At 42.4% G+C, this 288,358-nt stretch overlaps 5 protein-coding genes and 1 long non-coding RNA gene across 8 annotated transcripts; 4 read left to right on the top strand and 2 right to left on the bottom strand.

Annotated features, from left to right (window-relative positions):
* The first annotated feature begins 11,542 nt into the window (after positions 1 to 11,542).
* DBR1 (debranching RNA lariats 1) lies at positions 11,543 to 26,230 on the top strand. Of its 2 annotated transcripts, XM_022582580.2 has the most exons (8): positions 11,544 to 11,893; positions 12,519 to 12,643; positions 14,450 to 14,530; positions 16,698 to 16,783; positions 18,303 to 18,527; positions 21,328 to 21,408; positions 21,660 to 21,805; positions 22,289 to 26,230. In XM_022582580.2, the coding sequence occupies exons 1-8, from the start codon at positions 11,697 to 11,699 to the stop codon at positions 22,980 to 22,982; spliced, it is 1,635 nt and encodes a 544-aa protein (XP_022438288.1). In that variant the 5' UTR covers positions 11,544 to 11,696; the 3' UTR covers positions 22,983 to 26,230. The 2 variants fall into 2 exon arrangements, with proteins under 2 accessions (XP_089767234.1, XP_022438288.1); XM_089911108.1 differs by lacking the exon at positions 14,450 to 14,530 and having other exon boundaries at positions 11,543 to 11,893.
* A 23,240-nt stretch (positions 26,231 to 49,470) lies between these two features.
* Positions 49,471 to 58,861, top strand: A4GNT (alpha-1,4-N-acetylglucosaminyltransferase). The gene is made up of 2 exons (XM_022582579.2): positions 49,471 to 50,814; positions 54,001 to 58,861. Exons 1-2 carry the CDS (start codon positions 50,404 to 50,406, stop codon positions 54,613 to 54,615), a joined length of 1,026 nt encoding a protein of 341 aa, XP_022438287.1. The 5' UTR covers positions 49,471 to 50,403; the 3' UTR covers positions 54,616 to 58,861.
* A 4,369-nt stretch (positions 58,862 to 63,230) lies between these two features.
* DZIP1L (DAZ interacting zinc finger protein 1 like) lies at positions 63,231 to 135,150 on the top strand. The gene is made up of 19 exons (XM_089911109.1): positions 63,231 to 65,522; positions 75,084 to 75,665; positions 78,238 to 78,322; positions 81,448 to 81,569; positions 82,241 to 82,402; positions 85,217 to 85,345; positions 91,788 to 91,850; positions 93,096 to 93,236; positions 95,532 to 95,562; positions 96,694 to 96,747; positions 99,969 to 100,102; positions 101,999 to 102,194; positions 104,909 to 105,125; positions 105,551 to 105,717; positions 106,787 to 106,926; positions 108,586 to 122,973; positions 123,787 to 123,989; positions 124,105 to 124,269; positions 124,919 to 135,150. Exons 1-16 carry the CDS (start codon positions 65,487 to 65,489, stop codon positions 108,745 to 108,747), a joined length of 2,421 nt encoding a protein of 806 aa, XP_089767235.1. The 5' UTR covers positions 63,231 to 65,486; the 3' UTR covers positions 108,748 to 122,973; positions 123,787 to 123,989; positions 124,105 to 124,269; positions 124,919 to 135,150.
* Positions 135,151 to 135,157: 7 nt separating this feature from the next.
* On the top strand, positions 135,158 to 161,604 carry LOC111179221 (uncharacterized). Its single transcript, XR_016393138.1, has 4 exons — positions 135,158 to 144,799; positions 146,075 to 146,235; positions 152,066 to 152,134; positions 153,266 to 161,604. It is a non-coding gene; the product is annotated as an uncharacterized LOC111179221 (long non-coding RNA).
* On the bottom strand, positions 149,194 to 171,203 carry CLDN18 (claudin 18). Of its 2 annotated transcripts, none has more exons than XM_022582571.2 (5): positions 170,984 to 171,203; positions 153,354 to 153,518; positions 152,617 to 152,734; positions 150,498 to 150,608; positions 149,194 to 149,494 (listed from the first exon to the last, which is right to left on the bottom strand). In XM_022582571.2, exons 1-5 carry the CDS (start codon positions 171,201 to 171,203, stop codon positions 149,323 to 149,325), a joined length of 786 nt encoding a protein of 261 aa, XP_022438279.1. In that variant the 3' UTR covers positions 149,194 to 149,322. The 2 variants fall into 2 exon arrangements, with proteins under 2 accessions (XP_022438279.1, XP_022438278.1); XM_022582570.3 differs by lacking the exon at positions 170,984 to 171,203 and adding an exon at positions 161,505 to 161,787.
* Positions 171,204 to 196,662: 25,459 nt separating this feature from the next.
* LOC111179149 (14-3-3 protein gamma-like) lies at positions 196,663 to 197,533 on the bottom strand. The gene is made up of 2 exons (XM_022582477.3): positions 197,432 to 197,533; positions 196,663 to 197,331 (listed from the first exon to the last, which is right to left on the bottom strand). The coding sequence occupies exons 1-2, from the start codon at positions 197,516 to 197,518 to the stop codon at positions 196,678 to 196,680; spliced, it is 741 nt and encodes a 246-aa protein (XP_022438185.1). The 5' UTR covers positions 197,519 to 197,533; the 3' UTR covers positions 196,663 to 196,677.
* Between the last annotated feature and the right edge of the window lie 90,825 nt (positions 197,534 to 288,358).

The raw sequence follows: 288,358 nt of genomic DNA on the forward strand, positions 1-288,358 counted from the left end.
CGACCCTTTTATTCTAGTGTAGTGTTAAGAATAGATACTCTAGAGCCAGAACGCCTGAGTTTAATCCTTGCTACTTCACAGAGCTGCATTACCTCGGCAAGTTACTTAAACTCCTATGCTTCAGTTTCCTCTTGTGCAAAATAAGGGGCTATGAAGATGGAAAATATAAAGCTCTTAGAACATGCCTGGAACGTAGAAAACGTTATATATGTGTTAGCATTTCTGCAGCCTCTGAGTCAAGCAGAAAAAAATGGAGTCAAATATCTGAATAATTCACACTAAAACCCTCTGATAATTGAGGCCAAATAAAAATATGCTTCTAATTCTATTTTCTGATTGATGAATTCAGCTCTCCCACTCCGTTTGTGTGTTTGGGTGTATATGAACAAAACTACCCTGGACTTGGCTGAACAGGTTTCAACTTCATGCTGCTCACAACCAGCAAGGTTTTCACAGGATGAGTGCAATTAACCTGTTATATTACTTGTCTTTCTCTCATTGCTATAGCCGCTCCCTAATGTAGGCTGCTATTACCTCTCCCCTGTACTAGAGCAATTGTCTTCCAACTGATGTTGTAGCTAGCCTCTCCTTCACTTTGCTCCTCACTGCTTTCCTATCTTCCCCCTGTACTTGGTTTCTGAATTTATTGTGGTCCTAATCTCGCTTATGGGCCTGTGCCCCCTAACAAACTGTTGACTTTCTGGAAAGAAGTGATTTCATTGTAGATTTTCTTCCTGCTGCAGCACTATTTCCCAAACTTCAGTACTCTGCATACCACCCACACAATCTTTGCCAATCTGCACCCAGGTATTATTATTCAATATTTTTCTTTAAAGTCAATTTCAACTGATTAAATAATTTTAGCCTCATCCTAAATCATAATACTCTGAAAAATCACGTGTATTGTGCTCCTAATTTTTATTCTAGTACACATTAACATAACAACTACAAAAATGTTCAAATGTCCATCCGTGTATCACCTAGAATCATGTCATGTACTACATACCACAACAGAGCAGAGCATAGCCCTTACACAGAGTGTACAGAGGTATCAGCTAAATTTTCAGTTGACATTTGTATGATATAGAGTTGTTGCAGCTGTATTTGATCCACATGTCATTAATTAGCTCAAGCAATACATCCTCCAGGAAGCCCCTCCCCTAAGTATAGGTTAGGTGACCCCTCCCTCATGTCTTCACACATCATTCTGTTCTTGCCTCTAACATAGCATCTCCAACAATAGACTCTAACTTTTGGGGTAATATTTTACTTGTCTGTCTCCCCATTATACACTTCAGAGCAGGCACTAGGAATTTTATCTTCCAGATCTTTTATTTCACTGCCTAGCATAGACTACTCACTTAGTAAATGTTTGTTGAATGAATTTTTGGCTTAGTTTGGGCACCCCCAAAGGCAGATCCTGGGACAATGATTTGGGTGCAAGTAGCTTATTTGGAAAGTGTTTCCATGCAACAGAATTGATGGATCAGCCAGAGTGAGAAACGAAAGGAGAAAAAGTCAATATAAGGGTCCATTGTTGAAGTCACTGCCTATACCCTAAGGACCCCTGAAAAACATACAGCATGCCCCACCCCCTAGATATCCATCTTGAGGTTGAAGTATTAATCCACCACTCCCATCCTATATTAGTTGAGGGTTTCCCCTCAGCTTTTAATTCCCTACCCTCCTGGATTGTACCTGTGCACAGAACAGAGAGGGCTTCCTTAACCTGATGCAGAAAAGCAGAATCTGCAGGCTCTCCTTTGGGGTAGGATACAGGCAGCATGCACCTGAACTTGCAGCAGAACCATCATTACAGCTGTGGCTGAAATCAGAGTGAGGAGAGGCTAGGGAACATGACTCAAAGCATCCAGGCTTTTCTGTTTTATTTCCAGAAAACTGACATAGCCATTTTACAGGAAAGAAGCATTGATTAGCAAAGCCCTAAGCTTGGGATCAGGAATCCCATTTCCAATTCAAATTTTGCTACTAAATAATCTTAGGTACATCCTTCAAACCTAAATAATGAGTAGAAATTGAGGGTAATAAAAAAAAATTGATTCAGCCTCCATGTAACAGCAACAACAAAACTTTGGCCCAGTGGTGGAGAGCGGGAATAGCCACACGGACTCCCCTGAAAACAGGAACGAAATTTCTCCCCATCCTCCCCTATCTCAGAGCAGTATTAATTTCTGAAAAAATAATGACAACAAAGTGTGAGTTTAATAAAGAAAAAGTAGAAATACACAATCGAAAGTAAGTAGCAAGAAAGAAATCTGAAAAGTATTTATAGATATCTAAATGGAACTGCCAGGGTAGAGAAATAAAGCCGTATTTTTGAAAGTAGAAACATACCTATGCAAAAAAAAAAAAAAAAGGAAAGCTTAAAATATAGAAAGATTCGAAACAAAAACTGAGTGATCCCAAAAGGAATTTAGAAGACCCTTTAAAAGATTTGAAAACAGAAGAGATTCTTTAAATAAATTAAAAAGAGAAAATAGACTAACACTGGTGCAGAGGAGATATAGTTGAGTCCAACAGACACTAACTGTGGGTTTACTGGCACACACATTGTACTAGGGATTCAAAGTGGAATAAAGACATGGTCCCTGCCTTCAAGCAGACAAAAATGTGAGACTCTGAGAGGTTCAATAATTTGCTCTCTCGTACATAATCCCCTGGGACCTGATAGGACTCTCCCACATGGGATTACTGAGCACTCACTTAAGCAACCAGCCAGTTAAGGAAAATCTACAAGGGCTTTGCAATGGGAAATAATGCATCCGTAATTCAGGTGCTTGGCGGGTATAAAATATGTATATGCATAAAGCAGAATTAGTAAGATGTTGAAAAAGTCTTCTGTTAGAAACTACAGTAAAAAAAAAAAAGAAAACGCTCCTTTTATAACTGAATAATTGCTGTGGTCGAATTCCAACTTACAAATATAGAAGAAATGATGGAATTTGAAAACAACCCCTTGACAACCATATGAGTTATACTTGTTTGAGGCAAGAATCAACAATGGATGCTGAAACTAACTGGTGGGAATATGATGAGAAACGGAACCTCCCCGCAAGTTACTAATGATAGTAGAGAAACTTGGTAGACACCACTTTATTCAAGTGATTATAATTAATGTCACCACTAATGGGATAAATAGACACCATGATATGATGCACTGAAAAGGACACAACATCATTTCTGTGGTATTCCTGCCAAAAATGCATGGGTGTGATCATGAGTGAACATCAGACAAACCTTGAGAGACACAACACATCTACATCCTTTAAAACTGGCCTGAAAGACAAAGAAAAGCTGAGGAGCTGCTATAGATGAAAGGAAAATAATGTGACATGACACTTATTAAATACAACTCGTGATCTAGGATTGAATCCTGGAAAAAAAACATTTTCCCTCTTGCTATATAGGACATCAAGGGGAAAGATGGCAAAATGTGAACAAAGTCTGTAGATGAGGTACCATTGTTAATGCACCTATTTTGATAACTGTACTGTTGTTATAAAGAGAATACCTTTGTTCGTAGGAAACAGAGTGAAGAATTTAAGTGTAAAAAACTGAGTCACTATGTATTAAGCAATTGTTTTTCTTTAATAATGAGAAAGGGACTCATTTAGAGAATAGTAATAATAAGAGGACCAAGGATCCTGGAAATTAATTCATTCAATAAAATATATTTACTAGGTACCTACTATGTGCCAGGCACAGTGCTGGGTGGTGGTGTAACACAATTAACAAGAGAGATACATTCCCTGTTATCACAGAGCTTTCAAAAGAAGGGAAGAGAGGACTTCCCTGGTAGCACAGTGGTTAAGAATCCACCTGCAAATGCAGGGATTTTCCCTGGTCCGGGAAGATCCCACATGCTGCGGAGCAGCTAAGCCCGTGTACCACAACTACTGACCCTGTGCTCTAGAGCCTGAGAGCCACAACTACTGAAGCCCACATGCCTAGAGCCCATGCTCTGCAACAAGAGAAGCCACCACAATGAGAAGCCCATCCAACGCAATGAAGAGTAGCCCCCGCTCGCCACAACTAGAGAAAGCCCGCGCGCAGCAACGAAGACCCAACACAGCCATAAATAAATAAGTAAATGTATTTATTTTTGTTTAAAAAGGGAAGAGAGACAAGAGAACAAGTCATTAGAATGTAGGATGATACGTGAAAAGGTGTGGGGCAAATGGAACATCTGTGATGCATCAGGACTAAAGTCACAGGAAGTCTTTCTGTTGGGGGTGGCACCCAAGCTCTGACCTGAAGTGTCAACAGGAACAGACCAGGCAAAGCTCTGTGCGTTGCGCCACACAGAGCTTGGCTTGTCCATAAACATTTGTGTAATGGAACAATTAAGACACCCCCTTCTCTGCACTTAGCTGTGGAAACACTGGCAGATCTTGCAAAATCAGTGCTAGGACAAGAGCTGCGATTATTTATAGGAAAAGAGACACTATAAAATCAGCAGGTCTTCAGATGGGTTGCCATCTTCTGGATTACCTGAGTACTAAAAGACAACTCCACACCCACCCCAAGCAAAGATGACCACATTAGGCAGATGAGTTTGAAAATGGAGACGTGAAGGTAACAATCTAGGCAAAGCAAATCCAATCTTCACCATTTACAATACCGGAATGGAATCTGGACGTCATTAAACCTATAAACAAGAGATATTGCTTGCTTTTTAACAAAAAAATCTGATGAAATCAGGAAGTCCGAATGGAATGTCTGACAAGTTTAAGATTCAGAGGCTAGAGACACCACAGGACTCTTATCTCCCTGTGATGTTTGCCGCTCTTTAGTTTTACCACCACAGACTTGCTCACTCTTTAGTTTTCCTGTGGAATGTGCTGCCATCAGGTGGTGGTAGGTGCCATAATCACCTAGTTTAATTATAAGATACAGATACCAGGGATGGATGTTTTACCTTGATGTGTATAACATTTTATTTATAAACTGACTTGAAAACTCATTGCCCAGATATCTCCACAGCTCACTCCCTTATTTAATGAAGGTTTCTGCTCAATATGTCACCCTATCAACATGGTCTTCCAGAACCACCCTATATTCATTAAGTACCCTACCCCTACCATGGCATTTCCAATCCCCTCACTCTGTTCTGTTTTAAACCATCCATTTTTTTAAAAGATTTTTTTGATGTGGACCATTTTTAATTTCTCTTTTTTCCCCCCGCGCCCACCCCACTCCATTTTTAAAAAGAGACTTTATTTATTTATTTAGGCCACACCGCACGGCAAGTGGGATCTTAGCTCCCCAACCAGGGATCGAACGGCACCCCCTGCATTGGAAGATGCAGTCTTAACCACTGAACAGACAGGGAGGTCCCAATCATCTTTTAAACACAGTTCTTCCTTCCTGTGTCATTTATGTTTATTCAAGTCTTATTTGGCTGGATTTCATTGTCAAGTAATATTTTTTCAAGAGGGGCTCATGGGTATTGTCTCCCTGGAGCACTTTCATGGTTGAAAACATCTTGCTTGTTGCCTTTTACTTGAATGACATCTTGGCTGGTACAACATACAGGAAAAAAGAACCCATTTTTTGTATTTTAAGCAAAAAGATTACAAAATTATTGGAAGGAATAGAGGGCAAACAGGGAGGGAATATTTCACTTGAGATCAGGAACAGTGAGAAATTCACCATCACTGCATGAACTTGGGGTGCTGAGCTGCCACCACCATTTCCAGAGCCAGAAGAGAAAAGCAACAGCTTTTACTTTTCTTCTACCTTCTAACCTCACACAAGGGTTTCTCATTTGCAAAAGCCAATCCAGACCTCAGCCAGCAAGGGAGTCTAAGAAATGTATTGGGTTGGCCAAAAGATTCCTTCAGTTTTTTCCCGTAAGATGGCTCTAGTAGCACTTAATTGTCTTTAACTTCATTCAAAACAATTTTGTTAGATTGTATGTGACAGCTGTCATATCAGCGTGCATTAAAAAAAAGATATCAAAATTGGTGAATTTTTGTGTAACCATTTTAATATTGAAGATGGAAGTAAAAAAGAAACATTTTCAGAGCATATTATGCTTTATTATTTCAAGAAGGGTAAAAACACAACCAAAATGGAAAAAAAATTTGTGCAGCATATGGAGAAGGCGCTGTGACTGATTGAACATGTCAAAAGTGGTTTGCAAAGTTTCGTGCTGGTGATTTCTCGCTGGATGATACTCCATGGTTGGATAGACCAGTTGATAGCAATCAAATCGAGACATTAATTGAGAATGATCAACCTTATACCACATGGGAGATAGCCGACATACTCAAAATATCCAAATCATGCCTTGAAAATCATTTGCACCATCTTGGTTATGTTAATCACTTTGATGTTTGGGTTCCACATAAGTGAAAAAAACCTTCTTGACCGTATTTCCACATGTAATGAAAACATTCCGTTTTTAAAACAAATTGTGGTGGGCAATGAAAAGTGGATACTGTGCAATAATGTGGAATGGAAGAGATCATGGGGTAAGCAAAATGAACCACCACCAACCACACCAAAGGCCGGTCTTCATCCATAGAAGGTGATGTTGTCCATATGGTGGGATTGGAAGGGAGTCCTCTATTATGAGTTCCTTCCAGAAAACCAAACAAGTAATTCCAACAAGTACTGCACCCAGTTAGACCAACTGAAAGCAGCACTAGACGAAAAGCGTCCAGAATTTGTCAACAGAAAATGCATAATCTTCCATCAGGATAACGCAAGACCACATGTTTCTTTGATGACCAGGCAAAAAGTGTTACAGCTTGGCTGGGGAAGCTCTGATTCACCACCATATTCCCCAGACATTGCACCTTCGGATTTCCATTTATTTAGATCTTCACAAAATTCTCTTGATGGAAAAAAATTCAATTCCCTGGAAGACTGTAAAAGGCCCCTGGACCAGTTCTTTGCTCAAAAAGATAAAATGTTTTGGGAAGAAGGAATTATGAAGTTGGCTGAAAAATGGCAGAAGGTAGTGGAACAAAAGGGTGAATATGTTGTTCAATAAAGTTCTTGGTGAAAATGAAAAATACGTCTTTCATTTTTACTTCAAAACTGAAGGGACTTTTTGGCCAGCCCAATAGTTTCTTAGCTTCTAGCCCCTGCAATACATGGATGGGCAGATATATACGTTCCTAAATATTTCAGTGTGTGTTTCCTAAAAATGAGGAATTCCCTTATGTAACCACAGTAAAATGATCACAATCAGGAAATTAACACTGATACAATACTATCTAATTTACAGATCTTATTCAGATTTGGCAATTACCTTAATAATGTATTTTATAGCAACATATTGCATTCAGTTATCACGAATCTTCAGTATCATTTAATTTTTAATCTTTCTCAGTCTGTCCTTGTATTTCATGACCATTATATATATATATATATATATATATATATATATATATATTTAAAGACAGGCCAGTTATTTAAAAAATTTTTTTGTCTATTTCAATTTGCTTCCTATTTTTCAAGATTAGATTCAGGTTATGCATTTTTGGCAGGAATACCACAGAAGTAATGTATCAGGGGCACATGATGTGGATTTGTCCATTCCTAGTGAGATTAACTTTGGTCACTCTGTTAAGTGGTGTCTGCCAGGTTTCTCTAGTGTAAAATCCTTATTTTTCTCTTTGTTAAAATTAGTATCTTTTGGAAAGATACTTTGAGATCATATAAATAGTCTCAAATAATAGATACATTGAGACAATGTAAGTATCCTATTACTCTTCAAAGTTTCCCCCAATTGTTTTAGCATTCATTAAAAATTCTTCCTTGTAACAAGTGATGTTGATGATGACGACGATGATGATGATGGTTTACGGTGATTTTCTGATTTTCTAACTCCAACTTTCCTTCTATACTTATCAATCAGCATTCTTGTGTAAATAAGACCTCTCTTTTCCTATTTATTTATTTACTTATTTATGTGAGGATGGAATAGTAGATTCCTACTTTATTCAATGGGCAAAAGTCTGTTACTATGATTGTGCATTTTGATGCTGAAATTGTTTCAGATTTGGCCAGTGGAAAAACCTTCACTCAACATCCTTTTGACGTCTCAGATTCTTTGAGCACTTCCTTGTTTTCTGGCACAAGATGATCCACACTCATTTTGTACGTTCTCTGTCTTGGAAGCAACCATTTCAACAAGCAGACTTGATTTAGGGGAGAAAGATCTGGTTGTATCTAAGAAGTTTTAATTAACACCTGCTCAGGTTCATCCCAGCTTATGCTCTTTCTAGCATGTTTCCATAGTTGACATGTGGTTTCTTTTTTCATCTTACTCATCATTGGGTGCCTCTATCTAGATACTGTCTTTGCTCTGACAAAATCAGGGAATTCCTTTCCCACCCTATTAGAGGGACTTTCCTCATGGACCACACACACAATTGGAGAGGGTTTACCTGTTCAGTGAATGGCCCTTCATGTTTGCAAAAAGAATTTTCATTGTTCACACATCCACTTTTCTCCTACAATCCTCCCATCTCACCTCATTCAGCATGGGAAGGAGTTGAGGCTATTGATTTAGTTTTATTCTCTCTGGATTTGAGAAAGTCAGTGAGAATTCTCAAGTTTATTAACATACCAGTATGACCTCTGGAAATGGGGTGTTGGTTGGGAATAGAGTTAAGAGCTAAGCCATGATGCACTTTTTCATCCCTATTCATAATCTTCTATTTCCTTCTTTGACCATGAGATTTTGGATGTTATGGCATTAAATTATTGTTTCCTATTGGTCACAGAAGAAGAAAATTCAAATTGACATATTAAAATTTTGTTGTAAAATCTACATGGAAATAACAAGAAGACATCATTGCACACCTAACAACATGGCTAAACTTTAACAGACAGATAATACCAAGTGCTGTTGTGCACATGGAATAATTAGAACACTCATATTACGTAGGTAAGTGTAAATTAGCACAACTGACACTATCTATTAAAGCTAAACATATACCTACTATGTTATCCAGAGATTCCATTCCTGGCCATAATCCAAGGGAGAAAAGTGTTATGTCCACCAAAAGATTTTACAAGAATGTATATGGTGGCTTTATTCATAACAGCCCCAGGTTAGAAACAATCCAAATGTCCTTCAACAGAAAAATGGATACATGAACTGTGGTGTGATCACACGATGGAAAAAACACAGCAATAAGAAATAGTATACTATGGCTGTATCTGTCTATAGTATAGTTGTTACTGAACCAAACTTGAGTCTGCTTACCTGCTCACAGTAAAGCCCAATCTACTGACACCAGGGTATGTTGAAGGAAAGTGCAGTGTTTATTGCAGGGCGCCAAGCCAGGAGTCCAGGTAGTTAGTGCCCAAAAGACCTGAACTCCCTGATGGCTTTCAGGGAAAGGTTTTTAAAGACAGCGTGAAGGAGGGGGCTGTGGGTGCATGATCAGCTTGTGGACATTCTGACTGGTTGGTGGTGAGGTAATTGGGAGTCAACATCATCAGCCTTCTGATTCCAACCAGTCTGGGGTCTCCATGCTTGTGATCAGCATACAGTTAACTTCTTCCACCTGGTGGGAGTTTCAGTATCTGCAAAATAGCTCAAAGGATATGGTATGGCTCAGGGATCAAACCCGTGCCCCCTGTGTTGGAAATGCGGAGTATTAACCACCGGACCGCCAGGGAATTCCCTGGCTCAGATTATTATCTATAGCCCTTGAGGAGGAACTAAAGGTCCTTGACTTTGTTTAATGGCTAAACTATTATTATTTTGTCCTGCTTGATTGTTTTCCTTTGCTTCTGAATTTTCTCACTTCTCTAATTAAATTTATTCTTTGGAACTTGGAGAAGGCCTAGGTGGCTAGTTTTTCTACAAAGAGGCAGGTGGAGGACATTGCGGGGGGTAGGGGTGGTGGTCATCTGCCCTGCGAAGGCCCCATAGGGTCCTCCTGCTCAGTTACTTAGATTCATGGATGAATCTCACAGATATTAAGTGAAAGAAGCCAGACACAAAAGAGTACATAATATACACTGACATTTCTATGAAGTTTAGAAACAAGTAGAGCTAATCTACGGTGCTAGAGGTTAGACTAGAGTTTTTCTTTTGGGAGAATAGGCTTGGGAGGAAGCACAAGGGAGTCTTTTGGAATGCTAGAAATGTTTTATATCTTGATATGGGTGATTACATATGGAGAAATTAATCAAAATGTGCACTTAAGATTTGATTTGTTCATGGCACTTTAAGTTAATTAAAATTAACAATTTTTCAATCGAGAAAAAAAGATCCAGAAAAAGATAATTCCTGTAGATTGAAAATCAAGTGGAAGAAGTTAAATTTTTTTTTTAGAAGTTAAATTTAACAATGTCAAAAAAAGTTATCTGTTCTTTATATATTTCAAAACATTTAATACAGAAGGGAAAATAAAACAGTAAAAACTAATAGGAAATATTAGATTTCCATCTTTTTCTACCCTCTTGATTGATTTAGATATCATGAAAAGTGTATCTTCCTTGTAAATTTGAAAGAAATCACCTGTAAATCACTCATAAATGTCTTTCAATGGATTTATGTCTTTGACTTTCCCAGTCTTTTTTTTTTTTGTTTAACATCTTAGTATAGTAGTATAATTGCTTTACAATGGTGTGTTAGTTTCTGCTGTATAACAAAGTGAATCAGCTATACATAAACATATATCCCCATATCTCCACCCTCTTGCGTGCCCCTCCCACCCTCCCTAACCCACCCCTCTAGGTGGTCACAAAGCACGGAGCTGATCTCCCTGTGCTATGTGGCTGCTTCCCACTAGCCATCTATTTTACATTTGGTAGTGTATATATCCCAGTGTCTTCTTATTGTCATTGTTTTGTTTACATCTTCTGCTTCATTTTGAATTAACTTTGGTGTCTTTATTCCTAGAAATTGTTTATCTAGTTTTTTTTTAATGAGCAGAGATGGTTTTATTATTCTCCGTATTATCTTGATTATTTTCTTGATTAAATCTGCCAGAAGGGTTTTATTTGTTTGCTTGTTTCTGCCTTGGCCACTAATTCTTCAATTGTCAGTCTGGTCCTTTTCCCTCCTGGATGTTTTCGAGATATTCATCTGCTTTCATTGAGCTTGCAGTCTAGTTACACAAACAACCATTTGGTAGGGAAATGAAGAGTCCCTGGCCCCTTTAAAAAAAAAAAACTGATAATTTTAGAAACTCTTCGAGGAGATAATTTCAAAATCCTCAGTGAGTTTTTACGTTTTATTTTAAATTTATTTTTATTTCGGGTGTCTTAAAAAATCGTTTGTTTAATCGTTTCTAATCACTTTCAGGCAATTACCTTTGCCGTGAGGAGTTCATCCTAAGTTTGATTTTATCAAACTACACTATTTCCGGGAATTTTTGTTTGTTCGTCTTACTATTCTGGTTTTGATTTTTAGCACCTGTCAGGCTGCTCGGACTTCAAGAACCACCTGCCAAAACAGGCAAAGTACGAGACGATTTAAAAGCTCCCTGGAATCCGTGTTGGTCATTCCCTTCCCGACCTCTCTCTCGCGAGATTTGGAAACCGGAAGTGAATTATATTGCTGGAGTCTCAATTGCAAGAGGCGGCGTCTCAGTTAAGGTTGGCGGGATCTGAGCGATCTGTCGGGTCTTCGTTGTCCGGCCTGGGCTGGCTCTGGTTTAGGCGGTTGCGGGCAGCGCTCCCTGCCTCGGGCCGGCAGCATGCGGGTGGCTGTGGCCGGCTGCTGCCACGGCGAGCTGGACAAGATCTATGAGACGCTGGCGCTGGCGGAGCGGCGCGGCCCGGGACCGATAGACCTTCTGCTATGCTGCGGCGACTTCCAGGCTGTGCGCAACGAGGCCGACCTGCGCTGCATGGCCGTGCCGCCCAAGTACCGCCACATGCAGACCTTCTACAGGTGAGGGGCGTGGCTTGGGCCCGGGCCCCCGCGGTGCGACGTGTGACTAGCCAGCGGTGGGGGCTGAGAACCCGGGCTGAGTTGGAATCCTGTCTGCCACTGACCAGCTGTCTCTCTTAGTTCCCGTCTTTGTTTACGCTGTGTGTCTAGGAACTGGCGCTTAGTAAATGTCACTTTTCTTCTTTCCATTCATCTGTTTTGTTTCGGAAGGGATCGCAGCTTGAGGGGAAAATCTGGAGGAAGAAACTGACAGGTTAATCTACTTTATGCTTAATAGGACTCTGGGACTACTTCATTTATTGATCTAGGAGTTTTTATTGGACGCTTGCTATGTGCTAGTCCTCATTCTAGAAACTAAGGTTGTTGCAGTGAACTGACAAAAGTTTTTGACCTCATTGAATATACGTTGGCTTGAACCCAAGGTGGCGGCCCTGAATCATTCTTAAGGACAAGGATTGACAATTCGTTTAGAAAGGGCTTAACTTTTTATGATGAGCTCAAGTTTTTTTTACTTCGGACCTTATTTTGCTTTTCTGCTATGCCTAATAGTACAGGCATGCCTAATTGCTTTTCTGTATGTCTCGTTTCTGCTATGCCAATTGACAACTTTACTCTTATGTTCTAGGTATTACTCTGGAGAGAAGAAGGCCCCAGTTCTCACAATTTTCATCGGGGGTAACCATGAAGCCTCAAATCATTTGCAAGAGTTACCCTATGGTGGCTGGGTAGCACCAAACATTTATTATTTAGGTATGTGTTCGTGGGTAATTTCTTGGTCTGATGGCATGGAAGAGCCTGTCAGGATTTGTTTATCAGTTGATCAGCATCTTGAAATGTATCGTGTTTTGGGAATGTCTCTTGATTGAATAATCATGAAAATTTAATTAAAATAGTTAATTTAAGTAGGTAATCATGAAAATATGTCCATGCATCATCTAGTGCTTTAAGCAATACTTAATATAACTGCAAAGAGCTTCTGTATGATTTACAATCCCTTAATTTTTTTCTTACTCTTCTTATTAAATTTAAAAAAATGAACTTTTTATAATGGAAATATTTAAACATACACAAAAGTAGAGAATAGTATAATGAATCTCTGTACCTATTAAACAGCTTTAACAACAATTATTGTTCTGCCATCCTTCTTTCAACCCACTCCCCGCCTAAACTCTTTTGTGGGAGGAGGTGACCCGAGTATTTTATCTATTTATTTTTTAGTATTTTATTTATTTATTTATTTGGCTGCGTCAGGTCTTTAGTTGTCGCACGTGGGATCTTCCTTGCGGTGGGCAGGCTTCTCTCTAGTTGTGGCGCCTGGGCGCTCTGGAGCTCCAGAGTGCGCTGGCTCAGTAGTTGCGGCATGCGGGCTCTAGGGGCTTAGGGGCGTGTGGGATCTTAGTTCCCTGACCAGGGCTCAATCCCATGTCCCCTGCATTGGAAGGTGGATTCTTAACCACTGGACCACCAGGGAAGTCCCAACTGGAGTATTTTAAAGCAAACCTCAGCCATCGGATTATTTCACCTGTAAATACTTTAGCATGTGTTTTAAGTGATGAGGATTTAAAACAATACCACAACTACAGTACCATGATTATACCTATTATCTGTCATTATCTGTTGCCTAGTTCATGTTCAGATTTCCCTGATTATCACAAAGATGTCTGTTTTACAGTTGACTTGTTCAAGTAGGATCCACACAAGGTCCACACTTTCATTTGATTGTCATGATTCTGAAGTCTCTTAGACTATAACTGCCCCTTTTCGCACTCTCTTCTCCCCCAACCCCCATGCTGTTTATTTGTTGAAGAATGTGGGAAATTTATCTGGCAGAATTTCCCACATTCTGGGTTTAGCTGATTGGATTTCCTTGGGTTGTTTAACATGTTCCTTTTATCCTCTGCATTGCTTATAATCTGCATTTAGATTTATAGACCTGATTAGGTTCAGGTTCAGTTTTAGTCCTTTTAAACTATACAGTCCTTTCATCTCTTTATTTAAATGTTTATAGGTGTTTCTAGTGATGACATTATAACTTCAGAAATTTAATTTCTCTCTGTCATTACTGATGGATCATCTTTTGACAACTGTAGTATTGTGAAAAGGTGAAATTGTCTGAAGATGATCAATCAAATGAAATAGAGAAACTGCAGGTGTCTATGTTCTATAAGTCAAAGGTATACGTTATATATACCTTATATATAACATATAAATCCATCATAGGACATTTTCCCCTATTTCCCCTGCCCCATCCCCATATTCCTTTAGGTACCAAATTTCTGTATGTCTGTTTCCCTCTTCACACTCCCTGTCTCATTTGTTCCTTCTTTTCTGCTCAGTCTCTTGCCTCCGTAGTCTGTCTCCCTACTCTACGTTATATATTGTTGGCATATTTTCCTATGTAAAAGAGTTACCTCATCATGACACTTAATTTTCAAATAATTTTAAGACTGCATGTTATTCTAGGCCTCTAAACTGTTTGTTCAGTTAGTAAAGATTGCTTTAAAAAAAAAGATTGCTTTTGCCTACAGTAATTTTATTTAACTTGTAATTTTTCAGGCTTGGCAGGTGTAGTAAAATACCGAGGTGTAAGGATTGGTGGAATCTCTGGTATCTTTAAATCTCATGACTATCGAAAAGGTATTGTTATGTGTTTTTTTTTGTTTTTTTTTTTACATTTTATTACATTCTTTTTTTTAATTGGAGTACAGTTGATTTACAATGTGGTGTTAATTTCAGGTATACAGCAAAGTGAGTATTGTTATTCTGAGAATTGTTTTTAAACTTAGAACTTCCATGCCCCATAGTAACTTAAGCATAATATACAGTTTGACTTTTTCATTGGATTTCTCCTATGAACTGATTAATTTATTCTTAAATTTATATTATAAAATATTTTATAAATATGAAAAAATAGAGAACACTAGAACGTATTATCTGTGTATACACCATCTAGTTTTATTTGGTATTTTGCCACTTTTAGTTTTGATTTTTAAGAAATAAAAGAGTACAGATACAATCGAAGTTCACTGTTTATCTGCCCTCAGTCCCGTCTCTCTCCTTTTATTCCTCCCTTACCTCACCAGGCAGTCACTATTCTGAATTTGGTGTTTATCATTCACTTGATTATTCTATATCATTACCATATCAGTAACAGCTTTAAACAGTGTATTATATAGAATGTTTTAAACTTCATATAAGTGTATCATTTTACATGTATCTTTCTGCAACTTGCTTTGTTTAATATGTTTTTGAAATCCATGTTGATACATGTAACTCTGTCATTTAAATTTGTGAATAGTATTCCATTGTATAAATATACCACACTGTATCTGAATGAATTATACCTTGATTTTAAAGTTAAAGGAATAGCTTGGATCCACATTGATTTTAAAATTTCATGAATTAAGTTGACAGCTAAAACTTACATCCTCAGTGTAACTGTTAAATCACAAGTCTGTTCCTTGCTGCCCCGTTCCCCATGATTCTGAACTATTGTGATGGGTCTACAAAAATAGGCCATCTTCTACATGGCAGATGTGGGCACAAATTGGAACCACTCTTTGGAGGAAAATTAGTAACATCTGTGGAAATTATAGAAGTATTCTTACTCAGGAGTTCTACTTCCAGGAATTTATCTACAGATATATTCCACAAGTGCAAAATGATATAAACAAATGTATTTCAGCCTTGTTTGTAATAGCAAAAGATAGGAACTAGTTAAATGTGTCATGATATAACTATACAGTGCAATGCTATGAAGTCAAAAAGAAGGAAAAAAGAAGCAGCTCTATGTGTGATAATATGAAAAGAACTCCAAAATAAAGTGAAAAAAACAAGGCACAGAACGTGTATAAATTATACTGCCACTTGTATTAAAAAAAAGGGAGGATAAAGAAATATGTATATTATATGCATAGATGACATCCCTGGAATAAAATACTGAAACCTGATTAACACTGGTTCCCTGTAGGTAGGGTTACTGATGGATGGGGGAAGGAATAGGAGAACCCTGTCTGCTTGTTTTAGCAGCTTGATTGACATAAAATTTATGTACCATTGTAAGTACACAATTCACTGATTTTAGTAGATTGTAGAGTTATGCAGCCTTTAGCACCATCTGGATTTAGAACATCTCTATCATGCCTAAAAGTTTTGTGCCAAACTTAATCCCTGCTCCCACGCCAGCCCTAGGTACCCACTAGGGTCTACCCTCCAGGAGGAATACTTTTTACCCTATGCCTTTCTTTTTTTTCTTTAATTTATTTTATTGAAGTATAGTTGATTTACAATATTGTGTTAATTTCTGCTGTACAGCAAAGTGATTCAGTTACACATATATATACATTCTTTTTCATATTCTTCTCTATTATGGTTTATCACAGGATATTGAATATAATTCTCTGCGCCATACAGTAGGACCTTGTTGTTTATCCATTCTGTATGTAATAATTTGCATCTGCTAACCCCAAACTCCCAATCCATCCTTCCCTCACCCCCGCTCCCCCTTACCCTATACCTTTCTGATGGTATCTTTTCAATCTTAAACTATGTGACTAAACAATGTATTCCAAAATTAAATATAATTTAATTTAAAAAATCATAAGCCTCCCACTTATTTAGATTTATAGCTGGTGATCAGTTATTAGAAAATACCAGCATTTTGAGAACAGTATTTTTTTAATAAAATTTTCAAGAACCAAAAGCACTGATGACAAGCATCAGTTTTGGAGAAGTGTATGTATGTATTTATACTTGCAGTATTTAAGGGAGTTGAATATAGCTTATTTCTCTTCTTCAATTTAAGGTCATTTTGAGTGCCCCCCCTATAATGCAGCTACAATAAGGAGTATCTATCATGTGAGAAATATTGAAGTCTACAAATTAAAACAGGTATGTAAAAAGTACATTACGGCAGACTTGAAAAAATGGTAAAGTAATTCTCTACCAGAATGTATTTTGATCTGCTACTTCCAAGAAGAGCTCAATTCGGTATTTCCACAATTTGGGTCTTGAGTTGTTTTTAGGAGGTTCACAGATGAACATTTTTTAGATTTTAATGGCTATACATTTATTTTAGTGATTAATAATAAAATAAAATATTTGATCCATGACTTCAGCTACTATTCCTTAGAGTAAGGCTGAAGAATATATATTGGAATAAAGTGATACTTGAAAGAAAGTGTTAAATATTTTATTTTAAATAATGATATGAAATAGAAAATAATAGTGAAGATGATATGGGAAAATTGTGAAGGTGATAACTGAAACACTGGCTCAACTGGAGAGTAAATGAAACTAGGTTTTTGTTTGTGAACCCATTAAATGTCTGACACCGGGCTAAGCAGCTTTCATCCGTGATAGTTCATATAACTGTCACTCAAATTCTGTCGTGCAGCGTGTCCAACTTTGTCACACTAAGGGAGAGAGGCCAAAGGCTCAGATAGATAAAGTAACCTGCCCGGACTTCCCACACAGTTAAGAGCCTGCCAGAGCCCCCAGGCTGGTAGAGCCTGCCAGACTGAACTCAGGCCCTTCCCATCATAAATACAGCCTCAACTGGAACATAAAGATGTTTACAGGTATGCCCCATTCATAACAGTTACTTACCTGGAATCCTTTTTCCCTTTACTCATCTAAATCCTACTGGTCCTTGGAGACCCAGCTTAGATTTCACTTCCCAACCAGTGTTCTAGTTTAAAGTCCTCACCCTTCTCTGAATTTTTGTAGCACTTATTGCCCATACCAGCTTTTCAGTGGTTAATCATATCTATCTTACCTTTTGTATTTTCTTGAACACTTACTTAAATTATTTTAATTTAGTTGTCCAAGTATTTGCTTTGGATTACTTGACAGTATGGAGTATATTTTGTGTTCTCCCCAAGAAGACACCAGCTACCTTAAATACCTCTAATATAATTTTTGTAGTAAACAGAGAGGTTTTTTTGGTGTTTACTATGAGAGTCCATCAGAAAAAAAAAAAAGGTTTACTGTAGGTTAGGTTTACTGTATCATTTACATTACAAGTCTCATGAAATCTGGACATTGATCTTAAAACAGTAGTTTCTTTACTAAAAGGGAAAAGAACAGTGCATGTTGTAGATTTTAGAAACCCAGTGCTAAAGACCTTAGCTGATTGGCAATCTATCAAAGTGTGTCGCTATTGAACTGCCTTGCCACGGAAGATAAAGGTGATTTGTCAGGCAGAGAGAAAGGTGTTTCTCTTTGCCTCGATGAGTGAGTAGCTCAGTATTTCTGTGACTTCCTTAAATAAAGTGTTCTTAGAATGAATTACACAGAAATCTACAGATCTCCGTGGGTAAATGGTTGTGTGGCGGTGGAGAGAAGGGAGGGGATTGCTTTTGGTTAATCTGTTTTTAAGAGCTTTCTTTCTTTTCTTTGTCTGTTAAAGCTGAAGCAGCCTATGGACATATTCTTATCTCATGATTGGCCGAGAAGTATATATCATTATGGAAATAAGAAGCAACTTCTTAAGACTAAATCTTTTTTCCGACAAGAAGTGGAAAATAACACATTAGGAAGTCCCGCTGCCTCAGAACTTTTAGAGCACTTAAAACCTACTTACTGGTTTTCTGCACACCTTCATGTGAAGTTTGCAGCCTTGATGCAGCATCAGGTAGAAAACAAAATGCTTATTCTTTGATTTAACAAGCAGTTATTGAACATCTACGGGCTAGGCCCTATGGGCATAGTTGGAAAGTTAGAGAAAGAGATCAAAGATAACTTTCCTTTTGTGAATAACTCAGTATCCAGTGGGGAGAAGGGACAAGCAAGCAATTATAAAATAGTGTAATAAGTTTGTGACAAAAAGTGCTTAGGATACTGTGGGAACACCTAAGCCAGGCCATGGTGAGATGGGGATGTGGACAGAGAGATGAAGGGATAGAGAAGGTTTTCTAAAGGAGTTGATGGTGCCAGGAAGAAGCAGATTATCAGGGTAATCTAGGCCCAGGGACCGATGTGTGCACAGGCTGGAAGGTCTGAGAGCGTGGTGCCTTTGGGGAAGTGTAGCTGGTCCCTGGGGCTGAGGCACAGGGAGAGATGAAGCTGGAGCGAGATCATAGCTGCCTTCTGGGATATGCTCTGGAGTTTGGGTTTTAACCAGGAGGTAATGGGGAAGGTTGGGGGTCATGAAGTCAGAGTTTCATTTCAGAAGGATTAGATTGGCAGCAGTTTTGTGTGTGGATTGGAGTAATGTTAAATGGGAGGCAGAGGAGGCAAAAGATGAGGTTCTAACCTGAGGCAAAGAGGGAACACAGAGAATGAAGCAGGTTCCAGAGAGATTTTGGAAGCAGAATCATCAGGATTTAGTGACAGAGGGAGGAGTGAATCTAGAATGACTCCTAGAGTTTTCCTTTGGTAATTGCATGGGGATGGTGCTTGATGCAAAGTAGAAAATAAATACCTACTTAGAGTTAGGCTTTAATGGAACTATGCAGTTCTTCCTTTCACCTCTGATTCTGGTTGAATTCTGACTTTCCCATAAAGTATCCCATAGGAAATACGTTTAGAAAATGCTGGGTTAACAAAGTTCGGGATTTCTTCCCAGAGGCTTCTGTAGAATTTCTGAGAGTCCAGTGTGCTAATGGGCATTACCTTTCTCTGAGATGGTGGGTGGGTTGTGCAGCGCTTCCTGAACTTACCTGACCAAACCCTTTTCTGCGGTAGAGGTACACTTTGGTGATGCTCTTCGCACACGGTCTGGAAGATTCTGTCTAAAAACATTCCTGTGGGCCCTCTCTGTTGTGGGCTTATTCTTACTCCCCAGCTTCACTGGGAGAAGAAGGCGAGGTTACTCTTGCATTTTCCTTTGGGCTGTTGCCAGCGTGATTATCCTCTTCTCACGTCCAAGTCTTCTGTTTCTGTCAGTCACCTTTCCCACATCTGTGTTACTCTCCTCTGTCTCTTGGGGCTCATGATGCTCTTGGATTGCTGAAGCACCTAATTTGCTACTTTTCCCTGATTCTGTCTTCTGTTGTCAACCTTGGGGACTTGTGTCTCTGAATTAATATGTTTGATCCCTTTTTGTTGCTCCTCAACTGCCTCTGACTTCACCGGTATTCTGTCTGAGCCCTTTTACTAACACCAAAGGTCATCTTTCCTCAGAACTGCCCTGCTGCCAGGATCTGCCCGTGATCTCTGTGCATCCCACCTCTCAGTCCCTCCCCACCACTGAATTGAAACCTGGTCCTCAGCAGGGTGTCCCATCACTTGCTTCCTTGTCTTTCTTTCTCCATGTGCCTTGCTGTTTTTTTTGTTTGTTTGTTTTGTTTTGTTTTGTTTTGTTTTGCGGTACGCGGGCCTCTCACTGCTGTGGCCTCTCCCGTTGCGGAGCACAGGCTCCGGACGCGCAGGCTCAGCGGCCATGGCTCACGGGCCCAGCCGCTCCGCGGCATATGGGATCTTCCCGGACCGGGGCACGAACCCGCGTCCCCTGCATCGGCAGGCGGACTCTCAACCACTGCGCCACCAGGGAAGCCCTGCCTTGCTGTTTTTAGTGAGTCACTTTTTACTTCTTCCAGTGTGACCTTCATGTTTGTGATCCTCCCATGTTTCTTTCTGCTGGTTCACTTTTTAAAAAAGAACTTTATTGGAGTATAATTTCCATATCAAAAAATTCACCTGTTTTAAGTGTAGAATTCAGTGATTTTTAGTAAATTTCCAGAGTTGTGCAAACATCATATAATCCAGTTCTAGAACATTGCCATCACCCCAAAAGATCCTTTGTGCCTCTTTGCTGTCAGTCTTTGTTCTGTCAACATTCAGCCCCAGGCAACCACTAATCTGTCTTGTCTCTATGGATTTGCCTTTTCTGAACATTTTATATAAGTGGAATCACAAAATACATAGTCTTTGGTAACTGGTTTCTTTCCTTTACTTGCTTTTGAGGCTCATTCTTGTTGTCGCATGTGTCAGTGTTTCTTTCATTTTTATTGGTGAATAGTATTTCATCCTATGGAGTATATATATATATATATCTGCTTTGGTGTTGTATCTAAGAATCTTTGCCTAACCCAGGGTTACAAAGATTTTCTCCTATGAATTCTTTTACGAGTTGTATAGTTTTAGCTCTGCCAAATTACTTTTAAGCTCTTCTGTTGTCTGATCTTTAACCTTTGTGTTATATGCTTTGGTTTATGTGTGTTATTTGCTTTGATTTAACATTATCATTACCACCATTTCTTTCTGCTTTGACTATTGTAAGGAAATTGAAGCCCAAGCCCAGAGAGTGTAAGTGCCTTGCTTGTCATTGCACAAGGGGGTATAGAGCTAACTTGTTTTGGAAAAGTAACCATTGTTCCTTTGACACACAACTTAGGGGATTGGGTAATGAAGATTATTTCCATCCTTTTCAATGTCTGAATTGCTTGTGATGTTTTAACATTCTTTCTTAAATCATGGTTCATATTGTCTAGGCCAAGGATAAAGGACAGTCAGCCAAAGCAACCAGATTTCTAGCCCTGGACAAATGCTTACCACACAGAGACTTTCTTCAGGTAAAAAGAAAATGAAATAACTGCAATATAGTTTTACTCTTCCAGTGATTCAAAAAAAATTGTCTCCTTGCAGAAATTATTGGTGCTGTTTGTAATTTATGTGTTCTGAGATTTCTTTGGGAATGTTTAAGTTACATTCATGTTTTTAAGCTACTAAATTAAATTCCTTTCAAACTTTACTGTTATATTGACATTCTTAGAATATTAAAAATAGATATGTACTTCTTAAAATCACCAATTTCTTCTTGTAGGTAATAGAAATAGAACACGACCCCAGTGCTCCTGATTACTTGGAGTATGATACTGAATGGCTCGCCATTCTCAGGGCTACTAATGATCTTATTAATGTGAGTGAGCGCCTATGGAATATGCCTGAAAATAATGGCCTGCATACGAGGTGAGTCTGACCTTATTTAGGATTTTCCCTCTCCATTGTATGCACAGTTTTTGTCCCCTCCACCTTATTATTTTTTTAAATCAAGGGAGTTATTGCTACAATTCAGAGTTTATTGACTGGTATGAAAATTGCAAGTTTTCCGTCCGAGAGATCCAAGAAAATAGACTGCTGAGCACCAACCCAAATAAGTGTGTAAGTGCATCAAACTATAAGCGCACAAGTGCATGAAACTTTAAGACCGTGGAGATTTGGTTCACACATTAAAATAATTTGTACTTGTTTTAGGGAGTGAGTTAAGGACAGCTTTTTCTAAGAATTGTTTTAATCTCAAAATGGTCCTTTGCTAAGTTAACTATAATTTTATGAAGTGGAATTCTGAAATGTGGTTTATTTTTTAATGCACCTGCCGTCCATAGTTAGATCTCATCATTTGTTGTCCAAGGCTGATAAAATATAAAAAGCTATTGTTTTGGACTTTTCTAGGTGGGATTACAGTGCAACAAAAGAAGCTATGAACGAAGTATTGGAAAAATTGAATCATGACCTCAAAGTTCCATGTAACTTTAGTGTAACGGCTGCTTGTTATGACCCTAGCAAGCCACAGACACAAATGCAGTTGGTTCATAGGATCAATCCTCAGACTACTGAATTTTGTGCCCAACTTGGCATCACTGATATTAACATCAGGCTTCAGAAGGCCAAGGAAGAACAGCACTTGTGTGGTGACTATGAAGAGCAGGATGACGTGCAGAGTAATGACTCTGGAGAAGACCCTAGTGAGTATAACACAGACACATCTGCCCTGTCCTCTATTAATCCAGACGAGATAATGTTAGATGAAGAAGAGGAATATGATGATAGTATTGTAAGCGCACACAGTGACGTGAATACACCATCTGTAGAACCATCTCCTGATCAAGCTTCTGACTTTTCTGCAAGCTTCTCTGACATCAGGATCTTGCCAGGTTCCATGACTGTATCTTCCGATGATACATCCGGTTCCCCAGTTGGCAAGGAGGGGAATCGCGGTGACCCTGTGGAGTTGGGGGATGGAAAGGACTTAACCAAGGTGCCGTTGAAGAGGCTGAGTGATGAACATGAACCTGAACAAAGAAAGAAAATCAAGAGGAGGAATCAAGCCATCTATGCTGCAGTGGATAACGATGATACAGCCTAAGACAATTTACTTGTTTTAGTGTTATATGTAGATATGTGATTTTTGAGAGTATATTTTTAGAGCTGGATCTTTGACTCAAGACTTAACTTTGTAATAATGAAGTTACATAAATTTTAGTTAGGTATCGACTTTATTAGGCCTTTGTATGTTTCAGATAAAAAAAATATTAAAATTTCATATATTTACTTGATTGAGTACCCCTTTTTCTGAGAACATATATTATTCACTTTCAGTTTTTTCAGCAAGCACTTACTGAACACCTACTTTGTACCAGGCACTCTTCCATAAGATGGCACTACAAAGATGAGTAAGACAGGGGTTTTTACCTTCATAGAGTTACTATCACTGTAAATATTTTGGTGTATAAAATATGGCATATTTTGTTTTACAGTTAAGTCATTATTGTATATATACTTATATATGCTCCCTTTTCATTTATTATAAATATTTTCTCTGGTCAGCTCTTAATGTCTATCGAATATAATTGAAGCTGAAGAGGGTAGATAAGATTTCAGGAAATAAGTACTAAACATTGGCAAACATAAAATCTTATACTTAGTTGATGAGATTAATATAACCCTGCTGACTTTTACATATTATATTTTAGCTTTAGCTTTAATTTTAATGTGACTATACAGGTCATTTGGGGCACAGTTGAGCTTAGTATTAATTACTAGCAGGGAATAAAATAGATAACCAACAGGGACCTAGTGTACAGCACAGGGAACTATACTCAGTATTTTGTAATAACCTATAAGGGAAAAGAATTTTCCTAGTAGAGATGGAAAGTGAAAGTAATTTCTGTAGAAGGAATAGTGTTATCGAGGGACTACTGGTTCAGATGGTTTCAGGAGGAACTACCAAACCTTTTAAAGGTAACCACTAATATTATGCAAAGTGTTCCAAAATATAGAAAATGAAGGAAAGTTCAGTTTCTTTTCATGACGCTAATATAACATTGATACCTAAATCTGACAAAGATTGTGCAAAGAAACCACAAACCAATCTCACATATGAATATTGAGTCCCAATTGAAGTCCTAAATAAAATATTAGCAAACAGAATCTATAGCACATTTTAAGATACAGCATGACTGATACAAAGATAGTTCAATATTAGGAAGTCTGTTCATATAATTCACCCAGTAATAGATCTAAGGACAAACAATGCAACACCCATTTCTGATTTTTTTTGAAAAGTAAAATCTAGCATCTTGTTTAAAAGGGAAATACTATAAGCATTCCCATCAAAGGAAAGTAAGAGCAAAATCAAGGAACAAGATACCCACTACCTCCTTTATACTTTAATATTGGTGAAAACAATGAGGGGAATCAGAATTGTAAAGGCAGAAGCATCTCTATACAGATGACCTGAATGTTTCGTTGGAAAACACCAGAATATTAAAACTAAAACTAAGGTACCACTAAAGTAATATGTAAATAAAGTAATACAGCAAAGTAATGATATGAACTGAATATACAAATCAATAGTTTTCACATACACAATTACTAGTGAGTGGCATGATATAAGCAAAACAACAAAAATACTTAATGAGAAGTGCATAAAACCTGTAATGAAAACCTTAAAATGCACCCGAAAAATGCAAAAGTAAACTTGAGCTAATAGAAAATCATCTCTTATTCCTGGATAGATAAACTCAACATTTTAAAGATGCCAATTCTCAAGTTAACATATAAATTTAACATCCTAATCAGAATATCAACACATGTTTTTTGTTTGTCTTTCTGGAGCTAGACAAGTTGATTTTAATGCTTGTGGATAAATAAGTTAGAACAGACAGGAAAATCCCCTGCAAAGAGTAATGGACATATGCTGGGCATAACAGCTATTAAAATGTAATACAAAGCCTCTACAGTAATTAAAACAACATAGTACTTGTTCATTAGAGGACAGGCCAATGGAACAGAAAGACAAGAAATAGGCCCAAACATATATAGGAGTTTAGTATAGTATTTAAGTGACATCTCAAATCACTGAGGAAAAAGATGACATTTTAAATAAATAGGATTGGGCCTTGGGAAAGAAACTTTTTTTTATATACCAAAATTAACTCCAAATAAATCAGAGATATACATGTGAAGAACGAAACCATATAAATACCACATGAAAACATGGGTAAATTTCCTTTTAATCTGGAACTGAGGAAAGCCTTTGTAACTGTATCTCAGAATCCAGACACAGTAAAAGACTGACACATTTTTTTGTTTTTTGTTTTTTTGCAGTACGCGGGCCACTCACTGTTGTGGCCTCTCCCGTTGTGCAGCACAGCCTCTGGACGCGCAGGCTCAGCGGCCATGGCTCACGGGCCTAGCCGCTCTGCGGCATGTGGGATCTTCCCGGACCGGGGCACGAACCCGTGTCCCCTGCGTCGGCAGGTGGACTCTCAACCACTGCGCCACCAGGGAAGCCCAAGGCTGACACATTTTGACTATATGCAAAAATAGATAACTTTTGCACGGCAAACAAAACAAAACACCATAAACAATATTAAAAGATAAATGACAAACTGGAAGAATGTATTTGCAACTCATATCACAGACTCATCCTTCCAAAATATAAAGAACTCTTTATATAGACTCAGTAATTAAACTTGTAGGAATAGGTCCTAAAGATACATCTCCAAAATAAAAGAAAGCATAAACACAAGAGTATTCATTGTAGCATTATTTGTAATAACGAACCATTGGAAACAGTCTAAACGTTCACCAGAAGACTGGTTGAACAAATACCCGGTGGAGTAACACACAGCTTTAAAAAAGAATGTGGGTGGGTGGGGGGGCTTCCCTGGTGGCGCAGTGGTTGAGAGTCCGCCTGCTGATGCAGGGGACACGGGTTCGTGCCCCGGTCCGGGAAGATGCCACATGCCGCGGAGCGGCTAGGCCCGCGAGCCATGGCCGCTGAGCCTGCCTGTCCGGAGCCTGTGCTCTGCAACGGGAGAGGCCACAACAGTGAGAGGCCCATGTACCGCAAAAAAAAAAAAAAAAAAAGAATGTGGGACAAAAAACATGTACATAAATGTTTATAGCAGCACTATTCTTGACAGCCAGATAGTAGAGGTAACCCAAATGTCCATTCAACTGATGAATGAATACATAAAATATATACCCACACAACAGAATATTATTCAGCAATAAAAAGGAATGAAGTACATATGCTACAACATGGATGAAACTTGAAAACATTATGCTAGGTGAAAGAAGCCAGATACAAAAAAAAAAAAAAGAAAACACATGTTGATTGATTTCCATTTATACGAAATGTCCCAGTTAGACAAATCCATAGAAACAGAAAGTAGATTATTGGTTGCCCAGGGCTGGGGGAAGGGAATGGGGGGTAATGAAGAATGACTGCTAATGGATATGTGATTTTTTTGGGGGGTGACAAAAATGTTCCCAAATTAGATTATGGTGATGGTTACACAACTCTGTGAATGTACTGTAAATATGAAAACCATTGAATTGTACACTAAAAAAAATGGGAGATTCTCATGAACTGATACAGAGTGAGTTTTAGGTTATACTAAGTTAAATCAAGGTAGAGAGCAGTGTATATTTTCTGTGTGAGAAGGAAATTTCCTTGCTTTGCTTTTTTTCTTTTAGTTTTGACTTTGTAAAACATCTACATGTTTCAAAAGTCAAAACTTTTGAAAAACTGAAGTATAGTTGATTTACAATATTGTTAGTTTCAGGTGTACGGCAAACTGATTCATATATATATATATGTATACATACATATATATATCTTCAGATTATTTTCCATTATAGGTTATTACAAGATATTGAATATAGTTCCCCGTGCTTTACAGTAAATCCTTGTTGTTTATCTATTTTATATATAGTAGTATGTATCTGTTAATCCCATATTCCTAATTTATCCCTCACCATCCCCTCTTTCCCCTTTGGTAACCATAAATTTGTTTTCTATGTCTGTGAGTCTGCTTCCGTTTTGTAAATAAATTCATTTGTATTATTTTTTAGATTTCACATATAAGTAATATATAATGTTTGTCTTTCTCTGTCTGACTTACTTCACTTAGTGTGATATTCTCTGGGTCTGTGTTACTGCAAATGACAATATTTCATTTTTTATGGCTGACTAATATTCCACTATATATATACCACATCTTTTTTATCCATTCATCTGTTGATGGACACTTAGGTTGTTTCTGTGTCTTGGGTATTGTAAATAGTGGTCCTATGAACATTGGGGTGCATGTATCTTTTTGAATTGCCGTTTTTGTCTTTTATGGATATATGCCCAGGAGTGGGATTGCTGGATCATATGGTAGCTCTATTTTTAGTTTTTTAAGGAACTTCCATACTATTTTCCATAGTGGCTGCACCAATTTACATTCCTACCAACAGTGCAAGAGGTTTCCCTTTCTTCACACCCTCTCCAGCATTTATTATTTGTAGACTTTTTTTTTTTTTTTTTTTTTTTTTTGCGGTACACGGGCCTCTCACTGTTGTGGCCTCTCCCGTCGCGGAGCACAGGCTCCGGACGCGCAGGCTCAGCGGCCATGGCTCACGGGCCCAGCCGCTCTGCGGCATGTGGGATCTTCCCAGCCTGGGGCACTAACCCGTGTCCCCTGCATCGGCAGGCGGACTCTCAACCACTGCGCCACCGGGGAAGCCCTATTTGTAGACTTTTAAATGATGGCAATTCTAACTAGTGTGAGGGGGTACTTCATTGTAGTTGTCAAAACTATATTTAAAAGGTATACTCGGGGTGCCGGGGTTGGATGAACTGGCAGATTGGGATTGACATATATACACTACTGATACTATGTATAAAATAGATAACTAATAAGAACCTACTGTATAGCACAGGGAACTCTACTCAAGGCTCTGTGGTGACCTAAATGAGAAGGAAATCCAAAAGAGAGGGGATAGATGTATACATATAGCTGATTCACTTTGCTGTACAGTAGAAACTAACACAGTATTATAAAGCAACTATACTCCAATAAAAATTTTTAAAAAAGGTATACTCGGAGATGTCTTCCCCATTCTGAACCCCTTCATCCTGTTACTCCCTTCCCAACTCTTCGCATTAGTTTCTAGTTTATCCTACTGTCTGAAATGGTGATGTCACAGGTGGACCTTTAAAGGTCATTGATTTTTGGCCTGCAAGCATTAATTCCCCTTTCTGGTAGTGGCACCACACATTATTTCTTTGGGAATCACCATTACTGCACTGGTGTCCTGCCCTAGCCTGTCCAAAGGCAGTCATGTGACTCAAGTTATAACAGTTGGATGCTCCCTCCTTGGAATATGGGTATTGATCAGAGAGAGAAAAAGATGAAAATGGTTGTTCCAGTGGCAGTACCCAGGCAAAACTCTACAGAAGTTTCTACTATCTATTCTACACCCTCAGAATTGCTCTTTTTTTAACCTAGTGTTTCAGCATTCCTTTCATCTTCTAATCCCAGCTCCCTATTGGATCTCCTTCCACTAAATTCCCCTCGGTTTAATTTAGCCAGCATGAGTTTTGGTGCTTGCAACCCAAATACCCTGACTGATACATATGCTCCTGGATGTTAATGGGCTTGTAATTAGGATAGGGGAAGAAAAAGCAAAATAAGAAAAGTATGGCCCTCATCTATTGTTTTTTTTTATCAGCTTAGGCCAGATATTTATTCATTCACTCAAGAAATATTTATTGAGATAAATATGTCCCAGTCACTATACCAGGGATACAATGGTGAGAAAAACCAGTTATAATTCCAGCCTTCATGGAGCTTAAAGTACAATGAGGGAATTTAATATTAATAAAATAATCACATCAAAAATTGTGAAATTCCAACTATGGCAGTGTGCCAAGTGACAGGAACATAGTACTACAAGAGCAAATCAAATGGGATATCTGAGCCGCAGGTATTGTTTAATACAATACCTACTGGAGGTCTTGGTTCAAGCTATAAAATAAGAAGGGTTGTACTCCCTGGGGAATATAGCCAATATTTTGTAATGGCTGTAAATGTAAAGTAACCTTTAAAAATTGTATAAAAAGAAAAAAGAGGGCTTCCCTGGTGTTGCAGTGGTTAAGAATCCACCTGCCAATGCAGGCGACACGGGTTCGAGCCCTGGTCCGGGAAGATCCCACATGCCATGGAGCAACTAAGGCCGTGTGCCACAATTACTGAGCCTGCGCTCTATAGCCCGCAAGCCACAACTACTGAGCCCAAGTGCTGCACCTACTGAAGCCTGCTTGTCTAGAGCCCGTGCTCCACAACAAGAGAAGCCACCGCAACGAAGACCCAACACAGCCAAAAATAAATAAATAAATTTAAAAGAAAGAGAAAAAGGCTTTGCCCTAAGCAAATGAGTGTATATTTATGCTATAAGCAGAAATAAAATAACAGCTGTATCTCTAAAAAAAAGAAAAGAAAATAGATACAAAGGTTGGAAAGGAAACATTATTTTCAGATCATCTATATCTAGATCATCTATATAGGAAGAAAAAAAGTAAAATAAAAAGATTCATACAAATAAACAAGGTCAACAAAAGTTTACCAGATTCAAAGAAAACTTTAAAAATCATAGCATTTTTTTTTTCTATAACAGCAATCATCAGTAAGCAAGAGTGACAGACACAGCAACAAGAAAAATGAAAACATTTCTGGAAAATAATTTATCAAAAATGCACAAGTCTTCAGTAGAGAAAAACTGAAAACTGTATTAAAGGAAATAATTTAATATTTAACTAAATGAGGAAATGGTCTAGGATTCTGGTTGATAGCTTAACATTGCAAAGGTGTCAGTTCTTGCCAAATCAACAACTACCAATTACTCCAAACCACCTGGGAGAAAATATCGACTCCATCCTGGGAATTTAACAAATCTGGTAAGTTAAATTTTAGTATAAATTATAGTAGTGAAATTATAAAGAAGATTCAAAATCAGTTCCTAAAAGTGTATAAAAGAATGGTAACAAGAAAGAATGCTGTGAATTATTGATGTGACCACTATCTTTAGTTTTAATGTATAAAATGTGGAAAGGAAATGTTAGAGAAGAATATCAAAGGATTCCAAAGCATTTCAGTTGCTTTCCTTTGTCCATTTTGGACTTCTCCATGTATTGACTTATTGAATCCAAGATAGGAAGTTCCTGACGATTGCCTGAATTCTTCATTAGTAATTTTATCAAACTTCTCAACTCTCATCATAAGTCTGTGCTCATCAGTCGCTGTTGGGATACTCAATTGTTTTTATTCAAACTTTGTTGTTTTTTTTTTTGAATTGCTTATATATTCACATAGTATTGAATTCCAATAGTACAAGTAGCATACGATGAAAAATCTCTTCCTGTCTCTGTTTCCTAGTCACTCAGTTGCTTTCCCTAGAGTCAATCAATAGTTGAATTTCTTTTTCTACTCTGTTTTGAGAATGATAGTGGCAATCCACGCATTTTCTTATTTATTTATTTATTTTTTTGCGGTACGCGGGCCTCTCACTGCCGTGGCCTCCGCCGCGGAGCACAGGCCCTGGACGCGCAGGCCCAGCGGCCATGGCTCACGGGCCCAGCCGCTCCGCGCCACGCGGGATCCCCCCGGACCAGGGCACGAACCCGCGTCCCCCGCACCGGCAGGTGGACTCCCAACCACTGCGCCACCAGGCAAGCCCGCATTTTCTTCTTTACCGTGCTTTTTCTCACTTAAAATATATATCTTGGAGGTGACTGCATGTCTATATGTAAGTCTTCCTTATTTTTTATGGAAGCATATTATTCCATTGTATGGATGTATCTAAGTTTATTAAATCAGTCCCTTCTGATGGACATTAGGTTTTTCACAATCCTTTGAAAATAAACACAATGCAAATGAAAATATATGTCATTTCATTCATGTGCAACTAGATCTCTAGGATAAATTCCTGGTAATAGAATCACTGGACACAGGGTATATTAGTTCATAATTTCAATAAGTATAGCTTAACTGTTCTCTGATGAGGCTATACAGATTTGTGCTTCCAGCAATGTGTGAAAATGATTGTTTCTCCACACCTTTTCCAACACCTTATTTTATTAAACTTTATAGGCATTGAGAGATAAAATATAGTATCTCAGGGCAGCTTTTAATTATCTTATGGGTAAGAATGTCTTCATATATATTGAAATCTATTTATATTTCTTTTACTGTAGACTTCCTGGTCATTGCTTTTCCCTAATTTTCTACTGGGTTGAAGTTTAATTTCTTACTTATTTATAAGGTTTTTATGTAACAGGCAATTTATAACTTCACTATTTGATTGTCTCTGACTTACTATTAAGGAGTCTGTAATCATGGGGTCTTTAGGTCTTTTTTTTTAAAAATAAATTTATTTATTTTTAATTTGTTTTTGGTTGCGTTGGGTCTTCGTTGCTGCACACGGGCTTTCTCTAGTTGCAGCAAGCAGGGGCTACTTCGTTGCGGTGCACGGGTTTCTCATTGCAGTGGCTTCTCCTGTTGCGGAGCACAGGCTCTAGGCATGTGGGCTTCAGTAGTTGTGGCACGTGGGCTCAGTAGTTGTGTCTCGCAGGTTCTAAAGCGCAGGCTCAGTAGTTGTGGTGCACGGGCTTAGTTGCTCCATGGCATGTGGGATCTTCCCGGACCAGGGCTTGAACCCGTGTGCCTTGCATTGGCAGGCGGATTCTTAACCACTGCACCACCAGGGAAGCCCCTTTAGGTCATTTTAATAAAATAAAATTATAAAATCAAATAAAACACAGAATCAGAATACTAAACAAGACAAATGTATAGTTACTGAATTATTGTTAGGTGAACACCCTTATAACTATATTCCAGGTCACCCAGATGACTAGAACTTTGCCATTTACCCCAGAAGTCCCTCCATGGCTCCACTCTGATCTCAATATCCTCCCTTCTTCCAAAAGTATCAATTATCCTGTCTTTATAGTAATCACTTTCTTGTGTTTCTTTGTAGTTTTTCACCTGTGGGCAATCCTACATACTGTAGTTGAGTCTTGTCCATTCAAAAAATTGTTATGTCTTTAAGGGGCTTTTAATCTTCAGGATTTCACTTCATTTTTTCTTTTCTTTACACTTTTTCAGATGGAGATTCAAGGACTTTTGGTGTCTGGAATCCCACAGTCTGGATTTTGCTTTTGGTGCAGTTCAACATGCTCCTCTATCCTCTGTTTTTCCTGCAGATTGGCAGCTGGAGCCATATGCTTTATCAGACTTAGGTCAAATTCCTTGGAAAAGACCGTAGGTGGTGCTGTGTTCCTTCATCAGCAGGCGCACAATGTCTGCTCTTCATTCTTTTTGTGATATTAGCAGCATTTGATGCCCAATGTCTAGATCCAATAACTTATTGGGAGTTGAAAAATAGTGATATTCTAATTCAGTAATGTTTTTTTATTAGTTGGAATACCTTTTATAACAATGCTATTTTTATAGCCAGTAAACAATAGTGCAATTGTGTATGGGAAATATAGGATAAATGTTTGATTCTTTCTCTTACAAGTCTTCAGATAGTGACTTGAATCCCTATCACAGTCCAAAACTGGTCAATCAGTTTTAAAAACCAATGGACTAAAACATATTAAATGAGTTTCAATCAGTTGCACTTATGCCTTAGAAAGCAAAGAGTGTCCCATTTTTGTTAGTAGAAACCCCTACTACTGAATCATTTTGACATGACTCTTTCCTTGCTATCTGGTGTGAAAATATATTCCAGACTCGTCTTGTACCTTTTTTCTGCCTCAGGCATGAAATGAATCATTTCCCCCCAAAAGCCCTTGTTTCTTTTAGTGAGACAATGTATCTCAAGACCATAATCTGGGTACAAAGATTGTTAATTATAATTGGATTGGTCATTGTTTCTAGGCCTCTTCAATGGACAGAGCTAGGAAAAGGGCACACACATACACACACATGACAAAACACCTCATGCATTCACACTGACACTTCCAATCTAAATTCAGGATTGCAGGATGTTTCCCTTAACCTCGTGAATGTAGTTTTTTGTTTTTTCTGTTATTGTGTTGACTATATCGTGCCACTCCCTTCTGGCCTATAAAGTTTCTGCTGAAAAGTCAGCTGATAGCCTTACTGGAGTTCACATGTATGTAAGTAGTTGCTTTTCTCTTGCTGCTTTTAATATTCTTTTTCTTTAATTTTGAAGTTTTATCATAATGTGTAGACTCCTTTGTGTTCATCTTGCTTGGGACTCTTTGTGATTCTTAGACCTGGATGTCTGTTTTCTTTCCTAGGTTAGGGATGTTTCAGTTATTATTTCTTCAAATACTTTCTCTGCCCCTTTCTCTCTCTTCTCCTTCTTGGACTCCTATAATGCAAATGTTAGTATGCTTTATGTTGGTCCCAGAGGCCTCTTAAAACTATCCTAATTTAAACAAAAATTCTTTTTCTTTCTTCTGTTCTGCTTGGGTGATTTCCACTACTCCGTCTTCCAGTTCACTGATCCGTTCCTTTTTATCATCTAATCTAGTGTCAATTCCTTGTGGTATGTTTTTAATTTCACTTATTGTATTCTTCAGCTCTATTTCGTTCTTCTTTATATTTTTTAACTCTTTGTTAAACGTTTCACTGTGTTCATCCATTCCTCTCCCATGTCTGTTTAGCCTCTTTATGTTCATTACCTTCAACTCTTTATTGGTTAGATTGCTTATCTCCAGTTTGCTTAGTTCTTCCTCTGGGGTTTTGTTTTGTTCCTTCATTTGTAACATATTCTTCTATTTCCTCAGAGGAATATGTCAAAATGTCTCCTAATTTTACCTAATTTTCTGTGTATTGCCTAATACTTCTTTGTATTAGATAGGTTGGTTATGTTTACTGATCTTGGAGAAGTGGTCTTATGTAGGGGACGTCCTTTGGGACCCAGCAGCAGCACATTCCCCTCTGGTCACCAGAGCTATATGCTCTGGGGGTGCCAGCTATGTGGGCTGCATGAGCCCTTCTGTTGTGATGGGGCTGACTAATGTGGGTGCACTAGTAGGTGGGGCTGGGTCCTGGTATGGCTGGCTGTGTGTCCCAGGGTGTACCAGGATGGTACTGGCATTCTGTGGGGCAGGTTTGGCTGGGTCCTGCTTTGGCTGGGTGAATAATCTGGGGGTGGTGGTGTCCTAGGGCTGGTGCTGGCCCACTGGTGTGCAGGGCTGGACCCTGATGTGTCTGGCCACAGGGCCCAGGGGTTTTGGGATTGGTGCTCACCTGCTGGGAGGTGGGCCAGGTCCTGGGGCAGCTGGCTGTGGGCCTGAGTAGGCTGGAGCTGGTGCTGGCCCAATGATCAGAAGGTCTTGGTCTTGGGTGGCTGGGGAGGCCCAGGACTGCTTCTGGGCCTTTGGTGAGCAGGCAAGCCCCCAGCACTCATAGGCTAGAGGGAGTACTCCAATATGGCACTTGCTAGCACCTGTGTCCTTGTGGTAGATGGGCTCCCCCAAATGGCTGCTGCCAAGCATCTATGTCCATAAGGGGAGTCCCAATTGCCTCCTGCTTCTCCAGGAGGATATCCAAAATCATCAAGTCAGTCTGACCCAGTGTTGTTTCAAACTACTGCCTCTGTGCTGAGTCTTAGAGAGTGTGAGAGTTTGTGTGTACAGTGTAAGAGGGGAGTCTCTGTTTCCTGCAGCCCTCTGGCTCTCCCAAACATAAGTCCCACTGGCCTTCAAAGCTAGATGTTCTGGGAGTCATCTTCCTGGTGTAGGACTCCCTAGCTGGGAAGCCTGATTGAGGCCTGGATCCCTCTGTCTTTGGGGAGAACCCTTGCGATTGTGCTTATCCTCCCATCTGTGAGCTGTCTTCCCAGGGGTGTGGGTCTTCACTATACTCCATCTCCACCTCTGTTACCAGAATCGTTATGGCTCCTTCTTCAGGTCTTTAGTTGTGGAAAATCTTTTCTGCTAGTTTTCAGATCATTCTCGCTATAGTTGGTCTGTAAGTAGTTGTAATGTTGGTGCGTCTGTGGGAGGAGGTGAGCTCAGGGTCCTCCTACTCTGCCACCTTGGCACCTCCTCTGCTTGATCCTCTCAATTCTTGCTTTTAAAATTTGTTAGGCAGAAAAAAAATCTGTTAGGCAGCATCAGAGCTGTGTTTAGTGTAAAGCTAATTTTTTCCCCCCAGTACTGAGACAAGAGCATTCTGAGTTCTCTACCCAATATCCTATGAATTATGAGGGTTTTCAGCCTGACTGGTGAGCACAGGAGCTATTTCTGGTCCTGTGTGAGTGCCACACACTCTTCCTCTAATCCCTTCTGGTGGTTCTTTCCTCAGTCTTGGATTGTTACCTCACACACCTGCTCTGATTATTACTCTGCTGAATTCTCAAGCATAACCCTCTGTAGGTCTCTGAATTTTTGCTCTGTGATTCTCTTTTCTCTAGTACTCTGCTTACCTCAATCTTCCAGGACTCTCAGCTCTGTCTTTTCAATGCAAAATATGGGTTCTACCTTGGCTCCCATTCCCTGCACTGAGGCTAGAAATCCTCATGTGGCAGGAAGCTGAGTTAACTACAGGGCTTACCTTGTTTGTTTCCCATCAATCAGGGCTGACTGTCCTTTATTGCCTGATGCTCAGTGTTTTGAAAAACCATTGTTTCACTTATTTTGTCTATTCTTTGTTTGTTTCAGGTGAGAGGATAAACCTGGTCCCTTTATTCTGCCTCTGGAAGTAGAATTCCTTATCCTGTACAATGTTGATTGTTCCATTTCTATCAGTATCTCCTCAGTGTGAGGCTCTGTGTTGGAGAGAAGCTCACAGAGCTATTCCAGCCCCTTCAGATTTTACTGGGAGCCCCTCACTCTCATCCACTATTATACTGGACAAAACCCCTCCCACTTTCGGTGTGGCCACACTTTCCAGTAAATATCTGTTGGATACTTTGAGTTTCTTCTCCTCTGAGGTTTGACTGATTCTCTCTGCTTTCTCTAGCATAGAAACTGAAACCATGGAGTTCTTGGGGCTATTTGTGGTCTGTCACCATCCACTTGTATTTTGGGATTTATGGGGATAACTTGTCACATAGTTTTGTTGTAAATGTTGTCTGTGGGATTTTGGTTTTACAATTTAGTTGTTCTGCCTGTTTTTACATGGGGATTTGGATTTAAATTATACACTGCTGCTGTTATCATTTTCCCAGAATCCTGCTGAAATCTCTCAAGAGAAATTTGTGTTCTTATCATGTCATATACTTCTTTTGGACTGTCATTTTCACTAATAGTTTGTGGTCTTTTCCTCCTAAATAATTTAAATTCTTCTTCAAATTCTTTCTCCCCTAAAGGTGTGGCTGCTTGCTTCTTTTTCTCCTCCTCCACCCCCTCCTCTTCCTTTTCTCTTTCATTTCTTCCAAGAATATGTTCCATTCAGTCACAGCTTTTTGCCTGTTTCTTAACTCTTTATTTCTATCAATTTATTCTAGGGACAAGTGTTTCACCATCGCTATTCCAGCTATTCTGTGCTGCTAGTACAGCTGCTCCAAAGGCATGTGGGGAAATCAGAAAAAGGAGCAGTTCTTCAATACCTACCACAGAATAAGACATACAAAAAAGCCAACGGAATTTAAGAAGTACAGTTATAGGAACAGAAAAATAGACCAGTGGAACAAAAGAGAAAACTCAAAGACAGATGTGCATATATATATGGGGACATACATATGGCGACTTGCTATATGATAGCGCTGGCATCACCACCCAATGGAGAAAGCATGAACTATTCTGTAGATGATGTTGGAGAAACTAGTTCACTACAGGGAGAAAAAGAAAAAATCAATCTTTATATCTTACCATGTACAAATGTACACTCCAGATGAACGAATAAACAAGGTGAACTATGAAATTATAAAGAAAAAAAGAAAAAATGTGGGAGAATATCTTTGTGACTTAGGAGTATGGAAAGTCTTCTTCAATAGGATCTCCAGGGACTTCCCTGGTAGTCCAGTGGTAAAGAATCTGCCTGACAATGCAGGGGACACAGGTTCGATCCCTGGTTGGGGAACTAGGATCCCACATGCCATGGGGCAACTAGGCCTGCGTGCCACAACTACTGAGCTCGTGTGCCTCAATGAGAGAGCCCATGTGCCGCAAACTACAGAGCCCATGCACTCTGGAACCCCCGTGCCACAACTACAGAGCCCATGTGCCTTGGAGCCTGCATGCCACAACTAGAGAGAAGACTGTGTGCCACAATGAAGAGCCCGTGTGCCGCAATGAAAGATCCCACGTGCCTCAACGAAGATCCTGTGTGCTGCAAATAAGACCCAATGCAGCCAAAAAATAAAATAAATAAATAAATAATAAATCTTAAAAAAAATGGGATCCCCAAAATGTAAATCATTCAACAAAATAACTGTTGTACTTATTGCATCAAAATGAAAATATCTGTTAAATAGAGGACATCAAAGACAAATTAATCCAGATGATATGTTGGGAAATGATAATTGCAATGTTTAGGACCAACACAAGACTAATATCTAGATTCTACAAGGGATTTGTAGATTTATAAGAAGAAGGCAGAGAACCCAACAGACAAATGAGCCAAGCATATGAAAAAGCAATTTACAGAAGAGGAAAACAAACAGCTAACTTATATGTGAAGAGATGCTCAAACTCATTAGTTATCAGAGAAGTGCAAGTTAAAGCAACAGTGAGATATCTCACAGGAACGTTGGTGTACTGATGACAATCTAGCAATTGGTTACCAGCCCAGAACTGGCATGATGGGCACCTGAATAGAATGGATATGGTAGCAAAGATGGAGGCCATGTATTGTCCAATATTATAAACTCCCACTTCCCAAGATTGATCTAACTTGTCAGCAATAGAGATCAACACTGAGTACTTGGTATGGCACTATTTCTTGAGGAGACCAACTGGCAACTTGGTGCCCAGTCGGTTGACTACATCAAGCCCCTGATGATGAAAGCTTCATTGTCACAGGAATGAATATTCCAAGTATGAGTTTGCCTTTCCTGCCTGCAAAGCCTCAGTTACAACACTATTTGGGGTTATGGAATGCTTGATCTACAGGCATGGAATCTCACATAGCATAGCATTTGGCCAGGGACTTGCTTTACAGTTAGGGAGGTGCAGGGGTGAGCCCATGGGATCTACTGGTTGTATCACATTTTGCACCATCCAGAGGCAGCTTTCGGAAAGACATTCTTAAAGGTGCAGCTGAAGTGCTAGCTTGGGGAAAATATTCTGAAAGAATTGGGTGCTATCCTTCAGGACACAGTATATTCATATCAATTCAGAGACCTGTGTATGGTGCTGTGTTCCCAATAGAAAGAGTAGATGGGTCTGGGAATCAAGGGTTATAAATAGGAGTAGCCCCACTGACCTATTGGAGGATTTTGTGCTTCTGTCCCTGTAACTCTGCACTCTTCAGTATTATAGGTTCTGATCTCAAATAAAGCAGATTCTTGCCAGGTGATACTGCAAGGGTCTTACAAATTGCTGCAGGGCACATTGGACTTCTTGTGCCAGGGACCAGCAAGTAAAGGGGACAGTTTCACTGGTAAAGGTAATTGATCCTGATCAGCAGAAGGAGGTCAGGCTGCTTTTACATAACGGTAGCAGGGAGGAATATGAACTGAACCCAGGAGATCCAATCTGGGGCCTCCTGGTATTCCTTGGCCCCATGATAACTGAACAGACATGTGCAGCAATGCTGACCTAAGGAGGAGTATGACTATCAAGGGTTCAGGCACTTCAGGGAGGTAAGTTGCACAACCAGCTAAGCTACCAACACCTGATGAGGTAACCTCTGAGGGTGAAAGGAATTCAGAATGAATTTTGGAGGACGGAGAGGATGAGTTGCAGCCCTGAGATCAAATTCAACTACAGTGACAGGGGCTGTAGTTCATTCCTCTAACCTCCTTCTTGTTAGTTTCCCCTCAGTAAGAGAGGTCCATGGGAACCATGGAAGCACTGCTCCCCAAAGCTATCTGGAAAAGTAGATCTGTGCAGCTCAAGGGGTGAACTGTGGCAGCCATGAGACTGTGCCTCATGGCTCTCCAACCAGAGGGAGCATAAGTGACCAATGGCTCCAGCTACTGCACTATGAAATCCATCACTGAGCTGTGCCAAGACCACTCCTCCCACAGGCTTCTCCCAGCAGTCACTGTGTGTAGCAAGAATACTGAGGTAGACTCGTTCCTGGGAGACACAAGACTCCTCTAGTGGCTGACTTTGGTTTGAGGACTCTCTGATGACTTTGCTAAGCCTTCCTTAGACAAGAACAGCCTTGGGCAAGGCAGTCTAGGACACTTCCACCCAAGCTTCTCTCAGACTTGCCCTGTCATTTGACAGCTGTCCCAGCCTTATACAGCTCCCTTCTTATGTTTTCTCACACTGGCATTTCTCCTAACAAAATCCTTGCACAGTTAATCTCATCTTGGGGTCTGCTTCTTGAAGGACCTGAATCAACTTGGGATCCACCCCTGCCCCCAGTAGGGTGGTGATGGTCACTGAGCAGAGGGGAATCACTGCCTCACACTTGGCTCTGGCCCTACTCCCTCCATCTCCTGCCCCACCTCCTACCAAGGTGATAGCTGCCAGCTCACATTGAGGAAAAATGTGACTCCTGTTCACATCAAATCTAGCTGTCCCACCAAAGGCACTGGGCACATGCAGACTGCATAAGGATGCTCCCACATAAGGATACCCCTTCAAGACTGCAACAGGTAACTGTTTCACCTAAATTCATAGAGACAGAGTAAGTTAAGCAAAATGAAAAGACAGAGGAACTGCTCTCAATTGAAAGAGCAAGAGAAAACCCCTGAAAAAATAATGAGACAGAAATAAACAATTTATCAGATAAAGAATTCAAAGCATTAGTAATAAGAAAGCTAACTGATTTATGGAAAAGAATAGATGGAAACAGTGAGAATCAAGGAACTGGAAAATATAAAAAAGAATGAGCCAGAACTGAAGAACACAATAACTGAAGTGAAAAACACACTTGGACTGAGAACAGTCCAAGAGATGTCTAGGATAACATCAAGTGTACCAACATTCGCATTATAGGGGTCCCAGAAGGAAAAGCGAGAGAGAGAAGGGGGTCAAAAATGTATTTGAGGAAATTATGGCTGAAACCTTCTCAAACTTCAAGAAGGAAACAGGCATCCAGGTATCATAGGAAGCACAGAGTGTCCCAAACAAGATGAATCCAAACAGACCCACACCAACAAAATCATAATTAAAATGACAAAAGTTAAAGAGATAATTCTAAAGGCAGCAAGAGAAAAACAGAGCCATATTCACGGGGATCCCCAGAAGGCTATCAGCTGATTTCTCTGTAGAAACTTTGCAGGCAGAAGGAAGTGGCATCGTATATTTAAAGTGCTGAAAGGGAAAAACATGCAACCTAGGATACCCTACTCAGCAAGTTTATCATGAGAATGGAAAAAGAGACAGCTTCTCAGACAAACCAAAACTAAAAGAGTTGATCAATACTAAACCTACCCTAAAATAAATGTTAAAGGGTCTTCTGTAAGTGGAAAAGAAGTAAGAAGCAATAAGAAAGGGAAAATCCCACTAGGAAAGGCAAATACATAGTTAGGACTGAGGCTCAACCACTTAAATGAGCCAGTATGAAGATTAAAAGACAAAAAATTATAAAGGCAACTATAACTACAATAAGCAGTTAAGGGATAAATGAGAAGATGTAAAATATGACATCAAAAACACAAAATGTGGGGGAGGGGAGTAAAAAGGTAGGTCTTTTAGAATGTGGTTGAACTTAAATGACTATCAGTTTAAAACAAATAGATATAGTTATAGGTAAACATACACAAACCCCATGATAACCACAAATCAAAAATGTACAATAGATACACAAAAGCTAAAAGGAGAGAAACACAAGCATACTGCTAAAGAAAATCATCAAACCACGAGGGAAGAAAGAAAGAAAGAAAGAAACAAAAAAGACATGAATAGAGTAGAACTACAAAAACAACCAGAAATCAAGCAATAAAATGGTAATAAGTACATACTTATTAATAATTACTTTAAATGTCAATGGACTCGATGCTCCAATCAAAAGATATAGAGTGGCTAATTGGATAAAAAAGCAAAACTCTTCTACATGCTGCCTTCTAAAGACTCACTTCAGAGCTAAAGACACACATAGACTGAAAGTGAAGAGATGGAAAAAGCTATTTCATGCAAACAGAAATGACAAGAAGGCCGGGGTAGGAATACTCACATCAGACAAAATAGAATTTAAAACAGAGGCTATAACAAAAGACAAAGGAGGGCATTATATAATGATAAAGGGTCAATATAAGAAGCAGATATTACACTCATTAACATATGTGCATCTAATATAGGAGCACCTAAATATATAAAACAAATACTAGCAGACATAAAGGTGGAAATTGACAATAATACAATAATAGTAGGGAACTCTACCACCCCACTTATATCAATGGACAGATCATCCAGAAATAAAATCAATAAAGCAACGGTGGTCTTAAATGACACAACAGACCAGTTGGACTTAATAGAAAAGATCAATGAAACCAAGAGCTGGTTTTTTGAAAAGATAAACAAAATTGATAAACCTTTGGCCAAACTTATCAAGAAGAAAAGAGAGAGGACCAAAATAAGTAAAATAAGAGGTGAAAGAACAAAAATAACAATTGATTCCACAGAGATACAAAAAATCATAAGAGAATACTTTGAACAGTTATATGGCAACACATTGAACAACCTAGAAGAAATGGACAAATTTCTAGAAAAATACAACTGCCAAGAAGAAACAGACACTTTGAACAGACTGACCACTAGCAGTGAAATTGAATTTGTAATCAAAAGAACTCCCAGCTAACTAAAGTCCAGGACTGGATGGCTTCACAGGTAAATTCTACCAAACACATAAAGAAGACCTAATACCTATCCTTCTCAAACTATTCCAAAAATTAGAAGAGGATGGAACACTCCCAAATTCATTCTACAACACCACCATAACCTTGATACCAAAACCAAAGATATTACAAAAAAGGAAAATTACAGGGCAATATTGCTGATGAATATAGATGCCAAAATTGCCAAAAAATATGAGCAAAGCAAATCCAACAATAAATAAAAAGGATCATACATCATGATCAAGTGGGATTTGCTCAGGGGATGCAAGGATGGTTCAATATTTCCAAATCAATCAATGTGATAACCATATTAGCAAAAGGAAGGATAAAAATCACATTATCATCTCAACAGATGCAGAAAAAGCATTTGACAAAATTCAACATCCATCCATGATGAGAACTCTCACCTAAGGTGAAAAAGAGGGAACATATCATAACATAATAAAGGCCAAATCCACAGCTAATATCATACTCAATGCTGAAAAACTGAAAGCCTTTCCTTTAAAATCTGGAACAAACAAGGATTCCCACTCTTGCCACTTTTCTATTTAATGTAGTACTGGAAGTCCTAGCCACAGCAATCAGACAAGAAAAAAAAAAAGCATCCAAATTGGAAGAGAAGTAAAACTGTCACTGTTTGCAGATGACATGATACTATATATAGGAAACCCAAAAGTCTCCATGACACTTTTCATAGAACTAGAACAAATAATCCTAAAATTTATATGAAACCACAAAAGACCATGAATTGAAAAAGCAATCTTGAGAAAAAGGAACAAAGCTCGTGGTATCATGGGCCCTGATTTCAGACTATATGATAAAGCTACAGTAATCAAAACAGCATTGTACTGGCACAAAAACAGATTAAATGGATTAGAATAGAGAGTTCAGAAATAAACCCACACACCTATGGTCAATTAATCTACAACAATGGAGGCAAGAGTATACAGTGGAGAAAACACAGTCTCCTCAATAAGTTGTGTTGGGAAAACTGGACAGCTACACATGAAAGAATGAGATTAGAACATTTCCTCATACCATATACAAAAATAAACTCAAAATGGACTAAAGACCTAAATGTAAGACATGAAACCATAACACTTCTAGAAGAGAGCATAGGCAGAACACTCTTTGACATAAATTGTAGCAATATTTTTTGGGATCTGTCTCCTAAGGCAAAAAAATAAATAAAAGCAAAAATAAACAGGACCTAATTAAACTTGGAAGCTTTTGCACAGCAAAGGAAACCACTGAGAAAACAAAAAGACAGCCTACTAAATGGGATAAAATATTTGCAAATGTTATGATCAAGAAGGAGTTAACATCCAAAGTCTATGAACAGCTCATAGAACTCAATATCAAAAAACAAATACCCCGATTAAAAAATGGCCAGAAGACCTGAATAAATATTTTTCCAAAGAAGATATACAGATTGCTAACAGGCACATGAAAATATGTTAAATATTGCCAGTAGAGAAATGCACATCAAAACCACAATGAAACATTACCTCACACCTGTCAGAATGGCTAACATGAAAAAGTCTACAAATAACAAATGTTGGTGAGGATGTGGAAAAAAGGGAACCCCTGCACACTGTTGGTGGGAATGTAAACTGGTGTAGCCACTGTGGAAAACAGTATGGAGGTTCCTCAAAAAAATAAAAATAGAACTACCATGCGACCCAGAAATTTCACTCCTGGATATATATATCTGAAAAAAACTAAAACACTCAAAAAGATACATGCATCCCAATGCTCATAGCAGCATTATTTACAAGAGCTAACATATGGGAGTAACCTATGTCCATCAGCAGATTAATGAATAAAGAAGATGTGAGATACACACACACACACACACACACACACACACAATGAAATATTACTCATCCATAAAAAGAATGAAATTCCGCAGCATTTGCACCAATGTGGATGGACCTACAGAATATTATGCCTAGTGAAATAAGTCAGAGAAAGACAAATACTGTATGATATTGTTTATATGTGGAATCTGAAAAATAAAACAAATGAATGTATATAACAAAACAGAAACAGACTCACAGATATAGAGAACAAAGAAGTGGTTACCAGTGAGGGTGAGAGAAGGGAGGAGGGGCAAGATAGGGGTAGGGGATTAAGAGGTACAAATTACTATGTATAACATTGATAAGGAACAAGGATATATTGTACAGCAGAGGGAAATATAGCTATTATTTTATAATAACTTTAAATGGAATATAATCTATAAAATATTGAATCGCTATGCTGTACACCTGAAACTAATGTAATATTGTAAATCAATTATACTTCAATTAAGAAGAGGATTAAAGAAAAGAGAATGACTCCGTGATTTCTGACTTGAGTAGTGGGTGCATGGTGATTGTCAGGCACTGAGATAAGGGAGACCAAGGATCTCCATTTAAATAGAAAAGGTATAACAAGAGGACAGATTGTGGGGTGTGCAGAAGGACAAGAGGAGGAGAAGGCAGAGAGGTCTCAGGTAAGGAGGATGCTTCCACCTATTATGGGTTTCTGTTGCAGATGAATTTGCCCTTTCCCCACTGGAGGCCTGGTCTCAGTTCTCCAAACCTTAAAGAGCAGCTCCAACTGCAAAAACAGATTCTCAGGAAAGCATATGGATGGAGATCAGAGAGAAGAAGCTTACTGTGAGGTTTCTGTCTCAGTCAGCTTGGGCTGCTATACAAAATACTTCAGACTGGTGGCTTCATCAACAGACCCTTACTCCTCCCAGTTCTGGAGGCTGGGAAGTCCAAGATAAAGGTACAGATTGGGTTCCTGGTGAGGACCCTCTTCCTGGATCGTAGACAGTTACCTTCTTGCTGGGTCTTCCCTTGCACTTTCCTTGTGCTCATGGGGAGAGGGATCTGTTTTCCTCTTCTTATAAGGATCCCACCCTCATGATCTCATCTAAGGCTGATGGCTTCTGAAAGGCCCTACCCCCAAATACCATCACATTGGGGGTTAGGGCTTTAACATAGGAATTTTGGTGATGGTACGGGTTGGGGGGTAGGGCCACAAACATTCAGTCCATAACAGTTTCTTTCAGCCAGAATGGGAAGTGCTCAATCTCGTGGCCACTCAGTCTTTATAAAGGTACCCGTGTCATGTGGACACTTGGTGTAGGTGGCTCCAAGATGTTCCCAATTCCTTACAGGAAGAAGAAATTAAGCACTGACTTATAAAAGTTAATAGCAAAGCCCCTTTGAACAGCCTTCCATGAGACTGGTTGCACTGACTTCTGTGGGCTTCTTGCAGACCCTGTTCTTCAAGCTGGAAGAGTGGTGTCTGAGGCACAACTGATTCACTGAGAACAATTATTTCCCCTTATCTCCCTGCCCTTCTCCCCAACCCCTTTTTTATCTGCAAGTAAATTTAAAAAGGGAGGGGAATTACATGTGTGAATCGAGTAATACCCAGAATAAACCCAGAAGCATATTCTTGGTGGCTATATAAGGTTTTGTAAGCAGAAGCATGTTTGATTAGTGTGGCTGTGTGGAGAACAAAAACCATTATCTCCAGAAACACAAGGCTAGAAGCATTTTTTCTTGGAAATGCAGAATAGTTTAAAATATTGCCACGGGACAAGGAGATTTTACTCTGGCATGAATTCACTGAGTTTTAGTAAAAAAAAAATTTTTTTTTCCAGATTTGATGTTGATAATGTCACTCCTCAATGTGTCCCAAGGGTTAGGCTATGGATTCTTTCTCGGTCTGCAGTGAACTGCCTCTGTCCAGCGGTCTCCTCTCTTGTCATGGAAACCCAACACTCCAGTCTCTGTTTCTGCGTCAGAAGAGTGGTGAAAGGAATTGGCAACGTTGATAAGCTATTACTCTCTGTGTATTCGTTTTGCCCTGTGAACGGCTGAATGCTTTAACAAGCTTATCAGTCCCACTTATTTAACAAATGTTAAAAACCGGAACTGTGGTTCCAACAGCTCCAAAGAAAACAGGACAAGGGTTGTAAACTTGAACATTTCCTTCTTGCAGTAAATTGGAGTTCAAAGAAGCTACAGAATTGAGTGGTAGGCATTTCACGTGTAATTGTAGGCAACAAAAATTTATTGTTAAAAATTCCTTTAATGTTTCCTTCTTGACACAGTGTGTCCTTTATAGCAGAGGGAGTCTAGATCCAAACACTGAACTATTTCCAGCTGAGGTTATCAGAGGTTATCTGCAGAGCCAACGAGTGCTGAGATCTCTGCTGGTTCCTTGATTTTCTTCCCGGTACTGCCTTTTCTCTGTACTTTCTTCAAACACCCAAAGAACAGCATTGTAAAATACAATAGAAAGAACAATGGATTCAGAATTTTTTCCCATCCTGTTCATTTATTTGGGGCTACACCAATCCATGTTTCCTAAGGTCTCATCACTCAGCAACAATTACCAAGGCTCCATAATCCATTGGATTGACCAAGTCTGGCTTACGTTGCAATGTAGGAAGTAAGAGCTCTCTCACAGGAGACCTAAACTCTAGGAAAGCAGATAATAGCTGGATGCACGTGTGACTGTCACCAGTGTATTCAGACCCATCCATTGCTTAAAGGTAAATAGCTCTGGGTACATCTCTACTCAGATATCTGTACTGAGGTTCCTAGGGGTTGCTTGGCTGGTTGAAGAAGGCCTGAGATTGTATGGTGACGATATCTGTGGGAATTTTAAACATAATTAAAAGGAGGGTCAAAGAGCAGGGACCTTCCTCAGGGGATATGTAGGAGAAGCTGTGGATAAATGGCGTCCAGGGTAAAGGTACTGATGAAATCTATGGCTTCAGGGTCCAGGGTCTCCTGAAACGTATCCTTGAGCCTCTAGGGATCTGTGGAGTCCAGGTTAGGAGCTGCTGCTGTGCCATCTGCCTGCACAGACAGAAAGCTAGTGTGGTACAGGCCAGAGAAGGCAGAAGAGGGAGCAGATGGAAGGGAAGGCGGTTCTGCTCTGAACACGAGAGGGAAGGCTGAAAGGATCCAGGGTCCCTGGGACGTTCCTGGTAGAGTGCCTCAGATGACAGGAGGCCTCCTTGGAAAGAGTCAGCAAGGACATCAGGCTGTGACCCAGAAAGATCCCAGGCACCAGAGGCTGACTGCCGACTTCTGCACACATCTCAACAATTCTCACACGGGGCTGAGGATTTCCTTCTCAGCTATTCACTGGGAAACAGACTTCATTCATCTGAAAGCAACAATGACTTAATGTTTGTCATCAGGGAGTCCAGGCCATCTACAGTAATAGTATTCTATTTTTATCCTTGGTGGAAAGTGGGAGTTGCTTCTTTGGCTTATAGAGCCCTTTCATCCTCACAATGAGCCTGAGGTCAGCACTGTACAGAGGAGCTGAGGCTCTGGGCAGTTTCAGGACTTGCTCTGGTACTCTTGGTTACAGTGCGTAGAGGCATGACTCCAAGCTCATTGCTCTTTTCATCATACCCTCTACTTGGTTCTTGGTCAGACAGGTCCTACTTTTTGTGTTTAGTATTTCACTGCATCGCTAATGCTCACTTTCATCCCTGTGACAAAGATCACCAACTACTTCCCTGCTTTCTGCCTCGACCACTTGTTTGATGGTGTTGGCTATCTTGCAAGCAGCTAGAAGGCACCAGGATCTGTGACCCACCTGAAATGTGGGCACTAGGAACGTATCACTCCCACAAATGGAGTCCTCTGGTTACCCCAGAGTGCGGCCCAGGAGCTCTGCTTCCTCTGCCCCTCCATAAGGAAAGAACGACTAATCTATCCAGTGCCAGGGAACTTTTGCAAAGATGCCAAGGTACCCTGACCCTAGAAATGACAAGGTCCAGGAAGAAATTCAGCTCCAAAAGGAATAGGAGTGTGTGGAGACCCAAAGAGCTGTTCCTGGAGAACCTCAGGCACATAGAAAATGAGAAGCCACTGACAAGTGGGACAGCTTTACTTCCCTTGATGTAGGAGCTGCTATATCAGGATCCAAAGTCTGCTTTGAAGGGAACCTCCCTGTTCACACCAGAGCATTCTGTGGATACCTGTTCACGGCTGAGAGAAGGCTCTGGATGAAGACAGAGCAGAGGGTGGCTCGCAAGAGGATTACTAAGCGTGCCTGTCAGGGGTGATAGGGACCAGACCACAGGAGAGTCACACTATCTTGAGAAATGTGGGGATTACCACATCAGTGGAGTGTGGTGACGCCGACCTCGTGAGACGGGGAGGAAGCTCACATCCCACAGGGGGGACTTCTCGGCAAAGGGAAGCCACCGAAACTGAAATCGGGGAATCAATTCTCGTTCCAGATCACCAGGCCCTTGGACTGCTGGGGTTTCTACATTACCTACTTATTTGTGGAGATGGATTTTCTTTTCATTCAACAAAATCTTCTGTTTGCAAAGCTTGGACCAAGTTACAGGGTTGCCTGGTGAAGGAACTTCCCCAAGTCTCTGCCCATGATTTTGACTGAGGCCAAACTGTTTAGGTGCACACTTTGTTGGCGCCAGGATTGTGCTACTATACAGTTTTCTTCAGGTGGAATTGTTGCCTTGTAACCCTCCTGATAGGCCCACAAACCAGCAGGATTAGTGTGTAGGTCACCTGAAAAATCATGTGAACCCCTTACAATATGCAAGCCTCTGTGTTTAGGGCAACTTAGCAAAGGGAGGAGCTTCCTGGGAACTTCCTGTGTTTGGCATAATCTTCTGCCAATCATTTACTTCCTTCAGCACTGTTGAATTGAAGGTTAGGTGATGATTTATCAGAAAGTGTAGCAGGAAAAAACTTGTCATCATTGCTAAGACAGCAGCTATTGGCTAACTACATGTTTCTGGCTAGAAGGTAAGCTCTGATTTACTGGATTTGTATTTTCTGAAAGAGTTACATGTCAAGCAAAAAATAGACTACTGATGAATGGAGATCTCTGCTGTCCTGGAGTTGGCCGGAGTTAGAGCTTATGGTGAAGGAGAGGGTGGTACTGCAGGTAACTGCTCAGAGCCTGAGCTTTGGGGACAGGCAGACCCTAGTTAAAGTCATGGCTCCGCTAACTGTGTGATCTTGGCAAGTTATTTAACCTTCAGTTTGCTTCTTCTTAGTTCTATTAGTTTTTTGGTAAGTTATCTTGGATTTTCTAGGTAGGCAATCATATTTTCTACAACTAGTGATATTTTTGTCTTTTCCTAATATTCATAGTAGAAACTCTTTTCTCTTGTTTCACTGCATTGGTTAGACTTAGCAGAATGACGGTGAAAGTTAACAGTGATAATGGACATCCACGTCATATTCCTGGTCTTAATGGGGATATTTCAAATGCTTCACATTAAAGATGATCATTGCTATATGTTCTGGTAGACATTGTCAGCTTAAGAAAGTTTCCTTGTGCTTTTTAAAAAGCATGAATGGATGTCAAATTTTAGCATGCTGTTGTTAGCATCTACTGAGCCAAAATGATCATACAGCTTTTCTTCTTTAATCTGTGGAAATAATGCATTTCATTAATAGTTTTCCTATTAATTCATTATTTTCCTATTACAAATCATCCTTACATTCCTCAAATAAAACCTAATCAATGCACCTTTCTTTTTAACATTGCTGGATTTGATTTGATCATATTTTATTTAGAATTTAAAAAATCAAAACTTATAATTATTAGAGAAATGCAAATCAAAACCACAATGACATATCACCTTTCATCTGTCAGAATGGCTAGCATCAAAAAGTCTACAAATAACAAATGTTGGCGAGGAGGTAGAGAATAGGGAACCCTCATACACTGTTGGTGGGAATGTAAATTGGTGCAGCCACTATGGAAAACAGTATGGAGGTTCCTGAAAAAACTAAAAATATAACAGAAGTACCATATGATCCAGCAATTCCACTCCTTGGTATATAACCAAAGAAAACAAAAACACTAATTTGAAAAGATACATGCACCCCAATGTACATAGCAGCACTATTTACAACAGGCAAGATACGGAAGCAAGCCAAGTGTCCATCAAAAGATGAATGGATAAAGAAGATGCGGTATATACATATGTATATACAATGGAATTATTACTCAGCCATGAAAATAATGAAATTCTGCCATTTGCAGCAATGTGGATGGACCTAGAGAATATTATACTTACTAAAATAAGTCAGACAGAGAAAGATAAATACTGTATGATATCACTTACATGCGGAATGTAAAAAATAATACAAATGAACAACACCAAAACAGACTCAAAGGTAGAGAAAACAAACTAGTGGTGACCAAAGGGGAGAGGGAAGGGGCCAGGGGGCAAACAGGGGTAGAGGATTAAGAAATATGAACTATACTAGGTATAAAATTGACAAGCAACAAGGATATATTGTTTAGCCAGGGAATTATAGCCATTATTTTGTAAGAATTTTTAATGAAATATAATCTGTAAAAATACTGAATCACTATGCTATACACCTGAAAGTAATCTCATATTATAAATCAACTATATTTCAATTAAAAAATCTAAGCTTGAAAGTGATATTCAGGTATCGTCTTCTTGTGTGCTATCTTTCTCAGGTTTCGTGACCATCATTTTTAATTCATAGTGTTGATTTTAGGGAGCAGGACAGGAGAGAGGGGTGGACATGCTTATGAAGCTTCAGCTCTCCCTGTCGGTCATTCTGCTGCTTGCCTGTGGCTTCCTCTACAAGTTCACCCTGAAGTCCAGCTGCCTCTTCCCCCACCTGCCTCCCTACAAGTCCCAGCAGGGGCTGGAAGCCCTCCTGGGCCGTGGGCGCAGCATCGTGTTCCTAGAGACCTCAGAGAGAATGGAGCTATCCCCGCTGATCTCCTGTGCTGTGGAGTCTGCGGCCAAGGTCTACGCTGAGCAGCCTGTGCTGTTACTTATGAAAGGGCTCAACAATTCCATGCAGCTGCCCCCAAACTCCACTTCCCCAGCCCTTTCCCTCCTCTCGGCAATAGACAATGTTTTCCTCTTCCCTTTGGATATGAAAAGCCTGTTTGAAGACACACCGTTGTTTTCGTGGTACACTCAAGTAAGTGTTCAGAGCATCTCAGAATGTCGGTGTTGGGAAGGACCATAGAAAATGGGTCCAATCTAGCCATTTTATAGATGGGTAGACTGAGGGTAAGGCTAGATTGTCAGAGATAGGCTAGAACCCAGATCTTTTGACTCTTGCCTGGTCTTCATTCTACGGTGTTGAGTCCTGATTCAAGGAAACAGGAGAGGCTTGATTTAGGCTTATCTTTACCCTGCTGCCTTTTGCTTTCACCTTATTTCTTAGGATTTCTTGAGACTATTCTTAACTGAATGAGTTTCTACATCTTTTCTAGGTGTATAGACCATTCATTTTTCACTGACAACTTTAAACCCATCTATGTTAAACTTTTTTGCACCTAAGGGGGGAAATAAGGCAATATTTAACTGGAAAATGATGTAAATAGAAAATTCATGAAAGATCAGGTGGGTGCTGCTGTATGAGATTGGGTTACATTGAGATATGATCAAGAAACTCCTGGAGCTCTTAGGAATTTTGTATGAAACTCCCTCTACCTTTCCCTTTAAAGGACACTTGCGGTGGCATTTAGGGCCCATGATGATCCAGGATAACCTCAGCTCAAGATCCTTAATTTCTTTTTTTTTTTTGGCCACACCGTGTGGCATGTGGGATCTTACTTCCCCGACCAGGGATCGAACCCACGCCCCCTGTGGTGGAAGCACGGGCCTCCAGGGAAGTCCCAAGATCCTTAATTTAATCACATTGGCAAAGATCTTTTTCCTATAGGAGGTAATATTTACAGGTTTCAGGAATTAGGACCACTGAGTGGCTGTTATTCAGCCTACTACAGTATTTGTGTAAAAAAAGAGAAAACTCCTGTCCCACCCTCTCTCATTCACCTGGGGACTGGGTGGGCTGTCCTGGGTGGGGGACACACTTGCACCTTGGGGGAGTCGGGCTGTGGTATCTTCTGCTCCAGTTAGGCTACAATAGGATAGCTGGCGGCCAGCTGTTAGGATGGCCTAGCGTGCCATCACTTGCTGGTGACCACTGGATTTGCTGCACTGATTTGGGCAACTGTAGTAGCCCTTGAAGATGCCCAGGGATGAGTACTGAGGGGGTGGGGAGGGAATGAGCAAACAGAATCCTAATCCCCTTTCTGGTGCTCACCTCTGGGGGAGCCTTGTGTTTTACATTGATGTTAGTCCAATGCCCACATCAAGGTAGGCTTCCTTCCTTCTGTGCGGCTTTTGATATCTGGATCTGTTCACTAATAATCGCCAATTTGCCAAAGAATCAACTTTACTTATTTTTACTGAAAGTAAGTGGGTCTCTCTGGAGTCAGACTGCCTGGGTTAAAATCTAACCTCTGCCTCTCTTACCTTGCACAAATGACTGAACTTCTTGGTCTTTCCTATTAATTTTTCACTTGAAAAATAGGACTAATAATAGTACCTATTTCTGAGGATTTGTGTAGATTATAAGAGATCAGAACAGTTATTGATAAATTTTTTTTGAATTTTTGAATTATATTTATTTTTTTATACAGCAGGTTCTTATTAGTTATCCATTTTATACATATTAGTGTATACATGTCAATCCCAATCTCCCAATTCATCCCACCACCACAGTTATTGATAAATTTTAGCTATTTTTTTATTATTCATGAGGTTTTCAGCAATTGTATACAACATAACGACGTTAATAGCTCAGGTGAAGATTTCTTCAAAGTCTTAGCGGACTTGCTTTCGTTTGGCTTTATAGTAGAATTTAAAAAATGTTTCTTTTGTCAAAAGCCAAGGGTCATTGTTTAATCTTTTAATCAACATATTTAAATTCAGAAAAATCTACTGTGTTTTCTGTATTCAAAATTTTAGCATTCCATTTGGGAACACTGGCATTTATAATGGTTTATTTTTATTCGTTTCAAAGTCAATTTCTGTTTTGTTCACATTTCAGCCTTTTCAGTTATCCTTGACTCCTCTGTCTCCGGCTCCATATCCAATCCAGCAGCACATCCTGACCGGCTTTATCTTTACCGTGTGCCCAGAATGTGACCACTTCTCTCATCTCCTTTATCGTCACCCTGGTCTAAACCACCATCATCTCCTGCCTGGATTGTTTCAACAGCTTCCTAACTTGCCTCTTTGCTTCTGCCCTTGCCCCCTGCCCCCATCTATTTTCTACACTGCACCCAGTGTGACCCCTTTTAGACTAATTCAGATCACACCACTCCTTTCTTTCAAACCTTCCAAATCATTTCAGTCTTTACCCCAGCCTACGGGATCCTCCCTCACTTCCGCCCCTGTCCCCGCTCTGATCTGGTTTCCTACCCTTCTCCCTTCACTACTCTGCACTGCTGTTTTCCAGTTCCTGTACATAGTGAGCGTGCTCCTGCCCCAGGGCCCTTGCACTTGCTGTTTCCTCTACCTAGAGCCCTCTTCTCGGAGATAGCAGCATGGTTCATCCACCCACTTCATCCAATGTTCTGCTCGAACACAAGATAAGATAGTGCTGTATCCTGCCCCCTTCATAGCCCCCTCGCCTGACTTTTTTTCCTTCATATTCCTTATGAACACCCAACATATGATATATTTATTTGTTTGTTGTCTATCTCCTGCCAGTAAAGATTTTTATCTGTTTGTTCACTGCTGTATCCTTAGCAGCTTAGAGCTTGGCGAATAGCAAGTAGGCCTTCAATGAATACTATTAAAGGAATTAATTAGTGGATGAAGGCATGGATGCATTTTAAGATTCTTTTATCAATTTCTCAAAGAGCATAGCTATTAATCTATCTTATATTTTCATATTTATTTTTTTTTCTTTATCAGTTCTCAGCACTTTTAGGACTTACCAAAAAATTCTTCCTTCACAGTTTTATATTTGTGGTTAATTTCCATCCTGCTGAAAGTGACTCATAGGGTTCATTGTGAAATCCCTTCTGGGTTTCATCTTTCTACTGCTTTTTTCAAAAAACAATTTCACGAAATCTTTAAAAGCTGCTAAAACCTTCCCATGGATACTGATTGCTGTACACTTTTCACTTAAAGGCAACTTTTTTGGGTGGAGGTAATTTTGGTACATTTGTAATATTGGGCTTTTGGCAAATAGAGTTTTGGGAAGTTGGCTTGCTTCCTGCTCAGCTACCCTGTGCCTGGCCTCCTGCTGTGACACCCCACCCTCTTCCCCTGCCTGGGGGCTGATTTGCACCTGTTCCTGCAGATCAACAGCAGCGCAGAGAGATACTGGCTCCACGTCAGTTCAGATGCATCCCGCCTGGCCTTCATCTGGAAGTACGGCGGTGTCTACATGGATACTGATGTCATCTCCATCAGACCCATCCCCGAGGACAACTTTCTGGCTGCGCAGACATCTCAGTTCTCCAGTAATGGGGTGTTTGGATTCCTCCCCCACCACCCTTTCCTGTGGCAGTGCATGGAAAACTTTGTGGAAAATTACAATTCAGATATTTGGGGCCACCAGGGTCCCGAATTGATGACAAGGATTTTGAGAGTATGGTGCAAACTCAGAGACTTCCAGGAGGTGAGCGACCTCAAGTGTTTAAATTTCTCCTTCTTACACCCCCAAAGATTTTATCCCATCTCCTATGTAGCATGGAGGCGCTACTATGAAGCCTGGGACACAGAGCCGAGCTTCAACGACTCCTACGCACTGCATCTGTGGAACTACATGAACCAGGAAGGGAGGGCTGTGGTCAGAGGAAGCAACACGCTGGTGGAAAATCTCTACCGTAAGCACTGTCCCAAGTCTTATAGGGACCTGCTTCAAGGTCCAGAGAGCTCGGTGACTGGGGAGCGGGGCCCAGGTAACAAATAGAGCCAATGTTGGGTCGTTGGTGCTACATCGTGGAACTGGCCACTTCCTGGAGTGCCAGGCTTTCACCTGATCTCCACTTCCCCTAGGTGTGCGGACGCTCACCCACAAATCAGTTACAGTTACAATTTTCCACATCATTCCACCAAAAAACTATTAGAACTAGTAAAGGAATTCAGTAAAGTGACAGTCAATACGCAAAAAACAGCTGCATTTCTAACCACTAATAATGAACCATCAAAAAGAAAAAGAAAACAATCCGAATGACATCTGCATCAAAAAGAACAAAACACCTAGGAATAAGTTTAACCAAGGATGTGAAAGGCCTGCACATTGAAAACTTTAGGACATTGATGAAGAAATTGAAGAAGATACAAGGAAATAGAAAGATATCACATGCTCATGGGTTGGAAGGATGAATATTGTTAAAATGTCCATTCTACCCAGAGCAATGTACACACTGAAAGCAATCCCTACCAAAATTCCAATGGCATATTTCTCAGAAATAGAGCAAAGGATCCTAATATTTGTGTGGAACAACAAAGGACCAGGAATAGACAAAGCGATTCTCAGAAAGGAGAACAGGCTGGTGGCATCTCGCTCCCTGACCTCAAACAATATTACAAAGCTACAGTAACCAAAACAGTTGTGTGGTCCTGGCACAAAAACAGACACACGGACCAGATGAACAGAACAGAGAGCTCAGAAATAAATCTACACGGGTGTGATCAGTTTATTTACGACAAAAGGGCCAAGAACATACAACAGGGAAAGGGCAGTCCCCTCAATAAACAGCACCAGGAAAGCTGGACACCACACACCAAAGAACCACACTGGACACAGTCTACACTGCACACAACAGGGACTAAAACCCCACAGTTTTCTACATCAAGACCTTTCTCTCCTGGGTCCTCTGAAGAGGGATCCGCCCAGCCCCCAGCAGTCAGTCGTACACAGGAAGTTTCTCCCCACTTTTCCTCACTTCTCTTCACTTTTTTCCTCACCGTTCTCTCCCAGTGGGACCTCCCTGGGACGGTCCTGAGAAAACTGTGCTCCTGTCCTCATGGATGCAGCCCAGTGTTGTCCTCAAGCTGAAACCCCAGCGGGTTCTAAGGAGACTGAGCACTGACAGCTACGTTGCCGTCCCTGTCCGGAAGCCAAAGTCCTACAGGTGCCGGAGGAGGTGGAGCTCCTGGTAGCTGAGCGAGGATGAAACTCTCACGTGCTCCGTGTCATAGAGGCGGGATCAGCGCCTCCTGCTGGCAGGGGTGGGGACGTGCAGGTAGCGCATGTCAGTAAGAGTGGGCTTTCTGTGAGTATAATAGAAAAATCCCAAAGAAGACCGTTGACGTAGAAGTATAGAAGTTCATTTCTCTCTCACGTAAAAGTAGTCTGAAAGCAGGCAGATCAGGGCGGGTATGGTCACTGCAGTCATCAGGGACCTAGGCTTCTTCCATCTTTCTGTTTGCCATCCTGCCCATGGTCCATATGGCAGCTTGATCTCCAGCCCATCATTTCTGCATTTCAGGCAGCAGGACGAAGGAAAGAGGAAAGGTGCACTTCCCTTATTTTATGAAGACTTCCTGCGAGTACCATATAACACTTCCTCTTACATCTCATTGACCAGAATGCAGCTGCAGGAGAGGCTGGGACATTCAAGAAGGAAGAGAAAATGGGTGTTAGGATAGGCAGCTAATGGTTTTGCTACGTGTTATATTTACTTTTGTAAGGTTAATTACAGGATCTGTTAGAGAACTGGCTGGGGAAAAAAGAGACTTGATTTCTAGTCCTGAATTTGATACTCATTAAAACATTCAGTCAGTAATATTAATTGAGTCCCTTCCGTGTGCCAAGCACTGATTTAGATGCTGCTGGATCAAGCAGACAAGGTTCTGTCTAAATCAGCTTGGGCTGCAATAACAAAGTACTATTCACCAGGTGGTTTATAAACAACAATAATTTATTTGTCACAGTTCTGGAGGCTGGAAGTCCAAGATCAGGTTGGCAGCATGGTTGGGTTCTAGTGAGGATCCACTTCTGAGTGGCAGATGGCACACTTCTTGTTGAATCCTCATATGGTGGAAAGCGGCAAGAAAGCTCTCTGGGGTCGCTTTTATAGGGGAACTAATCCCATTCATGAGGGTTCCACCCTCACGTCCTAAACCTCCTAAAGGCCCCACTTCCTAATATCATCACTTTGGGGGTAGGACTTCAACATCTGAATTTGGGGGGGGACACAAACATTCAGTCCATTGCAGGTCCCTAGTACTTACATCTTAATAACTGGCCACATCCCGCCTGGGATAGTGTCCTCTGCTCCCCAGGGTGTCTGCTATTCCCTACTCTACCCCAGTTGGCTTATAAAAGCAAATTACAAATTCGAATTTTAAAAACTGCTGGCCCTTCTACAGTCACATAAAAGTTTACCTCCTCTTTCTAGGAGGTATGAGAATTAATATTTCTTCTACAGATACTCATCAACCAAGATTTTCTAGAACTTTCTTTTTGGTAGCTGCTTTAACGGAAACATAAGTTTATATTTTTCTCCATATATAAAATTATGATGCTTTTTCAAATGACATCCACCCATCCCCTTTCATTCTGATATTTCCCCCTTTGAGAATCACTGTTCTGACTGTCTCATTAAAAACTACCTGCAAGTCATGTCTCCTGCCCCAGCTTTATTTATTCCCAGCTACTTGCTCTGGATTCTTAGGTCCAGCCTGACCCCAGAGTGAGACTTTGAGGCCTGCTGCTACTCCCCATGGCTGCCCTCTGACCTGTGTCCCCAGAACCCCTGCTGGGTTTCAGCTCACCTGAGTCTCTCCACAGGTGAGGCTTCCTAGGGCTAGCCCTCTGAGGGAGGAGCAGGGTCACACACGCTGGATCTAATTTCCACATCTGGAGAATGCATGACAAATGGTCCTCCAACTAACATTCCCAGTCCCTAGGGTTTGGAAGGGTTTAATTAGAAACATTTTCAATATTTCAAAAATATATGAACTGTTTTATGATGAGACCAAATAAGTCAACCTGAATGTCACATTTCTTTATGCTGGGGTGTGATTATATGAATTCACTGTGGCAATATTGATAATTTGACATTTGTAGGGAGTTTTACATGGCAGCAAAATGTTTCTGATTAATAAAATGTGGGGAATAAGTTAATAATGTATTACTTAATAAATGCAGTTTGTTAAGTAGAAAAGAATATTTCAAAACTTGGTGGTGCTGGGAAAAAATGCATAGACTAAAACGTATATGATTAAAAAAAATAAGCACTAGAGATGTAATGTACAACATGATGACTATAACTAACACTGCTGTGTGATATATAGGACAGTTGTTAAGAGAATAAATCCTAGGGCTTCCCTGGTGGTGCAGTGGTTGAGAGTCTGCCTGCCGATGCAGGGGACACGGGTTCGTGTCCCGGTCCGGGAAGATCCCACATGCCGCGGAGCGGCTGGGCCCGTGAGCCATGGCCGCTGAGACTGCGCGTCCGGAGCCTGTGCTCCACAACGGGAGAGGCCACGACAGTGAGAGGCCTGAGTACTGCAAGAAAAAAACCAACCAACCAAACAAAAAAAACAGAGAATAAATCCTAGGATTTCTCATCACAAGGAGAAATATTTTTTCCTCTTTCTCTTTCTTTTTACTGTATCTATATGAGAATATGGATGCTAGCTGAAGCTACTGTGGCTGTCATTTCACAATATATGTAAATCATGCTGTATACCTTAAACTTATACAGTGATGTATGACAATCATTTCTCAATAAAGCTGGAAAGAAAACATGGTGGTGAGGGGGGTATTGGGCAAAGTAAAAAGAGTAGTGAGTGGTAAGAAGCGTGGGATTCCAGATGATCCTGGATTCCTTCTGGCCTTCGGTGAGTCTAAGCCACACGTTTACATCATGATACATTTTGAATATAGGCCATTCTGGTGTTTTCCCCTGTGTTAATTTTTTTCCAAATCCGACACTCATTCTTAGAATTTCAAACAGTAAGATTGTACAGAGGAAAAGGTGAAAGTCTCTCTTGTACCACTGTCAAGTTTGGTATGTCTCTCACTTTTCTCTGCATATATATCCACGCTATTTGTAAAAAGTCTTGGCCACAGGCTTCCAAGTATCCACCACTATCGCCTCATCTGCCCTAGCTCTTTCCCGCCAGGACCCCCATAATGCAGCAACTAAAGGGTGAAGATGGTGACTTCCCTGGCAGTCCAGTGGTTACAACTCCACACTCCCAATGCAGAGGGCATGAGTTCAATCCCTGGCTGGGGAAGATCCTGCATGCCGCACAGCCAAAAAAAAAAGAATATGTTAAAGCGTGAAGACCAGCCCCAGCGTGCTAGTCCCTGTGTCAGCCTAGTGGTTAAATATTTTGAATATCACCCCTGAATTTCTCATATGTATAGTTTAAAAAAACATAAATGGATTCATATAATACAGATTATTATGTCAGTTGTTTTTAATTTAACAATACATTTGTCTTGGACACCTTTTTTTCATTAACATACCAAGATATATTCTTCGTAAGGGCTGCAGAGTGTTTCATTGTAGGATATATCATAATCTATTTACTTAAACCCCAATTGGTGAACATTTAAATTGATTCTAATTTTAATCGTACGAGAAATACTGTAGTCCTGATTACCACATTTTGGGGACTTTAAATTGTGATATGTGCTGCAAAATTGTTTTCAAAGTGCCTGTTTGAAATTGCTCATTTTCCCATCCTTCACCAGTGCCAAAACGCTACTTAATTTTAGCCAATATTATTGTTTAAAAATATCTCTAATTGTTATGTTACTTTTGGTGAGGTTGAGTGTTTCACATGTTCAATTGATATATTTTTTTATTCTGTGTCTTGCCTAATCTTTTGTTCACTTTTCTATGGGATTGTTTTTCAATTTCTTAGTGACTTAACTAGTCTTTGTACATCAAGGACACAAACAGTTTACTATTTTGTCGCAATTTGTGCAGTCTATCTCAGCCCTCCCCACCTAGTGTTTGTTTCAAGACTCAGAGAGTGGGTCCTGGTTAAAATGACCCTGCATTCTCATTTTGCAAAAGAGGAGGAAAGAGGTCTTTTTATAAGTGCAGAGACATCCTCCAAAGTGATCTTTTTCAGAGAATAGGTTAGAGTGTAAGCTCTGCCTAGGGAAGAGGTTCCCCCTCAGTTCCAGCTGATTCTTGACATGTGAGAGTGCGGGCCTTTTGTTGCTAGATTCTCAGATTTTTCAAGAAGAAACCAGCAAACCAGGTTTTTATGTAAAATGCCCTTCGAACTATACGCCTGTCTGTCTATCTATACATCAATACCGTGAAAACTCAACAATACACCTTTGACCTAAAATCACCTCCAGGACCATTAGTGGCCAGCATCCCAGCACTGAGAGGCCTGTCCTCTATACCTCATATGCCCTTTAGAAAGTGGAATCTGGAACGGGAGCTGACTTCCAAGGTGTGATGCCAGCAGTTGACAGCATAGGGCACTACTACTATGTGCTCCCTAGAGTGTAAAGTAGACCCTCATTTAGCAGACATGTCCCACTGTTTCCTGACACATCCCTAAGTGTAAGAAGGAGACCAGTTGTGATGGTGTCTATGCTGGTCAGAGAGCTGGTATCTGGCACTGGCCTGAGGAAGAGGTGAGGGGCTACACGGCAAAATGGAAACCACAGATATCGAGAACCCACTCTTCTGTCCATCCAATAGTTACAGCTCAGCTGCTCAGGGTGAAAGGAATGTCCCTGGGAGTGGCCCACTAGGGCCAGTCTCCTTTGGCTTGTTCCTGTGTCTTGGATGATACACCTGTTCCCACTTGTGCCACCAAATCTTGTGTGTTGTGGCACAGGTGGCACAGCAGAAGGTGACAGTTTCCTAGTGCTAAGTGATCTAGTGCTCTATAAACTCTTGGTTTCCTCGGGTCTTAGAACAGAACCTGGCACGTAGTAGGCACTCAGTAACTCTTGGCTGTACTGAATGTCAAACTGTAGCCCAGTAAAGGGAGAGTGTGCGGGTTCCACGCATGCGAGGTCTTGGTCAGCTGAAGAAGGAATCTAAATACTTTTGCTTTTGGCGTTACCGAAAAGGTGGTTCTGGGTGTATGTCAAGTTCACTTGCTCACAACAGCCCTGCAAAAGATGGCACCCATTTCCACATGGGGAAATTGAAGCTGGTGGGAATGACACATGCGTGCACACGCGCGCGCACACACACACGCACACACACACACACACACACACACACACGCACAGAGCTACTTTTTGTATACTTCAGAGAAGCGAGTTGAGAAGCAAAAGCTATCAACCCTGACACTTGACTGAACTTGGGAGGACACACCCGTGACTGCCAGGCCCTGGGCTGAGATGTTTTAACTAAGTTGGTTCTCATAATTACCTGCTAGGTAGAGTTTATTTTCCCCATTTTACAGAGAGGGTAAGCGACTTCCCAGGATTACACCGCCTGGGAAGGTGGAATTTAAATGCGTCTTTGACTCCACAGCCTGGATTCTTCTCTGCCCTCCTGCAGGAAGTCCTGGAGGGAAAGGGGTGCCCCAACCAGGAGAGCAAAGGACGAACAAGACTCCCCATCAAGAACTGGTGGCTGACAGTCATCCCTACTTGGGCCTGGCCCCTGTCCACCCTTTTTGTTGTTTTTTACACTTAAAAAATTGTGGTAAAATGCACATTCCGTAAACTTTACAATTTTAACCATTTCCAAGTGTACCATTCAATGGCATTGAGTGCATTCACATTGCTGTGCAACCAGCACCACCATCTGCCTCTAGAAGTTTTTCATTATCCCTGACGGAAAATCTGTACCCATTAGGCAATAATTTCCATTCCCTCCTCCCCCCAGCCCTGTCAACCACCATTCTACTTTCTGTCTCTATGAACCTGACTATACTAGGTACGTTGTATAAGTGGAATCATATAATATATGTCCTTTTGTGTCTGGCTTATTTCATTTAGCATAACATTTTCAAGGTTGATTCATATTGTAGCATGTGTCAGAATTTCATTCCCTTTTAAGGGCTGAAATATATATGTATGTATATAATATATGCATAACATTTTGTTTATCCATTCATCTGTCAATGGACACTTGGGTTGTTTCCAACTTTTGGCTATCGTGAATAATGCTGTTATGAACGTGGGTGTACAAATACCTGTTTGAGCCTCTGCTTTAATTCTTTTGTGTATATACCCAGAAGTGGAATTGCTGGATCATATGGTAATTCCATGTTTAATCTTTTGAGGAGCCACTACTCTCTTTTCCACAGTGGCTGTACCGTTTTACATTCTCACAGCAGTGCATAAGGGTTCCAATTTCTTCACATTCTTGCCAACACTTGTTCCCATGAAATTTTGTTTTGAATACCCCGTGACACAGCTTGGCAGACTGAGGCTGGGGTGGGAGGAAGGCTTAAGGAAAAAAAGAATTCCCAGAAATCTGAGTCTCAGTAAAGCAACAGATGGTTATAGGAAGGGGTCAGAGACTGTTATCCAGAAAGAGAGAGTTCTTTGGTTCTGGGTTTCCCAGCTGGATCCACAAGGCTGGCCAGAAGGTTGGGAAGGGGGGAAAATGGTTGCCATCTGAACAGACCTGGGATTTACTCAAAGGGCCAATTCGGATCAGAAACCAAGACGGTCCCTTTAGTTTAGGACTGGTGGGGCAGGGCTGTCTGCCCAGGAGGCTACAGCTGCCCCCAGCTTTCAGCAGGCCGGCAGCTGTACTGGGTGGGGGGCGGTGTGTGTGTGTGTGTGTGTGTGTGTGTGTGTGTGTGTGTGTGTGTGTCTAAGTGTCTGTGTGTGTCTGTGTAGACGGCAGGACGTCCCCGCCTCTCAGCAAGGCCTGGGAGCCACTCACTAGGATGCCGGATTTTCCTGACGGATTAAACGTGGCATTCCCTCCTTTCCGCTTCCGTAACAGGCCTAAAAATAGCTCGTCCCAGAGGGGCTAGGGAGAGGCTCCGCCCCTCTTTGGGGTGGGGTGGGGCGGCTGTCGCGGGAGCGGGAGGCGTCAGAGACCCCGGGCCTCCGGCTGCTGGTGCCGAAGGTTCTCTGTGTCCCCGGTCCCGCAGGTTGGCAGCACTGGGTGGCCGGGAGGCTCTGTCACGCGCCCTCGAGAGCCCGCGCTACTCGGGGCCGAGGAAGCAGCCCAGGCCGGCGCGGCGGCGAGGATTCCGGGAACGGCCTCTGTCCGGGGCGGTGGAGCGAGTCGGGAGGCTGGGCCGGGGCGGAGGAGCTGAGCGCGCCGGCTCGCGACCTCTGCCCGCTCCCCAGGCTCCGGGGACCCCCAGGTGAGCCGCGCCTCGTGGGAGAGCTATGCCAGGAATGCAGCCCGGGAGGGGCGCGGGTGGGGAGCGTCGTGCAGTCCGAGACCGGAGCCACGGGCCGCAGGGGGTTCAACAGCAGCGGCTCGGGCGCCCTGCGGGGTCCAAGCGGGGAGCTGCGCCTCGGGACCCGCGGCCTCTAGCCTGGCCGGCTCCGGACCGAGGTACCCGGAGGGGAACAAGAATGACTGAACCCGCCGGACTGGCCTTCGCTACGAGGACGGCCTCGGATTTTCAGTTTTTCAAAAAAGTAAAATGATTGGGGGCGGGGGTGGGGTTGCTGCTTTGCGTTCTGTAGGAAAAGGGGGATCTTTTAGCGATGAGATGAGTTATTGATAAAAACAAACAGATTAGCATCTCTGGTTCCTCCGCCTTGCACTCCGAGGCAGGAGTGTAGCAGGAGGCAGCCACCGTATTTTCCTTTTGAGGTGGCTGCAGATAAAAGGCCAGGGGAACTTGCTGGGTACGGGACAGGGGCCCGGAAGGCGGGTCAGAGGAGGGGTCTGCGGGGCCTGGGCAGGGGTTACCCAGGCCTGTACCTTAAGGCGCAGGGCCTGCCTGCCCCTGCACGGTCTCTTGAAATGTGGTATCTAACAGGACTTTGAAGAGAAGCCTGATGAGTGTGAGGTGCTCCGTCCACAGACGGGGTGGGTGGTTTCTCTCCTTTGTCGCAGCCCCTCACACCTGCCCCTGGAGCTGGGGACTGGCCAGTGAGAACAGCCCCACCTAGAGAAGGCCGGTTCTCCAATCAAGCAGCGGATAAGCGGTCTTCTGTCTGTCTCTGTCAGCACCAACGCTCTGGAGACGGCTCCCTCACGTGGGAATCTTTTTGGATACCATCCAACTTGATAAAATGGTGGCTTGAAGTTACGTGCTTCAGGTTGGGAACAGAAACCTGAACTCACTTGTGCAGAATACCTGGGTTCTGCCAGGGAGCTGGAATTTGGTCCAAAGGCTTGTTGCTCAACTGGCACAGGAGGAGGGAAGGGGACAACTTGGTGGGCTGTTCTGAACCTCCCTGTGGGCCCCTTGCAGGGAGGGCCAGTCCTGGTCAACAGGGTTTACCGCTTGCAGTGCCATCTGTCACTAGGCCTCCTACCTCTAGAGAGGATTTTGTGGGGTCTGATGTCCCAGGCTCTGAAGCTGGAGAAACACTACCAAGAAGCAGTGACTTCTCCATGGGAAAGAAAACACCAGTATGTTCTAAACTGCTATTCTTTTAGATGTGAAAACTAGTATTGGTTTTTCACAGTTTTGCACCTGGGAAGATAGGTCTTGTCAGTATAAGTCGTCTCTAAAATACTTTGAAGAGACGTCAGTCAAATCCCTACCTCCCATTTTTATTTTAAAGAAAATCCTTTTGTGGCAAAAACTTAAAATGGGCTTTTGACCAAACCAAGGACATCATCTCTTAAAAGTATCTCCAAAGTTTCTAGGGAGGAAATGGGAGACCTGGTGTAAGGGACAACTGTGAGCCTGGTGGAGTGGATCTCTCTCTTGCTACTTTATGGGTAAGAAAGAGTGGAAAGGGGGACTCCTTTCTTTAGAAAACAGCAGAAACAGCAAAGCAGAACAAGGTCTGTAACGGTAGTGCTTCAGGAGAGCTCCTGGGTCACTCTTGTCTCCGTTGGGGTCTCTAGTGCTCCCTTGCCTACGGTGTGTGCACGGCCTGTTTGCAAACTGTGCGAGGGTTTCCTTGGCAGCCAGAACAATTAGCACTAATGACACGCCTGAGCTCCTGGGAAGGCACCGCTGAAGTTAGCTGGGAGTCAGGGCAGGCTTGTAAATGATCGCCTGGCAGCTACCTTGGAAGCTTGGCTCCTCCAAGTGCTCCTTGTAGCTTGGCAGCATTCTTGAGGAAGCAGAACAGACAGCAAGGTGGCAGCGGTGGTGGTGTAGTCTATCTGTTAATTTATGTTAAAAAAATCAGCCAGAATTTTGTTTAAAAAAATCAACTCTTTGGTCATTTTTGTCATTTTGCTGGATGTTCTCTTTGACAGATTATAGGTGGGCAGGTTTCAGAAGAATTGTAAAGTTTCCAGGAGTTGTTTCACTGTGGAATGGCTGCCTTGTGAGGTAGTGAGCATCCCGTCACTGGGAGTGTGCAAAGCTAGGTGGTAGACAGGCTTGTTTTCTTGGCCGTGGGATTGCCCCAGGTAGAAACTGTCTCTTCAATAATGAAGTGAGTTTGGAATGCTAGCGTAAATATTCTTTTGGGTCCCACTAATTCATGACAATGGTCTAGGATTGGGAAGTTCCTGGGACCCATCAAAACATCTAGAGATGGTTAATAGTTCTAGATTTCCTAATGACGGTGAGTCATTTTATTTATTTATTTATTTATTTATTTAACTGCTTGTGGGATCTTAGTTCCCCAATCAGGGATTGAACCCGCGCCCCCTGCAGTGGAAGCACAGGGTCTTAACCACTGGTCTGCCAGGGAAGTCCCACAGTGAGTCATTTTTGCCTTGTGTTTCTATTCCCAGATGTGGGAAAAGAAGTCTGCTGATAATTCAGTCTGCAGAAAGTATGGCGTGCCTGCCCTCTGGGATGTGTAGTTTCCAGGTAACCAGCAGCATTCTCGTTTGGCTTTGTCTTCTGCCCATCCCAACCAGGACCCAACCTGTGGAGCTGAGTTGTATTTGGCTAAGTTCTGCCAGGATACAGGGAGGCTTTAGGGTCTCCAGCATAGACCCTGTTGTGATTTGCTGTAAACTCTTTCAGTCCTTACAGTTTGGTCAAGAAATCTCAGGTATTGTAATTTACAAAATGGGAAGGGATTTATGTATTATCATCATCATCATTGGGAGGTAGTTTGGCATAATTAGAAGTTTTGGAGTCAGAACTTGATTTGGATCTTGGCTTCCTTACTTAGTAACTGAAGGACTTGGGGCAGGGCCCTTAGCTTCTCTGAGCCTCAGTTTCTACATCTATCAGATGAGGCAGATCATAGCTACATACAAGGTTGTATGATGGCTAGAAATAGAAATATTAAAGGCTGGCACAGTGCCTGGTGCACGGATACTTAATAAATTATAGCTGCTATCATCCTCACCAACTTCAATTCCCACAGTTCAGGGTATGTGCCCAGCAGTGGGATTGCTGGGTCATATGGGAGCTCTATTTGTAGTTTTTTAAGGAACCGCATACTGTTCTCCATAGTGGCTGTATCAATTTACATTCCCACGAACAGTGCAAAAGGGTTCCAAAAGGGAACCCTCCACACCCTTTCTAGCATTTATTGTTTGTAGATTTTTTGATGATGGCCATTCTGACCGGTGTGAGGTGATACCTCATTGTAGTTTTGATTTGCATTTCTCTAATAATTAGTGATGTTGAGCATCTTTTCATGTGCCTCTTGGCCATCTGTATGTCTTCTTTGGTGAAATGCCTATTTGGGTCTTACACTTATTTTTTAATTGGGTTGTTTGTTTTTTTGATATTGAGCCCCATGAGCTGTGTTTGTATATTTTGGAGATTAATCCTTTGTCCGTTGCTTCATTTGCAAATATTTTCTACTATTCTGAGGGTTGTCTTTTCATCTTGTTTATGATTTCCTTTGCTAGTTTAAGTTTTAAGTTTAATTAGGTCCCATTATTTTTTAAGTTTTAAGTTTAATTAGTTCCCATTATTTTCATTACTCTAGGAGATGGGTCAAAAAAGATCTTACTGTGGTTTTTGTCAGAGAGTGTATCCCATTGTTCACTGCAGCACTATTGACAATAGCCAGGACATAGAAACAACCTAAATGTCCAACGATAGATGAATGGATAAAGAAGATGTGGTACATATGTACGATTACAATGGAATATTACTCAGCCATAAAAAGGAATGAAATTGGGTCATTTGTAGAGATGTGGATGGACCTAGAGTCTGTCATACAGAGTGAAGTGAGCCAGAAAGAGAAAAACAAATATCGTATATTAACGCATATATATGGAATCTAGAAAGATGGTACAGATGAACCTATTTGTAGGGCAGGAATAGAGATGTAGATGTAGAGAATGGACACGTGGACACGGTGGGGAAAGGGGAGGGTGAGACGAATTGGGAGATTAGGCTTGAGATAAATGCACTACCATGTGTAAAATAAATAGCTAGTGGGAACCTGCTGTATAGCACAGGGAACTCAACTCGGTGCTCTGTGATGACCTAGATGGGTGGGATGGGGGGTGGGTGGGAGGGAGATCCAAGAGGGAGGGGATATAGGTATACATATTGCTGATTCACTTCATTGTACAGCAGAAACTAACACAACATTGTAAAGCAATTTTACTCCAATTAAAAAAAAATTCCCACAGTTCTGCTCACCATTTGATGTCAGAACCCTAGGACTTCTGAGAATTGGACTCTTGGGGTTCTAGTGACAAAAATGGGTGGTACTTTTGGGATTTAGTAAAAACTCAGGAGCTCAGATCCCTGATTCAGAATTCTGTATAACTGGGAGTGGGGCTGCCACCTTGGGTATTTACAGACTATGCTCAGAGTGTAAACATGAGGGTTTATGGGCTGCTCAGGAAGCCAGCTAGAGCACTGCTGCCATCTCTTGACAGTCAGTGTGGGACACTTACTCACTGACGAGCCTGTGCCCACCCATGAGGGCTCCTGCCCTCTAAGCTTTCATTAGCGGCCTGGAGGATTAGGCTATGGACACAGATGGTCAACACATCAAGCATTTTACTAAGTCTAAATGGCGTTTCTCTCCAAGGAGTACAACTTAAGTGCCCCTAAGTCCATTCTTACTCTTTATCCTAATTCTTGTTGGTCCATAGCCTCAGTTCCCCAAGACCCCGAGAATATAGAATCTTGAAGCAGATATCTAAGATTTTGACAGTTCCATTCAGGTCAATAGCAATCTGGGCTGCAGGTAGTATGCTAAGGGCTGGAATCCAACAGATGTGAATAAGCCATGGTCTCAGCCCCTGTGGAGCTCACAGCTGGGGATGTGGTGGGACAGGGGTGGGGGCAGAAAGGACACAGAAATGTCCTGTATGGCCCCTCCTTGGGGCTCCCTGTCCTAGCTCCTTCCCTGGCACTTAATGCTCTGGGGGGTAATTCGGTGTATTTTTCTGACTTTCTGGAGAACAAAATCTGGAGCCAGACCCCAACACTTAACTAGTCGTGTGATTGTGGGAAAGCCATCTGCCCTCTTTGTTCACCTTGAAATTTCTTCATCTGTCCACTGGGTTGTTGTGGGAATCAAATGGGATAATTCATGCAAAGTCTTATAACTGTGTGTGAAGCACACAGTTCCAGAAGTGTTCACGATTTTTATTAACAATGGCAGGGGGGACGTCCCTGGTGGCGCAGTGCATAAGCATCTGCCTGCCAATGCAGGGGACATGGGTTCGAGCCCTGGTCTGGGAAGATCCCCCATGCCGCGGAGCAGCTAAGCCCATGCGCTACAACTACTGAGCCTGTGCTCTAGAGCCCGCAAGCCACAACTACTGAGCCCGTGCGCCACAACTAATGAAGCCCATGCACCTAGAGCCTGTGCTCCGCAACAAGAGAAGCCACCGCAACGAGAAGCCTGTGCACCGCAACGAAGAGTAGACCCCGCTTTCCGCAGCTAGAGAAAGCCTGCATGCAGCAACGAAGACCCAACGCAGCCAAAAACAAACAAACAAAGAAACAAAAACAATGGCAGGGACCGTTGCCTGGGTCACCATCCGTCCCAAGGGCCAGTCACGGTGCCTGGCACTTAGTAGGGGCTCAGGAGCCATTTGTTGGTGGGATGGGTGAATGAATGTTGCACAGCCACCCAGCACAGACCAGAGTGTGGTGAGGGCGACCAAAGGAGTGTATGCTCTGTGCTCTGGGAGCCCAGGGGAGAGGCCAGGGATTCTGCCTGTGGGCCTGGGAGGTATTTATGGTGGCATTCATGTCTGAGCAAGGCCTTGAGCATGAGTTCACCTGCACGAGAAGCAGAAGGAAGTGGCGGAGGGCCGTCTATCCCAAGAGGCAGCGTGGCATAGTGGCTCAGAGCGCAACTCTGTAACCAGGCTGCGTGGGATGGATCCTGCTTCCTGCACCTGGGGCAAGCTTCTTCACTTCTTTGTGGCTTAGATAATAATAGTACCTCCTTGAAGGGTTGTTGTGAGGATTACATGAGTTATTCTTTATAAAGCATTTAAAAACAGTGCCTATGAATAAATAGCCCATAGATATGAAAGTATGGACAGCAAGTAAATGGTAGGTGGGAGATGCAGCTAGAAAGGTAGTTTGGAAACAGTTCATAGAGGTCTTTGACTATCTTATTTTTTATTGAATTATATTTGACTTACAATATTATATTAGTTTCAGGTATATAACATAGTGATTCAATATTTTTATACATTACAGAATGATCTCCACAATAAGTCTAGTTACCGTCTGTCACCATACAAAGTTATTACAATATTATTGACTACATTCCTTATGCTGTACATGACATCCCGGTGACTTATTTGATAACTAAAAGTTTGTACCTCTTAATCTCCCTCACCTATTGCACTCATCCCTCTGCCCCCTCCCCTTTGGCACTCACCAGTTTGTTCTCTGTATCTATGAGTCTGTTTCTGTTTTGTTATGTTTGTTCATTTGTTTTGTCTCTTAGATTCCACACGTAAGTGAAATCATACAGTATTTGTCTTTCTCTGATTTATTTCACCTAGCATAATACCCTCCATGTCCATCGATGTTGTCACAGATGGCAAGATTTCATTCTTTTTTATGGCTGAGTAATTATCTATCTATATCTTCTTTATCCATTCATCTGTTGATGGACACTTAGGTTGCTTCCATATGTTGGCTATTGTAAGTAATGCTGCAATGAACATAGGGCTGCATTTATGTTTTTGAATTAGTGCTTTTGTTTTCTTCAGAAAAATACCCAGAAGTGGAATTTCTGGATTGTATGGTAGTTCTATGTTTAATTTTTTGAGGACCCTCCATACTGTTTTCCATAAAGCTGTACTAATTTACAATCCCACCAACAGTGCATGAGGGCTCACTTTTCTCCACATCCTCCAACACTTGTTATTTCTTGTCTTTTTGATAATAGCCATTCTGACAGGTGTGAGGTGATATCTCCCTGTGGTTTTGATTTGCATTTCCCTGATGATGAGTGATGTTGAGCATCTTTTCATGTTGTGCCACTCCCTTCTGGCCTGCAAAGTTCTGCTGAAAAGTCAGGTCATAGTTTTAGGGGAGTTCCCTGTACACAACTAGTTGCTTTTCTCTTGCTGCATTTAAGATTCTCTCATTATCTTGAGTTTTTACCATTTTTAATTATAATGTGTCTTGGTATGGAACTCTTTGGGTTCATCTTGCTTGGGACTCTCTGTGCCTCCTGGACCTGGATGTCTGTTTTCTTTTCCACATTAGGGAACTTTTCAGCTATTATTTCTCCAGTTAAGTTCTCTTCCCCTTTGTCTCTCTTCTCCTTCTGGGACTCCTATATGGTGAATGTTAGTACACTTGATCTTGTCCAAGAGGTCTCTTAAACGGTCCTCATTTTTTAAAATTATTTTTTAGTTTTCACCTTCGGTGATTTCCACTACTCTGTCGTCCAGTTCATTGATCCATTCCTCTGTATTATCTAATCTACTGTTGATTCCCTTCTAGTGTGTTTTTATTTCAGTTATTGTATTCTTCAGATCTGTTTGGTTCTTCTTTATATTTTCTAACTCTTGTTAAACTTCTTACTGTGTTCATCCATTCTTCTCCTGAGTTTGTGGAGCATCTTTATGATCATGACCTTGAACTCTTTATTGGGTAGATTGCTTATCTCCACTCATTTCTTTTGGAATTTTGTCTTGTTCCTTCGTTTGAAACATATTTCTCTGTCTCCTCATTTTGTCTAATTCTCTGTGTTTATTTCTATGTATTAGGTAGGTCAGTTTTGTTTCTAGATCTTGGAGAAGTGGCCTCATGTAGGAAACGTCCTATGGAGCCTAGTACCACACTCCCTTCTGGTCCCCAGAGCTATATGCTCCATGGGTGCCAGCCATGTGGGCTGAGTGGGCCCTTCTGTGTGGCTGGGCTGGCTGCTGTGAGTGTGCTGGTAGGCGTGGCTGGCCCTGCCTCATGTGGTGGCTGCCAGCCCCCTGGTGATTGGGCTTGAGTCCTGGGACAGCTGGCTGTGGGGGCCAGAGGGGCCCAGGGCTGGTGCCAGCTCTCCCATATGCAAGCCTTGCTGGCCTTCAAAGCCAGGTGTTCTGGGAACTCATCTTCACAGTGCAGGACCTCTGGGCTGGGGAGCCCTGAGGTGGGGCTCAGACCCCTCCCTCCTTGGGGAGAACCTCTGCAGTTGTAATTATCCTCTTGTTTGTGGGTTGCTCACCGAGGGGTGTGGGTCTTGACTAATTTGCGTCCCCACTCCTTTTACCCATCTTGTGGTTCCTTCTTTATATCTTTAGTTGGGGAAAACCATTTTTGCTAGTCTCCAGGTCATTCTTATAGATAGCCAGTGTGTAAATAGTTGTAATTTTAGTGTGTCTGTGGGAGGAGGTGAGCTAGGGTCTTCCTACTTCACCATGTTGGCCATACTTGCTTGAATATCTACTTAGTAAATTTGGAATTAGCCCATGAGGAGCACAGAACATCACTTCCCATATGGCTGAAGCTCAGTGGTGGCTGCCCCTTGTAAACAGGGCACGCACTTCCCATTTTGCCACAGTCCTTAATGCTCCCTATGCCAACACTCCCTACTGCAATGGTTCTGAAGCAGTTAGTCTGGAGATCTGCATTTCTAACGAGTGTCCAGTTGATGCTGATGCTGCTGGTCAGTGACTACACTTTGAGAACCACTGCCCACGTGTATCTCGGACACTAAGATAGGGAATCAGTTGCCACTTATCATCAAGCTTGTATTTGGTTTCTCTTACACCTGGCATGTTTCCTACCTTTAATAGTACCTTCCTGGTCCTGGTGGAATTTAGATTTGCAATTTCTGGTATAATCAGTATTGGAAGGCTTAGTCTAAAGGTCCCAAGAGACAGGCCTGTGAGAAGGAGATTTGGGAGTGGCTGAGGCTCAGCCTATAGCAGGCCTATGGTAGCTGAAGCTATGGTTACGTGTGAGCTCATCCCCGGGGAGAGTGTGCAGGGAGGGATGGGTGATGGGTGAACAGCAGACTGTCACAGGGGCACTGGCACACCCTGCCTTACAGGAAGGGTGCAAGGATAGTAGGCTCTTCCTTGTTCAAGGAAGAGGCTGGAAGGGGCATTCGAAGAGGTGGGAGGAGAGCTGAGAGAGTGGCTGGTGGAACATTCTTGGCCTTATTATGAGAGAGGGGACTGTGGGCAGACATCTGAGGCCAAAGCTTAAATATTAAATAGTTAAACAGCGAGTTCTCAGGCGAGCTCCTGGTCTGTGGGAGGACAGGAAGCAGGTGTCCTGTTACCCTGGCCCACAGCACACCTGGTAACATGCTGTTGCTCCAAAGCACAGCTTGTTGTGGCAATTGTCTCTGAGGCTCCGGTGACACAGTTAGAGCCTGCAGCTGAGCATGGTGAGTGTCATGTCACCTGCCTCCTTTTTTAAAAATAACGTGACATATTAAGAGGAATGTGCTGGTCTTCTCCTCATGGCCGTGATGGGGATGCTCGTAGCTGGATGGTTTTGTTTCTGGAGTATGTGTTGGGGAGGAGTATCTGAGAAAGGGAAACATTGGAGCTGAAATGGAAAAGGTGGGTCTGTGGCATCCTGTGGCAGCTTCAAGACCAGGCTAAGGGGTTTGTTTGCACTTGGTACTGGGGCAGCAAGGAGCCATGCTAAGCTGCCGAGGAGGGGGCTGGGGGGCAGGTGTGTGATTAATGCATCTCGGTGGCCCCAGTGCCTGGCACCGGGCCTGGCCAAGCTAGGCATGTTCTAAAGGAGCGGGGGAGGGGGTGAGTGAATGAATGAATGAGTTCGATGGGTAAGGTTTGATGATCTGATCCAAGCAAAGTTTTAGGACAAATAGCCTCAAGAATCGATGTTGGATGGTTCAAAGTCCACAAGCTTTGGAGCCAGATACACCTCCAGCTGTACTTCAACTCTGACCTCCCTACCTGGGGAAGACACTTAACCTTTCCAGACATCAGTTTCCTTGTTTGTAAAGTGAGGATAGTTCTACCTGTTGGTAGGTTTGCATTTAGAGTGTGTGTCTGGCTTGGAGGCTGGCACTCCCTGCCCTGCGGCCGGTTTTCTTACCGAGCACCCTCCCCTTGCCTCTCCTCCAGTCCCCAGATTACCCCAGGGCAGGTGGGGGCAGGCTTGTCACCTCCCACTGCCACCTTTCCCAGATGAAGACAGGCTCAGGGCGCTCAGGGGCCTTTCCTGGAGGCCTTCCCCTCTTTGCAAACCGAGCCTGACTGTTTCTTCAAGGCCTTTCAGCTTCCTGAGGTCAATGACCTTTTTCTTCTCTGACTTTCTGCTGTACTTGAAAGTGTAAATCACATGATCTAAAAAGAACTTGATTGAATAGGGTCACATGTATTTCCTGTTCAGTCAGATTCTAAGTTCTTTAAGGGCAGAAATTGTATATTTTTCTTTAAGAAATTATAAAAGTAATAGATGATGACGCAAAGAACTGAATAGTATAGAGAGGTGGTGAGTGGAAAATAAAAGTCCTCTAACCTCCGTTCCCACTTCCCAGGTATAACCATTGCTAACAGCTTATTTTTCTAGAAATAGTCTATGCTTATTAAAAAATATAGATAATGAACCATATTTAGGAATAATAAATCAGTATACTTAATTATGATTATATATGAATAACTAATATGAATCATTCATATATGTGTATGTGTTATATATATATCATTATCATCATTGGTCTATGTAAGACCTATCTATCTATCTATCCATCTCCTACCCATGCACCATCTGTCTATTTTATTTATTTATTTTATTCATTTATTTATCCTCATTTCACATTCCCATTTCCCTCCTGCCTCATAGGCAACATTCTAATGTGAGATATATGTATTTATGCATATGTGTATATATAATACATATACACATACATATGTGAGATATACATATCTCCTTTATTTTTGCTAATTATTATTAAATGTCATATTAATATATTATTTAAACAGAAATGGATATATATGTATATATATAGTCATTATTCCATATCAATCAGTACATAAAAAACTGCCTTATTCTTATCGATAGCTGCATAGTATTTCATCGTATAGAGATACCATTCATATCCCCACTGTACTTTGTACTTTGCTTTCTTGTAATTTTCTTGTAATTTGCTATTACAAATAATACTACAAAGACAATTTTTGTACAAGCACCTTTGCACACTTGTATGAGTTTGTAGAGCAGATTGTAATTCTTAGTACTGGAATGTTCATTTTAAATTCCGGTTGCTATTGTCAAGTTCCTCCCCAAAGAGAGCAATTTCTTTGTCTAACAAGAGAGTGGTGAGTAGAATCTGAGTCATTTAACAACAAACTGGAGCTGTTTTCTAAACCATGAGGTTTGAAACAGACTATCGTGGACTGAGCACAATCTCTGTGCAGAGACACGGCTGCTCTCTTGAGCGCCACCCCGTGGCAGGGGCGGACATCATTTCGCTCACATCCCACTAGAGAGAACATAGTCATACTCATCACACCTGACAGCTGGGGAAACTGGGAACTGTAGCGCACCCCTCCATTAAACGTTGCAATTACAGAAGGAGAGCCACTTAGTGTCCACCATTAAGTGACTCTGCCTCCCGTGGCAAGTTATTCGACTTCATCCTGAGGTCAATGTAGGGTTGCAGAAAGACCTGCTTATACATTGGACAGCTCCCTCCTGACCAAGCCCTCTGGCAGGCACTCTTACAGTGGACTTGGGCATGGCGGGGGGTTCACTGAGGACCTGCTATGTGCCAGGCATTGGCCTGGGTGTTTCGCCTGCCTCATTCCTAACTGCAAGCCTGAAGAGGAGGCCCCCTGATCCCCAATACACACGGAGGCTTAAAGATATAAAGAATCTTGCTCCAGGCTGAGGATCTGAATCCACATTTGTGTGTCATAAAGCCCACACCCTTGCTCTGGCTGTGTCAGTGCACAGCATGCACACTACAGGCTCCTGCTGGCCAGCGTGGTACATGGAGCCACACTCACCAGGCCTAACTTCAACCCTCCTCTCATTTTCCAGGCCCTCTCTCAGCTCTTGTGCCTGCTGCCGTGGTCTTGGTGGCACCCTTCCCCAGTGGTCAGCCCAGGGCTCCCCCCGTCCATGCAGTCCCACGCTACCACCGCCCAGGGCCTCAGCGACCCCCTGTTTGCAGCCTACACTCTCCCCACCTTCAAGTTCCAACCTCGCCGTGAGAGAATGGACTGGAGGCGCATTAGCGCCCTGGACGTGGACCGCGTGGCACGGGAGCTGGATGTGGCCACCCTGCAGGAGAACATCGTCAGCGTCACCTTCTGCAACCTGGACCGGGAGGTGTGCGGCCGCTGCGGGCAGCCCGTGGACCCGGCGCTGCTCAAGGTGCTGCGGCTGGCACAGCTCAGCATTGAGTACCTGCTGCACTGCCAGGACTGCCTGAGCACCAGCGTGGCCCAGCTGGAGGCGCGGCTGCAGGCCAGCCTGGGCCAGCAGGAGCGCGGCCAGCAGGAGCTGGGCCGCCAGGCCGACGAGCTCAGGGGCGTGCGGGAGGAGAGCCGCCGGCGGCGCAAGGTGATCAGCGCCCTGCAGCAGCTGCTCCTGCAGACGGGCGCCCACAGCTACCATGCGGTGAGCATCTCTGCGGGCGGGGCCGCCGGGAGGGCTGTGGGCCCGGCCACCGGCCACCCCGGCGGCACCACTGCCTGGCCCCTGAGGCTGCTGTGGCTTTTCTCACTGGGGCTGGGAGCAGATTTCAGAGATGCCGCTGGTGGCCAGAGAACCCCAGGGTGTCTCATCAAGTCTATGGTGTGTGTGTGTGTAGATTGTACATATGTGGCAGGTGTGTGTATGAGTTCATGTCTCACGTGTGCATGTGTGAATGTATGCAGGGTGTGTGTGTGTGTTTATGGATGGTGTCTAAGATGTGTCTGTGATTGTTTGGAAGGTACACCTGTGAATGGTATGTGTAGGTATGTATGTAGAGTGTGTGGTGTGTAACGTGCTTGCATGTGACGATACATTTATGGTGTGTGTGTGTGAATGAAGGCTGTGTGTGTGTGTAGAGAGTGTGATGTGTAAAGGTGTGTGTAAGAGGTGTGTGACAGGGGACTGGTAGAGCCAGGCCTGTTGTGGAAAAGTGACTCTATTAGTCAGCCAAGTGACAGTTCATTCCCCAGAGTGGCATTTGGGCATTTGCGTTTCTTTCTATGGAGAGAGTGGATCGGGGACAGTTGCCCTTTAGTAGCTTGTCAGGTGGCCCGGCCCTCTGCCAGGCTCTGAGGATGAAGACAGAAATCATGCTGGTTCAGGTTTAACAGAAATTCATAGTTTGGGGGTGGGTGGACAGAAGGAATCATTAGGACATGATGTTAGTGGATTGAATGGTAATTGACATAATTAATATAATGTTAATTATGATAAAAGGGTCAGAACCTTTCCAGCAGTAAAGGACAAAACAGCAGTCTAACCTGGCTTAGGCCAATAAGGAATTTATTGGTTAATTTAACTGAAAAATCCAGGGTTATGGTGGGACTTAGGTGATGGCACCAGAATCTAGTTTCTCTCTCTGCAGCTCTTGGCAACTCTTTGTCAGCGTGGATTCCATTCTCAGAAACACTCTGTCCGTGTGGCAGCAAGTTGGGCCACTGCAATGCCAGCATCTCATTTTCCCAGGTTCAAAGCTGGCATGGTGGAGGGACTAGTCTGGTGCCTGGTTTGTGAGTGTGCTGCTTGGGGTGGAAAAGGGGAAGCAGGGAAGGGTGGGTTGAGGGGACGGGCTTATAATTTGGAATAATTGTAACATATTCCCTGCCCCCCAGCTGATATTCCTTCAAACAACTAGAAATTCATGTGTCACTTTAGAACTCAGGAGTGGGCAGAGTCCGTCAACCCAGGCTGTATCCATCTGGATTAGGTTTGGCTGTGGGTGACAGGAAACCTCAAATTATAATTGTTTAAACCAGATAGAAGTTTATTTCTCTCTCTCATGAACAAAGTTTAGAAGTAAACAATCCAGGGGTGGCATGTAATCGCGGACCCAGTTCTGGATTTGTTTCTCTCCAGCCTCATTGTGTGACTTCTGCCTCCTGGTCCAAGATGGCTGCCTGAGTTCCACCTCTCAGGTGCACATTCCATTCAGCAGGAGGAGGGAGGGTGAGGAATATCATGGCTCTTTCTTTAATGACACCTCCCAAAAGTGGTTGCATATACCACTTCTGTTTACATGCCATTGGCCAGAATTTAGTCACATGGCCACACCTGGTTGTAAGGGAGGAGGTGACATATATTCTCATTAGCCTCACGGTCAGCTAAAAATCAAGGTTTCTATTGCCAAGGTAAAAGGGAAAACTGGTACTGGGGGACGATTGGCAATTTCTGTCACATTTGCCTTTGTGTAAAGACAGCAAATAATCTGCCCTCTTACTCTGATTGACTAGCAATGGCAGCCTGAAAAGCCGTGTTGGAAGAATTTTGAAGTTTTACAGTGAAAAAATGATATGCTGGATTGGCATTGTCTGAAATGCTTGAGGAGAGTGAAGTGGAATTTCAGATGCTATATTTACTACCCTTTGCTCCAGTGGTTCTCAACTCTGGGTGAGACTTGGACATTGGTGTTTTTTGAAAAAAACCTTTTTATTGTGGAAAATTTCAAACATATATGAAAGTAGAGAGAATAATATAATGAACCTTCATCTTCACACTCTCCAGCCCAATAGTTATCAACTCATGGCCAATGTTGTCGCATTTGTTCCTCTACCCAATTTCCCCCACCCCTGTATTATTTTGAAGTGTATCAGTCATATGAGTTTATCTGTAAATATTTCACTATGTAGCTCTAAAAGGCAGGGACTCCCATCCCACTTTTAAACATAAATGTAATACCATCATCATGCCCTGAAAAACCAACAAAAATTCCTTAGTATCAGCAAAGGATGATACTAATCATTGTTCCTAGCTCCCCACGGCACTGGTAGTGTTTTAAAATTCAGAAAAAGAAAAAAAATATATATATATATTGGGGCGGGATAAAATATATAGTATATATATTTTGGGTTCAGTCACTGTCTTACTCAGTAATATCAAACTCTTTATATATGAAGCAGCCCAGGGGGCCCAAGGAATGAGAGTTTTGATAGAGGGAGAATCCCTGGCTGACTCAGGTGAGCTAATCCTGCACTTCCCACTACTTCCCTCTGTGTAGTGCCACCTGTGTGACAAGACCTTCATGAACGCCACCTTTCTCCGGGGCCACATCCAGCGCAGACATATGGGCGTGGTGGAAGGTGGTGAGTCCAGGTGGCCCTCCTGGGACTGTGCAAGGGCCTGGGCTTGTGTTCAGTGGGTGAGGGGCATGTACACCACCAAAGCTGCCCTCAGAACCTCATCATCCAGTTGAGGATGGGGGGATCCCACATGGGGCGGGGAGGGTTTCTGACCACGTGTTTAGAGAAAAAGGGCTGGGAGTCAGACAGGTAGGTTCCAGTCTTAGCTTTGTCCCCTTCTGTTATGTGACCATGGTCAATGTTTCCTCCTCTGTGTCCTTCACTATGAATGGGGCAGTCAGACAGAGTGACTTTGGGGCTTCCCTGGTGGCGCAGTGGTTGAGAGTCCGCCTGCCGATGCAGGGGACACGTGTTCGTGCCCCGGTCCAGGAAGATCCCACATGCTGCGGAGCGGCTGGGCCCGTGAGCCATGGCCACTGAGCCTGCGCGTCCGGAGCCTGTGCTCCGCAACGGGAGAGGCCACAACAGTGAGAGGCCCGTGTACCGCAAAAACAAAAAACAAACAAACAAACAAACAAAAGACAGAGTGACTTTGAAGGGCCCTTACCTCCCAGCCTTCTGGAATTTGCTGTTCTCTGGTGCTGACTATGAATAAGCTTAACTGGGCTTAATGAGCAGTCAGACCAATTCTTTGACTTTTTTAATGTCATGAGCTTATTATGACTTAATCACTGTAATTTTACTGTTTCAAATTCTAAAATGAGTAGCAAGGCTGTATGTTTTTCCCATTAAGAAGTTTGCATACTTTATATCTGTTTTTTGAGGTTCAATAAGAAGTAGCTGTTAAAACGTAAAATAAATATAGATATGAAAATATAATGTGATAAAATGTAATATAAATTAAATATAAAAATCCCATTGAATAAAATATTTTTCCCTTTATTTTAATTTCTTTTTCAAAGAACAGAGTTTTAAAACAGCACAATTCACCTAGTTACTATGCATTTATTATATATCTAATTCTTCTTGGTTCTGCATTAGAGGCTGCTAAAGAAAAACAGATTTTCCACTTATTAAATATTTTTTTCTGATAAAGATATATATCTTTGGAGAGGTATTTATACACATATTCATAGTAGCTAAGAGCTAAGATGTAGAAGAACCCAAATGTCCATTGACAGATGAATGGATAAGCAATGTGTGGTATATAGATACAAAGAAATACTATTCAGCCTTAAAAAGAAAGGTAATTCTGCAATATGCTACAACAGGGTATTATGCTAAGTGAGCTAAGCCAGTCACAGAAGGACAAATACTATATGATTTTACTTAAATGAGGTACCTAGAATAGTCAAATTCATAGAAACAGAAAGTAGAATTGTGGTTGCCAGGGGCTAGAGGAAGGGGGAATGGGGAGTTAGCATTTAGTGAGAATAGAGTCTCTGTTTTACAAGATGAAAAGCATTCTGAAGATGGATGGTGGTGATGTTTGCACAACATTATGAATGTATGTAATACCACCGAACTATACATTTAAGAATGGCTAAGGCGGTAAATTTTGTGTTATGTATATTTCATCACAATAAAGAAATTGGAAAAAATATCCTTTGATCTAGAAAATTTAAATACAGAAAGGTAGAAAAGAGAAAATGAAAACTGTGGACAACATCACCTGCAGTTAATATGTTGGTATGTTCGCAGTCATTATTTTTCTTTATACAAATATAGTCATATAGGATGCAGTTTTGACACTGCTTATTTTCAATTAAGAATATATCACCTTTTCCAAAGTCAGTAAATCATCTTTGAAAACATGATTTTTAATGGCTGAATAGTATTTCATCATGTGGCGATCATAATATATTTCACAGTTAAATTATTTCTCAATTTATATGGGCGACTAAAAAACTTTCCTATTATAAATCACATGATGGTAACATTCTTGTACATAAATCGTTGTGCGTATTCCTTGTTATTTCCTTAATGTAAAGTGCTGTAAGGAGAGGAAAAATATGTTCTTAAGGCAACTTTTGCTACATTAATGTTCATTAATTTATTGTCAGGCAGCTGGCTTCTCAGATAACCCAGCCCTCCCATTCCAGACTCCCCTCAGATCACTTAATTAACCCAAATTAATTTGCACTGCATCTAAAAGTTGCTTGTTTCTAAAAAGTCCCATCTGAGAAAAGCCATATATTTCTTTTCAAAGTAAAGCTTAAAGTTTCAGTAACAGTACCATCTAATAGTCTCTAAATGTACTTTAAAAAGTAACAAATGTTGGGCTTCCCTGGTGGCGCAGTGGTTGAGAATCTGCCTGCTAATGCAGGGGACATGGGTTCGAGCCCTGGTCTGGGAGAATCCCCCGTGCTGCAGAGCAACTAGGCCCGTGAGCCACAACTACTGAGCCTGCGCGTCTGGAGCCTGTGCTCCGCAACGAGAGAGGCCACGATAGTGAGAGGCCCGCGCACCGCGATGAAGAGCGGCCCCTGCTTGCCACAACTAGAGAAAGCCCTGGCACACAGCCAAAAAGAAATAAATTAATTAAAAAAAAAAGTAACAAATGTTCAAGAACAATTGGTATCTTTTTCATTAACTCAGTTTATCATCATGTGATTTAGTTAGAATATTCTTCTGTAATTCAAGGTTTCTTCATAATGCATGCTGCCTTTTTTCCACTGGAAATTTAAAACTGCACAGTTAAACTACACTATATTCCTGAAAAGAGTGAACGTAAAACTACAATTATTATCACTATTTTAAGTTCCCCTCTGATTGCTGTCAGGATACATAGATATGTTCTTTGTATTAATAATCACTGTGTACACACTATTTGGTATTCTGCTTCTGTTACTCTGCTGAGTTTGCATTCACGTTACCATGTGTTAGTACTGTCAAAATAGTTATTTTAAATGACAGCAGTAGTTCACATGGATTGAGCTGTCCTGCCAGGCACTACGCTAAGCCCTTTACATTATCACATTTCGTCCTCACAATAACTCTCTGGGTTAGGTGCTATTACTATGTCCATTTTCCAGTTTGGAGAAACAGAGGGTCAGGGAGGTTCTGTCATTTGCCCAAAGTCAGTGTACAGTGTAAGTGGCAAAGCTGAACTCAGACTGAGGTGTGACGGTATACATTCCACTTTCTTTGACTTACGCCGTCACCCTCTCTTCGAGTGGACCCCACAGGAAAGCAGAAGAAGCAGGAGCAGCCAGTGGAGGAGGTGTTGGAAGAGCTGTGGGCCAAGCTGAAGTGGACCCAAGGGGAGCTGGAAGCGCAGAGGGCAGCGGAGAGGCAGCGGCAGCTTCAGGTGGGTGTGGAGAGGAAACGGCAGGGGCTTGGTCACGGACTAGCTGAGAGACCCATGATGCACTTGCATCCCACAGGGCCAAAATTCTGGCTGTTTCATAGAGCAGGAGACAGAGCTATGATGGCGTCTTCCTGGATGTGCTAAATGATTTTAGGTAGTTTGGCAAGGAAAATTCAATTACTTGGTCAGACCTGTATGGCCAAAAGAGAACTGCAGCTTTTTGCATTAGCACCTTCTGAGAGCATTTGAACCTGAATTTTAACTTCTTACAATATAATGTTAGCTTTTTGAGGACAAAGACTGGATAAGCTCCCAAAGGCAGCCCAGAGGAGGTACTCAGTATTTGTAGACGAAAATGCATAAACTTGCCTCACTCCTTCCGGCATTTATTCATTCATCACTCCTTCCCTCAGCGTGCATTTACTGAGCACCAACTATGCCAGGCATTGTGAGGAATATAAAGAGAGAAAAGACATGATCCCCATCCTCAAGGGCCTTTACGGTTCAGATAAGACTAATCCCATTCCCTGTCCCAGCAGTGGGGACCGGGGGATGAATGTTCTTTGGGTCTCCATAGTGGCTTGCACGGACAAGGAGCCCTAGCAGTTTCTCGGTAAATATTTGTCATAATGTGGAATTAATGATTCTCTTGTTCTTGCTTTTCTTTGTAGGAAGCAGAGATCACTCGCCAGAGGGAAGCAGAAGCTAAGAAAGAATTTGATGAATGGAAAGAAAAAGAGCGGGCCAAGCTATATGGGGAAATAGACAAGCTCAAAAAATTATTTTGGGATGAATTTAAAAGTGTTGCCAACCAGAACTCTACGCTAGAAGAGGTACCCAACCTAAAAGGCTTCTCAGAGTTCTTTAGTTGAAAACCTGTTTATTTGTTCTCAAAATTCATTTCTTTGTTTGTACTAGTTCTCTGTCATCTGCCATTGGGGGTGGGTAATACACTGTGAGGCCAGATACTAGAGGCCAGTGTCCAGGATTGAATCCCTGCTCCATCACATACTGGCTGTGTGATCTTAGGCTAGTTACCTAACCTTCCTCTGCCTCAGTTTATTTTCTGTAGGATAGGTTTCTGAAAGGGTTAAATTAACACATAGACAGCACTTAACATTATCTGGCATATAGTAAGAGCTCCTGAGATATTATCCTTATTTTCTCAAAGGGCTTTCATCACTGGACAAGAAATGAGGCAAAATGTAAATGAATGCATTTTTCTTCTAACAAGTACTTGCTGAGCCCTGGCTACAGGCCAGGCTCTCCGTTGGGGTCTGTGGGGGTCACACATAATAGCTAACATTTACTGAAACTTTTCTAGCCCCTGTGCAGAGTACTTTATATACACTAACTTTTAATCCTCATAACAACCAAACAACTATAACATTCTAAAGGTAGGTGTGTCATTAGTTTATTAATTTCTTTTTGGAAGTTCTTTTTTTAGGGAATTCCCTGGCAGTCCAGTGGTTAGGGCTCTGCGCTTTCACCGCAGGGATCCCTGGTCAGGGAACGAAGATCCCACGTGCTGCACAGTATGGCCAAAAAGTAAAAAAAAAAAAGCTATTATCATTCCTCCTTTACAGGCCAAGACACTGAGGTCGCATAACTTGCCTAAGGTCACACAGCTGTTAAGAGGTAGCGCTGGGATTTGAACCCAGCTCCTTAAACTTCAAAGCCCCTGCTCTTCTACTGGATATATTATTAAGTTTATTCAAGAAAACCTTATTAAAGTTATCCGTGGACTGTATCTTCCCATATAAACCTGTATAACTAAAACCGTATCAGGGATAATGTTTGAGGAGAAGTATTTTCAGGATGCATTTAGCTCTTATTGGTCCACTGAACATCAAGGAGAATCTTTTCTTGATTTGAAAATGAATTGTGTAATAGTGTTTCTCATGATCATCGCATGCTTTGCCTAAAGAAACACCTAGACAACTTCTCTAGAAGGGGATTGTCGTAGGATATGCGTGGAGCCTTGGTTGTCTCAATCTGAGACGGAAAGCCAAGGATGGAGGGCGGTGGGAGTGCAATGCGAGCTCTGCGTGTGTGTGTGTGTGTGTGTGTGTGTGTGTGTATCGATAGTGACCCAAGTCCTCCCATTCCTAAATGTTCCCCCAGGGTGGACAGGGATAATCTGTGGAGGACAAGATGCTGCCCCACCATGTGGATGTCACACTCCTAACCCCCAGCTCCACACCCATCATCTCTGAGCTCATCTGAAACTCCCTGACTCTCATGCTTCCCCTGATGTGGTACTCTTTGACTAGACACATTAGATACCTAGGTATTGATTTGAATTTATTGTTCATAAACCGTGTCCTCAAAAATCAAAAGGTTACTTTTGGTTAGGAAATTCTGGGTTGTGGTAAATGAGGACATAATTCTTACTACCATCCATGGTTTCCTTTTAACTTGGATCACACTGTCCTAAACTGGAACATCCTTTTTTTTTTTTTTTTTTTTTTTTTTGCCTTTCCCCTATAGGATGGCTTCTGTTGTATTTTTGTGTGTCTCCCCCGCCCATCTCCTCTCACCTGACATTTTATTATTTCACTTTTATTAAAGTATAGGAACCAAACTGGATACGAGATTCTCAGTGTAGTTGGATAATTATCTTGTTGATTTATTTTTTAAAAATTCTGGGGGATGGGGAAAGAGATAAGATTCCATTTAGAGTGATTGTGAAAAACACTGTAAGTCCACTTTACCCCAGTTGAAAGGAAAACACCACGAACGTTTGTGATGCCAAGAAAGCCAGCTCTCTGGTGTGTCATAAGCAGCAGTGTGAAGACAGAAGTGACACATCAGGGGCCAAAAGTTGTGCATACATCTGATCAAGCATTTGACTCTACAGAAATATTCAAGGGGTTTAGAAATGGTTAACACTTGGACCCAATATTGCTTTAGCAGGAACTGAGAAGAGTTAAAGATTAGCAAGAGTGAGAAGTTAAACTCAGGGACTTAACTGTTCTCTAAAGCTTGAATAGGGCTTATGAGTTTGATATGGTAATAGAGATGGAGATAATTGCTTTTGTCACTGCAGTAGTGTTATATTTAAAAATACAACCATAGGCGGGTGGAAGGGCACCTTGTCTTTGATCCACTTTTCCATGCCTTTTCCTTCACACCATACACTATTAGCTTGGGGAGCACTAGGCGCTGGTGACATGACTCCAAGTTGTGAAAAGCCAGGCCTTCTTGGTGACAACCAGGATTTTTCTTTGTGGGAAGAGGGCCAGGAGTCCTCAGGGAGTGGTCTGGAGTGCCTGAGACCCTCCTCAAAGCTCCGATAGTCTGATTCTCTTCAGCCTATTCGAGACTGAGGAAGAAATGGGAAAGCCGTCAGGCAAGTTCCGGGTTTGAAGTCCAGCAGAATTTCAGCGCGATGGAAATGACACTCTTGAATCCTGTTCTTCCATGGGAATTTGCTTCTCCTGCGCAAGGGCTGAGCTCTCAGGAGAGCACTAGTGAAGGGGAGTGTGAACTTGTGTGAATGTTTGCAGGCATGCAGATACCTAGTGAGTTCAGGTTGGGGCTTTGTGGTTGGGGTTAGATGTGCCCTTCTGACACTGCTCCGGGTATAAAAGACAACATCATGATTAGATATTCATCTGAATGAAACTGCACCCTGATCTTTTCAGAAACTGCAGGCACTGCAGTCCCACAAGGTGATGAAGTCCAACCTCGGGTCCCTGCAGGATGAGGAGCCCGAGGAACGACTCAGCCAGGCTCAGGAGCTCCGGGGCCTGAAGGAGAAGATGGAGATTCAGGTGAGCCGATGCCCCATGCCTTTCTTCCCAGAGCCAGGCGAGAACCATGCTGTCTTCCAACAGAGTTTGTCGGTTTTGCTCTGTGGTTTAAGGGAAGTTGAAAGACATCAAAGTTCTGTATTTTCAGACCTTCTGCCAATTCATGAAAGCATAGAGTAGGGTTCTTAGGATTCTCAGGTGAGGCTGGTGACGTAAATGTGTGCAATGTCAGATTTGCCTGGGAGTTTTTTCAAAATACATTCAGCCGTGTATCTTACTGGACACCCTTGCCCTCATTTTGATTCCAACGCAGTTGAAATCAATTCTTAGAAAGTGTGACAGTCTTCTGGCTTTAAAGATATTTGGCATGGGTCTAATGGTGTGATGTTAAATACTTAACAACCGGTTGTCTGGAACTAAAAAAGCTTTGATTTGTAGCATTTGCCATTTTCTGTGATGTAAATATTCCCACCATGGCTGATTTCATGCTGCTAATGTGAGGTCACTGGATATGGAACTGGGAAGACTTATGCACGATCTGCTGTCATGGGCTGGGAGGGGTTGGCCTGGCCTCCACTGGATGAACCTTACATCAGTCCAGTTACATATGGTCTGTATCACTGGTAGTTCCATAGCAAGGAAGGGCAGTTGGCACAGTCATTCAATCATGTCCTGCTTCTGCTCTCCAAGACTGTTAAGAAAGAGCTTAACATTTAACTAGCAGAGGTGAAGCGTTTCCACTGCTTGATGTTTCAAGTTTCACATTTAAAAAAGCCGTTCTTTTTCTATGAACTCTTTCACATCCTTTGCCTATTTTTTCTGTTGATATCCTTACCAATTTGTGAGTTTGTATAACGTATGGAAATTAACCAACCCTTTGTTGCTCTTGTTGTGGCTATTTTCCCCTGTTTCCTAGTCATCCTTAAACTTTGTTTATCATGGTCTTGACCATACAAAATTAATAATGTTTATGTGGTCAAAATGATCAGATTATCAGTCTTTTGTTTATGCCCCCTCTGAGATTTAAAAAGAAAATAATCATGGGAATTCCCTGGCTGTACAGTGATTAGGACCCCATGCTTCCACTGGCAGGGTCCTGGGTTCGATCCCTAGTCAGGCAACTAGGTAAGATCCCACAAGCTGCGCAGTGTGGCCAAAAAGAGAAAAAGAAAATATTCCTGTGTTTTCTTTTTGTTAGTTTGTTTGCTCATTCATTCATCCATTCATTCATTCATACATGTCACTTTATTGAGGTACGATTCACATGTAAAAAGCTGTGCATATTTAATGTATATAACTCATTGAATCTGGGGGTAAGTGTAGCTATATTTTGGCTATTGTGAATACTGCTGCAATGAACGTGGGAGTGTGAGTATTTCTTTGAGATCCTGATTTCAATTCCTTTGAATCAAAATCAAGAAGTGGGATTGCTGGATTATATGGTAGTTCTGTTTTTAATTTTTTTAATAAGAGGAAAACAAACAAGTTTATTAACATGTATACCTCATGGATACACCCCTGGGAAAATGAGTAACTCTCTTGGTCTTTAATTTTTTTGAGGAGCCTCCATACTGTTTTTCCATAATGACTACCAGTTTACATTTCCACCAACAGTGTAAAATGTTTCCTTCTCTCCACATCCTTGCCAACACTTGTTATCTTTTGTTACTTTTAAAAATAGTAGCCATTCTGACAGGTATGAGGTGATAATCTCATTGTAGTTTGATTTGCATTTTTCTGCTGAATAATGATGTTGAGCACATTTTCATATACCTGTTGACTATTTGTAGGTCTTCTTTGGAGAAATGTCTATTCAATTCCTTTGTCCATTTTTAATTGGATTGGTTTTTACTGTTGAGTTATATGAGTTCCTTGTATTTTGGATATTAACTCCTTATGAGATACATGGTTTGCAAATATTTTCTTCCATTTCATAGGTCATCTTTTCATCAGTTGATGGTTTCCTTTGCTGTAAAGAAACTTTAGTTTGATGTAGTCCCATTTGTTTATTTTTGCTTTTGTTGCCTGTGCTTTTGGTATCACATCCAAAAATCATTGACAAGATCAATGTCCCTGTTTTCTTCTAGGATTTTTAGGGTTTCAGGTCTTACATTTAAGTCTTTAATCCATTTTGAGTTGGCTTTTGTGTATGGTGTAAGATATTGGTCCAATTTCATTCTTTTGCATGTGGATATCCATTTTCCCCAACACCATTTACTGAAGAGACTATTCTTTTCCTATTTTGTATTCTGGGTGCCCTTGTTGAAGATTTGTTGACCGTGCATATGTGGGTTTAATTTTGGATTTCGTATTCTGTTCCATTGGTCTGTGTGTCTGTTTTTATGCCAGTACCATACTGTTTTAATTACTGTAGCTTTGTAATATAATTTGAAACCAGGAAGTGATGCCTCTAGTTTGTCTTCTTGCTAAAGATTGGTTTGGCTATTTGTGGTCTTTTGTGGTTCCACATGAATTTTAGGTTTTTTTTTTTTTTTTTTTGCGGTATGTGGGCCTCTCACTGTTGTGGCCTCTTCTGTTGCGGAGCACAGGCTCCGGACGTGCAGGCTCAACGGCCATGGCTCACGGGCCCAGCCGCTCCGTGGCATGTGGGATCCTCCCGGACCGGGGCACGAACCCGTGTCCCCTGCATCGGCAGGCAGACTCACAACCACTGCGCCACCAGGAAAGCCCTAGAATTTTTTTTTATTTCTGTGAAAAATAACATTAAAATTTTGATATGGATTGCTTTGAATATGTAAATTGTTTTGGGTAGTATGGGTATTTTAACAATATCCTTCCAATCCATGAGCATGGGATATCTTTTCGTTTATTTGTCTTCTACAATTTATTTCATTGACGTTTTATAGTTTTCACTGTATAGCTCTTTCACCTCCTTGGATAAATTTATTCCTATATTTAATTTATTTTGATGCTACTGTAAATGGGATAGTTTTCTTAATTTCTTTTTTGGATAGTTTGTTTTTAGTGTAGAGAAATACAACTGATTTTTGCATGCTGATTTTGTATCCTGCAACTTTACCAAATTTGTTTATCCTAACAGTTTTTTTTTTTTTTTGGTGGAGTCTTTAGGATTTTCCATTTGTAAGGTCATCAGTCATCTCGTCTGCAAACAGATCATTTTACTTCTTCCTTCCCAATTTGGATGCCTTTTATTTCTTTTTCTTGTCTCAGTGCTCTGGCTAGGACTTCCAGTACCATGTTGAGTAAGAATGGTGAGAGTGAACATTCTTGTCTTGTTTCTGATCTTGGAGGAAAAGTGTTCAGCTTTCACTGTTGAGTATGATGTTACCTCTGGGTTTGTCATATATATGGCCTTTATTATGTTGAGGTATATTCCTTCTATACACATTTTGATGAGAGTTTTTTTTTATCATAAAAGGATATTGAATTTTGTCAAATGCTTTTTCTACATCTATTGAAATGATCATATAATTTTATCCTTTATTTTGTTAATGTAGTGTATCACATGTATTGATTTGTGTATGTTGAACCATTCTTGTATCCTGGGGATGAATCCTACTTGATCAGGTTGTATGATCCTTTTAATGTGCTTGTATTTTGTTGAATATTTTTGCATCTATGTTCTTTAAGGATATTGGCCTATAATTTTTTTTTCTTGTAGTGTCCTTCTCTGGCATTTGACAAGGGTAATACTGGCCTCATAATTTCTTCCTCTTCAATTTTTGGGAAGAATTTGCATTAATTCTTTAAACATTTGGTAGAATTCACCAGTGAAGCCATCCAGTTCTGGGATTTTCTTTGTTGGGAGATTTTTGACCACTGATTCAATCTCCCTACTCATTATTGGTCTGTTCAGATTCTCTATTTTTTTATGATTCAGTCTTGGTTGGTTGTATGTTTCTAGGAACTTGTCTATTTTTTTCTAGGTTATCTAATTTATTGGTGTGTAACTGTTTATAGACATCTCTTGTAATCCTTTGCATTTCTGTGATAACAGTTGTAGTGTCTCCTCTTTTATTTCTGATTTTATATGTTTGAGACTTCTCTTTTTTTCTTAAATCTAGCCAAGGATTTGTCAATTTTGTTTATCTTTTCAAAAACTAACTCTTACTTTTGTTGATCTTGTCTATTGTTTTTCTATTCTCTATTTCATTTATGTCTGATCTACTCTTTATTACTTCCTGCCTTTTGCTAACTTTGGGTTTAGTTTATTCTTCTTTTTCTAGGTCCTTGGGGTATAAAGTTAGGTTATTTATTTGAGATCTTTCCTTTTTCTTAATGTAAAATTTTATGACTGTAAACTTCCCTCGTAGAACTGCTTTTGCTGCATCCCAGAAGTTTTGGTATGTTGTGTTTCCATTTTTGTTTGTCACAAGTTATTTTTTTTGTTTCTCTTTTGATTTCTTCTTTGTTCAGGAATGTGTTGTTTAATATCTACACATTTGTAAATTATCCTGTTTCTCTCCTATTATTGATTTCTAGTTTCATAGCATTGTGGTTGGAAAAGATTAACTTGATATGATTTCAAGCTTAAATTGGCAAGACTCGTTTTGTGGGCTAATGTGTGATCTGTCCTGGGGAATGTTCTTTGGGCATTTGAGGAGAATGTGTACTCTGCTACTTGGATGGGATGTTCTGTGTATGTCTGTTCAGTACACTTGGTCTATAGTGCTGTTCAAGTCCATGGTTTACTTATTGATTTTCTGTCTAGATGATATATCCATTGTTGAAAGTGGAGTATTGAGATCCCCTACTATTATTGTATTACTGTCTATTTCTCCCTTCAGTTCTGTTAATATTTGCTTTATATATTTAGGTGCTCCTATGTTGGGTGAGTATATAGTCATCCCTCAGTATCCATTCATAGGAGATTGGTTCCAGACCCGCTGTGGATACCAAAGTTCTCAGATACTCAAGTCCCTTATGTTTTGCACATCCTCCCATATACTCTACATCATCTATAGATTACTTCTAATTACTTATAATACCTAATACAATGTAAATTCTATGTAACTAGTTGTAAATATTGTAATACAATGTAAATGCTATGTAAATAGTTGCCAGCATGAGGCAAATTCAAGCTTTGCTTTTTGGAACTTTCTGGAACTTTTTTCCAAATATTTTCAATCCATGGTTGGTTAAATCCATGGATGTGGGATACACAGATGTGGAACCTGTGGATATAGAGGGCTGACTGTATATTTACAGTCGTTATATCCTCCTGATGAATTGATCCCTATATGTAGTGACCTTCTTTGTCTCTAGTAACAGTTTTTGACTTATTTTGTCTGATAAAAGTATAGGTATCCTGTTCTCTTTTGTTTACCATTTGCATGAAATGTCTTCTCTCATCCCTTCAGTTTCAGCCTATGTGTGTCCTTAAAGCTAACCTGAGTCTCTTGTACACAGCATATAGTTGGATCTTTTTTTAAAAATCCATTTACCCACTTTTGATCTTTTGGTTGGAGAATTTAATCCATTTAAATTTAAAGTAATCACTGTTAGGTAAGGATTTTCTATTGCCGTTTTGTTAATGGTTTTCAGACTGTTCTGTAGTTACTTTGTCCCTTTCTTTTTCTCTTGCTGTCTTCATTTGTGAGTTGATGATTTTTTTGTCACAGTATGCTTTGATTCCTTTCTCTTTCTCTTTTGTATATCTGCTACAGGTTTTTTCTTTGTGATTAGTATTAGATTATATAAAACATCTTATAATTACAGCACTCTGTTTTAAGCCAAAAACAACTTAACTTTGATTGCATACAAATAGTCTACACTTTTACTTTTCCTCCTCCACACCTTCCACTGTCCACAAGCTAGCTAGTAGGATCTAAAGCTGGTGTTGAGATCCGTGTGCCAGTACCAAAAACCGAGTCAGCCGTGCTGATTCCCTCAGTTCTGGGTGGGGTGAGGCAGAAGTGGGCCTCCTGGGCAGCATCCTTCAAGGCTGGGGCAGTTGGGTGCTCACTTGCTCTCACTTTACCCATGGGAGAGATTGTGGGCTGAGTGGGTCTCTCTTGGCACTGAGCTGTGCCAACCTGGGTGAGGGGTGACACAGGTGAGGTGAAAACTGTTCTTCTTCCCCTCTTCAGTGTGTCTATTCTTGGGTTTTTTTGCTTCACCGAGGTGCTGGGACCTCTCAGCTGGATTCCCAGGCTCCCATAAAGGTCTCATCTGTGGGTGTTTTGAGAGCTGGAACCTCCTGGTCCATCATCTTGCTGACGTCACTTACATGTTTTAAGTTGAAATCTTTGACCACCTAGAATTTATTCTCGTTTAAGATATGAAATAAGGATCCAAATTCATATTTTTTTTCAGGCAGTTAACTACTTGTTTGAACACCATTTGTCAATAATCCATCTTCCCCCAGACTAATATTCCATTTTTTCCCCATCTTTGTCTGGGTTTTCTACTACTTGTGTAGCTTTATAGTATATTTTAATATCTAGAGGGGCCCACTTGATAAGCATTTAATCTTTTCCAGAAAACAGAATGGAAGAGAAAAATGAAGGTATTGCAGGAAGAGCATGCAGCTCAGAAGAGAGAGGTAGGTCTCACTGGACCGTTTTGGGGAGCCTGGTTTCCCACGACCTCCTCTCATCCTGAAGCTCCCCATCCTTCAGCCCCGCCCCCCTTGAACTCATTGGCAGATAATTTTTTGCTGATACTGTTCCTGGCTGCTGACCCCCATCAATACACGGAGGGGTCAGCCGCCCAGAGAGCAACTTCCCTGGCAGGGAGCAGGGGCCTCTGGGCCTTCTCTTCTGAAACCAGCACATCCTTTCTCTGTGGTTTCCTCTGCAGTGACCCCGTAAGGTGCTCCAAGGAGGGTGGTACTGCACAACTCAGAGAGCTGCCTGGTCATTCTGTGTTTGGGCCCTCCTTTGAAACTCCAACCAGGAGAGACCCCAGTGGCTGTGGACCTCAGTGATAGTTCACGGGCAGCTCAAATGGAAGGGTTCAGACACTGAGACCAGTGGGCAGAGAGCAGCAGGCCTCAGGGCAGAGAAAACAGCTTCTCTAAAAATGTCCCTGACAAGGAGGCAAGTTGAGGAGGAAGCCGGTTAACAGGAGCCCCAGGTTCTGCTGCGGAAAGCTCAGAAGGTGAAGGTGCTTAGGTCTGAGTCTGGCGCAGGATGGATTCCCCCCGTTCCAGTAATTCCCATCTGATGGGTTTATCTTATGTGAAACCTTTAAAAATGGGAAATGCATTCAGGTTTGTTCCAAAAGCAGAAGAACTGTATTAAGGTACATGGAGTAAAGTCTTACTTCCGCTCCGTTTCCATCTCCCTGTCCCCGACACCCACCCCACAGGTGACCACTTTTATTGCTTTCTTGTATTCTTCTAGAGGTTCTTTATGCAAAAATAAACAGTGTCATTTTCTCTCTGCTCTTACATCAGAGGTTTTATTTAAAAATAAAGTGTCATTTTCTCTCTGCTCTTAGACCGCATTTCCTTCACCTTTTGTCTTCACCTAAAAACATCCATTTGATGATTTTCGAATGACCTCAACTTGACAGTCCTTCAGTGGGTGGCACACCTGATAGGGAGCCTTTTGCCCTGACCTTAGGGGCCTGCATTCAGTTCTCACTTCTCAGGCACCACTTGAAATGTTCTTAAATGGGAAGGAAGTCAGTCTTGTTAGAAAGCCACCTGCCCAGGTCTGGAGACACTCCACCTGCTTCAGGTGAAACCCCGACCAGCGTTTGCCTACAGGTGCAGGCCCTGCAGGCACTGGGCACTCAGAGGTCCCTGCAGACATGTGACTGACCGACCATCTTGTGCCACCAGCTGCAGGAGCAGAACGAGAGGCTCCAGGCCTCCCTGTCTCAGGATCAGAGGAAAGCAGCTATCCAGGCCCAGCGCCAGATCACTGCCCTTCGCGCCCAGCTCCAGGAACAAACCAGGCTCATCGCCTCCCAGGAGGAGATGGTAGGTGTGTCCCTCCTCTCAGCCAGGACCTGGAGCCCTAGGCCTCTTCCCTGCGAGGATTTCCTTAGATTCTTCTGGACTTATCGGCACTAGCCTCATTAGTCAGACTCTTTGAGGAGAGAGAAGAGTCCTCAGATTTGAGGGGCAGGAAGTGATGAGGGTGCTGAAGACGTGCCTGCTGTCCTGTGTTAGTGGGTTCACTGTACCACCAGAGACCTTGTGAGGGCCAGCACCTGGTTGATACTTTGCTTGTCCCTCCGTGGAAGCCTCACTGCTGCCCTTCAAGGTAGACATTACCTTCTCCCCATCTTCATTTGACAGCTGATGAAACAGGCAGGAGAAGTCAAGCGCCTCACTCGAGTCCACACGGGGCATGTTATAAGTGACAGGGGTGAGATTCAACCCTCGCCAGGCAGGTGGAATGCAAAGCGTGTGCCCCTTTCACCGTGTCCTCAGACATCATTTCTTAACTAATTCCTTTTTCATAAATTGCCTGCCTCTGATGAAGTTGTCAGATAAACTAGTGTGATGAAAAGGCGTCACTCACTAAGCACCCTCTCCTAGAACTGGCCCCTGTGACTCTTCATCTAATGCAGATCACTGTCTGCCCAGCGTGGGCTCAGCTCCTCCTTCTGAGCCCCAGGTCGGTGGAGACGAGTATCTGTCCCCAGCTGGGCCCTCCTGTGGCCTCAGGTCCTTTGCCATGGGTCCGATACCACCCTCCACACAGCTTCCCTGGGCTGAGCACCCACTGTCACTGTCTAATCCACTGTTCCTGTACCTCTTGCTATTTGTGCCTTTCTGTTCTCCCAGCTATACTTCACCGTCAACATATCTTATTAACCCATGGCCCTGCTGCTTTTCTTTTTACTGTTTCTCCCCCAACACACTTAACTCTTCACAGCTGTGGCCACCTCAGGTCCAGTCTGGAGGTTTCCTCCTTATGTTACCCAGAACTCTTGTTTGCACATGTTTCAGTTAGGAACCCACTGGCTAAACATAGCAGAATAGGTTAACAGGGGTTTATTTTTATTGTAACACCAAAAGAGGTGACAGTTGATGGCCTTGGTTTAGCTGCAAGGTCATGCCATTGGAAACCCAGACTCTGTTTCTTTCTTCTTTTTTTCTTTGTTTTAATTACCATCTTCAGCATATTGACTTTTGTTCTCATGCTTGACTCTCATAGTTGCAAGATGGCTGCCATAGCCCCAACCATCACAGTCATATCCAATGGAAGCAATTGATGAAAAGGCTCTTTCCCAAGACTTCTACTTATATTTTACTGTTCAAAGCTGTGTTATATGGGCAACTATAGTTGCAAGGAAGGTTAGAAAGGGAATAATTAGTTTTATACTTTCTAGGGTAGAGGTAAGCAAAGGAGGAATAGTTAGAAATGGACGTTGGATGAGTCATTCATCAGTAGGTAATGAAAAACAACTCAAGCCTAAGCAGAAGAGGGGATTTGTCATAAGGGTAGACAGGGTGTCTCAGAGAGCTCGAGGCAGGGGTGCAGCCAAGTCTAGGAATGAACTGGGACCAGAGACATGAGTGTAGTCAGGAGTTTTCCTCTGCTGTGTGTCTCTGTTCCTCTCTCTGTATCCGCTTCGATTTTTTCTTTTACTCTGAAGGTCAGCTTCCACTCCGTGTCTGCCCTACATGGCAAAACAAACAAGCAAACAAATAAACAGTGACAACCAAAACTCAAACCAGTTGGCTGTCAAGAACTCTTGAGTTCACATGTTACCAGTCCAGAATTCTCTGCCCAAACCTGGCTGTGGTGTGGGGGACTCATTGCCACAAGGGGCTGTCCTGTCTGCAACTATGTGGAAGGAGAAAGAGGAAGCACTTCCTGGAAAAGAGGGGTTGAGCAGAGAGTCGGTGACTGTCCACATCATGCCTCCTCCCTCCCACGGGGCACTCAGTTCAGATGCCCACATCGCAGGAGGGGAGCCTCCCTTGCCCTGGCTGATTTCCACCAATTATACCGACAGTACTGCCTGTGTGCCTGCCCCCTCTGCTTGCATGGGGCTCCTGCCCTTCAAACCACAGTGCATCTCTGAAGAGGGGCATTCTTGTCTCCTCACCAAGGGAAAGTGGAGCATGGTGCCATCTCGGTTGCTGCTGTTCACCCTTGGTGCCATTGAGGGGCTGGGGCAGAGTACTCTGAGCTCCCTCCAGTTCCCAGTGGTTGGCATGGAAACACTGGCCATCCCTTCTTCACAGAACTAGGCAGAGCCACCGCTCACAGCAGAGTCCCCTGCTGGCTGTAACCTGCTCTGTTCCACATCTTTGCAGATCCAGACCATGTCTCTCAGGAAGGTGGAGGGTAAGTCTGTACGGGGAGGTTTGTAACAATCGTGGCTATCGTCTTGGCCTCTCCTGTCTCTTGTCCCCCACCAGTCAATGTATAGGACGAGGCTGCTGGCAGCAGCTCAGGGGCCTGTAGCGTCAAGCTCTCTGGCTGGGTGGGGGAGGGTGAGAAGACGTCGGTTTCTGGGACAGACAGGGCTGCAGCCCAGGTTTGTGCTGAAGGCGTTCCATGTGGCTGGCAGGGTTTCTTGCCTGGCCTGCTCTTCTCTGTAGGACGGTGGAGACATGAGGTGGGAGTGGGGAGTGAGGATCTTGGGGGCAGTGATGGATGGGGCAGGCAGGGCTCCTGAACAGGCTCTTTCTAATTCACCGTGCCTGTGATTCAGTTCCATCCAACTTTACCTTGTTTCCAGCGTGTAGCGAGTTGACCCCAAATCTCTGCGAATCTGTGTGAATGTGGCCTGGCTGGAGGGTACGCCCTCCTCCTCTTGGGTACTCCGGCGTGCTGGTGTGCGTGCTTGTGTGTGTCTGACGGACACAGGCGCTGGCGTCTAAAGGGCGCCAGCAACCTGCCGGGGACCCCTCCTGTTTATGAAACCTGGCCCTTCTACTCCACCCCACCTCCCCTGCCCTATGCCTGTAGCTTCCCTTCTGCCTCTCCTTGCAGACCCACACATCTCCCCCGTCCCCTGCCTCGAGGCTAGACATTTCTTTCCCAGCCTCGCAACCAGTTCAGAGAGGCACTATTCCTATGGCCTTGATCTCCTGGGGGCTGGGGCTGGGGTGTGTGCCACTCATAGGAGCTGTGTGCCATGGACTTCAAATCCATTGTCCCCATGATTTAACGTGGGGCGGGTATATTGTTCTCACTTTCTGGATGAGGAGGAGCCTGAGGCTTAGAGAAGTTCAAGGACTTACCGTGTCCTGTGCAGCTCGTTGCGGGGCAGAGCTGGAGCGTGGACTCTGATCTTTCTGCCTCCGGGGTCCATGGTTGTGACTGCTGCTCCATCCTGCCTCTCTCTGCTAGAGAACCGGCTCGAGGGCTTGCCGTGTCTGGCAGGGCACTCACACGCTGTCCCGTGCTTTCCTCTAAGGCGGGGATGGGGTCCAAGGCATTGGAGACACTAACTACTCCTGCTCTCCTCAGGGATCCGCAAGGGCCCGAAGGCTGTGGACACAGAGAAGGACTCTTCCGAGGAAGGTGAGGCTCCCTTTTCTTCCCTGGGGGCTGCACTCTTCATTGTTTAGCTTGTCCCTGCTTAACGGGATCTGGCTACCTGAGGCTGGGGCATGGGAACTAGGGACGTGAAATAAATATTTCTTAAGCACTTTGTGCTTGCCAGGCACATTACACACAGGTACTAACGTGCAGCCTGCTGGTTCACCCAGGCTCAGAGAGGGTCAGTGACTTTCCCAGAGTCACGGAGCCGGCAGGTGGTGGAGTCAGGATTTGGCGCAGTGTCTGCTGCATAGCCTGTCCCTGGTGCCTGCCCCACCGCTTGCCTGGTACTACCCAGAGCAGTGGATGCAGCCTCCCTGCGTTGGCTTCAAATGACCTTTGCGGTTTTATTCTGCATGGCGAGCATGCTGCAGACAGATCACACGGGACCTAACTGATGTGCAGGAATCCTCCTCGGCGCCCTCTGCAGAGCCCTGGGTACCTGCTGCTTTAATTCACTCCCTCCGCCGAGCTCTCAACCAGATGTTTCCAGGGAATGCAGAGGAGGAGAAGTGAAAAAAATAGACTCTCCTGAGAGGGTCAGGAAGAAGGAGCTCCCAGGAAAGGTCAGAGAGCTCACAGCCAACCTGCTGACCAGGCCTGCCTGCCCAGCCAGGCTGTGATGTGACAGTCCCAGAGCGACCCAACAGGTGCACCCAGGAAAGGGTTTTATTGGTGTCACCAAAGAGTTCATCGTGGGGTGTTTTATTTTGTTTTTTAATGTAGTAGTTTACTTTTGAGACAGTAATCTATGCTATTGACCAAAAAAAAAAAAAAAAAAAGGAAGGAAGGAAGGAAGGGAGAAGGAAAGAAAAGCAAAAGGGTGCACAGTGAGAAGTAGGTCTCCCTCCTGCCGGGCCATCCAGTCTCCGCCACAGAGATTCCATTGTTAATGGTTTGTCACGCATCTTTCCAGAGATACTTGGTGCAAACACAGGCACATAGATGTATGCATTCTTTTCCTTTTTCCTAAACGGGAGCACAGTGTACATATTTTTCTGTGGTTATTGCTTAACAGCGTATCTGGGAAGTCATTTCCAATCCCTTTATATAGAGCCGCTGCATTAATTTTTCAGGACTTCACAGTATCCCGTCGGATGGATGAACCTAAATTTACCTAATCAGTCCTCTGCTACCTCCCTCCCCACCCAGTGCGTTTAACCTTGGGATACAGTAGCAAAAATTAGAGTTACACAAGCTCCACAGTGGGGATGAACCAAATCCTCCAGTGGGGGCCTAGAGTTCGAGGAGAAGGAGGCTGAGAAGGGCGAGTTAGGGAGACGTCTCCCCACCCCCTCCATGCCCCATCCTGTTGCAGGCGGGACCCAGACCTTTGTCAGGCTGTGCTGTGCTTCTTCACTTGCTGGTCCCAGACCAGCAGAGCAGCATCCCTTGGGAACTTATTAGAAATGTAAAATTTTCAAATTCTCAGCCCCATGCCACACAGACTGAATGAGAACTTCTGGGGCAGGGCCCAGCCATCTCTGTCTGCACCCGCCCTCCAGGGCATTCTGGGGCTTGCTCTAGTTTGAGGACCGCTGCGGGGCCCACGGCTCTCTGCAACTGGCTGTACACTAAGAAGCTCCCAGGCTGCTTGCAGCTCCCTGGAGGACCATGCCAGTCCCCAACTACCTAAATCACAACACGCGGTGAGGGGCATCCCAGGCATCAGTAGTACTTAAACCTCCACAGGTGATTTCAACATGCAGCCCAAACTGGGGCTCATGCCCTGTGCAAACTTTATGGAAAAGCGTCAACCCTGAGGGGCAGTGGGGGGCTTGTTAAAACACAGATTGCTGGGATCTACCTCCAGAATTTTTTTTTTTTTTTTTTGCGGTATGTGGGCCTCTCACTGTTGTGGCCTCTCCTGTTGCGGAGCACAGGCTCCTGACGCGCAGGCTCAGCGGCCATGGCTCACGGGCCCAGCCGCTCCGCGGCATGTGGGATCTTCCTGGACCGGGGCATGAACCCGCGTCCCCTGCATCGGCTGGCGGACTCTCAACCACTGCGCCACCAGGGAAGCCCCTAGCTCCAGAATTTTTGATTCAGTAGGTTGGACTGGGATCTGAGAATCTGCGTTTCTAATAAGTGGCAGGTGGTGCCGATGCCGTGGCTCACGCTTTGAGAACCGCTGCTCTAGAACAGCTGGTTGTCAGGCATGGCTGTTGTTAGGTCTGGGGAGTTTCACAAATAGATCTTAAGGCCTGGGGCCCACCCTCCGAGATTCTGCTATAATTAGCTTGGGATGGAGCCCAGGTGATTCTGATAAGAAGCCAGGGTTAAGGCCATCGCCTTGACTGTGAGCTCCTTGAGGGTTTTCTTTAGTGTCCTCAGCACTGGCCTGTTCAAGCTCCACATTACTTGTCAGTAAACGTCTACTGAGTGAATCAAAAGGCTGGTCCCTCTGTAGCCACAGTGGCCCCCGGCATTGGACCTGAAGGGCACTTCTGGGAGGCCTTCCCTGACTCACCCGGGGTGGCCCCTTTGTAGCAGTTATCCCATTTTATTGTAATTGCTTATCTTGTTACCCGCTGGGTCGGTATTTCTCAAGGTGCAGTCTGTGGCTCACCTCCATCAGAATCATCTGGGCAAGTTAAAATGCAGAGTCCAGGGCCTTTCCCCAGACCTATGGCATCAGACTCTCTGGAGGATGGGGCCAGGGAGTGTACACTTTAAACCCAGGCAATTCTGATGTATATAATTGGAGGGAGAACGCCTGATTTAGGCGGTAAACAAGGGGAGCAGGGAGCTATCTGTCCACCATATGTATATGTATACATACATCATGCATGTAAGCCAAATCATTGTGTTGTACATCTTAAACTTATACAGTGCTGTGTGTCAGTTATATCTCAGTGAAGCTGGGGCGGGGGCGGGGGGCGTGAAGACCAGAGCCCAGGGAACAAACTGCTGTCAGCACTGAACTGTGAGTCAAAAGCCTGAAATCTCTCAGTTAACCTGGGACAGGACTGAGCCAGATCTTGGAGGTCCAGACCGGCAGGGGATGAGGATCCTGAAGGTGGGTAGGGGGTCTGCAGCAGTGGTTCCCAGGAGGAGAAGGACCCGGGGATGGACACTCAGAGGGGATTGGTGGCCCTGGGTGCACAGGCTGGAGACCAGGATCCCTGGCTGGGTGCGGTGTGGCTTTGGGAGTAGAGGTTTCGGGCACCCAGGCTGACCTTGGTGGTCGTCTTGTGCTGCAGAGCTGGAGGACTCCCGCAGTGGACAGCAGAAGGTGCTGGCAGCTCTCAGTCGAAACCCCACCTTGCTGAAGCAGTTCAGGCCAGTCCTGGAGGACACCCTGGAGGAGAAGCTGGAAAGCATGGGGATAAAGCGAGTGAGTTCCAGGGCCGGTACCTACCGTTTAGACACAGGGCATTCTTGAACCGACAAAGGGTCGATTGTTCTTTACGTGGTAAGCTGATTCATCTTATTGGTTCCAGTGGGGCACCTTTGGTATCCAGGAATATAAACCTGCACAGCTGACACTGTGGTCGCTTCTCTGTTTCCTCCAGTGGCTTCCTGAGATGTCACCCTGTGTCCTGACTTCTCCGTGCTCTCCACTCACTGGCTACTTTCTTCTGCGTCTCTGTTTTGTTGTTGCTGTTCACGTACCCGACGAATATTTACTGAGCACCTTTGTGCTAAGTAGTGTACTAGATGCTGAGAATGCAGTGATGAGTCAGACAGAACTGATCATTGTTTTCACCGAGTTTACAAACGGTAGGGAACTCAGGTATTAAACAGTGATTGTCCAGAAATTTAATAACTTGCCATTGTGAGAAATACTCTGCAAGAGAGGTATTGGATGCTATAGGAATGAATAATAAGGGGATGTGCCTTAGCTTGAAGGTCCAGGTGTGACGGTGGACAGTATGTGGATATTACTTTGACAGATGACTCCTCTCCAACTGGATAGAGTCTCAGTGGAACTATCAAACAAGATGTTCCATCTTCTCCTGCACAAAGGGACTGTATGTGCCCCAAAGGACTGTGTCTCTGTTTCTGACAGAGGGAATTTAATTGGCTCAGTGTGGCCTTTGGAGGGGCCCCTTGGGTGAAGTGTCCATCATCGGTGGCACACGTGGCCATGCCCACTCAGCAGGTGGCTGTGGGTGGAGCAGGCTCTGAACATTCTGGTACAAATTAGCATTTGAACACCATTGTCCCTACATGCCCGTGTTCAACCAGAGTATGCATATTATCATGAAAGGCATTATTTTTGGCTGTGTTGGGTCTTCATTGCTGTACACGGGCTTTTTCTAGCTGCGGTGCGCGGGCTTCTCATTGCGGTGGCTTCTCTTATTGCAGAGCACGGGCTCTAGGCGCACGGGATTCAGTAGTTGTGGCACATGAGCTCAGTAGTTGTGGCTCGCAGGCTCAGCAGTTGTGGCTCACGGGCTCTAGAGCGCAGGCTCAGTAGCTGCGGTGCATGAGCTTATTAGTTGCTCCACGGCATGTGGGATCTTCCCAGACCAGGGCTCAAACCCGTGTCCCCTGCATTGGCAGGTGGATTCTCAACCACTGCGCCACCGGGGAAGCCCAGTGACATCTATTATTAAAAAACACATCTTGTTATCAAAGAAGCTGAGCATCGCATCGTTGAGAATTCCAAAAAACAACAACAACAACAACAGACACCTAGGTTTAACGTAGCAAGGATGCCCCCTAATCACTGACTGTTTTCAACTACTGCTCTATCTAACTCTGGCCTTATGTTCAGACTTGATTAAACCATTTCTTTCTAATCTTAAATGATTTCTCATGGGCTCTAGGTGGATGTCAAAAGCCCAAGCAAGTTCCAGTAGGTTTTGGAAGGGTGCCTGGCTTTGTTTTTTTGCAGTTGATGTTTTCAAATCTTGTTAGCCACGGAGGACAATGTGTCCAGCATAACGATAGTGCGTAGGGGTACAAAAAGGAGCAAGCCGTGGTCCCCCCACTGTAGGATTCGGTCGGGTGGTGGAGAGGCACGTCCCACCTAAGCCTGTATGCTTGATGTCGATGGACTGGTGCGTAGCCCCTTTGCACCATCCTGCTGTGTGTGCTTTGCTGGGGCCCCCAGGTCCTAGCCCACCTTGCTTTCAGCAGCCTGCTCGCCCTGCTCTAATGCTCAGCTCCTCTCCCAGAAGCACCGGCACTGATCCCAGTGACTCCCAGGCCAGCAAAAGCTTTGAGAGGCTTAGGGAAGGAGAAGGGGAGCCCATCTCCAGAGGGAACCTCTGTGCTCTTCCAGGACGCAAAGGGAATCCCTGCTCACACCCTCCGACACCTGGAGTCCCTCCTGCGAACCCAGCGGGAGCAGAAGGCGGGGAGGTTTTCTGAATTTCTGAGTCTGAGGGAGAAGCTCATCAAGGAAGCCAGCAGCAGAGTGAAGGAGGAGAGACAGTGGAACAGGGCCCCGGTGTCCCAGCCAGACGGCGAGGCTCCAGGTGAGCTGGCGAGTGGGCTTGCTCGGGGCTGTGACCTGCGAGGGTGCAGGCTTGTTTGCGTATAAGGGTGTGCGTAATCCCCCCCGTCCACATCCAGGGCTTTGCTCTGAAGGGCCAGATGACAGGGTCCTCCCAGGTGTCTGAGTCCAAAAGTCTTCTGCTGGAAAAACAGAGTCTGTGGATGGGGTGGGGTGGGCACCAGAGTCCCTCGGGGAAGCAGAGGAGAGCCAGGACCAGAGCTGTGCTCAGCCCTGAGCTGGCCCTGCTCCGATGCGCTGCCCCCTTCAGCAGCTTAGCTCTGCACTGTTTTACTTGCTTGGATCATAAGTTGAGCTTTGCCGCAACGGAGAGCAGCCCATTCTGTTTGTGGCTCTATAAACCAGGCCTGTCAGCACAGAGGCTGCAGGTGGAGGCAAGGATCTATCAAATGAATACTCGGCTCTGGGGCAGCGGTTGGGCCAGTCTGGCAGGTGGACAAGTCCTCAGAACTCAGATGTCTCCTGGGCTGGGTCCAGCCGCTGCTTTGTCCCTGGAATTTGTGATATTGAAAGGCCCTGTGGGTCTTGTGGAGGACTGAAGTATGTGGGCGAGGACCCTCCGCGCTCTGTCCTCAGGGCACGCAGGGAGCAAGGGAACTGTGTCCTTTGGCTCAGGAGCCCCCACCTCTAGATTCAGATCCACAGGCCGGGTGATGCCCCAGCTCCTTTCGCTCATGGATGTGTGCAGCCAGAGGAACGTCGCTTCTGCTGTCTCCTTGTGTCCAGGCAGGCCCCAACCTGAGCTCTGTATGCAAAGGAAGTTTCCAGAGTGTGGTCCACCCATCGCTGGGGGCTATGAGGGTTGATTTTAGTTGGTACGTGAATCAATAATTTCAAGATTCAATCTTTATTTTTCTTCATGTACATTGGAAAAATATTACTAACATAGCAATCCTGAGAGCTCATGGAAATTATTACTTGCATAAGTATGAAGTGGGTACTTTATGTTTAAAAGTGGTGTCATTTTATATAAAAATGTTAAATAGAGAACAGGACAGTTGCTTTGAGAATATGGTGAAAATTGTGTCGATGATCTGGGTAACTCTGTTGTATTTGGTTTAAACTTCTGGCCTTAAAAGCTCTAAGGAAAGGATAGTTTTTAGTCTTGTACAGAAATCTCAGAGTGAAGGGTGTTTGTCCTGGCTGCTAACCTGCCTTTCACATAACCCTCTGCCTCAAATGCTCATTCATTCCTAATTTGTTTAATTGAGTGCAGTATTTACTGAGGTTGACCTGGGCCGGGGCCTGCTCCCTTAGCTGGAAACCAGCCAGGACTAGGTGATGTGACAGGGCCAAGCACAGGCTGGGGCAGCTCGGAGAGGGGATGGGCCCCGAAGGAGGGTGAATGGAAGCCCCCTCTGAGTCCTGGTTTCCAAAAGAAGAGAAAGTTTTCTTGCTCTTCAAGGTGCTACCCTCCCCTCCAGTGCTTGGTCCCAGAGCCTGCAGTGGGAACCTCCCCGGCCCCCACCTTCTGTCTCCGCTTCCCTGGCCTTGGGTCCTGCCTTCTCCAGGGCCCATCACTGACCTGTGAGATGAACACTGTTCTCTCGGCATTTTGTAGGCCTCCTTCCAGCTCTGCACCCACGTGTTCTCTTTCTAGGCCCCATGAGTGCTGTACGAAAGCTCACCTCCTGTCTCTGCTCAGAGTATGCCTCTTTTGTTTCGGGGCAAAGCTGCGGGGTGCAGCCAAGGCAGTGGCAAGAGCCCTAGACTTGGGATGACTGATGACCTGGGTTTGCATCTGCCGCTGACTTCCATGGAATCGTGGGTCTTGAGTGTTCCCGAATCCCTGGAAGCCTGCCTGGGGCTAAATGGATGTTGGATGTGAAGTGCTTAGCTTGGTCTGTGCATAGTAACTGTAGCTGTTGTTATTTTCCCTCAGCAAGTTCACCCTCCTTTCAGTTTACTCTTTCCTAGAAACCCCACTTCTGTGTAAGTGCATTCTCCGAGAGTTGTGCATTTTGAACCGTCTTTTCGAACTGCGAACTACAGTAAGAAATGCATTTTATGCTGTGGCCCAGTCCACACGTGTAAGAGTTTGATAAAACAGTGCTTACTCGGACTCCCTGTGATCCACTTTCTCTCCTCTTCTCTTCCCATAAAAAAACTGCCAATCCTGCATTACTGCCCGCCCCTTGTGATTCGCGAACTGGAGGGGCTGTATCTAATTGCCTGCCTTAAGCACTCCTGCGCAAGCCGAGTCCTGGGAGGCGGGTGTGTGGATCTCGATGGCCCAGGTGGTCCACCGGCGCCCTCTGGTGGCAGCAGAGCCTTCCTGCAGGGCTGCCTGCGCTCCAGCAGCAGCCACTTGGGTTGGGTAGAGAGGGGAGTAGGTGGCCTTGGCGAAGCCAGCTTCTACGATTGTGTCGGGGGAGCTGCAGACATGTTGGACCCTCTTCAGACCTGCTGCCTCCCGCGGGTCTCCCGAAACGATGCCATGACCCTGGAACACCAGCTGCTCTCTTGGTCTCTGATGAAACCGTGGGTCCCGGCCCCAGGTCTGGCCAGCAGCAGGACACCTGGGGTGGGGGAAGTTATTAAATCCGCTGTGATTATGACGGTACTCTGCACAGAGTGACTTGCCCAGTTCCCGCGTGCGGAGCCTCCTTCTGCTTCTCTCGGGCTCGAGGGCCCAGATGGGTATGCTCTGAAACTCACTCTTACCTGTGTTTCTAGTCAAAAGCCAGCAGAGCACACCGGTCACCAAAGAGGCCCAGACAAAGGCCAGGACCCTGCACGTGGCACGGTCATCCAAGCCGGCAGAGTCCCCCGTGTCACCTCTTCAGAGCTGCGGCAGCCACGGCCTGGGCCTGGCTCAGGGGCCCACCCCTACTCCTGGCTCCAGAGCGCCTGGACCCTCCAGCACCCCGCCTTCCCTGGGGCCCGGGCTGAGGTGAGCCAGGCTCTGCGCTCTCCCTGGGTCTGTGGTGTGGCTCCCGCCCTGTCCTGGGCCCCCCACAGCCTTCTGCAGACAGGGGAGGGGCAGAGGCAGAAGTGAACAGGAAGGGCCTCAGGTGCGGTCCAGCCCTAGCTCCCATGAAGAGACCGGGGTCCTTTGCTCCCAGCCAGGACACACCTACCCTCCCCTTACTCACCTGTCCCCAAGCCTCGGTTGCCACGCTGGAGGGGCTGGGTCTTCATCTGCTCACGGAGGAGCTGGTGTGGCTGCCACTCTCCAGATGACTCCTGGCTGGCGTCTGGGCCCAGGGAGGGAGGAGGGCTGGCTCTGGGCAAACCAAACAAGCTTGCAAGTGGTGAAGTGTGGTGTTGAACATCCTCCTTCCGGCCCACACATCGCCCGTTTCTTCCTTTCCTCAGCAGTACGCCCCCGTTCAGTTCTGAACAGGCCTCGGAGGCAGATACTGGCTCTCGTGCGTCCCTCCAGTCCCCGAGAGTTCCTTCGAGGCCCCGGCTGCAGGATGACTCGGACTGGTCTGACACCGAGACCTCGGAGGGGAGCGCCCAGACACCTGGCAAGAGCTCAGGTGTGCTGGCTTCCTCAGGAGAGGAAGGTTTTCTTATAAAAATGTTAAGAGGCTTGTAGCTTCTGGCTTCAGTTGCATTTTCTAGCCAAAGATGAAAGAATATGGAACTTTTGTCTTTCCAAAGTCAGTAAGTGGAAGCGCTGGGGTGTAAGCCCAGCTCTATCTGCCAAGTCCAGTGTCCATGGATTCTGCAGTACTTCATCTTGTCCACAGTGTGTTCCAAGCCTGCCAATCCATCGACCACTAGAACCAGATCTCTGGAGAAGTACTGACGACCTGCCAGGCGAGATGATAGGGTGTAAACATCTAGGAACCGGGAATCTGGAGTCCTCGGACACGCTTCAGCCTCTGTCACTTGCTCCCTGTGTGTGCTTGTGTGAAGGGTTTTGGTTCCTTTGTTGTAAAATGAGGTTTCCGGACAAGATGGGTAATGAGGGGCGAGGTACACATTAGGCCCTTAACAAACAGTTTTTGAATGAATCAATGAGCCGAGGGCTGTCGTAGCTCCGGACCTCTGTTCAGGCCCCAGATGTTTGAATCCTGGTCCTAGTCCGTGGCTAGCTCCCTGCTTCTTGGCCGGTCCTGAGGTCTGGACACCCACTTTGCTCTCCCACGTCACCAGAGTCCGTTGATAACGTAGTCACTGCTTAGCCCCCTTCTTGCGTGGAGTTCACAGAAAGCGTGTCTGGCCCGCAGCCCTCCTGTGCGAATTTATATTGATGATATTTCTTCGTTTCTCTGTGAAGGTGTTGGAGGAGGAACTGCACGTTAGTCTTGCAGTTCATGTACCAACTGAGCAGGGATTCCTCCCGGCCTCCCGTTGAGAGGGAAGGGCAGCTTCCTAAGCCTGTGTACCCAGCCGTGTCCTTAAGTGCACAGTATACTTACAGGGTGTTCCAAGCACACGCCGGCCTCGGCCTCTCTCTCTCGGCCCCTCTTTTATTGTTTTTGCCCTTCCTTCTTCCTCTTGACCCTTTTCCACGCTCCCTTTATCCACACCAGAGCCTGGATGTGACCCATAAGGATGATGCATTCAGACTCTGGGCTTTTCCCCTTGATTGCCTTCCAGGAACACTGGTGCGGTCGATGGTCAGAAATCACGAGAAGCAGCTGGGGGCTTCGACCAAGAAGCCTGCTGGAGAGGTCAGTCTGTTCTGCAAGCCCAATGCCGGGCCACAGAGGGCTGCTGTGCCAGGAGGGAAGCCCCAGGTAGGCTGTAGGGCCTTGGAGGCTGCCCTGCAATTCCCTACAGAGCCAGCTCTGAGTTTGGGGGCCTGAGGGAGGGCCAAGCGAGCGTCAGCCTGGGCCCTAGTGTGACACTGCGGGTGACCTCACTGTCCCCTCTGCCCTTGCACAGGTAGAGCGATGGCCACTTTCCAGTGCTTGTTGTTTCATTATACGAACAACCGCTCAGTGGGTTGTGTCTCCGGGCCGCACACGCTCCCACTTCCTGCCTCTGATAGAGCCTGGACCCAGCTCTGTGTCTGGCTTCCTGCAGTAGCTGCTCTCTTCCGGCTCCGCCTCACCCCACAGCCAACCCCTCCCCCTTCCTTCATGCCCGAGGACCCCAGCGCGAGGCTGTGTGCAGAGCAGATTTCTTCACAGGGTGGGGTGTTGGAGTAGCATCACACAGCACGTCAGAGTAGGCCACAGCACACAATGGGGATATTTAGACTAAATATTCAAGGCCATTTCTCATCACTAAGAATGTCTCGATGGCCTTGCCTCTCTCAGGCTCCAGCTGCCATCAGATTTAGAACTCAGATGCTCAGCCTTCCAGACCATTCCCGTCAGGACGTCCTCTTCGCTGCCCGCCCCCCATCAGGGAACAACTTCCATATTCCTGTTGCTGTCTTAGGCAGAAACATTTCGAGCTCTTATTACTTTACACTCCTTTCTCAATCAAGAAGATGCATCCTGGGATGCTATTGCCCTAAAATTCAGAAAGAGTGGGCCATCACTTTTTGGTTCTCCCTAGCATACTCCCCCAACCCCAAATACCTGCCTTGTACTACATAACACGTTTGGTTTATTATGCAGCCCATGTGTGTTTGCGAGTAATGAGTCTAAAGGATTTAAAAAGTATTCATCCCTTTTCCCATGTTGTGAAAGAACACCAACAGCCCTAAGCAGGTTGAGGCGCTGCTCAGAGCCTGCTTGCCGCCCCGGGCCCTGCTGGTTTCTGATTGGTTGGCCTTACATTCCAGGCAAATGACCTGGGCACTGAGAGCTCTGGGGGGATGACCGTGGCTCTGGTTCCAGGACAGCCTGGGACCTTGGCCCATTCTGGGCTCCTCAGTTGGCCCCAGCGCAGACCCTTTCCAGGCCGAAAGATTCCTGGCACTTCGAGTTCCCCTCACGCTCCTATGGTCAGAGTGTTTCCCAGCCCCTAGACAAGAAGTCTGTGGCGGGTGGGGTGGGCATGTTAGCCCCTGGTGCATCAGCTCAGGAATTTGGAGAAGTTGAGGCTCTAGGCTTCTAGATCCATCACTGTGGGCAGTTAAAAAATCTGGACAAAGTTTAAATTACAAGAGCAACCTGCTCTGCCACAGGCCTCTCCAAGGAGCTTGCCTTGGTGTGGCCAGTGGAATTTCAGGGGTGTTTGCGTTGCTGTGACCCCAGGTCTCTGAAGCAGGTTCTCAGGGAAATGAGAAGGCAGGAGGAGAAGCATCCCTCTTCTGCTTTCTTCCAAATCCGCATTTTGTCCCCATGTCCGTCCTGCACATCCATCCTCTCTTGTCAGATGCATTTTCTTCTCCCCCTCCCCTCCCTCCATCCTCTCTTGTCTGATGCATTTTCTTCTCCCCCTCCCCTCCCTCCATCCTCCCTTGTCAGATGCATTTTCTTCTCCCCCTCACCTCCCTGCAGCTTTCTGAAGATGAGAGTGACTTGGAGATCTCTTCCTTGGAAGATCTCCCCCAGGACGTGATCCAGAGAGAGAAACCAAAGCCCTTGACTCGCTCGAAGCTCCCAGAGAAGATTGGTGCCAGCTCCTGGAGCCCTGGTCAGCCCAGGGCCCCTGGCTGGTGATCCTGTCCCAGAGCCTGGCGGCCAGAGGACCAGCCTCATCGCCCAGTGGGGTGGGGCTGGCTCACGGTCCCCCCCCCAACAGATGGGGCTGCTGGGCCTCTTGTCGTCACCAGTAACCGAGAGGTCTTCTCCCCTGGAGAGAAGCAGAGCAGAAGATGGATATGATCTCTCCCCCACCCTGTGAGGGGCCCTGGCAGTGCCCCTGGGTCCCAGGGCTTGAGAAAGGGTTGTAACAGGACCTCAGAGGAGCATCCTTCCTCCACCTCCACGTTCACTCCAGACTGAAAGGAAACACCTGGTCTCTAGTCCGGAGCGTTTTGTAAACCTGCAGAAACACTGTAGAGATGGGTCTTTTATGGGGTCCTTTTGGGGACTTATGCCTGAGTCAGTCATTCACTGATTGACCCAGAGCTGATGTCTGGCAGGGCCTGCTCGTGGGTGGGAGGGAAGGAGGGCCTCATATCCCCAAAGAACCACAAATTAAATTTTTGATATTATTTCTAAAATTAGGTTATGTATATAACTACTGTATTTTTTTTTAATTTGAAAAGCATTAATTTATTATATGTAAACCTTTAAATACAGCACAATGTTTCTCACTCTCTCGTATTTCTTCCTGTTTTTGGTGCTTTAGCAGGGGCTGGGTGGGGGCTGGAGCCATCTGTACCCCAACTGTGTCAGTTTAGGGCCTTTGGTGTGCAGTTGCCAAGATGGAGATAGGATTGCAGTCGGTTTGCTGGCGAGTCACACCGGTGGAAGAAGCCGGATCGGGCAGGGAAACGGCTCACGTGTAATGCAGGTCTGACCCCTGTGGGAGAAGGGAGAGCGGGAAGCAGGAGTGGGGAGAGGGGAGCCCCAGACCGCCTTGCGGCTGACATCTCCACCAACCCTGTGGGAGCTCCAGAGCAGGCACTGCCCACCAGGGAGTCCCCACTGGGCAGGAATGGCCAGGACCTCGTGCCCCCAGCCAGCTTGGCCATCGACTGAGGTGCCCAGGCGAGTGAGACCTAGTTGAACAGCCACTGTTTTCCCTAAAGGGAAACCCAGCCGTGCACCTCCAGGCCTCACGAGTAGAGGGAATAGCGTGATGAACCCACGTTCCCACCACCCAACTTCAACCGTTGTCCACTCAGCTCGTGGCCAGTCTTGCGTCACCTATCTCTCCCCACTACCTCGGGTCTGTCCCTCTCCCCAGCCCTCCATCCAGGCTTCTTTTGACCTCTGCGTGGTCCTGATACCTGGGCTAAGCCCTGAAGTTCTAGCAAGAGGAACCAGGGGAAGTGAGGAGGAAAGGCACTGCAGAGGGCAAAGGGGATCTGGGGCAAAGGAGGCTTGGGGGTATCATGGTGCCAGGCTGTTCAGTGAGGCCAGAGGCTAGCTTATGAAGGGCCTTACGTGGGACTCGGGTCAGCCCACCCCTTAGCTCCTGGGGAGTAAGTTCCCTTTGTGGATCTCATACCTTTTTTTTTTTTTTTACTTTTTTTGAGGTGCGCAGGCCTCTCACTGTTGTGGCTTCTCCCGTTGCGAAGCACAGGCTCCGGACGCGCAGGCTCAGCGGCCATGGCTCACGGGCCCAGCCGCTCCACGGCATGTGGGATCTTCCCGGCCCGGGGCACGAACCCGTGTCCCCTGCATCGGCAGGCGGACTCTCAACCACTGCGCCACCAGGGAAGCCCTGGATCTCATACCTTTGAACAGCTGAGAAGGTGTACAACCAGGATCTCAGTGGCAAGTGAGGAGGGGAAGGGACAGTGAGTGGGGAGTAGTGGGGGCAGTTCATCCCTCTCTCAGAGTTCTGCCGACAAAGTTACGCTTTCTTATTCACAGGCTTTGGGCAAGGAAGGTGTAAAAAGGTGCTTGTGGGGTCCCTCGCCACATGCTGGTTTCCTGTAGCTCTGAGTGCACTACCGTTGCTGGTCCCCCACATCACAGTGTGCTCTGGGACCTCTGCTTTTCGGCCTCAGGGTTGTCTCTGGTGGGAGGTTGCACAGGCTACTTGCAGGTACAGCCTGCAAATGCTGGAGAGCTGTCTCTACCAGGGCAGCCCACACCCAAGGTGGAGTGGGAGTTGGTGAGTAATCGCTCCAGCCTTCCCATGCTTTGGTGGGACAGCTCTGAGGTTAATTCTGCAGTTTCTCAAAGTCCCCAGGGGGAGTGAATCCCAGTCTCCTGCAACAGTTAGAATTTATTAACACACCCTTTATTGGCCTTTCTCCCTCTGGTTTCATTTTTCTCACCCTCTCGCTTCCGCTTCTTGGGAGCATCTCTGAAATAAATAAAACCTGTACCCAAGTCCTTGCCTCAGGTTCCGCTTTCAGGGGGACCCAAGTGAAATAGATGTGAGTACACATGTCTTTTGCATGTGCTTACACATGCTAGTGATAATCACCTGTACAGAATGACTCTGTTCTTGAATGTACATTATCAAGTTCTGTGTCCCCAAATGTGTTTCTCTATCTACTCTGGAGACTCACATATTAGTTTCGCATTTCTGTGCTGTTTACCCCTCCCTACTTTTCAAATACATTAAAATTTTGGGGGGGCAAGATTTATAAGAACTTTGGAACATATGTGTATTAGTCAGGTTCTCCAGAGAAACAGAAGCAATAGGATATAGATATAGGTTCAGATATAGATATAGATATATGAAGAGGAAATTTATTACAGGAATTGGTTCATGCAGTTATAGAGGCCGAGAAGTCCCATGATCTGGTGTCTGCAGGCTGGAGAACCAGGAAAGCTTCTCAGTCTTGGAGTGTGAAGGCCTGAGAACCAGGAATTACAAGTCTCAAGGGCAGAAGATGGACGTCCCAGCTCAAGAAGAGAGAGCTAAATCGTCCTTTATCCTTCCTCTGCTTTTTCATTCTGTTTGGGCTCTCAATGGATTGGATGATGCCCAGCCAGGATGGTGAGGGTGGAATTTCTTTGCCCAGTCTACTGATTCAAATGCTAATCTCTTCCGGAAGCACCCTGAGAGACACACCCAAAAATAAAGTTTTCCCAGCTATCTGGGCATCCCTTAGCCTAGTCAAGTTGACCCTGACATAAAATTAACCATCACAATATGTAACATAGTAAATTATTTAAAAATTATCCAAGCAGTAAGATTGATGTAGAAAAATTAGAAAACACAGATAATCAAAAAGAAAAATAAATTTGAATAACCCCCAAATCCAGAGTCAACTACTAGGTATGCATGCACTGATTAAAAACATACATATGTCTCCTTCCTAGAGTTCAACTATATTTATTCTTCTCTAACTTGATTTTCCTTCTTGAAAATAGGTTATAAATGTCCTTACATCAATACGCATGTGTCAACATAATTATATTTAATGGCCACATAGTATCACAAGGTAAAGATTACAAAAATTTATTTAGCCAAGCTTTCCTACGTTGGGCCTTTGATAAATCATGGAATGATAAACAAATGTGTATATACATCTTTGTGAGCTTAATAAAGATTTCCTTAGGATAAGGATACGGATAAGTGAGGTTGCTGGACCAACATCGTAATGAAAGCCAGCACTATATGCCAGGCACTGGTCCAAGTTTCTTACGAATATTCACTGACTGAGGGCTTGCCTGGCGGTCCAGTGGTTAAGACTCTGAGCTTCCACTGTAGGGGGCACGGTTTCCATCCCTGGTCGGGGAACTAAGATCCTGCATGCCGTGTGGTGCGGCCACACACACACACGCAAAATTCACTGATTGAACCTGACAGTAACTCTTTCAGGAGGTGCTGCTATTACAGTCATTTTAGGACTAGGACGTGAGACACAGAGCAGTTAAACTTGCTTTGAGTCCTGTCTCCAGTAAACGGTATGACTGAGATCTGACCTGGCCAGCTGGCTCTGGAGCCCTGGCTCCTCACCATGTATTTTTTTTTCATATATATTTTTTCTTTTCTATTTCTCTTCTCTTCTTTTTGTTTTTAATTAATTAATTTATTTATTTATTTTTGGCTGCATTGGGTCTTCGTTGCTGAGCGTGGGCTATCTCTAGCTGCGGCGAGTGGGGGCTACTCTTTGTTGCGGAGCACGGGCTCTAGGCACGAGGGCTTCAGTAGTTGTGGCCCATGGGCTCAGTAGTTGTGGCTCGCGGGCTCTAGAGCGCAGGCTCAGTAGTTGTGGCGCGTGGGCTTAGTTGCTCCGCGGCGTGTGGGATCTTCCCGGACCAGGGCTCGAACCTGTGTCCCCTGCATTGGCAGGCGGGTTCTTAACCACTGCACTACCAGGGAAGTCCCTCACCATGTATTTAGCGGGATTTTCATTACATAAACACTCTCCAGAGAACCTGAGCCACTGAGTCTAGCGTTTGGGGTGCTCCTTTTCGCATTCCCTTGCCACCAGGGGGTATCATTCATCTCTAAATGTTTGGACAGTGTGGTAGAGGAAAAACGAAACCTCACCTTTTAAAAAATTTACATTTTTTAGTTTTCTTCTAAGACAGGATTTCTTTTTTCATTTTCCTATCAATTATTTCTATTTCTTCTTTTATAAATTGCCCGATTATATTCTTAGTGCTTTTTTTTGGTCAGTTGATGTAATTAACTTTTCCTTGTTTTTTTCTTTATCTTAAAAAAATATTTGTTTGTTTGTTTATTTTGTCTGTGCTGGGTCTTTGTTGCGGCACGCAAGACCTTTTTAGTTGTGGCATGCAGGCTTCTTAGTTGCGGCATGCGAACTCTTAGTTGTGGCATGCATGTGAGATCTAGTTCCCCGACCAAGGATCAAACCCTGCATTGGGAGCGTGGAGTCTTACCCACTGGACTACCAGGGAATTCCCTCTTTATCTTTTTATTATGGAAAATTTCAAGCATATATAAAAATAGTGAGAATGTATAATGGCCTTGATGTCCTCATGGCTCAGCTTTAACAATTTAACAATTTAACACGTGAAGACTCTTATTTCCTGCAAACCTCTTGCCAACCTCCTCCTGAATAATCATATTATTATATCTACAGATATTTCCATATGTATCTCTAAAGTATATTTCCTTTTCAAAATAACCACTTTACCACCACCACTAAAACAAAACTCGGTAATATCTTCTAAACGTCATCCAGTCTGTTGTGTTCACATGTCCTCTCTTTTCCTATACATATTTATGTCTCTTTTAATCCATAGATTTCATTTCCACTTTCTCCTTCCTTCCTTCCCTCCATCCCTCCTTTTATCCCTCACAATCCTTATTTTTTTTGTTGCTAAAGAAATTTGGTTATTTGCCTTGGAGAATTCCGCTGGTCTCGATTTTGCTGACTGCATTACTGTGATGGTGTTTAATGCATTCCTCTTTCCCCTGAACTATCTGTAAATTGTAGTTAGATCTAAATACTTGATCGGGTTCAACTTTTTTGATTTTTCGATTCTTTTTTGACAAAACACTTCGTAGGTGGCACTGTGCACTTCCAGCAACAGGCACATAACATCTGGTTCCCTCTTTTTATGGTGTTGATGATGGCATTGATGATATATTGAGGATCATTACCTAAATCCATCTATTATTCTTTTTTTTTTTTTTTTTTGTGGTACGCGGGCCTCTCACTGTTGTGGCCTCTCCCGTTGCGGAGCACAGGCTCCGGATGTTCAGGCTCAGTGGCCATGGTGCTCGGGCCCAGCCACCCCGCAGCACGTGGGATCCTCCCGGACCGGGGCACGAACCTGCGTCCCCTGCATCGGCAGGCGGACTCTCAACCACTGCACCACCAGGGAAGCCCTAAATCCATCTATTGATGAGGGATTTCCAAAATTATGGTAGTCTATCATTCCTTTGGCATTTACTAGCTGGGACGCTTCTGTAAGGAGAAATTCCCCAAGTAGAACTGTCTGGTTGCCTTAAGATACCGTTTATATAGGTAAGGAAGCTAAGGGTTTGATTCTTACCCCTTTCAAAATAATGAGATGGTTTCCTTCTATACTCCATGGGAACCGTATGAACTCATACATTTAAATATATTTGATCTGTTGAAATTGATTGTGGTTGTTGTCCTTATTGATGTTGAACTCATCGTCTTTGGCCAATGGGTGCTTCTTGCTGTTGGTTCCTGGGTCCTTTTGAATGACCTTAGCAGTCTGATAGCTTCCTTGCTATCTGTTATGAAAGAAGATGCAGGCTCATAGCATACATTTCCCGCCTCAGACCTGAAATTAGTAATTTCTCTGGGGAAATCCTGGTTTCTTTTAGAGGAAGATGATATTTACAGACACAACCTGGGTGCCGTGGGGTCCTGGTTACCACTGGTATTGTCATTACTTCTAAGTGCCTTCAGTGGACAGAGACAGGAAATACAAGTAAGAAAATGTATTATAAGTTCCTACTGATACTTCCCATTCAAATTCAGGACTACAGGATTTTTACTTTATTTCATTGATTTAATATCTATTTGTATCTCTTTTCTTCCACTCCAAGGGTCTTGGCTCTGAACAGCACAATCTCAGACTTAAAATAGCAGTACCAACTTTATTGTCCACAATATGAACATTAAAAACAGTTTAAAATTTATTACTGTTATATTTTGGGGTTTTGGGGTCCTGAGGGTGTATCCCACTAGGGATGCCCAGTCAAATTACTATGTTTTAAAATCACTTCCAATAGTTTCTCTCTGCTACTGAATGGCTGTATAATTTGGTTTGCTTCTTCGTTTTACTTTTGATTTTTAGAGTTAGCATTTTTATCACTTAATTTGCTTCATATTGCTTTTATATATACATATTGCTAATATATAAAATGTAAATATATTAAAATTATATATATTATTATATAAATAAGACTTTATATATATTGAAAATATTAATCCATTGTCATACTGCTATTTTTTGTCTTTTAATCCTGTTTATAGGTTCCTTCCCACAGAGAGATTTTTAAGTTTTTATATGTCTAACTGACGTTTTCCTTTATAATGTCTGCCTTTGGTGGTTGTCAGCATCAGAAAGGCTTTTTTCATGCCAATATTCATACAATTTCATCTATATTTTCTTTTACTTCTATTAAAAAATTTAAAATGTGAATGCTTAATCTATCTGGACTTTGTGGGGGAGGGTGTTAGCTGTGAGTTAGGGATGGTACTTATTTTTTTCCAAACAGCCAGTGGTCTCACCGTTATTATTTGACAATTTATCCTTTTTTCACTTTTGAAAATATCCCCTTTATCAGATGTAAATTATTGTATGTGCTTGGATCTGTTTCTGGACTTTTTATTTATTCCATTAATCTGACGGTTCTGGCACTGGAATCGCACTGCTCTTAATCATTAAAATTTATCATCCAGCAGGATGCAAATACCCTAATTATTTTTATCTCTCAGAATTTTATTATTGGTTATATTTCAAAGTTGAAATTATATCAGATTCTTATGAAGGCATCCAGATCTCCATCTATGAATAAACAAATAAATCTGGATGGCTCTCACGTGCACCTTCATGAGCCCTAATTACAACTCTTATTTGAAGTTGGGTCTAGTCAAAGCTCTAACTTGCGGGCTTCCCTGGTGGCGCAGTTGTTGAGAGTCCACCTGCCGATGCAGGGGACACGGGCTCGTGCCCCGGTCCGGGAAGATCCCACGTGCCGCGGAGCGGCTGGGCCCGTGAGCCATGGCCGCTGAGCCTGTGCGTCCGGAAAAAAAGCAGCTCTAACTTGGTCCTTAATTGGGTGTCTTTTGAATACTTCTAAGTAGAGTGTCCCGTTTCTCACAAATCCTCCTGCATCTCACAATTCTTCCTGGATTCCCATCAGGCTGGTTCTTTGTAGGGTGGGAACGTAATCCCTGGTTGTGTGGGGTGGCAGCGTGCTGTAGGCTCAGTTAACAAAATGTTTGTCAGGTGATTCGAGGTTAACAGGTTTTATTTTGCCGATAAGAATATAACAGAAAGAAAGTATGCAGCAGTTAACACACTAGCACCTTTATTTTATAAAAGATTTTTAATACCAGATGAATAAGATTGAGTTAATCTTAGACTAGAAGACCTAACTTCCCAAGAATTGGCCCCTCACAATGACACGCACCCCTCGTTTTCTTCATTCACTTCAAAACGAGGTGGACAAATGAAGACCTGATTATGGACCAGCTCTGGTCCCTAGCCTGGCACTCGGGAACCGCAGTTTGTATCTGTGGACCATATATTACATGATTGCATGATTCAATAGGAAAAAAGAAAATGTAATGAGTTGTATCTTCTGAGATAACTTCAATAATGAGCTTAACTTATGCATGTAAGGATGATAATGATTGGAAGCTTGTAATAGGTTGGTGGCTACAACCTGAAAAAGGTTTTTACCACCTAAAAGTCCGAACCCACAATTTAGGAAGTAGAAGATACTCTGATCTCATGGCTGGAATCTGATAGTGTTGTGAAACTGAGATACACATGAGGCCATTTTCAATTTTGGAAAATCTAAAGTGAAATGACATTATAATAAGTTGATTTACACACTGTTATCAATTCTGAGTTTATAGGGAATTGAAGTAAAGCAAACTCTAAAGTCAACAAAACCTCAGCTGTGGTTCTACACTTTTTTCTCTTCCTTGTGTGTGTCCCCTGCCAGTTTCTGAGGGGAGCTACTGAGATCCTCCAAGTCTTCTCTAAGAGGAAGGGATGTGGAAAGAATCATTCATACCTGCATGGCCTATTCTCTGTCTGTTCTCATGCCTGTCTCATTTACATACCCATCTCCCTGGAGGTAACGGTGCAGGTGCCATGTTAGAATAATAGAAGAAGACAGAGCTGCCAGGCACTAACATTTGCTAAGTTCTTTAGGGAGGAGGACATGTCGTTGATCCTTGTATCCCCTGTTTCTACAGAGAGCAGACACTCCGCATCTGATAAGCCTAACTGGGCCAATTCTAAGTCAGTTATTGTGCCAGGAGTGTCGTCATAGTGTATGAAGACACACCTGATGACGAGACAAGAGAGAAGAACCAACATAAGCAAGGAAAGAGACATATTTCCAAGGGATAGAGAGGACTCAGGATAAAGGTCTGAGGGGGGTGAATGGAGGACCTGAACCGGGATGAGGTAATGAGCTGAATTGTTGCTGCAATAGCTGGTCAGTGTTAGGCTCTTGTAGAAATGGAGATGTGTTCCATACTCAACAGAGCCCATCAGCATCATGGATCAAATAAATGGATGGTCTGAAGGAGTAGAGAGCTGCCCTCTGCTCACTGATTCCATGATTTGACCACAGTCAGAGATCTTACAGAGGAGAACTTGGGCCCAATAGCTGATCACTAAGGGTCCATTGAGCCCCAAGATTCTAGAGCCTTTTCTTTGCCTTGGTTCAGCACAATAGTTATTCAGAGAAAGTGCTTTGAATTCCTGACCAGGAGTGGTATGTTGACTTAGAAGCTGCTACTGCTTGTTTTATTTTGTGCAGGATCAGCCCACGGGTGCCTACCGCACAGTGGCACTGTGGGCCAGAGTGGATGGCTCATGAGGACTTTTCAATGACATGTGGACCTTTCCGCAAGAGATAACCAGGGCTCTTCCAGGCTGCACCACCACTCAGGACAGGTGGGCAGGACTTGGCAAATTGTCTTATTCAGCCAGGCAACTCTCCTATCATTAAAAGAACAAAAATCAAGAACCTTTGAAGGTAGGTATAGAACAGGGACTTGTCCTGCTTTCCTGCTTACCCTTGTGTTGCCAAGGCCTAGCAGAGAGTCTTGCACCAAAAAGGCAATCAACAAATACCGATGGGTTTCCACAACCTGTGTTCTCAAGGAGACTCACTGTCAGGAAGTTTCTCCATCCTGGAAGTATCCAACACACAGGGCAATCCCACACGTAAAAGTCCTTATGACCTTTTTGCGTCCTCAGTTGCTGTACTGTCCCTCATTTTGTTTATAGGTACATCTAATTGATTTGCTTATAGCTGCTGCATCCCAGGCCTCATTCCTTCAATGTGTTAGATATACCCAGTCATAACTGAATCTCTGCCTCAGCTGACATGCCTTTGAGTTGCCCTTGAACTGTCTGTCCCCTACTCTTCAATATTCCAGCACATATGCATACCACTATCACCACCACCATCTCCACCATCACCACCACCTACACCATCACTGCCACCACCACTGCCACCACCATCGCCATTGCCACCGCCACCACCACCACCGCCACTGCCATCACCACCACCACCACCACCATCACCACCACCATCTCCTCCACCATCACCATCCCACCACCTCCTTCATCATCACAACCACCACCATCACCACCACCATCGCCACCACCACCATCACCACCACCATCTCCTCCACCATCACCATCACCACCACCTCCTTCATCATCACCACCACCACCATCACCACCACCACCACCACCACCATCACTACCACCTCTTCAACCATCACCACCACCGCCGCTATCATCACCACCACTATCATCACTGCCTCCACAGCCACCACCATTGTATATTTATCCATGTAACTCTGGGGATTGTCACTCATTTGTGAACACATCTTCTATTGTAGACAGAGTGGAAAGAGCCTAAAGAAGGGAGCTCGGGGCACTGATTCAAATCCTGACAGCCACAGACCTGTTTTGTGACCTTGGGAAAGTCACGTAACATTTTGTTTTCTCACCTGTGGAGTGAGAAGTTTGGCAGAGCCATCTTCTAGACTTACAGTATTGTATAATCCCATGAATGCCTTAGGCTTTAGAAATTCACTTTTACCTTTAAAAAGGTTAGTCAATTTACTAATTATAACCTGAAAGTCCTTTTGATATTTAAAAAATCCTCTTGCTTTCTCTTTGTTCTTTGAAAATTTAGAGCTGCCTCATTTCATAATGCCTGAAGCCTATATTTATAATCAGCATCTATTTCATGGTTCTGAGCCGTTTTTCACGTAATTGTCTTTTTTTTTTGGTTTTGGAATTAGTTCTTTTGTGGTTAATGTATAGCAGAAACAAAATGACTTTAAAAAAAGCCCTTTGGGAAATATGGGGTTCACAGCTGTATTACTAGGGGCACACAGCACTGAGAGAGAACTAGGTCTCAGAAGGGAAAGCAGCCCCATTCTGGGGAGAGAGAGAAAGGAGCAGCCGAGGCCAGAGGCTGGTGGTGTGCCTGAAATTTGCAGTGGTAGACAGTAGTTTGAGGGTGGCCTGGAATAAGCCAGAAAATGGTAGTCTGGACTCCAGAGGGGAAGGGAAGACTATGTCCAGTGAGACCGGCAGGGGGCGACAGATCACAGAGCACCGGTAGGGTGAGAGCTGAGGGTGGGTCAGGCGGAGGCTCTGCGTTTATGTGGGGCATTCCAGACACTCCAGGAAAGAACGGCCCTTACCTGGGACCCACAGATGGGTAGATTTAGGTACATTTGGGTTTCACATGTAAATTCTGAGAGAGCTGAAAAGTTTAGGGAGGGTACTGCAGCAAAGAATGGGACTTCCTATTAGTCAAGGGCATAGGGGTTTGGAGCATCAATATTTGGAGTGTGGCTGTGTATAAATGATCACATGATTTCTACTCAACGGCTGCTGCAGGCTAGGTGGCAAATATACTTTTTTTTTTTTTTTTTTTTACAAATTTATTTTATTTATTTATTTTTGGCTGTGTTGGGTCTTCGTTGCCTCTTGCAGGCTTTCTTTAGTTGAGGCGAGCGGGAGCTACTCTTCGTTGCAATGTGTGGGCTTCTCATTGCGGTGGCTTCTTTTGTTGTGGAGCACGGGCTCTAGGCGTGCGGGCTTCAGTAGTTGTGGCACGCGGGCTCAGTAGTTGTGGCTTGCGGGCTTCAGAGTGCAGGCTCAGTAGTTGTGGTGCACGGGCCTAGTTGCTCCGCGGCATGTGGGATCTTCCTGGACCAAGGCTCGACCCCGTGTCCCCAGCATTGGCGGCGGATTCTTAACCACTGCACCACCGGGGAAGCCCTATACTTGGTTTTAATACTCCTTGAACGTGTATATATTTCTCATTCTAGATGTGGATTCAGGCATTCTCAGTACATTCTTTAGTCACATAGGTGGTTAAAAGTTTCCCTGTAGAAGGGGTTTAAGGGTGACGATCTGATTTGGGGGGCCCAAGGCATTAGAGTCGGTGAAAATGGAAAATAAAAAGATTTCATTCTCATTCTTAAATGATAGAATACTTAGGTGTAGAGAAGTAGGATAATTGTTTTCCATCATTACGTTAAAAGATGTGATTCCACTGTGTTCTAGAAAATCTATTATCACTCCAAATGCCATTGCTTTGTAGTCAATCTGTCTTTTTTCTTGATTTAAGTTTAAGATGTTCTCTTTATTGCTGCAATTCTACATTTTCATCACTGTGTAAGTTTGGATTCATTTGTTTTTTTCTATCTTTATTAAGATACAGTATGAATTTAAGTTGGAGGATTTATATCTTTAAAAAACTTTAAAAGTTGCAGTATTCTAAACATAAAGATAATTAACTGGACTTTACAGAAACTGATCTAGGATTTTTTATTCTGCATATGGTTGGCTAGTTCCTTCCACAAACAGATAATAGCAGCTGACACTGATGGAGCACTTATTGTACAATAAGTACCTTGATGAGAGTTACTGTTATTCCCCCATTTTACAGAATGGAGTACTGAGGCTCAGATAGGTTCAAGGTCACATGACTATACATGGTAGAGGGAGAGTTTGAACGTAGGGTAATTTGCTTTAGCAACTACTGTTCTTGCTATACTTCCTCTTGATATTAGCCTCAAGTTTTCAAACCTTTAGTGTGCTTATTTTTCTTTTTTAAAATTTATTTTTATTCTATTTGGGGTGGCTCTTAGGGGACTAATAAATACTAGTTGAAGGGGACAGAAGTCTCCACTCATGACCAGGTTCTCCTGTCCTCAGGTTTGAATGCACTTTCCCAAGCATGTTTCTGCCCAGCTCTTTCCCACAAACCTTCCTCCTCTACCTTAGAAAGATGCACTCCTGCCCAGGGAACCTCTAGGGTGTACAGGGCCCTGAGCAAATATTTTTCATAAAGCTGTTTATGAAAACTATTTGATTAAGACAAAGAAATTGCAGTTAATTTAAATTTTAAATTAATTTTAAAGAATTTAAAATCCATGGGCATGGGCTCATGTGACATAGTGATTTATTGTTGGCAATATAGAAAAATAGGGGGAGCAGAGGTACTTATGGATTTGTTTATTGTCCAGTTGGTGCATGTGAAGACTCTCTGTAGTGTTCTGGCACCATCTCATCCTGTTCAGGTCCAGGAAACATTCTTCATGTTCTTTATTGTGAAATGCACCATTCCTGGCTAATTTCATACTCCTCATTATGAGGAAAAGGTAGCAATGCTGTTACTGCTCCCATTGCTGTGGCTGTTTGTATTGAAACAATATAGATCTGCTCATTCCCGCAGTTCCCTGATATCAGCTATTTAGTGACGGTGATATCACTGCTTATGATGCTGCCTCTGCATCAGGCCACCTGTGAATACTGGCTTCCAATGACTCTCAAATGTTGCCTGCTTCGTGGTTGAGGAGCACAAAAACAGATCTTACCCGGAGTATACAGGAAAATGAGAATGATAGATCTCTGGTCTTGTTACCTTTACCATTTGGAATTTTTTAACCTGAAGGTAGACCACATCTTCTTTTTTTAAAAGATTAATTAATTTATTTTTGGCTGCATTGGGTCTTCGTTGCTGCATGCGGGCTTTCTCTAGTTGTGGCGAGCGGGGGCTACTCTTCGTTGCGGTGTGCGGGCTTCTCATTGCGGTGGCTTCTCTTGTTGCAGAGCACGGGCTCTAGGCACATGGACTTCAGTAGTTGTGGCACGCGGGTTCAGTAGTTGTGGCTTGTGGGCTCTAGAGTGCAGGCTCAGTAGTTGTGGAGCATGGGCTTCGTTGCTCTGTGGCACGTGGGATCTTTCTGGACCAGGGCTCGAACCCGTGTCCCCTGCATTGGCAAGCGGGTTCTTAACCACTGGGCCACCAAGGAAGTCCCTAGACCACATCTTCTGACCACGTCTTCTCTTGAAATTTTTAGGCTTTAATCACTGCCTTCATAGGATGTGCTCTCGTTCAACGTAGACACACCTTTGCCTGCAGGGAGGATGGACGAGGGGCCTGTGAGTGGAGTGAGAAAAGCGAGGCACATACCTTGTATGAGGCATGTCCATCTGTCCTCTACCGTGGGGGAAGACTGAGCAGGAGAGCGCAATGTCGCCGCATGGATTAGGAGCAAGCGAGGACATCAATTAAAGCGCCCCCTGGTGTTGCAGAGCGGCAATCTCAAGAGGCTTCAGGGGATGTAGGTGAGACCATCCCCAGAGGACGGCTGGGCGTGAGGCATGGAGCCGGTGAGGGCTTGGGAGACCTCCGTGGGCGCCAGCAGCTGGGGACACATAGGATAAGTGACACCTGCTGCTGTCCGATGTTGTAGGTCTGAGGCGGCACTGAGCATAGAACATGGGGGAGGGGGGAGGGTTGACACACTGGCCCTGAACTTATTCTGTGGAATATGTGAGTGTCACCCCAACCCAGCATGTTAACACCATTTTAGGGGCCCAATCTTGCATGATCTCACAAAGAAATACTGTAAGTAGGAAGGGTAAGCTGCTGGCCTGGCTGCTGTCCTAAAATGGGACACGTAGGCATGTTCCAGAGCTCCTTTGGGCATCCGACATCCCCACATCCAGGGTAGAGAGTCAGCACTGAGAAGGGGAGAAACAGGGATGGAGTTCTCTGTGTCCTGGTCTGGGCTTGAGGCGTCTTCTCAGATGGCACTGCTGGCCCCAGCCAGTTCCAGGCCCTGAGGGGTGCTTAGAAAATGTCAAGGAAGGAGCAGGGCCCCGTGAGGCCCAGGCCGCTTGCCTGCTCAGGCCTGAGCCATGTACCGCTGCTGCTAATCTCCTCACGACGGTGACCACATCCACACTTGCGGTTGTAGCGTCAGCTCTAGGCCTCTGCACGCTGGACACAGGAAGGAAGCTAGGTTGTGCTGAGTTCTGGTTTGGTGGGTGAGGATGGACCTCTAATTTAAATCTTCTATTTGGTATGATCACTTCTTTTACCATTTGATCTGTACTGTTGTGAAAACAAGCAACTGTTTTGTTCTTGACTTACAGCCTGAACCCATAATAAGGAAAGGATGTTTCTTCCAGCTGCAGAGGTCTGCCCTGACCTTGTCCTCACAGGGCTCCATTACCGGGTGGAGGAGCTTTTCTTTCTTGCTTCAAATGGCAATCTTCCGTTAAATGTTTGTTCTTTGCTCACCTGAGGGAGGTCTCTTGCCTTGGATAAGCTCTTTCAAATCTGGAGGTACCCTCTAGTGAGTATGAACGTCTGTGTAATGGTGTTTTGGGGGCTGTTGTGGTCATTATTGTTTTGTCTTTTGCCAGTTATTCCTGTGACAAGGCATATGTATATGCTTCATATGTACGTAGGTTTGGGTGTGTTTCATAGCACAGCAGGTGCTGGATTCCTAATTTAACAGAAGAGGAAATGAGCGTTCTGAGTGACCTGGCCAGACCAGAGTCCACAGCAAGGATCTATACCCTGGAATCACGTATCGAGACTGTCGACTGAAGAAAAATGCAAGCCTAAAAGTTGTGAGTTATGTTTTATTCGGGGACCTTACTGAGGACTAAAGCCTGGGAAGGCAGCCTCTCAGATAGCTCTGAGGAACAGCTCCAAAAAGGTAAGGGAGGAGCCAGGTTATATAGGAGTTTTTGCTGAAAAAACCAAAAAGCAAAGACAAACCAAACATGGGGTAGAACATCAAAAGATTACTGCTAATCACAAAAGACAGACGACTCAAGTTAATGATTTTAGTGCTTTTTTTTACGGGGGGGTGCGGTTACACGGGCCTTTCACTGTTGTGGCCTCTCCCGTTGCGGAGCACAGGCTCCGGACGCGCAGACTCAGCGGCCATGGCTCACGGGCCCAGCCGCTCCGCGGCATGTGGGATCTTCCTGGGCCGGGGCACGAACCCGTGTCCCCTGCATCGGCAGGCGGACTCTCAACCACTGCGCCACCAGGGAAGCCCAGTGCTTTTTTATGTATGGGAAGATGCAAGAATCTGGGCTCATTGAAATTATTCCTTAGATTTGCATCTTAACTATCTAGGGCCAGTATCCTGTTTTCCTTCATCCAGAATTCCCTTCATAGAGTACTAACGGGGGTGGCTGCAGTGGCCGATGACTTGATGGTGGGCAGCATTTGTTGTTTAATGGAATGACAGACAACATTTTCCTATAGGCAATGGGATAGCATCCTGAGATCCACACCCGGGATCATACTTTGGTAAGCCTGGCTGGTTTCTCATGCTTCTTTTTTTTTTTTTGCGGTACGCGGGCGTCTCATTGCTGCGGCCCCTCCCATTGCGGAGCACAGGCTCTGGACGCGCAGGCTCAGCGGCCGTGGCTCACGGGCCCAGCTGCTCCGCGGCATGTGGGATCTTCCCGGACCGGGGCACGAACCCGTGTCCCCTGCATTGGCAGGCGGACTCTTAGCCACTGCACCACCAGGGAAGCCCTCTCATGCTTCTTAAGCCCACAAGCAATTGGTGTTGCCACAAGGTTCTCCAAACCCCTGGAAAACTAAGGCACATCTTCCTGGGTTATCAATTTTATTTAAATATCTGAGGGGATAAAGGTTAAGCATTTTAACTGGCAAATAATTTTAACCCTTAAAACATTACAACAAATACAGATATATTAAAGAGCAGAACGTGATGTGCACAAGAGTCCCTCTCTGGAGCTCTAATTGGGTCTGGGCCCTCCAGGCCTCCTGGACAAGTTTCCCAAAGCTGAACTTCTCTCTTTTCTTTTTTTAATGTTTAAAAAATATTTTTGAGATATAATTCATATAACATAAACATCACAACTTTAAAGTGTACAAGTCAATAGTTTTTAGTATATTCACAATGTTGCCCAGCCATCCCCACTATTACCCTCTTTTTGAGGGGTTCTTTCGTGAAACAGTTTGGGATGCTACCTCCCTGCCGCTCTTCCTCCAGAGAAGAATTCACAGCATCAGTGACAGGAGGTAGGGAAAAATTCTTATTTGTGAGGGTGGCTTTTGGGGATGCATTTTCTGTTCCTATCAAGTCCTTCCACCTAGGCAATTCTATTTGGGAGATAGCCCGTTCCTCGAGTATTCATGCTGTGCTGTGGATGGATTATCACTAAAAGAATCAAGGATGAAGCCTTCCTGCCATAGAAATGACCAAATCACAAAGGACTAAACAGCTTAGAAACTGTGAAAACTTCTGAGAGAATAGTAGGGGCTGGACTTGCTTTAATCAGGTTTCAATGCAGAGACAGGTGTCCTGTCAACTCCCTCATTCAGGGACACATTTGTGGTGACATTAACAAAGTCAGCATTCCCTGGAGACCCACAAAAGCCTGATCCAATGTGAGTTTGTGCCTTTCTGTAAAGATTTGCTGTGGGACTCCAAGCAGTTTAGATAATGGCCTTCTTCTCACTGAAGATGCCCGTGGCTATTCCATGGGGCCAGATCCGTGGTCATGTTGTTTTTCACTCTTCATGCAAATTCACAAGCAGGCTTGAACTATGGTGGCTTCTCTTGGCATTCCTGCCCAGTATCTGCCCTGAATGAGGACTTGATTTTGCCTCTGATTTGGGATTTTCTCTTCTTACAGGCTTCCTGGAGATTCTTGAGACAAACACATGCCTTCTCAAAGCCATATAGCAAAATCCTGTTAACTTAGGTCCTAGATTTCATACCCACTGCAAATTCTGAGAACTTGGGGTGGAGGAAAATGGCACCTGCCTCTTTGATAAATGGTAATTTGCAAAGCTGTGAATAACAATAATTATTCTTTATAGGCTAGTACCATGTGCTAGATGCTTTACACGTATTATTTTTAATCCTCACAACAACCTTGCAAGGTAGGTGTTAGCCCATGTTGACTGAGCTGCTGAGGCTGAGAGAGGTTAGTAACTGGCCTACTTTCATACAGCTTGCTAGGAAATGCTCTGACTCCAAATTTCCCAGGACCCCTCCTCCCCCTTTCCTTTAAGCCTTCTCATATGGTCCCTTGTCTTGGTGCATTGAAACACAATGGGCTTTGAGTCTGTTGACTGAAAAAAAGTGCACAACCTAAAAGTTGAGAATTATGTTTTATTCGGTAGCTTTACTGAGGACTTAAGCCCTGGAGACAGGCTCTCAGATAGCTCTGAGGGACAGATCTGAAGAGGTAAGGGAGGAGCCGGGATATACAGAAATTCAAACAAAAAACCCAGGTAGATGAGCATCAAAAGATTACCACTCATTAAAGAAAACCAGACATCTCAGGTTAATGAATTTAGCACTTTTCTATGTATGGGAAGATGCAAGAATCTGGGCTCATTTAAATCATTCCTTTGATAGACACCTCAGCTATCTAGGGCCAGTATCCTGTTTTTCTCCATCCTGAATCCCTGTAGGGTGCACATTCGGGGACTGCAGTGGCTGATGGATCGGTCGTCCCAGCATCCTTTGTTTACTGATATGGTAGGCGACATTTTTTGTCCACAAGTCAGACAGACATGATTCAAATGCCAGCTCCACTAATCACTAGAAGAATGACTGTTACCTCTCTGAGTCTCAGTTTCCTCAGCTCTAATTGTGATAATAATGCTTTGGGAAATTGCTGGTTGCTATGGAAATGAAATGAGCTGAAGCACTTCCAAGTCCCTGGCATGGTATTGGCACATTACATAGCACAGCAGAATCTCAACAAGTGGCACTTTCTTTTCCTTCTTTATTCATCTTTGTATCTGCCATGGCACCTGGTACAGAGTAGGTACTCAAGAAACATTTGAGGAAGTAAATTCAAAGGATTCTCCGTGGCCTTGTTTCATAGGGACGTTGTGAAGTTGGACCCTCTCCAAAAGCTCCCTGAAAGAACAAAAGCGGTTTTGAAGCATGTCAAAGCTACTCATGGTTAAAATCTCTAGGATGAAGCAGGAAGACAAGAAAAATCATAAAAATAACAATAATACTAAAATTCTGAAGTAAAATTCGCTAGGTTGGAGGGCTGTTGATCTTCAAGAAATAGCAAGTTGAGGTGTGTCAAGTTGTGGATTGGCAAGGGACAATAAAAGTGATGAGAATGGCTCTTGGTCTTGGAGGGTTGTTCAACAATGCCTGAATTGGTTGGAGACAGTGCACTTTTGTAAGTGTATCCTTGTTTAAGAGAATAAAGGATAAAATACAAGATTTTTGAATGCGTGATGTGGAGTGTTGGAGGGAGTGCACCTTCCCTGTTATGCAGGGAGTGGTTGGCTGAGGTCTTGGAAGGGATTCGGGAGGGTGAGAGTGTGACGTGGGTGCTGCTTGTCCCCAGCCACTTGCATGACAGACACTGCTCACTGACCATGGCAGTCTCTCATGCCTGAGTCCTTCTCAGCACAGTCAGTTGGAATCAGTCTAGACTTTTAAGATCCAATGATTGTTGTCCCTGGCTCCAAACAGGGAGATGTCTGTGCCCATTTGGTACAAAGCTTCAAAGACCCCTCTTCCCTCCAAGGAAGCTTCATTCTAGTCTCCTGACACAGCTAGGTCATGGCACCAAAGCTACTAGAACCTCTCAGGATGGCACTAAGATTTTAGTGAAGTGCAGTAGTTCCCCGTTATCCATGGGGGATACATTCCAAGACCCCCAGTGGATGCCTGAACCCGCAGAGAGTACCTAACCCTATATATACTATATTTTTTCCTATACATACATACCTATGATAAAGTTTAATTTATAAATTAGATGCAGTAAGAGATTGTTGTTAAATAATAACTAATAACCAAACAGAATAATTATAACAGTATACTAATAAAAGTGGATTTATCATGCACTGTGGCAGTAACGTCTGCAGTTTAAGGTATGATAGCAAAACTAGCACAAATTTCTTTTTCCTTCTTCACAGTTTCACAGATAGGAAAGTCATTCTAACCATAAGTCTAACCATAAATACGCAACCTCAGCATATTTTTTCTTTCCTTATGTCAAGAACTTTCACCTTTTCACTTAAAGGAAGCGCTTTAAGGCTTCTCCTTGGCATATCTGAGTTGCCTGCAACACTACTCTTCCCACTGGGGCCATTATTAAATAAAACAAGGGTTTCTTGAACACAAACACCGTGATAACATGACAGTGTATCTGATAACCAAGATGGCTACTAAGCGACTAATAGGTGTCATACGCTGGACAAGAGGATGATTCACTTCCTGGATAAGACAGAGTAGGATGGAGTAGGGCGGAGTGGGATGGTATGAGATTTCATCACACTACACAGAATGGTGCACAATTTAAAACTTACGACTTTATTTCTGGAAATTTCCATTTAATAATTTTGGACCACAGTTGACCAGTGGTAACTGAAACCACAGAAAGCAAAACGGCAGATAAGGGGGGACTACTGTAGCCATTAATATGTTTTGCTTCTTTTTGCAATGCATTTGCCCTAGAACTCAGACACAAGTCTATGCACACTAGGTTAGAGGACAATCAAAATTACACACTGCATCCAGAATCATCCCTACTCATGCTTGAAGTAAACCTGTTCTTTGTCATTTTTCTTCTCTTGAGATGGGATTTTCTAGGACATACTTCATTCCTCATGCTCCTCAAGTCTACCAAACCCACTTGGCACAATGGATATTTCTGTGGGAGCTGTGCCCACTCAAGGTCTCTGATGAAAGCCTGGCCTGGGTGTCCATGTTTCTTTTAATTAAGATACATTTGCTTTAAGTAGTAGTAAATCCCAACTGAAATTTGGTTATGCAATAAAGATGCTAACTATCATATATTACAAAGAGTTCAGAGATGGAATGTCTGCAAATGAGGAGCAAAATTAGAGTTCTCTTTCCACTTTCTCTAGGCTCTCCTTTCTGCTCTTCTTCATCTTCAGGCTGGTAGCAACCTAGCTTCAATGTTTCCAGTCATCACATATAATCATGGTTATGCTAGATGGAGGAAGAATGTGTGTGTGTGTGTGTGTGTGTGTGTGTGTGTGTGTGTGTGTGTGAGTGTGTGTGTGTGTGTGTGTGTGTGTATTTGGGGGATGGGTCTGTAGGTTTTGCTGTCTTCTCATTAGGAAGTGAAGAAATCATTTTTTTAGAATCCTCCAACAGACTTTCCTTTATAAATCACTAGTTAAAACTGGATCATATGCTCCATTCCCTAAATCAATCCCTAGGAAGGGGAATGTGTCACTATGATTGACTTAGGCCAATCAAAATATATCCTTTGAGCTGGGGAAAGGGCCATAGGATGGAGGGTGGATATACTTCTTTAGCAAGAAAAAGTGATGGTCGTAGGATGGATGTTGAGTAGCCAAGGCTACTACAGGGACAGAACTGATTGGATCAGAGGTGCACCCTTCACAGAGGATGACAAAATTTTCATTGGTTAGTGGTCAGTCAGATTTTCTCTCATGAGAAGAATTTAAACTAAGAGAAACGTAGGTTCTGCTTAGATTGTAGTAGATACTTTAACTAAAAGTTCATGCAGAGTTGGATCTGGGTGGGGCAACCATTTTTAGTTGAGGAGTAAGCAGCTGGCAGAGAGGCCCCAAATCATACGGTGGGTTTTCTGCTCCTTACATACAAAAAGACTTGACCAGGATATCCATATATGCTTGCATCCCAGGTTGAGCACAATGTAGATTTAGCTGGTCTCTCTGCCTACCTAGAATGTGTTATCTTTGTACTTCTCAAACTAATGAAGTAATTTAGGTGGGTAAAAAGCACTAAAGCTAAGATGATGCTTGCTCTTCAAGGCCCACCTGTTCTTAAGTGTCTGGATATAATCCTCAGTAGTATTGGCTTGGCAATACCCACCCGATAGAGTCAACAAGACCTCTAGTTCCTCAGACCTGACCCTTTTCCACTGGGAGAATTCTGTGTGGCTCACACAGTCACATTGTGTTTCCTGAGCACAATGACAGCTGGAATGGCCAGTATCTTTTATGCTGGTCCCTGGAAAGACTTCATCTTGCCCTTACTTTGGAATGATAGTTTAGCTGGTTGTAAAATTCGAGCTTGACAACTATTTTTCCTCTGAACTTTGAAGATATGATTACAAAGTCTTCTGGCATTTTTTGGTACTGATGTCAGTCTCATTGTCATGGATTTATAATAAATAATCTTTTCTTATTTTAAGATGTTCTTCTTATTCCTGATATACTACATTTTCATGACTATGTCCCTAAGTATAGCTTAATTCTCCTCAGGAGGCAGTGTACTTTTCATACCAGAGAATATGTCTTTCTCCAGTTCTAGAGACATTTCCTCTCCTCCAGGTTGACTAATCTTTTCTCTTGGATCCATATTAAGTGAATGTTAAAGTTCCTCATCTTGTGTGTCATGTCTCTAAAATCTTTTTTAGGCATTACATCTCTTTCTCTTCTTGTGCTGAGTCATTTTCTTTACTCATTCTTCTGAGATACCATGCTATATCTAGTCCATTATTTCACCTGACTATGATTCTTACATCAATGACTATATTTTAAATTTCCAGCATTTCTATTTGGTTCATTTTAAAATACCACCTGTTCGTTTTTCCCAATTCTTTTTTGGGGGACACATTTAAAGTGTCCTTGTTTTACAGCCTCTTATATTTTTCTATTAGCTGTAGATCTTGATTTTTGATTTCTCTTGGTTTTCAAATCTGGTGACTTTCTCATCATGATTTATTTCCTCACATGCTTTATAATTTTTGATAGTGAGCTTAATTTTAGTGAAAGATGTTTTAGTGAGGGAAGCTTGTGTATGCTGGGATATGGATGCATCCATATGGAGTACCTGCTCTGGGACCTTATAATTTCAGTTATTTCAGGCTATTATCTTTCTTTCTTCCTTCCTTCCTTTTTCTTTCTTTCTTTCTTTCTTTCTTTCTCTTTCTTTCTTTCTTTCTTTCTTTCTTTCTTTCTTTCTTTCTTTCTTTCTTTCCTTCTCTCTCTCTCTTTCTTTTTTTCTTTCTTCCTCTCTCTCTCCCTTCCTCCTTTCCTCCCTCCCTCCTTTCCTCCCTCCCTTCCTCCCTTCCTTCCTTCCTCCCTTCCTTTCTCCCTCCCTTCCTCCCTTCCTCCCTTCCTTCCTTCCTTTCATAATTTTAAAAATATTTTGCTACATGGTTTATAAATATTTTATTTTAATGGCAAATTTTCTACATGTTTGTGTAAAATAGACATTCAGTACATGTTTGTTCAATAAGTGAATACGAGTGAATATTGAAAGTATATTATATGCATAAAACCCATTTGGGGAAGAATAAATTAAGTGCCAATTCTCCTGTTCATAGAAAGAAGAGCTAGCTTCCATTTAGGAAATAGAATGTTAAAGTGTTGCACATCCTCTCCAAGTGTAGGTGCCCCATGTTTAGCCTATTTTTGGAGTTTCCATTCCATTGCAACATGAAATCAGGGTAGAGCAGGGGAACCAGAGGGCAGCCAGCTATTGGGCTTCACAATAGTATCTTTACACTCTTTGTCTCATCCTCCTCTGTGAATCATACTCCTCAGTGACTGCTCTGAGGTTAAACTGTCAGCAGCAGGGGCTATACTAATTCCCTTGAGGGTGTCTAACATAAGGACTGCTGCTTCAGAAAGCCTTTTCTTCTACATTCAGGAGAGAAATATGCTTAAAGGGAGAGGAGAGTTGAACTATTTGCCATCAATTATGATGAGTAATTGACACTTGTAATCCTTTTTTAAAAAAATTTCTAGGTGATTAAAAGCAGAGTGAATTTAGTTTCATTTCTTTCAAAATCTTATCACCCTACAACTTTCATATATACACATAATTCTCCCACCATCACCCTAGTGTGAAGAAATTATATTAGCAGATATTTTCAATCAATCCACTCAATGTGCTAGGCATAAAATCACATTTTTTTGGCTGTTATACTTCTAGGAGTCCAGAAGCCTCCCATTCCTTAGCACATTCTGGTTGAGAACCAAGGCCTATGAAATTGACTTTGTTCTTACTGTTACACATTTCATCCATAAACACAAATCAAAGAAACCCATGTGTTGCTCAAAATATTCAGTGTTAACACACAAAACAGAGAGATCAAAACACAAGAAGAGATGTCTAACAGACCAATAGCTTGGTGATGAGTATAAAATGAAAATACGTTTTTAAAAAGCTGACACTATCTCCTAATATGAGACAAAACATGCAGAGAATAGTCATTGATTTGTTCTTTGTCTCCTACACTGCCTTTGTTTATCACCTAAAGACCTACGAAGTGATACCTTTGAGATATGGGGATTGTGAGGAAATTCTCATCCTGGAAGCTTTCACCTCTGTATCAAATGTGTAAAGTAACAATTTTGAAAATATTCTTTCAATTAAGTTTTCAAAGTTAAGAATTTCCTGGTTTAGTATTGGATTTAAAGACTGCCAAGATTTGCCTATTACTATTACTTACTCAATGCTCTTGTGTTTCCTCTCTGTACATAAGCAGATATATCCTTAATGTGGCTCTGTTGCTACTCCCGGCCATGTGGGGGAGTGTGGGAACACTGACAGCTGCCCAGAAATGCTGTGGTGGTGGAAGGATGGATGTAGTGCACTGATTGTCTCAAATTCTCAGGCTTTGAGCCTTGCATTATATCTAGTGATATATAATGTCCTATTTAATAAGATTTGTTTCTAGTGCTCTTCATTTCTTCCTGAAGATCCTAGTTTCCATCTGGTATCATTTCCCTTCAGTCTGAAGAACTTTCTCTAGCAGTTTTTGTAGTGTAGATCTGCTGGCAATGCATTCTCATGATTTCCTTTTATCAGAAAACTATATTTTGCCTTCACTCACTTTTAATTATTATTAAAAGATAATTGAGCTGAATATATCATTTTAGCTTGACAGTTTTTTCTTCCAGCACCTTAATTATATCATACCACCGTCTTCTGGCCTCCATTGTTTCTTTTTGATATTGTCCTACATGTCACTGTTCTTTTTCTCTGTCCTTGGGTAATTTCTACAGATCTATCTTCAAGTTAACTGATGGTTTCCTGTCATCTCCATTTTGATTATAAGTTCATACATTTTTGTTACAGAAATTATATTGTCAGTTTTAGAATTTCATTTGAAAACATAGTTTCTATTTCTGCTGATATTTCTTATCTTTTCATTCATTATGAGCATATTTTCTTTTATGTATTTGAGCATAGTTACATTAGCCACTTTAAAATCCTTGTCTGTTACTTCCAGCATCTATGTTATCTTGAAGTCAGTCTCCATTGATTGCCTTTTCTATTAAAAATGGGTCATGTCATGTGCATGTAAAATAATTTGGATTCTATTCTGGATGTTGTAAATGTTATGTTCTAGAGACATTGGATTTTACTATATTCTTCCACAGTATTGATTTGTTTGTTTGTTTGTTTGAGTTGACAATTAACTTGCTTGTATTTGAACTGCAAACTCTGTTTCTTGGGGGGGCATCTCAAATCTCCATTCAGTTTTTTACCTAAGGCAGCTGTTTTTAGTCAGCCCTGCATGTGTAGAGTTTACTCAGAGATTTGGGGAAAATATTACATACAAAATTTAGACCTTACACCTCTGGCTGTCTTTCTTCCAGTATTCTCCCTTCACTTTATGGTGGCTCTAGTTGCCCTGAACTCTTTTCTCTGATTCTTCAGTCCATAAAGACTATAGATTTTCTAATAGAGTTTTAGCTGCTTTTTGCTGCCTAACTCTGTTCTTCCCTTGGGCTAGAAGCCACAGAAACCTGCTTTGTGTGAGTTTTCTTTCTTCCAAGTGTAAACTACCCTCCAGAATATACCTGTCTTTGTTCACTCTCTAGTGGCTTCAGGTGGTTGCTTTTTCTATTTTTTACAGCTTTTATATTTGTTATCTGCAGGAGGATCAGTCTGGAAGGAGCTTTCTAAGCCATACTGGAAGCTCCTCCAGACGACTTTTGCTAATAATTTTTCTGCCAGGCAAAACCCCTAAGCCAAGAAAAACGTGGAGAAGCACAGATTGTAGACATGAAGTTCTATATACAACATAGAATGTGAGTTCATTTCTCTCACAGGTGATTTCTTTCCCATCTTTGGTCCACAATCAGTGGCACGTATCTCTTCCGTGTTTTTGGGCCAGTGAGAGCAGTATTCCCCTTTATGCAGTGAGCTCAGTTCAAATATCAAATGTGTGGGGGCTGAGACTTTCCAAAAGAGGTTAAAATACAAACCCCATGGTGTATGTCTAGTGGAACCCCCCCAGTGAGCCATCAACTCCCACTCATCACTCTGCCTTTGAGTTCTTTTTTTCATTTCCAGCACAGTTCAGTTTGGCTAAAGAGTAACAAAAGTTTTTTTTTTTTTTTGCGGTACGCAGGCCTCAGCGGCCATGGCTCATGGGCCCTGCTGCTCCGCGGCATGTGGGATCTTCCCGGACCGGGGCACGTGTCCCCTGCATCGGCAGGCGGACTCTCAACCACTGCGCCACCAGGGAAGCCCCTTTTTGTTTAATTTTATACAGCATACCTATGTGTTTGAACTGGGTGTGGGGGTGAGCTTCCTGTGTCAGCTCAGCTTGCCTCATTGACTGAGAGGCAAGGGTTATAACTCCAGCTGACACAAGCATCAGTTTGCTTAGCTACCTCTGTCTGAGCTGGGGGGAGGCTCTCATCCAAGTGGAACTTCACCTACCCAGGTCTAGCCTCCTCTGCCCCAAACTTGGCATAAGCTCCTAGTGGCTGGTGAGCAATGCCAACCTGTGTCTGACTTAAAAACATTCTATACCAGATATGCTGAACCACTGTTCCAGGACCACATCGGGACACCTTGCCTCTCTCCTGCCTCAGAGTGACTTTCTTCTCTCCATGTATAACCCCTCCCTTTATAACTTTGGAGACAGACTTTGTCCTCTCTTGTTGCTAAAGCCTTAACGTTGTGTGCCAGGATCTAAGTGTCAGTCTCATAGACATCTACAATCTTTCTCCCAGATCCTCCTGCAAACAGATCTCCCTTGTGGTAGATGTTCTGTTGTGTGAGAATTCCTCAATGGATATATAGGCTCCACTCAGCTCCACTTCTCCTGCTCTCTCCCATCCCTTCATTTCCCCTAGGGTCCTATTTTCTTCTATATACACACAAAAAGTGGTGATTTTTTCCTTTCAAAATTGTCTGGAATTTTACATCCCTAAAGGACTTGCTGTGGGATTGGCACACTTGCTGCAGCAAAAAAGGTTAAAAGAAGGAATTTAATATGCTCCTTTCCCATTCCCTCTGGTGGGTAGGTGGAGTATTCACCTGGGATGGACACTAGTGGGGAGAGGGCTGAGGGTGAGGGGGCTCAAGTTCCTGCCCTTAGCCTGGGGAGGGGAAAGAGGGGGAGCCCACTGGTGACATAGGCAAGCATGTCCTACTCATTTTTTTTCACAGCAGCCTCAGTGACAGCTTTACCTTTCTCTTGTCCTTTCTTCCTTCCCCTTCCCCATTTCTTTTTAACAGCAAAAGAAGAACCAAAAGGAGAGTGTATTAGAGAGAGAACCATTACTTTAAACATAATTAATTCTAGGGCTTTCTTACAGCAGGGTTTCTCAAATTTTAACAAGCATAAGAATCACCTGAGGATCTTATTAAAATGCAGATTCTGATTCAATAGGTCTGGGCATCAAGAGTCTGCATTTCTAACAAGCTCCCAGGTAATACTGTTATGGAACCAAACTTGGGTCTGCTTGCCCATGCTCAGTAAAGTCAGTGTCCTGACTCCAGCTTGTGGTGAAGGAAAGTGCAGTGTTTATTGCAGGGCGCCAAGCAAGGAGTCCAGGGCAGCTAGTGCTCAAATCACCTGAACTCCCTGATGGGTTCAGCAAAGCATTTTAAAAGGCCAGGTGAGGGAGCGGAGTCCCAGGGTATGTGATCAGTTTGTGCACAATTCTGATTGAGTGATTGATGGTGAGGTAACAGCGCAGTGTCACAGCAGTTAACATTCTCAATCCTTGGGTACCAGTAGGTCAGGGGGGCTATGTGCTCATGGTCATCAAGTAGTTAACTTTTTCCGTTTGGTGGTGATTTTAGCATCTGTAAAACAACTCAGGAAATGTGCTTCAGATACTACTATCTAGGTACTTCAGAGAAGAGCTAAAGCTAAAGGATATGGGGGAGGGGTCTTTCCTGGGAAGGTCTTACAGGGTCCTGCTCAGTTACAATACCAAAACTTATGGTCCATGGACCATACTTTGAGGATTAAGGTATTACAGTTCAGACGTATAGCCAGGTGCTAACATCAAGGGGAGAGAGCCTGGCCAGGATGTGATGTGGGATTTTTGCCGTAGTTCCTGGTCTCTGCCACAAAGGGGGCAATACCAATGGAGGCATAGAAGGAATGAGAGGGCATGAAATGGTAAGTTTGGGGGCTCCCTCTTGGCAATGAAACTGTACTTTTACATACTTCATAAATCTGTCTTTACCTGGGTGTGATTTCAAAGGGGGAAAAGTCCACACTGAGAAGGAGAAATATCTATGTGACTACTATGTGCTATGAAATTTTATTTTATTTTTTTTGCTCATGTTTTCACACATTTGGGCCAGCCTTAAGAAGCAGTACCATTGCATCAGTTCGGAATACATCCAACTTCTAGTAACAGAAAATCCAGTGACAGTGAGGTTTATTGGTTTCACATAATGAGAAGTCTGAACCATTGGGTAGTGGGATGTTGTCTCAGACCTCATCTTCTATATGCCTCCAGAACTTTGTTCTCAACTCTGGCTGAATGACCTGGGGAATTTTAAAAAAATCATGTTGTCCAGAGCACAGCCCAGACCAAGTAAATCAGAATTTCCAGGGTCAGGACCCAGGCGTCAGTATTTACAAAATCTCACCCCATGAATCTAATGGGTGAGAACCTCCCCTCCTGGCCTTGCTGCTGCAGAGCTTTCTCCAACACTTTGCATCATGTTTTTAACAGCTCTTAGCTGCTGGCATTGGTTCAGTACCGGACAGTGTTACAGCCAGCATTATCTGTGAGTCTCTTGGCCTATCCAGCTTGGTTCCCAGATGCTTGATGCAGCCTCAGTCACTACATTCTAGACAAGAAGGAGGAGGAAGGGGGAAAGGCAGGGCTCAGACTGCCACTCACATCTTATTGGCTAGAATTGTGTCAGGTGTCTTCTGCTAGGACAGAGGTGGCTGGAAAAGTGACTACTTCACCTTTTTCAGCCTCTGTAGTAGAAGTAGACAAGAGCAATGTGGGTTGGGAATAGCTATGAGGTCAGAGATAGGTATTGGGTTTTTTAAAGAGTTGATTGTTATTGCAAACATAAAAATTACATGCCTGTTATAGAAAACTTGGAAAAAATGGAATAGAAGAAAATATACTTACCCTGGTCTCAGAACTTCAAGACAAGAACTGTCAATAGTTTGATGCATTTCCTTCCAGATTCTTACATGTTTTCCCTATGATTAAATTATATTGCATTTACAATGATGAATTTTACCTTTTCTTATAACATGAAAGGATGAGAATTTCTCCATATGTTATGATGATTTCTTAAACATCATTTTATTGTCTGCATTATATTTCACTGTGCTGCATCATAGCTTAACTTTTTCCTTGCTGTTAAGATTAAGGGTTTTGTTTTCCCTTTTCCAATTTTACAGAATTAAAAACAATGCTGCACTGAACTTCTTTGTGCCCAAAGTCTTCCCCCCTGCTTTGTTCCTATCTATCTATCTATCAATCATCTATCATCTATTTTGGTGGGAGACGGGAGGAGATAAAGAAAAAGAAGTTTGGTTTCTACTTCAAAGAACTTTCCCAAAGAGTGGTGATTCATTTACATTATACATCCTCATGGATGAACACTGCTCTCCTGGTTTTCATGACAGTTTGAATTCAAGGTAATGTGTGTAATGTTCTTCTGAAGTCCAGTGTATTCATTTGGACCTGTGTGGGGTGTTTCTTGTGTTCTTGATCTCATATGAAAGGAGGGGGAAGGGTAAGCTGGGACGAAGTGAGACAGTGGCATGGACATACATACATTACCAAATGTAAAATAGATAGCTAGTGGGAAGCAGCCACATAGCATAGGGAGATCAGCTCGGTGCTTTGAGTCCACCTAGAGGGGTGGGATAGGGAGGGTGGGAGGGAGACGCAAGAGGGAGGAGGTATGGGGATATATGTTTATGTATAGCTGATTCACTTTGTTATACAGCAGAAACTAGCACACCACTGTAAAGCAATTATACTCCAATAAAGATGTTAAACAAAACAAAACAAAACAAAACAGAAAACCAGAAAGATACATGCACCCCTATGTTGACAGCAGCACTGTTCACAATAGCCAAAACATGGAAACAACCTAAATGTCCATCTACAGATGAATGGATAAAGATGTGGTACATGTATACAATGGAATACTACTCAGTCATAAAAAAGAACAAAATAAAGCCATTTTCAGCAACATGGATGCCACATGTTGGAGATTATCATACTAAGTGAAGTAAGTCAGAGAGAGACAAATATCATATGATATCACTTATATGTGGAAACTAAAATAAGGCACAAATGCACCTATCTGCAAAACAGAAGCAGACTCATAGACATAGAGAACAGACTTGTGGTTGCCTAGCAGGATAGGGGAGGGAGAAGGAGGGACTGGGAGTTTGGGGTTGGTAGATGCAAACTATTACATTTAGAATGGATAAACAATAAGATCCTAATGTATAGCACAGGGAACTATATTCAATAACCTGTGATAAACCATAATGGAAAAGAATATAAAAAAGAACATGTATGTATGTATAACTGAGTCACTTTGCTGTACAGCAGACATTGGCTCGGCATTGTAAATCAACTATACTTCAATTAAAAAAATTGAAAAGAAAGGAAGGTATTGACATTTTGGCTTCAAGAGCAAATTAAAAAATCATAAACACAACGTGTGTTTGATTTGGGTCTTGGGCTGATTACCAAGCAACCATTCAGCCACAATGGTCTCAAATATTTAAACACCCTGTGAAATTGCAATTAATTTAGCAACTGTTGATTTGAAGAACTGTGCAACCAACAAGGGAATGAGGGGAGAATTTTAAGTCTGGATGCCAAGTTCAGAGCAAAATATTAATAGTCTCCTGCTCACATCTGCCATATCTGTAAATATAATAGAGGGAGAGGATAATAAGAATCATATGAATAATGTTAAATAAAAAGTGCAAATAAAGCAGGAAATTTTTTCCATTAAATCTGCCACTTATTCAAGTTCAGTAAAATGGTTGTAAGGAAAATAACAATTTAAGGCAGAAGGCTAGTTACATTGTTGCTATTCAGAACTTCTTAAGGGCGGAAGAATGAATACCTATCAACTCCCCTGCTTTAAACTTACTTATTTGCCTTAAAACATGTTATTTTGTAACTTGAACATCTATGTTATGCCTTGAAAAGTCCAAGAAGAAAGTAAAATCATACTGAAAGCCAGCAACTGCATCAATACATCTAGACAGATGTTTGCTGGTGGGTTTTGGTAACAAACCCTTTTTCCTCACATTGCACAGATATTCTTTTGATAGGCACAGCCCTGGCAGTAATGAGAATGTGGGTTGGTGCACAGAAATGTTACAAATTCTGCAAGTGGAGAACTTATTCTCTCCATAGGGGCTGAATTTTGCTTTTTTTAGAAGGTAAAATTTTATTTTTGTTCAGCTTTCTCCCACCAATTTCACTAGTATTTCTTGCACATGGAAAGACATATATCTGGTGTGATAATACTATCAAAAGTACTACGAAATACCTTCAGCTGATGGTTCCCTTAGCCACAGAACAAGCTTTTTTTGGAGTCAGGATGATTTCCTTTGGGCAGATTCCCAGGAAGGGACCACTGGGTCACAGAGAATGAATCCGGTAGTGACTTGGAGTATGTTGCCAGAGAGGCCAGGAGGGTCATTCCAATGCCAGCTCTCCAGTGAACCCTTCCCTGGCTTCTCTCTGCCCCTTTGGCTGTGCCCCTTTGCAGATGGATAGGGCTGATCTGTCTGCACAAGGGCTAGTGGTGGGAGGGTTTTCCAGCCCTCAGGAGAAAACACAGTCACATACACCCACCCATTCTGATGCCCCACCTCCATCCCTCAAAACGCTTGTTGGACATTTTTCTTTCTCTCATTCTCTCTTAATTATGACTTAACTCCTAAGACTTGGGCAAACACTCCCAGTATCATAAGGGGGGGCTAGCTGGGTGGCCTATGCCCTATTATGGTATTTTATTCACCCTTCAGCCAGACTCCATCCTCCTTACCAGAGCCATTGCCATGGCAACTGTCCTCCTTTGGGCAATAAGTATGGGCGGCAAAGTCCTACATGATTAATATGTTTGATATTTTACCCTTCAAAAAATTCTTTAGGGAAATTCAAGTTGGATTGTTGAACAAAATAAATAAGGTTTTTATTGTCAACGAGGGCTAAGGGTGGCAGCTTTGATAACAGGAAAAGCCTGGACTGGTCACAAACCTGAGACTAGAATGAGCAGGTCACATCCAGCTCCACTTCAGACAAGAAAGGAATGAAAAAACTCTCGATTGATGGAAATTGACTCAGAACCCAGAGTGTTGGGGAGCTCTAACATAAGATTAGTGCTGAGATGAAATGTGCCTCAACCCAAACCCAATCTCAGTGACCTTTGGGTGGTTTTTGGCTGTCACCACTGGAGGGATCAGGGATTTCACCTGCAGAGAATGCCCTTTGGGGGCTCTGGGCCTTCCCTGACCCTCTGGCATCACACCACAGGTCTCCTCAGCCTTAAACATGCGCCCATGTCACACAGCACACTGAGAATTTTGCAGAGGCTGAATGTATCAGCTCAGAGGGAAGAGCTAGCCTAATGTCCTCCTCCATCCCCACCATCTTCTGTCCACCATTTACAATAGATTTGCTCTTTTTTTTTTTCTTTTGGCGGTACGCCTCAGTCACCTCACCTCCCTCACCTCACCGCCCTCACTTCCCTCACCTCACCTCTCGCACATCACCTCACATCCCTCACCTCCCTCACCTCCATCACCTCACCACCCTCACCTCACCTTCCTCACCTCCCTCAACTCACCTCACCTCCCTCACATCATCTCACCTCCCTCACATCATCTCACCTCCCTCACATCATCTCACCTCCCTCACCTCTCCTCCGTCACCTCCCACACCTCTCCTCACCTCCCTAAACTCACCTTACCTCCCTCACCTCATCTCCCTCACCTCCCTCACCTCCCTCACCTCACCTCCCTCTCCTCACCTCACCTCCATCACCTCACCTCCCTCACCTCCCTCTCACTGTTGTGGCCTCTCCCATTGCGTAGCACAGGCTCCGGACGCGCAGGCTCAGCGGCCATGGCTCACGGGCCCAGCTGCTCCGTGGCATGTTGGATCCTCCCGAACCGGGGCACAAACCCGTGTCCCCTGCATTGGCAGGCGGACTCTCAACCACTGCACCACCAGGGAAGACCAGATTTGCTCTTTTTTGACATTTTGTTTAAAATCAGAGAATTAAAGATTGAAATTTACAGTATGTTGTTTTAAGTATTATGCTTCTTGGTTTCATAGGCAATTACTTTTTCCTTTAAAGTAGACTTATTCCTCCCTCCCTCCCTCTCTCCCTTCCTTCCTTCCTTCCCTCCTTTGTCTGTATTTATGTATGTATTTTGCCTTAGTGGGATTCACTCTGGCATAGTGGAAAGAGAGTGAGGTGTGGAGGCAGACAAACCTTGGTTGGAGTCCATGCTTTCCTATTAGCTATGTAGCTTTGGCATAGGGTGACCAGATGTCCTAATTTGCTGAGGACTGAGGGGTTTCCTGGAAGACAAGACTTTCAGTGCTAAACTCAGGACAGTTTATCACAAACCAGGACAGTTGATCACCTTACTTAGGCAAGACCCTTAACCTCTCTGAGCCTTGGTGTCTTCATATGTGAAATGAGGATAATAATACTTGTCTCCTGAGTTATTTTGAGGATTGGAGCTAGTGTAGAAAAAGGGCCTGAAGCTATGTCGGAGATCTACTAGATCTCAGTAGATGATACTGATAGTACTATTAATATTAGTAATTTTCTATATATTTTTTAAGGCTCGAAGAGATCGTTCATCATCATTCAGTTCTGCCATCAATGCTTTTCTCTTAATATCGAATGTCTGTTCAGGAAAGGGGAGTTTAGTTCGTTTTCTTCACTTTTATGTAAACCTGGGTTTCTAAAACGTTACTTTCCCAATTAAAAAAAGGCTACTAAATTTTGCCTAACATCTCTGAGTGGAGTCTAAGGGTAACACACCAACTGAGATTCAGATTATATTTTAGAAACCCTGAGAAAGTCATTGAGGCCCCTAAAGTCTTCTCTTTAGATACAAGACATATGGCTTTTACCAAGCCCCTTCTTTCCCAGATGCAGGTCTGATGTGTTTCAGGTATTGAAGGCTTGGGAACTGACGGTCTGCTCTGGATACTTCCCTACACAGGAGAGTGAAGGTCCAGGCCACCTGCCAACATTAGATCACCTGCCCCGCAGCAAGCTTGTCCTCGCTCTTTTGAGTTGGCCCTTTTGTCCAGAAAAAGGCGTTGGGAACCAGGGAGGCAAATGGGGTGGAAACGTGTGGCCTTGGGGAGAAAGTAAGAGGTTAAACCTGCGTATGGACTCCAACACTTGTTCTAGCTCCCCCTGACTCTTTTCTGGTCCTTGCCCACTATCGGGGTGTAGGCCTCTGTCTCCCATTTTCAAGTTTGAGTAGAGGTGATGAAATGGAGAAATGAATGCCAAAGTGTCTCCAAAGGGGAAAAACTAAAACAACTCAGTAGAGGTCCAGTTTCTGGGCTCATAAGCATTTTATTTTATTGGTTCAGAATAAACAGAGGGCTCTATTCAGCCAGGACTTATCAGCTTCCTCCCTCCAAGCTGTCTGAGATGGTCTGGTCTCCAGGTAACAGGCTGCACCTGCCCTTGTGGACTTCCTGCTTGGATGTTATTATTTCTAAATTGTGGTAAAAAAAACCACATAACATAAAATTTATCATATTAACTATTTTTAAGTGTATAGTTAAGTACATTCATACTGTGCCATTTCTGGATGTTATTTTCAAGTTTTTGATCCTTCATAAGTTCTTAGGTTTGTGTTTTTCCTCTGGATAGGAAATGAAGATATTCTCATTGAAGAAAATTTGGAAAGTACTGAGAAGTACAAATAAAGAAAAAGAATCATTATATCACTATAAAAACAACCACTTTAAAATATTTTGGAATATATTTCTTTCCAGGGCATTTTTCAATGCACTATTTAAAAGAATTAATATTTTAAAAAATCTTAAGAATTTAATGGCTGTGTATTAATTTACATGTATAAACTATTATTTATGTAAGTCTTCCTCTAGCTGGATTTTAAGATGATGCAGTTTCACTATTCCAAACAATTGATATATATCTTTGGGCATAAATATTTATGATTATTTCCTTAGAGGATGTGAAAAAAAGAATTGCTGGATTAAATAACAAATATTTTTAGGCTTTTTCATATTAGGTTTTACATTATCTTTACATTTCCTCCCAAAATCTAAGTTAAAAGATAAGACAAAATGTGATATTTTCTATAGAAGGGACTTGTACGTTCCTCATCTCCAGGCAGGTCCCAACTCTCCCTGGAAGGTTCTCCAAGGAAGAAATCTCTGATTTCTTTTAGCAATCCTATAGTAGGGGTGGCTAAGGGTTTTCATCTTATTTGATCATTAGGTAGTAGCTGCCTTTAGTACTGAGTATTGTGGTGCTATGCATACTGAAAACCATCACTGTTAGACCCTTTTTTCTGTATCTAAATTAAATAATTTTGCTCCAGAATAGGATTTGAATACTTTTGAAGAACTTTAGTGACATTATTTCTCCACGATATAGTGTCTTGCACTAAATACTAAACCAAAAGGAAACTCTGTTTATCCCTACTCCTAATTCCTCTTTTACTCATTTCATATTAATTTGGGCTATTCTGAAGAAAATAATCCCCTTCCTTCCTCAGGGTGGATTGGGAAGGATGATAAATCAGCCTGGCTTCAGCTGGACGAATGGAATAGTTCAAAAGCAGCTCTGAGGTGTATGCAAATGCCTGAGAACTGAAAAATCAAAGAAACTGTGGGTGCTGCTGAGGACCCAGAGATACAGCTGACTGAGTCTGTGTGAGTATCAGTGAGTGTATGTTTGCTAGTGTGTGGTTCCTGACAAGTATCTGGGAGCTTTGGGCCACTCAGACTGGTCACAGGGTGGAGGTTGATGAGGAGACATCAGGGTTGTTGGGGGATTAGAGATAAGGTATGTAAAGCACTAAATGCTTACTGATAATCCCAAGGACTCGATAAGGAAACAAAATAATGAAAACATGTTGGTGAATCATTGTGATTGATCCCTGAAGGTCACATAACTGGTTGGCCATGGAGTTGGGACCAGAAGTTCAGGTTTCCCCAGAGACTGGATTCCAAGTCCAGTGCTCTCTCCAATGAAATGCTCCAACTCTGAGATACCAGGCACTTTGGCGCAAATTGTAGTCATTGCAGTGGTTGACCCTGTATAATATCTGTGGTGGCAGGATGGGGCTGAATATTACCCAAGAAAAAAGGTAAAAGAACTGGGCATCCCATGGAAACATTGATTTAACCCTCTTTCTTTTGGACCTCAACATGAATGACAGCAAAACACTAGCCCACTCCTCAGGATTCCCCAGGGATTTTTATGGATAACAGTGATGAGTCATATTTTGAGCTTGTACATTATGACTTGCACATACTGTTTTCGCACAGTCTTCAAAATATCCTTAACCTTAGTTTTCTACTAAGGTTAGAAATCAGTGTAATCTGATTTAACCTTCTACTAAGGTTAAAAAAAAATAAAATCAAGGCAAAGCAATGAGTGCCTGATTGCTAAGGACTCTGGGTCCTTAGGATATAGTCTTTGTGGTATATGACAAATCTCCACTTCTTTTTTTTAAGATTTATTTATTATTTATTTATTTAATTTATTTTTGGCTGCGTCGGGTCTTAGTTGTGGCACGCGGACTCTTCATTGTGGTGCACGTGGGCACAGGATTTTCTCTTCTCTAGTTGTGGCCCGCAGGCTCCAGGGCAAGTGGGCTCTGTAGTTTGCAGCACGCGGGCTGTCGTCCAGGCGCGCAAGCTCAGTAGTTGTGGCATGTGGGCTTAGTTGCCCCGCGGCATGTGGGATCTTACTTCCCTGACCAGGGATCAAACCCGCGTCCCCTGCATTGTAAGGCGGGTTCTTTACCACTGTACCGCCAGGGAAGTCCCCATCTCCACCTTTTGACTGTGGGACCCAGGCTTGGCCAAGCTAAATACCATTGCTCTGGCTATAGGAAGAGATGATGGATGGATACCTGGATAGGAATAGATTCATGACTCAAATAGTCCAATGAGTTTTATCAGGATTTTTTTCTCCTACAGATATCAGGAAAGAGATACCTCCTTTTTGGCAAGTTTCCCGAGCTGAAAGATGGCCTGTGCCTGGAAATATGATCAGCCATCACTGCTAGCCTGTGGGAACAACCTGCCTGAGAAACACACCGACTGAGAGGAAAGCAGAACTGAGACGTGAGCAGAAAAAGGTAGGGTCTTGAGCATATTCCTTGATCCTTCTGTGCCTGAAACCAATCCTGTCCTCATATGCTAGCTACACAAGCCAAGGCCCTGGTTGTCTTAAAGTTGTTTAAGTCAGATGTTTTCACTTAAATAGATCCTTTACTCACATTATTCCATTAGCCTTATTATGCCTATTCTGTAGATAAGGAAACTGAGATTCTGAAAGGTTAAGTGTTTTGTTCAAGCTAACACAGCTGGGAAATGGTGCGGCCTGGATTTGAGATTGGGATGTTCTGCTTCTATAGAGCATGCTGTTTCCATAGCCTGATGCAGCCTCAGTGAGTATGGCTAATGGAGCTGGTCAAGCCAGACCTTGATGTCACTAAGGGGACAGGCATTGACTCTCTTGTTTTACTAGCTCATGGGCTTACCAATGACATTAGACACTTCAGGCTGGCACACTCAGGGTCAGACAGGCTAAACTTGGTTTTTGGATCCCATGCTGCATGCCCGGCAGCTCTGGGAATCCCTTTTTATTCAGGCTTCCCAAGTTGCAGGAACTGCTAACTGGACTGGATCAGACCTGGCTGGCCTCCAGGCAGCCAGGCTGCTGCTGAGAAGACAGAGGTTCTGCAAACAGAAACACCCCAGGGAGATGCACTCGGCTTTGAGGTGCTGAGACTCCCACCTCCACATTCTGAAGCTAAGGAAAAAAGAGCAGAAGCTGTTCGAATGTGAGAAAACAGTATCTTTAATATTTAAGTAACAAAACATGGAGGTCAATACTCAGTGCATGTACAATAAGACAGAGCAGCAACAAAAAAAATTTACAAAGCACACTCTAACTACATGGAGGCTTTCAAACAATTAAGTGTTGGATAGAGAATGTGCTAATTAAAAACCCAGCTGAGCCACACCTCAGGGCCTCAGACCTGACTAGGGACTTGGTGGTGGTGCGGGGGAGAGTTCACTGTGTTCATGGCCTTCCACTCAAACCCTGAGAACCCTGAACAATGTCCATGTCCTACATTGCTCAGCTTTCTCTCTCCCAACCTCCACTTTGTGTGTGTGTGTGTGCATGCCCTTGCTGACTTTTTTTTAATTTTAATTTTATTTTTTTACAGTAGGTCCTTGTGGGTTATGTAATTTAAACATAGCAGTGTGTGCATGTCAATCCCAAACTTCCAATCTGTCCCTCCCTCTTACTCTTCCCCACTGGTGACCATAAGTTCATTCTCTGTCTGTGAGTCTGTTTCTGTTTTGTAAATAAGTTCATTTGTATCATTTTTTTTAGACTCTGCATATAAGCGATATCATATGATATTTGTCTTTCTCTCTCTGACTTATTTCACTTAGTATGATAATCTCCAGGTCCATCCTGATTTTATCTGTTCATCCTTTACCCCATCTTAGACAATGATTTTCATGAGCGCTCTTATGTGGTTTGGCCTAAAACCACTGCTGTCTCATTGAGAAGTGTCTCTGGGTTTACTGTTTGGATTCTTGGTGAACACAAGTCCTCTCTGTTTAATGGGCCATGATCTGGTCTCCCCCCCCCCCAACGTAGTCTTTACAGCCTGAAGACCCCTATGAATATTCACCCATCTCCTTGGAGGCCACTTTCATATGCACTATTGGCCTGAGGACTTTTTTCCTCCAAAGAATAACCCAATGGTCAGATTCCCCCAGTGCCAGCACTGTTCCCTGACTAGGTAGTTTTGAGAGATTGGCCTTACCTCAGTTTCCTGGGGGGCGCCTATTCTGGCTCTCGTGCTGGGATGGGATTCTGGTGGCCTGGAAGAAGGAGGTTAGGCTTTTGGCAGTAGTGATGCAAACACAGGGAAGGCGTGTGGCTGCAAAGAGTTCTCGAACATCCAACGGTCCAACCACTCAAGATGACTTTAGTGAAGGGACCAGCTTTCAGGGTCACAAAGCTGACCACAGTGCCAAGTAAGTGCTACCCTCAACTCTTAGTGGCCTGCAGCCATGGAAGTGTGGACACCTGTCACTTGGAAATATTACATTCAGGCTCATCACTTTTTAAAAAAAGAACCAGTTTCAACTCGCTTCCTAGGACCTGCTGTGTTCCATTATTTGGTTTTTACATGGATTACACTGATTCTATCATCTATAATCAGAGCCCAGGAGACCTCAAAGGGAAAGAAATAGGATCAGTGAGCATTTCATGAAATTTGGACTTAAATGTGATTTTACAAAGTACAATACAACATCAGAGCAATTATTTTTTTCATTTTCTTCTATTCATGTGCAGGGGTGAGGCTAATTCACAGAGACAGTGTATCATTTCACTAATACATTATTTATTCTAAGTATATTTAGAATACCAAATATATTTAGATTACCAAAAAAAGAAAAAAGAAAAAAATTCTTTTCTCATTCCTCTAGGGACAGTTTCTGGCCTGTGGCAGAAAGAGGACCCGCAGTGGGGAGTCCAGCTAGAATTAGCAGATGTTAGCAGAAGTGGAGAAGGGTGGTTTCCTCAAACTGAAATCACTTTGGTCCAAGTAATGTTCAAGATCATAGTGTAAGAAAACTCAGATAATGAGCTGCAGATACGATAAATGTTTTTCCCTACTAACTTTCCTTCAGTCAGTGTTATTAGTAGCCAAGTTAGGGCGGGGGTGGGGGGAAGGGGCAAAAACCAAATGGCAGAAAATGATATCTTTTGATTGACTCTTCTTTTCCTTTCAGAATTGTTCTGGGGGATGAGTTGGGAAATAGATCATCAATGGGCCATTGGCTAGAAGGAGGAGGGATAGTCTGCCTAAATTATCTAAGTGATTGATAGGAATTCAAACCACATTCTATCATCAGATTAAAAAGGTTATGTTAAAAAAAAAAGAAATAAGAGGATTGGAAAATGTGGGCTATAGCCTCTAATGCACATCTGCTAACTCAGCTGTTTTGTGATGGAACATTTAGAGACAGAGGCCAGTGTCCAAGACCATCTGGCCTCACCACAGGTGAAACCAAGGCTTTCTAACTTCCAACTGTGAGTCAAAAGCAATGGGAAATCAAGGTAAAATGTCCTTGTTTTTGGGTGAGCTCTAGTTGGGGGATTTCTTCTGCTCCTGCCGAGGTGTCTTGGAGGGCTACACGTAGTCGTACTTGGAAGGATGAGATTGTCCCTCATCTTCTGTGCGGGCACCCCCATCGTATATCTTCTTGTTTTTGGTGTTGGACTCAAAGACAGTGCTGGCTTTGAAGCCTCCAGGCCTGTAGGCAACATTGTGGCCCGAGGCGTGATAAGAGACGGCTTTGTAGCTGAAAGCAAAAGAAACATTCTATGATCATAGATGTATTTGGTAGGAGGACAAACTACTCATTTTCCCTAGGATGTCTGACTTTTAGCACTGAAAGTCCAGTGTCCCAGGAAACCCTTAGTCCTCGGCAAACTGAGACAGTTGCTTCCCTGGGCTTTGGGACACTGGCTTTTCAGCCTCTGCGGTAGAGCAGAATTTCTTGCTTTGTATTAGAGCTGGGGGGTTAGTGACTAGTGAGTTCCCTCTGTTCATCAATTAAGATGAAGCTGAACCAGAAATGATGTCCAGGGGAACATGGTTATGCCAAAGAATCATAGAATTTGTGAGCTGGGAGGTATTTACATGCAACCCATCTCCCCTAATCTGCTTAGTATGTGGATGAGGTAACAGAGGCTCAGAGAGGGCAAATGACTGGCTAGAGGTCACGGGGCTGGTGAGCAGGAGAACCTGACTGGGATCCAGGTCTTCCAACCCCAGGCCCAGTTACAGAGGTACAACAGGCATTCTCACCGGCAGTGCTACTAACATTTTGGAACGGACACTTCTTTGTTGTAGGGGCCTGTCCTGTGCTTTGTACGATACTTAGCAGCATCCCTGGCCTATACCCACCAGATTCCAGTATCACCCAATGCTTCCACCCCAAAGCTGTAACAATCAAGAGTCTTCAGATGTTGCCCAATATCTCCTGGGGACCAGGGCAGGGGTGGGTGGGGGTGGGAGGTGGGTAAAATTGCTCCCAGCTGAGGACCATTGAGTTACAGAATACTGGAGTAAGGGGGGGAACCTAGAGGGCTGGGTTTTTCCTTCAATAGCATCATTTCTAAATCTGCTCAGGCTGAAATAGGCCTGTTCTGTTCTTTAGGTCTCCTCGTAAAAGATAAGGTTCATGATCCTCTTGTCAGTAGAGTTCTTTCATGTACCTATACTGATCATTCTGCCTGCAAATGATATGTTAAAATGGACTCGGATAAAACATCTGATTGCATTGGGATGGGGAGACTCACTTGGTTTCCTCGGGCGCCAGGCCCCGGCACGTGATGCACATCAGCACGCCCCCAATTAGCGTGAGGCCTCCAGCGACCCAGCCGACAAACAGAGCCGCACCAAAGGTGTACCTGGGTGGGGAGATGGTGGCTGTGAATGTGGTTGACTCAACTCCCCGGGCTCTACCCAGTGAACCTGGCCATGCCCATCCTCTCTGTCCCCACTTTTGGATTCTACATCTATCCCAGCCCGCCCCTGAACACAGCCCTTTGGGTTGCAGTCAACTGAATCAAGTGTCCTGGAGAATAGAATTGGGACTGAAGCTACTCAGCAAAAAAGCTGTGGGATTCTTAGGCCCCTAGCATCACTCAGGCATAGAATTAATTGTAAACTTCTAATTTCAGAGAAACATCTCAGGAAATCCCCCTCCCTCCCTATTGGCAAAGGGAAGTGTCTTGAAGGTTCGGTAAGAGAAGTTTGAGAGATTAGGGGATCAGTCTCAAGTTATTATTTCAGAAGGAATTTTGGTCTCTTGGGTTTTTACTGTGGATAAATCTCTAACTCAAGTAACCCTGGTAACCGTCCATGCCGGTAGGAGCATTAAGTTTAGAAAGAACTAATGTGAAGAGACCAGTCATTCTTTCATTCATTTCTTTACTCATTTGTTCAACAAGTATTTATTGAGCTCTTACTATGTGCCTGGCACTGGCAGGCACTGGGACAAAGGGATGAACAAAATGGACACAGACCCCACCCTCATGGTGCTTCTGTTCCAGTCCACACTGAATTCCAGTCCACCAAGGCTGGTGCCCTTCTCCTTAGAGGGTTGCCTCCAATGGGACTCAATTACATCAAAACAGGATTGTCTGAGAACAAAATCTCTGAAGTTGCCTGCCCAAGGGACACGGGAATGTTCTAAGGAGACAGTGTAAGAGAGTGATGGCGGGCATTAGCGCTGGGTGCTAGGCGGGTGGGTGACTCCTCGGGCAGGGGCAGTGACACTAGGCACCCAGATACTGCGGCCAAGGCGAGCTCTTCAAAATAGGGTGACCAACCATCCTGATATGCCTGTGACAGAGAAGTTTCCCAGGATCTGGGACTATCAGTGCTAAAACTGGGAAAATCCCAGGAAAACCAGGACGAGTTGACCAGCTTGCTTCTAAGTTGCCCTTGTAGTCAAGAGACCATGAGGGGACGGTAAAGGAGGATGAGGGCAGCTTATGGGGATCACATTTTTTCCTATTCTTGAAATAAAGCAGGAACATGGGTGGCGAGTGGAGCTCCAGGGAGCCAGAGAGTAATGGATTTATCACATGCTCACGCTCATCTGTCTCCCATGATGGTGCTGCTAGAGAAATACCAAGTGTATCCACTCCACAGATGATGGGTCACTTAGGTATAATATTTACATTGCTCTCCCAGAACAAGATCTTTCTCCTTCAGGAATTTGCTGCTGCTTCTTGCTATGAAATACATCCCTTTGAAGTGGCTAAATGAATATAGGTATTGGAATTGCTCTTCCATCTTTGAAAAGTTCTACTCTGCTTCCGACACCAAATTACAGTGAGGTTTCATCTCCCTCCACTAGACCGTGACCTCCGTGAGAACGAGGACCTTGTCATTATCCCCAGACGTCAGAAGAGTGCCTGTATGTTCGGTACGTTTGTAGAATGAATGAATGAATGAATGAGAGAAAGAGCAGCCGTACAAGGAAGAAACATTACTTTTCTCATCTGTACCGCACCTCCCTCATTTCGATTCCAGCTTTGCCCTGTCCCTAGCTGGGTTCCCGTCATGGACTAGAGACGTGGGGGTGATGCTCATTTACAAGCTTGGGTTAGCAGTGCCTGTTTCATTGCCACCACAATGGGGCCTGTGTAAGAGTGGTAGATAAATACTGTGATCTGTCGCTGTATTTCAATGCAAATGTCAGATCAGCCTCAAGTCATATCGCCAAGGATATTTCACTGAAATGAAGCTTATGAATTTACAGATCATTGTTGATTTATGATATGGCATGGTTGCCTCTGATAAATTTTTGCTATTTCAGGTGCTGACAGTCACATTAGGCATACGTGTTTAATCGGATTTTTACAACAATGTTCACCACGGAATACTGAGACTAGATTAGGGGGTTACCTGGTCTGGACGGTCTGCACCATCCCACCCATGCTGGTGTACATGTTAGCTGTGGACATCCAGAAGTTAGTCACCAGCATGTTGGCAAATACAGACACTCCAGCGATTGCACAGAGACCTGTGGGCAACAGCAAGAAAACTCCAGAGTCAGCTTTAAATGGATCACATTGTTTGTGAGGCAATGTATGTTTAAACGAGTTTAGAGGAGCAGGCTGCAGAATATTCTGTTCCTATAACAGGATGGTCAATCCAAGCATTGATTATTGAATTCCCACTATGAGTCAGACCCTGTGCTAGGTGCCTACACTCTCTTATCTCTCCAGTTGAGGAAGGATTTGTATGTGCGCAGAAAGAGATTTTCCATCGTGGGACCAGGGGTCAGTAGTACAAATATTTTGGGCCCGGTCCTTTGATGATGTCAAGGGCTTTTCCCTTAAAATCATTTTCTAAAGTCTCACCAAAATAATGCCTTTAGGGATTGAGTCACATGTCTGCCTAGAGTTGAGAATCTCTCATAATGAGGCGGGGGTGGCAGCTAAGAGGGACACCAGCACTCATGATAATTCTGTAGAGTGTAAGTGAGCCTTAATCTCAGATCTTGAATCCCAGCGTGTAAAGCTCTGATCCATGTTCAAACCATGCTCACTAGGGAGAAGCCCTGTCCTCTGCCAGAATGATTTTGCTTTGACATTCCTGGACGCGCATTTGAGAGAGGGAACCCCAGGCTCCTTGTTTACCTGAGATGATGAACATGATCCCGGAGGTAAGTGTCATTTTGGCTTTGGCAGAGTCATCCATGCTGCCAATACGGATGCACTTTAGGGCGAAGATGGACACCAGGAGGCCAATGATACTCAGGACGATGCCCACAATCATCAGGGCTCGCACTGCCTGCAGCATGGCTGCGGGGCGAGGGGCAAGACACAAGCAGACAAGTAAGACCACCTCAACGTGATTGATTAGGCTCTGGTGTAGTACAACAAAACAACTACAACCAACCAGCACCAAACTGCTGAGAAAAGGCAAGTCCATAAACTGTGAAACTTATCATCCTCAGGGGATATGAAATTGTGAAAAATGCAAAACCATCGCTTACACTCCCCTGATTGATGAAAGACATGCACGCAGGGGTCTATAGAATGAGAAAATTATGAACTGTTGGAGCTGGGAGGGCCAAGGGAATTTAGCTACTTCATGTCCTCATTTTAAAGCTTGATAACCTGGGGTCCAAGAAGGGGAAACGGCTTGACTAAGGTGCCATTAAAAATTATTGATAGAGCTTATAGTAAAACTGTGTTGCTTTGACTTCTAACCCAAATATCTTTCTTCTCTAGTCTTTCCATAGGAACTCAGTGCTTCATAGGGTTGTGTCCACTTCCAGAAAGCTCAATACTCACTTACAGCCTATAATGAAGCAAGGTCACTAGGTGGTATACCAGGGGCACTGTATTGTTGCCTGTTCCCAAAGGGACTACTAAGGTCATGGTGAGCTGTAGGTTTGGGGTCTACATAAAAAGACGATTATATCAATCTCAGGCCTTTCAGCACAACCACAGTTTATCAGCAGTTCCCTTTCCAGGAATCAATGGAAGCTGTACATCCTGCTGGGGAGTCGCCTGCAGTGACCTCCCCTCCAGATATTTCCAAAGAGGTTTCTAGTGCATCCTTAAGGTGCAGTGACTCATCCCAACAGTTTTTTACTGAGCCTGCATGACTAGGCATGGGGATGACTGTGAGTAACAGGTCGGATATGGTCTCTGCCCTCACGGAGCTTATGCCAAAGTGGGGAAAGAAAGTCATTAAACATGTCCACCACAAGCATAATTAATTTTACAAAAGGAAGAAAAATTAGTTCTTGTGTCTTCCAGAGGGAAAGGCCACTAGTGTGGGTAGTTCTGGTAGAGCAGAACTGAAGAACCATGTGAAGCAAAGCAGAGAGCTCTGTCCTATCCTAGTTGTCATAGCCAACTGCTACTTCTCTTTTCGGTACGCGGGCCTCTCACTGTTGTGGCCTCTCCCGTTGCGGGGCACAGGCTCCAGACGCGCAGGCTCAGTGGCCATGGCTCACGGGCCCAGTTGCTCCGCGGCACGTGGGATCTTCCCGGACCGGGGCTCAAACCCGTGTCCCCTGTATCGGCAGGCAGACTCTCAACCACTGCGCCACCAGGGAAGCCTGCCAACTGCTACTTTTAATTGAAAGCTATTAGGGACTTTTCAACGTTAAGAGATTGAATCCATATAAAAACTCCCTTGCAATGTAGGTAATATTATTATCTCTATTTTATGATTGAAGAAATTGAGACTCAGAGGTTAAATAACCTGCCCAAAGACACATATCAAGGGAAAGGCAGAGCTGGGGGTCAAACCTGGAACTGTTTCAAAATGGTTATTTTCCCATCACAATACATTGCTCTGAGGTACTTTATCCTGGAAAAACAGGTAGAGTTCTGGCTGCCAGCAAGGTATAGGGATCTGTAAGCTCCTAACAGAATGTATCCTTCAAACTTGGAGACTAGACCATAAAATGTCATCCTCTGAAATGGATGCTAAGAATGTATAAAGGAATATTCTCCAAAAGTTATCTCAGGGAATTGCCTGTCCCAGGAGATTATTTATAAATGTGACTCTCAAGACAAGGGAGCCCTGGGAGGAATTCTCTCCAGTCTCTTCGGGAAGATTTCATCTCAAATATGGCCGATATCAGGGGAGCTGCCTGCTTATTCACTCTAACCTGTGTATCATAAAGCAATTTGTCATGATGGAAGAATTGGAAATCAATGAAATATATTGAAAACAGGAGAGGTAGATCATGCACAGTTCATTAAAGAGCCTTCTGCAGTGTCTGAGGAATGGAGGCCCCGGCAACTTTCCCATCAGGTAGCGAGACAATGGTAACCAGCTACTCTAGTTCTGTACCATTGACTTCCATTCACTTAATTCTGATTCTCTTCTCCCTAAAGAAACTTCTGCTTTTAACTTTGCTTCCCTGCTGGGAAGAGATTTCTATAAGCATCCATCATCAGTCTTGGTCCTATTAACCACTATATTCTGGGGGTAAATGTGTTGGTGTACGGTGTGGAGCAATCTTCCAGGATCTGACCATTCATTCCTAGAAGAATTGATGAACATTAGCATCTTGGGCTTGCAGTTTCCTGATGCTAGAGCCACGGTGGCCCCAGTAAGGTGAAAAGAACTCATGAGGGCTTAAGAGTGGCCTCTGGATCCAATCCTTAATATAAGAGGACTCCAGTGTGTCACCTCTGTTTTCCAAAGCCTTGCCCAATGACTTTGTTGACCCCACACATACTGGGAACAAACACCTCATCCATTCCCTCATTAACAAATGCAAGCATGTGACATCTACTTGTGTATTTATTTATATCTTTGTGTATTCATCCAGCACATGTTGGTATACTCTCATAGTCAAACGTTAACAGATTCATGCGCTCATCCATGAATTCATTCATTCATTCATTCATTCATCCATCATGTATTCTTAAGCTCAAATTCTCTGCAAAGCCCTTTGCCAGATGCTGTAGGAAGAATAAAATTTCATGAGAAATAATCTCTGTCTTCAAGCAGCTTACAACCTGGAAAGATTATATTTTCACTGGAAATCCTGAACCTCAAATTTCTTTTCACTTTGGGAGTACCTTGGCTAAGAAATCATAATAGAACCCCTTTCTGACAGTCACTCATGGTGTGGTTCTAGCTCTCTTTCACACACACAATTAAACTCTAAGGCTGTGGTTCAGGACAGCTGTGGAGAGGACATTTGTGGGGCAGCCCCAGACTTCAGGAAATACCCTCAGGGCTCTTCTATTTTTGCATGTTGCTACCAGAAAACTGGACCTATGAGAGGAGGAAGGGACTTTGCCTTTCCTTCCTTCTTGTCCTCATGGGCCTCTTATGAACTTCAAATCTACTCAGGAACTTGTTAAAGCTTTTAAAAACTGCTCTTGTTCTGATATTTTAAGCCTTAAGCCATTCAGAGAACAAAATCTTTTATCCCTTTTGAGAAGCACCTGGCAAGGCACCTGGTTAAAACAACTAAAACCCACCCAACCAGCCAACCAACCAATCAACCAGCCAAATAAACAACATTAACTAAGTAGGATAAAAAGTATCCCTTCCTCATTCTATGAAAAATTTTACTTATCTTGGACTGTTGTCAAGGATGGGGTCATTGAACCTCTTTCACTGAGTGGTTCTACTATTTGTTCCTGAAAACATACCACATATGTGCTATGGCTGTGGCTGAAGTATGTGGTCTTCCCTGACATTGTTGGATTAGAAGGGATGGTGATGCCAGCTGGTGGGAGGTAAAAGCACCGGGCTTGCCTGATGTGGAGAGCAGCTCCTGCTGTGTGTGCCACAGGATTCTTTGGGTACCGAAGCCGTAGCCGGCCTGTCTTTGCCTTTGCAAAGACAGCCTTTGCCTCAGGCTCTCAGATGCCCTCTTGCCTTTGCTGGGTCAGGTATGCATGACAAGACCTCATTCTTTACTGCTCTCTCTTGATCTCTGGATTTCTGATGAACACTGGTACCTGCTTCGAACCAGGGGTCCACCCTGACCCTGAGCTCGTTTTTATTTTTTAGAATCTCCTTCTAGGGTTAGGATTAGATTACCACTTTCTTTTAGCCTGTGGTTGGGCAAAGACACAACACTGTCTTAAATCTTGCGGGGCCACTGTCAGAGCCACAACTCTGGACCTGGATGGATGAACCAAGATCTTCCTTGCTTTGGAGACCCCTTGTGGGTGTTCTTCTGAGGGTGGGAGCTGTGATGGGGGCAGCTGTCAGGAAGCGAGGGGAAATGTTCTTCACTACTCATTGCTGGAACCCCCCTATGTCTAGTAATGACCATGGGGATGCATGGTGGTGACCCGAACTTCCTTTCCATCTGGAAGATTCTACCACCTGGAATACTAATCCGTCTCCATGGATAAGTCACCAGAGGAACTGCTTCCAAAGGAGGTAAGATTTCTCTTTTAGCCTCTCTGTCTCTTATTTGATACTCTGAGCAAGGGGCATAGGCTTATCAGCTGGTAACAGGTGAGTCAACGGGTTCTATAGACTGATTCCCTGCACCAAAGGTGTGACTACAGCATTCTTTCCAATGAACAAAGACGTATTATCAGACCTGAAAGGTGGGCAGGATTCAGGGCTGACAGAAGCAAACAGAAAAATGGGAACTCAGTTTCCGCCCCCCACCCCCCACCGTTGCAATATATCTTATTCCCCCAAAGTAGCTATGAACTGACAGGCAAGGCGTGGTTCCCAATCCTGGCTGTACCTTAGCCTCTCCTGGGGAAACTTCTAAAGAAATGTTAATGTTTTGCCTTGATCCCTAGGGATTTTCATTTAATTGTTCAGTGACATAAAATTGCAAGGGATAATCTGGGAAAACAGCCCTCAAGAGGGCTTAGGAGGAGGTGCTCAGAATGGGGAGTTGAGAGGAAAGAGTTCCCAGCGGCTGACATCGCTAAGCTGGCTAGGGGTTGTGGGTGGGGCTGATGAGACTGCAAGTCACAAAGTGCCAAAGACTGGACATGGGGCCTTTGTTGGGGGGGCAGGGGGAGGACCCATATCTTCAGGCACAGCTTGGCTTCAGATTGAAGGCAGGAATGGCTGGTGGAGGAGCCCGAAGGAGGGGATCCCAGAGGAGGGAAGTCTAAGGCCAGACCTCAGAGGGAAAGCCCTTCAGAACAAGGTGGGAAGGCTTCGATTCTCCAGAGATCCCAGGGAACTGATATGGAGGTCCTGTGTATCTCATGAAAACCTGCAGACTTCATGATACCAGATGAGCGTCATTAGGCAAGTCTTTTAACCTCACGGAAGCCAAGTCTCCTCAACTCTGGAGTGGGATAGAGATATTTCTTGCAAAGAAATGTTGTGAGGATCAGATGCTGCTTGGCCCCAGCATGGAACTAAGCCAGACTCAGTAAGTTTTAGTTTCTTCCCCTTCCTTAAAAAGAAGTTATCTCTCCATAGAGAACAAACTAGTGGTTACCAGTGGGGAGCGGGGGAGGGGCAATATAGGGGTGTGGGAGTGGGAGATACAAACTATCGGGTGTAATCTAGGCTACAGGGATGTATTGAACAACACGCGGAATGTAACCAACATTTGGTAATAACTGTAACTGGAAAGTAAGCTTTAAAAATGGTATAAAAATTAATTTAAAACAATAAAACAATTTGAAAAAATGCAGTTATCTCTCTCCAACCTGACATGGCTTTGATTTGTGTTAACCGTGTACAAACCTGAATCCTCTCACATGGTGATAAAATATAGTTGAGAATTTGAAAGCCATGGGTGAGAGAGTGTGAAGGGCAGGAATGGAAGAAGACTTGGGAAGAGGAGGAAGAGAAAGGCCTGGACCAAGGTAGGGGGGAAGATCTCCTCTTATTCACAATATTTCAGGATGCCAGTTGACACTGTAGTCACTCCTGCTGCCTTGAGGACTGGCTATTCTTAAATCCACACTGTCCTCCAAGGCCATACATGATCAACGATTTAAAGTATCTCCTCTCCCACAAACTCAGTCCCAAGAAATGTCTTTCCTGGATTTTGGTGGGATCCTGTTTCCCCGATGCAGACCGGCAGGGCTGGGGTCCCCCTCTGTGAAGGCTGCCTGGAGCTTTTCAGAGTTTCAGATTTGTGAGCAGTTGTCGGGAGTGGTACAGAGATCTGTGGGATCCTTTTTCATTTGGGGATGTGAGGGGGCTTCAGGGAGGAGATGGTATTGAGCTGGACCTCACATATGGGAAGATTTGTGCAGGTGGCAGTTGGGGTGTAAGAGGGGGGACATTTGGGCAGTAGGGGCAATGGGTATCCAGGACCAAGCCCAAGGCATAGTAAATGGACAGGGAAAACCTTAGGCTGTGGGCAAAGGGCTGGTAAGAGATGGGTCAGGGAAGGGAGGTGAGCAATGCAGGAGGGTGTGGGTGTCAGGCTGTCATGCCTGCACCTAATTAAGCTGGGAGTGGGGAACCATGGAAGCTGGTTAGGTCTTGAAATATCCAGGGAGATGAGAGGTGAGAACTGGAAGTTGGTGACTGGAAGATTCTGCCCGACCTTCTGCCACAATCAAAGCAGAAAACACTCTAAAGAGATGAAGGATAGAAACCAGAGGTTAAGAGTGAGGGGTGGTAGAAAAATTGAGTCTTTTAATTTGATTGTCAGTGAGCCGGGGAGAGACAGAAATTGACAATGATCCGAATCAAGAGAAGGTTTTCCAGTAAAGGAGGATATAAGCATAAGAGAGGAGGGAAGATGAAAGAGGCAGAAAGGAGAGGGGCTGATCAGCGGTGATGGCCAGACAGGAGGGTGTGGGGCATTCAGAGCCGGGTTGGAGAGGTCGGCCTTGGGCGGGAGGGAGGGAGGGAGGGAGGGGATCTTGTTCTGCAGAGAGATGGGGAGATGAGGAGAGGTTCTGGGAGGGCTCAGGGAGGATGGGATCCCTCGATAGAACAGGAAAGACAATGAGAGTGGCAGCGATGGGGTCTGGCCATTTAGGAGAGTGGGGATATGTGGGAGCCCCATGTGTAGAAAAATACAGAATGAGCAAGAGATTGATAACATGTGATGGGGCCCTGCGTTAACGAGCTGAAGTCATGGAATGTCATGCCTTAATTTTCAACATAAGGTCAATCTTATTTTTTCATTTAATAGTTAAAATTAGCTAGCAACTAAACAATCCATGGTCTCACATCTCCTCCCTTCTGACCTTTGCCCTCACACTATAGCATCATCCCTCCTCCAGGGTTTCCTTCCCTCCGGCCAGGTTCTACCACCCTTGATTCTCTAAGCAGGTCTCAGTCAGGGATGGGTCTGTCCTGCAACACAAGTGGCTTCTAAAAATGGAGTCAATACCCCAATTCTTCCACTCTGCCACCCACCTTCTATTTCTTTCTACACATGGAGATGAATTAATTGAATTGCTCTTTACAATTCAATTTCAAGGGCTTCACAGGCTCCTAACAGTTTTGTGCAAACTTATTCCCATCTACCTGTCCACAAAGTGTTTGTTTCAGAGAGGCAAAACCCAGCCCCGTTTTCCTTTCCTCACCAAACTCACATCTGGGCCACTCCTTGGAGCCACCGATTAGCCTGACCTTTTATTTCTTTTTGCTTTAAAAAACAAATGCAAGTAGAGCTTCCATAATATCTAGAATGCAAAGTTCCTATGATTCCTATTTGAAATAATTATCTGTATGAAAAACAGGGATTTAGCTGATTTTATCTTCAGGGGTGAAACGATGTCACATTTATAATTATATTTATATTCTGAAATTATTATAATATCATTACAGTTCTATAATTATATTTTGACATGCATTGTTTTTTAGGAGTGCAGACCAGAACCTCTCAACACAAATGCAGAGAAAAGATATTTATAGTTTAATGGCAATGTATACTTTCTGGCACCTACAGAGAACTCCAGCTTTTCAAAGGAAAAATTAATTGAATTGATAATGAAATGATATTAGCTCCCAATAAACTTTTTGGACTGGAAGAAAATATTCACCATCCTACCTACTCCCATGTGTGTGCAGGCAAGAGCAATGCACATACATGCACACGATTACTTTTCTTCTTGAGAAACATTGTCTATTCTAGTACCATGAGCCTGTCCTCACGATAGACCCATTCTTTTCAAGACCTGCTTCCTTACTAGCAATTCCTTTGACCTGAGTACGAAGTCTCCGATATTCACCGCTACGACTATAGCCCTCTTTGACACCGGGTCAACTTCTCCTCTTATTCACACCTCCGATCCGGAGCCCGTGCTGCGAGGGTCATGCCCTGCGCGCATCTCACCAGTCCCTCCTGGCTGCGGTGAGAGAAGCAGGCCCTTCCCTACCTCACCTGTGCCCTCGCCTACCTGGCAGGCCCAGGATGGTGAAGTAGGGCCGGCACTGGGTGAAGCCGGAGCTCTGCTGCACGCAGCTGCGCCAGAGCCCTTCGTACTGGAACACGGCGGTGACAGGGTTGTCGTACAGGTCCTGGGTGCTCCACATGTCCATCACCGTGGCAGTGATGCAGCCGGCCAGGCCCAGCATGGACAGCAGGAAGCCCACCACTTGACATGTGGTGGTGGACATGGCCTGGGTCACCGTCCTCCCACCCAGCTGCCTCCTTCGTCCTGCTGTGCTCCCGGGGAGCTGCTCTGATTAGATGGTTTCCCTCAGCCCTTAGTGTTTGCTCACAGTGTTTTCCTTAGATAGTTCAGTTTCACTCTTGGTTCAAGGGCATTATTTTTTCATTTGTTAGGGAAGCAGCCCCAAGAGGCACTTGTCCCGCTGCACCGCGCAGGCCCAGCTGGTTTGAGGGCGAGGCAGTCTGAGTGGACCCCCGCCCCATCCTGGCTCAGGCTCTGCCCCGAGGGCGCCACCCTCTGGGGAAGAAGCGCAGCTGAGACCCCCCCCCAAAAAAAAAGCCCTTCCTTTAGGCTCTGCTCATCACAGGAAACCACTTCGTCTGACCTCACTTAAAAAAAAAAAGGCTCCAGGAATCTCCTCTTACACCAGATGTTAACATTTTCTCCTCACGACTAAAACCACGTTTCACTGACAGTTCCATTTTGATCTTACAGAAATGGGTAGGGCAGGTATTATTATTTCCCACCCATATTTTTTTTGGGGGGCTGTGAGTCAAGCGACCTACAAACAGGTTAAGAAACTTGCCCAAGTGCCTTGAGCCACAGCTACTTTTTTTTTGCGGTACGCGGGCCTCTCACTGTTGTGGCCTCTCCCGTTGCGAAGCACAGGCTCCGGACAAGCAGGCTCAGCGGCCATGGCTCACGGGCCCAGCCGCTCCGTGGCATGTGGGACCTTCCCGGGCCGGGGCACGAACCCATGTCCCCTGCATCGGCAGGCGGACTCTCAACCACTGCACCACCAGGGAAGCCCCCACAGCTACTTTAAAGATGACAAAGGTGGAGCTCCCATCTCAACTTCCAATCTGGGGCTCCTTCTCTGTTTCCATATGGAGTGGCAGAGGCAGGCAGAGTTGTCCCCTCTTTTGAGAACAGGAAGCCAAATCCTAGAGATACGCTCTCGGTCCACTGATATTGGAACTGGGATGAGAAGAAGCAGGGCATTGTATTGACGGCCATCTCACCCTTTCACTCCTGTTGCAAGAACCACGTGAAGACCACGTGGCATGCAGACATGGAAGTTCCACAAAGGCCAGGAGGAGGGAACAGGGCAGGCTGGGCCAGAGACCCTGACCTGGTTACTGAGAGGCCTAGCATCTGCTCCTGACACTGTCCCTAACACGCCGTGTGCTGCGTGATTTGGAACAAATGGCTCAACCTCTGTGGGTCACAGTTTTTTCATCTGTAACATGGACAGACTAAACTAGAACACTTCAGAGCCCATTCAGGTCTCACACACTGTCACCTTCTACATTTTGCAAAAGCGGTTTTCACTACAGTTGGTCAAAATATCAGGATTATATAGTCACACAAAAGAGAGACTTGGCTGGAGATCAGCCATGGCGTTTTGTCTACAATAATTTGCTTTTAGAATTATGTTAGGGAACTGATGGACCTGCTGCTTCCCGTAGGTGGTGTGTGTCTGGCCTCCGAATTCAGACACATTTTAATGAGACTTTCCCCAAATCTGGATGTCAGGGCCCTGATACACAGCCCCACACACCCATACCCCAATCTCTAGCCTGCAGACAGGTTCTCCCGGAAACAGGCCTGTGCATCTGGACATTTCAATGTTATCTTGGGTGCACCCAGCCACCACTCCCACGGCTTTATTCCCAGCAAACACAGAAAGCAAATATGCAAGGTCTCCCCTCTGATTTGAATGGAGGCAATGCTCCCCTCAACCGCACACCTTGCTTTAGGTTCTGTGATCAGTGTTTGCAGAGAAAAAAGAATGAGTCAGGAAACCCAGAAGACGAGAGCAGGCAAGAGTTACATGACTAAGGTCAAGTCGTGGCTCTGTATCCCCTGAACTGAGCTACAAGGCCAAGTCTGAAATGTGGGTAGAAGGCAGCTAGAAGAAGTGACTTCTCTGCTGGTGGACAGGGATCGACCGATTCAACTGGAAAATGTTGGAGTAAGTCAGGAATGATTCTGCCACTGTGTCTGTGGACAGAGCTCATTTTACTCTTTTTTCAACTAAGAGGCAGGCTTTTTACCCACAAAGACATCTGTAAGAGTTTGGTTTCCAGTTGTTCATTTTACGACAATCTGTCTACCCCCTCCCCACACATTGACTACAATACCACGAGAACAGTAGATTGAAAATGGAGACATTAAAAGGAAAAAGTTATTATGGCTATCTATTCTGATTCATGGCAGTTTCCCCACCCACTCTCCTATGCAAATGTCTTTATGCAAAATTTCAGGACAGAAAAACCAAGTTATTCAGGTAATAAGGAATTAAGCTTTCTTTCTTGCTTGAAATGGCGACAGTGGCTTTATGTTTTTGGAGGAAGGAAAAATTAAGTTTAAAGGATAAACTAAAGCTCCCTCTACCTAGGCAGAATACTGAACGAGTAGAGAGAAATTCTAAGTCTATACACTTTTTAAAATATGAAATAAGTACTAACATGTTTTAAAACATGTGGAAGATGGGATTTTTCACTTCCTGGTGAGTTTTCTGTGCTCCAAAATGAGTGGACCACTGCTTTAGCTGTCACTGCCAAAGAGTGAATGGGGGTCCGCAGAGGAACATCTGGCTTTCTTGTTCATGGCAACAGGCTTTGTTAAAATATATTAAATGTATCTCTAATGATAGTGATAGTTTGTGGTCTGATTATAATAGTATATAATAATAATGGTAATAATTCATGGTCTGTGTTTAACAATAATGAGGTTGTTACAACTTTGTTTAATCACCTTTAAAATGGAGCAAAAATTTTTGCTGACTTCTTAGGGGGAATCGTCCCTATATTCAACTTTAAATTTGGTTCTGGTGGTGGCATTTCAGGTTGTAAATTTCCAGGAGCTTGTATTATTTTACTGACATTGGAGAAGACATTTCCCCTACCTTTTCTTTATCTCATTTTAGGAATATTAATATAACACCATCTATGGCAATTAGGCAAAATGGTGGTCAAATAGCAATATAAAATATCATAGCTAGGAATATAGGATGAGTAAAATTAGTATTATTAGCAAGACAAATGATTGATACATCTATTGATTTTTTTCTTTTAAACTGTTAACACACTTTGTATTCTTAATTCCTGACTCCACCTTTTGGTGCTCAAAATAGAAAATTTAGAAATAGGGAAAATTAAAAAAAATCTTACAGTTTTAAATCCTAGACAAAATATCTGGCATACTTTCTTTTTAATCCATTCTCTGTATATATTTTTACATGATTAAGAGATTATACGATTTAATGTCTTGTGCTTTTCACTTGATTGCATACATTGTTTAATATATTTAATTTAGTATATTAATATCCCATTATATAGAAGTGCTACTATTCACTAAAACAGCATCTATTCTTATATAGTTAGATTATACCCCTTCCCCAGTTTGTTTGGGTTTTTTTTGTATGAAAAACAATGTTATGATGAACATTTTTCACATAACCCTTTGCTAGCATTTCTGATTACTCTTTTAGGACAGATTCCTAAGAGAGGAATTAAGATGTCAAAGGGTGTGAGGTTTTAAAAAATCTTTCTTATGTAGAAGCAGATTTTTTTTCTATGAATTTTATTCCTAGCAGCAGTATTTGAAAGATGTTGCCTCATTGTACCCTTACCTACACTGTGAATTTGGTAAGTTATACACGATCACTTGTTTTGATTTGCATTACTTTGATTACTAATGAGTTTGAAACTATAGTTTTTAAACAAATATTTATGGAGCATTTGTTTTTCCCTTTTCTTGAGTTGTCAGTTTGTACTCCTTCCTCATTTACTTGTTGGAATTTTAGCATTTTTTTCTACCAATTTATATGAATTATTTATTGATTAAGGATCTTAATATATTGCTATGATTACTAAAAAGATCTTTTCTCATCGATTATTTCCTTTTTAGTGTTTTCCATGGTTCTATAAAAAATACAGCGTATTCCATTTATATTTTATTTATATGTTCCATTTATAGGTTCACAGTACATGGTGCATAATAATACGTGCTTAATAAAAATCTGTTGAATGATGTAGTAAAATGACTGTTCTTTTCTATGCTTAGGAATTTAATTTCCATTTAGAAATGATATTAGAATTATAGAAAGTTTAAAAGTATTTTATGTATCTTTACATTTAATTAATCTGGAATCTATTTTGGTTTATAGTCTATGATTCTTTTTTTCCCTCAAAAAAGTTAATCAATAATTTTTACAGCACTTACTGAATAACCTTTCCTCTCCCCATGCTTTGTAAAACCTCCTCTATCTATATTAAATTCACGTATATGTCTTTCTAATTTTAGACTTTGTTCCATTGACCTTCTGTCCATCTTTGGGCCGAAGCACCCTTTTAATTATCACAGCTTTAGAATTTGGTTGAATATCTGGCCGAATTAGCTCTTTACTTTTGTATTATTCTTAAAAAAAACATTTAAAAGTTAATTTCATCTACTTTCTTCTTATAGATAACCACTTTGTCAAGTTCCCAAAGGAAAACTCTTACTAGCGTTTTGATTAGAATTCTTGTAATATTATCCACACAAGCTTATGCTCTGCAGAAATTCTTCCTGGGTTTGAATTCTCACCTGCCACTTACTACTACAGTGTCACTGGGCAAATTCTACAGCCTTTTTGTGTTTCAGTTTCCTTATCTATAAAATGGAGGTAATACCACTACTTACCTCATAGTGTTGTTGTGAAAATTAAAGTTAAGTGTAAGGTAATTTATGTAAATTTATACAACCATGTAAATTATATTTAAAATATAAATGAACGTATGCTAATTTCTTGAGCCAATGCCTAGCACAGAGTAAGGTCTTAATACATTTTATTATTATGTAATTAGTTAATTATATTATTTATTATTATACATTAATTAGGAACAAATTCACATCTTTATAATATTCCTATCTAGGAACCTGTAGTATATAATTCCATTTAATTGACATTTAAAATTTTCTTAGTAAACCTCTTTTTTCATCTTTATCCTTGCCTAATATTTACACTTGATCTTAGTCAAAAGGCCGAGAAGCAATCCTTGCCTAATATTTAAAGATATTATTCCTAAGTGTTTAACACATATTGTATTGTGTTGCCTCACAAAGAGGTCTAAGTTATTTTAATTCTCTACATTACACTACACTACACTACACTACACTCTACAATACACTACACTCTCTCATGCCACTGTGTCTTTTCCAACGATGTTCCTCTCTTTCTGGAAAATTCTTTACCTCTTTATCTTCCTGTGTAACTCATACTTCTTGTTAGTAACTCAACTCAGCTGTCAGTTCCTTTAGGACGTCCCTTCCATCATGTCTGCTGACTATGCTTTATTGCAGTGATTCTTAACTGGGGCTGCTTTTGCCCCAGGGGATACATGGCAATGTCTGGAGACATCTTTGTTGTCACAACTGGGGAGGGAGAGGTGCTGCTACTCCCATCTAGTGGACGGAGGCCAAGGATACTGCTAAATATCCTATAATGCACAGAACAGTACCCTACAAAAAAGAATTACGTGGCCAAAACTGTCAGTAGTGCCGAGGTTGAGAAACCTTGCATTGCAATGGTTTGTTGATCCTCTGTCTCTCTTTCTAGATTTGTGAGCCTTTTGATATCTATGTTCCCCATATGCAGACAGCTTGGGACATAGTAGGTGCTCAAACAAATGTTTGTTGAACAAATAAACGTTCTTTCTAATGCCACGATTTCTGTACTGGGTTTTAAAATTTAAAAAAAATTTTAAATTTAAAATTTTAATTAATTAACATATTTATTTTGTGTTATTGTTTATTTCCTATTATTTCTGCCTGTGTAGGGGGACCAAAGGCTTTGCCTTTCTTTCCTTATCCCTGCCAAGAGGAGACCTTGTCCAAACCCGGTCAGCCCAGGACAGGGTGGCTGCCAGTGATGGTTCTAGTGAAAAGACTTTGTCTAGGAAGGTTGGCTGCCAGTCCTATGGCTCAGATTTCTCTGGAGGGTTTGGCTGTGCCTGATTTCTTCCCTCTGAGCCTGAGTATCTGTGTTTGCGTTCTTGGGAGTATGTAGCTTCTCCATGGAAATTAAAATATTCTGTGCTTACATTTCAATGGCAATGGAAAGGAAGTTAAAACAAGTATGTCCCAGATCCTCAGGCTAGCCACTTACGGTTTGGGTTCATTTTGGTGTTTATGATCATGCTTATATCAGGGGTCAGTGAAGTGATAGCCTCAGCTGCTACTTGAACAAAGGGTTCATTCCAGCTCAAATAGAAATGGAGTCAGGGGAATTTCTCCATACCTTGTGGCACTGGCACCACGAGCTCAGACACCTGTGCCCTGGTGGTCAATACTGCGGTAGCATCACCAGCAGCATTGTTCTGTCCTGTCTTTGCATAAACCCGATTGCAACAGTTAGTGCTGGTAAATACACAGCAGAGAACTATTCCTCCCCAATTCCAGAAATAATTGGGTTGACAGCCTTAGAGCCACATTCAGTAGTTCCACATCCCAGCCTCATCTCAAATGAACAAGACCATTGCAAAAAGCAGCAAGTCACAGATGCCTCGTCACCACAGACTCAAGAGGGTGATTCTCTGATGAGGTGGTGGCTAAGCGTAACATGTGAGTATCTCGAATTTATTAATACCATTTTGTAAAACAAACCCACGTGAATAGAGAATCTGCATTAATAATACTAAAGTCAAAACATTGAGAGAGGTGAAATACAAAATCGGACTTGAGGCTGTCTCTGTCCTGTTCAACTCCAAACGAAAACCAACAATATCCCTAACACCAGATGAATTTTGACGTTTGTGTTTATTAGTGTTTTAGTGGTATTTACATTACATTTGCAAGTGTGGCTTTGGTCCTTGTATAAGATTTATATGCATTAGGAATTTAAATCTATTGTTATACGTGTTTATATTAAAGTGACACTAAAATGAATATAATTGAAATCAACATTGAGGGGCTGCAAGAATTTCTTTCTTTTAAAAGCGATTCCTACAAAATTCTCTTTGAAAAATCCTTCTCTGAACTATCTAGTCGCAGGATCTTCACATATGAACACACACAAAATTTCTAAGAGAAGGCCCTAGAGCAGTTTCAGTCTGGCTCAGTTTTAGCTCTGTGGACATGGGCAAGTCACTTTGCCCTTCTAAGTCTCCCTCTCTTGACCTGCAAAATGAGTACCGGGGTTGTTGACAGCTGTTGCTAGTCCAGGACACTCCCCAAGACTGCAGCCCCAATCTTAGGCAAGAGGGGAGGATAGGAAAGGTGCCTTTGCACTGGGGATTTCTGCTTTGTGTCTGAGAGCCTTGGGGCTCCCAGTTAGGGCTGCGAGCTGGGGCTTAGGTGCAGGCAGGTCTGAGCCCTGGCTCCATTTGCATGTGACTTTGGGCAAGTTACCCCAGCTCAGCTTCCTTGTTTCTAAAAAGGTGGTAGTGATAGCACCAAGTTCACAGGGTGGCTTGTAGAGATTACACAAAATATTGCAAGGCAGTTGTTGGCTCAAGTGCTAGTGCCAGGTCTGCCATGGTTATTTGCCCTTTGTGAAGCCATATGACTCCTCAGATGTCACGTGGGTGCTCTGTGCACGAGAGGTCAGCCTCACGCTGACTCTCTCCTTCGTGGCTTCTAGCTCTGCATGGACACAGGTCCATGGACCAGACCTCTGAGAGATCTGGGGCATTTTGCATTTGAGGTGAGTGAGAATCCCTAGGGCAGATCGTTAGCCCCGAAGCTCAGGAGGGGTCAGCAGGACATAGGGATGTGGGAGTGGCTCGCCTTCCTCCAGTCCCTGGTGGAGGGAGACCTCACTGAATTGGCAGCTGTTCACCCATGGATCTGGTTCACATTCTCCTGTTTACACCCAGGTCCTTCATCTCTTAGCTTGGCATTCGATGCTCTTCATCATTACCTCCGTAAAAACCCTCTTCTCCAGCCAAGGTCATTCCTTCATTTTCTCCCAAGTAAGACTTGGGTGGAAGCACTCCCATGCCTTTGCCCATGCTGTTTTTCCTCCTGGGATGCTGCCCCTATAACTCTTAACTACCTTTCAAGGGTCACTTGTGGGATTTCCTTCTCGGTGGGTCTCTTCCTGAGCCGGTCATCCTCATCTCATCTCCTGCAGCACCCGCCTTCTGTCCTCCTTCCTTGTCACCTTGTCATACCCAGCCCGCAGTGCACTTTCACATTTTGGGGGGGGGCACCAGGCCCACAGAATCCTGAGGTTGTAGTGAGCTCTCCATCCATAAGTGTGGAATGTATAAAAGACTAAGTCACTGCGTCACTGAGTCTTTACCTCTTACCTTCTGTGTGGGTCTAAGTCTTGACCCTGCAGCCAAATGGGGAATTCCTGCAGGAGAAGCCCTAGTTTCTATTTCTGACCCTCTTTACTGTGTCCACCTTAGGAAATGCCTCTCTCCAGACTTTGATGTATATGTATGGAAGGAAAAAAGAACTAAGAAATAAAAATGACAAGTGTATTCATTGTCTTACTCTGTTACCTGAGTGAAAGACACTTTTAACATTCTCTACTCTCGAGACTTGAATTTCTTCAAGTTAACATGACCCATCTACAAATCCTTGAAAACAAATCCTTGTGTGGCTAATATGCCAGTCTGGACATCACAGCCCACACCTCTTTGCCCCGCACAGTGGAGTGCACTTTCTCCAAGGGTCCTCTGTGCAGAGAGTGCCCTGAAGCTGGTTCCATGTGGCCAATACATTCTGGAGGTCAGGAGATGCAGAGAAGGGGCGCATCTGGTGCCTCCGTCCCTGAGAAATACAGCACCCAGTTCTTTTTCTCTGTCCCTTTCCTCTGCTCCCTTTCTGTTGCTGCGATGTGCTGAGGTGTCCCCTGGAAGCTGGGACCAGGCACAAGGGGTGCTGGAGATGGAACTCCGTTCAGGAGATTCACGGTCCCCAACTCAGGGAGGGGAGATCTCTAGGGCTAAAGGAAGGAAGTGGCTAGGATCTGGGCCTCCTGAGTCCTCTTCCTGTTGGTGATTGAGACAATGCTATTGCTTGCATAGGAGTTATTTTAAAAATGTACCCAATGGGGAGAACTGGGTACCATCCGGTTAGGGATACAGGAGCCCTACCAGCTCTGGGAAGCTCCTCTCCCTAAGTTTGCTGCACTCCTGTTCCTACCTTGGTGGTGGAGGCTTTTGCTTCTCCCTCCCCCGTGGTCCTTCTGTGGTACGCCAGACAGAGGCCACTGTCTCCTGTCCACCTCTGTCTTCCCCCACATCCTGCCAGGTACCAGCTCTTACCTGGCAGCCCCAGCAGGGTGAAGTAGCCCCGGCACTCGGTGAATCCAGAGCTCTCTCGGACGCAGGAGCGCCACAGCCCTTGGTAGTTGAATACAGCTGTCACCGGGTTGTTGTACAGATCCTGGGTGCTCCATTGGTCCATGCAGGTGGCGGCAATGATGCCCGCAATCCCAAGCAGTGAAATCACAAACCCCAAGCCCTGGCAGGCGGTCACGGACATGGTGGGGTGCAGAGTTGACACAGAGCACCACTCAGCAGGGGGCCAGTCCAGTTCTGAGAGCACTGAGTGTAGGGATGGAGTTTTCTCAGAGAGGCTGGCACACACGTCACGAATGGGCCATGTAAGGAGGGGATTCAACAGTGCCACCTGGGCTCGCCCTGCTCCTTTATCTACCTGAGTGAGATAATTTCCATAACATGGTACCAAGAGCCATTTGTTTTCCACCATATGTACACTCTACTCACTGTTTACCTTTTGAGGGAGTTTTCTGATTAACCAGGCTCCCCTCTGTGGAGGATAAAGCAGGAACAGAGGGCACTGCCTGCAAGACCCACAGGCTGGCCAGGCAGGGCTCCTAGTGGCTAAGCCACAAAACACTTGGAGATGTCAAAGGAATGTATCTATTTATCTATACATATATGTGTACATATATGTATACATATATGTACACATATATGTATAGATAGCTAGATACATATAACTGAATCACTTTGTGGTACAGCAGTAATTAACACAACATTGTAAATCAACTATACTTCAATTAAAAAAAATACTTGGAGATGAAAGGGCTTCATCCGTGTGGCTCTCCCAAGGTACTGCTGCCACTGTAGTTAAAAACCTAGGTAAGGCAGGTTATAAGGCAGGATGAAATACAGCCGATTCTCCTTAAGCACGTTGCTAATGTTCTATAAAGTTTCCAGGAACACTGAATTAGCGAATACCGAATCATTGCGCCTGAGAGGATACAGGGTTCAGTTCCTGTGAGCCTCGGGTCACATTTCCATCAACCGATCAATACATAACCTTGTTATATATGGGTTCCTGCCTAAAGACACCTAATTTACATTGTTGATTCATTAACATTGAACTCGTGGCCATCCGCACTAGAACTCACGCCTGAAGCTCATCTAACGCATCATTTTCTCTGTAAGGCGCATCCCAGCCTTCTCGTCTTAGGAGCACTAACCAGCACTTCGAGCACTATGCTTGGGGCCATTTTTTTTTTTTTTTTAATTTTTCATTTTAGAATTTCCTCCAATTTAATGGATCCATTGGCCATTGATGAGTAGTATTTTTTTTAAATTTATTTATTTTTGGCTGTGTTGGGTCTTCGTTTCTATGTGAGGTCTTTCTCTACTTGTGGCAAGCGGGGGTCACTCCTCATTGCGGTGCGCGGGCCTCTCACTATCGCGGCCTCTCCTGCTGCGGAGCACAGGCTCCAGACGCGCAGGATCAGCAGTTGTGGCTCACGGGCCTAGTTGCTCCGCGGCATGTGGGATCCTCCCAGACTAGGGCTCGAGCCCGTGTCCCCTGCATTAGCAGGCAGATTCTCAACCACTGTGCCACCAGGGAAGCCTGGGGCCATTTTAAATAGAGAAATCACCAAATGAAAGCACAAAGACGTGAAAAACATGGCACTAAAATACTGCGAGAGAGGCATTTGTTTACAGGATGAGCTGAAACAAGAAGGAAATACCGTGCTTGTTTCGCCTCACCTGGGAACATGTACCTCCCACTGCCCAATATATCTTGCCATCTGCATACGCACATGTCGGGTGACCACTGAGGAAGCACCCTGAGCACTGATTAAAGTACATTCTAGCGAATAGGTGAACTGGCAAATATGAATCTGCAAATAATCGACTAGTTATGTGATGGAACTGAGTAGTGATGGTGGTCAAGCTGTTTGCAGCTTCTGTGGCACTGACTCCACCTTCAGCCCAGAGACCATGGGGGAGGGAAGGTGGCAGAGGGAAGAAGCAGGACAGTCCTGGGCTCTGGGGTCAGCAGCCTGGGTTCACCCTCATGGCACTAGCTGTGTGAGACAACAGCTAAATCGCTTAACCTCTCTGAGTCTCATTGTCTTCATCTGTAAAATGAGATAATAAGAGTGATTATCTCCCTGGATTGTTTTGTAGCTTCAATGTGATAATGCATGTGAAATGCTAGGTATTACATGTGGAGCTCTGAACTCAGAAATAATAGCAAATATTACTAGGGCAAACTGATAGTAGTAGAATTAAAAGCTTTAAGTGATTGACTGATCACTTTCACATTGTGTTTCTTCACATTGATCAGAAACTAAACCCCAGCCTCTCACACAAAGTATCTCTAGTTATAGAGAGGTTTTACAATTTTTTGGTCCAAATATCATTTCTACCTACTTTGACCCTGGATTCAAGTCTCAACTCTTTTACCAACTCACAGAACCATATTATACATTGTTGGCTAATACCTCTGTGCCTCAGTTTCCCCAAATTATTAAAGTATTTGTAATGTATAGAAATATTGGATCACTGTGTTGTGTACCAGGAAAAAATAAAGTAAAAGGTTTGGAATATCTCAGAAATCTCATAGTTTAAAAAAAGAGGAACCCCTTTCGTTGTCTGTGATATTTTCAGGAAGACTAATATGTCGTGTAGGTAAAATGTGTGTGTGTGTGTGTGTGTGTGTGTGTGTGTGTATGCTTGTGTGGCAGTGCAAGGAGAGGAGAGGGGTGTGCTACCCTGGTTTTGAAGCAGGAGGGAAGAATCTGCCCACTTTTCTCTTCCTCCCTGAAGTAGCCGCTTGGGTCATTTATTAGAATCCCTCAGGGCATCTGGGGACATAGTTTGAAAACCACTGGACAAGATTCTTTCAATAATCGATTCAACAATTTATACAGTGAAGGCATGGACTAGAAAATTCAGCTCCCTGGCCCAGGGAGAAAACAAAGAAGCTTGTTAGGCTTAGGCTGACTTGGTCTCCATATGGAAAAAAAAAAGAAAAAGTCGTCTGAGAATATATGACCATGAGACTTTGTTTCATATGTGACTGGGTTTGAATGGACACATCCCACATCATGGTCCTGGAACTCCCACACTAAGAAAATAGCATTACAAAGTGATTCCAGACTGAAAGAAACTTCAGGAATGACTTTCAGAGGCAACTGCACAGCCCTCAGTGAAGACTGAATAGACTTCTACATTTAAAGATGTCAAACTTGAACTCAAAAATTCTAAGTCTATTATGAACAGTGGTAAACCAACTCTTTTAAAAAATCGCTGACTTTATAGCATTTGCCAATTTGCACGGCGTAACTACTCCCATTATGGCTGACTTCAAGCTACCATCGTGAGGCCACTGAATGTAAAGTTGGGAAGAGATGCATGAATCAGCTCCCACAAGCTGACTCCAGCACATCACTTGATTACAACTAAGATCACAAGACTTAACAAACAGTTACAATGGACCCCCTAAGAAAATCAGATAATATTGGTTAAAGACATAAAAGAAGGAACAAAAATCACAAGTAACTAAAAGACACCATGAGAAAAAGAACAGGAAGATTTGACCACTATCCACCCACCTAGAATTCCTAGAAATTAAAAATGTAGTCAGTGAAACAAAAAACTCAGTGGATAGTGTAACAGGCGCAGTTTTTGGCCCGATGATTTCTGCCTTTTAGGTTACACCATGGTTATATTATGTCATATGGCAAAAAGAGTTTTACAGATGTCAATTTACTTATCAGAGGATCTTAAAATAGAGAGATTATCCTAGATTATAGGATAGGAAGCACAATGTATTCCTATGAGCCTTAAGAAGCAAAAGAGGAATGCAGGACAGATAATGAGAGAAATATAGCGGAAAGGAAGTCAGAGATTAGGAGAACGAGAAGGATTCAATGCACCAGTGTTGATTTGAAGATGAAAGGAGTCATAAATCAAGGAAACAGGGACCTCAGTTCTACAGCTGCAAAGAACTGAATTCCTCCAACCAACAGTGATCTTGGAAGAGGACCTCAAGCCCCATATAAGAACCACAGCCATGGCTGGTACCTTGATTTAAGCCTGGTGAGACCATAAGCAGAGTATCAAACCACACCATGCTAGACTTGTGACCTACAGAAATTGTGAGATAATAAATGGATGTTGTTTGAAGCTGCAAAGTTTCTGAAAATTTGTTACGGCCGCGATAACTAACAACAGGTAATTAGCAGATTAAATACGCCTAAAGTTAACATTCATAAACTAAAAGATAGAACTGAGAAAAGTATGCAAAATTAGACACAAATAAAGAGGTAGAAAACATGAAATAGCAGTAAGAGGCATGGAGGATAGAATGAGAAGTTCCAACATTCATCTAATGTATGAGTACTGAAAGAAGAGAATAAAGAGAATGAGAGAAAGACAATATTTGCTAAGCTACTGCCTAAGAATTTTCTATACCTGGTGAAAAGCATGACTTCCATATTAAGGTTGTACAGTAGTTCCATGAAAGGTAAATAAAAATAAAACAATAGCTGCATGTATTATACTATTGCAAAAATACCAAAGATAGAGAGAAACATTTTAAAAATCTGAAAGAAAAGAATTATAGCCATTATATCAATTGCACCAATAGAAACCAGGAGGTGAAAGAATTATATCTTTAAAAATTGAGAATAAAAATAACTATCAACCTCAAGACAATGAGAAGATAGGCCACAAATGGAGAGAAAATATTTGCAAAAGGAACATATTTATGAAAGAAAAAATCTGCAAATTATTTTTTATCCCAAAAATTTTTGAATCAAGGACTCACCCCAAATATACAAAGAACTTTTGAAAGTCAACAAGAAGAAAATGAACAACCTGATTAAAAAATGGGCAAGAGATCTGAAGAGTTCCTCATCAAAGAAAATATACAGATGGCAAATAAGCCTCTGAAAAGATGCTCAACATCGTATGTCATTAGGGAATTACAAATTAAAACGACAACAAGATACTACTACCTACCTGTTAGAATGGCTAAAATCCAAAACACTAACACCAAATTCTAACAAGGATGTGGAGCAACAGGAACTCTCATTTATTGCTGGTGATAATGCAAAATGGTACAGCCATTTTGGAAGACAGTTCCGCAGTTTCTTACAAAACTAGGCATAATTTTACCATATGATCCAGCCAATCACACTCCTTGGTATTTACCCACGTGAGGTGAAAACTTATGTCCACACAAAAACCTGCACACAGATGTTTATAAAAACTTTATTCATAATTGACAAAACTTGTAGGTAACTAAGATGTCCTTCAGTAGGTGAATGGATAAATAAACTGTGGCACACCCAGACAATGGAATATTAGCTAGTGCTAAAAAGAAACGAACTATAAAGGTATGAAAAGACATGAGGAAACCTTATATGCACATTACTAAGTGAAAGATGCCAACCTGAGAAGGCTACAAACTGTATGATTCCAACTATATGACATTCTAGAAACAGCAAAACTATAGAGGCTGTAAGAAAGATTAGTGGTTATCAAGGTCTCGGGGCTCAGGAGGGATGTACAGGAGGAGCACAGAAGATTTTTAGGGCAGTGAAGCTATTCTGTATGATACTATAATGGGGGGCGGGTATCTGTCTTTATACATTTATCAAAACCCATAGAATGTACAACATCAAGAGTGTACCCTAATGTAAACTATGGACTTAGGGTGAAAACGATGTGTCAGTGTAGGTTCATTGATTGTAACAGATGTACCATTCTGGGGTTGAATGTAGGTTGTTGGGAAGGCTGTGCCTGTGTGGGGGGAGGGCTTATATGAGAACTCTCTCCATATTGCTGTGAGCCTAAAACTGCTCTTAAACATAAAGTCTCTTTTTAATAAAAGGGCTGAGTTCCATATTTGGGATGATATCTGAGTGGAGGTAGAAGAACAGCTCTGGAAGAGCAGAGCAGAGAAAAAGACTTCCACAGCGGCAGGGAGCTGGAATGAGAAGTGCTCGTGAAAAGGTAAAATCGCTGGGAATTCTGAGAAATCTTGGAGTGGGCAGTAGACTTTCTCAAGGTGTAGCATGAGAGCTCAAAACAATCTCATTTAGGTCTTCAGGGACAGGGGAGCTCCTAGGGGAAATCTCAGTTACATGACAAGCAGAGGAAGCAAGGACGCTATCTCAGTGATGTGCTCAGTCATGGGGAGGACATAAGTCAGAACACTTTCAAACTCTCAGTAACGGGGCGATTGTGAGTCTTGAATTGGGAAGAGAGAATTCTGACTCAAAACATTCTCAGTGACTTCAAGGCTGGCTCCGTGTAGCTCTGACCCTCTGGCTGCCAGATGTACACTTTAAGGTCTGTGACCAAGAGAACACTCCTTATATCTAACCTTCTGTCCAGGTGGTCAGTGGTCAAGGATTCTTTAAAAAACTTGTAGGATTTTTTTTTATCATCAAATCTTGGAATGAACCTGGAGTCTGTCATACAGAGTGAAGTAAGTCAGAAAGAGAAAGACAAATACCGTATGCTAACACATATGTATGGAATTTAAGAAAAAAAAATGTCGTGAAGAACCTAGGGGTAAGACAGGAATAAAGACACAGACCTACTAGAGAATGGACGTGAGGATATGGGGAGGGGGAAGGGTAAGCTGTGACAAAGTGAGGGAGTGGCATGGACATATATACACTACCAAACGTAAAATAGATGGCTAGTGGGAAGCAGCCGCATAGCACAGGGAGATCAGCTCGGTGCTTTGTGACCACCTAGAGGGGTGAGATAGGGAGGGTGGGAGGGAGGGAGACACAAGAGGGAAGAGATATGGGAACATATGTGTATGTATAACTGATTCACTTTGTTATACAGCAGAAACTAACACACCATTGTAAAGCAATGGTGCTCCAATAAAGATGTAAAACAAACAAACAAAATCAAAAAAAATCTTGGAATCAGAGGCAAAGCAATCTCAGTATATACGCTAACATATGAAGAAGTTCATGTCCTAACTCTAACATTGTGTGGTTTTACTTACACCATTTTACCAAAACTGGACCTCCCTCCCCCAGAGAAATAAGGAATATTTTGAAGAATAACAGGCTGAATACCACCACGTGCAGAGATCTCTGGCACTGAGTGTGGGCTCTGAAAAAACAAACTCAAATTTCCCGAGAGAGCCAGTCTGCTCTTTCCAGGTAAAATGTCTACCTCAGATTCTGCAGGAGAAACTCAGCATGTCCTTGTCATAAGCTTATGTTCCTGAGTTAGCTATGACTCAGAAAAATGACCGCTGAACCCTGAGTTTCAGCCTAATGTGGGTGTTCCAAGGACAGGACTCAGCCACACGGTGACTCATTTCCATTTGGTTTGGCTTGTGGGAGTAAAAAGATTATACTCCCTTGACTGTGGTGGGTATAAACGACTCAAGTACCCCACCCCATTTGAGTTTCAAGATTCAATTCTAAAGCCAGTAAGCAAGAATAATCAATATACTGCCCAGCATTCATCAGCTTTCTAGACCTGGCTATATTTTTGAGTCCCAGTTGGAGTGACTAATTGCATATGGATTTTTAATAAAAAATTTGCCTAACATATCTGGAAAAGAATTTGGACAGTATGCATCATTTCAGGCTAGACAAGAATTAGGTCCCTATTTGTCTGCCAAACAGGGTTTTAGCTGGGAAACCCAAACCTTGCTTCTTTGGTGATAAAGCAAAATGCAGCAGGAATATGGACACATCCACATTGTCCATGTTTTTCTGTTGCCAGCACAAGCCAATATCAAGGTGTCCCCTGAAATATAGGAAACACTTTTAGGGCAAATGTTCTAGGACAGAATCAGCCCTTCATGCAGGTGTGATGATGTCACAGATGATCCTCATGCTCCCCTGCCCTCACTTATGTCGCTTCCTCATTGATGCTCATTGATGCTCCGTGCCCCAGGCTCCTGAAACTCACTCCCAGCTCTAAGAGCTGCTATCAGGAAAGAGATGTGCTAAGGCACGATGATTGAATGGCAAAGCTTAGTTTGTAACCTCTTCCGGACTCTGTGTTTTACCCCATGAATCAACTTCTCCTCTCTCCCCCTAAAAAGACAAATAAAACAAAACACTGTGTTTTTGTTAATGGTTTGGTGCTCTCCAGTCTTTTGGATTGTATGAATGAGTAAATTTTCATATGAAAGATTCCAGGACACAAAGGAGACCAGCAAATTTTTATTTTTCCCAGTAAAGACAATAACTAATTATTATGATCATCATCATTTGTAAGAGAAAAATATTTTGATATAAAAAATATAAAAAAAACATAATCTCAGAATAAAGAACAGCCATGCACAGCTAGAAAACCACAATCTCAGAAATATATGTATATATATATATATATATTTGGATTTATGATCCACATTGTCCTCATTTCTTCCCTCATTTCTTTTTTCCGTTTTTCTTTTTTTTTGCGGTACGTGGGACTCTCACTGTTGTGGCCTCTCCCGCTGGGGAGCACAGGCTCCGGACGCGCAGGCCCAGCGGCCATGGCTCACGAGCCCAGCCGCTCCGTGGCATGTGGGATCTTCCCGGACCGGGGCACGAACCCGTGTTCCCTGCATCGGCAGGCAGACTCTCAACCACTGCGCCACCAGGGAAGCCCCTCATTTCTTTTTAGATGGGAAAACCATCATCATGGATCAGCATGGTCCATGGAGCAGCATGGCTGCAGAAGCCTGGAGCTGGAGGACTGGGTGTTTTCCTATAGCCAAGGAGATGCTCACTGCTAAGGTTTGTTGAAGGGAAGCAATGCCAGGATATAGGGGCTAGAAGCATGATTATTGAATAGAAGGTGAGGGTGGGAGTTTTGGTGATCCTGAAGGGAGTTGTTAGCTTTGGGAGGAGATATATATGGGCAAAGATGGGAGATCTTGAGGATTCAGGATGATCTGGTGGGGGGTGTACAGACTAAGGTGGGTGGAAGGGCAGTGTGTCTGCTAAAAAATCATTCTCATCAGGCGTGGAAGAAAAGCAATGAAAAGTTCCTAAAGACAGTGACTATAACCTTACAAGGACTTATTTAGAATGTTCTGTAGACAGAGACTAAGGAACATCATTGACTGATTGATTTTGTGTGACCTGTTTGATTCATTTATGGATGCATTTGCCTAAAAAGGAATTGCGGAGCCAGGTGTACACTAAGCACTGGAAATCTGGAAATAAATAAGATTCAGTCCTTGTTCCCAGATATGTAAAATTATTTATAAATGATATATATGTGCTACTATATTTATGTATTACATTGCAAAACATAGCCTAACAAGAAATTAAAGGAGGATAATACAAAGTGATTGTAAATATAAGTTCTGAAATAATCTTCCTGTAACCCCGTGTATTGTTTTGTCTGTCATTGCACTGTGTGCTTCCCTATTTGGAAATTACTGGCCAAATCAGCTGTGAGCAAGTTGAGAGAGAGACTGGTAAGTCAGAGCGATGATGGCTTTGCAGAGAAAAGTATTACTACAAGGCTGAGGAATAGACACGGGGCTCAAAGAGAGTAGCCCAAGTTCCTTAGGATTAACGAGAAAACAAGGGGGAAAGAGTGAATAAAAGTGAAATGAAGCAAAAAGAAGAGAGAAGAATATGTAGCTTGGGCCTGGGAGGGAAGTAGAGCGGTCAAGAAACCTGTTGAATGACCCTTGAGGCAGAGCCTATCAACAGAAAGGGAGCTTGAAACTTAAGTGGGGTGGATCAGGCTCATTTAAACCCAGCTAAGTGAGCAGCATGAGGCTGGGTCTGCGATTTAGCCACTCAGCCCCACACAGTAATACAGTGATGACTGATGGCTGTGCTCAACCACAGAGGACTGGGTGGGAAGGGCTTCCATGAGACCTGAAATAAAGAAAAACCAGAAGTCTTCAGGGAGAACCTTGCACTGCTGCTGATATATAGGTCACAAGGCACTGTGGCTCAATGATAGCTTTTTGAATCATCTGATATCAGCACTGGAGTTACCAGTCATCCTGGTTTGCTTGGGAGTGTCCCAGTTATATCACTGAAAGTCCCAGGTTCTGGGAAAACCCTCAGTTTGGGGAAGATTTGGACAGCTGATCACCCTAAGTTAGAGCATCTTGCTTGCTCTTTTGAGGAATGACCTCTTATCCCTTTCAGTCCATTAGGTTCCAGTAGAGTGGTTTCCTCTCTAGGGGTAGACATGTGACTGAAGCTGGCCAATCAGTATCTTTCACCTCCTTGGTCACAGTGATTGGATTATGAATGAACACAAAATACAAACCAGGTCAGTGAGACTCAATTCTAGGCATTTTGTTGGGTTGTTGGGAAAGAAAAGGGGCTGTTTTCACTGGGACTGCAGGCATTGAGTCTGATGAACACTTGAAGATTCTGGAAACACTTATTGGAATCTTGAATGAATCAACTTAGAAAAAAGTAGAGAGGAGAGATGGTGAGAGATACTGATGATCTTGATGATGTCTGATTCCCTCTACCAGACTCCGCCTAAAGAGAGTTTACACTTAAACTTTTCAGTTATGTGAGCCAACAAATCTCTCCATCCCCACCATCCCACCCTCTGCTCAAGCCAATTTGAATTAGGTTTTTCTAACTTTTAACTGATAGAGTCCTGACAAATACAGCTTGTGGTGATCAGATAGAGACAAGGAAATATCTATTGTTCTATCCAGAAGACATCTTTCATTCTGCATCTTGATGCTTGGGGTAAGGGGTACAAATAGCTGTTAGTCCTCCTCTAAGGTAAAAGAAGTAATTAGTAGTTGTGTGGAGTTTAATAGTCAGGAACAAAAGTGGAGAACTGATGTCTAATGGAACTCGGTTAGTATTTCAGAAAATAGTCAAGAAGAGTGCAGGACCAGTGCTACAAGAAATTTGGAAAATTCTAGATTTTTGTCACTCCATTATATTTACTTTATTTTTATTTATTCCTCTGTGCAGAGTGGTTAACATTAAAATCTTCAAAAAACATATTAAAAATTAGCTTGTAAGCATCTTTTGGGGAGCAGGTAAGCTAGGGGAAGAAGAAATCAAGTGAGAATAATAATTTACAGCCCTCTGTCCAACCAAAAGTCCTTATGTATTTGTTCAACACTTACTTAGAAGTGATGAGAAAAACATATTTATTAAAAATTTACTTCTGTTAATTAAAGTTGTCCTAAAAACATTCCATAAAACGTTTTTGTAGTTCTCATTCTTCCCTATAGCTTTATGATTTACTGAAGCAGACATCTCCTTGGTAGGCTTATTACAAAGTTTAAAATTTAAAAAATAAATTTCAGTAAATGGCACTATGCTATGCGTGATTCAGTTTTATAATTTCAGTTCTCTGTGACAGAGACCTTTGGTGGCCATTAGCAGGCTGGCTTTGGGTTGGAACAGTCAAGAGAAAAAGAGGTGCTGGAGAGATGTGCTTGAAAAACTTTTACTGGAGGGCACATTGTAGTTTGGAGGCAGTGGGACTATTTAACTTTTCACCAACAAGGTACAGAGTTGTGTGAGGAAACATGAGTTAAATGACATCATACTTCCAGTTTATTCAGTGATGGTGTAATATCCCATATGGACTGTCATCACTATCACTTGCCTGGTCAGCCTAACCCAGCTCTGGAGAGAAAACATGGTAGCAGATACTGAGGGGGAGAAGAATTTGGATCTCTGAGTCTTCAGGAAAGGATGCTTTAAAAAAGAGTAAGAAAACTGGTCTGTTGTCCTCAGGATGGGCAGTAGAAATGGTAGAGATGCCAGGTGGAGAGCTTCCTTGTGTCTAGAAATGGTGAGTGATGTAATGTGATCAATTCTTCCACTGGAAACTATTTTAAAAGCTGAATAAAATATTAGGGAAAAGGGTTCTTAAAAAATAAAGGGATCACCAGCCAAAAGTGAAAGAAAACCAGAACCCTGGGAAATAACTGAGCATGGAAGTGACTTTTAATTGAGGGCATTTGCTGACCTTTCAAAATTAGAACCTTTGTTTTGACAACCTAGTGAGGTATGTGTGGAGAACAAAAATCAAAGTTCCATGAGAGCTAAAGATGAGGACTCAAGAGACTATCCCACAATTAACTGGGAATCCAAAAATCTAAACCCTCAAGATAAGGCTGTACCAGAAGTTTAGAACTTAAGCTATAAAAAATTTCCCTGGTATTCCAGATAGTTTGATTTAAGGTTGTTTTGGACTGGCAATAACCTCAGGCACCTGGCATAAAGCAAACTCAAATTCTTCCTTGCAGAATGTCTCTTTATTGTGGGCCTTGAACTATTTCTTCAAATAATTAAAAAATATATAATATATAACATATAGCCAAAGATAACCAGGCACACATAGAAATAAGACTCCATGAGAAAGAGCCAGCAAAAAACCAAAGCAAAACAAAACACAACAGCAGATTAGACATAGTCAAAGAAGGAATTAGTGAACTGATAGACCCATTAAAGAAATTATTCACAATACTGTATGAGGTAAAGTGAGGGAGAGATAGAGATGACAGAGATAGAGTTAGAGATGAGAGAGAAAGAGAGAGAGAGAGAGAAAGAGAGAGAGAGAAAGAAAGAAAAGGGGTAAGAATCCTGCAAGATACAGTGATAAGACATAAACGTATGTATAATTGCAATCCAAAGAGAAGAGAGAGAGAATGCAGCAGATACTGTATGTGAAGGGATAATTGCTGAGAGTTTTTCAGAACTGATTAAAGACACCATTGCACAGATTCAAGAAACCCCCAAATCCCTAGCAAGATAAATAAAAAGAAATGTATTCCTAGACACATCATGACATTACTGAAAATCAAAGATAAGGAGAGTTTTTTAATAGCAGCTGGTGAACAAGAGAGTAATTTAAAAGGAGCAGCAGTAGACTGTCAGCAACAATGGAAGACAGGAGACAGTGGAATGATGTCTCCAAGGTGCTGAAAGAAGATAGCTGCCAACCTATCATTTTATATTTGGCAAACACATCTTTCAAGACTTGTGATAAAGAAAAAACATTCAAACAAACAAAAAATGAGTGAGTTCTTCATTAGCAGACCTATAACTAAGGAAATTCTAAAGGAATTTTGTAGACAGTAAAAAAAGTGATTTCAAATATCCTAAATCTGATAAAGCGTATCTATTAAACCTGAAATCTGGTAATGAATATCTATTAAACCCTCAACTAACATCATATCTAAAAAGACAATGATTTCCCCCTAAGATCAGGAACAAGACAAGGATGTCTACTCTCATCACTCTATTCAACATTTTACTGGAGATTCTAATCTGGGCAATTAGTCAAGAAAATGAAATAAAACTTGTCCAGATTGAAAAGGAAGAAGTGAAACTATCTCTATTTTCAGATGACATGATCTCATATACAGAAAATCCTTAAGAATCCACTAAAAAGCTAATAGAGCTTATAATGAGTTGAGCAGGTTACAGGCTACAAGGTCAATATATAATTGCATTTCTATATTCTTGCAATGAAAAATCTGAAAAGGACATTAAGAAAACAATTTCATCTAAAATAGCATAAAAAAGAGCAAAAGGGTTATGAATAAATTTAATGAAAGAAGTATAAAACTTATATTCTGAAAACTACAAAACGTTATAGAAATAAATTTAAAAAGATTGAAATAAAGGGAAAAACATCTCCTGTTCTGACTTGGAAAACTTAATATTGTTAAGGTGACAATACTACTCAATCTGATCTTCAGATTCAACGCAATCTCTATAAAAATTCCAGCTGACTTCTTTATAAAAAATGATAAGCTTATCCTAAAGTTCATATGGAAATTCAAAGGATCTGGTATAGCCAAAAGAACCTTGAAAAAGAACAAAATTGAAGAGTTCACACTTTCCAATTTCAAAACGTATTACAAATCTACAGTAATCAAGACAGTGTGGTACAGGAATAATGGAATGGAATTGAGAGTCCGGAAATAAACCCTCACCATAATGTCATAAGTCAAAAAACTTGTTTTTGACAAGAGTGCCAAGACAATTCAATAGAGGAAAGAATAATCTCTTCAACAAATGGTACTGATCAACTGGATATCCACACGGAAAAGAATGAAGTTGGACCCTTACCTACACTATATACAAAAATTAACTCAACATGGACCTAAATGTTAAGTGCTAAAGCTATAAAACTCTTAGAAGAAAACATAGACATAAATCTTTGTGATCTTGGAGTAAGCAATGGTTTCTTAGATATGACACCAAAGGCACAAGCAACAAAAGAAAACAAAGAAACTGGACTTTATTAGACTAAAATTTTTGTATGTCAAAGGACAGGATCAAGAAAAGTGAGATGAACCAGTGGAATGTGGTACTGTGGAAATCATCTTTTTTAAGAATTTGAAATCCAATTTTCACTTTGAAGAATGGAGATATGCTAAAGGAAAGTATACTGTTAGTCCTCCCAGGAGAGAAGGCTAGTAAAAGGGAGTGCAGTGATGCTTCAGAACTCTCCTGATAAAGGTCCTGTACAGTGACTGTTTTCCAAACTAAGGAGATTATGTACGTGAACTGAGGCAGGTTCCCCACCCCCGCTTTTGATTTAAACGAAAATTTTTAATGAAAACAATTTAATATAAATGAGTCACCTTTAGTTAATGTATACAATAAGATGAGAAGAAACCCCCTACATGGCAAGTGGTTGGAGTGATATGGTCGTTGGAGTTTTCATTCACCACTGGCACACACCTTATCTGAGCTGACACTCAGAATCAGGAAGCAGTGGTACTCTGTGGTTCCTGCTCTCAGAAAGAGAATGAGGCAAGAGAGCAAACAAGGTGGGAGGGCTGGCTGGTTTCTGTTTGATTAGCCTGGGCCCAGAGGTACCCTGACTTCTCCTGGTACTCCACACAGAAACTGCATGTTCAGCTTTTGGTGCTTTTATTCAGTGGAGCTGAAAATATTCTCAAAGTGTTTCTGAGTCAGGGAAAATGAAAGCTCCAATGTGCATTTTCCTTTAAAAAAGAGTTTCTTTAAATGACAGTATTTTATTATTATTATTATTATAAAAGTAATATAAAATGTTACAGAATAAAAAAAATGTGTAAATCCAAAGAGGGAAGAATAGGTGGAGCATAGGATTTTTAAGGCAGTGAAACTACTCTGTAGGATCCTATATTGTCAGTTTATATATGTCTAAACCCATGGGACGTACACCAAGAGTGAACCCTAATGATGTGTCAATGTAGGTTCATCAATTGTAACAAATGTACCACTCTGGTGGGGGATGTTGATAATGGGGGAGACTATCCATGTGGGGGGGGAGGTTATATGGGGAATCTCTGTACCTTCCCCTCAATTTTTCTGTGAACCTAAGACTGCTCTAAAAAAATAAAATGTAATAAAAATTTTTCAAAAAGAAAAAGAAAAGAATTTAAAAATCCAAAAAAATAAAACCAAGAAAAGCATAGAGAATAAAACTATAAACTGCGACTCTATCTCTAAAAGGTACTATTGTTAACATTTTGGCTTTATTTCCTTCTAGTCTTCTTTCCTTGAATACATGGTTTTTAAGTAGTTAGGATCATACTACATGTATAGTTTTTGCTCAAGCTTTTTTATTTAACTTTATATCTGTCAAAAATATTTTCATACTTTATCAAAAATTTATTGTAAGTGTAAATTTTAATACTTTATCATGTGGATGTACCATGTTTGTTTAACCTTTCCCCCGCTGTTGAGTATTTAGGTTATTTGTAGTGTTTTCTTTTTTTTTTTTTGCCATACGCGGGCCTCTCACTGTTGTGGCCTCTCCTGTTGCGGAGCACAGGCTCCGGACGCGCAGGCTCAGCGGCCATGGCTCACGGGCCCAGCCGCTCCACGGCATGTGGAATCTTCCCGGACCTGGGCACGAACCCGCGTCCCCTGCATCGGCAGGCGGACTCTCAACCACTACGCCACCAGGGAAGCCCAGTAGTGTTTACTTTTTACGTGTAATATGATTTTTGAAAAACCAGAATCTCTGATTTTTGAAATCTTGATGGTTAGAAGTTTAAAAAAACTAACATTTAAACTGTAAGCAGTTTTCTGTTTCACTAGCCATAGAGGCTCTAATACTCCTTCAAGACAGGCTGCATTTTGTTCTGGGCACCACTGGAATTAACAATATAATCACACAAATGTAAAGTACTCACTTACTATTCTTGGAGAAAATGTGGTATCATCACCAACCATAATATAGATGTTTGTAGACTGAGAATCCAAGTATCCTGATGGGTAAAGTACATATTTTTGGTGTATGCCTGAGTCAGAATCTTGTCTCTGTAGAATTTTTATTTTATTTTGTAAGGAGAAGTTAATGCAGTAAAAAAAAAAAAAAAAAGTTTTTTTTTTCTCATTTTAGAATGAAACTGCTTTTTGCCTGAAGGCTGGTTGTTTCCCTGGATATGAATATGCATTTGTGTGTGTGTATGCTGTGGTTACCTGGAGCACTCAGCCTCTTGCGATCTAAATAAGACTGGTTCTATCACTCATTCTGCATCTCCTGGGTCTCCAAAGCCCTGTCCGCAATTTCTGTAATTTCCTGACAGTCTTATGTTCTTGTATCAATTTTGCCTCTGGGATCCTGCTCCCCTGCAGCTGTTCCTGTTCCATACCATGTATACTCAGATCTCAGATTCAGCTTCTTCCTCAATTTCCATGATACTAACTCACATAGAGCATCCTTATGTAGAGAAATGATAATAATGACCACCGACATTTACTGAGCACTTACACTGTACCAAGCATTATTATAAGAACTTCAGAGGTATTGCCTAATTTAATCTTCATAACAACTCTATGAGATGGGAATATCCCAACTTTACAAATGAAGGACCTGAGACACTGAGAGATTAGGTACAATTTATGTTCAAGTATGTTTACTGAAGCGTAAATTTATTTTAAAAATTAGTAAGCATCCTAATAATTCTGCAAGGTGCTAGGGATTCAGTGGTGAATAATACAGATGTGGTCTTGGCCATCAGAGAGCTCATGGTCTAGAGGAAGGATTAAGACAATTATCAAATTACCAAAAACACGAAATAGATGAAGTACAGAGTGATACTCCAGAAAATTTCATTTAATCTTTTTATTTATGGAAACTTCCTGAGTGGAATGGCGACTAATAGAGACCTGGAGGATGATTGGAAGTGAGCCATAAAAGTGGGAAGTGGGAAGAACGAGGTAAAGAGTGGTTTGGGTACAGAGTAATTTGTGCAAAGGCTGAGAATGAAAAGTAAGTATGGGAGGACCAGGTGCTAAAGGGGGTTGGGAATGGTTGCAGCACAGAGGGCTGTGGGTGAACGTGAGAGAGGAGCTAGGGAGTTGGGGAGTTGGACAGAAGCCAGGACATGGAGGGCTTGTAGGCCATGGAGTAAACGTGAAGGGTCTAATAGGTCTCTTAAGGATTTTGGACTCCATCCCAAGTGTGGTGGCAAGCCAATGAAGGGCTTGAGAGGGGAGGGATAAGCTCATCTTTACATCTTGCTTACTTACTTTTGTTGCGTATGGAGAATGGGATTGACTAGTGGGCAACTACTAACAACAGGCAATCTAGAAGGCTTCTGAGGGAGCCTTTTATGGTGGCCTGGACTTACGGTGGCCTGGACTGAAGGAGTGGCAATGCCAATGGCGAGAAGTAGATGGATTTGAGGTTTACTTAAAAGGTTGTATTAGTCTGGGTTATTAATTGCAGAAAACAGAATCATTCCAGGTGATTTAAGCAGGAAGGGATTTATTATAAGATATTAAGTAGCTCACAAAATGTATAGGAAGACTCAGGGAATAGACTCTAGGCTGAGCTTCCAGAAAAACCGCTAGAGGAGGTGGCAGACAAATCCCTCTGCTACAGCTGCTTCTGTCACTCTCAAACTCAGAACTACACTGTCTCTGCTGCTACCCACATCGGCAACATGGATGCCCCACACCCTGCCTCTTTTACATAACTCAGTTTTGATCAAAGCATCATGCAACTTTATCTAATGAGAAGAACCTTAATCACATAAGTCCCCCCTCGTGGTAAGGAAGCAAGAGAAATGTACAATCTCTGTACAGGAAGTCATGCTAGAAAGTAATTGGAATGGCATTGACTGAGTCAACGTGCAGTACCTGTTTCAAAGGTGGCAGGGCTGATAGGCTTTGGTGAATAATTTTGAGGAGAGTAAGAGAGAAGAGGGTATTAAGAAAAGCCCCTAATTCTAGCTTAGATCCTGAGAGTATCTTGGTAGATTTTTATTAAAGTAAAAACATGGCAGAAGGAGGACCTCTTTGGAGGTTGGTCAAAGGAGAGATAAGTTCATTGGGGTAGGGATTGACTTTGAGATATCTGTGGGTTGTATGTCCAAAGGTGACCCCTGGATAGTTAGACGTAGGCACCTGGAGGTATAGATTAATGAGTTATCAGTATATGGATGGAACCTGATGAGAGAGATGAGACAGTCATTAGAGGAATGAGATCATATGGGAGTAGAGTACAGCATCTGTAGCATGGAGGGCCAAAGATAAGAACCTTGGGAATACTACCAACACTAGAGGACAGGCGGAGCAAGAGGCATCAGCAAAGAGACTGGGAAGGGTTGACCAGAGAGGTGGAAGGAAGTTGGAATGTGGGTCATGGAAGGCAAGAGAAAAGGGTGTTTGGAAGAGAGGAGAGAGTGTGACAGTGTCGAATGCTGCTAGAGGTCAAGCAAATGGAGGACTGAGTGGTGTCCAGTGGATTGAATGATAAAGAGGTCATTCGTTTCTCTTCTGTCCTCTTTTGAGGGCAATTTAAGTCTAGTGAGAGGGAAGAAAGTCAGATGTAGGGAGCGGAGGAGTGCATAGGATGTGGGGAAGCAGTAGATGTCTCTTTCCATAAGTTTGGCCATGAAAGGAGAGATGAGAAAGGGATATGGGATTGAAGGAATATGGGGGGTGGGTGAGAAGGCATGGCTAGAGTGTATAAATGCTGATAAACAGGAGAGAGGAAGAGGAATAAGGTTCAGAAGAGAGAGGGGATAATTGAGAGATTGAAGTCCCTAAGAAGATAGAAGGGGTAAAGCCAGAGCTTAGACAGGTAGAGAGAGAGAGACATTCATTCATTCAATTATTTTTATTCATTCATTCATTTAATTAATTTTCTTCTGAGCCACTGCCTCCTTCAGCTGGGTATTGTGTAGTTCAGAGGCCATTAAGTATTTCTCCTTTGAATCATCCTTCTATTTGCTTTTGAATTTATTCATTCTCTACTCACTCACTTAATCCTCCCTCCCTCTCTCTTTTCCTCCCGTCCTCCCTCCCTTCCTTCCTTCCTTCCTTCCTTCCTCCTTTCATGGGTTCATCCTGGGCCAAGGAAGGGACAGTCCTTTGGGTCACTTTTCTTTCTGAGCCATCTACCTCCTTCTCCTGGGCCTTGTGTAGTCCAGAGTTCACTATGAAATCCTCCATTCAATCATCCTTCTAGTTGCTCTTGAATTTATTTACTATCTCAAATGTGCCCATACTTTATTCACCCATTCAGCTACTTATTTATTTATTCATTCATTTATTAATTAATTTGTTCATCCATCCATACTGTACTCATTCATTCATTCACTCACACATTCCCACTTAACTCATTTACTCAACTGACATTTATGTGTTGGTCATTGTGGGGATAGAGAAGAGCGGTGGATCAGTTCAGAGTCTGGAATTCAGAACTGTCTGCTTTGGTCAAGGGCACTGGGCAGACCCATCTTCCTTCTCCTATACACCTCTGCTTGGCTGGTGGCTCTCAAGCTAAGTGCTTCTCAACTATTGATGTTCGCACAGATAACCTGGGGATCTTGTTAAATGAAAGATTTTGGTTCTGTAGCTATGGGTGAGGCTTAAGATGCAGCATCTCTGACAAGATCTCAGGTTAGACCTATGTTTCTTGTCTTCAGACCACATTCTGTGTAGCAAGAGTCTTGATCAGTGCTGTCCAATAGACATGTTAGTGTGGCCAGATAATATTTAGGACACCCAGTTTAATTAATGAATTTCAGATAAACAATGAATTTTATTTTTAGAATAAGTATGTCCCAAATAGCGCATGGGACATATTTATACTAAAAATTTACTATACTAAAAAAATTTGTGTTTATTTGAAATTCAAACTGGGCATCTGGGCATCCAGTATTTTTATTTCCTAAATCTGGAAAGCTTATGTATGATCTGAGCCACAAATGTGAATCACATATGTAATTTAAAATTTTCTAATAGCTACATTTTAAAAAGTAAAAAGAGGTAGGTGAATTAATTTAAAGAATATATTTTATTTAACCCAATATATCCAAAATACCATTTCAACATATTATTAATATAAATATTATTAATGAGATATTTCTCATTCTCTTTTTTGTACTAAGCCTTTGATATCCAGTGTATATTTTACACTTACATCTCATTTTGAATTAGCCACATTTCAAGTGCTCTGTAGCCTCGTGTGGCTAATGGCTACTGTGTTGAACAGCTCAGGTCCAAACCTCCCTAGCTATTCCTATTTCACTGACCTGGGGCATGAGCTTTAAAAGCTCCAATGATTCCAATGTGCAGCCTGGTTACCAGTTCTGCTCTTCAGGGCTGCCTGGTCACAGATCACTCCGTGATGAGCGGCAGCCGCCACAAGGGGGAGCCAGCCCTTTGGAATAAAGGCTTCTCAAAGCTGCCCGGTCTTCACTAGGCAGGGACTCGGGAAAACCTGGACAAATCCACGAGCTGGACCTGTTCCTCAGTTTCCCTTACACTCGCTTTCCCAGCCAAGGTTTCCCACAGCCTGGGCCGCTATTGCAGATCTCTCTGTTAAGTTGCTCCATAATTATCCCTTTCCTCGGCTGTATCTTGATCTCCCCTCTCCCACCATCATAAGGTCTTTCCCCCCTTAGCAGTTTGTAAGGTACGAAAACTAGGAACCAGGGGTCCTAGAGATTGGGGTCGTATTCCTGCTCTGCTACTGACGAGCCAAGCGCCCTTTCAGGGCTTCCCGTAATCGTTGCCAGCTTCTTCGCTAGTGTGGAGATACTATCAATCTCATAAGCATGTCGAGAAAGGACAACGTGTGATGATATACTTAGTGCCCAGGAGATACTCCTAAGCAAATGAAGCGACGTAGGTGCTCAGGGAGTAACGGTTCATTCCCCCCCTGCCCCCCTGCAGATGTGTTGGAGGTAATGTGACACACCTAACATATTAGCTCCCAAACTTGGCTGTACCACAGGATCATTGAACAAACTTATGCATAAATCCTATTTCCTGATCCTCCCAGAGATTCTGCTTTAGTACGTCTGGGATGAGGCCAGGGATTATGGATTATGAATTTTAAAGAAGTTCTCCAGGTGATTCTAAGAAGCCAGACTGGTACTGGTTTTGTGGCTCGTGTGGGAACCACTGACATGTGGAAGGAACAGGGGATTTGCAATCAGGGGTCCTGGGCTTCACTTCATGCTTTGCTGTTTACCTAACTTCTCTGAGCCTCTGTCATGCCATTGCTAAAGGAGACAGTATAAGACCCCTGCCCAGGGGGTGGTAAGATATATAAGGCAGAGTAAGGGCTGGGCAGCCATGCTCCATCCTTTCCCCACCCCTTCCTATGCCCCTTCTTTCCCAAGTCCCTGGCCTTCCTACTGTTTCTTGCACAGGCCATTCTTTCTCACCTCCCAACCACTCCACACATTTCCTGTTATTGGGATGTCCTCTGCTTCCTTCTCTGTCCGAGCTGGGCCAGCTAAACCAACAGCGCTTCTTGCTTCCCTTGGACTTATTAGATTCTGTCTTTGGTGTCCTATTGCTCCACCCTGGTTTCGGATTCAGTTTCTTTGATGGAGCAATGAGTTTATCCTTAGGCCAATTCAAATGTGGCCTTTTCTATCTCCTCACCACTCTTCCCACCCTACTCCCTACCCTGTCTCCCACTTCACTCAGCCCCAAGGAGCCGGACTTAGCTGACAGGTCTTCATGGGAGGCGACGGGTGCCAAAGAGGAAGGAAAGAGGAGAAGTTCCATGTGGGAAAGAACAAAGAAGACAAACTTTGCAGGTTTTGGTCTGAAACAGATTTGCTCTACAGCAAACCTATCAAAAACAAAGCTAGAGGACAAATGTCCAAAGGTTAATATCTTACCAGGTCTCATATATAAATGATATTAAATGAAGTTTGCAGTTTTGATTAATATCATGGATTAAACATTCTGATTTTTCACACTTGAGACAGTAATTGTATCTTAAAGTGACTGTAGGATTGTCAACCAAGAGTGGGCAGAAAAATCAAGGGCTTGCTACAGTTTTCATCTAGTTGTAGAGGAAATTTACACTCACTGACCAAACTTTAAAGTGACAATACCAGACCCAAAATAAAATTGCATTTTTATTATGTCAGCATTGGTAACTATTCAATGTACTGGTCATACCCAGTATTCTTAACCTCTTTATCTATTTATTTATTTTTTCAGATCTGTAAGTTTATTTGCTCAATGTACAACAGCTACATAATGAGTCACATTCATGATCTTCCATCACTGAGGAAAACTGCTAAGAATGGTCCGTGTGTGAAATAATTCCTTAGAGAAACATGGAGTTGGAAAAATAAACACTGATTAGACCTTAAAAATAGTTCACTGCATAACATGACAAAAAGCAAAAAGACTCATTCAGAGAATATATTCGTTGTTCTCCTACACGATAATAGTTATAATTTCACCATGACAAACACCAGACATTAAGATTAAGCTAACACTGGTGTTTCTTTTGCTTCCCCCCTCCCTTAAAAACAAAATATATAACTGCATGTCACTATAGCAACATCCAAAGCAGATCAATTTGTTACGGTCACTATTCGGTAGAGCAAACTTTACCCCCAAAAGGAAAAATTAAATTAAAAAAACTTTTAAAAATTTGAAGACTTAATTCTTTTTGTCATAGGAATACATAACACCTACAGTATAAGTTACTAAATTTCAAGCTACTGTGTAGAACTACAACACTAGCATGCACAGTATTGTATCAATAGGGTAATGGAGGAGTAATCATTTCACTGGAGAGACAGCATCATAGGCAAGTGCATTTCTTTAAAAATAAAGAAAAGAAAATAAACCATTCAAGCTGCTTAAATATCAAGTCTCGGGCTTCCCTGGTGGCGCAGTGGTTGAGAGTCCGCCTGCCGATGCAGGGGACACGGGTTCGTGCCCCGGTCCGGGAAGATCCCACATGCCTCAGAGCGGCTGTGCCCGTGAGCCATGGCCGCTGAGCCCGCGCGTCTGGAGCCTGTTGCTCCGCAACGGGAGAGGCCACAACAGTGAGAGGCCCACGTACCGCAAAAAAAAAAAAAAATCAGGTCTCCCATTCCCTCCATTTTTAGCCCTCAGATATGGTTTTATCTTGCATTATTCTAAAAAGCAGCCAGAGCTAAAGCTGAAATGTAAAAGAAAAATAGGTTTTGTAGTTCCAGTAAATCATTTCCAAATGCTACAAGGAAGGACCCAATACTGCTCACTGGAAATCCCCACTTATGCTCCCCCCACCCACCAAATCTGTTCCCATCTGTGCCATTGACCTCAGGCCCCTGTTAGGGCACAGAAGCTATAAAGCTATCTTCTGTTAGTTCTTCTGGTAGGTTTGGTTTGTTGGGACTTCCGCTCTAGCACATGGAGGGGGCCTTCTAAGGAAAGTCATGCTGGGTAACTGTGCCACATTACAGAGGATAGTCACACCCTTCTATCTTCACTGTCACCTAGATCCTGGTCAACACGTGCATTTCACAACTGGAAGCTCCCTTTTGGTTTTAGCAAAAGCAACTGTCAGGTTTTCCTCAATTACTATTCATTCCTCTCCCTGCCTAAATAAAACAAAGAAACAAACAAGTCTGGTGTCATTACCTATCTCAGCAGTTCACGCTGTTACTGACCTTATAAAAAAGGCTGAATGCACACGCAACAGGTCGTGTGTTAAGACTTATCCAAAATGAGAACCAAGGACCTAAGGCTAACTGAAACAAACTTGTGGAAATAGCATCGTGGGTTCCTTCAATTCTAAAACGTGTACAGATGGTACAAATAAATTTCCAACTTCTATGCTTTCATTAAAAAGAAAAAAAATACATAGAAAAAGTTTTGGTCAAATAGGAGTTAAGTATTTATTATCTGATAATGATCTTAGTTTATTTTCCTACAACGATTATTTGGGGAAGGAGTGTTTTCAGGGAGGAAAAACTGACACCCAAGGCTCCCGAAATTGGACAGAATGTTTATGAATAGAGCTCTTCCTTTAGGATTTTTCTACCAGTAAGCTCCTAGCACCTGAATTTTCACACACTGCACCACAAACTTTCTCAAAACGACCGCCAACTTCTATGACCCAACAGCTTTTCAACCCACCCGAGTGCACGTCCTGGGCACAAGGTACAGTAGGGAAGACTCAGGTGAGGAGTGAGACATCAGTGCAGTCCCTGAGGAAGGAGCTATGGCAGCTGAAAAAAATCAGGATTTCTCTGGAAATATCAGCACAATAAATGACATACAGACCTGAATTTTCCTCTATTTTTGTGGTGTTTAACGTTCCTATTAAAGTGATTAATCATTTTTGTGGTGGATTTAAGTTAAGAAGAAAGAAGGACAAAAATCCCACAGCCATCTGCCAAGCACCTATTAAACAAAACCTAAAGTAGCTTTGATTCTCCTCAGGCAAGCCTTTTGGCCTAGGAAATAGATAACAGCAAAACCAACCTGGATAAGGCTGAATAAGGATGTAAAAGCCAAAATAAGAAAAAACACACAATCAATGGCTTGATGTCATATATGGCTGTAATGTAGAAATACTGTAGACTGCAATCTCGTGTTAATACTGTCAACTAATCAGAAACTTCTGAAAATTGGCAAGGCCTAAACCACAAGGATAAATATACCTTATGTTCTAAGTCTATCAGTTTGGGATTTTAACTATTCCATGTCTGGTAGAGTACACCCTGAAAAACAAAATGCACAGCTAAAACAGGTGAGCTAGAAAGTACCCAGAACTTAAAAGACAAGAGCGTATGTACATAAAAATCCTTACTGGAACCACATAACTTATTGAATGGGGGCTATTCCGTTTAAGTTTTCTTTTCATCTTAAAACCCTATTTTCTAGGGGTAAGACAGGAATAAAGACACAGATCTACTGGAGAACAGACTTGAGGATATGGGGAGGGGGAAGGGTGAGCTGTGACAAAGCAAGAGAGTGGCATGGACATATATACACTACCAAATGTAAGGTAGATAGCTAGTGGGAAGCAGCTGCATAGCACAGGGATATCCGCTCGGTGCTTTGTGACCGCCTGGAGGGGTGGGATAGGGAGGGTGGGAGGGAGGGAGACGCAAGAGGGAAGAGATATGGGAACATACATATATGTATAACTGATTCACTTTGTTATAAAGCAGAAACTAACACACCATTGTAAAGCAATTATACTCCAATAAAGATGTTTTAAAAAACCCCTATTTTCTAGCAATAAGTTAAATTAAGGACAGCTCCACTTGTATTAGTCTACAGAACAGTCCATATGCCAGTGTGAGGCTGCTATTCCAATACCAGCACAGCTAGCCTGACTTTCCACTAGTGGTATTTTGGCAAAAATGTCAAAGAGGCGATCAAAGACAGGACAGGTCGTGGGTTTCTCCCTAGGAAGGTCATTTTTTCCCTTTCCCTCCCCCACCCGACCCCCAACTCATGGGAAAAAAATAAAGACTGCAGTAGTAGCATCAGCGTGTGCTACCAGCCCACCTGGGGGCCTTAATTGTTGCCTTCTCCACCGTTGTCGTCTTGCTGATCGCTTGTCCAGAGCGTGAGGTTGTCGCGGAGGAGCTGCATGATGAGCGTGGAGTCCTTGTAGGAGTCCTCCTTGAGAGTGTCGAGCTCGGCAATGGCGTCATCAAAAGCGGTTTTGGCCAAGTGGCAGGCTTGCTCTTGGGCGTTCTGGATCTCATAGTAGAAAACGGAGTAGTTAAGGGCCAGGCCTAATCTAATGGGGTGAGTGGGCTGCATGTGCTCCTTGCTAATCTCATGGGCTTCGCTGTAGGCCTTCTCAGATGACTCCACGACGGTTGCCCTCTTCTCTCCAGTGGCGACTTCGGCCAGGTAGCGGTAATAGTCCCCTTTCATCTTCAGGTAAAACACTCTGCTCTCATACTGGGTCTCACTGCAATTCTTGATCAGGAAGTTACCCAGTAGGCTCAGCACATCCTGACATACGGCCTCCAACTCCTTCTCTATTTTTTCACGGTAAGCACGGACCATCTCTATCTTCTCATTACCATCTGCAGATGTCTTCTGCTCAATGCTACTGATGGCCCTCCAGGAAGAACGGCGTGCCCCAACTACATTCTCGTAGGCCACAGAGAGAAGGTTTCTTTCTTCATTGGACAGTGGCTCATTCAGCTCTGTCACCTGCAGGAGCGACAGGTGACTAGTCCCCAAGTCGACCCAGTGAAAGCCCGCGTCTGCAAAGGGGCTGGGGCGAGGTGGCGGGGTGGTGGCGGGGACTCACGTTCTTCATGGCTGCGGCCATGTCATCGTAGCGCTCCGCCTGCTCCGCCAGCCGGGCTTTCTGCACCAGTTGCTCGCGGTCCACCATCTTCACGGGCTGGGTCGGGCCAGGCGAGGAGACCGGGGCGGCCTGAAGGGCTTGGAGGGCGGCTGCGGGCGCGGCTGGAGCCCGCGTGCCGGAAGGAACGACCCACGAAGCGAGCGGCTGAGGTGACGGCGTGAAGGCTGCGGCTTGAGCTGAGACCGCGGGACCCGGCGCGAGGCAGCTCTTAACCTCTTTATTTTCATTTTTTTAAATATAATGGGATAATTTTTTATGCTATTATATCAAAATTTACCCCAGTCTTTTAAAACCCTGCGTAGTATTGCATCATTTGTCTATACTGTAATTTATTTCACATGATCCAGCAATCCCACTCCTGGGCATATATCCAGAGAAAACTCTAACTTGAAAAGATACACGCACCCCAATGTTCACAGCAGCACTATTCACAAGAGCCAAGGCATGGAAGCAATGTAAATGTCCATTGACAGATGAATGGATTAAGATGTGGTATGATGGAATATTACTCAGCCATAAAAAAGAATGAAATGATGCCATTTTCAGCAACATGGGTGGACTTAGAGATTATCATACTAAGTGAAGTAAGCCAGACAGAGAAAGACATATATCATATGATATCACTTATATAAGGAATCTAAAAAAATAATACAAATGAACTTATTTATAAAACAGAAATAGACTCACAGACATAGAAAACAAATTTATGATTGCCAAAGTGGAAAGGGGGGGGAGGGATGAATTTGGAATTTGAGATTAACAGTTATAGACTACTATATATAAAATAGATAACCAACAAGGACCTACTGTATAGCACAGGGAACTATATTCAATATCTTGTAGTAACCTATAATGGAAAAGAATATATGTATATCTATATATCTATATATATCTTCTAATCACTTTTCTATACACATGAAACATTGTAATCAATTATACTTCAGTTAAAAAAAGGAAAAAATTCAGCTAGTTTAAAAAATAATCAATCGCATATAATGTATATTTAGTTGTTTCCAATTTTTAAATTATAATTATTTATAATGACACCAATGATATTGCTATCTTAGAACATTAATCTTTTCCCCCTCGTTTCATTACTTCCTTAGGATAAACTCCCTGAAGTGAAATATCTGGTATGAGCATAAAAAAAATACATATTTAAAATTTTGATCATATTATCCTCTCAAAAAGTTAGATCAGCTTATACTCCTGCTAAAAAACAGTATATTTAAATGACAATTTTCCATACCCTCAAAAACTGAGGATTATCAATATTTTACTACTTTCAAGAAAGAATAGATGGAAGTGACACCCCATTTTAACCTGCAGTTCTTTGGTTATTGTCTGCCAAGTACCTTTTTCTGTATTTGTGGACATCTTTATTTATTCTCTTTCGATTTGCTTGTTCACGTTCATGAGTAAAGTTTTAATCAGATTAATAATTCCATTACAAGGTTGTGTCTTAGTATCTTCTTTCGGTGAAATTAATGTCAAATTGGTGGGCAGAGGTCTCTACCCTCCAATTATATATGATTAATGCCTCCAATTACTGTCTTAGATTAAAGTACTTTTCAGGTTCTTATCTTCTGTGCAACTCAAGGTTTCATGGTATTTTTATTTATTTTTTAGAAGAATTTGAGTGTAGCGTGAAGCTCACTCAGACAGAAATAAGGTTGCTAATGTGGTCTTTGGTAGGGAAGGGAGCTGCCTCTCTGTGGGACCTACTCATTGATTCTAAAAGCCAGACCATCCAGATCTATTTGAAACAATCTTTGAGGATGTTTATTAAGACCAAAAAGAAGTTTGTTAATGAGATTGAACTCAACTTTTTTGCTGGACAGTTAACTTAAATATAAGTGTATCCATCTGATGAAGCATATACCGATAGGTTCTGTCATCACTTTCAATTTTCTCTTCATTATGGAGCTTTTGAAAGTCTTCACCTGGGATGAGGAATAGAATGGCCACTCCTGGCCCTTTGGCAGAGAGCGGGTTTCTGGGAACCTTTTCTGTGTGTCTCCATAGTTCTTGCTGTGCCAGACACATCTTTACATGAGATGTATGTCATGTTTCAGTTCAGTGTAAGGGCCCAGTGTAATCATGAGAGTAAAGCTCAGGGATTTTCTTCCCTCCAGTATGTTTTGCAAGATACAGTGAAGGAGCTGAATACACAGGTTACAAACCTAAGACAATTTTCCTTCCCCGGTGTCTACTCAAACCCAGTCTTGGAATAGTCCTCCACTACTCGTGGATGACATCCCAAGCAGACCCTGCTTTCCCAATCATCCTTAGACACAAAAGGTCCACAAATCAGAGACCAAGAAAAGGTCCCATTTCAGTGATCAGTATGTCCACTCTAACTACGGTGTGTGTCCACTGTTATTTGACACCCACAGAGGATCACTTGTCAACATTTCTTCTGTCTATAGGACCAAATTATTTTCTGTATAATCATGAAAGGAAACAAATAATAACAATGGCCAAAGAAAAAAACGTAAACAGTGAAAGTTTTCTTTTCTCAAACGTCTCAAAGTTTTCTTTTCTCAAACATGACATATATAATCATGTCAGGTAACAAAAAGTAAGTAAAAATAAAACAAATACTACAATACAGGAAAGGGGAAAAGTAGTGAATTAATACTTTCTACGTAGGTTATGATTATTTTAAAGAAAGAAAAAATTACACTGTAGTTTGCGCTCGGCTTTAAATTTTAAACCAAGAAAAACTCCAAGTGGTCTCAGAGAACGACAGAATTGAAGTAACATATGTTCTTTATCTTTACAATAACCATGCTATCATGGCTTATTTCAAATCTACTGATTAAATGCAGGGATATGAAGTACCACAGGAGTTGGAGATATTAAACTGTGCCTCAAGCAAACACAATGATTCTGAACCCTTAAAATTTACTCTTAAAACGAATGTGTGCAGCTAAGTTCGAGTGTGTTGGGGCCAACTGGGCAGCAGGAAACTTTCTGAATTAACTTCCAGGCAGAAACTGTGTATTAAAAGAGAAGTAATAAAAATATCCTAATTTGGAGCCTACATATATAGTACTCAGGAGTATCCACAGCAATTGTTTAGATATTAGACCAACAAAAGATACTTTTGGGGGGAGAAGTTTATCCCTGACATGCTATAGGATTGTCACGTAATGATGATAAAAAGCAGATTGACGTTGATTAGACTTTATTAATTGCTTTTAAATTCTCTACAGACGATGCCTACCTGATGCCTTGATACCATATCAGCTCTGGAGCTTGGATTCAACCCTCAGGAAAACATAGAAGGAAGATATGAGTTTCTGTTGTTGAGTGAAATGGGGCTCAAAGTAAAAATTATGCTCAGTCATTAAAGAATGGAAAAAGTTACTCTCTTAAACATCTGAGTTTGTGGCTGGAAATTTGTAGCTTGTTATTCCAGAAACAGTTTCTTGGTGCTTGCTGCTTCCCTTTCTCTCTCTCATCTGAGCCCATATAGTATAGTTTGTTGTATGGGTAGAAGAGATTTTTAACTTTTATGTTGGAGAGAAGAATCACTTTGTAAATGGGATCCAAACCAAACACAGCCTTCCCCGTCCCCCCTTGGGATGGGTGGGTGGGGCAGAAGCATGAACGTGTAACCTCAGTACACGATTTGCACAGAATTCAGGGAACATCCATGCTCAATGTCAAGTGGGTCACAGAAGCCCCTTTCATCTCCAATCCCCTCCCCTCTTCAGGGCATTCCACACCCTCATCTTCTTTGCCAATCCCTGGCCTGAGGCTGCTCTCAGGAGCTAAAATGGCGGGTGCCCGTTCATTCCCAATGTCTTCATTCTGAAGGGCATCTATTTGAATATCTGTGGCAGTGAGGGAGGGACTTGCCGTCCTAGAAGGGGACTCTTTCTTAGAGCAATGGAAATTTTTCTGAATCCTGAAATCCAGCATGGCTTTGCAAATGACCATGCTGGTGAGTGAGTCTTCAATCAGGATGCCTCTTTGGTGGTGTTTCAGCTTGCAATTAGCTCCAAAGTCCTCAGGGGTTGGCACAATCGGTATGGACCCCCACTGGGTTTGATAACTCTCCAAAGCATCCCTGGGGGTGCTGTGCCCATGCCAAGAAGGTGCTGCAGCAATTAAAGAATGTTTTCTTCCTGAGCTCCGGGGTGCATTTATCTTCAAGCTAATGTTACGGTTGGCGCTTTCTTTTGCCAAAGGTCCATAACAACTGGGCCTCTTATTCCTTGCCAGCCTCATCACGAAGTAAGAAGAGGGTTCAAATCAAAACAAAACCCTTCCCCTGGTGAGGGGGAAGAGTGCTAGTTGAGTGTCCACTAGACTCAATAAGTCAGCCTCATTTCAAAGTCATCTTGTTGACCTATCTCAGGTCCTGCTGAAGCTGTGACCCAGAATAGGCGCTGTGCCTCTTTTGTCTCCAAGGGCTGGCAGGAGGGAAGCTGGGCAGCGGGACGGTGCCCTGCTGGACAATGGGGAGCGTTGACAGAGTGCTCCCATTTATTGGCTGAGCGACTACATCAGTCATTCATTCACAGGCACAAGGTCTAAATTGCAGAACCAATTAACAGCACTAATAGCCCTTGCCTGAATTAATCTTTGAGACAAAGGGAGGAGAAGTGGAAGTGCTATTAGCAAATCAAGCTGTACCATCCCTGCTTTATTGCGCAAATCTCAGTGTCTGTATGTGGCTATTGTGCGCTGACTGCAATTACAGCCCTCATTTAAAAATGATTAAGTGGTTATAATTATTTTTCAATTAAAACTTATATCTTCCATTTATGCAACATTTCAGACTTCAATTACACTTCTTTTGAAAAGTGCCACTGAACCAAAAGATTCCCGTTTCCTCTTTGAACCAGGAAACCTGAAACTCAACCCAGATAGGATTTTGATTTCCAACCTTCAGAATTCATTTTATGAAACGTAGACATCGTGATGAGAGTTCCCAAGCGATCCAGAGATGTGTGGTACCTGCTGGAAGTGACCACCGCCACCCAGGGGGTGGGGAGAGAGAGAGAGTTCAGGCTCCTCCTGGAGATTTGTGAAGACTGAGAAGAGAAGGTTGTTCCTGCCATTGGAAGGCAGTGTCACTAGGAGAGGTGATACCTGAGGCTAAATGTTTAAAGCGCTCAGCTGTGCTCTTGTGACAGTAATGATTGCTGTAAGAAAGGTGTGAAGCTGTAACAGGGAAGAGCCAATTTTGACTCCATGTTGGATCTGTTTCTTTGATTTTAACCTTTGCTTTTTGTTGCTTTTGTTATTATAATCATACATAATGGTCTGCCTCAGGGAACCCTACCCACCTGTGAATGGCGGCAAGAAAGAAGAAATTAACACATCCCCTACCCAAGGCTGGCCATTCCAGGAGATGTTCTGCAAGACTGATGGCCCTTTTTACTTTACTTCCTCCCCGCCTCGCCCTCTCTATTCTGCCTTTTTACTTCACTTCCCTCTCTGATTCTATAAAAGAAACCGGCATCCAGACCTGATAAGATGGTTCTTTTGAGACACTTGTCTGCCATCTTCTCGCGGCTTTCCGGATAAAGTCGTCTTCCCTGCCTCAACATCTTGACTCCGATTTATTGGCCTGTCATGAGGCAAGCAGAGCGAGCTTGGACTCTGTAATAAAGTTTTGAGCAATCTAATTCATCTGATCAGTCTAATTCATAAAAATTAGAGCCGTTTCAGAGTTTTCCCCTTAAAACCCATCTCATTTGCTTTTAATGACTTTCTTGAGAAGGAGAGAAAGGAATTGCTAGGCATTACTCATAAACCGTAGTCGATTTTATCTTGCTGCTGCCCATAATCGGAGTACATCCATGGCGTTGACCCTCAAGGGGACATCATGGATCATGTGTGTAGTGGTGGAAAAAAAGGTGTGAGAATCTCTGGGGTCTAGAGGTTCCAGTCAGGACTGTGTCCCAGAGCCCTGCTCACCAACTTTAGACCAGAGCTGTAAAAAGTGGTTCTTGGCCTCCGAGAAGCAGTAAAAAGTGTTAGTTGCTATCCTCATGCTGGCTGACCTTGGCCTGCTATTCTAACTGGATATTCTGAGTTAATAGCCTCAGTTTAATTCTGTGCTGTTGAAGGCATGCATGCCACGTGTAATAAGTTTAAAACTCACACAATTAAATGAAATTATTTATAATTCTTGCTCCTTAGTAACGAAGTCCTGGTTTCTCTGACCTAATTTTGGCTCTGGTGAGGAAAATTATGTCTTAAGAAATGAAAGGCAATGGCAGTAATGAAATCTGTTATTTTATGTAGTTTCTATAACCCACCTATGATGTAGATGATATAAAATTAACTTTCCAGATAGGATGAAAGAAGTTGCTCAGAGGGCTAAGAATTTTGCCCCAGTCACATAGCTAATAAGTGGCAGAGCTGGATTTACTTGTCCATCTTGGCACCAGTAACACTATTTCTTAATCACAATAGCTTTATAGAAAGTCTGATAAATGGAAGGGCAAGTAACTTCCTGCCTTGCCCCACTGCCATCTCTCAGTCCCACCCTCTCCACACCTACCCACCTTGCTCCTCTTCTTCAGAACAATCAATGATTTTCTTGGCCCTTTACTCTTACATGTGAATTTAAGGATGAGCTTGTCACATTCCATAAATAAAACCCCTGTTGGGTTATTGATTGGAATTACATTAAATTTATAGGTTACTTTGGGGAAAACTTGACATCTTTATGAGATGAAATCTTCCTGTCTATGAATGTGGAGTATCTCTCTGTTTGTTCAGGTCTCCTTTCATGTACTTCAATAATACTTTATAATTATTTCGTAAAGCACATCTATTTATTCCAAGGCTCCTTACAGATTTTAATCTTTTGGTACGGTGAATGGGATCTTTTCCTATTATGTTTTCTGTTTGATTATCACTATTGCATAGAATTTCAATTGATTTTTGTATATAACTCCTAGCTCTAGCAAGCTTGCCGAATTCTCTCATTTGCAAATTAATTTCCTCTTTTCAGTTCTATGTTTGTATGAATTGAATTGCTTGTATTCAGTACCATGGTGGATAGAAGCGATGATGGAGGCATTTTTGCCTTGTTCTTGATTTTAAAGGGACAACCTGTAATGTTTCACCATTAAGCATATTATTTGTGTTAGGTTTTGATAAATGCCCTGTCACGTGTTAAAGAAATTATTTTCTAAAAGAATAATAATTATTTTATTAGAAGTTACTTTTAATCCTGATTAAGTGTTAAATTTCATCAAATCTTTTCCTGCATTTACTAAGCTAATCACATAGTTTTTCTCATTTAATCTGGTATTGTGGTATATTATATGAATAGACTTCCTTGCATTCCTGGGATATGCCCTATCTTATCAGATTATACTGTTGTATTCAATTTAATGGTATTTTACCTAAGTTTTTCCATTTAGTTTTATAAATGAGATTGATCTATAATTCCCTCTCTCTCTCCCTCCCTCCTTCTTCCCTTCCTTCCTTCCTTCCTTCCATCCCTCATTTTAGTGCTGAGCCTGTGTCCTCCCCTACTGTAACAATGAAGAACAAGCCTGACTCCATATTGGACCTATTCCTTTAGCTCTCACCTTTGTGCTCTGTTGCCTGTGCTTAGTCTGCTGGCTCTGCACCTTTGTAAAGTAATGTTGCCTGTAGCCTGAAATATACCTAATAGCACATTCTCGGGGCCCTGCTTCCCAGGCTTGACCTTTAATGGTATAACACTTTTCTATTCATGTAGAGATAAAAAGTTGCAGAACAGAAAATAATGATAGTCTTGTTGGAGGTTTACAGGAACATTGTGACCAGACCTACATGGACAGCAGCAGGACCAAAGGATTCTGGCACCAAGAAGTTTGCAACAACTAGCCACACCCCTCCCTTTTAGTATAAAAGATGCCTGAGTTCTAACTCAGGTAAGATGGGACACTAGATTACCATCTTCTCAGTCTGATGGCTTTCGGAATAAAGTTGCTATTCCTTGCCCCAGCAACTTGTCTCTTGGTTTATTGGGCTGTCATGTGGTGAGCAGTATGAGCTTGGACTCGGTAACACCATCAGTTAATTTCCATCATTCCATATTTTTCCATTCTTTGAAACAGTTTATGTGTGATCAAGATTGTTTATTTAGCACATACTTGTTGAGTACTCACTATGTGCCAGGCCCTCTTCTAGTTTCTGGTGATATGGTAACGGATAAGCAAAAGTCTCACTTTACACATTCCTTAATACTTTGACCAAACGCCGCTGGCTGCGGGTCTTTGGGAGTGAAGAAGAGTTTTCCCCTTTTCAACTCAATTTCTTTCATAGTTTTTCAGTTTATTCAGGTTTTCTATTCATCTTCACTTTGTTTTTTAGATCTTCCTAGGAACTTTTCTAATATATCTGCTTACTAATATATTGAGAGAAAATTATTTATAGTATTAAATTATGATATTTAGACTCTGTTGTAGATGTACCTTTTTCTTCTTTTTTTTCCTCCACAATATTGCTTATTTCTGCCTTTTCATTCTTACTTAGTCTTGTTAAAATTCTGGTTAAAATTTTGTCTGTTTTGCTATTATTAAACTATTTTTGTTAGTTTTGCAAGGAACCATCTCTTAGTTCCTAATTTCTGCCCTTAACTTTACTATTTTCTTCCACTATTTTTTAAAGGACTTTTTGCTTCTAGCTTCTTAAAATGACCACATAACTAATTTATTTCCAATCTGTCCATTAAAAACATACATTTCTCTAAATATCATTCCCACAGAAAGGAATCACAGCTTCTTGAAGAATTGCTGAGTCCAGATTTGGGGCAGAAAATGTACAAAATGAGCCTGGAACATCTGTCACAATAGATAACAAAGAAGCTATCAAAGACTACCAGGGTCATAACAATAGGACCCTGAAGACTAATTAAAGGGGTTCATTGTCATTGGCCAAAGATGGCACAATATGACCGTCAAAAAGAATAATATCTGCAGTGGATTGAAATACATCATGCATATTAAAATCCATGAACTTGTAAAGATACTAAAAATATCCTTCATGGAATCTTTGATGTTAGGAGATCAAATTACTGTCCTGAAAACCTTTTAGAAATGGAAAGTGTCAGTATTTATCCTGCTTTTCTGATACAAACCATACCTCGGGGTAACTAAATAGTTGATGAAGGAAAGCTCTTTTCAGAATAATTTTAGTTAATAAATAAAAAATGATATGCTAGGAGATCACCACTTTGTAGCTCATAATGGTCAAACGAAGGTGGGCAATAATCCCTGATGACTTCTAAAGTCTCCTGAGTTGATGTGCTGGGAGTAGACACCACCACCTATGATGTATTCTTGCCAAAAATCCAAACCTTGACCAAATTAGATCTCAACATCTAACTAATAATTTATAGGAAGTACAGGGAAGCAAGGAACATGTTAAATATTCCATGTTAAAAACAAGGAACATTCTGACCCCATGAGGACAGAATCAATAAAATCCAGAACACGGGAAATTCTGCAAGAAAAACACCACTTTTTCAACAAATAATTAGTGAGAGAGAGAGAGAGAGAGAGAGAGAGTTGAACTTATAGATTAAAAGATACATAGACCTTGTTTAGAATCCTTATTCAAACTAACTATATAAAAAATTAATGAGGAATTACTATTAGTTGTTTTAGGTGTGATGACAGAATTGTGGTTTCCTTAATAAAAGAGAGAGATGCTTATCTTTTAGAGACACACACTGAAGGATTTATGGATGGAATGATATGATGTTTTTTACTCTGAGATAGTCAAATGCTAATAATGATTGAAGCTGGATAATGGATACATAGGGTTGCATTATACTCTTCTCTACTTTCGTTTGAGTTTTTTCCGTAATTAAAAGGAATGTACCTAAAGTTTTAAATTTGCTCTGCACTGGGACATGGAGTGTGTGAGATTTTGTGTGAGCCCTTTAAGAACAGAGTCTCTGTTTCCTACCTCCTTCTGTGTCTCCCGCACTCAAGCCCCACTGATCGTAAAAGAAAGATGTTCTGGGGGCTTGTCTTCCTGGTGCAGGACCCCAGGGCTGGGCCCCTCAATATGGGGCTTGGATCCCTCGCTAGCTGGGGAAAACCTTTCCAGTGGTGCTTATCCTCCCATTTGTGGGTTCCCTACCTGGGGGTATGGGTCTTGACTACACCACATCTCCACCCTTCCTATTCATCTCCTTGTGGTTCCTTCTTTAGATCTTTAATTGTGGAAAATCTTTTCTGCTAGTTTTCAGGTCATTCACATCGATAGTTGGTCTGTAAGTGGTTGCAATGTTGGTGCATCTGTGAGAGGAGGTGAGCTCTGGGTCTTCCTACCCTGCCATCTTGGCCACCACGCTGGATTGTTTGTCTCTTTGTTTTGATATTGAGTTATATAATTTCTTTATATAATTTGGATATTAACCCCTTATCAGATATATCACTGGCAAATATCTTCTCCCATTCAGTAGTTTGCCTTTTTGTTTTGTTGATGGTTTCCTTTGCTGTGCAAAATGTTTTTAGTTGGATGTAGTCTCATTTATTTACTTTGCTTTGTTGCCTTTGCTTGGGGAGACAGATCCAAAAAAATATTCCTAAGATTGATGTCAAAGAGTGTACTGACTGTTTTCTTCTAGGAGTTCATGGTTTCTGGTCTTATGTTTAAGTCTGTAATTCATTTTGAGTTCCTTTTGTATATGGTTAAAGAAATTGGTCTGGTTTCATTCTTTTGCATTTAGGTGTGCAGTTTCCCCAGCACCACTTATTAAAGAGACTGTCTTTTTCCCATTGTATATTCTTGCCTTCTTTGTTGTAGATTAATTAACCATATAACATTGGTATATTTTTGGGGCTCTCTGTTCTGTTCCATTGATTTATATGTCTGTTTTTGTGTGGGTAACATACTGTTTTGATTACTATAGCTTTGTGGTATAGGCTGAAGTCAGGGAGCATGATACCTCCAACTTTGTTTTTCTTTGTTATTGTTCATTTCTAATTTAATTGTGTTATATCAAGAAATGTTGTCTGTATAGTATTGATTTGATTCTTTAAAATTATTTTAGTCTTCTCTTGTCACCTAATGCAAGGTCAAAATCAATTTAAAAAATAATGAAAAAAATAAGTGTTGCATTTAAATTTGTAAGGAATATGTTATTTATTTTGTGGGTTTAGAATTCTCATATCTATTAGATCAAGTTGTTAATTGTGTTGTTCTTTATTCTTACAATTTTTTATTTGTTTGAGCTATTGCTTTTTGATAGAGCTGTGTTAACATTTTCTACCATGATTATAAATTTTCTTTGAAATTTATCAATTTTTATGTTATACATATTGAGCCTAAACAGTTTATTTTACTTGATTTATTATATTTTGAGCCTATTTTGCTTATCTATCACTGTAAAACAGAGCCTGAATAGTGGCATAACACATAATATTTTTATTATGCTCATGATTTCTGAGTCAGGAATCTGTGCAGGGAATACTGGTGAGGACCTGTCTCTTCTCCTCAGCCTGTGGAGCAAATGACTCAAATAGCTAAGCACTGGGATCACCTGGACAATTCTTCACATGAGGTCTAGGGCCTGAGCAGTGGTGACTCAAAGGCCGAAGCTAATGTCCACATGGTCCTTTACGAACCTGACTTTTTCATAGCATGGCATTCAGCTGGGTTCTGAGAGGGAGCACCCCAAGGAGGAGAGTCTGGAGAGTGGGTTTCAAGAGAACAAGGAAGAAACTGCAAACCTTCTTCTGACAGTGCATCTGTTCTGTTTCATCTTATTGGTTTCAACCCAGTGATCAAAGCCAACTCAGATTTAAGGGCAGGGAAATCAGACTCTATCTCTTCATGGGGAGTAACAGGGTCACAATGCAGAAGGTCATGTGGAATGGGAGATGTTTTTGTGGCCAACTTTGGAAAATACAATCTGCCTCAGAGCCCATGTTGTTTGGTGCATATTTGCAGCCTTTATTATTCCACATTTTTTGTTTGAATGTTCTTTTTATTATTCCTTGTATTGCTCCTTATTTTTATTAATCTTAAAATTTTTTATGCAATTAATATTGCTTGCCTAGTTTCCTTTTTGGTAATATTTGCAAGATATACCTTTCTTGATTCCTTTATTTTTCCATCTTTCTTAAGTTTTTATTTTAGGTTGGTCTTTTAAAAATACTTATAATCTCCATCACTTAATTGGTAAATGTAATAATATAATCTGTTTACATGTCTTGTGATTCCTAACATACTTTAGTTAATTCCACTACCTTAGAAGAATGCCTGGCATATAGTAGGTTCTTAATATTAGTTACCATTATTGTTACTGCTGCTACTACTACTACTACTATTACTATTATGACTCTTATTCTTGAATTCCATTTCAGAGCCCTTAGTCATGAAACCAGAGAGAAGAACTTCCTCATCTTCTTTTTACTCATTTTCCAAACTTCTCTACTGAAAAATGCTGTGCCTGCATCTCTGTATGATAAGGATGTTCTTCAGAGACTTTCAGTGCTTCCTGATAACTGGCTGGGGAAAGACAATTTCTTTCCTGGACCCATAACCATGGGGAATTTTCAGCACAGGCTCAATGTCAGATACTATAATTAAGAACATAAGTTTAGAATTATTTTACCACTCACTAACTGTTTGACTTTAGACAAGTTACTTAACCTTTCACAACCTCAGTTTTCATATCTGGAATCTGAAGATGCTGATTGCAATGAGAAGTAAATGGAATAACGCAGACTGCTTATCGCAGTGATTTTAAGTGGACGATATAGTTATTAGTATCATTTCCAGGGGCACTTTCTGAAGGAAAACTCCAAGTCAGGCCCTAAGCTGAGGCCTGGGTGCTACATTCAGGAATCCACTAGTGGACAGGGGAGTAAGCTTCCAGTCCCTTCTCCCTCATGGGGACACACACCTTGTCAGGGCTTCTTCTCAACTGGTCTGCAGGTAGACATTGCCATCTTAGTTTCATGACATGAAGCTAATCCAAATATCCTTTCCCAGCAGTGGCCTCATTTAGGGTGTGAGCTGCCCAACATGAGGTCTCTAATCACTTTCTTTGAAGATGAGGTTCAGCAGCATGCAAGGGCCTCTATGGGTAACAGAAGGGCCAACATGCTTGCTTAAAACTGAATTTAGCACTGTCACTTTATTCTTTTTGCCTTCAGATGCCAGCGAGTTGGCTTCACTGGGACTGATGGGCACATCGTAGTTACAGGTTCAAGTGGGGCTGATATTCAGCAGCTTTTTGCTCCAGTACTCATGCACCTGCTGGGCTGGGCTGCACCAGGCAGGGTGGGGGCTACTTCTGCATAGTAAAGTTCCCAGAGTATCAAGGATAAGCAGGGATGTGCCTGAGAAGGTTGACTCATGCTACCACCTTCCCTATTTCTCTCTCTCATTGACGGTGGAAGTGTCCATGGTTCTGATGAATGCCACAGGGTTGGAAGGATGCTTGGAGCTAGTGTTTCCTCCCTCTCCCTTTCAGCTGTCTTTGTCTTTCAGTATCCTTAGCACAGTCTTATCCGGGGTGGGACTGACAATGGAAACCAGCTCCAGAATTTCTTTCAGTCTGTATGTGTGTATCCTCAGGAGTAATGTTCTTCATCAGAGGCTACCTGATTCTCTACCCCATCTCCCTACTCCACCAGCCATGGACATATCGCTTCTCAAGCTGATTGTTGGCAACCTGTGTCAGGCTTAGAGTAGGTGCAGCCTTGGGAAGGATAACACATTAGTAAAGTCCAGTGAGCAGCCTGTCAACCGAACCAGTACCCTCAGAGTTTCCAAGAGTGTAGCTGAGCAGCTACCAAGAGTCCTGTCATATTGGGAAGAGCATGCCAACACTTGTTTCAAATTAAGTATATGCGATACCCTGGGTCTTTCCCATGTTCTCTATTGGTGCCATAGAAGTTCCTTCTTTTACCCTTAAATAACTTCACATTTTTAATATAAAAGCATAGCTTTCCTTAAAATTCTGAGTTTTATAAAGACACGATTAATATTTATTGACTACTTAAACACTTGCCAGATATTTTCATTCAGTTATCTCATTCATTTCTCGCAACTGGGTGAGGTAGTGATTATTGCCCTCAGTTTACAGATAAAGAAAGGGAAAAGAGATTAAGTAAGCTGCCCAAAGTCACACAGCTAGAAACTGAGGTACAGAAAAGTCAAGTAATGTTCCCAAGTTCACATAGATCTTAAATGTTATCATGGAGGCTTGAACTCAGGTCTTGCGACTTCAGATAAAATATTCTTATTGTAGCACATAACCAGCCTTTCATTTCTGTTCCCTAAGTCACTTAATCTTGCCTGGTCATTCATCATAATTAATCTAATACTAATCTTTTCCTCTCTATTCACTCTTGTGAGTTCAACAAGCACCGGTTGATTGACTCTATGAACCAGCTGGGCACTGACTCATTACTTCCCAAGACCCCTCCTCATGGGGGTCCCTTCCCTTGCTCCTACTTTACCTTCTACTTCCCTTGTCATTACTTGATTAATATCAATTTTTCCCTAGACCATAAACTACACTCACTGTGTATGGCACAGTGCTGGGTACACTGTAGGTGGTCAGAATTTTTTTTGTCGAATGAATGAATAAATGAATAAAATCCTCCACCTGACACTCATGTCCATACTCTTGATTTTGCCTTTCTGATTTTATCTGCTGCTCCACTTCAACTTGAGCCTTCTGCTCTAGCCCGCCTGATCTTTTTCCCTACTTACATGCTCCTTGCTCCTGTCATTATGCATTTCTCTTATGCTGTTAGCCCCGCTTGAGACATCCTCTCTCAGTTCTGTGCCCATAAATGTTTTTCCCCACCAATGCGGATCACCTCGCCAGCCCTCCCATGAAACCTTCTTTGAACGTTCAGGCCATCACAGACCACTGTTTTCCTTTTTTTATGGCTAGCCATTTTTATTTGCCTTTCCAAGTAAGATGGCAAACTCCTTGATTAAGAACATGTAGTATTAGTTTTGTGCATTCCTCTGCAGCCCATGTAGTGAAGGGGTAATAACTGGCAAGTGATAAATGATTGCACATGCTTTGTTGGTTCTGTGACTCAGCAACTGGAGGACTAGGTCACACTGTATAACATCTCCAAGGCTACATGCCCAACTATAAGAGAGGAATAATAACATCTACCTTGCAAGGTTGTTTTGACAATTCAATGAGATGATCTATGTAAAGAGCTTAGCACCTTGATGGCATTTGTTACATGCTCAATAAATGATATTCAGGATAGGCCAGATTATACTGAAAAAATAAACAAGCCCCAAATCTCAATGACTTAACGCGGTGAAGTTTTATATCTTGTCCATGCTACATGTCCAACAGGGGCTGTTTTTGTTCGTCAGTCACTCAGGGACCAGGCTGACAGAGGTTCATCTTGACAAGTGCATCCATGATCACATTGGAAGGGGGAAAAGACTGCTGTGAATTATGCATTGATTCTTAGAGCTTATGCCTGAAAGTGGCATGTCGCTTCCACACGTATTTCTTTGGTCCAAGCAAGTAATATGGTCATGCCTAACTTCATGTGTGTGGGTGGCGGGGGGGTGAGTTCAACCCTACTTTAGAGTAGCCTGGGCAGGTTCCCCTAACTGTAAAGAGGTAATGATAATGATTGTATCTATGTCATAAGGTTGTCATAAGAATCGAAAGAGTGATTGCGTATTAAGTGCATATAACCATGCCCAGCACATAGTTAAGTGCTTGCTAAATATTAGCTGTTAATATTCTGTCTATGGAATGAGCCATTTGACATACGCAGTTGTGTGGATTCATTTAACCATTTCATGAAACTTAATCGAGTGCCTCCTAAATAGGAGACCATGTGCTAGGTGTTGAGGATTATAGAAATGGATGACATAGGTGCCAATGTCAAGTTAGGATACGTTGGAAACTGTTTTAGTTCTGATTCAAAATCTTGACTCATGCTAAGATGTACCAAAGAGGATTCTGAAATCTTACAAGGAACATAGAGTCTACCCATTTATTGGACATATTTTATGTCACTAATATACTTAAGGTATTGTCAAGTTTTGATGGTGGTTGTGAGATTTATTTATTCTCTGTTTGAAGTTAGCCAGATATTTGTCCCACATTTTCCCATGTCTGAAATTTTTTTTTGATATGCCTTTCTTTGTGGCATCCTAACAGTATGCGACAATAAAGCTCACTGGTTACATAGTCCAGAGACCTGAAGACTGTATTTCCATGTCCCCAGGAGGTAATCATCCCAGGGGCTACTCTTTTTTACAACCACTAGAGGGCAGTAGCAACTCACCGATGCATTAGGACAATTAATACCATGATCAAGTGAGATTTATCCCTGGGATGCAAGGATAGTTCACATTTGCAAATCAAAAAGCGTGATACACCATCTTAGCGGAATGAAGGATAAAATCATATGATCATTTCAATAGAGGCAGAAAAGGTATTTGACAAAATTCAATATCCTGTCGTGATAAAAACTCTTAACAAATTAGGTATAGAGGGAATTTACCTCAACATAATAAAAGCCATATTTGACAAGCCCACAGTTGACATCATACTCAACAGTGTAAAGCTAAAAGCTTTTCCTCTAAGATAGGAGCAAGCCAAAGTGCATACTCTCACCTCTCCTACTCAGTATAGTGTTGGAAGTCCTAGCTGGAGCAATCGGGCAAGAAAAAAAAGGCATCCAAATCAGAAAGGAGGAAGTAAAATTTATCTTGCTATAGAGAGGCATGTTGTCTGAGATCAAACCTTTATGGAACATCCTGAATCTGGTGGCTAAGCAAAGCCGGGGTATAAAACCTTGGCCACTTTGACCTGATGTGGTAAATTATGACCAGGAATATTTGCTCTAGATCTCCCCATTGGGTTGGCTAAAGTTTTATCAGGGCTGCATTTCAGTGTGACTTCTCCCTCTGCCAATCCTACTTCCTCCCTTTGAATCCATTTATTGAGATTCAAAAACATTTTCGTACCTCAAACTCCATCTCAAGTGTCAGCTTCTGGAGAGCCCAACTGGTAACATTTTGCCTCACGTCTTGAGATATATTAGCTGTGTTACAATTTCAGGCCTTTCCACCATTTCAAGAAAAATTCATTTAGCAAATATCAAAAAATTGAAGATTTACAGAGCGTAAAAGTAAGTATAGTGACCTTCTTGGCTTGTTTTCCTGCCCTCTGCAAGACTGTCAACTAGTGCTATTAACTTGGACACAATTAGGATTCCAGGCCCAATCCTCCCTTAGGCAAATCCCTGTATTCCAGATCTAAGAAACTAGGTTCTCATATTCATTTATGACGAAGCTCCTACCTTGTATCTTATTTCCAGTAACTACTCAGTCCTGTGCCCTATATGCATTGTTTTTGTTTGTTTGTTTGTTTGTTTTTTTCTTAGAGCAGCATTGTTTTTAATAATATGCAAACAGTCCAGAAACATTAGAATGGATACATTGTGGTACATACAAGGGAATATTAATAAGTAATGAAAATGAATGAATCATAGCTATATGTGTCATGAATTAACCTCTGACCAAATGTTCATGAAAAGAACAAGGTAAAAGAATACATGCAGTATGATTTCACGTACACCAAGTTCAGAGGGCCGGCAAAACTAAACCATGTTCTTTAGGCATGCATGCAGAAGTAGAAAAACTACAAAGAAAAGCAAGGGAGTCATTTCCCAAAAAAGTCAGGGCAGTGCTACTTTGCTTGCGGGAGAGAAGTGTCCTTTGGAAGGGATACACGGGTCTTTTGGGTTGCTGGAAATAGCGTCTTCCTTTTTTAAGTGGTGGTTATGCATGCATTGTTTAACCCAAGTCGTTCTGGGTTGCTGTGTTAAATTACCAGAGCATAGAGGAAAAAGCACCTGCTTCATATAAGTCTTTTGTTTGCTGTCTCTGCTCTCCTCTATCTCTCCTTACATTAGCACATAGTTTTCCATGATTAGGTACTTATTTTCATATAAAAAAGATAACCTGAAGGTGGTGCTGCTTTTTCTTTGCATGGACTTTTCTTTTTTTTTTTTTTGCGGTACGCAGGCCTCTCACTGTTGTGGCCTCTCCCGTTAAGGAGCACAGGCTCCGGACACGCAGGCTCAGCGGCCATGGCTCACAGGCCTAGCCGCTCCACGGTATGTGGGATCTTCCCCGACTGGGGCACGAACCCGTGTCCCCTGCCTCGGCAGGTGGACTCTCAACCACTGTGCCACCAGGGAAGCCCCAAGACTTTTCTTTCTTATTTAGTCTCCATCTTCTCCTTCTCCTCCACCTCCTCTGTTCCTGCAATTATTGATTCCTTCTTCATGTCAGGAGAACACAATTAGACAAAGAGATAAAAGACATGGTCCCTTCTCTAGGGAGCTCCCAGTCCACTGTGGATTCAGGGAAATGAACATGTAATCTCCAAGTGACTGCTCAGTGCTGTGTCAGTGTGGACCAATGGCTCCCTGGGAGCAGGGCGCACATGTTGGTGGAGGTGAGGCTTGGTCACGGTGCTGAAGGATGGAAGGAAAGTGGTCATGTTCACTTCTGGATTCTTGGCTACATTTGTTCTTGAAGTTTGGGTCAGTTTAGCTTTCAGATATGTGACATGCAAATGTAATGAGCTTGTCATTTCTTTTCTATAAAAGACTGTTTCTGACATGTTTGAAGGGTATTTTAAAAGTTATTTCAATATGAAAATTTCATCTGAAATCTTCTCTCTGCATTCTTAATTTGCCTTATAAACCATTTCATTCCAGGAGGCTGAAAAACCAACTTCATCTCAGGTTTGGACCGTATCACCTCAAAAATCCCAAGAAGACCTGTGGTAATCAAGGAAGTTTAGAGTACATTGAGTGTCTCAATATTTCCTTCTGGCTTTTGAGTCCGTACATGCAGATTTTCTCATCACACATGAAACTCCACATTTTAAAAGCATAGTGATATTTCTCGGAGCACAGTTCATCAAAAGGTGCCATGTTTCAAACCTGAGACTTAATGGCTTGGGGCATATTCTGAGGATACCTAGTGCCAGCGTCTTTCCCCCCCTCTAAACATTTGCATGTTCTCCACCCTATAGGTTGTGAGGGCTAGATGCTGCCCTGCCACTCCCAGAAACCTCTGCATGGTGGTAATGTCAGACCTTTGCCATGTAACACATATTTTGCTTAATTCCCCCATTTTCAGGAGAAATAAGTTTAAAAAGTATGATGATTGCTAATCTGTCTCAACTTTCTTACAAATGCTTAATACTGTATCACTTGAATGATTGATTCCTTGATAAATCACTTTTAAAGCCATAGTATTACTTATGTATCATTTTCATCAATAATTTTGTTGACACAAACTAACTCCACTGTTTAGAGTTAAATAGAATTTATTAGTAGAAATAACATAAATTTATCACTGTGTAATGTCCTAGAATCAACTAGCATTCATACTCAAGACCTTTAATGGACAAAAAATCTAAACAACAGACAGCAATCTGAAAAACTAGTTCTAGCTGATTTAGGAGAGGCTATGAATCATTTCGATCTGCTCAAAGTTTTGCATCCCCCATTCCTTACTTACCTTAAAACCAAGTCAGCTTAGTATTAGCTTTGAAAAATAACACATCTTTTAAAGTGAAATCAGTCAGTCGCTCAGAAATCATGGAGCATTGATTATTTATCTTAATTAGTTCTAAGTCCATTCCCTTGGTTATTGGCATTATCCATAAATGAGAACTTTTGCCATCCTGAATCCAATGCAGAGAAATGGGTGGAGCTTGGTCAGTCCCTGGCCAGCACACGGGTCACTTCTCAATCTGCAACAGAATGATGTTCTGAAACAACCTTCTTGCTCAAACCATCAACTAAAGTGCCCTTCACAGACTGACCACCAGGCTGCAGTCCTGCCTGCCTCACAGACACATTGGGGTCAAAACATTGGCCCAAGGGGTTGGCTTGGACTATCTCAGCATTGTCCAGCTGCTCTGCACATATTCAGGGAAATTCCTGAAGGATGATGAGATGTCCCCAGAACCAGCATGTGCCCAATGCCTTCTTGACGACTAGAGTGCCTTGGACAAGAGATCCCCCAGCCGTCTCTACAGAGACGCCTGTCTTCCAGAAATGCATCGAGACTCCATAAATGACCCTCCAGGTGAACACTCCTACTTATTAGTTTTGCCTAGTCACAAACACGTATACGAATCCTTGAGAAATTATGCTATTTGCCCACAAAGCCAAAACAAGTCAAACACTCATCACATCCTCCGTTAACGTATTTGACATAAATTGCATTTAAGCGGAACTAAGGGTGTGATCGCATAGCTGTCTGATAGCAGCCGTTCATGCACACTGCTCACTTATGCTCTGGGTTTATTACTGATATTATTCTGTACGAAAAATGAATCTTCCCATGTTGAGAAATTAACTTGGTCTTAATGGAGATAGTCTAGAGGTCACAAAAATGGTACAATTAATTCAGCACTTCTGTCTCCAAGTGATGGTGTTGCAACAAATTGTGAAGTGTAATTATGGTTATAGAACATCAGAGCATTTGGCAAAATCAATTAATTCTGTCAAGACAAATCATTCGAAATTGGCTTTGGCTTTAGATTGAATTATTTGCATTTTCATTTGGTGCTTTGCCATCATGTATATACACGTGAGGAGGCTCCAGGGGCAGGATTTTGGAACTCACTTGAAAACTCACTGCTTCGGAGATAATCCTGCTAAAACCCAGTATGTTGCATCTCGGCTTCAGTTTATAACTAAGATTGGCATATGTGGGTACTTTGAGGATTAGGAGTGAACAAAATGAAATACTAATGCTCAAGGTCCCAGTATTGGATGAAGAACGGGGACCCTAAGAGGATCTGTCCTGCTCCCTGCATCTCTGGCTAAAAGCTAACTTGTCTTCTTTCCGTGTCATTTTCTGGAGGGTAGAGCTGACTGTGGAAGTCACAGGACAGAATTGACCAGACCAGATAAATTACCCTGGGGAAGAATGACTCAGACTTACTGGAAGTGTGTCAAACAACTGGTCTACCTCCTGGCTGTGGGGAGCAGAACTGTGAAACGCATGCTGGGAAGGATTAGACATTCTCTTTTCTCTTTCTTTCTTCCATCTTCCCTTTCTCTCTACCACCGTGTCCTCTGTCTCGATCCCTTTTTCCTCCTTCCCTCCTTTCTTTCTTTCCTGTCCAAATGGTGGGGACTGTTTAATCAAAGCTATAAAGGAGGAAAGAAAGACTTTTGGAGCAGGGGCTAGTCAGGCAATAGGTTTGGCTGAAATGAAAGGAGGAGGTTTGGAGTAAAAGAGCTAGTGGGAAGCAGCCACATAGCACAGGGAGGTCAGCTCGGTGTTTTGTGTCCACCTAGAGGGGTGGGATAGGGAGGGTGGGAGGGAGGGAGACGTTAAAGGGAAGAGATATGGGGACATATGTATATGTATAGCTGATTCACTTTGTTATACAGCAGAAACTAACACACCATTGTAAAGCAATTATACTCCAATAAAGATGTTAAAAAATATATTATTAGATTTGATTGGCAAAAAAAAAAGTAATTTGGCCATGTATTCATGCAGATGACATTGAAAGTTGGGGTACTTTAGTCCCAAAGGACAATTGTGAGTCTGGTAAATTCTCGAGCAGGAAATTGATGTGATAAACATAGTACTGAGAAGGACATTTCAACAATGAGTGGAACTAACTGTGGCAGAACCTAATATTTCTTTATCAAGGGACAGAGCCGTCCATCTGTCCCAGTTCTAGGTCACAGAATCTGCAAGTATCCCAGTTAATTAAAAAATTGATTGTTAACAGCAGGAATTCACTCTGGAAGACTTGAAGATGCTTCTTAAAAGATACACATGGCCATTTTCTGCCTGTATCCAGGCTTAGGGTATCTTTGCAGAAGATCCGGCCCTCCTTCATGGCTCAGCTGGAACACCTCCTTTTCGGGGAAGTCTTTCCTGACCTACTCCATTCAGGCACTTTCCTCTGTCATTGTTTGTATCACCCTACTCTTTTCACCTGCCCACACTGGATCCTGTCCTCTGAGCCCCCATATTCCTCCACTCCCGTTGCCCCTTGGAGGTAGAGGTTGTCTTTAACTCTCCAATCAATGACCCCAACACAGTGTATTATACAGCAGGTGACTGTGGACCGGCTGAGCCTCTATAACTCTGGGCAATCAGGTGGGATGTGCAGATATCACTCCATAACCTTATTGGAAAACATTGTTTTTCAAATGCACTTTCTTCTTTTTTAAAAATAATTAATTAATTTATTTATTTTGGGCTGCATTGGGTCTTTGTTGCTGCACATGGGCTTTCTCTAGTTGAGGTGAGCGGGGGCTACTCTTTGTTGTGGTGCGTGGGCTTCTCATTGCTGTGGCTTCTCTTGTTGCGGAGCATGGGCTCTAGGCATGCGGGCTTCAGTAGCTGTGGCACACAGGCTCAGTAGTTGTGGCTTGTGGGCTCTAGAGTGCAGGCTCAGTAGTTGTAGTACACGGACTTAGCTGCTCCATGGCATGTGGGATATTCCCGGACCAGGGCTTGAACCCGTGTCCCCTGCATTGGCAGGTGGATTCTGGGAAGCCCCGCAAATGTATTTTCAGATATGTCTTGTCCTAAGAAGAGGTCAGACTGTGAAAGGTCAGATTCAATGGGATTGGGTTAGGTTGTTTGCCACTCTGACATTCTGTGATCTAAGTGCTAAATTCCCTGAAAGGACGAGGCGGTAGAGTCAATGAGGCTGTCTGCTAGGGTTATCAGGGGAGTTAGGGGCCGGAGGAAACCAAGTACTCCAATCCTCCCTAACCCACCCACATGGCCCAATCTAATCAAGCGCTCTTAACATCAGAAACTATAAACAAAACCAAACCCAAATAAGACCTCTTTGCTGGTACAGCAAAAAAGAAAGAAGCAAAGACACCAATTACCACACTCCCTAATTTCCTTGGATCTTGTTCAAGATGGATGTGGCTGTTGACAGATAGGATGGTGATGATCTCTCAGACTGGGTCTTGACTGCTGCTGGACTCTCCACCTTCAGAGACATCAGCACATCTTCTGATAGAACAGGATGCAGGATGCAGTGTACAAGATGCAGGGGTGCCACTTTGGTACCAGGACTCATACGTCTCACAGTGGTTTTCTTCCCAGGGTTTTATTCCAGAAGCTGGTACTCATTTCTCCTTGGTTGATATATACCTAAGGCCCACCTCATAGAAGCCAGGGTAAATCTCTGCCTTATCTCCCTTAGTAAGTTTGGTAAAACACCGGAATTAAAATATTCTTGTGTAAGTACTTGATGTCCAGTATAAAGGTGTTACTTTTGCTTCTTTTTCATAATACTTGACCCACATAAACAAACAAAAAATATCTCCCCTCCCATTCTCTTTCTTTATCTATTAAGGCATGATGACAATCACAAACACTATTTTAACACATTCTTTTTACACTTTGGCAAGAAGGAAATCAGAGGGGAGACAGGTTAGAATTGGTCAGTCCCAGGGACTTCAGGTGTGAATGATTAGGAAAGGGAGGTTGGCAGATGGTGTTAGCAAATGTGTGGATAAAAGGCTGTTACAGGAAACAGGACAAAGTCTAGTTGTCTGGGGGGTTGGCTGTATAGGAGATAAAGACGGAAAGGCAGGTTGAGGTCATATCGTGTAGCGTCCTGAATTGGGTGAGCAGTGGGTGAACCATTGGATGACACAATTGGTGCTGTGATTTAGAGAGGTTAATTTGATGGTGGATCTATTTAATCTGTTACCATCTCAGCTCCAACGACAGAATGCTGAGCCCTGTTGGAGAAGTTTTTATAAACTCTACAGATAGCACTGAAATGCATTGTCTTCCATCTCAGCAGGTTGGTAATCTCACCTTAGCAGTCCTTCTATGTGCCACCGGTTCATCACTCATCTGTTCCCAGCAGTAAACTATTGGTATTCCTATTACAAACCATTTCCTTACGACCCTTGGAAATTTCTTACTTCATACATCTAATTAAAGCCATTACTATAAGCAGTGGGAAAACATTAAAAAATTATAAGCGAAGGAAAGCCTTTCACTTGCATTTGGGAATGTTCATTTTAGGTGTAGAATGAAGAAGGGATTGTGAGTAAGGTTGAGGAATGATACTTCAGGCAGGAAGAGGCAGGGGAGAGAAGATAGGGTCTAGAGCCACGCATTGACAGTGAAGATGAAGGAGAGAGAATAAATGTGTGAAGTGTTTAGAAGATGAAATTCACAGGACTTGGATTACAGGCTGGATGTGAAGGTTGAGAGAGCAGGGAACACCTCCCAGGTTTCTGACTTGAGTGGTGGATGGTCATATCATAAGAAAATGCAAAATGAGGAACAGGTCAGGAGGAAGATGGTGAATTATTTCTGGAAGATTTAGCAAGATAGAATTGTCTTCAGACTCTACTTATATAAACATTTTTTAATCCTTAATTTTGAAAACCATCTGCTACAGTTGCCAAAGTTGTTTTTAATATGAAATTTGTTTGCTCCATTGAGTTGCCTCTGCTTAGGCACTTCTTGTGCCATCTCAATTTTTCTTCCCCAAAGTGGGCATGCCTTGATGTTGTTATTATAAAAAAATTCTAAACACACCACCTCAACTTTGATAGAATTTTGGATTGATTTGGAAAAAAAAAAACTAAATCTTTCCCTATTTCTCACACATACTTATGTGTATCACATTCCATGCATAAAATACACATTACCTTGGTGTAGATGCTTCATTTCTGACTCTGGTGAGGGCTTGATGGTTTGACTCTACCGAATTGTATACCGTATTTATACTATGAAACTAGAGGGAACATATAGGTCTACGTAATTTTTTTTCCTTAAAGCTGGAGCATGAAACAATGGCTCCTCCATTCCTGCCTTGGCTGAAAGAGAGCTTCTCTTCCTTATCTGCCTAAGTTACCTTGTAAGATCCTGGCATTAATGGGCTACATTTACTGGAGGGCAGGGTGACTGTATTTCAAAACTGCTTTCTTTTTCACTGCCCAGGTACAGCCGACTTGGTCGCTGCTCCTTTGGCATCATGGTAGAGGGCTCAGTTTGCAGCACTCACTCCTTTGGACTGACCTTAGTTTTAGTGATTATTTCTTGATCAACGTACCCACCTCCCCCCACTGCCAGCAGCAGGATGAATGACCCCTGGCTTTACTCTTGTGATTAGAAAGAGGGCCTTCCCCCACGCCAACGCCCTTGGGGGTCTTCAGAGACCCTTCCTTTGGGTCCTTCTTGTGACAAGTAAGCCTGGCTTGTGGCTGCTAAAGGGTGACCCTCAGTCTGCTCCATACTGTAGCCGTTGGAAGGGGACACGCTGGTCCTGAAGAAAAAGAGACATTGCATTGATTTTCTTGACTTTAAGTGATAGCATAAAGAGACTTAGAATTGGAATAAGAAAGATTTTCTAGCCATCAGTCATTCACTTTTCCAATGTTTACTAAACATGGGCTTTTTGTCAACTATTATTTCTATAGGGATGACATGAGACCAGGAGCCCCCAGAGCAACAGGGAAGACTTTCAATATAGCCTGAAGATTCTCTGACAGGACCAGGGCAGAGGCCTGTGGGAGAAGGAGCACTTTACCCAGCCTCAGAGTTGGAGGGCATTGCTGTTGGTTAAAATTGAGTTATGAAGAGCTAGAAGGGTAAGGAAAGGAGAGAAGAGATATCAGGCAGAGGGGACGGCATGAGCCAAGCACTAGAGGTGAGCTTGGGACCACCATGGATGATTGGGGGAAGTCTGAGGTCTTGTGCCCTGGACGAATTTAAGAAAAGGCCACAACTAAATCACCAGGCTGTATGCGTAGAATGTGTGATGCCCAGAGGCAGGTTGAGGCTCCTATAATGTCACAAGGTTGCTCTAGACCTAAGGATTATGCTGAGCATTTTTCCCCCCTGACACATAAACTTTCAAAGCACCTTGGACTTCTCAGAAAGTTAGATGACAAATCCAAACACATCAGTCCCTTGGTAGTGCCTTTAACACCTTTGGTGCACACTGAATTTCCCTCAATGAAAACAAAACTCCACCTGCTTTCAGTTACTTCTCTCCTAGAAGGAGTGAGGGTGGGGTGCTGGAAATAAATGCTCTGCTTGCATCCTTCACTTGTACAGAGGCATGAAGCACATTATATTCCCTGCCGGACATTTCTTCATAAAAAGACACCTTTCTTCCTTCTCCAGTCTGTACTGGAGACCATTAATTAGAAAAAGTTTTATTCAGCAAGCTTAGACTTTCTTCTTCTCTGCCCCTCTTTTGCCGTGAACATTTGGATGAAATGTTCGGATGAATACACATATGTGTGTACACAAAGGCATGAAAGCCCAGTTTCCATCGGAAGCGTTTTGTTTTCCTTGGGTTTTTAACTTTAAATGGAGCTCACGCTCCCCCTCTTAGGCTAGCCTTCCAGGCTGCTTTATTTCTCTGTGTCCATGCTTTCATGGTGTAGAATAATAGCTTTTGTTTCAGAAGCACAGGGCAAGAGGACTCTGAATGCTAGAGGTCTGCATTATAACCATAATGGTAGATTTGGTTGGCAAAGCAGAGGTTGGGGGAAGGTGAGAATGAGTGTTTTCCATTGGTGAGCCCGAGTCCTTCTAGCAACATGGGCACAATGGACGCCATTCTGAGCACAGAACAGGCTCTGTTGTCGGAGACGCCGACACACTCATTCATGCCCCACACAATGGGCCCTGTGTGGCAACCTTGCCCAACACGGTGGCACCCGCTTCTCCAGGTGATTGTTACAGAACAAAAAGAACTTTGTCTCCTGTGTATCCACTGAGCCTTGTGTGTTAGCATTTCTTTCTTTAAAAAAAAATTAAAATTTGTTTTCCCATCTTTTCTTTATTCCAAAGTGAATGGACTAAAGTGAATTTCAGGCTTGGTTCCAGAATAAGGAACCAGTGGAGCACTTGAAATGGCTGGTATGAAAAGAAGAGAGTGGACGAAGTTAACAACTTAAAGAAGCTCTTGATTACTGCATCTTTTTCATCCTATTATCATTGAGGAAAGGGAAAATGGAGGCCAGGTGGCCATCTCAGGCTTGTACCTCATGAAGAGTCATGACCAGTAAGGGCTTGGGCTTCTAATTCACTAACGAATTGTCTATGGCTCAGGGCAGGACCCAACTGGAAGAGTTCCTCCTCTACTGGCTAAGAACCTAAGCTCCCAGACCCTCACACTCTCCTCCCGGAGGTACTCCATTGCTGTGGAGACAAGTTCAAATCCATGTAAACATCAGTATTTGTGGAAATTCCAATGCCTTCAGGCTTATTTAAATCTGTTCTTTCAAAATTTAATGGTCTATTTTAAATTCTGTACTTATAATCTGTTTTCTTTTAGCTTGTGTTCAATCAGGCAGCAACACAAAACCTCCCCTGCTATGTTTTGAAATGAGTTTTTTCTGGAAGTTAACTCGTTTGGGGACTTCTGGAGTCAGAGTGTCTGGGTTTGAATCCCAGCTCCAACTCTCAGTAGCTGTGTACCTTAGACAAATTAGTTATCATTGTAGGGTCTTACTTTTCCTATAAAAAGGGGATAATGATAGTGTCTACTTAAGGGATAGTTGTGGGGTCAAATATGAAGCTCTTAAAAAAGTACCTGGCAGGCTTCCCTGGTGGTGCAGTGGTTAAGAATCCGCCTGCCAATGCAGGGAACACGGGTTCGAGCCCTGGTCCTGGAAGATCCCACGTGCCAAGGAGCAACTAAGCCCGTGCACCACAACTACTGAGCCTGCGCTCTAGAGCCCATGCTCTGCAACAAGAGAAGCCACCGCAATGAGAAGCCCGCACACCGCAATGAAGAGTAGCCCCCGCTTGCCACAACTAGAGAAAGCCCATGCACAGCAACGAAGACCCAACACAGCCAAAGATAATAAATAAAAATAAGTAAATAAATAAATAAAAATAAAATAAAATAAAAAAGTACCTGGCACCTAGTAAGCTTCAATACACTTTAACTGCTGCTAATGCATATCAGATAGGCATTAAAATCTCCTAAATGAATCTTCTCAGAGTTTCTTATTGAGATTGATGGTTTTCCTTCACCCAAAACACTGTTCATCTTCTTGTTCTTGTAGCTTTCCCTGTGGCCAGGAAGGCTGGCTAGTCCCTTTCATGCCCTGGCTCTGCATCCCACGTAGACCACAACAGTCCTTCTAAACTACTTATTCCCATGACCACTTTTTCCAAACGGAAGAGGATTTCTCAGTCACTTTACCAATGAGCTGCCTTTCTCACTCCTGGTCAGGACATTGTTCTAATAACACAGCTTATGTTTGCATGTTAAGCATTTCACTCCAGACCCTAGTCACACAGATTTGACTCAGAAGTAAAAAAAAACAAAAAGTTGAATCAAATACCTGGCATTGTAATGATTTATAAACATTTATATTATCATGATTTTTTTTTTAGTTAATGCAAATCGTTTCTTTTACTGAATCAGTTTGAACATGGAGATTCTTGTCAAAGAGAATTCCTGCCCATTCTCCTCCCAAAAGGAATATATAATATTAATCTAGAAGAACTGGGTATGAATGTATATTTATAAGATATATAAAAAGCTACATATTAATTTTAATGAAACATCAAAGCAAAACATGAATTGTAGCAAACACTTTATATGTAAGCAAAGGGCAAGTACACTTAGGTGGTGGGGCTGAGAGGTAGGTGAGTCTGTAGGTGAGACTAGATTTGTGGAGCTCTGTCAAAAATGGAAAAGAGGCTGCTTGAAGGACAGGAGAAGGGAAAATGTGCAAGGAGAGGATGTTGCAAGAAAATTCACTGGACTGGAGGTTTAGAGATGTGCCAGCTCTTCCATGCACCTGACTCAAGCTGTGACTATAGGTGACGTCACCAAAGTTAATCACCTGGAGATTCCTGGCTGTGATCCCCTTCCTACCTCTAATGAAAGCAGAATGAAAAGGGTTGGTAAAGGTCTAAATGAAAGGTTTCAGCCACTTATAGGACCATTCCTGGGAGATCCTGGTGGATCTGACTATAACAGCACAGAGGCAAAAATGTAAAGGGACGTACCATTCCATGTAGCAAGTTATACCTTCGACAAACTATTTATCCCTTTGAGCTTCAGTTCCTTCATCTATAAGCTGGGAATAACAGTAGCAACTACCTTTCAGGATTGTTGAGAGGATGGCCGCAGAGCTCATAGCTCAGGGTCTGACATGTAGGAAGCGCTCAACAAGTATTCATCGTCATCGTCATCTTCATACTGTTTATCATCATCATTATCATCAAACAGAATAACTGAACTGATTGTGACCATCTCCATGGCAGAAAGCACTGTATATCATTTTTTAAAAAAATATTTATTATTTATTTTGGATGCCCTGGGTGTTAGTTGTGGCACGCGGGATCTTCGTTGCAGCATGTGGACTTCTTAGTTGCGGCATGCATGTGGGATATAGTTCCCCAACCAGGGATTGAATCCGGGTCCCCTGCATTGGGAGCACGGAGTCCTACCCACTGGACCACCAGGGAAGTCCCAGCACTGTATATCATTTAATGTCAGTCTATTCCATCTAGAACCCCTTTGACTCTCTCACCTGGCACTGGGCCATTCTTATGCCCTGTCAAGTGAGAACACCCTGCTGGTGGTAAACTTTTCAAAATACTTCTCCTTTTAAAATCAATAAATTAGGCTCATATTTGAAACTAAAATATCGGCAGATAAATTCTGAAAAGACTTTAGGCACTGGGTGTTGGTCAAAAATGGACCCGTGTGTCAGCTGTAGCCAACCGAACCATCTTTTTTTTTTTTTTTGGCTTTATTTAGATTTATTGATATTTTCTCTTTATGCTTTGTGATTCCAGTTTAGAAATAATAATAATAGTAATGATAATAATAATAATAAATTTTACATTTCAAGAAACAGCTTGCCAGACCAATTGAGGTATCATGTACCAGGGCTGGCTCGGTGAACAGCTTTAGTAAAGAAAAGAAAATGTCAAACCTGTCAAAGGGAAAAAGAGAAGGAATTTCCAGAATTCCGTTCAGGGGAAAAAATAAAGCAACAATTCTGCAAGTGACGCTGGGAGACATGTCTTTGTATAAGATGGTCTAGTCTCTATGTAGGAAGAATCCCCATTCAGAGAAAACCCACTGGAGCTCTGTGTTTTCCAGAAGCCTTCCAGTCTCCAACCAAGAAGGACCTAGCAGCTTCCCCTCTTACCCCTCCCCCTCCGGGTGAGTGTGTACACTGGCGCCCCAGCTGAACAACAGCCCAGCTTCCCGGGTCCCTCTCTCCACTCCACCAGGCCCACTGCCTTCTGGTTGTCTTCCCCAGCACTCCCTACCTACTGCTCCATCTGAGGGGGCAACCGTATTCAGGATATTTCTTTACCCCCTTCCCTTTAAAAATCACTCTCTCCCAAACTACAAGCCCTTCTGAAAGACTTGCAAATCTGTTCAATGTCATTAAACTAAGGTAGGCATTTATGGCTTGATACGCAAATTCCCCCAGGAACCTACATAGACTGGTCAGAAGACTCTGGAGAGTTGGTGGAGGAGATGGGGCAGGGGGCACACCCTCAATATCACTTCTCACATCCTGCCTGGAGGGGGCTGAGGTCCCCTCCAGGGCTCTCCTGGTGACTACCTCCTTATCCCTGCCTCTGATTCCAACCTGAGTCAGCTGCTTTTTTTTAACCCTAGGACCATTCTTGGTGCAGGATTTGGATTTTCCTGATGTCAATCAGCTAAAATTCAGAGTGCTGCTTATTCCTTGACTTGGCTAGCGATCACCAGCAGAATGTATCCTCACAGTAGAGCAGGTTGTTTGGCCATAGATGTGGATGAAATAGTAGTAAGTTACATTCAATGCAGGGAGGTACTTATAAAAGGTTGGTCCATCTCTGCCTTGGGAAAAAGTGATACCCAGCTTTTGAACAGTCTCTTTCAATTACAATCAAGGTCATGGAAGTGTACTGAGGGCATGGGGTACACACACAGAGCAGAGCAGACCCTCAGATTTAGCGGTTATAGCTTTCTATTCCTGAGGTACACTGAGGATCCATGACAAGTAGCAATTTCTACCTGTACAGGGTAAATATTTTAATTGGTTTTTTAATGAAGCCAGTGTGTGGGGTCAGCCATTGGGCCAATGAATGAGTCCAACCCAGTGGAGACAGTGACGAGGTCTGGGAGAGGAATAGTTCTCAAACAGAATGCAAGTGCTTTGACCAAATTAAACAGAGGAATGTGCAATGTCCAAACCATCTTTTATGGAAGAAAGATTGATTAGTTGATAAAATATACATCATCTTGGCTTCCAAATCCTAGAGGCCATCAAAGCTATCCTGATGTTAAAGATACCACTATTTTAATGATCCCTGTTGAAGAGTGTTAAAAAAAAAATGCTGTGCTTTCAGACCTTAAGACTTATTGCGTGTATTTTCACAGCTTTCTTAAAGTAAAAAGGGGTGTTGTGGAAAATGATAAAATTTATCATTTATAGCAAAATATTAATGTAGCAGCAGGAGATTCGATGAGGCCATCTATCTATGAGCATTCAAACTTCAAAGGAAGCATAAACATGAAATTAATGGTTTGTCTAGTGTAAGAGACAAATAAATGCAAATGTGGGCTCATTAATATCAAGTGGATGACTTCTTGGTTTATGGGGTTTGGATTGATTTTGTCAAAGGCCAATAGATTTATTTTAAAAAGTCTTTGAAATTTAGCATCCATACACCCTTATTGAGAGAAATAAAACCCCCAGCACTCCCAGACGGCCCCTCTTCCTCCTCCCCCCCCACTTCCTAGATGTTGCTTTACTGACATAAAGTTCTTACATTAGGACTTACTTTCACACTGAAATATGCCCCTTGTAGGAACTGCTATAAATGTCAGCATTTTCCACAGCATTAGTTTATGGGTAGAGGGAATTTTAATGGCATCATAATCTCATGGCAATCAATTGTGGTGCTTGGAAAAAAAAGTTCTGGGGGTGTCCATTAAATGGGCTTTGCATCACTTTTTTTTTTTTTTGCGGTACGCGGGCCTCTCACTATTGTGGCCTCTCCTGTTGCGGAGCACAGGCTCCGGACGCGCAGGCTCAGCAGCCATGGCTCACGGGCCCAGCCGCTCCGCGGCATGTGGGATCTTCCCGGACCGGGGCACGAACCCGTGTCCCGTGCATCGGCAGGTGGACTCTCAACCACTGCGCCACCAGGGAAGCCCTGCATCACTTTTAATGCTCCAAAATCTTGAAGTCTCTCCCTGTCTTTCCTGTTTGTCTATAGGCAAAATAGTTTTTCTTTATCCCCCCCGCACCCCCATTTTAGGCTGAAGTAGAGTTAAACACTTTCATTTACAGCTTAATTCTCTAAGAGGGAAAAAATCACTTATTCTCTTTCACTTGAGCAAGGTCACGGGTCTATTGGTTCTGATACAACATAGGGAACCAAAGCAGGAGTTTTGGTGGGCTTTTCGCTCTTTCTAGATTGTCAGATGCCATGGTCAAAATCTAGCTTTTGTGGTTGTCAAGTTATTCTGAGTGGAGTGGGATGTCCAGCGTAAAGGGCACCCTACATAGCAGCTCCTCCTCTTTCGGAGTTTCTGCTGTCTGTTCCATCTCTACCTCCAACTCCAGTGCAATCTCCGTACCTATTACTATGTATCACATACCTAAATGTTGAGCATAGATGACGTATGGGTTATCACAATTATTTCAAATGAGTTTTCCATTTCCATTGTTCTTTTTTTGCTTAGTTTTTCACCTTCAAGAGATGGCATGGATTTTTTTCAGGTTCACTGTATTCTTAATCATTTTGTGACACTTTCTTACTTCAATCTCTCTGATCCTTCTTGAGGATTTATGTGTACAGTAAACTAATTTGGGAAAAGAAATTGTTTAGGACTTGGTTCTGTAGTCTGTTCTCCACAAAACTTGAAAGAGAGGGAAATGATATTAGCCTCTGAGAGTTAAACTGTAAAGTCAATACACGAGGAACAAGAATAAAGATTTGCAAGGTAACCGCAAGGAGGTGTAGGCTCTGAATTAACTGTGACCTGATTCAGTGCATTCACCAATTAATGATGAACAGATATTTCAATCAGCAGTCAGCTACAGGAGTGGGGAGAAAGGAAGCCACAGAAATAAATGTTGCTGTTTCTGTCCTATCCCCACCCATGGGAGAAGAAATCATACAACCAAATGATGGAAGAGACAATTCCTACAGTCAAATAGCTACATCAGGATATATTAGCTAGACCTACTTGTGAAAGTCACTTTTTAGAATATTTTTCCATCCCCAAATCCCCTTCTCTGAGAATCAGTCTCACCCACCTATAAGCATGGGCTTGGACAGAGTTGATTGCCCCAGGGTAGGGCCTCAGACCCAAGTTCAGCTATTTGGAATTTGGCTCCTGCAGCTTTGGATGGGGATTCTAAATAACCTCAACTTACCCCTTGAACTGAGGACATAAAATTCAGTAGCCCTGAGGGGGTTGTGTTTGGTCACAGCATGGTCAAGCAGTAAAAACAAGTCAGCAGAAGGAAAGAAGAAGGATGAGAAAGGGATATGGAGTGAGAAATAGAGACACCGGAGGAGAGAGAGATGTGGCGTGGCAAGGCTTGAGATTCCTGAGGCTTTCTTCGTTTTATCCCTAACGAAGCCAGACTGTGCTGTCTGCCATAGGGATACCCCAATTCCTTATAATGAATTCCCCTGGCCTGAGGGGAGAAATGGGAGGGAAATCCAACAGGGAGGAGATATATGTATATGTATGGCTGATTCATTTTGCTGTGCAGTAGAAACTAACACAAGGTTGTAAAGCAACTGTACTCCAGAAGAAATTACAATTTAAAAAAAAAAAGAAAGTAGAAATTATAGAGTGAGCTCTCACTCATGACTTCACTTTCAGACAATTGCCACACACTGCAGTGTATGAGTGCCCAGTTAAGTAATGTAAAGATAATAGTATATGATTTTAATTAAATAAGAAATGTTGGTTGAAGATGTCGCTAACAATGAAAGCATAAAGGAACAAGAAAATGGTTGAGCCGACCCTTCTCCTGCTCCCTCGAATGAGTGCTTCATCGGTCACCATGTGAGGTCAAAAGAATGAAAATCTAATCAAGTATGAAAGGAAGAGAAGCCAATACAAGCTCCACATTCTAAAGGCTATTAGAAATATGAATTATATCCACTATCGTTATCAAAAACCTCTACCCATGTTAAACATTGACCTCGAGATATTAACCAGAACTAAAATTCAGTGAGACGTAAAATGCAGATATCTAGAGCATGAGGGCAAGTCTCTATAATTTTTTCCAAAAATGTCTAAAGTGGTTTCGAACCGCATTTAAAGTTTGAAATATTCGATTCAATTTTTAAACATTTTAAATTAAACTTAATAATAAAAAATGATTTAGAAGCATCTGAAATTTCTTAATTGGGAGTGAAGGCAAAAAGCCAAATAGTGGGAAAACACTTATTTCTCCCTGCCGTGGTAAAAACAATAGTTAATACAATATGGTGACAAACTAAAACATCCCTTTCCTTTGCTAACAAATACTTTTGAAGACATGGAAAACATCACTAAAGATTTGACTAAGCAGGTATTGAAAAAATCATGTCATGTTGGATTTTTCTATATAGTTGGATGAAAATACAGATGTTTCATATATGACTCAGGTAATGGCAGTTGTGGCAGGAGATAGGTACACAAATGTTCATAACATTTATCAAAATAGCCCCAAACTATAAATAACCCCAAAGAATAAATAAATTGCAAAGTATTTTCATGCCTAGGAATACCATACAGTAATAAAAATGAACTACCCACAACATATTGGCAACTGATTTTTAACAAAGTGGTTGAGATAAGTAAATGAAGAAAAGATAGATTTTCCAACAAACAATGCAGGAACAATTGGATACCCATATGCAAAAATATAAACTTCAACTCATACCTTGCACCATATAAAAAATTAACTCAGCATATAGACCTACAGGTAAAACCAAAGACTATACCATTTCTATAAGAAAATATGGGAGAAATTATTAGTCATCTTTGGCTGGGCAAGGAATTTTTAGATAGGACACAAAAAGCAGGAAGCATAAAGGGTTCTACTTTCCCTGAACCCTCAAACATTGTTCCACTGGGACAACCTCCAATAAAGAATGAAAGGGCCTATTTTCCTACAGCCTTGACAAGTTTACTCCCAAACTCTTTTTTTTTTTCTCTGTGCCACTCTGGTCGGTGAGAAGGATAGCTCAATGTTGCCTTTCTTTGTGGTTCTTTAATTTGAGTGAGATAATTTCATTCCATATGTTTAATATTTCTTTTCCAGTGAACCATCTGTCCAACTTCTGTGCTTACTTTTCTTTGGAGCTGATTTTTCTTTTAATTTTTCTAGAACTTCTTTGTGTATTTGGAAAATTAGCTCTTTATTTGAAAAAGGAATTATAAATATTTCTTCTAGTGTGTCAGGGATCTTTTTACTTATGAAAAGCTGTTTTATTTCATGTAATCCAATTACTAAACTTTTAAAATGGCTTCTGGATTTTGAGTCAAAGTTTGAAGAGATCTTCCCCATTCCAGATTTATAAAGGAATTTATAAATTATTATATGGGATTTATAAATGATTATAGTTATTAGCTAGAGCTTGTATGTTCTCAATTTTTATATTCAAGTCTTTGGTCCATTTAAGTTTATTTTAGTGAGATCCTCTCCTTCTGGATGGGAATGTTTTCTGGAAATTTCTAAGATCTATGAGCTCTTCTGCTCCCTCCATACTTCTGCTCTTCTTTGTGTCACCTCTGTGACTTCCAACAGAGGCTTGTGGTTCAGCTCTGCCTTTGACACCACTTACATGCAATTGGAATTGTCAGGTTTCTTCTGTCTCTTAGTTTCCCTGAAAATGTGTTTTATGAGGTTTTTCTCCCCCATTTTCCTTGTTGTTCCTTTTGGTCTCTAGGGGAAGTGGGAAAATTCAGAACTAAACCACTGTCACATTTAAATCATAAGCAAAACTGCTATGAACATGATTTTAATGATTGTACTTATACAAAAAATAAAGAAAGAAAGATGACAGATGATAGATAGATTTTGCAATATATCTGCTGGGGATAACACAGTGAAAAAAATATTCACCCCTTATTCTTAAGAGTGGAGACAGATAATATGCAACTGAGTACATAATTTAATAATACAGGTAAAATTCAAAATCTCTGTTACTGGCCTTGTAAACCATATTTCATATTTTGTACAAGCTACACTCTGTACACTCTGTACAAGCTACAAAATACTTCATATTTTGTACAAGCTACACTCTGTTACTGAGAACCTATAGAAATGCATGCACGTGTATACAAAGTTAAAATGTGTCCATTGGCACATTGCTAATGATAGCAAACATTTGGAAACCCTCTAAATATCCACTTACTGGAGACTGGTTAACTAAATTATGACACATCCATACAATGAACTAATCTGCAACCATTTAAAAAATGAGGCAAATCTGTAAGTAACCACATGGAAAGAATTTCAAGACACATTGCTAATCGAAAAAAAAGTCTTGAAAATATACGATGATTGCATTCTATAATTTTTTTGTTCCAAATTATATAACACATATATACATATTTATACTTAGTGTTGTATATAAATATATACTGTTTTGGGCTTCCCTGGTGGCGCAGTGGTTGAGAGTCCACCTGCCAATGCAGGGGACACGGGTTCATGCCCCCGTCCAGGAAGATCCCACATGCCACGGAGCAGCTGCGCCCGTGAGCCATGGCCGCTGAGCCTGCGCGTCCGGAGCCTGTGCTCTGCAACAGGAGAGGCCACAACAGTGAGAGGCCTGCGTACCACAAAAAAAAAAAAAAAAAATATATATATATATATATATACTGTTTTATGTATGGTAACACATATAGCATATGTACAGCATATATAGCATGGTTCCATTTGTGTGTTAAAATGTACGTAAAATTCTCAATTATTAATAGAGATGATTAGACAGAGGTCTGGAAGAATATGAAACAAACTGTAAAAAGTGATTACCTGAGGGAAAGGGAGTGAGGTTGGGCTGGGGCAGGGGCAGGATTATTAAAAGCAGTAGTTAGTCCTGAGCCTGTTTAATCTCCTGTCCATTCCTCACCCTGTCCCCTGCTCTGCCTTACATCTGACAGTGATTGAGCCCAGCAGGTCGTGTTTGTCATTGGCGTCCAGCTGGGTACTAGCAGGAGAATAAAGGACAGGAGGAAGGGAAAAGCCACAATCAGTATTTTCCCCCTCCTCTGTCTTTATTAGGTTATTTCTCTAGTGTCAACTGGTCTCTTCTATGGGTCCAGCTCCCACTTCCCAAATCCACCACGGTTTCAGTTTCAGTGGAGTGGCCTGGGTCCCTGGTTCTGGCAGTGTACCTCCTTTGACCCTGCAGCCTAAGTGTGGCAAAGCCTCCCTGGAGTTGTTAATCTTTAAATTGTCTCCTGGCTGTTTGACTTCTCAGAACTTCCACCACTAGTATAGCCAATTCCCTGTATTATATACCTTCATGTTGTTCTCGTTTTCCTGCTTCTGTTTGGTATAGGAGAGTTTGCTTTTTTAATTTATGTACTTCAATTTTTGTTTTCTTTTCTTGAACCTTGTGATTGGATTAGTTGGATTAACCATAATCCTTGGTCATAAAGTTTTATCATTGTTTTATGCATGGCTCTTCATTCATTCATTCCTAATGCAGTAAGCACCAGTGAACCCAACACAAATTTAGAATTCAATTGATAATTTATATCTACTTATGTGCTCCCCTGCAGCATGTTCCCTCCCTCCTCTCCCTGTATTCCCCCTCCCACAGATATAACCATCATTCCAAATCCTGAGTTTAGCATTCCCTTTGCTTATTATTATTATTTTTTTTTTGTGGTATGCGGGCCTCTCACTGTTGTGGCCTCTCCCGTTGTGGAGCACAGGCTCTGGATGCGTAGGCTCAGTGGTCATGGCTCACAGGCCCAGCCTCTCCGTGGCATGTGGGATCTTCCCGGACCGGGGCATGAACCCGTGTCCCCTGCATCAGCAGGTGGACTCTCAACCACTGCGCCACCAGGGAAGCCCTCCCTTTGCTTTTAATATATTTTTATATGATATGTATTCCAAAAATGTATAAATATTTTAAGTTGTTTACAACTTAAGAGTATTGTGCTATATGTAAACTTATGGGTCTTACTATTTCATTTAATGTGTTATATTGCTAAGATTCATCCATATTGTGGCATGTAGCTAGAATTTGTTCATTTTGACCACTATATAATATTCCATTCTGTGACTATACCACAGTTCAGTCATATAGTTTCCTGTTGATGGGCCTATGATTGTTTCCAGGTTTTTGCTATTATGATGATTCTTGTACATGTCTTCTAGTACACATGAGTGAGAGTTTCTCTTGGATATATATCTAGGAGTGAAATTTCTGGGCCAAAAATATGAGTATTTTTGACTATATGAAATAATCCCAAACTGTTTTCTAAAGTGAGGTGTGAGAGTTCCTTTTGATCTATGGTCTCTCCAAAATTTATTCACACTTTAAAATTTTTGCTAACCTAGGTATAAAATGACATTTTACTGTGGTTTTCTATGTATTTCTGTCTTGTTTCCATTTTCTAATAAGGCAGGTAGTTTCGTAATTATTTTAGTTATTTTATTTAAAAAACCCAATTATATGATTTGGATACATTGCTTCACACAGTTAATTAGATGGAGTATTTGCTAATTGCTCAGCCTATCAAACTAGAGCAGAGAATTCATTTAGTTAATCTGGTTGATTTTATAGCTCTATCTAGATCATGGGTATTACCTGAAAGTTATAGGCAAATATTGTAGAGAGTATTGATTTATTGTACAATATAATACACCATCCTGCTCAGGAAAACCTTATCCAACATAATCATTATCCAATTCAAGAAACTTCTTTCATGTATGTTGATTTGATGGTTCCTGTCAATTAAATGTGAAAACCCCAAGTTTAAACTTACTATCTATATGGCACTATGGGCATTTATTTAAGGCTTCATGAGTTTGGAGCTGTATAATCAATGGGAAGAAATCAAGAAAGTGCTAGAAATGGCCTCTCTACTTAAAGACCATGATCGGAAGGATGAAAGATTTACATCAGAATCCACTTTTTAAAAAATGTTATTGAAGTATAGTTGATTTACAATGTTGTGTTTAATTTCTGCTGTACAGCAAAGTGACTCAAATATATATAAATATAAATATATATATATATTCTTTTTCATATTCTTTTCCATTATGGTTTATCACAGGTTATTGACTATAGTTCCCTGTGCTATACAGTAGGAGCTTGTTGTTTATCCATTCTATATACAATGCTTTGCAACTGCTAATCCCAAACTCCCAGTCCTTCCCTCCCCAACCTCCCTGGAAGCCACTTGAGACATATTTATGGAGTGACCTACTACCCACCATGAAATAATTTGATAAAAGTTAAAATAAGTTCTGATGAGATAACAAATGAAGGTGTGGTCAGGGTGGTGTGTGGTAGACCACTGATGGCTTCCTGCAGGAGATGGTATTGGAGCTTCCAGATTTTGAGGAGGTGATTGTTTCTTAGATACCATAATTTTGTAGTGGACAGAACATATAAATTTTGGGTAAGAAAAATACTCAATCGTCAGGGAAAGCTAAAATTTACTTTCATTTGGTTTCCTCTTAAGATTACAGGGATAAGAGGAATATGACACGGAATATCTTCCATTTTGCTTGTATAAAGCCAGCACTGACTGAATGGTTCTTCCTGAATAACTTTGCCTGGAATTCTGCCATCTCTCTTGGAGTTAGGTGGTATTTCCAATCAAGTTATATTTTCTGCCTTTCCTATAGGTACAACTTGTTTCCTGGTGAGCTCCTCTTGCAGTCAGCTTCATTGCCATTCCCTTCCCCCCACCCCACAAACTGTGGAACTTTTGTTTTAAAAATATGATTCTAAATTCCTGTTTTGTGTGCCAAGGTATAAAGTAGACAAGTCAGATGAATGCAAAAAAAAAAAAAAAAAGGTTGAAAGGATGATAGAGAACTTGAGAAGGTTGAAGACCTGATGAAATGTTTGCTTAATTTGCTTTTATTATAAAATTTTCTTTGTGTACCTCTGTGCCTCTTACTTATCAGCTTTTGAGGTTTGAGGTACTGTACAACTAAATTTGCACAGTTACACAAGTTGGAGTGGAAATAAACTCAGAAAGCATGCTGGGCCAGAAGTTCACAAGATAATGAAGGATTTCATTTGGTCTAAGACACAAATCTTTAAGTAGTTTAACATCTCTGAAATCAGGATGGCATTTTAGTCTAGAAGTAAACAGAGTTCTTCTAGAGAGAATCTGCTCATCACCTGGGGGCAATGCCAGCCTGTAATTACTTTAAATTCTCTGCTTGAGGGTTTTGGGAACACACTGATAGTGAGAATTTATTTATTTATTTATTTTAATTAATTAATTAATTAATTTTTGGCTGCGTTGGGTCTTCGTTGCTGTGCACAGGCTTTCTCTAGTTGCGGTGAGTGGGGGCTACTCTTTGTTGTGGTGCGCAGGCTTCTCATTGCAGTGGCTTCTCTTGTTGCGGAGCATGGGCTCTAGGTGCATGAGCTTCAGTAGTTGTGGCACGTGGTCTCAGTAGCTGTGGCTTGTGGGCTCTAGAGCGCAGGCTCAGTAGTTGTGGCGCATGGGCTTAGTTGTTCTGCAGCATGTGGGATCTTCCCAGACCAGAGTTCGAACCCGTGTCCCCTGCACTGGCAGGCAGATTTTTAACCACTGCACCACCAGGGAAGTCCTGATAGTGATAATTGAGATTACAAACTTGCTTGAGTACCAGTTTATGGTTCAAATTCCCAGAAAAAATTTTTCCTCCCTTAACCCAGTGCCAAGATTAAGGAAGGCAAGTATATTTCTTGTTTAGTCCTGCATCTAGGGCATGGTCCATTTATATCTCAGCTTTATACTTCATCTTAGGCATTTTATTTCTCTCTTAATGGTACATAAAATGATGGTGTATGTTGGAAATCGTGGAGCCCACAGAAGATGCAGACATGAATGTGGGAATTTCCATAAGAATGAACCAACTTATTATTTCTCATGAAGGGTGATTTTAATGATTCAAAGCATGATTTTAAGAGGTCATTCTTATGTACAGAGGATTTAGCCCCATGGTACCTTAGCTGGGAACTTGGCATCTGAAAAAATAAAGAGTCACTGAATCTTCCACTTTCTTGATGAAGCATAAAAAGTAATCTGATTTTGGAGAAATAGTGTTTTCTATTTTAAAAGAAAATTTGATGTATTTTTTTCTGAGATTGACTGTTTTCTGAATGTGTTACTCCTTTTCATTACACTCAAAAGCTACAAAATCTCATTGACCCTCAATTTACCAGCACATTAGCTAGTTTTATCCCTTTGACTTGGACAGCTGCCTGGTTCTGAGCTCTGAGTTTCTGATTGAGATTCAAAGTCTGAAAACAATGGAAATGGATTGGTTGTACTTGAGTGGAAAAAGTGGAAGGGGAGAGAAGTGGTCAGTCAGAATAGAGCCAACATGTTTTGCTGGTAGATTTGATGGGGTCGAGAGAGACGATGACATGCAGAAGATGATGGTCAAGACGGGGGGATGAGTAACAGTGGAGACGAAGCAAGTCTTTGGGGAGGGATAAAGTGTTCTGCTGAGTGGATATCACTAATTTCCATTACATTTTTTGAAAACTCAATCAAATCACCCCAAAAATGATTCGTGAAATGTGATGCTGTCTCTAGCAATGGGATAGTCAGATTTGTCAGACGGAACATGCCTCCCAAGTCACTGGAAATAACTGAAGAGCTAAACAGAAGTGCAGACTCATTAGAGCTATCTATGGGACGTTGGTCTTTTTGATCTCTGTCTGCATGCTAAGGAAAGTGTAAGTGAGCCTCCTTTTCATCTTTCCCATCACACTTTAAAAGGCTGCTGTAATGTTCCCACCAACTGAATCATTTTCATTTCCAACTCTAATCAGTTTGTGAATAAATATCCTTTGGAGATGTGAGCTGCTTTAAATGATGGTTGCCTTCCCACCTTTAATCTATGACACTACAGTTCTCTTGAGAGAAAATAGCTCCTTGTGTCTTTATTCCCTCTCTGAGTTCATATATGCAGGACACCTCCGTTTTTATTATCACATAATAACGGCTTTAGTAGGTGAATAAAACGTTGCCCAAGTTTTGCAAAAATGAGAGGATATTCACCCTTGCTACCTTTAATCTCCTGCATTCTCCTGTTAATGAGTATAAATTATCAAAGCTATTTCTCAATGTCTTTACATAGCACAAAACCAGTGGCAGATCATTCTCAAGAAGGGCTCTTTTTAAATATCATAATTAGTGGTATTACCTTTAATCTTTTGTGGTGTGAAAATCAAGGACAACTTGAAACTTGATACAAGGTAAGAGACTACTTATTTTGGTGAATTTTAGGAGATGAAAATGAAGGTTTGAATCAGGTCTTCTTCCTTTGGAGAATTCTTAAAGATTCCAAAAGTATGAGAAATAATGGTAAATATCTTAGCATATATTTCTTCTAAGAATTGGTTTACTGCTTTGATCAGATGAGATCCAATTTGATTGTCTCCCCTAAGTTCAAAAGGACCAAGAGCTAAGCATTTTCTGGAAAGGTCTGAATATATCAAACTAATTGCTCCTAATGGAACATTTGGTTTGGGGGGCCCTATTAGATTATTTTCTGAAATATATTCATGTCAAACTTCCAGGTTTAAGTTGGTAAATTGAATCAACAGAGTTATCTCTCTTCTCTTCCCTATCAAAATTCTAAAAGGATATTAAAATGCAAGAGCAAAGGGGGAAAAAAAACCCCCAAAATCAAAGAAACAAACAAAATGCCTGTGAGCTATGGGAAATGGTGCAGGGTACCATACATAGACTGGAAACTTTGAGGAAGTTCTGAAAATTAGAAAACAGATTGGACAAAACTAATAGAAAAGTCAATCCATGCTTACAAAGCCCGTACATCAGCACTAGTGAAAAAGAAACAGTTGATGTATTTCCCCAAGTGAGTTCCAGAAAACCTGAAATCTTGGAGCGAGAGGGACTAGGACATTGAAGGGGGGCATTGCTAAGAAAACTGTCAGCACTACCCTCTCTGCATGCACTTCCCAACGCGCGTGCGCACACACGCGCGCACACACACACACACACACACACACACACTTAGATTGGGTGCCAGTAACCTTCAATCTCTGGCCTTACTTGGCACAAGTCTTGCTAAGTAAACGGGGGATTTTTCTTACAGCCATTTCAACATTGTCAATAGGTCCAAAGAAAGAAGGAAGTCTATAGTTTATTTTAAATGTTACAACAATAATGGCAAAACAAAGCAAACAAAGCCAGACAAAGCAGTGAATTTTCTGAAGACCTTTTTACCCCGTGTATCTCCTCGGATTCTTTCTACAGGCAGTTAGGTCTTTCATAAGATCCAGTCATATTTTAGATGCCAAGCAGCAGCCAGATGAATCTTCAAGAAAGGGACACAGGAAAGGACTGTGAGAACTTCATCAAAGCCTGAATGTGAGGCAGGTGGTCACCGTGAAGCCTCAGGCTTCCCTGGGGTCTGATGGCACTCAGGGGAAGTTTGGCCCTTTTTACAGGGAAATCTCACAACCAGTGGCTTTGACTGAGGGGTGTGCTATGGACTCTAGTCTACTTCAGGGATAGAATCACGAAGGGAAGCCTGTCTGAATGTTTGCCTTTCCCTACCATTCACCATAATAGCAGAATCTTCAAATTATCTAGGATCATAGAAATTTGAAAATTTGATTATACCCCAGGAAGTGGGTGGCTACTGACAGGAAAGCCTATTGACTTTTGGGGTGATAGAAACATTCTTTATCTTGATAAGGATGTTAGTTACATGAGTGTATACACACAGATACATTTATTGAGCTATACACTCAAAGCTTGTTCATTTTATAAATTAATAAATAGTACCTAAAATATGTAATATTATATTGGATAATACAAATGTTTTTTAGAAAAATGTAAATTACCAAAATTTATCCCCCCCAAACATAAAACACCCTGAAAGACACAACTATTAGAAGGAATTAAAGAGGGAATAAAAGGTGTACCTATACTTACACTTGTGCCAGACATTATTAGCCAGGTTTGAATAAAAACTTCAAAATCCAGATAATTTCTATATCATTTAAAATTTTATACTGCAGGGAAAAATTAGAAGTGTTCTTGATCTCTTCTTTGAGGGATAACCCAAACTCTAAGATATACGAATGTACTCTCAACATTAAACTATAAATTAATTTCATTTTTTAATATAAATGTAAAAATCATAAGTAAAGAAGGACTAGATGAAATTCTAACAGTATGTTAAAATAACAATTCAGTATTACCAAATAGCTTTATTCAGAAAATGCAAGAATAGTTCAATGTTAGAAAATTTAATAATATAATCCAAGATATTAATTAATTCAGTATTAAATGATGAATTAAATGGGAATAAATATGATCATAAGTACAAATGCAAAAAAAGCAATTTTAAAAAGTTTAATGCCCATTCCTGATTTAAGGAAAAATAATGTGGTAGGAATAGAAGATATTTTATATTTTCTTTTTCTAAATGTCTTATTTTTGAAAGTTATAATACATAAACATAGTTTAAATTTCTAAAGGTATAAGAGGGTAACATTGAAAAGTAAGTCTTCCTTCCACCCAGTCAACCACTCGCTCAGTTTTACACAGTCTGTAACTTTCTAATCCCACTATTTTGCAGCAATCTGCTTCCACCTAACAATATATCTTGGTATCCAAAACATAGTAGGATGTATAGAATGACCTCATTTAAAAATGGCTGCCTCATAGACCAATGTCTGGAAATGTAAAGATTCATTTAATCATTCTGTTTTAGTAATTGTTTTTTTCACAGTCTTTTGCTAGTTCATGCAATACTTAAGTAAATATCTTTGAAATGCATATTTGTGCACTTGGATGAGTATATCTGTTAAACATTTCTAAATGTGGACTTGGTAACAAACAGTAGGTGCACTTCTGATTTTGAGAGATTTTTACCAAATTTTCGTTCTTTTTTTTGGTTGTTGTAGTTTTTTTTAATTAAATTAATTTATTAATTGAAGTGTAGTTGATTTACAATGCTGTGCCAATCTCTGCTGTACAGCAAAGTTACTCAGTTTAACACGTATATACATTCTTTTTTTAATATTCTTTTCTGTTATGGTTTATCCCAGGAGATTGGATATAATTCCTTGTGCTATACAGTAGGATCTTGTTGTTTATCCATTCTAGATGTAATAGTTTGCATCTACCAGCTCGAAATTCCCAGTCCATCCCTCTCCCTTCCCCACAAATTTTCCTTCTTTTTTTTTAAATTAAAAATAATTTTTTTTTGCGGTACACGGGCCTCTCACTGTTGTGGCCTCTCCCGTTGTGGAGCACAGGCTCCGGACGCCCAGGCTCAGCGGCCATGGCTCACGGGCCCAGCCGCTCCGTGGCATGTGGGATCTTCCCGGACCGGGGCACAAACCCGTGTCCCCTGCATCAGCAGGCGGACTCTCAACCACTGCACCACCAGGGAAGCCCCAAATTTTCCTTCTTGATGTGCTTGTACTATTTGACATTCTTTCCATCAGTGTATGAGAGCGGACTCCTTGTTTTCTTGTCAATATGGCAGACTAGGTTTCTTGACACACTCTCTTGCTAAAAACAATTAAAAATGATAGATAAAGTATCAAAATACATTTTAAAGACACCAGTGAACTAGCAAGGAAGTAAGGGGGAAATATCTCCCTGATAATTGTAACCAAAAATTTTTGTCTACATTCAAACTCCTAGGCAGACCAAAATATCTCAAGCTGAGGATTGATTTTACAGTGACTCTGGGTGGGTTATGACCCTAGATACCTGAAAAAAAAAGCAAAAATAAATCTTTTGGTGAGAAGAAAAGTCCCACAGAAAAAGTGAGGAAAACAAGACTAAAAAATAAGTGAAGATGGGAAATCAGGAAGGTTTACTACATATCGTACTTATGAGTGGTCCCATAAAATAAAACTATAGACCAGCTGCAGATATTAATATGATATACATGTACAAATAATAAGTGAAATGGGTAGACAAAATTCTAACAAAATATTTAATCTAAATAAGTGAAAATAATAATGCACTATTACTCTTTTACTCACCTTCAAAGCAACTTGCAGAGAAAATAACTAAACACACAGGGAAACAAGGCAACATGAATGAGAACCAGCAGAAACACAAGATAATAGAAACAGACCCTCAAAGACTTCAGATATTGGAATTATTAGAGACAGAGAATAAAATAGCCATATGTGTCATGTGTAAAGAGATAAAAGACAAGCCTGAAAATATGATCAGGAAATGAACCAAATTTAACTTATAAAAATGAAAAATATTATGACTGAAACATAAAACATAATAGTATAGTCATTATGGAAAACCATAAGGAGATTCCTCAAAAAATTAAAAATAGAACTACCATGTGATCCAGCGATCTCAGTTCTGGGAATATATCCAAAGGAAATGAAAACAGTATTTTGAAGAGCTATCTGCACTGCCATATTCGTTGCAGTACTATTCACAGCAGCCAAGATATGAAATCAGTTTGTGTCCCTCAACAGATAAATAGATAAAGAAAATGTGGTATATGTATACAATGGATTATTATTCAGCCTTAAAAAAGAAGGAAAGCTTATCATTTGTGACAACACGGATGAGCCTGGATGACATTATGCTGAGTGAAATAAGTAGGCACAGAAAAACAAATACTGCATGATCTCACTTAAAATAAAAAAGTCAAAAGTCACTGAAGCAAAGAGTAGAATGGGGAGGGGAGGAAATGGGGAGATCTTGGCCAAAGGGTACAAAATTTCAGTGAGGAGGGATGGTAAGTTCCAGAGATCTAATGTACAACATGGTGACTATAGTTAATAATACTGTATTGTATACTTGAAATTTGCTAAGAGAGTCGTTCTTAAATATTCTCACCACAAAAGAAAAAAAAGATAACTATGTGAGGTGATGGACATGTTAGTTAGCTTTTTGTGGTAATAATTTCATAGTGTATACATATATCAAAACATCATGTTGTACGCTCTAAATAGATTTACAGCCCAGGCCTAAGAGACTGGCAGCTTCTACTTCCTGTCTCCTGGGACACTTGCTCTCGGTGTCCCGAGCTGTCACATAAGAAGGATGACTGCTATGCTGGAGGAAACACAGGGGGAGGCCCTCGTATCACATGGAGAGGAGACGAGGCCAGCCAAGCCCAGCCTTCAAGCCACACCTGCTAAGGCACCAGGCATATGAGTTAAGCTGTCTTGAACACTTTAGACCAGAACAACTACAAACAGGTGATCCCTATTGACATCATGTGAAGAAGAAGTGTGACCCAGCTGAGTCCTGCGTGAATTCCTGACTCACAAAATTATAAAATATTTGTCTTAATCTATTGAGTTTGGGTTAGTTTGCACAAAGCAATAGATAACCAGGAAAGCCATCATCAATGGTTGTTAAAGCTGTAGCCGTGGATAGGGTTGCTGAGAACAAACAGACAACACCAGGTTTACTCTAAAAATCATCTGGAGAAAGGCTTGTGTCTTACCCACAGGAAAACCCTTTATATATCGGAAGATGATAATTATAATCTCCCCTATGAGCCTTCCCTGGTGGTGCAGTGGTTAAGAATCCTCCTGCCAATGCAGGGGGACATGGGCAGGTCCAGGAAGATCCCACATGCCGCAGAGCAACTGAGCCCGTGTGCCACAACTACTGAGCTTGAGCTCTAGAGCCCATGCACCACAACTACTGAGCCCATGCGCCACAACTACTGAAGCCTGCAAGACTAGAGCCCGTGCTCTGCAATAAGAGAAACCACCACAGTGAGAAGTCTGCACACCTCAGTGAAGAGTAGCCCCCGCTTACCGCAACTAGAGAAAGCCCATGTGCAACAATGAAGACCCAATGCAGCCAAAAATAAATAAATTAATTAAAAAAAATCTCCCCTTTGATGAACAGCTCAAGTCCCTTCTTTTCAAGGAACAATGTACTTAATTTTATCTTGTTAGTCGTATTCCTTCTTTCTGGTTTCCCAAGTTTTAAAAATCCTATTTGCTACAGTATATGTTTTCATCAGCCCTCTGAATATTTTGTCTTTCATACATGAACACTCAAGCATGGATTTGATGCCTTCTTTTTCTTTTTTTTTTTTTTAACACATTAGGCTCCTTTTTAAAGAAAACTCATTAAGCAAAATTGCCAATGAGATTTTTTTCAACAATAGTAACAACAAAAACTTAACTTTTCCACCAGTAGTTCTAAAAACACTTCCTTAAAACTTATGACCGATGGAGAAAGACAAGGTCCCATCATCTCCAACCCCGCAAAGAGAGGAGGGTGGGAAAACGCCGCATGGAGTCTTTGCCTGGCAATCCTACCAGCTCCTGTGAAAAGGGGCAGGGTCAGTTCCCCAAAGGGAGAGGTGGGTACCCAGAAGAAGGACAGGGTACCCCAAAGGAGGGGAGGGATGCTGAGTAGTCAGAAACAATAAAGTCTACTGTAGTTTCCCAAATTATATTTGAGTAGACACCTACAAAATCATCATTTTTTTCTGGATGTCACTTAATGTTTATCTTTTTACCATCAAAGGCCTACGATATTTTATGCTCCATTGCTTTTGCCTGAAATTGGATGAAGACATCTTTATTAATCAGGGAAAATATTACAAAGTCTAGGGAAGGCAGGATAACAGGGTGTTTTTTTTTTTTTTAATTCAGCATCTTGTTGTGTAACCAGATGTGCCTTTGCTTATTCATTAGATTTCATTGTTCACAGTGATCTTGTAAGAATCTGGCCAAGCTTTGCAAAAGGATGTCACACTGGCCTCATTCCAAGGAAATTAATAATCTTATTTCAAGCTCCTCTCCCTTCTCTTAGCCGGGCTTCTAGGGAAGGCCACCGGTGTTCCCCTCCCTATGAATTACAAGGTGGTTCAGGCCCCCAATATTTCTATTACAGAACATACTGTCTTTCATTTCAAAATTGCCTCTTATGAGTATTATTCTCTGTTCTAAAAAGATGTCATTGTTTCACTCCTATTCTACACTCCTTCTGTGTTCAAGGTCGCTAGTTACTCTGTTATTCAGGCAGACAATCTTTTCATAATTTTTTTCCAATCAGTCTCAGTTCAAGGACTTACATACTCAATAGCTCCCATAAGTTTTGTCATTTCTTCTCTTGAAAACATTTTCTGTAGCGACTCTTTCTTCAGCAGCTTCCATGTATTCAATTCCTCCTAATGCATTGCTGTATGGAACATAGGGAAGCCTTGTTTATGGTGGGTTTTGTGGGGGGAAAATGATTTTTTCTTATTTCCTTAGATTCAGCAACTATTAACTAAAGTTTCTTAACTGATTTGGGAAACGAACTGTTTTCATCTAGCTTCCGAGGAGAGAGTTCTCAGCTTCCGAGGGGCAAGAGATTTTTTGAGTTTTGAGGGTAGCAGAAACAGAGCATAGATCAAAGGCGAATGTTAACCAAAGCAGGAGTTTTGTGGGAAAAGTATGGAAAGTAAAAGGATACTTTGGATCAAAGATTCAAAATAAAATCCAGGGTGGTCAGAAATCTTGCTCAAGCTAAAAGTGTATGTGTTGTATTGATTTATTTTCTTCCAGTTTAATTGAGAGATAATTGACATACAGCACTGTATTTTTTTTCCCCAAATGCTGTCAAGGATTCCAGGATTATCATCATAGAATATCCTTGAGGGCTAAAAACTTACCTATGAAATCTTTTTTTAAAAACATCTTTATTGTAGTATAATTGCTTTACAATGGTCTGTTATTTCTGCTTATAACAAAGTGAATCAGCTAACATGTCCACATATACCCCCATATGCCCTCCCTCTTGCATCTCCCTCCCACCCTCCCTATCCCGCCCCTCTAGGTGGTCACAAAGCACCGAGCTGATCTCCCTGTGCTATGTGGCTGCTTCCCACTAGATATCTATTTTATATTTGGTAGGGTATATATGTCAGTGCCACTCTCTCACTTCGTCCCAGCTTCCCCTTCCCCTTCCCTGTGTCCTCAGGTCCACTCTCTATGTCTGCATCTTTATTCCTGTGCTCCCCCTAGGTTCTTCACAACATTTTTTTTTTAGGTTCCATATATATGTGTTAGCATACAGTATTTGTTTTTCTCTTTCTGACTTACTTCACTCGGTATGACAGACTCTAGGTCCATCCACTTCACTACAAATAACTCAATTTCGTTTCTTTTTATGGCTGAGCAATATTCCATTGTATATATATGTGCCATATCTTCTTTATCTATTCATCTGTTGATGGACACTTAGGTTGCTTCCATGTCCTGGCTATTGTAAACGCTGCAACAAACATTTTGGTACATGACTCCTTCTGAATTATGGTTTTCTCAGGGTATATGCCCAGTAGTGGGATTGCTGGGTCATATGGTAATTCATTTTTTAGGTTTTTGAGGAACCTCCATACTGTTCTCCATAGTGGCTGTATCAATTTATATTCCCACCAACAGTGCAAGAGTGTTCCCTTTTCTCCACACCCTCTCCAGCATTTATTGTTTCTAGATTTTTTGATGATGGCCATTCTGACCTGTGTGAGGTGATACCTCACTGTAGTTTTGATTTGCATTTCTCTAATTAGCGGATGTAGAGCATCCTTTTATGTGTTTGTTGACAATCTGTATATCTTCTTTGGAGAAATGTCTATTTAGGTCTTCTGCCCATTCTTGGATTGTGTTGTTCTTTTGATATTGAGCTGCATGAGCTGCTTGTATATTTTGGAGATTAATCCTTTGTCAGTTGCTTCATTTACAAATATTTTCTCCCATTCTGAGGGCTGTCTTTTCGTTTTGTTTATGGTTTCCTTTGCTGTAAAAGGCTTTTAAGTTTCATTAAGTCCCATTTGTTTATTTTTGTTTTTATTTCCATTTATCTAGGAGGTGGGTCAAAAAGGGTCTTGCCGTGATTTACGTCATAGAGTGTTCTGTCTATGTTTTACTCTAAGAGTTTTATAGTGTCCGGTCTTACATTTAGGTCTCTAATCCATTTTGAGTTTATTTTTGTGTATGGTGTTAGGGAGTTTTCTAAATTCATTCTTTTACATGTATCTGTCCAGTTTTCCCAGCACCACTTATTGAAGAGGCTATTTTTCTCCACTGTATATTCTTGCCTCCTTTATGAAACATAAGATGACCATATGTGTGTGGGTTAATTTCTGGGCTTTCTATCCTGTTCCATTGACCTATATTTCTGTTTTTGTGCCAGCACCATACTGTCTTGATTACTGTAGCTTTGTAGTATAGTCTGAAGTCAGGAAGCCTGATTCCTCCAGCTCTGTTTTTCTTTCTCAAGATTGCTTTAGCTATTCGGGGTTTTTGTGTTTCCATACAAATTGCAAATTTTTTTGTTCTAGTTTTGTGAAAAATGCCATTGGTAGTTTGATAGGGATTGCACTGAATCTATAGTTTGCTTTGGGTAGTAGAGTCATTTTCACAATATTGATTCTTCCAATCCAAGAACGTGGCATATCTCTCCATCTGTGTATATCATCTTTAATTTCTTTCATCAGTGTCTTATAGTTTTCTGCATACAGGTCTTTTTTCTCCCTAGGTAGGTTTATTCCTAGGTATTTTATTCTTTTTGTTGCAATGGTAAATGGGAGTGTTTCCTTAATTTTTCTTTCAGATATTTCATCATTAGTGTATAGGAATGCAAGAGATTTCTGTGCATTAATTTTGTGTCCTGGTACTTTACCAAATTCATTGATTAGCTGTAGTAGTTTTCTGGTAGCATATTTAGGATTCTTTATGTGTAGTATCATGTCACCTGCAAACAGTGACAACTTTAATTCTTCTTTTCCGATTTGTATTCCTTTTATTTCTTTTTCTTCTCTGAATGCTGTGGCTAAAACTTCCACTACTATGTTGAATAATAGTGGTGAGAATGGACAACCTTGTATTGTTCCTGATCTTAGTGGAAATGGTTTCTGTTTTTCACCATTGAGAAAGATGTTGGCAGTGGGTTTGTCATATATGGCCTTTATTATGTTGAGGTAAGTTCCCTCTATGCCTACTTTAATCATAAATAGGTATTGAATTTTTTCAAAAGCTTTTTCTGCACCTACTGAGATGATCATATGGTTTTTCTCTTTCAGTTTGTTAATATGGTTTATCACATTGATTGATTTGTGTATATTGAAGAATCCTTGCATTCCTGGGGTAAACCCCACTTGATCATAGTGTATGATCATTTTAGTGTGCTGCTGGATTCTGTTTGCTAGTATTTTGTTGAGGTTTTTTGTATCTATGTTCAACAGTGATATTGGCCTGTAGTTTTCTTTTTTTGTGACATCTTTGTCTGTTTTTTGTATCAGGGTGATGGTGGCCTCATAGAATGAGTTTCGGGGTGTTCCTCCCTCTGCTATATTTTGGAAGAGTTTGAGAAGGATAGGTATTAGCTCTTCTCTAAATGTTTGATGGAATTCACCTGTGAAGCCATCTGGTCCTGGGCTGTTGTTTGTTGGAAGATTTTTAATCACAGTTTCAGTTTCAGTACCTGTGATTGGTCTGTTTAAATTTTTCATTTCTTCCTGGTTCAGTCTTGGAAGTTGTGCTTTTGTAAGAATTTGTCCATTTCTTCCAGGTTGTTCATTTTAATGGCATATAGTTGCTTGTAATAATCTCCCATGATCCTTTGTATTTCTGCAGTATCAGTTGTTATTTCTCCTTTTTCATTTCTAATTCTATTGATTTGAATCTTCTCCCTTTTTTTCTTGATGAGTCTGGCTAATGGCTTATCAATTTTGTTTATCTTCTCAAAGAACCAGCCTTTAGTTTTACTGATCTTTGCTATTGTTTCCTTCATTTCTTTTTAATTGATTTCTGATCTGATCTTTCTGATTTCTCTTCTTCTGCTGACTTTGGGGTTTTTGTTCTTCTTTCTCTAATTGCTTTCGGTGTAAGGTTAGGTTATTTATTTGAGATGTTTCTTGTTTCTTCAGGTAGGATTGTATTGTTATAAACTTCTGTCTTAGAACTGCTTTTGCTGCATCCCATAGGTTTTTGGTCGTCGTGTTTTCATTGTCATTTGTTTCTAGGTGTTTTTTGATTTCCTCTTTGATTTCTTCAGTGATCTCTTGGTTATTAAGTAGTATATTGTTTAGCCTCCATGTGTTTGTATTTTTTTTACAGATTTTTTCCTGTAATTGTTATGTAGTCTCATAGTGTTGTGGTTGGAAATGATACTTGATATGATTTCAGTTTTATTAGATTTACCAAGGCTTGATTTGTGATCCAAAATATGATCTATCCTGGAGAAGGTTCCATGAGCATTTGAGAAGAAAGTGTATTCTGTTGTTTTTGGATGGAATGTCCTATAAGTATCAATTAACTCTGTCTTGTTTAATGTAACATTTAAAGCTTGTGTTTCCTTATTTATTTTCATTTTGGATGAACTGTCCATTGATGAAAGTGGGGTGTTCAAGTCCCCTACTATGATTGTGATACTGTCGATTTCCCCTTTTATGGCTGTTAGCATTTGCCTTATGTATTGAGGTGCTCCAATGTATGGGTGCATAAATATTTACAATAGGTATATCTTCTTCTTAGATTGATCCCTTGATCATTATGTAGTGTCCTTCTTTGTCTCTTCTAATAGTCTTTGTTTTAAAGTCTATTTTGTCTGATATGAGAATTGCTACTCTGGCTTTCTTTTGATTTCCATTTGCATGGAATATATTTTTCCATCCCCTCACTTTCAGTCTGTATGTGTCCCTGATTCTGAAGTGGGTCTCTTGTAGACAGCATATATACAGGTCTTGTTTTTGTATCCATTCAGCCAGTCTATGTCTTTTCTTTGGAGCATTTAATCCATTTACATTTAAGGTAATTATTGATATATATGTTCCTATTACCATTTTCTTTTTTCTTTATTCTGCTCTGTGGTAGTTATTTCCAGTATTTTATCTTCCAGTCAGTTATCTGTTCTTCTGTCTCAGTTATTCTGCTTTTAATTCCTTCTAGAGAATTTTTAATTTCATTTATTGTGTTGTTCATCATTGTTTGTTTGCTCTTTAATTCTTCTAGGTCCTTGTTAAATGTTTCTTTTATTTTCTCCATTTTATTCCCAAGATTTTGGATCATCTTTACTATCATTACTCTGAATTCTTTTTCAGGTAGACTGCTTATTTCCTCTTCACTTATTTGGTCTGGTGGGTTTTTACCTTGCTCCTTTATCTGCTGCGTATTTTTCTGTCTTCTCATTTTGCTTAACTTACTGTGTTTGGGGTCTCCTTTTCACAGGCCGAAGGTTCATAGTTCCTGTTGTTTTTGGTGTCTGCCCGCAGTGGGTAAGGTTAGTTTAGTGGGTTGTGTAGGCTTCCTGGGGAGGGGACTGGTGCCTCTGTTCTGGTGGATGAGGCTGGATCTTGTCTTTCTGGTCGGCAGGACCGCATCTGTTTGTGTGTTTTGGGGTGTGTGTGAACTTATTATGATTTTAGGCAGCCTCTCTGCTAATGGTATGCATTGTGTTCCTGTCTTGCTAGTTGTTTGGCATGGTGTGTCCAGCACTGTAGCTTGCTGGGCGTTGAGTGGAGCTGGGTGCTGGTGTTGAGATGGAGATCTCTGGGAGAGCTCTCTCCTATTGATATTACATGGCGCCAGGATGACTATGGTGGACCAATGTGCTGAACTTTGCTCTCTCATCTCAGAGGCTCAGGCCTGACATGAGGCCGGAGCACCAAGACCCTGTCAGCCACACGGCTCAGAAGAAAAGGGAGAAAAAAAAAGAAAGAAAGAATAAATAAATAAATAAAGTTATTTAAAAATATATTATTAAAATAAAAAAATTAAAAAGTAATAAAAAAGAAAAGAAAGAAGAGAGCAACCAAGCCAATAAACAAATCCACCAATAATAACAAGTGCTAATAACTATACCAAAAAACCAAAAACAAAACAAAAAAATGGACAGAGAGAACCCTAGGGCAAATGGTAGAAGCACAGCTATACAGACAAAATCACACAAAGAAGTATACACATACACAGTCACAAAAAGAGAAAAAGGAAAAAAAAAAATATATATATAAATAAAGGAAGAGAGCAACCAAATCAATAAACAAATCTACCAGTGATAATAAGCTCTAAATACAAAACTGAGATAAACATAAAACCAGAAACAAATTAGATTCAGAAAGAAAACCCCAAGCCTACTGTTGCTCCCAAAGTCCACCACCTCAATTTTGGGATGATTTGCTGTCTATTCAGATATCACAGAGGCAGGGCACATCAAGTTGACCGTGGAGATTTAATCCACTCTTCCTGAGGCTGCACGTAGAAATTTCCCTTTCTCTTCTTTGTTCGCACAGCTCCTGGGGTTCAGCTTTGGATTTGGCCCCGCCTCCGCATATAGGTCACCTGAGGTCGTCTGTTCCCCACCAAGACAGGATGGGGTTAAAGTAGCAGCTGATCAGGGGTCTCTGGCTCACTCAGGCCGGGGGGAGGAAGGGGTATGGAATGCGGGACGAGCCTGCAGCGGCAGAGGCCAGCATGACGTTGCAACAGCCTGAGGCATGCTGTGTGTTCTCCCGGGGAAGTTGTCCCTGGATAATGGGACCCTTGCAGTGGCGGGCTGCACAGGCTCCTGGGAGGGGAGGTGTGGATAGTGACCTGTGCTTGCACACAGGCTTCTTGGTGGCTGCAGCAGTAGCCTTAGCATTTCATGCCTGTCTCTGGTGTCCGCGCTGATAGCCGTGGCTCGTGCCCATCTCTGGAGCTCATTTAGGTGGTGCTCTGAATCCTCTCTCCTTGTGCACCCCGAAACAATGGTCTCTTGCCTCTTAAGCAGGTCCAGACTTTTTGCTGGACTCCCTCCTGGCTAGCTGTGGCACACTAGACCCTTCAGGCTGTGTTCACGCAGCCAACCCCAGTCTTCTCCCTGGGATCTGACCTCTGAACCCCAAGCCTCAGCTCCCAGCCCCCATCTGCCCTGGTGGGTGAGCAGCCCAGCCTCTTAGGCTGGTGAGTGCTGGTCGGCACTGATCCTCTGTGCAGGAATCTCTCCACTTTGCCCTCTGTGCCCTTGTTGCTGAGGTCTCCTCCATGGCTCCAAAGCTTCCCCCACCGCTACTCCCTGTCTCCACCAGTGAAGGGGCTTCCTAGTGTGTGGACACTTTTCCTCCTTCACAGCTCCCTCCCAAGGTGCAGGTCCCATCCCTATTCTTTTGTTTCTGTTTTTCCTTTTTTCTTTTGCCCTACCCCGTTACATGGGGAGTTTCTTGCTTTTTGGGAAGTCTGAGGTTTTCTCCCAGAATTCAGTAGGTGTTCTGTTGGAGTTGTTCCACAGGTAGATGTATTTTTGATGTATTTGTGGGGAGAAAGGTGATCTCTATGTCTTACACCTCCACCATCTTGAAGGTCCCCTCAGCACTGTATGTTTAAGGAGTACAGCATAGTGATTTGACTTACATACATCATGAAATGATTACCACAATAAGTTTAGTGAACATTCATCATCTCATATAGATACAAAATTAAAGAAAGAGAAAAATATATGATTTTCCATGTGATGAGAATTCTTAGAATTTACTTTCTTAACTTTCATATGTAACATAGAGCAGTGTTAATTATATTTATCATGTTATACATTACATCCCTGGTATTTGTTTATCTTGTAACTGGAAGTTTGTACCTTTTGACCATCTTCATCCAATTCTCCCTCTCCCAATCCCCCACCTCTAGCAACCACCAGTCTGATCTGTTTTTCTATGAGTTTGTTCATTTCTGAAGTATAATTGACCTATAATACTATGTTAGTTCCTATTACACAGCATAGTGATTTGATATTTTTTACATTTCAAAATGATCACCAAGATAGGTCTAGTTACTATGTATCACCATACAAAGATATTAAATAATTATTGACTATATTCCCCACACTGTGTATTTCATACCCGTGACTCATGAGACCATCTCATTAATGCTTATAGTAACTACTAATTAATCACAGCCTATCATGAATTGCTTATACCGATGAAAAACTGCAATTAAAATCTTCATTTTACAAAACCCAAGATCAGACAGCTGTTAAGAGATGGGTATGTTTAATTCTAAAGTCAGTTATCTTTGAAATGAAATAGTATGGACTGTGCTGCCTTATAATACAAAAAGCAACATCACAAAGAAAACTAAATATCAGTGGATAATAGAACTAATACCCAAGGAATATTTAGCAGTAGAAATAATAAAATATTTAAAACAAAGTATAATTATTATCTTTAGAAAGATACTAAGAATTGGAACGAAAATTGCAGAGTAGAAGGACGTGCTCTCACTCCCTCTTGCGAGAACACCAGGATCACAACTAGCTGCTGGACAATCATCAACAGGAAGACACTGGAACTCACCAAAAAATACCCCACATCCAAAGACAAAGGAGAAGCCACAATGAGACGGTAGGAGGGGCGCAATCACAGTAAAATCAAATCCCATAACTGCTGGGTGGGTGACTCACAGACTGGAGAACACTTATACCACAGAAGTCCACCCACTGGAGTGAAGGTTCTGAGCCCCTCGCCAGGCTTCCCAATCTGGGGGTCGGCAACTGGAGGAGGAATTCACAGAGAATCAGACTTTGAAGCCTACTGGGATTTGATTGCAGAACTTCGATAGAACTGGGGGAAACAGAGACTCCACCCTTGGAGGGCACACACAAAGTAGTGTGTGCATCGGGACACAGGGAAGGAGCAGTTATCCCAGGGGAGACTGAACCAGACCTACCTGCTAGTGTTGGCGGGTTTCCTGCAGAGGCGGGAGCTGGCTGTGGCTCACCGTGGGGACAAGGACACTGGCAGCAGAAGTTCTGGGAAGTTCTCCTTGGCGTGAGCCCCCCCAGAGTCCACCATTAACCCCATCAAAGAGCCCAGGTAGGTCCAGTGTTGGGTTCCCTTAGGCCAAACAACCAACAGGGAGGGAACCCAGCCCCACCCATCATCAGTCAAGCGGATTAAAGTTTTACTGAGCTCTGCCCACCAGAGCAACAGTCAGCTCTACTCACAACCAGACCCTCCCATCAGGAAACTTACACAAGCCTCTTAGATAGCCTCATCCACCAGAGGGCAGACAGCAGAAGCAAGAAGAACTACAATCCTGCAGCCTGTGGAACAAAAACCACATTCACAGAAAGATAGACAAGATGAAAAGGCAGAGGGCTATGTACCAGATGAAGGAACAAGATAAAACCCCAGAAAAACAACTAAATGAAGTGGAGATAGGCAATCTTCCAGAAAAAGAATTCAGAATAATGATAGTGAAGATGATCCAGGACCTCAGAAAAAGAATGGAAGCAAAGATCAAGAAGATGCAAGAAAGTTTAACAAAGACCTAGAAGAATTAAAGAACAAACACACAGAAATAAAAACTGCAATAACTGAAATGAAAACTACACTAGAAGGAATCAATAGCAGAATAACTGAGGCAGAAGAACAGATAAGTGACCTGGAAGACAGAATGGTGGAATTCAACCTCTGCAGAACAAAGAAAAAAGAATGAAAAGAAATGAAGACAGCCTAAGAGACCTCTGGGACAACATTAAAGGCAACAACATTCACATTATACGGGTCCCAGAAGGAGAAGACAGAGAGAAAGGACCCGAGAAAATATTTGAAGAGATTATAGTTGAAAACTTCCTTAAAATGTGAAAAGAAATAGCCACCCAAGTCCAAGAAGCTCAGACAGTCCCATACAGGGCAAACCCAAGGAGAAACATGCCAAGACACGTAGTAATCAAATTGGCAAAAATTAAAGACAAAGAAAAAGTATTGAAAGCAGCAAGGGAAAAATGACAAATAACATACAAGGGAACTCCCATAAGGTTAACAGCTGATTTCTCAGCAGAAACTCTACAAGCCAGAAGGGAGTGTCATGATATGCTTAAAGTGATGAAAGGGAAGAACCTACAACCAAGATTACTCTACCCAGCAAGGATCTCATTCAGAGTCGATGGGGAAATCAAAAGCTTTACAGACAAGCAAAAGCTAAGGGAATTCAGCACCACCAAACCAGCTCTACAACAAATGCTAAAGGAGCTTCTCTAAGTGGGAAACACAAGAGAAGAAAAGGACCTACAAAAAAAACCCCAAAACAATTAAGAAAATGTTCATAAGAACATACATATGGATAATTACCTTAAATGTGAATGGATTAAATGCTCCAACCAAAAGACACAGGATTGCTGAATGGATACAAAAACAAGACCTATATATATATGCTGTCTACAAGAGAGCCACATCAGACCTAGGGACACATACAGACTGAAAGTGAGGGGATGGAAAAAGATATTCCATGCAAATGGAAATCAAAAGAAAGCTGGAATAGCAATACTCATATCAGATAAAATAGACTTTAAAATAAAGAATGTTAAAACAGACAAGGAAGGACAGTGCATAATGATCAAGGGATCAATCCAAGAAGAAGATATAGCAATTATAAATATATATGCACCCAACATAGGAGCACTTCAATACATAAGGCAACTGCTAACAGCTATAAAAGAGGAAATTGACAGTAACACAATAGTAGTGGAGGACTTTAACACCTCACTTACAACAATGGACAGATCATCCAAAATGAAAATAAATAAGGAAACAGAAGCTTTAAATGACACAATAGACCAGATAGATTTAATTAATATTTAAAGGACATTCCACCTAAAAACAGCAGATTACACTTTCTTCTCAAGTGCACACAGAACATTATCCAGGATAAATCACATCTTGGGTAACAAATGAAGCCTCAGTAAATTTAAGAAAATTGAAATCATATCATGCATCTTTTCTGACCACAACGCTATGAGATTAGAAATGAATTAAAGGGAAAAAACTGTATAAAACACAAACACATGGAGGCTAAACAATACATTACTAAATAACCAAGAGATCACTGAAGAAATCAAAGAAGACATCAAAAAATACCTAGAGACAAATGAAAACACGATGATCCAAAAACTACGGGATGCAGCAAAAGCAGTTCTAAGAGGGAAGTTTATAGCTATACAAGCTTACTTCAAGAAACAAGAAAAATCTCAAATAAACAATCTAAGTTTACACTTAAAGGCACTAGAGAAAGAAGAACAAACAAAACCCAAAGTTAGCAGAAGGAAAGAAATCATAAAGATCAGAGCAGAAATAAATGAAATAGAAACAAAGAAAACAATAGAAAAGATCAATAAAACTAAAAGTTGGTTCTTTGAGAAGATAAACAAAATTGATAAACCATTAGCCAGACTCATCAAGAAAAAGAGAGCGAGGACTCAAATCAATAAAATTAGAAATGAAAAAGGAGAAGTTACAACAGACACAGCAGAAATACAAAGCATCCTAAGAGACTACTACAAGCAGCTGTATGCCAATAAAATGGACAACCTGGAAGAAGTGGACAAATTCTTAGAAAGGTATAACCTTCCAAGACTGAACCAGGAAGAAATAGAAAATATGAACAGACCAATCACAAGTAATGAAATTGAACCTGTGATTAAAAATCTTCCAACAAACAAAGTCCAGGACCAGATGTCTTCACAGGTGAATTCTATCAAACATTTAGAGAAGAGCTAACACCCATCCTTCTCAAACTCTTCCAAAAAATTGTAGAGGAAGGAACACTCCTGAACTCATTCTATGAGGCCACCATCACCCTGATACCAAAACCAGACAAAGATACTACAAAAAAAGAAAATTACAGACTAAGATCACTGATGAATATAGATGCAAAAATCCCAACAAAATACTAGGAAACAATCCAACAGCACATTAAAATGATCATACAACATGATCAAGTGGGACTTATTGCAGGAATGCAAGGGTTCTTCAATACATGCAAAACAATCAATGTGATACACCATATTAACAAATTAAGAGTAAAAACAACATGATCATCTCAATAGATGCAGAAAAAGCTTTTGACAAAGTTCAACACCTATTTATGATAAACAATCTCCAGAAAGTGGGCATAGAGGGAACCTACCTCAACATAATAAAGGCCATATATGACAAACCCACAGCAAACATCATTCTCAATGGTGAAACACTGAAACCATTTCCTCTAAGATCAGTAAGAAGGCAAGGTTGTCCACTCTCGCCACTATTATTCAACATAGTTTTGGAATTCCTAGTCACGACAATCACAGAAGAAAAAGAAATAAAAGAAATACAAATTGGAATAGAAGAAGGAAAACTGTCACTGTTTGCAGATGACATGATACTATACATAGAGAATCCTAAAGATGCCACCAGAAAACTACTAGAGCTCATCAATGAATTTGGTTAAAGTTACAGGATACAAAATTAATGCACAGAAGTCTCTTGCATTCGTATACACTAATGCTGAAAAATCTGAAAGAGAAATCAAGGAAACACTCCCATTTACCTCTGCAACAAAAAGAATAAAATACCTAGGAATAAAACTACCTAGGGAGAAAAAAGACCTGTATGCAGAAAACTATAAGACACTGATGAAAGAAATTAAAGATGATACAAACAGATGGAGAGATATACCATGTTCTTGGATTGGAAGAATCAATATTGTGAAAATGACTGTACTACCCAAAGCAATCTACAGATTCAATGCAATCTCTAGCAAATTACCAATGGCATTTTTTATGGAACTAGAACAAAAAATCTTAAAATTTGTATGGAGACACAAAAGACCCCGAATAGCCAAAGCAGTCTTGAGGGAAAAAACAGAGCTGGAGGAATCAGACTCCTTGACTTTAGACTATATTATAAAGCTACAGTAATCAAGACAGTATAGTACTGGCACAAAAACAGAAATACAGATCAATGGAGCAGGATAGAAAGCCCAGAGATAAACCCATGCACCTATGGTCAACTAATATATGACAAAGAAGGCAAGGATATACAATGGAGAAAAGACAGTTTCTTCCATAATTGGTGCTGGGAAAACTGGACAGCTACATGTAAAAGAATGAAATTAGAAAACTCCCTAACACCATACACAAAAATAAACTTGAAATGGATTAAAGACCTAAATGTAAGACCGGGCACAATAAAACTCTTAGAGGAAAACATGGGAAGAACCCTCTTTGACATAAATCACAGCAAGTTCTTTTTTAATCCACCTCCTAGAGTAATGGGAATAAAAACAAAAATAAACAAATGAGACCTAATGAAACTTACAAGTTTTCACACAGCAAAGGAAACCATAAACAAGACCATAAGACAACCCTCAGAATGGGAGAAAATATTTGCAAATGAAGCAACTGACAAAGGATTAATCTCCAAAATTTACAAGCAGCTCATGCAGCTCAATAACAAAAAAACAAACAACCCAATCCAAAAATGGGCAGAAGACCTAAATAGACATTTCTCCAAAGAAGATATACAGACTGCCAACAAACACATGAAAGAATGCTCTACGTCCGCTAATAATTAGAGAAATGCAAATCAAAGCTACAATGAGGTATCACCTCACACTAGTTAGAATGGGCATCATCAGGAAATCTACAAACAACAAATGCTGGAGAGGGTGTGGAGAAAAGGGAACTCTCTTGCACTGTTGGTGGGAATGTAAATTGATACAGCCACTATGGAGAACAGTACGGAGGTTCCTTAAAAAACTAAAAATAGAATTAGCAGATGATCCATCAATCCCACCACTGGGCATATACCCAGAGAAAACCATAATTCAAAAATACACATGCACCCCAATGTTCATTGCAGCACTATTTACAATAGCCAGGTCATGGAAACAACCTAAATGCCCATCGACAGACGAATGGATAAAGATGTGGTACATATATACAATGGAATATTACTCAGCCAAAAAAAGGAACGAAATTGGGCATTTGTTGAGACGTGATTGGATGTAGAGACTGTCATACAGAGTGAAGTAAGTCAGAAAGAGAAAAACAAATATCGTATATTAACGCATATATGTGGAACCTGGAAAAATGGTACAGATGAACCAGTTTGCAGGGCAGAAATTGAAACACAGATGTAGAGAACAAACATATGGACGCCAAGGGGGCAAAGTGGCGGGGTGTGGGGGTGGTGGTGTGATGAATTGGACGATTGGGATTGACATGAATACACTGATGTGTATAAAATTGATGACTAATAAGAACCTGCTGTATAAAAAATAAATAAAATTTAAAAATTACAAACAAGAAAACAACTGTTTTATAGGGATACACTTACAAATGTCAGAAATATTAGGTGGCAAAATGTGTATCTTTTACTAAAATAAAAATTCTTCAATTAAAAAAAAAACTTGGTAGGATGGGAAGATGGCGGAAGAGTAAGACGCGGAGATCACCTTCCTCCCCACAGATACACCAGAAATACATCTACACGTGGAACAGCTCCTACAGAACACCTACTGAAGGCTGGTAGAAGACCTCAGACCTCCCAAAAGGCAAGAAACTCCCCACGTACCTGGGTAGGGCAAAAGAAAAAAAGAAAAAACAGAGACAAGAGAATAGGGACGGCCCCTGCACCAGTGGGAGGGAGCTGTGAAGGAGGAAAAGTTTCCACACACTAGGAAGCCCCTTCGCGGGCGGAGACTACGGGAGTGGGAGGGGGGAGCTTCGGAGCCGCGGAGGAGGGCACAGCAACAGGGGTGCGGCGGGCAAAGCGGGGAGATTCCCGCACAGAGGATCGGTGCCGACCGGCACTCACCAGCCCGAGAGGCTTGTCTGCTCACCCGCCAGGGCGGGCGGGGCTGCGAGCTGAGGCTCGGGTTCGGTTTCGGTCGGAGCGCAGGGAGAGGACTGGGGTTGGCGGCTTGAACATAGCCTGAAGGGTTAGTGCACCACGGCTAGCCGGGGGGGAGTCTGGGGAAAAGTCTGGAGCTGCCGAAGAGTCAAGAGACTTTTTCTTCCCTCTTTGTTTCCTGGTGCGTGAGGAGAGGGGTTTAAGAGCGCTGCTTAAAGAAACTCCAGAGACGGGCGCGAGCCGCGGCTAAAAGCGCGAAGCCCAGAGACGGGCGGGAGACGCTAAGGCTGCTGCTGCCGCCACCAAGGGGCCTGTGTGCGAGCACAGGTCACTATCCACATCACTTTTCCGCGGAGCCTGTGCAGCCCGCCACTGCCAGGTTCCCGGGATCCAGGGACAACTTCTCCGGGAGAACGCACGGCGGGCCTCAGGCTGGTGCAACGTCACGCCGGTCTCTGCTGCCGCAGGCCCGCCCCGCACGCAGTGCCCCTCCCTCCCCCCCCCACCCCCGGCCTGAGTGAGCCGGAGCCCCCGAATCAGCGGCTCCTTTAACCCCGTCCTGTCTGAGCAAAAAACAGACGCCCTCCAGCGACCTAAATGCAGAGGCAGGGCCAAATCCAAAGCTGAGCCCCTGTGAGCTGTGAGAACAAAGAAGAGAAAGGGAAATCTCTCCCAGTAGCCTCAGAAACAGCGGATTAAAGCTCCACAATCAACTTGATGTACCCTGCATCTGTGGAATACATGAATAGACAACGAGTCATCCCAAATTGAGGAGGTGGGCGTCGAGAGCAAGATCTATGATTTTTTCCCCTTTTCCTCTTTTTGTGAATGTGTATGAGTATGCTTCTGTGAGAGATCTTGTCTGTATAGTTTTGCTACCACCATTTGTCCTAGGGTTCTATCCGTCCATGGTTTTTTAAAAAAATATTTTTTCTTAATAATTAATTTTAATAACTATTATACTTTACCTTCGTTCTTTCTTTCTTTCTTTCTTTCTTTCCTTCCTTCCTTCCCTCCTTTAGACAACGAATCATCCCAAATTGAAGGGGTGGTCTCTGAGAGCAAGATTTGTGATTTTTTCCCCTTTACCTCTTTTTGTGAGGGTCTATGTGTATGCTTCTGTGTAAGATTTTGTCTGTATAGCTTTGCTTCCAACATTTGTCCTAAGGTTCTATCTGTCCCTTTTTTTTTATATAAGTATTTTTTAATTCAATAACTTTATTATACTTTATTTTATTTTACTGTATCTTCTTTCTTTCTGTCTTTTTTCTTCTTTCCCTCCTTCCTTCCTTCCTCCCTCCCTCCCTCCTTTCTTTCCTTCTTGCCTTCTTTCCTTCTTTGCTTCTTTCTTTCTCTCTTTCTTTCCTTCCTTCTTTCTTTCTTTCTTCCTTTCTTTCTTTCTTTCTTTCTTCCTTCCTTCCTTCCTTCCCTCCTTTCTTTCTTTCTTTCTTTCTTCATACTTCTACTAATTCTCTCTACTTTTTCTCCCTTTTATTCTGAGCCGTGTGTGGATAAAAGGCTCTTGGTGCTCCAGCCAGGAGTCAGGGCTCTGCCTCTGAGGTAGGAGAGCCAACGTCAGGACACTGGTCAACAAAAGACCTCCCAGCTCCACATAATATCAAACGGCGAAAATCTCCCAGAGACCTCCATCTTAACACCAGCACCCAGCTTCACTCAACGACCAGCAAGCTACAGTGCTGGACAACCTATGCCAAACAACTAGCAAAACAGGAACACAACCCCACCCATTAGCAAAGAGGCTGCCTAAAATCATAATAGCTCCACAGACACCCCAAAACACACCACCAGACGTGAACTTGCCCACTAGAGAGACAAGATCCAGCCTCATCCACCACAACACAGGCACTAGTCCCCTCCACCAGGAAGCCTACACAACCCACTGAACCAACCTTAGCCACTGGAGACAGACATCAAAAACAGCGGGAACTACGAACCTGCAGCCTGCAAAAAGGAGACCCCAAACACAGTAAGATAAGCAAAATGAGAAGACAGAAAAACACACAGCAGATAAAGGAGCAAGATAAAAATGAACCAGACCTCACAAATGAAGAGGAAATAGGCAGTCTACCTGAAAAAGAATTCAGAATAATGATAGTAAGGATGATCTGAAATCTTGGAAAGAGAATGGACAAAATGCAAGAAAGAGTTAACAAGGATCTAGAAGAAATAAAGATGAAACAAGCAACAATGAACAACACAATAAATGAAATTAAAAGTACTCTAGATGGGATCAATAGCAGAATAACCGAGGCAGAAGAACGGATAAGTGACCTGGAAGATAAAATAGTGGAAATAACTACTGCAGAGCAGAATAAAGAAAAAAGAATGAAAGGAACTGAGGACAGTCTCAGAGACCTCTGGGACAACATTAAACGCACCAACATTCGAATTATAGGGGTTCCAGAAGAAGAAGAGGAAAAGAAAGGGACTGAGAAAATATTTGAAGAGATTATAGTTGAAAACTTCCCTAATGTGGGAAAGGAAATAGTTAATCAAGTCCAGGAAGCACAGAGAGTCCCATACAGGATGAATCCAAGGAGAAATAAGCCAAGACACATATTAATCAAACTGTCAAAAATTAAATACAAAGAAAGCGTATTAAAAGCAGCAAGGGAAAAACAACAAATAACACAAAAGGGAATCCCCATAAGGTTAACAGCTGATCTCTCAGCAGAAACCCTACAAACCAGAAGGGAGGGGCAGGGCATACTGAAAGTGGTGAAGGAGAAAAACCTGCAACCAAGACTACTCTACCCAGCAAGGATCTCATTCAGATTTGATGGAGAAATTAAAACCTTTACAAACAAGCAAAAGCTGAGAGAGTTCAGCACCACCAAACCAGCTTTACAACAAATGCTAAAGGAACTTCTCTAGACAAGAAACACAAGAGAAGGAAAAGACCTATAATAACGAACCCAAAACAATTTAGAAAATGGGAATAGAAACATACATATTGATAATTACCTTAAATGTAAATGGATTAAATGCTCCCACCAAAAGACACAGATTGGCTGAATGGATACAAAAACAAGACCCTTATATATGCTGTCTACAAGAGACCCACTTCAGACCTAGAGACACATACAGACTGAAAGTAAGGGGATGGAAAAAGATATTCCATGCCAATGGAAACCAAAAGAAAGCTGGAGTAGCAATTTTCATATCAGACAAAATAGACTTTAAAATAAGGACTATTAGAAGAGACAAAGAAGGACACTACATAATGATGAAGGGATCGATCCAAGAAGAAGATATAACAATTGTAAATATTTATGCACCCAACGTAGGAGCACCTCAATACATAAGGCAAATACTAACAGCCATAAAAGGGGAAATCGACAGTAACACATTCATAGTAGGAGACTTTAACACCCCACTTTCACCCATGGACAGATCATCCAAAATGAAAATCAATAAGGAAACACAAGCTTTAAATGATACATTAAACAAGATGGACTTAATTGATATTTATAGGACACTCCATCCAAAAACAACAGAATACACATTTTTCTCAAGTGCTCATGGAACATTCTCCAGGATAGATCATATCTTGGGTCACAAATCAAGCCTTGGTAAATTTAATAAAATTGAAATTGTATCACGTATCTTTTCCGACCACAACGCCATGAGACTAGATATCAATTATAGGAAAAGATCTGTAAAAAATACAAACACATGGAGGCTAAACAATACACTACTTAATAATGAAGTGATCACTGAAGAAATCAAAGAGGAAATCAAAAAATACCTAGAAACAAATGACAACGGAGACACAACGACCCAAAACCTATGGGATGCAGCAAAAGCAGTTCTAAGGGGGAAGTTTATAGCAATACAAGCACACCTTAAGAAGCAGGAAACATCTCGAATAAACAACCTAACCTTGCACCTCAAGCAATTAGAGAAAGAAGAACAAAAAAACTCCAAAGCTAGCAGAAGGAAAGAAATCATAAAAATCAGATCAGAAATAAATGAAAAAGAAATGAAGGAAACAATAGCAAAGATCAATAAAACTAAAAGCTGGTTCTTTGAGAAGATAAACAAAATAGATAAACCACTAGCCAGACTCATCAAGAAAAAAAGGGAGAAGACTCAAATCAATAGAATTAGAAATGAAAAAGGAGAAGTGACAACTGACACTGCAGAAATAAAAAAGATCATGAGAGATTACTACAAGCAACTCTATGCCAATAAAATGGACAATCTGGAAGAAATGGACAAATTCTTAGAAATGCACAATGTGCCAAGACTGAATCAGGAGCAAATAGAAAATATGAACAGACCAATCACAAGCACTGAAATTGAAACTGTGATTAAAAATCTTCCAACAAACAAAAGCCCAGGACCAGATGGCTTCACAGGCGAATTCTATCAAACATTTAGAGAAGAGCTAACACCTATCCTTCTCAAACTCTTCCAAAATATAGCAGAGGGAGGAACACTCCCAAACTCATTCTACAAGGCCACCATCATCTTGATACCAAAACCAGACAAGGATGTCACAAAGAAAGAAAACTACAGGCCAATATCACTGATGAACATAGATGCAAAAATCCTCAACAAAATACTAGCAAACAGAATCCAACAGCACACTAAGAGGATCATAGACCATGATCAAGTGGGGTTTATTCCAGGCATGCAAGGATTCTTCAATATATGCAAATCTATCAATGTGATAAACCATATTAACAAATTGAAGGAGAAAAACCATATGATCATCTCAATAGATGCAGAGAAAGCTTTCAACAAAATTCAACACCCATTTATGATAAAAACCCTGCAGAAAGTAGGCATAGAGGGAACTTTCCTCAACATAATAAAGGCCATATATGACAAGCCCACAGCCAACATCATCCTCAATGGTGAAAAACTGAAAGCATTTCCACTAAGATCAGGAACAAGACAAGGTTGCCCACTCTCACCACTGTTATTCAACATAGTTTTGGAAGTTTTAGCCACAGCAATCAGAGAAGAAGAGGAGATAAAAGGAATCCAAATCGGAAAGAAGAAGTAAAGCTGTCACTGTTTGCAGATGACATGATATTATACATAGAGAATCCTAAATATGCTACCAGAAAACTACTAGAGCTAATCAATGAATTTGGTAAAGTAGCAGGATACAAAATTAATGCACAGAAATCTCTGGCACTCCTATATACTAATGATGAAAACTCTGAAATTGAAATCAAGAAAACACTCCCATTTACCATTGCAACAAAAAGAATAAAATATCTAGGAATAAACCTACCTAAGGAGACAAAAGCCCTGTATGCAGAAAATTATAAGACACTGATGAAAGAAATTAAAGATGATACAAATAGATGGAGAGATATACCGTGTTCTTGGATTGGAAGAATCAACATTGTGAAAATGACTCTACTACCCAAAGCAATCTACAGATTCAATGTAATCCCTATCAAACTACCACTGACATTTTTCACAGAACTAGAACAAAAAATTTCACAATTTGTATGGAAACACAAAAGACCCCGAATAGCCAAAGCAATCTTGAGAACGAAAAAAGGAGCTGGAGGAATCAGGCTCCCTGACTTCAGACTATACTACAAAGCTACAGTAATCAAGGCAGTATGGTACTGGCTCAAAAACAGAAAGATAGATCAATGGAACAGGATAGAAAGCCCAGAGATAAACCCACGCACGTATGGACACCTTATCTTTGATAAAGGTGGCAGGAATGTACAGTGGAGAAAGGACAGCCTCTTCAATAAGTGGTGCTGGGAAAACTGGACAGATACATGTAAAAGTATGAGATTAGATCACTCCCTAACACCATATACAAAAATAAGTTCAAAATGGATTAAAGACCTAAATGTAAGGCCAGAAACTATCAAACTCTTAGAGGAAAACATAGGCAGAACACTCTATGACATAAATAACAGCAAGATCCTTTCTGACCCACCTCCTAGAGTAATGGAAATAAAAACGAAAATAAACAAATGGGACCTAATGAAACTTCAAAGCTTTTGCACAGCAAAGGAAACCATAAACAAGACCATAAGACAACCCTCAGAATGGGAGAAAATATTTGCAAATGAAGCAACTGACAAAGGATTAATCTCCAAAATTTACAAGCAGCTCATGCAGCTCAATAACAAAAAAACAAACAACCCAATCCAAAAATGGGCAGAAGACCTAAATAGACATTTCTCCAAAGAAGATATACAGACTGCCAACAAACACATGAAAGAATGCTCTACGTCTGCTAATAATTAGAGAAATGCAAATCAAAACTACAATGAGATATCATCTCACACCAGTCAGAATGGCCATCATCAAAAAATCTAGAAACAATAAATGCTGGAGAGGGTGTGGAGAAAAGGCAACACTCTTGCACTGCTGGTGGGAATGTGAATTGGTTCAGCCACTATGGAGAACAGTATGGAGGTTCCTTAAAAAACTACAAATAGAACTACCATATGACCCAGCAATCCCACTACTGGGCATATACCCTGAGAAAACCAAAATTCAAAAAGAGCCATGTACCAAAATGTTCATTGCAGCTCTATTTACAATAGCCCGGAGATGGAAACAACCTAAGTGTCCATCATCGGATGAATGGATAAAGAGGATGTGGCACATATATACAATGGAATATTGCTCAGCCATAAAAAGAAACGAAATTGAGCTATTTGTAATGAGGTGGATAGACCTAGAGTCTGTCATACAGAGTGAAGTAAGTCAGAAAGAAAAAGACAAATACCGTATACTAACACATATATATGGAATTTAAGAAGAAAAAAAATAATGTCATGAAGAACCTAGGGGTAAGACAGGAATAAAGACACAGACCTACTGGAGAACGGACTTGAGGATATGGGGAGGGGGAAGGGTGAGCTGTGACAGGGCGAAAGAGAGGCATGGACATATACACACTAACAAACGTAAGGTAGATAGCTAGTGGGAAGCAGCCGCATGGCACAGGGATATCGGCTTGGTGCTTTGTGACTGCCTGGAGGGGTGGGATAGGGAGGGTGGGAGGGAGGGAGATGCAAGAGGGAAGACATATGGGAACATATGTATATGTATAACTGATTCACTTTGTTATGGGGCAAAAACTAACACACCATTGTAAAGCAATTATACCCCAATAAAGATGTTAAAAAAAAAATTTAAAAGATTGCTCAGGAAAAAAAAAAAAACAACTCAAAATGAACCACAGACCTAAATGTAAAACACAAAACTATAAATCTCCTAAAAAATAACATAGGAGAAATCCTAGATGACCTTGGGTATGGCAATGACTTTTAAGATATAACACCTAAAGCACATTCCATGAAAGAAAGAATTGGTAAGCTAAACTTCATTAAAATAGAAAATTTCTGCTCTGTGAAAATCACTATCAAGGTAATGAAAAGACAAGCTACCGAGTGGGAGAAAATAGTTGTAAAAGACGCATCTTGTTAGGATAAAGTGGCAACTCTCAAGCTTCTTACATGTACAACTGGTGTAATTTATTTTGGTATGTAGTGAGGTACAGACTTTAGTTTTAAATGGGTGTACAATTTTCTAGGTATCAATTTTAAAGATTATAACTTCACTTTATCACAATCAAACTTCCCAGACATACTTAGAACTATTTGTGGATATTCTTTTCTGTTTAATTTGTATATGTGTTCATTCATGTAGTAATGCTACAATGTTTGAATTGTAGTGGCTTTATAGTGAGTTATATAGCTGCCTGCTCATTAACAGATACTCAACTTCTAATGAAATTTATTACTTGTAGAAAAAAAAAGAAAGATACTAAAAGATATCCCATTAATTTCTTCAATTTATTCAACAAGTACTTTTCGAGCACTGTTATGCGTCAAGCACTATGTGTACACTCAGAATACAGCAATGAACAAAATAATTCCTACTCTTTTAGAATTAAGATTCTAATGATGGGAGCAAGAGATAATAAATAAGTAAACAAACAAATATGTCAGTTGGTAATAACTGCTGTGAAGAAGGCTAAAACAAGAACAATTTTTACATTTTAAAATATTTATTAATTTATATTAAATTTTATTTATTTATATTTAATTTTAAACTATAGTTGATTTACAATGTTGTGTTAATTTCTGCTGTACAAAAAAGTGACTCAGTTATACACACACACACACACATATATATATATATATATACACACACACATATATATACATTCTTTTTCATATTCTTTTCCATTATGGTTTATCACATGATATTGAATATAGTTCCCTGTGCTATACAGTAGGACCTTGTTGTTTATCCATTCTTTTCTTTTTTTAAAATAAATTTATTTATTTATTTATTTTATTTTTGGCTGTGTTGGGTCTTCGTTGCTGCACATGGGCTTTCTCTAGTTGTGGCGAGCGGGGGCTACTCTTCGTTGCAGTGCATGGGCTTCTCATTGTGGTGGCTTCTCTTGTTGTGGAGCACGGGCTTTAGGCACATAGGCTTCAGTAGTTGTGGCAGACGGGCTCAGTAGTTGTAGCTCACAGGCTCTAGAGTGCAGGCTCAGTAGTTGTGGCTCACAGGCTTAGTTGCTCCATGGCACGTGGGATCTTCCCAGACCTGGGCTCGAACCTGTGTCCCCCACACTGGCAGGTGGATTCTCAACCACTGTGCCACCAGGGAAGCCCTATCTATTCTTATATAATAGTTTTCATCCCAAACTCCCAATCCATCCCTCCCCCACCCTCTCTCCTCCTTGGCCATCACAAGTCTGTTCTTTATGTCTGTGAGTCTGTTTCTAAACCAAGAACAATTTTTTTTTTTTGAGGTATGTGGGCCTCTCACCACTGTGGCCTCTCCCATTGCAGAGCACAGGCTCTGGACACACAGGCTGAGCGGCCATGGCTCATGGGCCCAGCCGCTCCACGGCATGTGGGATCCTCCTGGACTGGGGCACAAACCCATGTCCCCTGCATCGGCAGGCGGACTCTCAACCACATTGCCACCAGCGAAGCCCCAAGAACAATTTTTTAATGTAAAATAACTAGTTAGAAATTTTTGAAATGAAAAATATGGTTGTTGAAGTGAAATTCTCAGTAAATGGGCTGAATAACAGAGTAGACATAGCTGAAGGGAAAATTTGCAGTTTGAAGGTCAGAGCAGTGCATAAGGATGAATAGCCAGAAATACAAAGGAAAATGAAGAAACATGAAGCATAGATATACAAAGCTCAACATCTGTCCAGTGGGAATTCCGGGAGGACAGAACAGAGAAGAGAGAATGCAGGGGGCTGGTGGTGGATCACTCAAATAAATCAGACTAGAACATGTTTCCCGAGCTAAAGAAAGACCAGTGACCTCAGATGCCAAGACCCTACTAATACCAAACAGAATGCCTAAAAAGACACTCAGCCTGGACACACTCCGGTAGATTGTCAGGACATCAAGAATAAAGAGACCAAAACAAACAAACAAACAAAAAAAAGAATAGAGACCATCCGTAAAGCTTCATTTCTTCTTTCAACATCCATCGAAAAACCACTTATGGGGTGCCATTATGTATGTTACAAGCAGTGTTTGAGGGTCTGAGGATTGTGGCAAACAACACAGATGAGGGCTCACCCTCGTGAGGGCAGGGCAGGGGTCAGACCAAGATCAGCTTATTGAATACTTAAATTCTTAAATAACTACCTGTGAGTGTATGGGTCGAAATAATTAAGGTGAAGAAACCGGAAGCAAGTGGGGGTGAGGGCCTCCTTAAGGTGGGAGATCACAGAGGGATGCTCTGAGGAGCCCTGAGACTGGAAGAAAAGGACTAGCAATGGGGAGACCAGGGCAAACTTATTCCAGGTAGGGGGACCAGCAAGGTCCCAGGTTGCTATGTGGGAAAGAAGGAGTGTGTTCTAGGACTGGGAAGAGCCAGTATAGGAAGAGAAGGATGGGTGGGATGAGGGCAGAGATGGTGGATGAGATTAGGAACCCCTTGGAGACACTCATGTCCCTGTATGACATATTGTGTTGTAAAGACTTCAGGGGGACATGACAGCCACTGAAGGTGCTGGTGACTCAACTTGTTTCTTCTCTGATGTCTGTTCTGCTGCATCTTAAATCAGCTGGGCTAAGACCTCAGCCTCAGTGTCTGTCCTGGAGAACTAAGGAGAGTTTGGGGGTTTAACGGGTCTAATGAGTGATTTGTCAAGTTCCTCCCTAATTTAACTTGCGGTTTCCAGCCCAGAGGGAGGAGTTCCGGCCAGAGGCCACATGGACTGGGCAGCCTGGGGTACTGAAAGAGAAGGGCTGGGCCCAGGCCCTGAGCTGTTCAGTGAGAGGTGACCAGCATCCAACCTGGATGGAATGGCCATTCAGCCCCTGTCCACCTTTGGCTGGTTCGGAAGGTTGGGGGGGTGGTTGTACTAAGAAAGTTGCAGAGAGCAGAAGCCTCTTGCTTTCTTCCTGACAGTGAGGCCTGATACCCCTTTCCTACCCACATTAATAGCTGTAGTTTCTAGAGCTGAAGTGGGGCTATCAAGAATCCATTTGAGAAGTACGGAGTAGCATTGTGAATGTGGGCTGATAACAGCTCCTCACTTATCGGCAGTGAATTGCATGCTGCAGGGCAGCATTGGCTGGGAGGTCTAGTGGATGATGAATTCTGCATTCTTTGTCAGTAGGGTCTTAGCCGCAGAGAAGGAATGACATTTGGGAAACTCAAGAGTCTGGCAATTAGCCCAGGAAGGGAGCTGGCCAACACCTTTCATGGCTTCCAGAGATTCTTCCAGAGCAATCAAAAAACAAATAACTCTGGGTCTGTGGTCCCGACTCCGGGTGTTTGAGGCTTGAGAGAAAGTGCATTGGGAAGAGAGGCTGAGAACCATCGAATGGAAAATCCTAAGTGCTCCGCTGCAAAATGGCTCAAATTGTGGCTAATTTGTGGAGCAATGCATCTGCATTGCAGGGCTATAAGCTATGAAAACCATTACAGGAAAACACCACTATACCACGGTCAGTAGGATCCCAATTTTTCAATCCTGTAAAACATAGGGGTCACAATATTGGGAGCTTAATAAAAAAACAGTAGTTTTCAGTGAGTCACCATTGTCACAAAAAGAGCAAAAGTAAAGATGGTAGAAAACGTACTGTGCACAAGTGGATGTTCAGGGGAAAGGGGAAGTCTTAAAAGACCATGGGCCGTCACTTCCTGTCCATCGGGACCCCTCAGCTCCTGCCCAGGAGAAGAACTTCAGCTGGTCTTGCTTGAGGAAAGGAGTCAACTGCTGAGCACATTGTAGCCAAGTTTACATCACTGAGCATGACTGTGGGTGGAGGTTTAGGTATTATTGTCCCGGCAAAACCACCCTGTGGTGCTGAGGGGGGTGTGATGACCTCAGATGTAGGGAAGCAGAAGAAGCTATAAATAAATGTGGGTTCATTCCTGTGGGCCAAGGAACGGAGGAATTATGACGCCCCTGCTGAATATATGTGCAGCAGAAACCTACTCTCAAATACAGGAGAGACAGAAAGAGACAGGGGTGGAGGAGAAGGAAGTGGGGGGGGGGAGGGGCAAGGAGGAAGGGACCGAACACTCAGATTAGTGTTACAACAACTAGTATGCGTTGACTTTTTGTCTCTACGACCTGAGAGTCAAAGCCTCTTTTGTCATACGTGGCTCCTATGCACATCTTATCAGGGATGAAAAAGTGTCTATTATTGTATAAATTTTAGGAGAAAAATTCTTCTCTGGTCAGATTCATTCCAATCAGAAGAGAGTCTTGGGGACTTGGTTATTATGGAAAGTGTGTTAATTAACAGAGATCAAACAGTCTATAATTATTCTCTATTATCCGGAAGAAACGTCTAACCCGACGGAAGCAATATGCGGGCCCACAAGAAGGAACTACACCACTGTTTTCACAAGGAGTCTTGCTTTTTCAGACCAGAGCCAGGCTGCCCATGGGCCCCTGTTTTCTATTTTGCTGCAGACAAGGGGGCAGGAAGTGTAGTCCCATCCCATAGACTGCTAAACTGAGGAATATTCTCCAAGGGACTATAATAGGTGGGCTACTGGGGCCTCTCAGCATAACATGATGAGACGAAAAACTCCCTGAGACCCCATGTGTGGTTCCAGCACATGCAGGCAGGATATGGGCCTACCTTCAGATGGGGGAGCTGAGCGCTTGCTGGGGACCCTGCGTTTAAAGAACACCACTCAGGACCCCTGCCGGGCTACGGATGCTCTCAGAGACTAGGGTGGTGTGTCTCAGTGCTGCATTAGCACTCAGCATGTGACCATTGGTGGGGGATTCCACACAGTCCTAGCACTGTGACATTCACACAGAGGGCACAGGACAACAGGCAGGTCTCCAAAAGGGTCCCAACATCCCCCTGGCAAGAAGGCGGTAATGGTGGAATAAGGGACAATTGACTCTGTGTAAAGGTGAAGCACGTATCACTTCATCTCGGAGAAGCAGCAAGCCGCCCCCATGAATCTGGATCCAGAAGCAGTAGCTGGAGTCCAAGGGATCAAGATAGAGCATCTGTATCAGGAGCTACCAGTAGCACTGGGGAAGGGGTGACGATACCCATTGGGAGGGAGGAAGCTGCGTTTCCAGATCTGAGGAGCAGGTGCCGGTTTATCACTGAGGGCTCTAAGAAATCCAGAAAACAACTCAGGTAATTCATGATGTTCTGGATAGGTGTGCCTGAGGCGGACATGTCTCATGTGGTTAAGGTGCTGGTATGTGACACCCAATGGTGTTAGCTCAGATGTCCCAGTCCTCTTTACCCCCTGGGCAGGGAGAGAACAGGTATTATGTTTTTTCTAAGAGGTGTTGAGATGTTCCACCTTTCCATGAGTGTGAGGTAATAGGAAGGGTCCCTTTGTACCAGGACTAAGGTGGGCATCAAGGCAGTCCCTCCCCTGGTTAGCAGGATATCCAAGACGTGATTATAGGTTAGACCTTGCAGCCCATCTCTCTGTTGCTCCCAGCCCAGGCTTGCCCTTGTCCTTGTGTGACATCTTTGAATCTTACACGGTTTAGAGCATATTCCCAGAGTGGGCGTGGGAAGAGACACACTTTTGCACCTGCAGTGAGTGACGGCCATTGCCTGAGCATCTAACAAGCCACATTCGGCACTTTATTGAACACTGTGTTCAATAGACTGGATCCTGATCACTAACACTAAACACAATGCTTTGTCACGCTTCTGCCACTCTGGACGATTCTGGGCCCTCAACATTTAGGTGCACGTTCTAATACAGGATCTAGCTTTGGTAGCATATTTAATCATTTTTGATACATCAGAACAGTTACCAAGCCCGTTATAAAACATCCCTGCTGAAGGGACTTATCAAGTAGTGCAGGCTCCCGTCTGTGTAGCAAAGGGCGCTGAAGAGAGAGGGCTGGCTGAAGACAGGTCCAGAGGTAGCTTGCCTGCTAAGAAGGCTTTTCCAACCAAAATTAAACTGCAGGAATATGTGCTGGTTGGTGGTCATGGGAGTGGTTATGCTGTGCCTCTGTCTTTGCCTGTAAGGTTCTCCCAGGCCGCCCCTCAATCTTCTCATTTTATAGAAGAACTCGATCAGCTCCTTTTCTTGATTTCTCTTGTTGATAGGGAAAACCTATATTCCTGCCACCTCCTTTGCACCCCAGAGGAGGAAGAGGAGCCCTGGGGGAAGCTGGAGCCACGTGTACTGCTGGACAGTGGTGCTGGGGGCTGGGGACTAGGGAGAGGCTAGGACCGCAGGTGATTGTGTGGTGCATTTGCTTTGGTTTGCCTCTTTGTGAAGCTCTGCAATGAATGGGCCTTGGCGGGGAAAACCCTCTTTTTCCCTTGCATTTCCTCTGCTTTGCTAATTCTTGCCATGAAGGGGTCCAGAGTCAGGTCCTGGGGGAAAGGAGCTGGGGAGGCCACCTGGCAGGATAGGACCCAGGCACAAAGGCGGTATGACAGGCCACCAGCGGCCTGGGCCAGCTCACAGGTTTGGCATTCCACAAAAGAAAATAAAAATTTCTGTCTCCTGCGCTGAGCCCTCGAGACCTGGAGGGCCGATGGGTGGCTGGTTGGGAACATCCTCTCTCTCTTCTCTATGTTGACACCACCTTCCAGACCAACTTCCGGAGAGGATGTCTCACTTACCTGTGTCTCCCTTTGGGCTTTGTACAGACTTTCCTCACATCACCTCCCTCTGAAAGCGGCAATGACTTTTTACTTGTGTTGCTTCCCCTCTAGACTCTGAGTTCCAGAAGAGCAGTGTTCTGGGTAGAATAGTGTCATCACCCCCCAACTCCCACTTCCCATCACCTGCCAAACTTGTGTCCTTCCTGGAACCTCAGAATATGACTCTTTGGAAATAGGATTATTGCAGATGTAAATAGTTAAAGTGAGGTCACAGTGGAGTAGGACAGGTCCTTAATCCAGTATGACTGGTGTCCTTATAGGAAGAGACACAGAGACAGACACACAAAAGGAAGATGATCTGAAGAGACACAGGGGTAACTCCCAGTGATGACGGAGGCAGAGAGTGGAGTGATGCACCTACAAGTCCAGGAACATCAAGGATTACCGGTAAACCACAGAAACTCGGAAGAGGCAAGGAAGAATCCCCACCTTCCTTGCCTAGAGCCTTTGGAGAGAGCATGGCCCTGCTGACATCTTGATTTTGGGCTTCTCAGGCTCCAGACCTGTGAGACAATGAATTTCTGTTGTTTTAAGTGCCCCAGTCTGTGGCCCTTTGTCACAGTGGTCCAAGGAAATTAACCCCGGAGCTGTGTTCTGGTCCCTGTTGTATTGCAGGTATGTAAAACAGGGTCTGGAGTGGAAAGGCAAGCTGTCAGTGTTTGCCAGAGCTGAACTGTACGTAGAGATGGGGGACAAGAGAAATGGGCTGGAGGACAGAGCAGACACAAAAAGGTAGAAATCTTGCCTCTCTAGGTCCAGTAGCTGGGATGCCTGGAAATCAGGGTAGACGATATACACCCAGGAAGTGCTCATTCAGTAAGAGAATGAATAAATGAATGAATGAATTTGTGATATTGGATCTCTCTCACCTTGACATTGCTTCTCAAAGAACAATCCATTGACAGACCTGGTGGCAGGAAACGATGAAACTCACCACAGACAAAACAGCAACGGGGCAGAACTGCGTCAAGAAACAAACATGTACAAATGACTTGTAGAAAGTGTGACAGTTCAATATGCCCCAAATTTCAGGGGCCAGGGTCAAGGATAAGACTGGCCTCATGGAGAGAGAGGGTGATGCTTAGTGTCATGTTGTGCCTGCCGCTCTGCCTGCGGTGACCTGCTTCCCTGCTGGAAAGTCTTTCTTCCCCATCTTAGCTCTGCCACCTGATTCCTGCAGACCCCACTCCTGCACTGGGGAGTCTCTCTGGGAAAGCAGGCTGGTTTCCTTGCAGATGTGCCCCTGCCCCCAATCTGCGTCCCTTCCCCTCCCTCACGCTCTTCATTGTTCTTCATTGGCCAGCCTTGTTTGCAGCACAAGGACATGAAGAAGATATTCCTCTTATTCTCCAGTCATTGTCACTAATTGAAATGGGAAGCAAGACAAGGCTCCAGAAGAAAAGCTTATTATGGGTTGCCTTGTTGGAAGAAAATGAATCACCTAAGCAGATAGGTTTCCGTGATCTCAGGCAAACCTCGCTCTTTATTCGACACAACCCCATCTAATTGTTCAAGTAAATGTTCATCTGCTTCATAATGGAACAGCCATAATGGAAGTGCTGTGAAATCACTGAAAAGTTTATTCAAGGCTCGCTTCTGAAAGCCCAGCCATAATGCATGGGATTCGGAGGAGTTAATAGAATTGGCTCTCATTGAAAATGCATGGATAGCAAATTTCCCTAACACGAATCCTTTTAAATATGCCTGTTGATGGAAGTCTGAATTGGCATTTGACAGATGCAAAGCACTAACAAAAGGGGTGACTCTCCCAGCTCTACTGCTAGTCATTCCCCTGTGGCTGTGTCGTCTGAGTCCCTGCTCAGCCTCCCACAACTGAATGGGGCCTAGAAACCCCAAGAGTTCCCATGAAACCAAGTCTTCTAAACAGGAGGTATTGAACTTTTTCCTCAAATTGTAAAACATAGAGTAAGAAGAGAAAACCATTTGTCTTAGTCCATTTGGGCTACTATAACAAAATACCACAGACTGGGTGACTTATAAACAATAAAAATTTATTTCTCATAGTTCTGGAGGCTGGGAAGTCCAAGATCAAGGTGCTGGCAGATTCAGTGTCTGGTGAAGACCTGCTTCCTTGTTCATAGGTACCCAGCTGTGTCCTCACATGGCAGAAGGGGCAAAGGAGCTCTTTGGGTTCTCTTTTGATAAGGGCACTAATCCCAACCATGAGGGCTCCACCCTCATAACCTAATCACTATATATATAGTGGAAGTGATGCTATATATATATGGTGGAAGTGATGCTATATATATATATATGGTGGAACTGATGCTATATGTATATGGTGGAAGTGATGTTATGCCAGTTTCTAGACCTGGGTCTTGAGGAAGAAAGTGGCAACTTCCACTTCCTGTCTCTGGGAGCATTCTCTCTGGGAGCCCTGAGCTGCCATGCTGGAGAGGCTACAGGTAGACACTCTGGTGGACAGTCCCAGCTGAGCCCATCCTTCCAGCCATCTCTTCTTAGATACGAGATCAAGAAGTAAAGCCATCTTGGACCCTGCAGCCCAGCCCACATGCCAGCTGAATATGCTCAAGTGACCTCAACTGATACTACCTGGCACCAGTGAATCATCCAACCGAGCCCTGCCTGAAATTTGGACCCCAGAACATGAAACATACATGATAAAATAGATGTTGTTTGAAGCTACTGAGATTTGGGGTAGTGTATTACACAGTAACTGACACCCTGATAAGAAGGTTAAAACCACCAATGTTAGGGGTGCTTTAGTTCTTCCCTCTATGGTGAAAACTTTTGTGTTTGCTTCTCCCGTTGGTGCTTGACGTTAATCTCAAGCCACTCACATCATGGGACCTTTTTGGTGACTCATACTACAGCTAGAAGGCCACATAGTGGGGCTTTTCTTTTTGAGGCACTTTTTTTCCCCCTCAGAGACACATCCCAGGGCCAAAAGGAGCTTGCCCGCAAAATGGCCTGTGTGCATGGGTGTGTGTATGTGTGTGTGTGTGTGTGTGTCTGCTTCTTGCTTGTGTGAGCAATGTATGTTTCATTACCAGACTTTATTTTCTGTCTTCAATGCAGCTTTTTTCTTTTTCTTTTTTTTTCTTTTGGTGGGTACTAGAGAAACCATTTCAAGGCAAAGCCCTGTCTATTGCATTTGTTTTTGCCCCCTTGCTTGGTTGCAGCCTTCGGCATTCAGCGCCGGCGTTTCTCCCGGGGATCGGCATTGTTCCTTCCTCCTGGGCCGGGCACGACGCTCGGAGGGTCAGTGGGAAATGAAGCTTCTATTATCTGAGATCTGCCTCACCCTCTAAGCCGGTCCGTCCCTACACTAAGGCTCAGCCAAGCGTTAAGAAAACTAATTGTCCCCACTCTCTGCTCTACTGCACACCAAACCCCTGCTCGTGCTTCCCCAGATCCGCACCAGTCGGAGAAAACGCGGCTTCGCGGAGGCAGAGGGACTGGAGCTCCCGGGTCCGCTCTGCCCGAGATGCCCGCCCGCGGCAGCCGGGACTCAACCAGACACATCCCGATGCCTCTCCCGGAGCTGCCAGTGCCGGGGAAGGGGCGGAGGGAGGGCGAGAAAGCTGATGACTCTGCGTGTTCCCAGTAATTGCAATGGGCATAGAAAAGGGGACTTGATTAATTTGCCTGTTGAATTATGCATCACTTCTGCGTGCTGCCCTCCCAGCTTCAAACCTTTATTATTCACGTTGCTTGAATCCGACCACCTCTCCCCTCCTCGCCTGAATGCTGCTGTCCAACAAGTATGAGGGAAGCCTTGGCGCTTGATCGCTGTGACCACCTAACAGGGCGCTTCCAGGAAGTGGGCAGAATTAGTGAAATGTGATCTGTATTTAAAACACACACTGACACCCCCACATACACCGCCCCCCCCCCCCGCACCACACACACACGGCTGGAGTAATTCATCAGTAGCAAGCCCCAGATTTATGATCTGAGGGCAAACTCAGCTGTCTTTTGTAGTCTAGGACAAAAAAAATTAAAGACAGAAGTGGCAATTACTTTGTTAGTCGCGTTTTAAGTTAACACCACATGAAAGAAAGTCTGCTTTAATAAAGAAAGAAACAAGGGACGCCACACGGCAATGAGATTAACTTTACCTGGGAGTTTTCAAGGCCTATGGATCACAGATTTGATCTCCTAATTTTTCATTTCTCTGCTCTGTCCAATTTTAGGTTTAAGCTTAGGCTTAAGCAGGGGCCCTTTTCAATCCCTCCTGAGTGGATGGTGGAACCTGGCTTTTCATGAAGGGTCCTAGCATCCCCTAAACAGTGCAGTCTGCCTTGCTGCGCATCTTTCCAGGTGAAGACAGAAAACTCTTTGTGTTACTAAACCGAGTAAAAGAAAGGCAACACTTCCTGTGTGAACCGAAGCTGGGGTTGCTGAACTGGGCAAGGCCCATTTTTTGGCCAAGTTTTTGGTCTGAGGGGCAAAGCTAACAAGGGAAACAAATTCAGTTATTGAAACAAGGCTATATTTAAAAAATGGTTTTGGTAACAGCTTTATTGAGATGTAATTCACATACCACACCATTCCCCCACTTAAAATATACAATTCAGTGGTTTTCAGTATATTCATAGAGCTGTGCAACGATCACTGTAACAAATTTTAGAACATTTTCATTACCCGCAAAAGAAACCCCATATTCTTTAGCTATGACCCGCCCAGTCCCCGAAACTCAAGGTAACCACTAATCCGCTTTCTGTCTCTATAGATTTGCCAATTCTGGACATTTCATATAAAAGGTATCATAGAATACGTGGCCTTTTGTTTCTGATTTCTTTTGCAAGAACATTTTCAAGGTTCATCCATGCTATAACCTGAATCAGTACATTTTTTACTTTTACGGCCAAATAATATTCTATTATCTGGATATACCACATTTTTTTTAAACTGTTCATCAGTTGGTGGAGCAACATGATGATTCTGCAGTTTTTTATTTGGAGTTTTTATGTTTTCCGTCTCTATGGTAAGAATCTCATACCCAGTTGACAAGAAAGCTTTTGGGTAATGGACTAGACCAGAAGAAGAGCAATGGAAAACCCTAAGCAAGAAATACATTTTACTTTCTTCCATGCTGGGGTTAGAGCAAAGAGTGAGGTCCTAAGGCATCTTTTATAGCATGCAGAAGAAGCTTTACAAAATGAGCCCTTTTTCTAAGTACTAATAAAAAAAGCGTCTTGCATCTTTTCAAAACGGCAAGAATCCTACTTAACAAACATACATTGAGGAACTCTTAGAGTTGCTGACCTCAAGGACTTCAAAGTCTAATGAAAAAACTATAGTCACAGATGATGGATGAAAACAAGTGACAAATAGTGGTAGAAACGACACATGGGAGTGCAAAATGGTCTCTTCTGATGGGCAGGTTGAGGGCCAAGGTAAACCCGAAGGATAAACTAGCCAGGTAAAACAGAAGCCTGGCTAGAGTCAGGCTTGCCTCAGTCCTACCAAGACTGAGCTTTCAAACCAACATCTCAATAACGTCTCTTTTCCTCAGAGGAAGCAGCTGCCTTTCCAGCGCTGGCTTTCCCTCTGTCCCCCTGTGGACATAGTGGAAGGATGGAAGGAGCTAACGCTCCCCAGGTGTTTTTCATCAGCAGGCGATAAATAAATGCCTTAATGCTCTGCTAATGCCAGCTATCTCCAGTGTGATGATGGGTCAGCTACTCAGACAACAGAGTATTTACTGAGTACTTACTAAGTGCCCCCAAACATGAGCGAATAACGAATGTAATGAGGACCCTGCCCTAGGCTATATGAAACAAATAGTGACCAGGACAAGATATTATTCCTTCAGCTGGAAAGGACTGCTGTCACCTCCCACGCCCAGTAGCCAGTGGCTTGTCCCTCTCCCAGGGTTCTCAGCACTTTCCCTTTTGTGTATCTTCTTCACCAGACTGTGATGTCCTTGAGGGTGGGGACCATGTTCTTTCCTATTTAAAATTTGAGCATATCAGGGAGTTCCCTCTGAAACCTCACTGCTTCTCTAGTTATCTTTCCTTTTTCTTTCTCTCTGTAGCTATTTGGGATTTTATAGTTCGAATTTCATTTTTTTAAGCCTCTTGAGCCATATATCCTTGCAAAGCATAGCTCTACAGCCATGGCTATCTTTCCTTAGAACTTTCAGATGTTTAATTTCCTAAAGTCTAGGGCACTGCTTTGGATCACGTGATTGACATGACGGGGCGTTTCCTCACCACCAGTGATTTTTTTCTCTCATGCTGATTAGCAAACTCAAGATAGCAATTACATTCATTGTTCCCTCTACCTTCAGAACCAAATGGTCATCAGAAAGGCAGGTCAAATGTTCTTTCTTTAGTAGAATAAGCCTTCCCATTGAGCTCTAGGTAGCCAAGCCCCTGTTGCTTCCCCCATCTTGCCCAGGGGCCAGGAAATCTTGCCTGACAGGTGGCCCCTGACCCATCCAGCTGAGTGCCACCATCTCTAGGTCAGGCTCAGCTCCCTTCAGAAAATGAGAGAACGTTTGAACAATGAAATCCTACCTTTAACCTGGAATAGGCAGACACGTTTATGGATACATGAGTGTGTCCAGAAACATAATGGATTGAAAGGATCCTGAGTGGCTCACACGATCAAGGAAAGAAGTAATTCAAATCTCAGGAAGGGCAAGAGCCAGGGCAAGGACTTCAGGAGACCTCAGCAGCAGGCTGCGGGAACCACCTTTCTAGGGGCCGCCATTATGTTAACTCTACTCTAATACTCCAGCAGCTGGGTATATAAAATGGTTCAAGTTTCAAATTCCAGAAGAGAGACCAGTTGGCCTTGCTTAAGTCAGGGATCTATCCTTTAACCAGTGCCTCTCCCATAGCACAGATATAGTCATTGATTGCCCACCACTTTGCCTGGGAACATTCCTAGAGCAGGGAGATTTGTTGTGAACTGGGAACCCATCACCTTAGTGAGTGTCTGCCAAAGTGCGTGCTTGCCTCCTTGCTCCAAACTGGTCAGTGGCAAGCCAGGCAAGGAAAAGCTCTACTCAAGACTCTCTCTGTGGCAATCACTCTTTCATCTGGTAGAAGGTTCCAAGATCAAAGGGGAAAAAAAAATCACCAACCCGTAATTTTCTGGTATTTATGATGCTATCTTCTTTCACCTGCTTACCTAGCATTTTAAGTTCTGTTATTTAACAGCTAGAAATTCATGAGGCCAAGTATTTATTGCAATGCACAAATTTTATGTACCTAAACTGTGCAGCTGGGAATAGGCATTTTCTTAAAACATAGTGCAGCTCTCAAGGGAAAGACTCTAAATCAGAAACCCCCAGGGATTTTTAACCAACAAAAGGCTTCAGGAAGGACTCATCCCTGGAGGCACTGCAAGATCAGAGCAGGGGAATGCTCTCTTTTATTTATATCTTCACTGACTATTTAGTGAGCACTTACTATGTGTCAGCACTGTGATAGGTACCCGGGATACCAAAGTGATCCAGACAGATATGATCTCTGGCCCTAGAGAGCTTATGGCGCACTATTAAACTAGCAAGAACACTCGTCAGCCTCCAATGGGGATGTACCAGGAGTGTAGAATCATATAGCGATTGACCTCACCCAGCCAGGGAGGCCTGCTCAAGAGGGCCTGAGACCTGAAAAGAGAGGCTTGAGGCCATGTGGAGTGCAGGGGAAGACTGTTCCAGGCAGAAAGAACTGCATGTGCAAAAGCTCTGAGTCAAGAGTGAACATGATGCCTCCAAGGAGCTCTGTGAGTCTAGAGTTACTGAATTGTAGACAGCACGAGGGAGCGTGGCCAGATGAGGCAGGAACCAGCTTAGAGACAGCTTGAGTTAGAACTTTATCCTGGAAGCACTGGGTGGAGCGGGGTGGCGGGGGGTGGGTCACTGAAGGTTTTAAGCAGGGGGCTACCTCTGGATGTTGTGAGGAGAAGGGCTGCAGCTGGACCGCCCTGGAGACCAGGCACATGGGAACCTGGTAAAGAAGACTCATAAAGACCTAATGGGCCCTTTCTAGAAAGCTCTTCTGAGAACTAGCACTTGCCTCCCTGAGATGTAGGAGAGGTCCTCTAAGAGCCAGGGCCGAGTACTGGAGACCCTGCAGGAGGGTGAGGTGGCCAAGGCCAAGGCAGGGCTGAGAGAAATGCTCAAGGAGCTCCTCAGGACCACCGTGAGACTCTGCTGACACGGAACAGACCAACAGAGCCTCAGGCCAGCCTCTCTCTTTTTAAGTGTCTTCATCAACCTCACCGCTGGCCTAGAGCTCCTGGCCTCTTCCCATCAGGAAGAGAGGCTCCCAACACTGAGAGATGTGCCAGGCCCAGGTTCAGAACCTTGTGCTGTTTGGAGCCCAGGATGGGTGCAGCCTCTCCCCAGCATCCCTCCATCACTGCACGGAGAAGGTCAATAGCTGGTCTCCCTGTCTTCTCCTCTGAAATTGTTTTTTTTTTTTTTTGGCTTGGTTTTACTGAAGTGTGACTGACTAATTCTCCAGGCTGCTTCCACCCATTTCTCTGAAGAGACCGATTCTTTGTCTGAAATGGCCAGATTGACTTGTTTTCTTGTCACTTACTAATATTTATTAAGCACATATGGGCAAAGCCCCATGAAAGACCTTTGAGGGAGTAACAGATACAAATCTTGGCTTCAAGGGACCTGCAGTCATGTGTGAGAAATAAGACTCATTGATTCAGCATCTATTTACTGAGGACAACATGTCATGCTCTGTGCTGGGTTCCTGAGACACAGCAATGAATGGCCACTCTCCAGGAGCTCCCATGAAAACACACAAGTGCATACCAACTTCTGAAAGTGCTGTTATTTTAAAAGTCAGCACCTTGGTTCCTTGGAGAGTGAGAGAGATAGAGAAGTTTCCTTGCCAGGTGAACACACTGACTGGTGTGCAGGATGGAAGCTGAGTCTCCAGAGCTTTGGCCATCAAACGCCAGAGCTTTGGGGGAAGGGGTGGCTCTACATGACAGGGGGAAGAATCTGGGTTCCAGTCTTCCCAGCATCAGGAACTGAAGGGGTGGTGATGCATGAGGGCAGAGATGCTCAGTGCAAGGTGTGGGGTGGGGGGAAGGGGGAGAGGTGATGTCAGAAAAGACTTTACAGTGGAGGCAACACCTGGATGTGGGTTAGCTGGGCCATCTGGCTGGAGAATACCCCTGGCAGAGAGAAGAGAATGTCCACAAATAGAGGACAGGCTAAAGAAAATGTGAAGAGCTGTCCTATGATGAAATTCCACAGAATAACGAAAAGCCAATCTCTAAATCTATATATCAACAGGGGCAGATCTCAAAAAACAATGCTGTGTTAAAAAGGCAAGATATGTAATACCCATATCTGTATAGATATAGACATAGATAGATATGTAAATGTAGATATAAACCTAGAAGGAAAACACATCAAACTCATCATAGCGATCGTCTCTGGGGAGTGGAGAAAAGGTTGAGGATGGAGGTGAAGAGGTCTTAAGATTTATCTGTAGTGTTCCAGTTTCTCAAAAGGAGAATATATTCATGCGTTATTTAGGGAATTCAAAATCTATAATACAGGTGAAGATTGGTTACTACTCTAGACAGAGAGAGAAGGAGTCCATGGGATATGAAGGGTGAGAGAGAGTACTTGCAGCTGGGAGGGATGAGGAAATTTCATGAAGGAGGCAGCCCCTGGTTGAAGGATGGGCACATCTGGCCCTGCCGATGTGGTGTGGGCAGAGGGAAAGCCACAGGGATAGGAAAGTGCAAGATGTGTACTGGGATGAGCTATAATTTGCCAGGAATGTGTGTGTGAAGGTGAAGATGGGAGTCAGGGAGAAAAACTGGCTTTGGACCTAGTCACTGGGGGCCTGGTCATGGGCTCTGGGGGCTTTGGAGCAAATGAGGGGCTCAGTAGGGCTGGTAGCCACAGGCAATGCAGGGAGCTATTACAGGGGGCTGTGCAGGCAGAAGGGGACATGAGCGTAAGGCCCTGTGGGTGCAGAATACTAGGGTGCAGACGTAACCTTTGGCGGATCATACAGTTCAAACCTAAACACCCTACCTGGCTTCTTAGAAAGGGGCTCACCTCCAGCCTTAAATATTGTGGAGCAAAAAACCAAACAAAAACAAACAAATAAACAAAAACAAAAACAATGTGAGGCAAGGCAAGCTCTGAAGAATGACATGTTCTTTAAACGGATGCTCTCAAGGAAAGCCTTCGTTTCATCGAGCAATTTTTTATTAATTTAAACACCAAGGCTTTCTGCTAACACTAAGAAGAGATTATAATATTCCAGTGAGACTTCCTTTGCTTAACATGAAAATAAACCTGACAGAAGGATTACAAAACTAAACAGGAAATATTACAAGAAACACTAATTACATCCCATTCTTTCTTCTCACTCACTAATACAACAATTTAGGCAAACAAAGAAGTGGAAAAAAGGAGAGAGAAGAACTGAAGGGTAGACGGCTTTGCTAATCCCTGCTGCTTTGATAAATCTACAAGAGGATCATTTGACATCTGAGAAGTGGGAGGTGTCTTTCAAGGAGTGCTTTGCATGGGGTGACCACAGGTAACTCTGATTTATCTTTTGAATCAAACAGCTTTGGGCTGAACGTATAATTTGTCCTCTGTGAAGCCATCTTGGAACCTTCGCTTCTCCTCTGGCTGGGGTAATTACCCCTGCTCAGGCCCGAAGCCCCTGCTCTGTGAGGACATCTGGGCAGAGGTGGCTGTCTGCAGAGGGTAAGCACATCCAGACCCGAGTCCACGGGGAAAATATGTTTGGGGCCCACCTTGACTAGCCCAGTGCCTGTGTTTGTAAGAATTTCCTGAGTGAGAAGTCGATTTGGGGAAAAAGTGAAAGGGACAGAATAAGAAGAGGGAGAGAGAAAAGGTGGGTGGTCCGGGCAACTTTTAATGGTTGAAACGCTGTATTCTGGGGTCTGTATAAAGCTGTCCACCCAAAAACCATCTCTATTTGGTCCGTCTCTGCAAAAAGGTTTCATCCCTGATATTTGTATCCTGGACCCTGGATTCTAATGCAATAGTTAATTGCCATCCCATCACCCCACCTTCCATCAGAACCTTCTCTTCAGCCAGCTTTGGAAGGGTCCTTATAAGGCAGGAATTCTTACTAAAAACTCAGGAAGGCCTGCGAGTGCAGCATGAAAGGAAAAAGATGCAGTTTCTGAACAATCACCCTGACACGTGCCCACTCACGTTGGTTGTATATGTACATAATGATGGATTACTGGGTTCTCAGGTATTACCACCCCCTAACCACTGCAACCATCGCAACTTTCTCTCTGTGTGTGATGTGTCTGGAGCTCCCAGTTCCATCATTGTCCCAGAGCTGGTTTTGCCTCAATGGTCACCTTGCTCCTGCATCCTGTGTTATCTGTCTCATCTGATCAATGCCGAGGGGCTTCTTGGTCTAAGGGCTGATGTAGTAACTGCTGGGGATTCCCAATACCTCCATGCCTGTTCTTATCCTATTTAATGTTACAGCCTAAATCCTGTGAATCCTGGGAGCATGACTCTACCTGTGTTCAGCCTCTACCTGTGTATACCTGAAATGCCTTATTCTCAGAGCTGTGTGTTAGACCACGTGGGCTTTCTGGTGGAAAGAGGAGAGTTTCCAGTCTGTCACCTGAAATAGTTTCCCCCATTTCCTTAAAGGCCTTTCTTTCATTTTAGTTTTTGGCTGCATTATAATTTGCCCATCTTGGATACAGTGACTTGCCGTTTTGTTTGAGCATTTTATGTTTACCTAGTAACCTGGAAATGTAAAACAAAATGTGTGTGTTTAAGCTTTTCACCACCAAAAAGCAAGCAAACGAAAGCAAACAACAACAAACAAACACTATTAGTTTCTGGAAGAATTATGTCCAAGTTCACCAAGAGTAACTATTGCTTCACAAAATGCTCATTTTCAGGAACACAGTTCTGAAAAAAAAAAGGTTTGAAGGAAATAAGGGAAATAAGCAAAAAAATAAAAGAGAGTTGGATCACGAAAATTGGATTAGTAAGATTCCACTTAGAAATTGAGGACCTGTTTGCTAATAAGACTCCACAGTATATTCCTATCCTGTTTGTTTTAACCTGAAGATGGCTCTCTATGGGATCCGCAGAGTGCATTGTAGGTGTATTTGGAGTGAATATAGTAAGACTTATAGGCAGCAAATAAGAATTAAAACTCTGCAAGAAGAGGGCAGCCCCGAAGTGTGCTCGAGCTCTGAGGCTTAGCACAAATAGGTAGACTGTCAGTTACTCTGCGTGAGTGCAGGTCTCCTGCCCCACACGAATACAGCCCTGCACTGAGGGAACTTATGGAATAAAGTGCCTGCTATGGACTGGATTGTCCACCCCGCCCCCCCACCCAAATTCATATATTGAAGCCCTAAAACCCAACTGGACTATGTTTGGAGATAAAGCCTGTAAAGAGGTAAATGAAGTTAGGTCATATGGGTGGGGTCCTTAACCAATAGGACTGATGTCCTTATAAGAGGAAGAGACCCTAGGGATGTCTTTGCACAAAGGCCAGGTGAGGACACAGCCAGAAGGCAGCCATCTGCGAGACAAAGAGAGAGCCCCAGGAGAAACCAAACCTGCCAACACCTTAATCTTGGACTTCCAGCCTCCAGAACGGTGGGCAAATAAATTTCTGTTGTTTAAGCCACCCAGTCTGTAGTATTTTGTTAGGGCAGCCCTAGCAGACTAACCCAGTGCTGACAACCAAGGGACAACCAAGAAGGGCAGGGCTGCTGGGAGACTGTATGTTGATCACAGTTTCTCCCATCTTCTGTAAAGAGGAAAAATTAGATCTTGCAGTTTTCTATTATCCAGAACTGTCCAAGAATCTAATGACCTATGGAAATGGTGAGATTTTTGTCTCTAAAGCAGGTATCTGCTTGGTAGAGATTTTGTAGCTGGACTGTAAGCCAAGGGATTCTCAGCGACGAAA

This window comes from Delphinapterus leucas, chromosome 4, assembly GCF_059928025.1.
Source record: "Delphinapterus leucas isolate spDelLeu-1000000601 "Yukka" chromosome 4, BTC_Dleu_Yukka2, whole genome shotgun sequence".
In the NCBI taxonomy this organism is placed as follows: domain Eukaryota; kingdom Metazoa; phylum Chordata; class Mammalia; order Artiodactyla; family Monodontidae; genus Delphinapterus; species Delphinapterus leucas.

Coding starts and splice junctions, on each gene's coding strand:
- DBR1 (XM_022582580.2), top strand. CDS start 11,697: ATGCGGGTGGCTGTGGCCGGCTGCTGCCACGGCGAGCTGGACAAGATC. Junction 12,644..14,449: donor ACCAAACATTTATTATTTAG/GTATGTGTTCGT, acceptor GTAATTTTTCAG/GCTTGGCAGGTGTAGTAAAA. Junction 18,528..21,327: donor CAGCCTTGATGCAGCATCAG/GTAGAAAACAAA, acceptor CATATTGTCTAG/GCCAAGGATAAAGGACAGTC.
- A4GNT (XM_022582579.2), top strand. CDS start 50,404: ATGCTTATGAAGCTTCAGCTCTCCCTGTCGGTCATTCTGCTGCTTGCC. Junction 50,815..54,000: donor TGTTTTCGTGGTACACTCAA/GTAAGTGTTCAG, acceptor CTGTTCCTGCAG/ATCAACAGCAGCGCAGAGAG.
- DZIP1L (XM_089911109.1), top strand. CDS start 65,487: ATGGCGTGCCTGCCCTCTGGGATGTGTAGTTTCCAG. Junction 82,403..85,216: donor AGAACTCTACGCTAGAAGAG/GTACCCAACCTA, acceptor TGATCTTTTCAG/AAACTGCAGGCACTGCAGTC. Junction 105,126..105,550: donor TCCCTGGGGCCCGGGCTGAG/GTGAGCCAGGCT, acceptor TCCTTTCCTCAG/CAGTACGCCCCCGTTCAGTT.
- CLDN18 (XM_022582571.2), bottom strand. CDS start 171,203: ATGTCCGTGACCGCCTGCCAGGGCTTGGGGTTTGTGATTTCACTGCTT. Junction 152,735..153,353: donor GATCATGTTCATCATCTCAG/GTAAACAAGGAG, acceptor TGTTGCCCACAG/GTCTCTGTGCAATCGCTGGA. Junction 149,495..150,497: donor CTGGCGCCCGAGGAAACCAA/GTGAGTCTCCCC, acceptor TTTTGCTTTCAG/CTACAAAGCCGTCTCTTATC.
- LOC111179149 (XM_022582477.3), bottom strand. CDS start 197,518: ATGGTGGACCGCGAGCAACTGGTGCAGAAAGCCCGGCTGGCGGAGCAG. Junction 197,332..197,431: donor TGGCCGCAGCCATGAAGAAC/GTGAGTCCCCGC, acceptor TCGCTCCTGCAG/GTGACAGAGCTGAATGAGCC.